General features: G+C 45.3%; 2 protein-coding genes across 2 annotated transcripts; one reads left to right on the top strand and one right to left on the bottom strand.

The window, feature by feature from the left end:
- Nucleotides 1–27,228: 27,228 nt before the first annotated feature.
- Nucleotides 27,229–39,256, top strand: RGS4 (regulator of G protein signaling 4). The gene is made up of 5 exons (XM_073643079.1): nt 27,229–27,506; nt 33,115–33,213; nt 35,064–35,125; nt 36,244–36,410; nt 36,781–39,256. The coding sequence occupies exons 1-5, from the start codon at nt 27,337–27,339 to the stop codon at nt 37,015–37,017; spliced, it is 735 nt and encodes a 244-aa protein (XP_073499180.1). The 5' UTR covers nt 27,229–27,336; the 3' UTR covers nt 37,018–39,256.
- A 35,050-nt stretch (nt 39,257–74,306) lies between these two features.
- Nucleotides 74,307–268,266, bottom strand: RGS5 (regulator of G protein signaling 5). Its single transcript, XM_073643078.1, has 5 exons — nt 268,008–268,266; nt 222,937–223,047; nt 211,992–212,053; nt 169,523–169,689; nt 74,307–82,117 (listed from the first exon to the last, which is right to left on the bottom strand). The coding sequence occupies exons 1-5, from the start codon at nt 268,049–268,051 to the stop codon at nt 81,956–81,958; spliced, it is 546 nt and encodes a 181-aa protein (XP_073499179.1). The 5' UTR covers nt 268,052–268,266; the 3' UTR covers nt 74,307–81,955.
- Nucleotides 268,267–288,358: the final 20,092 nt, after the last annotated feature.

The following is a 288,358-nucleotide window of genomic DNA, read 5'->3' as shown; positions in this document are numbered from 1 at the left end:
ATCCAGTGGCTCTGTCACAGCTAGATGGAGGGCATCAATGCTAATACTGGTGTATGCGGCCTGGTGAGAAGAAGCAAAGAGGGGGCCCCGACTGGATGAGACACGCTGCGCAGCCTGCACTAAGGCAGCACAGCTGAGCCACTGTATAAACGGCCTGGAAAACTGTGTGGCACGCGTCTGACATCAGTGATGTGAGACGCTGGCAGCCCGCCCTCTGTACCTAAGCTGCTGGCCCGCCCTCAGTACCTAAGCTGCCAGCCCGCCCTCTGTTCCTAAGCTGCCGGCGCACCCTGGGGTCTTGCGGCACACTATATGCAAGAGTTGAGGGCCCGAAAGTGATGAGGTGCGTGTGCCTGCCTGTCCACTTGCCCGTCTACTCGCTCGTCTGACCTCCCACTCCCTCATCAGACCTCCCACTCACCCACCCGCTGGCCCACCCACCCGCTACTCTTCTTGTGCCTCCCTCCTTACTCGTGCAGTGTGAAGTTGGATGCCTTCTCTATCTGCTGCCTGACTGCAAACTACTAAGTAGAGATGAGCGTTGTTCTACTCGAACTGTTCGCCAATCTAAAATTCGAGCTGTTTTGGGCGGTGTTCGAGCCGTTCGGCGAACACGAACAATTTGAGAAAAATTCGGCTGTTCGAGGTTATGTTCGATAACTGTTCGTGCACCAAATCATAACTGGATTTTTTCTCAGTAATGATGAAAATTAATGTTAATACGCAGTTTGAGTGTACAGCGGGGTGGGGGGAGGGGCAGGGGATGGATCTCTGCAGGAACAATGAAGATCTCCATTTTTTTTTCTCTTTCCCGCATTTGCAGTGGGGAGGTGCAATCTGTCAGCCTATCAGCAGCGCACACACAGAGCGAAGTGCTTTTTTTCACACAAGCAAGGGCATGTGTCATTGGCAGTGTATGTCACATGTCCTTGCCCTATAAGACCAAGCCATTTTCCCCGTCGCCACCATTTTCTCACTGCTGCAGCTGCGTGTCAGACGGCACCGCTGTTGCTGTGTGCGCTATACCTTGTTAATTTCAAGCCAATAGATAGGTTGTGGGAGTAAAGACTAATTGTAATTGGAGTCCTTTTCAGGACTAGGTTACATCAGTTCCTATCAGTTTTTGCCAGGCAGGTCTGTGCCAGTGCTGTGCAAGTTTTTTTCACAGCATTTGGCTGAATCTAGCAAAGCTAATCCTTTTTGGCCTATTGCAGAGTGTGTTAGTCAGTGGAGTAGCCTATCTGTGTTGCAAGATATACCACCTGTGTATAGAATACCAATTTTTTTACTGCACATAGTGAAGTAAAATCTTTTGGGCATAGCATCATTCTATTAGTCCATCTATACTGACCTCCATCAGGTTGCAAATTAAAACTAATTTTTTTCTGCATCTACCTCTGAAAAAATATTTGGGCTTCTACCTGTGTGTGGGACTTGTTGTATTAGTCCATCTATACTGACCTCCATCAGGTTGCAAACTGAATATATTTTTTTCCTGCATCTACCTCTGAAAAAATATTGGGCTTCTAGCTGTGCGTGGGTCTTGTTCTATTAATCCATCTATACTGACCTCCATCAGGTTGCAAACTGAATATAATTTTTTTCTGCATATAGCTCTGAAAAAATATTTGGCCTTCTAGTAGTGTGTCGGACTTTCTCTATTAGTCCATCTATACTGACCTCCATCAGGTTGCAAACTGAATATAATTTTTTTCTGCATCTAGCTCTGAAAAAATATTTGGCCTTCTAGTAGTGTGTCGGACTTTCTCTATTAGTCCATCTATACTGACCTCCATCAGGTTGCAAATTAAAACTAATTTTTATCTGCATCTACAGTACCTCTGAAAAAATATTTGGGCTTCTAGCTGTGTGTGGGACTTGTTGTATTAGTCCATCTATACTGACCTCCATCAGGTTGCAAACTGAATATATTTTTTTCTGCATCTACCTCTGAAAAAATATTGGGCTTCTAGCTGTGTGTGGGACTTGTTGTATTAGTCCATCTATACTGACCTCCATCAGGTTGCAAACTGAATATATTTTTTTCCTGCATCTACCTCTGAAAAAATATTGGGCTTCTAGCTGTGTGTGGGACTTGTTGTATTAGTCCATCTATACTGACCTCCATCAGGTTGCAAATTCAAAATAATTTTTTTCTGCATCTAACCCAGCCAATAGTTTTGGCCTAATACCACAGTTTGGCCACTCAGCTCTGCTCGGTTACCATCCATTGTTGTTTTGTGCAAACAACTCCAGAGTTGTGAATTAGTTAACCACCAAAATGAGTGGAAAAAGGCCTGCTGCTGGTGGAAAGGGGAATAGGCGTGTTGGGAAGGGGAAAAAAGGTTGTGTCCGTGGGGTAGGTGTTAAAGCAACAGTAACATCTGCAGAAGAAAGACCATCTTCCAGCCAAACTAAAATGTCTACTTCTTTTAGCAGACAATGTGATAAGATCCCTTTCTTACGGCCACGCCAATCGCTACAAATTCCAGATGAGGCACAAAAACAGCAGGTGCTTCAACGGATATCAAGTGCTCCTTTAAGTGGGCTCTCCTCCACATCAACTTCAACATCACAAATACTCCAGTCCTCAAAGGTGTCACCCAAATCGCACTTGCTTCCTCACAGCTCCCAAATCTCCAGCTGCCCATCTGAGTATGAGGTAGAACAGATGGTTGAGTCTGCAGAGCTGTTTACTCATACTATAGCCTGGGAATCAGAGGTCGACTCCAGCGCTTCTGTGAATCCAGACGAGGAAATGATCTGCACTGATGCCCAGAATCTTTATGAGTCGGATCCAGGACCAGACGCAGAAGGTTCTGACCATAATGTAGACCCTCATTCCCAAACTGTAACTCCTGTTGGTGGAGACAATGAGGAAGACGATGATAAGACTCAAATACCTGATTGGAGCGACAACTTTAGTATTTTGTCAGGGCAGGAACAGGTTGGCTCTGAGGACGACGGGTGTGATAACGCACAGGGTGATGATGATGAGGTCGGAGATCCCACTTACTGTCAACCCACAGTCAGCCAAGAGATGAGGTCAGCAGAGGAGGTGGAGGAAGATGCTAGTGACGACGAGGTCAGGTTGCGCCTTCCTGGACAGAGACGTAGTACTGGAAGCACGTCAACAACTGCATCCTCAAACACAACTCTGCCTCTCACCACAAGTCGTGGTGGCTCTTCAGGTCGCATGGGTGCTAAGCCTTGCATAGCCTGGGCATTTTTTCAGATCGATAAAGATGACCCAACTCGTGTTATCTGTAACATTTGTCAGCAAAAGCTAAGTAGAGGCCAAAAAATACATCGTTTGAGTACTTCATGCATGAACCGGCACATGGACATGAAGCATAAGTTGCAGTGGGAAGCTCAGTGTGCTACAATGCGGCCTAGCCGGCCGGGCCAACCACCGTCTGCCATATCTTGTGCATCCGCGGCCTCTTCATCCTCTGTGACTGGGGGGACAGCAGTCACACCTGTTTTGGGGCGCAGACCTGCCACCTCTTTACCCGCAACAGCCAGCGTGTTTGGCAGGTCATCATTTTCTTTGGAGGTGGTAACACCAGCTGGTGTTGAGCGCTGTCCGACATCGATAGCACCACCTTTGGATCAAGGCAACCTAACATGTCCGCCTGCATCTTCCTCACAGACCGGCAGTTTGCCGGGGACACCCTTATCAACCCCGTCTAAGCACAATAGCCAGCCCTCGGTCCCTCAGATGTGGACAAGTAAAAGACCATTTCCTCCTAGCCATGAGAAAGCTAAGAGGTTGAATTTCACCATCTGCAAGCTCTTGGCTACAGAAATGCTGCCTTTCCGCCTGGTGGACACAGAGGATTTTCGAGACCTTATGTCCGTCGCAGTGCCCCAGTACCAGATGCCCAGTCGGCACTACTTCTCAAAGAAAGGTGTGCCTGCGCTCCACCAGCATGTCGCACATAACATCACCGCTTCTTTGAGAAACTCTGTGTGTGACAGGGTGCATTTCACCACAGACACTTGGACGAGTAGGCATGGACAGGGGCGTTACATGTCGCTGACTGGGCACTGGGTAACTATGGTGACAGCAGGACAAGGGGCTGCTGTCCAAGTCTTGCCGTCCCCACGAGTTGTGCGTCAATCCTCTTTATGTCAAAGTTCCTCCACTGCTTCTGCCTCCTCAACCTCCTCTCGGTCTTCCACCTGCACCCAAAGCCTGTCTGGTCATGCCACAAGCTTTCTAACTGCGCAGAAGGGAACCTGCACACCTCCTTACTATGCTGGCAGTAGGGCTCAACGTCATCAGGCGGTTTTTACATTGAAATGTCTGGGAAATGTGAGTCACACAGCTGAGGAGTTGTGGTCAGCTCTGGAGAACCAATTTCATGAATGGTTGTCTCCACTGGACCTGAAACCAGGGAAGGCCGTGTGCGACAATGCTGCAAACCTGGGTGCGGCCCTTCGCCGGGGCAATGTCACACACGTGCCTTGTATGGCTCACGTGTTGAACCTGGTTGTCCAGCAATTTTTAGCCCACTATCCCAGACTAGATGGCCTTCTGCAGAGGGCACGGTCGCTGTGTGCTCACTTCCGCCGTTCGCATCCCACAGCTCAGCGACTTACATCTCTACAGAAGTCGTTGGGCCTGCCACTTCACCGGCTAAAATGCGATGTGCCTACCCGGTGGAATTCAACTCTGCACATGTTGCAGCGACTGTGGCAGCACCGACAAGCCCTGGTGCAATACGTTCTGACGTATAGCCTGGGCCAACGAGATTCAGAGGTGGGGCAAATCACGCTGGAGGAGTGGTCTCAGATCAGGGACCTATGCACCCTTCTGCACAGTTTTGAAATGGCGACGAAGATGTTTAGTGCTGACGATGCCATTATCAGCATGACTATTCCGGTGATTTACATGCTGGAGCACATGTTAAACAGAATTCAGAGTCAGGTGGTGGCACAAGAGGAGGTGGAGGAAGTAGAGGAGGAGGAGTTGTATGCGGAAGGGCTAACATCTGCAAGGTCCAGACGGTCGGCAGCACCAAGGCGGCAGGCATGTGAGGGTGGGGGAGATGGTTTTACCAGGGCGCATGGTAGCAGCCAAACTAGTGAGGAAGGTGCAGGAGCCCAGGAAGAAGTGGAGGACGAACTGATGGAAGACTCATCAGATGAGGGAGACCTTGATCACATTTCTGTTGTGCGAGGTTGGGGGGAGAGGACAGAGGAAGGAAGCATGATTGTTACCTCGCCACCAACACAACAGGGACTTGGTGCTCCTGGATGCGCAACACACATGAGTGCCTTCTTGCTGCACTACCTGCAACATGACCCTCGAATTGTGAGAATTAGAAATAATCCTGACTACTGGGTTGCCACACTGTTAGATCCCCGGTACAAAAGTAAATTTGCAGAAATTATTCCTGCCATAGAAAGGGATGCACGCATGCAGGAGTATCAGCAGAGACTGTTGCAGAATCTTACATGTGCTTTTCCACAAAATACCAGTGGTGCACGTAGTGAATCTCACAGTTCCAACTTGCCAACCGTGGGACCGTCAAGTGTTCAGCACTCAAACCGTAACAGAACCACAGTATCTGCTGGTAACATCAATTTTGCGGAATCATTTCACCACTTTTTTAGCCCATCCTTTGCAAGGCCACAGGAGACAAGAAGTCTGACACATAGTCAACGCCTAGAGACGATGGTACAGGAGTATCTCCAAGTAAACATTGAAGCCACGACTGTGTCACTGGACCCTTGCTCTTTTTGGGCTTCCAATCTGGATAAATGGCCGGAGCTAGCCACTTACGCCTTGGAGATCTTGTCATGCCCCGCAGCCAGCGTTCTGTCTGAACGTGTGTTCAGCGCTGCTGGTGGTGTGCTGACAGATAAGCACACGCGGCTCTCCACTGATAATGTAGACAGACTCACGTTCATAAAGATGAACAAATCATGGATCCGAAACGACTTTTCTACCCCTGTGTCATCCTGGGGAGAGTAAAAGCTTGATGATTGGTTAAAATCACCCTACCAACCGTTTTAAGCTTTCAAATTACTAATCATGTTTATCTGTATCTTGACTGGAAAATAATTTGGGCTTTGTAGCAGTGTGCAGCACTGATCCTATTAGGCCATCTATACTAAAGCTTCACCAGATTTAAAATTAAAAATAATTTTTAGCTGCATCTAGCCCGGAAAATAATTTTGGGGCTCCGAGATGCGCAAGGCACATAAGTGCCTTCTTGCTGCACTACCTGCAGCATGACCCTCATACTGTCAGAATTCGAAGTAATCATGACTACTGGGTTGCCACACTCTTAGATCCCCCAAACTTTTCGATCAACCTTTTCATTTTAATAAAGACCAAAAAAATGGTCATTTTTGAAATTATAAGCATTAGCAGGTTGTTAGAAACTGAAATCAAACAGTTTTCAACTCAAAACTTTATTCTAGGTGATGTTACATTTTCACATAGGACCCCTTGTTCGAAAGGAGCTTCTGAACTCTCTCGTCCATTGAATTTGTCAGGTTTTGGATGGTTTCTGCTTCAATTGTTTTGCATGAGGACAGAATACCCTCCCAGAGCTGTTGCTTAGATGTGAACTGCCTCCCGCCATCATAGACACTCCTTTTAATGATGCTCCAAAGGTTCTGAATGGGGTAGAGGTCAGGGGAGCATGGGGGTCACACCATAAGTTTGTCCCCTTTTATGCCCATATCAGCCAGAGATGCAGATGTTTTATGTGCAGCATGAGATGGTGCATTATCATGCAGAAAAATGATCTTGCTGTGAAATACACGGTTCTTCTTCTTGAACCATGGCAGGAAGTGCTGTTTGAGAAAATCCACATACATTATGGAGTTCATCTTTAGCGCCTTCAGGGATCCTAAAGGGGCCGACAATCTCTCTCCCCATGATTCCAGCCCAAAACATTACTCCACCTCCTCCTTGTTGGCGCTGTAGCCGTGTTTGCGTGGGGTGTCCATCAACCAGCCATCCTCCACTCCATCCATCTGGACCATCGAGCGCTGCACGGCACTCATCCGTGAACAAAACAGTTTTGAAATCAGTCTTCATGTAATGTTTGGCCCACTGGAGCCGTTTCTGCTTGTGTGAAGTGGATAGAGGAGGTCGACAGGATGGCGCATGCACAGCTGCAAACCTCTGAAGGACCCTGCATCTTGTTGTTCGGGGGACGTTGGAGGCACAAGCAGCTTCAAAAACTTGTCTGCTGCTATGACAAGGCTTTTTTGCCGCTGCTCTTTCAACCTGACGTAATTGCCTGTAGGAAAGAGTCCTCAATTTGCCCTTATCAGCACGCACACGTGTGTACTGTGAATCAGCTACATACTTCTTGATTGCCAAGACACTTCATCCTGATCATCGCACAATGTTGATTGTAGTCATGCCTTGACCTAAACACTCCACAATTTGTTGCTTCTCAGCAGCCGACACATCCTTTTTCTTTCCCATTTTGGCAGAAAATGTAGGCTGCTTAATAATGTGAGAGAGCCTTCTTAAGTAGTCTTGCCTTTCATTGGACACACCTGCCAAACTAATTAGCACAGGTGTCTGCAATTGCTTACAGTGATATAAAGAGCCCTGACACACATCACCATCAATGAGTTTAACTGACAAACAAACAAATTCTTCCCTTATCACTCCTAAACACTTTTTGTATAATAATTTGGAACGCAGTGTACATGTGCTTTTCCACAAAACACCAGTGGTTCACGTAGTGAATCTTACAGTTCTAACTTGCCAACCGTGGTCTGTATGGAGTTGTTCAATAAAGGGCCCAAAATTAAGATAACATAGATGGGAGAGGTCTCTATGAATAGGAATTCCTAAGTATTTGATACCCTGTGAGGGCCAGGCAAAGGGAAAGTTGGACTGGATGGAATCCTATATGGATTTGGGGAGGGAGACATCGAGGGCCTCAGACTTCGCTGCATTGATTTTAAAATTTTACCATGTAACAAAGTGATCTATTTCAGCCATAACAGCATGGATGGATATATGTGATTGAGTGATATATACTAGGACATCATCAGCAAATAGAGAGCACTTGTACTCGGTGCCTCCCACCTCAATCCACCTAATATTGGGGTTATGGCGAATTGATGAGAGCAGGTGCTCCGTCACTAGGATGTATAAGAGAGGGGACAGAGGACATCACTGCCTTGTCCCATTGGTGATTGTGAAAGGTGATGAAAATGTTCTGACGCACCCCCTGGGCCTTGGGACACCCGGAGCCGGACCCTTTTTGGTGGATGCTGGTGGTTGTAGTCTTCGTGGCGGCGACCCAGTTCCGTGGCTCAGGGCGGTCAAACCAGTGGCGGAACTATTTATGTGGTTTTCATGTTTAAATGTCCGACTACGCCACCCGTGGATTGCGGTCAGAGTGAACCGCCGCTACAGGGCAGACCACTGAGGCTGGTGTTGTGGGTGCAGCAGAGCGTAGCATAACTCCCCACGGGAGGAGTATAGCCTCAGGGCAGTGTATGCGGAGGATGGGGGTGATGGTGCAGGGCAGCAGCAGTAACGACACGGAGTCAGTGATGCAGTTCAGGGCCTTTACTCACAGTTCTTATTATCCAGACCACGTCTGCAGGTAACGGCTGCCCACGTCGTACTGTGCTCACCAGGTGAGGGGCTCAGACAACTCCCAGATAACTTTGGAGCACTTCACAGGACCCCCTTTGTGTGTCCTTTGTCTGGCCTTTCTTACCAACACTTCTGTCCGGCTGCCTCGGGCCTCCTCTTGGTAAACTTGGCGCCAGTTTCCCTGACCCTATGTGGTGCCTTCCTAGCGGGTGTAGCGAGGGGCTGCGCCACATAAAATGTCAGAGCCTCTGGTTTCTAGCTGAGGGTCGTTTCCTGCCTCCACTAGTTCGGGGACCGGTCTCCCCCTTTGGCCTGACCCCTCCACGCAGGTGGATTCGGGCGTGCGGTGGCGACTCGCCCGTCCGCACCCCTGGGATCCCTTCATTCCTCGTTCCTGGAGCCTTCTCCGCTCCTCTTCCTTCCTTCTCCCTCTTCCAGGCCTGGGCCTCTGTTACTAGGCCCGCCTCCGGAGCAGAGCTCATGCAGAGCCCCTGCTCCCTGCCTCTTCTGCTCAGACTTCTCTGCACTGAACTAAGATGGTGCCCACCTTTTATACTCCCTTCTCAATGCACCCAGGAACTGCTTCCTCCCTGCTCCTGCACTACAGGGTTCCCCTTCCTCAGTGTTCCCTCCCCCCACTCCAGCCAGGGACAGGGACTGTCGTGCCCATCTCAGGGGCATATTGGTCGCCCTGCCCCACGGCAATGTGGTGTAATGCATGCAGGTGTCGGGTCCTGATCCACACTCCATCCTTACCTGAGAGTGAGATATCACACCTCTGGGTGAGGTGCAATACGTCTGTAGCAACCGAGCCCTCAGGGTGCTACAGTTCCATTTATCTTCAGCCTAGGTGACGTATTGCGATACAGGGCCGTGATTTTGGCTATAAAAGGGTCCCCTAGACCCCTACCCCAAGCTTTTTAAGAGAATCATATATGGCGTGCCAGGAGACTCTATGGAATGCTTTCTCAGCATCCAACGAGAGTATCTAATTACAAATTTTTAACTGCATCTAGCCCAGGAAATACTTTGTGCCTAGTAGCAGTGTCTGCTAGTGAGCGGATTATCCCGGCTGTTAAGCAAGCTGCACCACCTGTAGTTTAGACACTTAATTTTTTCAAAGGAAATGCTTCGGGACCATGGGATACTTAGTGAAGAGCATCAGGAGGCACCCCAAGGCATAGGGGCTGGGACTGGCAGTAGGATGCCTTGCGGTGGACAGCCGAGCTCGATCCTTATAAAAGCTTTTTAACTGCAGCAGCTTTAGTGGACGCTACTGGAGCTGGAATTACCGCGGCTGCTGGCATGAGACTTGCCCTCCAATAGATCCTTGTAAATGGATTTAAAGTGTATTCATTCAAATTAGAGAGACAATTTAAATTAAAAAGCTTAGAGCTGCCTCCACCACAGGGGGGCTCGCTCGACCCACCAGCGGACAGGCACCAGTATTGGGAGAGGGGGGCTGGCCGTCAGGGTTCACCGCGGCTCTGGCACAAACCCGGCGACACGGAGGTGGCACGGGCAGGAGCGGACTGGCCGTGTCGGCTTCTCACTTTTTGGATTTTAGAAGGGCATGACATGCCTATATCTGTGTCTCCCCCTCCTTTTACTCCTCCACCTCTTTTATTTTCGCATGACTATATGTACTTGTCACTTTTCCATGTGTTAGTTATGTCTTCTGAGCAGTTTGTCAGCTTTTGGACACCTTTGAAGGTGTTTTCTATGTGTTTCTATGTGTTTTTGTTTGCCTGCCATTGGTTTTAACGGTGTTCGAAGGTGTTCGACGAACAGTTCGGCGAACACACGGGTGTTCGACGAACTGAACCGAACTCGAACACTACGGGGGTGGCTCAACACTACTACTAAGTACTACTAAGTTGAACCCTATTGACTGCTGCCTGCCTGTAATAAGGTAAGGTAATAAGGTTGCCTGTCTTAAAAGGGGATAGTCTAGTAACCTAATACTTATCCCCTATACACAACATATGTGATAATTATTAGGGCCAGTTGACATGGCGGATCTTCAAGCAGAAGTTTGGCGCTAACAGCCACGCCGACATTCTGCTAAATATCCACGACGGCCGCTTCCTTCATCCCTCCCATTCATCTCTATGGGAGACAGCGATGAGGATTGCGAAACTTCAACAGAGCCTATATTTCTATTTTCCTTATTTCATATTTTGTGCCGAAGTTCAAGAAAGGCCATATCATTACCGTAAACACAATGGTCAACAATAACCAGAAAATAGCCAATCCTTTTATTCATAGTTTAACGTTTTGGAAGAATTTACTTTAAAGTTTACATCACCCCTTACATCACAAAATAATAGATAAACACAAACTGCTTTTCTAGTAGACTGACATGTCCAGAAGAGATCCCTTTTCAGCAGTCACCTCATTATCATAACAAGCAGGATTAAAATGAGAGATAACAGAATCCACCATTCACAGTAGGTAGTGTCACAGCTCACCTCTTCCCCCTTTCTGCACAATGAAATCTGCATGTCACTAAACATGAGAACATATATAGAAAACTCCCCCAAGGAAATAGAGTCCCCTATAATGTCTTGTACATGCATATGCCCAATGTCCATATCTCCAAACAGTCAAGAGAGCAGCTTCCATAAATGTACAAAAAACAGATAACAATAATCTGCAATCAGAAATACAGATTATAAAATAATTATCACAATCTGGTTTCAATTAGTTTAAAAAATGTATGTGACTCATTCTTTAAAGAAAAATAAATAAAAATATGCCAAAAAATAGTATTGTATATTTTATTTTAAGACATTTTAAGAAATGTTTAATAGGTTAGAGTAGAGTAGGGCCCGGCCAAAAGAGTCTACCTTGTTGTGGCGGCGGCTTAAAAAATCTTTTGGCCAAAACGAAAGCTGCTGGCTATGTATGTGATATGGTTCAATGAGAACTGTTAATGTGTGATTGGTGGGGACGTGGTGCAGAAGTGGAGTTTTTCCAAGAGTGGGCGGTGGGACTGTGAAAGGTTTGAGGGGTGGAGGTGGAGCTGCAGTGGAGTCTGGGCAGAGTCTCAAGGGGGACCAAAAATTTTGCCAGTATGGGGCCCTGAAATTCCTGGTGGCAGCCCTGGCTAGATGTATATTAGCATTAGTGTGAACCTCGTTATCGAAATGATAAGCCAATTTAAAATTACCTTTTCATTATGCTTTATTAATTTCAATCACCTTAATAATTTCATAGTCTCTTTTAGTTCAGTATTCCCATGCCTACTTGTTGATCTAGATAATACATAGATTGGAGAGTAAGTGGAGTGAGACCTTTCCAGTAAAAAGAGCCCGGTAAAACCCACTCACTATCTAGTTAGAAAATTTCCCAAGCAACCTTGGAAGAGTATGTCACACCGCCTGAGACGTGTTTGGCTGCGAATTTCCAATGACATGTCCTTATATGAAAATCCCACAACTAAAAATATCCCTTGTCTTGTTTCTGAGGCCCATGTATTACACAATGGTCGAGCAGTAGCTGTTTGTTGTAAAGCAGCAGCATGTGACAAGATCCCTGCTCTGCTCATTTCCAGAAAGAGTAATCCTGTCCTGTATATACATACTGTCATCAGTCTTACATGTTTATTTTATGACTTGAGGTCTTACTGATATTAATATGTATCTTAGTTTCCAGCTTGAACTCTTTTGCAATTGTGTCTCTAGATGTTAAGAAAACTAACACTTCAACGTGTGAATTCCAGTTATAAGAGAGAAAGTGCATTTACAATGAAAGATTATCGGGAACGAGTGTTCCTACCAACGCTTGTTTCACCATAATCTTGCAGTGTGAACAGGCTGCTGATCACCAGAAGAACAAACTAGATGCTCCTTATTCGGATGAAATGATCTTTCTTCAGCACAAACAGATCGTCGTTCTCAGCAGCACAACAAATTATTGTTCTCGGCAGCACAACAAATTATTGATCTCGGCAGCACAACAGATCATCGTTCAAAGTAGCACAACAAATTATTGTTGTCGGCAGCACAACAAATTGTTGTTTTCGTCAGCACAACAGATTCTCGTAATAAGCAGCACAACAAATTATTGTTCTCGGCAGCACAACAAATTATCGTTCTTGGCAGCACAACAGATTATCGTTCTCGGCAGCACAACAAATTATCGTTCTCGGCAGCACAACAGATTATCGTTCTCGGCAGCACAACAGATCATCGTTCTCGACAGCACAACAGATCATCATTCTCGGCAGCACAACAGATTGTCGTTCTCGGCAGCACAACAGATTATCGCTCTCGACAGCACAACAGATCATCGTTCTCGGCAGCACAACAGATTGTCGTTCTCGGCAGCACAACAGATTATCGCTCTCGACAGCACAACAGATCATCGTTCTCGGCAGCACAACAAATTATCGTTCTCGGCAGCACAACAGATTATCGTTCTTGGCAGCACAACAGATCATCGTTCTCAACAGCGCACCAAATTATTGTTCTCGGCAGCACAACAGATCATCGTTCTCAGCAGCACAACAAATTATTGTTCTCGTTAGCACACCAAATTATCATTCTCGGCAGCACAATAAATTTTCATTCTCGGTAGCACAAGAGATCATCGTTCTCAGCAGCACAACAGATTATCGTTCTCGGCAGCACAACAGATTATCGTTCGGCAGCACAACAGATCATCGTTCTCGACAGCACAACAGATCATCGTTCTCGGCAGCACAACAGATTATCGTTCTCGGCAGCACAACAGATTATCGCTCTCGACAGCACAACAGATCATCGTTCTCGGCAGCAGAACAGATTATCGTTCTTGGCAGCACAACAGATCATCGTTCTCGGCAGCACAACAAATTATCGTTCTTGGAAGCACATCATCTTAGGTAAACAGGACTGGCATTGATGAGACCATGACTATACATACTGAACAATCTGCTAAAGATCCTTCAGTGCCCATTGGAAATGCAATCAGTCTGTGTAATAAGGCAATTAACGTTGGTTAGCATTTCAATATGTACTCAATAGTTGGAGCAACCGCAGACCGGAAAGCACAGAAGATGCTTTTAAAATGTTTTTTATTTTGCTTTTACCCATTATTCACACAGCTTTGAAACAATTATACAGAGAAAGTGTAGCATCATTTCGGGTAATGTACCCTTCATCAGGCTTATAAGAGGATCAACAACAAAAAAATCACTCATTAATGATAGAAACGTTAGTCCAACTGAGTAAACGATTATGGGAAGTTGCTGGGCAGCAGTGAGATTGAAGGTTAGGGATGGTGTTCCCCAAAATGAGACCTATTGATGCAAAGAGCTGTGTCTGAGGAGGGATGCAGTAATGTTTCAGACATCAGAGTAATAAAACAATATGGATATGTAAACTGTAATCTACTACAACTCTTATAATCCAAGAGAGGCAACAAACTGACTGCTGCTAACTAATTTAGCCAGGGAAGATTCTCCTATACAAATGTAGTATTACAGTGTGATGATTTAGGTACATGGCTGTGCATGTAATACAATGCATGGCTTGATTATGCTAAAGTGGCAGCAGATGCTTGCCAGCTGCTCTCTACACTGGCTTATTGGGTATATTAATACACAAAATGTTGAGATGTCTTCAAGTCTCATCTTCATGAATTGGTAAAATTGCAAAGTTCTTGTAAAAGCACGCAATTTTCAATTTACAATTTAACTCTTATTTAAAATTCTATCCATTCTCAAAAACAGTTTGCTGCTATTTTACCAGCCGCCCCTGCAGTCAGAGAGTGTCTGGTTACCTAGGCTTTAAACCCTGCAAGCATCACTCTGAATCCCTTGACCTGATCAGCTTCAGTTCCCTTTTGTTTCTCCCATGCTGCAGAGGTAAAGCTACCTCTGCTAGCAACACTGGGAGATTAAATTTACATTTCTTTTATGTTCATTTACATTGCATTTTGTTAACTAATAAGACTACACTATTAACACGTTTATTTTGGAAAACATTCTTACTTTGTAGTATATTTTTCCACACCTGCCTAAAACTTTTACATAGTGCTACATGTGTAGTGAAGTGGAAAAGTCATAGAGAACAATGGCACTTCAAGATGGGTAAGTAGGCGAGCAAACCCAGTGCCAAATAATAAATACAGTGCTGCTCACCATTATTGTCACCCATTTATTTTTTTCATAGACTATACAATATCCTGAGAAATAAATGGAAATGTACCAAAGTTATATCCTCAGGATTTTTTAATTAGTGGTCCAAAGTAATACAACAATAAAACATTGTTTTTCTGCTTCCATGTTGCAATTTAAAAGAAGAAACAGACAAAACAGCATGTGCAGCAATAAAGGCACCCCTAATTAATACTTGGTAGCACATCCTTTGGCATTGAGGTCAACCAAGGTCTTTGGAGATGGTCTTATATCCTTTGGAAGTCTTGTGTTTGCTAATAATAGCAGTTCTGATGTACTCAGACAGCTCCTTTGTCTTCACCATTGTGACAAAGGAACAGGGCCTACCATGTGGCTTTTTAAAACACTGAAGTCATCATTCATTAGCTAATTCATGTCACATGGGCACCAACAATTAATCACAGGTGAATCTCTTTTGTGATTTACCACAGGCGAGTCAAAATGTGTTTCCATACAAAATTCATGTAAAAGGTGCCAATACCAGTGACACAGCAAGCTTTAGGTTTTTCTATTTTTCCCTCCCATTGTTTTTTGTTTTAAATTATTGTTCATCATTTGCTCTTTTGTATTTAACAGGAGTGCTCTGCATAAAAAATCTGTTTCACTTGATTCATTTTTTTCAGAAGATATTCCACATAATGTACTTAAACTTCATGGGTGCCAATAACAATAAACAGGACTGCATGTCCCTACAGCTTTATACATATGGATTATTAGCCCATCCTTGGTTTAAAGTTTATGTTAAAAGTCGGTCAAACAGTCATGATGTGTGCAATGAGCCTCCTGCCATTAGTTATTACTTTTAAAACAGGGGGTCTGAATTTACATTATGTGGCACCTATGGGGCAATGAACTCGGCACCATTTTTGCAACCCAAATGTTTACGCAAACATATTTAAAAGCTTCTTACCAGTACATGTTGGTCAACTATGTCAGTAAATGAGGCAATTGCTTGATGTGATTTGTTTGTTTGGAGCATATAGCTGCTTGTGTTGCTCACAAGGTTTTTGATGCTTAATTCAATTACAAAGTATATTAATAAATATAGTCAAAAAGTGACTCCCATTACACCCAATATATGGACAGAGTGACTGCTTTTTTGGCTACATACCAGTGTAGTTAAAGGGGTTGTCCAGGCTTGACGCTCAAGTCTGCAGTCACTAGTGAATCCTCACAGCGCGCACCTTGTGCGCTATCAGGATTCTTCGGTGCTGGGAATTGGCGGGCAAATGACTGCAAGTATGCGATTTGTATACATGCAGTCATGTGCCAACTAGACGTGAGTGATAATACAAGTGGATTGAGAAAGGCTGCACATATCTAGTCGTAAAGTGGCCGGAAGTATTTAAATTGCATACTTGTAGTCACATGACTGCCCGCTCCCAGCATCTGCACCAGAGAATCCTTACAGCGTGCACTGTGCATGGTCTGCCCATAGAGTGACTGCAGACTTGAGCCCCAACCCTGGACAATCCCTTTAATATTTGTTTATAAAATATTACATATGATTTCCTGTAGGGAAAGATCTTGACTGTTCACATGTCTCTTTGATTACTTGTCCGCACATTTATCAAGAAATGACTGTATTGTACTAGGGGAATTGCCTAACCATTTAGATGGGAATAGCTCTTAAGAAAAAGTCTGCTGACCCAGTCACTGAAATCCTGTGTGATATTAGGATGTTATGAATCATTAAGGCAATGAAATGAATGGTAACTGGGTTACTACATGAAGTTCTGATATCTGCCCCCAATTATGTAGAAAGTTCCAGTATTAAAAATGAGCGACAAACGCTTGGTCTCATCATTATAAGTTCCCGCCTGCTTGAGATAGAGCTATCCGCTGACCAATTTATTGCAAGTCTCAGCCCGGCTGTATTTATGGCTACAGGGATTCCAGGTTCCTTCCAATTCCAGACCTGATTCAATAAAGAAAACTGATTTTTTTTTGTAATCTAAAACAAACTCTTTAAAAATCTTTTTGATAATGTAATAATATAACTTATGATTGACAAATGCTCTTCACTGCATTACAGATGTCTGAGTTACTATTACAGTCAATGTTGAGCTGAAGGACCCAATCTATTGTTAGGTCCTGGAAATTGTATATGCTCTTAGCAGCAGATGAGGTGCTCTTCAATAATTATCCATCACTGCAAACAATTCCTGCTCCTCTATAGAATTTACTAAAAAACTGTCCTCTTACTCCTCAGTGTATGAAGACGTGCAGGCAATGCAAATAATTATATGTAATGTATATACGGTGTATATTATTGTTTCTGAGTAAGGTATAGTCTTGTCATGTTACTAAAATTATTACTATGTACTGTATATGACGCGCCCCCTGGGCCATATTCTTTAGGGGGAATATCCGGAGCCGGATCAGATGGGAGTTGTAGTCTTCCGAGTGGCTGTGACCCGGTCCGTGCCCAGGGTGTCAAACTCAGTTGTATGTGGCAGTCCTACAGATGTTATTAAGTTCTTTATTGTCGACTACGCCACCCGTTGTATTGCGGTCACTATGGCCGCCGCTGCAGCAGGGTCCGCTGAGGCTGATGGTGTAGGTGCAGCTTTTGGTGGTATAACCCCCAACGGGTGGGGTATAGCCTCAGGGGGTCAGGTGCAGAGGATGGGGGTTGTGGTGGTGCAGCATAGATGTTAAAGGAAGACAGAGTCGGGTTGTGCAGTTTAGGGTATTTACTCACTGCTGATGTTCCGGTCACTCCAGCTTCAAGTGACCACCCGAGCCGTGCTGCGTCCACCAGGTCCTGGATCCAGCCAACCCCCAAGCGAGTCCGGAGCGTGACCCTGAGCTCTCCTTCTGTCCTTTCTCTGGCCGTCCCCACTATTGATCCACCCAGGTCCAGCTCCCTCGGGCCTTCTGTTGGGAGACCCTTGGCCTTGGGTTCCCTGACCCTCCACGTGGTATGCCTTCGGGGTGGATGTGGTGGGTGGCCGTGGCAGACGCTGCCCACGGCCTCCGGTCTCTGGCTAGGGTGTGTTTTTGCCCCCACCAGCTTGGGTTCCGGTACCCTGATGCCGACTCTTCACCCGGGGATGGACTTTGGGTTCTCAGAGTTCCTTTTCTGTTTCCCCCTCTGGGTCTTTCTGGCTTTCTCCTCTCTCTCTCTCTGGGTCTGCTCTGCTCCTCTTCCTCTGACTTCTCTGCAAAGGCTGACTGACTGACCCTGTTCTTTGATGGTGCCCACCTTATATACACCCTCTATGTGTGAGCTCAGGTGACCAGCACCCAATGAGCTCCTATCTTTACCCAGGCTGCTCCCCCTATCTGCCCCTACACTACTTGGGATGTACCACCCCCCTCCCACTCCAGCCAGGAACAGACTCGGTCGTACCTGCACATTTCTAAGTGGGAGTACCGTCGGCCTGCTCCTCGGAAATGGGATGTGTGTAGTGCATGCAGCCTACCGAGCTCAGTTCCACACTCCATCCTTACCCGGGAGTGGAATATCACACCTCTGGGTTGAGGTGCAATACCCCTGTAGCAGCCGAATCCTCAGGGTGCTACATTCCCCCCTGGTAAATCACAGCACGTCCTCGGGCTGTAAGACATAACACCAAAAACATACAAATTTTTGCATAAACATATAAAACATATAAAACAACATATATTAGCAGATAAAACATTCTCGTCGCCTCTGGCTCCTCCTCCGGTCACTGTGCAACGTGTGACCGGGTAAAGTGCGACAGTCTCTCTAGAAAACTGGTTTTCCTATAAAACCGGTAGGGGGCGCTTTAGGACGCGCAACTATATACAGGGGTAGTGGCCGCTCTCAGTCCTCGGCCAGGTATTGGGGAGGAATGACCGCTCTCAGTCCTCGGTCAGTGGGATTTAGGCACACTTGCTGGTCCCAACGGGGACTATATTTAGCAACAGTAACAGTTTCAGTTTCAGTTTCAGTTTATGGTGCCCCGACGGGCAACTATATACAGCTCCTGCTTCGCTGTACTTAGCGACGGCGTCCTCCTGCTCTTGCTTTATGGTTACCTTTGGCTTCAGACCCGTCCGGGTCCTCTTGTTCTTCCTCCTCACACCGCAGCTCTTCCTCCGTCAGACGATGCACATGGAGGGCGTAGGGTCCTTTGGCACACTTGTGCCGGGTGAAGGTGACCTCGTCCCCGATGTAAAGGTCACGACCTCTGTGTCCCTCCGGTAGGTGGGACTCAACGTCTCTCCTCGTCACGAAGACGTCGCCTAGGGTGCGGTGGTCTCGGATGAAGCCCCACCCATGCTGCATGTTAAACTTTATCACAGTCCCGGTGGTGCGGGGACTATGCGCTGCACGGGGGTCTCTCCTGGCCCGGCTCTTCTGCTCCGCGCTCCTTATTTGAGCTTGCTGTTCCCGGACCCGCCTCTCTCTCCGCTCCCTCTCAAAGTCCTCGAGCTGTTGGCGGCAGCACTCAGCACGCTCCGCTGCAGCTGCCCGAGTCTCTTGAGTGAACCCCATGAGATCTTCTCCGGTGGGGTCCCACTCAAACTGCGCTTCTGCTAGCGGGGGCGAGATCCTCTTTACGGGCTTTGGAGCCGGGATCAGGGGTTCATCCAGGGGTCTCTCTCTCCGGAGTCGGGGATGGTGGAACTCCGGTGGCCATATAAATGGCTGCCCATCCGGGCACGTATGCTGGGCGTACAGGTCCTCTCCCAGATGCGGCACTCTTGGTCTTATGGGCGCGGTGGTGTTAGCGCCCGGGTTGCCCGGGCCTTGCGGCCAGGCCTGGGATATCTGGAAGGTAAAGGGCACCGTAAAGACGGCGGCGCCCTGTGCTACTTGGCCCTGCGACCAGGCCGGGGGCTCCGCGGAGGTAGGGGGCGCTGTTGGTATTGCGGCGCCCGGGGGTACTAGGCCTTGCGACCAGGCTGGTGGTACTTCCTGCTTGGTCACGCTCGGGGTCGAGGCGTGTGACGTCACAGGGGTCGCGGCTCCCGTTTGAGGCCTAGTCTGCGGCGGTGACGTTGCAGCGACGGGCACGGCAGGATAGACTTCGGGCTCTGCGACGGGGAGCTGGGGCAGGTACGCGGTTTCCCGGTTTGGGGTATAGACGTCCCCTTTACCTGCCTCCACTCGTTCGGCTCCCTTCTCGGCGCCGTCTCCGGCCTTCAGTCCTCCCGCGCCATCCTCAGAGGCGGTCTGTCTCCTCGTCTTGGGTGGCGTGCTCCGCTGACAGGTCTCGGTCTGCTGGGCCATCTCACGGCTCCACTCCGCCAACGTCTCTCGCTGCACCCGGGCCATCCTCCTTGCGAGGCCCTCCAGAGCGGTCTGCGCACACTCCCGGTCTCGGGGAAGCTGTGCTAGGACCTCCACTAGGCCTAGTGGGGTCGTTGTCTCCAGCAGGCTCCTGGCCAGCGGGCCGGTGCTGCTCTGCTTTCTCGCCATCTCCGGGTAAGCTCCTCCGATACTCTTCTCCAGGCTTCTTGCCTCCGGGTGCGCTCGCTCTAGACTGCTCCAGGCGGCACCCATCTTTGTTCTCTCCTTTCGTCTCCTCCCCCCTCGAGGGCGGTCCCGGGGCCACTTGGTGACTGTCAGCTCCAGGGGCTGTTCTTTCACGCTGACAGACACCTCTAGCATCACAGTCTCTGTTGGTGGGGGCGGTTTCCACTTTTGGCGCCATTTTCGGTCCTGGCCCACGATGGGAGGTGGCCTCTCGCCACCCTCTGGCACGCCCATAATGGCGTCCGCTCTTCCAAGGCGGGAAACCTTTGGAAATGGCGGGAATCGCTTCCCAGTGGCGGGAAACTCTGCAGATGGCGGGAAAAAGCTGTTAATGGCGGACAACAGGCGGGAATCGACTGGTGATGGGGTCCGATGGCGGGGACCCTCCGGAACCGGCAGGAGACTTCTTTTTGAGGTAAACTCGTTCTTTTCTTCAGGCACGCAGTACCCGGGTGTTGCGGGCACGGGATCCTGCCGACTACGCCAAAGTTGACGCGCCCCCTGGGCCATATTCTTTAGGGGGAATATCCGGAGCCGGATCAGATGGGAGTTGTAGTCTTCCGAGTGGCTGTGACCCGGTCCGTGCCCAGGGTGTCAAACTCAGTTGTATGTGGCAGTCCTACAGATGTTATTAAGTTCTTTATTGTCGACTACGCCACCCGTTGTATTGCGGTCACTATGGCCGCCGCTGCAGCAGGGTCCGCTGAGGCTGATGGTGTAGGTGCAGCTTTTGGTGGTATAACCCCCAACGGGTGGGGTATAGCCTCAGGGGGTCAGGTGCAGAGGATGGGGGTTGTGGTGGTGCAGCATAGATGTTAAAGGAAGACAGAGTCGGGTTGTGCAGTTTAGGGTATTTACTCACTGCTGATGTTCCGGTCACTCCAGCTTCAAGTGACCACCCGAGCCGTGCTGCGTCCACCAGGTCCTGGATCCAGCCAACCCCCAAGCGAGTCCGGAGCGTGACCCTGAGCTCTCCTTCTGTCCTTTCTCTGGCCGTCCCCACTATTGATCCACCCAGGTCCAGCTCCCTCGGGCCTTCTGTTGGGAGACCCTTGGCCTTGGGTTCCCTGACCCTCCACGTGGTATGCCTTCGGGGTGGATGTGGTGGGTGGCCGTGGCAGACGCTGCCCACGGCCTCCGGTCTCTGGCTAGGGTGTGTTTTTGCCCCCACCAGCTTGGGTTCCGGTACCCTGATGCCGACTCTTCACCCGGGGATGGACTTTGGGTTCTCAGAGTTCCTTTTCTGTTTCCCCCTCTGGGTCTTTCTGGCTTTCTCCTCTCTCTCTCTCTGGGTCTGCTCTGCTCCTCTTCCTCTGACTTCTCTGCAAAGGCTGACTGACTGACCCTGTTCTTTGATGGTGCCCACCTTATATACACCCTCTATGTGTGAGCTCAGGTGACCAGCACCCAATGAGCTCCTATCTTTACCCAGGCTGCTCCCCCTATCTGCCCCTACACTACTTGGGATGTACCACCCCCCTCCCACTCCAGCCAGGAACAGACTCGGTCGTACCTGCACATTTCTAAGTGGGAGTACCGTCGGCCTGCTCCTCGGAAATGGGATGTGTGTAGTGCATGCAGCCTACCGAGCTCAGTTCCACACTCCATCCTTACCCGGGAGTGGAATATCACACCTCTGGGTTGAGGTGCAATACCCCTGTAGCAGCCGAATCCTCAGGGTGCTACATATATGTCTTATTTCTATTAATAAAGCCTAAAGCAGATCCGTCAACAGATTTAACAATACAAACTGAATTTACCTGTAGAATGTACATAAATCTAGTCTTCTTAGCAAACTTGGCGTGGTCCTCAGAAAGACTCCATAGAAAAGATTTGACCACACCCATTTGGCTAAAATACTAGATTTATATATATAGGGAAGAGGGGAGCATTTTAAGTAATGGAGAGGTATAGAATCAAAACAGAAACACTGTCAGATTCAGATGAACTTTATGGCAGGTAAAAAAAAATATATGTACTGTGTATTTCAAGTGACAGGTCTTCTTTAAATTACTAATTTTAAAAACCTATTTTAGGACGGGAAAACTGTATAAGAATCTCTTTGTCTTGTACAGGTGAAAGTCAATTGTAACCTTAGTTCTTATCGTTAATTTGTTTTAAATATAATTCTTTTGGCGTTTTAGTCCAATCTGGCTTGAAAGGATAGAAAGAAGTTCGCTAAACGTTTTCCTTTTATTCCATTAGGTCACCTCCAGTTTTGATTTTTTAAGGTTGGTCAAAATCACAGCAACAGGTATATTTAGGCGCTTTAGTCAGTTATAGTTATAATAATAAAACAATAAAGAAAATGATTTGCCCTTTTTTTTTTACATCCCGAGATTCTTGTGCGCAGCCGGCCTTATGAATGTGTGATATTAGCAATGGATGGCAGCCCTCAAACTATTCTGCATGGATCATCTCTCCATAATGGTGACATTCCTAAGGTGCAAGGTCCTTGTGAACAGGATTGTGCCAGCTAATACAAGCGTGGCCGGCTTTATGGGGGCAGAACCGTAACAAAATGTCCTATGCAAACTGCATTCTTGTCTTATAAACTTATTAATCCTATCCTGAGGATCTCTGGGTAGCAGTAAAATATGGGAAAAGATTAAATAGGTCCTGCGAGCTTTCCTGATGAGTCCTCCTTCCAAAACACTTATATTCCCCATAAAATGACAATTATGGAGCGTGGTTTTTCTGATATTTTTCCTTACGAATGTATAAATATTTTGACAATGAGGTGTTACCATTCCTTTTGTCAGAGGACCGTGATCCTATACATTGACCAGTGTGAACTGTATCCAGTAAATGTTGATAGCATCAGGTTGTGTTGGGTGACACCATATTGGCAGGATGAATGGTTATGTCTCATTGTCGTGCAAACATTTCCAGCAGGAATAACAAAGGAAAAGTACAACCCTGATCCTCTGGATCAAATTGTACATATTTTTATACCTTTAATTATCATTATGTTACAGATTTAGGAGAATCATAATTTCAAATGCTACAGATACAGCACAATACTGATCCGTGTGTAGCCAGGGCTGCTGTCGTTAGTTTCCAGTCCATGTGCGAGGATCCCGTCATGTAGACACATGCATTGCTAATACCACTTGCACAATATCACAATTACCTGTATATTTTTTTATCCAACAATTTTCTATAAACTAAGTTTGTCAGTGAGAAGCCATTTGGTGTTCTTTCTATTCCCAATAGTGACAGAACCAATAATCAAAACTGAGATCTCAATGAGGAATATTGTCAGGTGAGTTCTATGGAAATCAATGTACTATGTCATAAAATCAATGCATTATGTCACAACCTGATGGTGTCATTACACCTGGCAAGTAAAGGCTGACTTAATTTTGTCATTAGACCTGACAGGTAAAGGCTGCCCTGATGCTGTTGTTAGACCTAAAAGGTAAAGGCTGAAGTTATGGTACCATTAATCATTTTTTATTTTTATAGCGCCAACAAATTCCACAGAACCTTACAGACTGACAGGTACAGGCTGACCTGATGGTACCATTAGACTGACAGGTAAAGGATGACCTGTTGGTACCATTAGACTGACAGGTACAGGCTGACCTGATGGTAGCATCAGACTTACAGGTACAGGGTGACTTGATGGTTTCATTAGACTGACAGGTAAAGGCTGACCTGTTGGTACCATTAGACTGACAGGTAAAGGCTGACCTGATGGTACTATTAGACTGACAGGTAGAGGCTGACCTGTTGGTACCATTAGACTGACAGGTAAAGGCTGACCTGATTGTACCATTAGACTGACAGGTAGAGGCTGACCTGTTGGTACCATTAGACTGACAGGTAAAGGCTGACCTGTTGGTACCATTAGACTGACAGGTAGAGGCTGACCTGTTGGTACCATTAGACTGACAGGTAAAGGCTGACCTGTTGGTACCATTAGACTGACAGGTAAAGGCTGACCTGTTGGTACCATTAGACTGAAAGGTAAAGGCTGACCTGTTGGTACCATTAGACTGACAGGTAAAGGCTGACCTGTTGGTACCATTAGACTGAAAGGTAAAAGCTGACCTGTTGGTACCATTAGACTGACAGGTAAAGGCTGACCTGTTGGTACCATTAGACTGACAGGTAAAGGCTGACCTGTTGGTACCATTAGACTGACAGGTAAAGGCTGACCTGTTGGTACCATTAGACTGAAAGGTAAAAGCTGACCTGTTGGTACCATTAGACTGACAGGTAAAGGCAGACCTGTTGGTACCATTAGACTGACAGGTAAAGGCTGACCTGTTGGTACCATTAGACTGACAGGTAGAGGCTGACCTGTTGGTACCATTAGACTGACAGGTAAAGGCTGACCTGTTGGTACCATTAGACTGACAGGTAAAGGCTGACCTGTTGGTACCATTAGACTGAAAGGTAAAGGCTGACCTGTTGGTACCATTAGACTGACAGGTAAAGGCTGACCTGTTGGTACCATTAGACTGAAAGGTAAAAGCTGACCTGTTGGTACCATTAGACTGACAGGTAAAGGCTGACCTGTTGGTACCATTAGACTGACAGGTAAAGGCTGACCTGTTGGTACCATTAGACTGACAGGTAAAGGCTGACCTGTTGGTACCATTAGACTGAAAGGTAAAAGCTGACCTGTTGGTACCATTAGACTGACAGGTAAAGGCAGACCTGTTGGTACCATTAGACTGACAGGTAAAGGCTGACCTGTTGGTACCATTGGACTGACAGGTAAATGTAGCACCCTGAGGATTCGGCTGCTACAGGGGTATTGCACCTCAGCCAGAGGTGTGGTATTCCACTCCCGGGTAAGGATGGAGTGTGGAACTGAGCTCAGTAGGCTGCATGCACTACACACATCCCATTTCCGGGGGACAGATCAATGGTACTCCCACTAGAGAAATGTGCAGGTACGACAGTGTCTGTCCCTGGCTGGAGTGGGAGGGGGGTGGAACATCCCAGTAGTGTAGGGGCAGATAGGGGGAGCAGTCTGGGTAATGCTAGGAGCTCATTGGGTGCTGGTCACCTGAGCTCACACATAGAGGGAGTATATAAGGTGGGAACCATCTAAGATCAGGGTCAGTCTTTTGTAGAGGTTTGGTCAGACAGGCAGACAGTTTTCAGTCAGTCTGTTGTAGAGGGTCAAGCAGTCCTGAAGAGAGAGAGAGGAGAAGAGAAGGACCCAGAGGGGGAGAAGAAGGAACTCCAAGAGCCCAAAATTAGACCGGAGGGTGAAGAGTTGGCACAAGGGTACCGGATCCCAAGCTGGTGGAGGGCACTAATCCTCAGCCAGAGACCGGAGGTCGTGGGCAGGATTTGCCACGATCCCCCACTAAATCCACCCGGAAGGCAAACCAAGAATAGGGTCAGGGAACCCAGAGACAAGGGTTTTACCCAACAAGAGGCCCGAGGGAGCCGGACATAGGTGGATCCCTGGTGGGGTAGGCCAGAGAAAGGAAGAGACAGAAAGGGAGCTCAGGACCACGCTCCAGAATCACCTGGGGGTTGGCCGAGTCCAGGACCTGGTGGACGCAGCACGGCTCGGGCGGTCACTCAAGGCCGGAGTGACCACAAGAACAGCAGTAAGTAAAGACCCTGAACTGCACCGCCCGACTCTGAGTCTTCTTACCGTCCACACTGCACCACTACAACCACCATCCTCTACACCTGACCCCCTGAGGCTATACCCCTCCCGTTGGGGGTTATACTACCAGAAGCTGCGCACACACCACCAGCCTCAGCGGACCCTGCTGCAGTGGCGGCCGTATTGACCGCAAATCAACGGGTGGCGTAGTCGACACTAAAGAACATCCAGTAACATCTGTAGGACTGCCACACACTGAGCTTGACACCCTGGGCACGGACCGGGTCGCCGCCACTCGGAGACTACAACCCCCATCTGATCCGGCTCCGGGTATCCCCCAAACAACACTGGCCCAGGGGGCGCGTCATAAAGGCTGACCTGTTGGTACCATTATACTGAAAGGTAAAAGCTGACCTGTTGGTACCATTAGACTGACAGGTAAAGGCTGGCCTGTTGGTACCATTAGACTGACAGGTAAAGGCTGACCTGTTGGTACCATTAGACTGACAGGTAAAGGCTGACCTGTTGGTACCATTAGACTGACAGGTAAAGGCTGACCTGTTGGTACCATTAGACTGACAGGTAGAGGCTGACCTGTTGGTACCATTAGACTGACAGGTAAAGGCTGACCTGTTGGTACCATTAGACTGACAGGTAAAGGCTGACCTGTTGGTACCATTAGACTGACAGGTAAAGGCTGACCTGTTGGTACCATTAGACTGACAGGTAAAGGCTGACCTGTTGGTACCATTAGACTGACAGGTAAAGGCTGACCTGTTGGTACCATTAGACTGACAGGTAAAGGCTGACCTGTTGGTACCATTAGACTGACAGGTAAAGGCTGACCTGTTGGTACCATTAGACTGACAGGTAAAGGCTGACCTGTTGGTACCATTAGACTGACAGGTAAAGGTTGACCTGTTGGTACCATTAGACTGACAGGTAAAGGCTAATTTTAATAAAGGCTGATTTTAATAAAAAAAATTGAATAGTCCTGTATAAGCCTTTTAATATCCCATGTGGACGCATCCTTATGTGTTTGTCTTTTTGTCAGATTGCCTTATTTCTCAGGATCTGATAACTTTCATGTCCTGTTGGGCCAATTACTAAAGTCTGATTCAGTCCCAGTAGGTGCCAGCATGGAGAACTGTTGAGGGCCATGAGTCAGACATAAATGAGTGCCAACACTTAATGCGCCTTCTCTCTGTGTAAATATCGGTCTATTCCCATCACTCTCTGTAGGATAAATATTTCCAGACTTTGCTCCACAACCTTTCAGGTTTAACGTTAGCAGCTCTTCCCTGATCACTCACTGTCAGCACTGGCGTCTGCTCTTCCTCCTCTTCCTCCTCCTCTCACGTCACCACCACTGCCTTATTTTTCCCACTAAAGCAAGAGGAGGCGAGAGAGAAAAAAGGGAAATAAAAAAAGAAGAAGGGAGGGAAGATGCTGTGAGGAGGGTGGGAGGATGCTGAGCAGACAGGGGTGGATGTGATTGGCTGCAGCCTGCCTCTGAGTCCTGCTGTTTGAGGCTATAAAAAGATGAGAGGATGGGAGTCAGCAGCAGCAGACAAGCAGCGACAAACTGGACAGACAAATCCAGCGAGACAGACCCCAAACAGAGAAATAATAGTGTCCGTGTCTGGGAACCTGACCTCACAGCCAAGATGTGCAAAGGACTTGCTGGGGTGACCTCCTTCCCCGCCACCTGCCTGAAAAGGTGAGGCTGCAATCTGCTCTGGGAGCATTTCATCATAAATGGGATCATGCAAGACCTCCACTAGTATATCGCAGAGCAGATATTATATGGGGGGGCCTTGCACTGCTTTGGGGGCTTTGCTTTGCTCCCATTCAGCACTGCAGAGCATTTAATCCCTGTTCCCTGAGCCTCAAGCGGCTGCTTCAAAGCCGAGAACATCATTGGTTCCTTATCCCAAGGTGTTAACTCATTGCGGGGCGGTTGGTTATAGATTGCATTGCATGGAGTTTCTGTAGGGTCAGTTAGGCTATGTGCGCACCATCAGGATTTGCTTGCAGAAATTTCTGCAGTATTTCTGCAAGGTTCTGCACCTCTCGGCAGCAAAAGCGCTGCGGAAATTCCACTAGCTTTTGATGCGCTTTTTTGCCTGCAGATTTTCCATGCGTTTTTTCCAATGCATTGTATAGGAAAGACGCAGGCAAAAACGCAAAAAGAATGGACATGCTGCGTCTTTTTACGTACATGAAATTCTGTAAGGAAAATTCCTGATCTTGTGCACAGATCTTGCAAATTCTCATAGAAAATGCTGGGATGAGGTTTGCAATGCGTTTTTGGGGCCAATTCCGAGCAGATTTACCGTATCAAAAACGCATAAAAAATACACTGTGTGCACATAGACTTAAATTGGTTTTTGAATTCAGATTTCGTAATATCGACTATCTGCAATGCTTGGTTATGGTTGAAATGAAGATTTTACTATTAGGTGTAAAATAGGGTGTCCGTAGGCACTAAGATTGGGGAATATTAAAATATTAGTCAGCATATCCAATAATCGAATACAGGGCATCCATGTCCAAATCAGCTAAATGATCTTATGCTTGTATTGAATGTTGTAAACTGCGTTACTATTGATAAGGACGTGCGTATGAAAATAATCAATAGATTTCCATTGGTTAGAACTGATTATTTTATTACCATCGAGCCCAACACTATCATTTGGGTAAAGTGCATTGGTAACGCGGGCACTCAGATTAGTAGAGAGCAAAGTCCGCTTGGGCAGCCCTAATAAGCTGCTTTTATAGCCCAAGTGACTGGCATATGTCCTGCATTCATAGAAGGTTTTGGCAAACAGCCTGGAATCACTGGCCATAAAGTATAACAGCGATGCCAGTGTTTAGTGCCATAATCCTACACCATATTGTGCTGTTTAGTCACATACCCCACGTTACAGCCGGGCAGTTATTACATAACCAGATGGAAGGTCATATACAATGTATCCTGTTGAATGTAACATATTTAATATAATATTTACTGACTGTACAAAATAGGAATTATACAGAAACGCATCAACCACGGCAAGTTGTTAGTTCACTGTTACTGTCTTTGATGCTTTGCAATATTGCTCAGTGAGAGCAATGAACATAAGTCACTTTGCTGCAGTGCTTTGAGGGCTCTTGCAGACGGCCCATGAGTGCTATCCATGGTTTTGACGGACCCATTTTATTCTATGGGGCCGTAGACATGTCCGATTTTTTTCCTCGGACTGAGTGAACCTAGGAAAAAAATTGCAGCATGCACACTCGCCTACTCATATCTAATGGGTCCATGAAAAAATGACATGAAAATCGGACTGACAGAATGGACAGGGTGTAGAAACTTTTTTTTTCTTTTTCTCTCCACCTCCAAGAGAATCAGATCCCACCCTGATCACCCTCTGATCAGAGTCTGATTATCACAATCGGACCAATTTTCTAGCGATCTAGTGCTTGTTAATTCAAGGATTCAATGAAAGAATTACTGTGTAGATGGTGCCAACTATAAAGAAACCTAACCGGTGGTTACATTTGTGCCTGTTTGCTTGTAATTTTTCCAAAATTTGTTTGATTCATTTCTCTTCTCATAATGTTAATAATTATTAATCCTATCTAAGACTTTCTAAGCATTTTGCATTTCAGTTGCTTATACAGCACCAACATATTCTGTAGCGCGGTACATTTTCCATGCTATCCCCAGTGAGGCCCACAATCTGATTACCTACAGTTTGTCACGTACACAAAAAACCCATGAGGGTCAATTTCATACAAAGTCAATTAACTTATCAGTACGCCTAAGAGTGTAGGCGGAAACCAGAGTCTGCAGAGGAAATCTATGCAATAACCCAGAGAACTTTCAGCTTCCATGCAGATGCTGCTCCTGTTAATTGCAAATCCGGGACTACTGTGCTGCAAAGCAACAATGCTAATCACTATGTATGCAGATGTAGCAGAGCTGAGTTTGATATTAAACTGGTTCTTTTTTGCATCATCAGAGCTCTGAGACAAGATAATGAAATCACGTCACCTGCAGCTCAATATTACTAACACATCAAGATCCTGGGCCATGGAGCAATCTCAGCTCTGCTGGGCCATGGAGCAATCTCAGTTCTGCTGTGCCATGGCGCAACCTTAGCGCTGCTATGCTATGGCGCAATCTCAGCTCTGCTGTGCCATGGTCCAGTCTCAGCTCTGCTGTGTCATGGCGCAGTCTCAGCTCTGCTATGCCATGGCGCAATCTCAGCTCTGCTGTGCCTTGGCGTAATCTCAGCTCTGCTGTGCCAGGGTGCAATCTCTGGTCTGCTGTGCCATGGCGCAATCTCAGCTCTGCTGTGCCATGGCGTTGCTGTGCCATGGTGCAATCTCAGCTTCACTGTGCCATGGCGCAATCTCAGCTCTGCTGTGCCATGGCGCAATCTCAGCTCTGATGTGCCATGGCACAATCTCAGCTCTGATGATCCATGGCGCAATCTCAGCTCTGCTGTGCCATGGTGCAACCTCAGCTCTGCTATGCCATGGCACAATCTCAGCTCTGCTGCACCATGGCACAATCTCAGCTCTGCTGTGCCATTGCACAATCTCTGCTCTGCTGTGCCATGGCGCAATCTCAGCTATGCTGTGCCATGGTGCAATCTCAGCTCTGCTGTGCCATGGCACAATCTCAGCTCTGCTGTACCATGGCGCAGTCTCAGCTCTGCTGTGCCATGGCGCAATCTCAGCTCTGCTATGCCTAGATGTATATTTTTCACATGGTTTAATAAAAGGAAAGTACATAATATACATTCATGATGAATATAAAGGCTGCCATCATGGAATTGTTTCACATGGGTTTGGGAGTAATATTTGAGGATAATATAGATAGGACACTCAGACCCCTCAGAGCTGAAATAGTTCAGAGTTGCATTAAAAAATATCATTACAGATGAGTAAATTCTGCCCCAAAAAACTTGCAATCAATGTACAATCAGCATCCATATGCATATACCTAATACTCCATAATGACATGACGGATACCATATACATAGGGATAACTCATATAGATGTGCTGTCTGGAGCCTGACATCTGGTCCACATCACATTGAAGCTTTCAATTAGGACTGTTTTCTATATGGCCAGGAAGTGATGCGTTACCACTACTGGTCTATGTCTGTGTGACGGGGCATTAACCATATTTTATTACGGTGATATATGAGGCACAGGATGACTTATATATAGCCGTTTTATCACTCATTTATTTTCCATGCTGTCTACTCACATCATCGTCGCTGATAGAAGTGACTTCACATGATAAATTACCATACAATCCAATGAAATATTATACAGCTTTTTTATTAGGGATAGTCCAGACTTGCATCATTGTTTGTTGGTTAGGGACTTCATGCCAAGAGATATTGATAATTAATATCACCATAGATTACCAATATTCTATTTAATAAAATGTATTGATAATTTATATTGTCTACATAGATTAAAGCTCGAAATTCCCAGTTCTAGGGTCAGGATATCTTCTAACATTAAATAATACGGGGCCCAATAGTAAAGATTATGTGAAGTGGGATTTCAAGAAGCAGCCTCCGACTTGCACCCCTGAGTTTTATCTCCTAACATACTGACTGACCTTTAATTAAAGACCTGGAGGCTGTCAGTGTGTACATATGGCATAATACTGTCAGGTTATTATGACCTAGATTTGCTTGTATTTTCATACAGCCCAGTGTATATTTTAACCAGCCAGTTGGCTTTTTCGGTTGCTTACAGAGCAGATTATATAGTATAATCACTGCTGCCTCCCTCCTGGTTGCAAGCAACAATGAGCAGCTACTACATTCTTATGTGGAGACGAGTCTTTGGTTTAGTTACAGGGGTATTTCGGTTGGACTAAGTTAACATGTATCCACAGGATTTATTTTACTCACTTAACTAGCTCCATTAATTCCACAGCGCTTTACAGACGTGACCATCTCTGTCCCCATTGGGGCTCACAATATAAATTCCCTATCAGTATGTCTTTGGAGTGTTGGAGGAAACCGGAGGAAACCCACGCAAACATGGGGAGAACATACAAAGTCCTTGCAGATGTTGTCCTTGGTGGGATTTGAACCCAGGACCCCAGTGCTGCAAAACAGTAGTGCTAACCACTGAGCCACCGTGCTGCCCTAACGTCTATATCAGTGGGGGTCCAACTACTGAGACCCTCATCAATTGGTGGAACGATCGGGACACTTTTATCCCCGGTAGAATTAATATTTTATGGGACTGTCAGAGAGCTGTATTCAACTTTCTGTGGCAGCCCCATAGGGAATAAATAGAGTGCTAGTTGAGCATGTGCACTGCCGCTCCATTCTAATAGCGCTAAAAGTACCCTCTTCTAACTATTGTTAAGGGTCTCAGCAGTCGGACTCCCATCGATCTAGATGCTATAACCAATCCTGTGGATAGGATGATAACTTGTTCCAACTGGACTAATCCTTTAAATCAATAGCCAAGGCTCCTTAAATAGTAGGACATTATCAATGTGAAACATGTAGATCGGGAGAGTAGACTGTCAGTCATTACATGTCTCACATTGGTAACGCCCTATTTCATTTAAAATATGCTCTGGAGGCAGATCCTAGGGAAGATCTATGTCCGGCCCACAGTTCTTAACAGCTCATTTATATATTTAGAAAAACGTGGATTTCTCTGGAATTTTATATTCAGCTTTCTATGATCTACGTGCACCTATAAAGGTCTTAGAAGGGTTGATCCCACGGACAGATTCCCTTTAAACGTTTCAACTCACTAACACTTTACCACTGGCTGCTAAAATGGATAAACTTCAGTGGAAAATAAAAACAACTCAAAAAAATAAATTAAATAAATTCGACAGCAATCCTACAAGGTGTCTTTCATATGCGGTGCATTTTTATTTTTTTTTATACATTTTTGGTGCATTTTTTAAGTTTCTGGCATTTTTTCCAAACACAGCATACTCTAAGCATATCATTTTTTTATATGTTTACCCAGAGCCTCTTCTATAAAAAATTAAAGCACATAAAAAAACACATCTATGAAAAACCCTAAAAAAATCTAGTAAAATAAATACATGAAAGGTATTTTTTACAGGTCAGAAAAAATTAGACACAAATACTATGTGAAAAGGAAGCCTTAAATAAGTAGAAACTTTATGAATTCATTGCTAATATTGTATTTCATTCTCCTATTAAAAAGGCCCTGAGTGTCCGCTGTCGTATAAGCCTGAGAGTTTTGTAGAATTGGTCATAGTTACATGAAATATAATGGATGACTATTTACACCATTTTCTTCTTTCCTAACAGTGCCAAAGATATGAAGCATCGACTTGGATTTCTCCTACAGAAAGCTGATAGTTGTGATAGCGGCACGTACGTGAAGAAAGACAAACCTGGTTGTCAGAGGTAAGATCATCCTGTCTCTTGTGTGTATTTAGGCTCCACAGTAATTACATAATAATTGCCAATTACCCATAGATTAATTGCTAATGGATGGCTCTGTGCAATTCTAGAGAAGGGAAATCCATCTCGGCAAAGTTTAATAAGCAGAGCTGTTTACTAATCACATCTCAGGGCAGCTGGTGAGATAATCATCTGGTGCGGGCTGTTATATAATACCTTATCAGTGCACGCTCAGCCAGGACTGCCAATACCTGAGAAGATTAATTCATATTAAATCGTCAGGGTCCTGGAGTGAAATCACCATATACAACGAGTTAATTTATGGGGATTAGAAAAATGGATTTAGGATATGTACATGTTTATGCATCTCACTACATATGACATTCAATCTTTATCTCGTGTGGAAACATGACTTGTAGACCAGCGTCCACCACCATTATTCACCAAGTGACTATAGCATTTTGTGGCCGCTTGAAAACAGCACACACATGTAATTTCATGCACCTGATAGCTCAGAATCTGGGCTCATTCAGACGTCAGTTTTTCAAGTATGAGTTTTATCCGTGCTTTGCACAGATATAACTCGTACCTATCATAGTCTACATGGCAGTTCACATGTCTGGGCATTTTTGTGGGCTGAATTGTCCGCACAAAATCACAGAGATATGCCACATTTTGAGAAAACTCGCCAATGAAAGTCTACGGGTCCGTGAAAAAAATCGGATAGCACTCGAATGCATCTAAGTGTTGTCTGATTTTCATGGACTGCTTGATAGAAGAAGCTTGAGAAACCTCCATTTTTTTCATACGAGAAAAATGATGAAACACACACTCAGATCAAAAACACTGATTAAACTCGGACCGTTTTTTGCATGCAGAAGAAAAATCACTGACGTCTAAATGAGCCCTAAGTGAAATACCAGGAAATGTAGGCTCTGATTCATCAAAGTGTTTTCACCAAGAATTCTGCCATAAAACCCGAGTTTGCGCAAAAATCTTGTGACTTTTGACGGTTTCACTTCAGTTTTGCCCAGCTTGGCCAAAATGGGCAGAGCTGAGGTGGGACAGGGTGGAATTGGGGGCATGTTGCTACAGCTTGTCTAATTCATGATGACCTGCGTGCAGTATGCTGTATGCCAGAAAACATACTCCAGTCCGTCAGGCTTTGAAATCATCAGCAAGCAGAACCAGGATAATTGTTTCAGATCATACATGAACTAAACATAAAAGGAAACGTTAGCTTTTAAATACCATAGAAGGAGATGAAGAGATTAATACATAGTTTTGTGAGAAAAGATTCAGTATAACTTGTACTAGATCCATTAAAATTCTTGTTCATTGTAGACGTAGGAGTCCAGTGGGCTGTCTAAATAGTGACTGACAGCCTTCCGGGTATAAGTGTATATGCAGAGATTGCTGTCAGTCATAGATTAGGACTGCCCTAAGTCTACAATGAACAAAGATTTTATAAGATAAAGTGCAACTTATACTTAATCTTTTTGCACCAAACTATATATCAGTCTACGGTACTATTCCTGCTCTGTAATATTCTGATTTCTGATCAGACTACATGTTCAATATGACAGTTTCAATTACACATTGAATACACTTAGAACCACAAAAATGTGTACACTTTCCTATAGTTGTACATTACCAGGCAAAAATGTACATTAGATGAAAAATGGGAAGTATTGATTAGAAAACATAATGGCAATCATGGGTCAAAGGTAGAAGCTTTCTGTTTGCGTTGGCTTGTACATAGGGTATAATCTACACAGCGATCTCTGTTAATGTGGTATGCAGGTTAGATATATTGCAAATGTTATAGACTACATGTTTCTCTGTTTCTCCAGGCTAACTCAAGAAGAGGTTAAGAAATGGGCAGAGTGTTTGGAAAACCTGATTAACAATGAATGTAAGTAATCAGCTCTCAATTTATAACAATATTAACTGATTAGGAGAAATTATTATGTTAATTATCAGACCCCACTGATCATTAGAACAAAAGGTCAAAGGCACTTTTTTGATGTCAGTATTTCAGTATTTATATGGCTCTCAATTGTCTTTCACTTCGTCACCCAAGAGAGGTGCTATTGGGTCATTCTTTGTAATGGTCAATGAAAGCCAAGAGTTCCTCAATACATTTCTTCCAGTAATTATAGGGTGTATTGAATCATCCTTTGTAATGGCCAATGAAAGCCAAAAGAGTGCCTCAACATATTTCTTCCAGCAATCTTATGGTATTTTAGAGTCTAGAAGTTGAATTATAGACCTTAACAGAAGTGAGTACAGTAGTGTTTTATAAGGTATCAAATATATTCGAAGAACATGCTACATCCTTCATTAGATATGGACTACAATTAAAGATCCACTACATACATTAAATTGTGAACTTGATGCTTTCTAGGCAAAATGGCATGTAGACCCTTCCATATCCAGTAGTTTGGTATACGTGACTTGAGTCAGCTAAAGAAACCCAAATGGATGAAACGTGAGAAGCACGACTGTCCTAGAGATATTGTCCTCTGTATATCAGACCTCAATGACGTCAGCATAAAGTCACTTCTTGTCTCAAATTTCCTTGGTTTGGCTGTGGTACAAGACACTGAATGATGTTTCTAATCCCCAGAGATGGAAAGATTTTAATTGATTTGTTAGTTCAACTGCATGTTGGTTCCCAGATTTAAGGATTTTTGCCCCTTCCTGACCCACAGTACTTGAGTCATATGTTGAGATATTAGACATATGGTGAGCGCCACCGGATGGGCCCTCATTTCTCAGTCTGTTTATTTCATACTGTACACTGAAGGACAAGATACTTGTGAGGCAATCTAATACTGTCATCTCATAAAACATATTTTCATTAGGGTAATTTGTTTTAAGATTTTCTGTACTTCAGGATGTGTAAAGTAGCATTTGTACTTCCACTTCTAATAGCATCTGAAGGACACTGTTACAGAATAGAACTGTAGTGTTTAGAGATTATAGAAAATTGTGTCCATCATCCTCTAACCGAATCAATATTATTTTTAGGTGGTACAGTGGCTTTTCGCTCCTTCCTTCAATCCGAGTACAGTGAAGAAAACCTTGATTTTTGGCTGGCATGTGAAAATTACAAAAAATCAAAATCAACAGCGAAACTTTCAAGCAAAGCCCAAAAAATCTATGATGACTTTATTTCTGTCGAGGCTTCCAGAGAAGTAAGTGGCCTACATATATTTTATTTACCTATGTAACTTGATGATAAAGGAGTAATCATACCCTTAACTCCAAAGAAGCTTAGAAGTAATTTAATCCTTTTAGTGCAGTATAACTTTAACCAACAATTTAGTAATACATCTGGAGTGGGATGAAGGTTGTAGAACACGCGATTACATTAATTTTATCATATCAACAATTTTTTGATTGCTTTGTTTTTACATTTTTCCAACTTGATGTATCTGGAAATACACTTAATAGATAAAAGTGGATCTATCAAACCAATATTTTATTGTTATGTTTGTAACCAATTCTCTAGACTTTTCAGGTATTATAGCTTCTTACATAATATCCTTCTTTAACTTTTTTCAGGTCAACCTAGATTCAATTACTCGAGACGAGACAATCAAGAATATTCCTCACCCAACACATTCTACTTTTGACCAGGCCCAGCACAGAATATTTATCCTAATGGAGAAGGATTCCTACCGACGCTTTCTCAAGTCACATTTCTACCTGGACCTTTCCCACTTGACCAGTGGTGGAAGTAGTAAGAAGATGAAAGGTCTTAGCACTGACAGCAACCCCTTCATTCCTCAGTGCGCCTAAGACACAGACTGTGCATGGCCGCAGCTAAGAACTGATTGTCTATGTGCTCTTATCTATACTCTACCATGGCTCAGATCCGGTCCTGAGTTTGCTCCTCTTATTTATTAGATGTGTGTGTCTTGCATGCATTTCTGTTCTATTGGGGGTTGAGCTTGAAGAATTATTCAGACCCGTGCAATGTTGTACAGACTAGGCACTCACTGTCAAATTGTTTAAGCATGTCTAATACAATATTCTCAGGTGATACTTCTGAAAGATTTATGATGCCTTCTTTATGAAGGACTTACTGAAGCTATCTCATACAAGATATGATGCTATATAGATACATTTTACATCAGCCGGCAGAGCGTGACGTGAATTAATTTTTTAATTGTAAATGTTTAAGGTTGTACGAAAGTTTCCCCCCTCAATGGAGGAGACAAGGTCCGGATCAATAGCATCGATGTTCAACTTTCTCTAGTGCAAGGAAGCCAATAGATAGCGATATTTTTTTTGCTGTATTTACAGTGTCATATATTGATAGATGGGAGCTATAAACTACTGACTGAAGCAGGCACCACTGCATTTATTTTTATTACAGATATTTATTTTGACAATGTTTTTAATTTAATTACAGTCATTCGCCTTTTTCTATGGATATTTGGAGTTTTATTTCAGGTTGTTTTTTTTTGCATTGCATTTTATAATTTATTGCTGTTAAGATGAAGAGAATCGTTCTAATGGGTCAATGAACAATGCGAGGGATAAAGGCAGAACAAGGATCGTGGTGACTGCTGGCAACAATTGCTGGTTATGGCAGGGAACAATCCTTTAATTCAATAGTGTTACGAGCATGTATCTGCCTGGGAACATTAAAACCTGTGCATGTTTGTGATTTCCAAAAACTATGTGATGACAAATAAACTATGTTGTGTAAATAGTGTTATATTATAGAGCCGGCATACGGGAATATATTGTTCCTGTTCAGACGTGACTCAGGCTGACTTAGTAACTGTATAAGGAGAGGAATAAATACGTTTTTAAACTAAGAGAGGTGGAAATATTTATTTCAGCCAGACCAGACCAGGTTATATATATTTGACTATAATAAGTCAGAAAAAACTCAACTTCTGGAATATAACACAGATTTTAGTGTATCATATGCAACTGACTGGAGGCCATATGTGGCTGTATAGTGTATATAACATTACTTATTGAGAAAGGAATGTAATGGGCCCAATATAAATGTAACAATAGAGAAATACATTTTATTCTGATCTAAAATTCATTTTTACTACATTCCCCAAATCTAGAGAGTTCATGAGGTTTGGGGCACTCTGCACCTCACGTGCCAGATAGTGAATCTATTGTCATGGGTTTCCAGCAAGTATTGCATCCCATTTGTGCCCTCTGAAAACAAATAGTGCCCCCCTTAGAACAATTAATGTCCCCTGATTTCCCCCTTTCCCCTAAAGTACCCCCTTAAAATTTAATGATGCCCCCCGAGTGCCCTCTTAATTAATAAATGTGTTAATGCCCCTGCAGAAAATGTAAGTTTATACTCACCTATTCTCAACCATGAAGTTTTCTTTTCCCCTGCAAACATAAGGAGCCGGTACAGGCAGAGCAATGCAATAACGTTCTTGCACCACCTGCGCCAGGACACCGCTGTCTTGTAGGCCGGAGACCCACATCAGCCTGTGGCTTCCAGGACAGGATGAAGAGTGATGAGTCGGGGAGCTCTTCTGGCACATTGCTCTACCACAGGATCCAACTATATCAGCGTCTTGTTGAAGCCGATACCATCTAAAGTGGTACTCGCCCAGAGACCTGGGCACGGTCTAAAAGTATGAGGAATGTGCAATGCCCTAGCTCTTAAGTTCTAGTGACCCTACTTCTTAGGGGTAGTACTTTCTTTTTTGTCTTTTGAAATTTAGTACCCCCATGAATATTGCACCAAGTGTAGCTGCCCCTGGGCCCCCTCCCATGCTACGCCACTGAGTGACTCGAATATTAGTCATGGGCACAATGTGCAGATAAAGAGTCAACATGATGAAGTGCATCTACTTGCTCATAATGGACTAGGGGGCATATCATGTGGTTAATAGAATCCTATCCCATCCAATCCTATCTGCAGTGACAATACTACCATATAGGCATACTCTATTTTAATTTTCAGTGGAATTATGATTGTTAATGTCACATGATGGGGCAGTGCCAATATTTTTGTATCACCCAATTAAATGTAATTTTCAAAGAATGTGAAAGTCTTGGTTCTTTTCATCTAGTATAAATAAGGACATGTCGATTATACTGTACTTACGAGAACGCTGGCAATAACCCTGTAATTTATTGGCATTCACAATCAGCCAACATCATTGTGTTCCCGAAACAATAAACTCAAATATGCCTGAATATGTCCATATCAGGGGTAATTTGTGGGAATTTTGCCTATAAATAGTACATTATTATGACGCCTGGCATTAGTGGTATGCCATAAAAATAATGCCGCAGTTCAGATCATGCTGGGGTATTTCTCTGATGATTCCTGATGACTGTAGATATGTTCCTTATAACATTTGTGTTTAGCTCTTCTGTAATGTCAGTATGCAGTACATGATGTGAACAGCAAACTTCTATATTCTGTGCCTGGGTCTTGCCATATGTTGCTGGATTTGAGACTATTTATTGTATTACTAGAAATAAAGATGTTTCCTATTAACAAACCCAGAATACTATTGTGCTGACTTTGGTGGATTTGATGTGTGTTCTTATATCCTCTTATGACAACACTGACAAGATAGTAGGTTTTCGTGACAGTGATTATCACATTTTATACTTGATTAACATACATTGCATGCAACATTTTTTTGTGCCAAGTGTAGCATATTATTGGAGGCATAGATGACTATGATCTTTCTGTCATATCCATACACCCATGCTTTATTAAAGGTGCAAAACAAATCCCCCATATAAAAACGGGATCCATATTCAGCAATACTGAAGAAAAGTCTACACTCTGTCCTCCTTGAATAAACTTTTTATTGTAGATCCATGTGCAAAGACAACATTAAAAATAGGTATCAAAATACTGACTTATTTCAGAATAAGATTTTTTAATCATGGAATTTTATCCCAAAACGCGTCATTTTGTTCTGATACCTATTTTTAATGTTGTCTTTGCGCATGGATATACAATAAAGAATTTATTCAAGAAGGACAGAGTGTAGACTATTCTTCAGTTTGGATTTAACCTTCATATCGAGCGTTTCGGATGACATTAATACAGGTTCGGTTGTCTGTCCCACAAGTTGCTGGACATATTCAGCTATAGCTGTTGAAGGATTTCATTAAATATGATTGTAATCCTTAACAGTCAGCAGTGGTGATACCTTTGCCCTACATCACAATTATTAAGTTTCAGAACTCATATATTTCTGACATACTGTAGGGGTATGACACCCCCTAAACTATATGATGAAGCTTTCATAATGGAGTATAAATTAATTTTACTAAATAGCAAACAGATAGCAGACCCCTACATATCTTCTCATGATTTTATCTAATAAAATAGACCTGGTAGATTTAACAATATAGTTTAAGTTTAGGATCTAGCAAAGTTTATTTAAAGGGGTTGTCATATTTAGGAAATCCATTTTCAAAAATTGTTTTAGAGAACTCTGACCTCTCTTTATATCAGCCAAAAATGAGAACAGTTTTGAAAGAGCATCTCCCACTCTGGAGGACTAAACATGTCAATGCAGATAATTGATCCACTGGAGATTGTGCAATGCTTTATTCACCCTGCGGGGGCACTAACAGATTACAGCTAATCATAACTCTATGATCTCTTTATCAACAGACACACTTCTAGCACAGAGAGCAATGAGGGTTGCCAAGCCACCTGAAATTCCTGGACAGTCCATAAAAATGGAAAACTTTTTCCAGTGTCCATATAGGTCATTGTGATTGTCATGATCATCAATTTACAGTTTACAGTGAATGCTGGCAAGGTGTTCATATCAGTACTCTAAGCTGTGGATATGCATTACCAATAATACTAATGATTTATTATATTTTTCCAACATCATTAGAATATGTTTGCTGTTCATTATTTTTGGATTGGTTGTTCCAGAGAAAATACAAAATTTAGTTGGCAACCCTGATACAATGGATTTAACTTTTCACAGGGCACGAGTAACTAAAGAAAATATCACATTATCTATTTATCTATGCATTGTGTTGAGCGATACCTTCCGATATCGGGAAATATCGGATCGGATTGGATCGGACCGATACCCAAAAAATATCGGATATCGCCGATTCCGATACCCTAAACCAATGCAAGTCAATGGGACACAAATATCGGAATGAAAATAAACCCTTTCTTTCCTTGTAGGTTAATTCTGCATGAAGGAAAACAACTAAGAATAATGTGGAATGTATTGGGGGAGGTGGGGGAGACAATAAAGGCATAGAGGTTTAGCCCAATCAAATGGAATAACAGGAATTAATATTTTTTTAAGACGTTCGGAGTTACAAAGATATTGACTATGTTAAGCTTTTATATTTTGTCAGATATTTTTGTTTCACTACTTCCATGCTCTTCACCTTCTTTTTTACTTCTCCCACACTTTCTCCTTCATCATCCTCAGCAGCAGCATCTTTTTCATCAACTTCTTCTTCACCTTATTCATCTTCTTCTTCTTCACCTTCTTCCTATTATTCTTTTTTTTACATTCTTCATATTCTTCTTATTCAACTATTATTCTTCTTCATATTCTACTTCTTCATCTTCTTCATATTCTTTTTCTTCATCATATTCTTAGTTGTGACAGGCATTCCTCTAGCTGTTATCTATAAAAGTTTGAAGATTACACCTTCCGTTCTGCCTGTCACAAAAGATTTACAACAGGATTTGTCCGCGTTCAGTTTGGCCTGCAGCAGCAGGTATTTTCCAGGGGCACCACGAGGAGGAACGGACTCACCCCCATACACTGCTTAGTCTTCTTCTGCTTATAATTTAGATAATATCTTTTGCTCTGATTTTTAGTCTTATGCTTAATGTTCTTCTGCTTTTTGTTCTGCAGCTTCTTGCTCTTCTGCTTTTTGGTCTTCTGTCTCTTGTTCTTCTGTATCTTGGTGGTTGTCTTCTTGTTCTTTGTCCTCTTGGTCATCTTCTTCAGGGTCATCTTCTTGGTCTTCTTTGGGGTGGTCTTCAGGGTCATCGTCTTCAGGGTCGTCGTCGTCTTCGGGGTGGTCTTCAGGGTCGTCGTCTTCAGGGTCGTCGTCTTCGGGGTCCTCGTCTTCTTCGGGGTGGTCTTCAGGGTCGTCGTCTTCAGGGTCGTCGTCTTCGGGGTCCTCGTCTTCTTCGGGGTGGTCTTCAGGGTTGTGATCTTCAGGGTCGTCGTCTTCGGGGTCGTCGTCTTCTTCGGGGTGGTCTTCAGGGTCGTCGTCATCAGGGTCGTCATCTTCGGGGTCCTCGTCTTCTTCGGGGTGGTCTTTAGGGTCGTCGTCTTCGGGGTCCTCGTCTTCTTCGGGGTGGTGTCTTCAGGATCATAGTCTTCAGGGTCGTCATCTTCGGGGTGGTCTTCAGGGTCTTCGTCTTCAGGGTCATCATCTTTGGGGTCCTCGTCTTCTTCGGGGTGGTCTTCAGGGTCGTCGTCTTCGGGGTCCTCGTCTTCTTCGGGGTGGTCTTCAGGGTCGTCGTCTTCAGGATCGTCGTCAGGGAGATCCAGAGTGATTACCAAAAACCATTTCAAAAAGCTTGAACTTGGAAATGTAGCAGAAGGTACAAGAAGGCTGAGGAACTGCCGAGAACCAGCTGACGGTACTGGAACCCGGATGGGTAGCAGAAGGTACAAGAGCCAATGGAACTACCAAGGACCAGCTGATGGTACAGGAACCCGGTTACTAAGCATGAGGTACCTGTGCCAGAAAGCACTACCAAGGACCAGCAGACGTTGGTGGAACTCGGACACCGAGAAGGAGGCACCTAAGCCAAAGGCACTGCCTGGAACGAGCTGATGTTACTGGAACCCAGGGGGACATATTCAAGATTGACTTCCAAAGAACCAGCTAATGGTACTGGAACTCAGATAGGCAGCAGAAGGTACACATGAAAAAAAAAGTTGCAAGGCCGCGAGCCGGCCGGAGTTACCGAAACCCACAGTCCTACAGGGGGTGCTTGTCCTATTGGCACTATGGAACCAGCCTTCATTGCCAGATACCGCAGCCCACATAGGAGTCACCTAAACTGCAGGCACCATAGAGTCGGCTAACCCGACCGCAACACGACAGGACAACGTATTGGAGGCAAAGTGACATTGATACTACCCGGAAACAACTGGCGTGCTGGAACCAGGCTTGGCAGGAGGGAGTACCCGTGCCAAAGACACTGCTGGGAAACAGCTGGCGGTGCTGGAACCCAGGGTAAATACTAAAAACAGAGTGGAGCCAGAGGCTTAATTGGAGCAAGTTTAAAATCAGTGGTAGTGTGAAGGTGGACAGAGCAGGAGAAATTGCCGGACACACAGCAGGGGATCAGCTGACGTTACTGAACCCCAATAACACTGGCGCAAGTGTTGACTGTGCAGGTGGCACTTCTGAGCAGCAACTGGCGGTGTTGGAGCCCAGGGTAAATACTGAAAACAGAGAGGAGCCAGAGGCCTAATTGGAGCAAGTTTAAAATCAGTAGTAGTGTGAATGTGGACAGAGCAGGAGAAATTGCCGGACACACAGCAGGGGATCAGCTGACGTTACTGAACCCCAATAACAGTGGAGCAAGTGTTGACTGTGTAGATGGCACTTCTGAGCAGCAACTGGGGGGGTTGGAGCACAGGGATTACAGTTCAGGTGGTAGAAACATGAACACAACAGGAGACCTGGATACTGTTGACAACCAAGTATTTAATCTGGAAGAGGACTGGAAAATTCATGCGAGATCCAGGCCTTGTTCATTTTCAGAAAAGTAAGCTGGTCAACGTTATCGGAGGATAGTCGGATGCGACGGTCTGTTAGTCCACCACCTGCGGCACTAAAGACGCGTTCCGATAATACACTAGCAGCAGGGCAAGCCAGCACCTCCAATGCATACTGGCTAAGCTCTGGCCATGTATCCAGCTTAGAGACCCAAAACTTGAAGGGGGAAGAGCCGTCTGGGAGTACACTGAGAGGGCAAGACATGTAGTCTGTCACCATCTGACGGAAACGTTGCCTCCTGCTGACTGGAGCCGTCTGTGATGGTGTAGACATTTGTGGCGGGGACACAAAACTTTGCCACATTTGGGCCATACTGGTCTTGCCTTGTGCTGAGGCGCTGCTTCTGCTCCCTCTTTGTGCAGAGCTTCCTCCACTGCCTCGACGCACTGAGCTGCTTTGTAAAGCACTAGCAGCACTGCTCTCGGGTGGAATGGAGAACATGATGGAATGCACCAGTGTGTCTTGGTACTCCCGCATTTTATGCTCCCGGTTCAACGGTGTTATGAGGCTTTGTGAGTTGTCCCGGTAGCGAGGATCTAGGAGGGTGGACACCAAATAATCAGCCATGTTGAGAATGTGGGTGATGCGGCGGTCGTTTCTCAGGCACTGCAGCATGAAATCAACCATGTGCTGCAGACTGCCAACTGGCCAAGAAACGCTGTCCCCTGCTTGAGGCGTGATCTCTGCCTGCTCTGCATCACCCCACCCTCTCTCTAGATACTGACTACTAGAGCATTGTGTACCTCCCTCCTCTGGACAGATGTCTTCCTCCTCCATTGACTCCTCCTCATCCTCCTCACAAAGTGTCCCCTGCCTAGGCCTTTGTGAGGAACCACGTTGCGCAGACTGTACAGAAGCAGATGGCATTTGTGACTCCTCATCCTCCACCTCTTCTAAAACCAACTCCCTTAGTGCTTGCAGTGTTATTTCAAGCAGGCAGATGAGGGGGATAGTGATGCTGACTAGTGCATCATCTGCACTCGCCATCCGCGTGGAATAATCGAAGGCACGCAAAACGTGGCAGATGTCCTTCATAGAGGCCCACTCAGTGGTGGTGAAGTGTGAATGGCGCGCAGTGCGACTTGTTTGCGCCTGCTGCAGTTGGTACTCCATTACTGCTGCCTGCTGCTCACACAACCTCTCCAACATATGTAACGTTGAATTCCACCTGGTGGGTAGGTCACATATGATGTGATGTTCCGGAAGACGTAATCGGCGCTGCAGAGCTGCAATGCGTGATCTTGCATTGCTGGTACGCCGCAAGTGAGCACACTCTATGCGGACCTTGTGCAGCAGTGCATCAAGATCCGGATAGTCCCTCAAAAAACTCTGCACGACCAAGTTGAACACATGTGCCAGACATGGGATGTGAGTGAGGTTGCCTAGGCCCAGAGCTGCCACCAGATTTCGGCCATTGTCACACACTACCATGCCTGGCTGGAGATTCGCTGGCACAAACCACACGTCGCTCTGCTGCTTGATGGCATTCCAGAGCTCCTGCGCTGTGTGGCTTCGATTCCCCAAAGAAATTAATTTCAATACGGCCTGTTGACGTTTGGCCATGGCTGCGCTCATATCGGTCGTAACAGGTAACCGTTCACGGGTCGATGTGGAGGTAGACCGTGACGGCTCTTGCAGCGCTGATTCAGAGGAACTGGAGTATGAGGAGGAGTCAATGTGTACCGACTGGATTCCTGCAATCCTTGGAGTTGGCAGAACACGTACAGCGCCACTCTCAAGATCTGTACCCGGCTCCACAACATTTACCCAATGGGCAGTGAGGGAAAGGTATCGTCCCTGTCCATGCTTACTGGTCCACGCATCGATGGTCAGGTGGACCTTGCTACTGACGGCGTTTTTTAGCGCATGTTTAATTTTTCCCTCCACATGCTGTTGCAGGGCAGGGACGGCTTGCCTGCTGAAATAAAAGTGGCTGGACAAGTTGTATTGTGGAACTGCCAATGCCATCAAGTTACGGAAGGTGTCAGTCTCCACCAGCCTGAATGATAGCATTTCAAGGGAAAGTAGTTTTGCAATGCCTGCATTCAGAGCCTGTGCTCGGGGGTGGTTTGCCGAGTATGGGCGCCTTTTCTCCCATGCCTGTGCTAACGATGGCTGTAGACTGGCCTGGGAGTGTGAGGATGACAGAGAACGTGGTGCTGTGGGTGGAATGACACTGTGTCTCTGTACAACAGTGCCAGAGGTGCTTCCATGGCGATCCTGTGAGGAAGCCGAACCAGCTGTGTGTGAGCTGGAGGAAGAGGCTACAACATGAGCTGAAGAGGTGGTAGGTGGCGCTGTAGGTTGGCCTAGGTCTTCAGTGTGTCTTTGTAACTCCACCACGTGCTTAGTCCGCACATGTTTCCACATATTTGTGGTATTGAGGTTGCTGACACTTTTCCCTCTTTTCACCTTCTGATTACACAGCTTGAATTTGACAAAGCAAATGTCATCTGCAACTGTGTCAAAAAAGGACCAGGCACTGCAAGTCTTGGGAGCGCCCATTTTGGGTTTTGGAAGATGCATGCTCCTAATGGGTGCCGAAGTGGAGGCTACAGGCAACCAAGTCTGCCCCCTCCCTCTCCCTCCTTTTTGGGCCGTTCAGGGAATCTCTTCCTCAGAGCTGCTCCCACCACCTTCCTGTACCTCACGCCATGATGGGTCAAGGACCTCATCATCTACACCACCCTCTTCAAACAACTGCTTCACCTGGGTAGTCTCGAGAGCACAGTACGCACCAGAAAGTGGCACCTGAGTCTCATTATCAGATGCGTACTGAGGTGTGCTGAAAATAGGCACTGGCCCACCCGCCTCTTCAGATTCAGAGAGACAAAGCGGTTGCGCATCACTGCATACTACCTCTTCTTCAAATTCTAGAATTCTGCTTGGCTGGCCCCCTCTTTCCAAGCCAAGATATTCAGAGAACAGAAGTAGAGATGGCTCCTGTACAGGGCTCTCTGACTGCCTGGGCAATTTGGCCGGTGGTGAAGAGACAGATGGGTGCTCTTCAGTGCTCAGGACCTGAGAGGATCTGGAACTAATTGAAGTCAATGCGTTAGCTGCCATCCATCCGACAACGGCTTCAATTTGGTCCTCCCGCAGCAGTGGGGTACGGCGAGCTCCTACAAAGCTTCACATAAAGGACTGCTCCCTGGTAAAACTGGGGGATGCTGAGTCACTGGTGCCCGCAGCAGGCACAGAATCCCCACGTCCTCTCCCTGCAGAAACTCGACGGCCACGCCCACGACCACATGCCTTACTCCGTGCCTTCTTCATCTTGGTAGACTGATAAAGATAGGCAGAAAAGTACTAAGGGCTTAGTGTGCTTATTCCTGAACAGCTGCTAACAGGTATAAGAAACACTAATTTTATAAAGTGTGGACTAGACTTTAATATGAGCTAATGTGGCCTACACAACTGTAAAGTGGAGTGTTTGGTGAACTTTATTTAAGTGTTTTTTTTCACAAAAAGACACTGGATATGCCCAAAGATGTAAAACCGATAGTATCACAAACTTTTTGTAGCTATTACAATGCAGGAAGGTAACCTACAATGCAATAGATGAGGCTACAAAAAATAGGCTAATACTAATCTGGCTGGGGCTGCAGGGCACAAGGCTGCAGAAAGGCTCCTCTATCTACTCCTATATAGTGTGTTTGGAAGCAATCTAGCTGGATACGGATGGAACCACACTAATAGGAGAAATCAGGAAAAATGAGCAGCACTAATGCAAAAAAGGACAATGTATGAGGCAGTGACGCACGCTGAGCGGACTACAACCGGACGTGGCTGCAGAACACACTACAGCATGAGCTGCACTCACACACAGAGACCTCGCAGACAGCCGTGAACAGTGCTGAGAACTGTGCACTAGCGCTGCAAGGCAAAAGAAAGCTTCTCGCACAGCGGTTTATAAAGTAGCTTGGGTAAAGCACAATAAAGCAAATCGCTATCTCAAACTGTCCCTCAGAACAGCAGCGTCCTGTCCCTAACTGAATTCACAGCAGAGTGAACCCAAAATGGCGGCGGCGGCTTTTATAGTGCATCATGACATCATTTTAGCAGCCAATCACAGCCATGCCATTAGTTAACATGCCTAACAGGATGTGCCCACACTTCTTAGGATCCTCATTGGCTGAATAAAATCAAACTTGCTCATTGCATTATGGGAACTTCCGATTCCGGTATTCGATATTCTAAAAGTATCGGAACTCCGATACAGCGAATATCGGTCAATACCCGATATTTCAGTATCGGAATGCTCACCACTATCTATCTATCTATCCATCTATTTATCTTTACATAGACATTAAGAATGTGTCCTCGGGATTTCTAGGTTATGTATGGATTAAATTAAAAAGCAAATAATTGGCGACTGCTATGACTACAATCCACTAATATTGGTGTACCTGGGCAAACAAATCCTTATTTCTTATTTCTAGACTCCTCACAGTGTGACATGTATCACTTTGTACTGGGATGTCTAGGATTCACTGTCCAGATGACACAAGACAAGTAAAACCTTGTGAGCTCTGGGACGCTGTACATTTAATTCATAAGACAAAATCTTGACTTATTCAGCAACCAAGCAAATGCTTCACCATTTATTTGAGTGACTTTTTTAGTCAAGTAAGAGGACACTTCCTTTACATGGGAAAACTTTAAAGGGGTTTTCTGAGATTACAGAAATAGACCAAAATTAATTAAATGGAAGGGAATGTGGTAAATGAAGAAAAGATCCTATACTTATATGGTAAATTCCCTGTTGCTTTAAACCTGCTCTCAGGCTCCAAGCTGGTGGTAATTTGTTGGCTGCAGTGATGACGACCTGTTTACCGACATGTAGTGTCAGACTAGGGTTCCAAGGGACCGCCAGTAACATTGATTCTGGGGGACCACTCAGCAACTACAAGCAAATATTATTGGCTGGGGATGGAGGATACTATGTAATCTGCTACTACTCATTTATGTCATCTAGCCAATGCTTCTATGTAATAATAGAATGGATAGTTGGTTAAATAAATTAGATCATACCTATATCTGCATATAGTGCATCAAGTATACTGTGCCAACTCAGGTGGTGGGCCCACTCATGCAGAGGGGCCCTCCAGTGAACTCACCTGTCCCACAGTGGGCCAGTCTGAGTGTACCCACATGACCAACGCAGCCAATCATTGGTCTTAATGGTGTACGTTGTACCGAATGTAGCCACAGAAGTGTAGACTCTTTTGTGCCAGCATACCTTTTTTATTGAAAAATGAATAGCACATCCTCAACTTTTCTGCTGCTTAATATTGAACTTTATTAGTTAAGGTTTTGGCAGGATCCAACGTGTCTGTCCATTACATGAATGACACGTTAACTTCCATAGGCACTGTGTAATTCTTCAATTTTCCAGTGGCACTGATGTAGTAAAAACGAGGACTCATTTTTGGCATCATCTGCTGGACAGAAACCATTCTATATCCAAAAGGCTATCAAATCGATGGCTTCTGTCTTGGCCTAAAAGACACTCTTAGTGATGTGTTTTTGGAATAAACCGTATCATGTAGAAAGTATTGACAATAGACCATATCAGGAAAATGTGACCAATAGCTCTTTGGTGGACATGTGTGTCAGCTTGTAAAATTCTGCTTGCCACTATGGTTGTGCCCAGTCTTATTCTAACCTAGCTGCCTACAATGTCTATGGAAATTTGGAGTTGTCATCCTAGCAGATGTGATCTTGGTGTCCTGGATGGCCTCTGCAGCCAACCAGCCACAGCTTAGCTAGCTACGCCTTGCTAGGTGCCACCTTTAAAGCAAATGGTTTCCTAAACATAATGCCTTCATCACCTCATCTGCCCCTTTTACCATCTGTCAGGTTTTAAGGCAGATGTTCACTACAGAAGGCAGTGCCAGTCTTTTGGGCTTCCGCGTGTCCTTGTGTCAACCTATATCGTCACCATCGTATCTGTAATATTACGTATGTGCTCAATCAGTGCTTTATTCTCTACTTGTTTAGATTATTAAACTGTAACATATTTAACAATCAGACAGCAGTAAAATATACAAGGAAATACCATTTTAATTAAAACCTACAGCTTGGTTTGGGAAGCTGTCTCTCAGGCCTATTCTGGACCCTGGCCAAACAAGGTTAAAAACCTTAGCTCAAATGAAATATAATAATCCCCCTAAAATAGCATGACCATGGGACATGATTATATTGTCATATTCTGTTAAATCTAAGTAAAATGTCCCTAAAAATAAACATTTTAAAATAAAAGCATCAGACACATTACAGTAGACTGGACTAATGTCTACCATATGGATGTCTCCAGCTCTAAACTTAGTCATTCGCAATGGAAACAAGACTAAATTATGATAGCTATGACAGAATTGGTAATGTATGTTGACACCCAATTATTGGATCAAGCAGCTAGATGGATTGGATTGTGGGAAGCATCAATTTATGATTTTTATGATGGTAATCAATTTAGTACTTAGAAATTGAGCAGATTGTATGGAAAAAAAATATTAAATGGGTAATTTCATGAAGACAACCCCTTTCCATGTGTCCCATTGAAGAATACTGATGTCATAGAGTAGGGTCTCTTTTTCGCTAAAGTATCCAAAACATAGACTTCAGTAGACCCAAGCAGTCCTGGTTGTATACGTACAGTCATTTGCCTTAATGCCCACCATATAATACTAAATTTGGCTGCGTGGGCCTTCCTACATCAAAATGAGCTGCTTGCCAGGAGTGCCGTATGTGCTCCTATCAGCAGCCGCTCCTATTTTTTTAGCCATATGTGTGCTCTAGCCTTTACTTTATCTGATGAACCATGGAAATCACAGTTTGTAATGATCTGCAGGACAATTAATATTTATTTACAACTAATTTCACCAGCTTTTAGTCTAAGAGTTTTAGGCTCACCTTGTGACGTGGATCCTCTAAGCCCCAGGTTTGGGAGGGCACAAGGATCCTGGGTGTTGATGCAGCAGAACGAAGGCACCTGTGGAGTGAAGACTTGGAGCACTGGACGACGCAGGCAGACAGGATACAGGAAAGTTATATAGTCACCTAGGCAGATGATGTCATGGGAATATGGCTGACTACTTGTAATTCTGGTGTGGAGCACAGCATAGGACAGCGGCCATAGGGGAAAGTGGTAAAGCCCTATGATCACAGGCATATGCATAACAAAAGGTTGATGAACACTAGTCAGTATTATTCAGTAGAGGTGCACACCAATGCAGGGAAAACTCTGTTGCTACCTGTAGATCTCCTAATCATACCTGACCACCTAGGGGTATCAGCGACCAGACCAGCGGATTAGCTGATCACAAGGATCATAATACTGAACATTTTTAACATAAAGAGATTGTCTAGGTAAAATGATGACTTGGCAAGATGACCACCATGTAGGTAAAATAAACAAGTAAAAGTGTGCTTTTTATTATGAACTTTAGATATGGTTTCCAAAATGTGCAACGGTGAAGAGAGCAAGGCCTATAGGAAAGAGATGTGAATGTTAAATCTGGCACGCTGTAAGACAGTCTAGTCAAAGTTTATTTTCTCGAATAGTTAAACAGTTTTAGGATATCAATTGTGACTAACTTGATGCACAGTTCACTGACTGAGCACTCCACCCATCAGCCTATGGTGGTTTTAATTACAGCAGGATCCTACCTACCGAGATAAATGTAGGCTATCAGCCCAGGAGAGGATTCACATTAGGTTAGGTTCCCAGCACAGACGATCGCCTTCTCATTGGCGGCTGGGCACACATGAATTGGCCAATTTAAGTGCTAAGTATCTTTGTTTTTTCCTATTTTCTAGAGCAATAATGCAATTCCAATTTAATATATTTCATATTTGCATGCTATAACTCTACAGAGTGCAACTTTATTTGTTAGTTATATATGGAGGTGGCTACTCTTAGTGTTTGCACTTGTACACTCCTGATCTCTGTTTGGAAGTGACGGTCAGTCTATGATATTTGACTTGATGCACAGATCAGTCACTTGGGTACTACATCTAGCACTGTGAAACAAGACTTTTTAGTAGCAAAGTATCAGTATTTGTGTTTAATGTGTTCATTATTTTAGTTTTTCATTTACCTTTTTTCTTTAATGCCTGGTGTGACTAATCAGCAACTGATACCTTTGTCATTTATTTCATTGTTGTTACATTTGTTGTATGGGTATTTGTTGCTTGTGCGTATTACTCAGATGTCTGCATTTTCTACTTTTGCTACATAATTGAATATTCCGTTTTTCACCCTTTTTCCCTGTGTATTAAATTGTTATAATACAGAATAGAAGGATTGAAAATCAGAGCTTTGGCATTTGTTTAACATAAGGTAGCTAGTGATACTTTGTGTTGTTCCTCCTGGGACAGCATAGGTTCTTGAAGTTTTTAAAGATTTTCTCTTTTTATTTGTAGGAGAACTGAACATCAGAGATAAGGCAATGCAAAACCGTGCAGTTTCCAGATCAGAACAAAACCCTGTGGAACTGATCTGGAGCAGAGAAGTTGCAGAAGGGATGGATTCAGTGAGTGCCCTTGGTCAGGTAACAACAAGGAGGCCAGCCCTAGATATGAAAAGCCGGCGCGACAGAGAGGAAATAGTTTTGGCGGCAAGAGAAGTGACAGGGAGTGACGCTGCAGCCCCAGCATCAGGGATAGCCATCCGCAGCCATGAGTACCTGCAGAGCAAAGACCCAGGTGATGCCGGTCAAAGTTCCCAGCCCAGACGATGACTGTCAAATACTGAAGAACTGAACGACGCCGGTCAAGGTTCCCTATCAAAATGAAGTCGTTCAACAGCCAAGGATCAGCCCCCGTCAATACAGGCCCAGGGGACGCACGTCAGCATCAGGAGATACAGGAGTCCCAAGAATATCCGGTCAGGGATCCGTACCTGGTCCGGCGAGCGGAGGAGACACGTGGGGCGGGCTCTAACTTCCAATTGAGACACACGATACTGGGCGTGGGCAGAGGGGGGGACGCAAGTCAGACGGGCCCAGCTGACGTCAGAAAGAGTTGATAAACTTTTCCAGGAAGACAGAGCAGCAGTTTCTGATGGGTCCGGAGAGCTGCCGGGGCTTTCTGAGACTGTCCCCTGTCAAGTATAGTAATTGACACTCTACCTCCCTGCTAGGATAAGATTGGACTATAGGTCCCTGAGTTCATTACATATCCACCATTGTATAGTGATCATTATCTCTGTGTGTAAATAATTGTTTGTTTCATTATCTGATTCTGTGAATATTGTTACTGCATAATCTTCCTCCAATAACAATCTTAGTTCACATTAATCTGTTAAATAAAAGCTTATTGTTGTTCTGCCCGGTGTTTCAGCTGTTGCATTCAGATCTCCAGCTTACATATTCTACTGAAATCATTTTATTGAAGAAAGTACAAGGTGGGCAGATATCTCTCCATATGCTGAATGCTCTCAGTGTCACTGGCTCATTGCTCTCTGTGTATATTCATCATTCACACAGCTGTACCTGGAGTTTATATTTAGAGCTAGCATTAAACATGCACCTGGTTTAATAAGAAATATCTTTATTTCTTTAATAAACTGTCAAAATAACCTTATTGCTTAGGCACATCATACTGTGGAAAGTATCTTAATTAGAGATGAGATGAGTAGTGATGAGTGAGCACTAAAATGCTCGGGTACTCGTTGCTCGGGTCAAGCGCATTGGAATACTCGGGTGCTCAACCCGAGCAACGAGCCCAATATAAGTCTATGGGAAACTCGAGCATTTTTCAGGCAGCTCCCCCCGGCGGTCTGCAGAGGGTCTAAAAATTTCCCAAATCGATGGGAACAGTGCTCAAATGACATGGGAACAGCATGGGGAAGACCCTGAAAGCTTTTCTGACTCCCAGGTCACTTCTGTCAACAACGCTGACAGAGGTATTACGCCACTTTTACGGACTCACAATAAAACATACCAAAACGAAACCAAAATGGATTTTCCTGGGAAATATGTTAAGGAACATCCTTTCCAGGGTAATGACTTGTATATAAAGCAAAATAAATAACGAAAAACAAAAATGCTCCTCCACACCTTGGGCTATGTTCACACGTAGCATTTTTGATGCGTTTTTTCACTTTTGCATTGCTTTCAACCGTGACAAATGCATTCACCAGGAAATGTCATTTTAACATTTTACAACCTTATCTGGCCATTTCGTGTGTGAGATATCATCAGACACATCATGTTTCATTTATGAAGGAGGGACTCTGAAAGTCACATCAGGCGGCCTTTACTATTCTTAAAGGGCCAGCAGTTGGCCCTCGCTACTCTTAGAGAGCCATCACCTGGCTGTGTTTTATTGTTCCCATTACTAAAGAGTGGGTCTCCTATACTGTTATTGTGTATGCTGTGAGTGGCAGGGCTGCCCAAAATTTGGACGCACCCCAATACCACTTTAAAAATTTAGATGCACTCCAATACCCCTTTGAAGAGACTTAGAGGAGGGCCTCCTGAAAACAATGTTCCCATTATTAGGAAGTGAGTCTCCCATTGTGTTTGCCTATGCAGTGAATGCAAGGGTTGCCAAAAATTTGGAGGCACTTCAATGCCCCTTGGAAGAGACATGGAGGTAAGAGGGCCTCCTGAAAACAATGTTCCCATTATTAGGAAGTGGATCTCCTATTGTGTTTGCCTATCCAGTGAATGCAAGGGTTGCCACAAATTTGGAGGCACTCCAATGCCCCTTGGAAGAGATGTGGAGGAGGGCCTCATAAAAAAATGTTCCCATTAGAAAGGAGAGTGCCTCCTATACTTGTAATGCCCATGCACTAAGTGTATGGGCTGACAAACATTTACCCCTGGGGGGTATACATGAACATACTGTCTAAAAAAATTTTTTTACGGGCATCATAAACACCCTTTAAAAAAATTATGTGGGTGTTGCATCACGGACCACGGTCAAACTGGTGATATGGTGGTGGAGGATGAGGAGAAGGAGGAGGACAAAGAGCAAATAGCCAAAATCAGGAATCGTATATCCATGTCTGGGTGAGAAAAGGTGCATGGGAATACACCTCCCAAGAAAAGACACTGGATTTGAGTTTATGTTATGCTGCTATCATTCGGTGGTGTTGAGAAGTCTGGCCTAATCCAGCCCTTGTTTATTTTTATAAGAGTCAGCCTGTCAGCATTTTCAGTTGACATGCGGATGCGCTTATCAGATATAATTCCACCAGCGGCACTAAAAACCCGCTCTGATAAAACGCTGGCGGCACGGCAGGCCAGGACCTCCAAGGCATAGAGAGCCAGTTCATTCCTCGTATCCAGCTTGGATACCCAATAATTATAAGGCACAAAGGAATCACGGAGGACGTTGGTACGGTCGGCAAGGTACTCTTGCAGTGTCTTCCCAAACTTTGCACTCCTTGTGAGAGTACCCCGCGCCTCAGGGCATGTGTGATGGGAGGGGCTGAGAAAATTCTCCCAGAACTTTGACAGTGTTCCCCTGCCTCTGCTGGATTGAAGTTGTGTCTCTCTCGCCTTTACTCCTTGGTTGTCCAATGAAGTGTGACCTCTGCCGCCAGCGTTTTCAGATGGGAATATTTTTAATAGTTCCGCAACAAGGGCCTTCTGGTACAGCCCCATTTTTGTAGACCTGTCTGCCTCAGGAATAAGAGATATAAAGTTGTCCTTGCAGCGTGGGTCTAGAAGTGTCACCAACCAGTAATGACTGTCACCCAAAATTTTGAGAATGCGAGGGTCATGGGAAAGGCAGCGTAACATAAACTCAGCCATGCGTGCCAGACTACTAACAGGCAAGACTTCCGTGTCCTCACCAAGAAGATGACTGACCATGCTCTCCTCCTCCTCCTCTCTGTCCTCTGGCCATCCATGCTGAACAGACGGTATGACAGCTGTGCAGGTAGTACCGTCTATAGTGCATGAAACTAGCTCCTGTTCTTCCTCTTCCTCCTCTTCCTCATTGTCCCACAATCCACGTTGGGATGAGATGAGGCTGAGCTGTATGTAATCACCCTGTATGGTTTCTTGCTCCATCTCATCGTGCTCCGCCTGCAATGCATCCTCTTTGATTGTGAGCAGAGAGCATTTCAGAAGACAGAGAAGTAGGATGGTGAAGCTAATTATGGCGTCATCGCCGCTCACCATCTTGGTGGAGTCCTCAAAGTTTTGGAGGACAGTACATATGTCTGACATCCATGTCCACTCCTGAGGTCTTATGTGTGGAGTCTGAACTGAATACTGACGGCCTTGTTGATGCTAGTACTCAACAACTGCCCTCTTCTGCTCACAAATCCTTCCCAACATCTGCAGTGTAGAGTTCCAATGCGTGGGGACATCACACACCAGTCTGTGAGCCGGAAGCTGCAAACGCTGCTGAAACATGGAAAGGGTGGCGGAAGCTGTAGGTGACTTTCTAAAATGGGCACACAGGCGGCGTACTTGAACAAGCAGATCCGGCAGTGATTTGAGAAACCACTGAACCACGAGGTTAAGCATATGGGCCAGGCATGGTACGTGTGTGAGCTTGTCTTACCTCAGAGCCGCCACCAGGTACCGGCCATTGTCACACACGCCCATGCCTGGCTGTAGGTTCAGCGGTGTGAGCCTCAGATCTGCCTGCTCTTTCACAGCTGTCTACAACTCTTCAGCATTGTGTGGTTTGTCACCTAAGCATATTAGCTTCAGCACAGCCTGTTGCCGCTTGGCCGGGGCAGTGCTGCAGTGCTTCCAGCTTAAGACTGATGTGGTCATTTCGGAGATGGAGGCTGAAGAGGAAGAGGAGGCTGAAGAGGATGAGGTGCAGGAGCTGTAAACCGTGGGGGCAACCCTGATTGACCTAGGGCCCGAAATCCTTGGCGTCGGGAGGACGTGTTCCGTCCCAAGGTCCGACTGGGTCCTGGCTTCCACTATGTTAACCCAGTGTGCTGTCAGCGAGATGTACTGTCGCTGCCCACAAGCACTTGTCCATGTGTCCATGGTTAGGTGGACTTTCCCTGTAACTGCGTTGTTCAGGGCACGGCTAATGTTTTGGGACACGTTCTTGTGTAATAAGGGGACGGCAAACCGGGAGAAATAGTGGCAGCTGGGGACTGAGTACCGAGGGATGGCCGCCGCCATCAGGTTGCGGAATGCTTCCGTCTCCACGAGCCCGTGAAATGTGAGAATTTAGTAGTGTGGCATGTGGGGCGTTGGCTGCGTATTTGTGCTTGCGTTCCAAGGACTGGGGTATGGACAACTGAACGCTGCACTGGGACAAGGACGTGGACATGCTTCCTGATGCTGCTACTTGAAAGTGTTCAATGACAGGTGCAGGGCAGGAGGCATCTTCGCATGCACCATAAACAGGGGATTGGCTTGCATGCACAACAGCGGAAGAAGCAATGGTGCCACCCGCAGACACTGTTCCTGGACCCTGGGGTTCAGCCCACAAGGTCAGGTGCTTTGCTGCCATGTGCCTGATCATGCTGGTGGTGGTCAGGTTGGTTGTTTTGCCACCCCTGCTGATGCTGGCCTGGCTGGTGGTGCAAATGGCCTTTTTGGGGTTATCGGCAGAGTCTTTAAAAAACAACCAGACTCAGGAAGACCTAACAGTTGTACTGGCAACTTCATTCGTGTTAGTGTTACTGGGAACAGTTGCCTGCCTTCTGTCTGCGGCCACGACACTGCTTCTTCCTGCCTGTTGGCGTGCTCTGCCTCCCTCCCCCTGTGTGCTGCTCTCCTCCATCTGCATGTCCTCCAGCCAGGTTGGGTCAGTTACTATATCATCCACCACCTCGTCTTCCACTTCCGCACCCTGGTCCTCCTCCTGACTTTCTGGCAATTGTGTCTCAACATCATCCACCTCTTGTGACACTTTCCCACCTTCTCCTTCGTGTGACCGTGGCTGCTCAAATATTTGGGCATCGCTACATGTGATCTCCTCTTGCCTCGCTTCAAGTGGACCGAGCGAGAGGACCAAATCTATAAATGGAAAAGTGAACAGCTCTTCAGAGTGTCCAAGTGTGGGATCATTTGTCTCCGGGCATTCGGCATGGTGGGAGGAAGGAGGATCAGGGTGAGGAATATGTGGTCCAGACTCACGGCTACTGAGACTTGACCGTGTGGAAGACAATGTGGTGGTGGCTAAATGACTGGAAGCATTATCCGCTATCCAACCAACAACCTTTTGACACTGCTCTGGGTTCAATAGTGGTGCTGCGGTCCCCTAGGATTTGGGACAGGAAGGTCAGGTGAGAAGATGTGGGTGTTTGTTGCGGCACAATTTCAGCTTGCCCACGGCCTTGGCCTCGGCCTCTGCATGCACCATCACCATCACGTCCAGTTCCCTATCCCTTGCCACGTGCCTTGCCCATTTTAAATGGAGGACAATATCTTCCACGCTCACTAAAAATGACTCAATTTGGAGCGAACTTATATGTGATCCGTGTGACGGACAAACCACAGTTTTAAATACCTGGCCTGTAGGTAACTATTTTGAACAGCAAGCTGGTGTCAATTGCTTCACTGACACACTGAAACAAATTTTTAATGGAGGTCAGAAATGGCAGTATTTTCTGAAAACGTATATGTGATCCGTGTGACGGAGAAAGCACAGTTTTAAATACCTGGCCTGTAGATAACTATTTTGAACAGCAAACCGGTGTCAAAAACTTCACTGACACAATGAAAAAAAATTTGAATGGAGGCCAAAAATGGCAGTATTTTCTGAAAACGTATATGTGATCCGTGTGACGGAGAAAAAACAGTTTTAAATACCTGGCCTGTAGGTAGCTATTTTGAACAGCAATCTGGTGTCAATTGCTTCACTGACACACTGAAACAAATTTTTAATAGAGGTCAGAAATGGCAGTATTTTCTGAAAACGTATATGTGATCCGTGTGACGGAGAAAACACAGTTTTAAATACCTGGCCTGTAGGTAACTCTTTTGAACAGCAAACCGGTGTCAAAAACTTCGCTGACACAGTGAAAAAAAATTTGAATGGAGGCCAAAAATGGCAGTATTTTCTGAAAACGTATATGTGATCCATGTGACGGAGAAAACACAATTTTAAATAGCTGGATTTTTAGCGCTGTAATATGGAAAGGACCGGGCTGTATTCTGCAGTGCCAACAAGCAAATGGTGCAGAAAAACAGTGTTCTCTGGATTGCTTTTTAAGCAAATAATGAGGAAAAGTATTCCTGGCCCCTGAGACCTGGGCCTTTGTCTAGAAATATCTAACAGCAGCAGAAGACAGAACTGGAATGGAGCCTCTTGTGCTATATGCACTGCAGTCTGCTATATACACTGCCTGCCTATATACACTGCCTGCCTGATATCTCTGCAGATGGATTAATCTTCAGAAGGACTGTTTGTTGAGATGGATATGTGTAATGTACTTGTTTTCTCCCTACACTACCTAATACACAACCAAATCTCTCCCTAGCTCAGCAGCACCTCTCCCTACACTGCCTGATTCCGGAGTGACTGTGACGAGCACGGCGGCGCCGGGTCTGATATAGATCTGATGACGCTGTGCGGCCAGCCAATCACTGTAATGCCACAACCACCATGTCTGCGGCATTACAATGAGTGGCAGGGCAGGCAATCCTTGAATGTTGATTGGCGCCCTAAAGAGCGCCAAACATGCAGGGAGGGAAGCAATGTGGAGGACAGTGGTGGCTGGGGGCAAATATCTGTCACTCACGGCAGCCACCAAATTGTTACATTATATCTTGAATTGAATTATGAAGAATAGATTGTATCTCTCACTTATCTGTCTCACGTCTATGCCAGGTCTTGCTTTCTTTCCCTATGTTCAGCTCCCTCTCTGCCAGTTCACCCCGATTTACTTTAGAAGCTCAGAAAACACCACTAATGTTTTCTTCCAAGGCCTTTTATGGCCATCTCAGGTGGCTGCCCACCACCTGAGTATTCAAGCAGTACCATGGCACTAGCGCTTTTCCTGAAGCTAGCCTTATCTTCCTCTTGACTCTGTGTCACGTGCTGTTTAGCGCTGTGTATCTGTGGTCTATTCTAGATGCAGCTGTAACTTAAACTGTGAAATTCCCTCTTGTACTGCATGGGTTAAGGCCAGTTCTATTGCCATGTCCTGGTGGATGTGAGTTTCTGTATGAGTCTCCTCCCCCTAGCCTTTAAGTAGCCTCGCCTTCCACCAGGTAGTGCTGCTGATAGAGTTTCACTCTATACCTGGAAGCAATGCTGTGCAGTCCTGTTCGTTTGTACTGCTGAAGTCCTTTCCTTTGAGATTGCTGTACCTTTGTTCTGTGGAGGGAGGTGAGGGGAATTAGTGCAGGGCTTGTGGAGGAGTTAGGGCTTAGAGTGGAAACCTGAACCTTCTCACCATCAGAGATACCTTCGGGGTCAGAGCTATTCAGGGTTCCCAGTCTAGGGACAGACTAGTTTTCCCTGCTCACTCTGCCTGTATCTGCCATTTCCTCACCAGCATTCCTCTACACCATGACATTATCAGCAGCTGTACCATTTTCCTTGAGTCACTATGTCTCAGACTGCCTCAGCAGATGCATTTTCTCGCCTGATGCAGACCATCTCTGAAGAGGTAGCTCGTCTGTGAACTCAGGTAGTGCAACAGCTGCAGCAAGTTGTGGGTTACCTGGCCTCGGCTCATGCTCAGGCCTTGCCAGAACCCAAGGTCTCTCTTCCAGATAGGTTTTTTGGGGGTTGAGACAAATTTTTGGTTTTCCATGAAGCCTGTAAGCTTTATTTCAGGCTCCGGCCCCGTTCATCTGGAAGTGAGGAACAGTGGGTGGGGATTATTGTTTCTCTTCTTAAGGGGGACACCCAGACCTGGGCCTTCTCCATCCCGGGCGACTCATCGCTGCGGTCGGTGGATGTTTTTTTTGCTGCTCTAGCTCAGGTGTATGGTGAACCTGATAGGGTGACCTTTGCAGAGTCTAATCTCCGTAAACTCAAGCAGGGAACACGGGCAGTGGAGGAGTACTGCTCGGAGTCTCGGAGATGGGCGACTGATACCCAGTGGAACGACCCAGCCCTCAGGAGTCAGTTCAGCTTGGGTTTGTCAGCTAGACTACAAGACACCCTGGTTCAGTACACTGCACCTGAGTCATTGGAGGCTGCGATGTCTCTAGCCATACGTGTTGACAGACGCCTGAGGGAGAGACCGAGACCTACTTTGTCTCCTGTTCCTATCCCTGCTGAGGAGACTATACCCGATGAACCCATGCAGTTGGGGGTAGTAGGTTCTTGTGTTAAACCTCCTGTGGCTACTGTTCCTCAAGTTGGTGGAGCTTGTTTTTTCTGTTGAAAATCTGACCATTTTATTAAGGTTTGTCCATTTCGCTCCAAGACAACCACGCAGTCCCAGAAGCAGCCTACCTCGGGTCGTTCGGAAGGAGACAACCGGAAGATTTATATTTCCTTTCTCGCTAGGTCTCCGTTCACCTGTCTGCCAAGGTTGTGGTTGATGGTAAAACCGAGACTGTACCTGTACTGGTTGATAGCGGAGCGGGTGTCAATTTGATGGATTCTCGCTTTGCTCGGGCTGATGGTTTCGCCAGCAGTGCTTTAGTGAGACCCATTCCCATCCACTTAGCCAGAAGGTCCTCTCCCAAGTGGTGCGTAATGTGAACCTGAGTATCTGCCATTTCCTCACCAGCATTCCCCTACACCGTGACATTCTGCTTCACCTAGGTGTCTAATTATCTTCCCTATTAGTCTAGGCTGCAATCCAACAACCAGGTACTACTTGCAAGCTCAGACTGGCAAGTCTTGTGTGTAAGGCTGCGTGCACACGATGCGTTTTTCATGCGTTTCCGCTGCGGAATTTCCGCAGAGGAAATGCATCAAAATTGCATGGTAATCCGCACCCCATGGTCCCAAATGGCATTCCGCAATGTCAATGCACATGCTGCGGATTTTTCCGCAGCGTTTCTGCAGCACTCATAAATCCGCAGCATGTTCATTAATTTTGCGGAAGCGCAGCGGAAGCGCCGCCATTGACTTGCATTGAGACGCATAATATCCACGTCTGTACATTTGTACAAGCGGATATCATGCGTCTCAATGTGCGGATGGTACCCAGTTCTGGAGGAGAGGAGACTCTCATCCAGACCTGGGTACCATTGTACCTGTAAAAAAAAAGAATAAAATAAAAAATAAAGTTATATTCACCTGTCCGGCGGCTTCTCTCTGCATGCCGGCAGCGCTTCTTCTTCCAGGACCTGAGATGACGTCGCGGTCATGTGACCGCAGGCTGTCTCGCGATAGCCCGGCAACCCGGAAGAAGCCAGGACGAGCGCTGCAGCACACGCCGGTGCATCGGGGGTGAGTATATTTATTTTTACGGTCACACTGTATAAATCCATGCCGTTTGCATGGATTTATACAGTGTGACCTAGTTGTCAAGCACTTTCCAAGTGATGCTATCGCCAGGAAAGTGCTTGTCAGTCCGCATGCGGAAACACATGTGACGCGCCCCTGGGCCTGTGTCGCGCTGCGTTGCGCACGCGGGAGCCTACCCGGAGCCGGATCAGTGGAGGGTTGTAGTCTCGTGGCGGTGACCCGGTCCGTGCCCAGGGAGTCAAACTAGACGGCAGTCTATTAGTAGTAAATAGTTGAGGACTACGCCACCCGTTGAGTGCAGCCAGGGAGCTGCTGCTGCAGGGCAGACCGCTGAGGCCGGTGGTAGGATTGTGCAGCGTGATAGTATAACCCCCAACGGGAGGGGTATGGCCTCAGGGCAGCCGACGTGGATGATGGGGGTAGCAGGAACCACTCAGAGACGGTACGGTGTAGTTCAGGGTCTTTACTGGTAACAACGACAGACCCTCCCGGAGTACTTGCTAGCAAACGGGGCCTGGTCAGTCTTTGAGCAGATGGGATCTCCCCTGGCCAGGCGTAGTTGTAGGCCTCCCAAACTGACTGTACTCTTCTGGCTACCTTGCTAGAAGCTGATGTAAGTAGCCCACGTCCCTGAGTGTACCGTGTGGTGCTCACCCGTATGGCCGGTGACTCGGGGCCTTCTAATGGCTTCCGCTCCACGATGGCGGTGCTGGTCCCACTCGTGTGACCGTGCCTTCGGGCTTCTGGGCCAGAGGACCTGAAATCCCCTGCCTGACGGATTCTGCTGCTGGGTAGGAGTTAGTCCCCACAGCCTCGGACTCCGGGTCCGGTAAAGAATCTTCTTAGTCAGGGCGAACTCTGCAGCTGCCAGCCCCTGACTCCTTGTAACTCTGCTGTTTCCTATGCTGCTTCTTGTCTCCACTCTCCTTGTCTCACTCTCCCTGCCTCAGCCCCGGGTTTATACAGGGGAAGTTCTTCCCCTCCCAAGACTGGGCAGGAGGTGTGGCATGCACAGGATCCCTGACCAAAGGACCTCCCACCTGCTCTCAGACATAACATTACATTACTGTGGAAAACCAGACCCCTGGGGTGCCACATTCCCCCCTAGTGAAATTTAGTACTCCGGGACTAAACACATTTAGAAAAACATAACAAGGCAAAAACATTAATAATACAATAAGAAAACATATAAAGATGGTTACGGCGTGTCCGCAACCGGGTGCAGTCTCTGAAGAAAGCAAGGTGTCCATTTCACCAACACAGGGAGACGTAACCAGGTAGGGGTCTGTCCTACCCCGAGTCCTTAACAGTCTCTAGTCCATCCTGGGTTACGCTCCAACTATGTACAAGGATTCCCGGTAAATCCACCAAGGATCCCTAAAAATAACTAGAAACACAAAATTATACACAAGCAACAAGACACAGAAAAACATAAATAAAACAATTTACACACTTCAAATTCTCCAGCGTGCGGGTAACTGGCCTCTAGTGGCCCTAGTGGACCTACGGAGCTGACTGTCTGGCCCTGAACTACAGGGTGTAGGAACTGTCAAGGGTAAACTGGGCAGCTGTCTACCGGCTCTTTGTCTCACTAGGGGTACGGCAGGCTCACTATAAGCAGAGGGTTGATTCTCCTGTTCTGCTTGTGTGGAGTCTTCTGCCTCCTGGACCGGCTGTTCTTCCAGCTCTACCCGTTGCTCCGTAGGTTCTTGGGATGATGGTTGGAGGAAGGTGAGTACGGGTACCACAACTGCACCATTGACTTGAGTCCAAGACTGAGGGAAGTCCCCGAGCATGGTACTAACCATATCTTCCCTTTCTTCCACGGGTCGATGGTCTTCTTGTTCCTCTTCAGGGTTCCTCAGTTGTTCGGGACACTTCTTCAGGTGGTCCCGGGATACAATGGCTGTGGTTTCCCCTCCGTCTTTACTGATGGTACAGACCTTCGGGTTCTCGTGGCTTGAGGGCAGTACGGTGTACGGGTCCTTCTCCCACTGGTCGTCCAACTTGTGGAGCCGTCTCTTCCTCTTCAAGACCTGCTCTCCGGGTACCAGGGGAACAGCGGGAGCATACTGGTTGTAAGTTTTCTCTTGTCTTTCCCTAGCCTGACAGAGACTTCGCTCCACGCTCTCCTGTACTCTCCGGTACTGCTGCTGCCTCTCTGTGTCCCAGTCTGTTTCTGGTGAAGTGTCCTCGGGGGTCAGGACTCCCATTTCCAGGTCAACAGGTAACTTACCAGGTCTTGCCCTCATTAGGTAAGCCGGGGTACAGTTGGTGGAACCTACCGGGATGTGGTTGTATAGGTCCACCAGGTCGGGCAACTTTTCAGGCCACAGACTGCGTTCTTCCAGGGGCAACGTTTTTAGAAGATCCATTACCACCTGGTTCATTTTTTTCACAAAGTCCATTAGTCTGCGGATGGTAGGGTGTCGTCCTTATCTTCCGGCAGCCATACAGATTGCAGAATTCCTGAAAGACCTCCGCTTCAAAGGCAGGTCCCTGGTCCGTCAGCACTTGGTCCGGGTACCCGTGTGGACGGCAGAAGTGCTGCTGGAAGGCTCTAGCTGCTGTTTGAGCCGTTAAGTCCTTGACGGGGACGACAACCAAGAACCGGGAGTAATGATCCACGATGGTTAACGCGTAGACGTAGCCACTTCTGCTTGGGGTCAGTTTTACATGATCCAAGGCTACCAGTTCCAACGGTTGCCGGGTGACGATGGACTGCAGGGGAGTCTTCTGGCTGGCTCGGTCCTTCCTTCTCAGGTTGCACGGGCCACAATCTCTGCACCACTTCTCGATGGTTGCCCTCATGCCTACCCAGTGGAACCGCTCGCGCAGCAGGAACTCCAGCTTTTTCCACCCGAAGTGTCCAGCTCCGTCGTGGTATGCCTCCATCACCATGGCTGCGTCTCTTCGTGGCACCACTACTTGCCAGAGTAGTTCATGCGTCCGGGAGTTGACCATTCTGCGGCACAACTTCCCCTTGTAAAGGAATAGTCGACTCTTCTCCGCCCATAGTTGTTTGGCTTCCTCCGGAGCGTCTGGTTCAAGGCGAGCCTCCGGCCGAGTCAGCATTTCCTTCACTAGTCGGACGGCAGGGTCGCTGTCTTGCGTTTCCGCCCAGTTGTAGTGGGGTAAGGGGTTCAACGTAGCAGCCTGCTTACCCCTTACCCGGTGGGAATACTGGATAGTCCCATGACGGTGGAACGCAGGGAGTTCAACTTCTTCCAGTCCCTCCGGATCTTCTCCTTCGTCCGGCAGGTTGGGCATCCTGGACAGGGCATCCGCGTTAGTATTGGAGCGTCCTGCCCGGTATTTGATTGTGAACTCGTAGTTGGACAGACGGGCCATCCACCTCTGCTCCAGGGCACCGAGTCTTGCCGTGTCCAGGTGTATCAACGGGTTGTTATCCGTGTATACGGTGAACCGGGAAGAAGCGAGGTAATGCCTAAAGCGCTCGGTGACTGCCCATACCACGGCCAGGAACTCTAGCTTAAATGAGCTGTAATTCTCGGGGTTCCTTTCGGTGGGTCGCAGTTTCGGCTGGCATAGGAGATTACTCGTTCTCTCCCCTGCTGAATCTGGGACAGTACGGCTCCTAGCCCGATGTTACTGGCGTCAGTGTAGAGGATGAAGGGCTGGCTATAGTCCGGGTACGCCAAGATTTCATCCCCCGTGAGGGCCATCTTCAGCTGGCGGAAGGACTCTTTTTCTAGCTCTTCCCATTTGAAGGGCGGCTTCTGGTTCTTGGCCTTCCGGGACTGGCCTATCAGGAGGTCCTGCATAGGCGCTGCCTTTTTGGTGAAACCGGGAATAAACCTTCGGTAGTAGCCTACCAACCCTAGGAACTGCCGCACTTCTTTTACGCTGGAGGGGCTTGGCCATCCCTTAATTGCGGTGATCTTATCGGGGTCGGGAGCCACTCCGTCAGCGCTCACCACGTGTCCCAGGTATTGCACCTTTGGTTTCAGGAGGTGACACTTGGAGGGTTTCACCTTTAGGCCGTAACTCGCCAGAGCTTCGAACACCTCCGCCAGGTGTTTCAGGTGGTCCTCATAAGTTTTGGAGTATACGATGACATCGTCCAGGTACAACAGGACCGTCTCGAAGTTTCTGTGGCCCAGACAGCACTCCATTAATCGTTGGAAGGTTCCTGGGGCGTTGCAGAGTCCGAACGGCATGCAGGTGAACTCGCTAAGTCCCATCGGGGTGGTGAATGCGGTCTTCTCCCGGTCCGCCTCTGCTACAGGAACCTGCCAGTACCCGCTAGTGAGATCCAAGGTAGAGAAGAAGTTAGCAGATCTTAAAGCAGCCAATGACTCCTCTATCCTTGGTAAGGGGTACGCATCCTTGTGTGTGATACGATTGATTTTCCGGTAATCTACACACATCCTCATGGTGTTGTCTTTCTTTTTGACTAAAACTAGTGGGGCTGCCCAGGGGCTACAGCTATCCCGGATTACCCCAGCCTCCTTCATGTCTCGAAGCATCCCCTTGGCGTGTTGGTAGTGTGCAGGGGGTACGGGTCGATACCTCTCTTTTATGGGAGGATGATCTCCCGTGGGGATGCGGTGTTCTACCCCCTTGACCCGCCCAAAGTCTAACGGGTGTTTACTAAACACTCTCTCGTACTCTTGAACCACCCGATAGACTCCTTGTTTCTGATGTGAGGGAGTGGAATCAGTACCCAAATGTAGTTGCTGACACCAGTCCTCCATGTCTTTCTTAGAGCCGTTACCTTCCTCCGGGTGAGATGGAGGCAAGGGTTCCACAGAATGTATAGAATTTTGATTAGTGGTATATAATTTGGCTAGCGTGGCATACCGGGGCAGGTACACTTCCCTCTCCCCGATATTTATTATGCGAATGGGCACCCTCCCATGGCGTACATTGACCACCCCCCGTGCTGTCAAAATGGTGGGCCTACTGTCTGAGTAAACTGGTTCTACCATTGCCTGGTAATCTCTTCCTCTCAGACCAATAGCTGCCCGGCACCAAATCATCATTTCACTTTTTGGGGGCATGGCAATAGGAAAAGGGTCACACATTCTTACGCTACCAATCTCACCGCCGGAGAGTTCCACTTGTTGCCGTTGCATCAGTGCCCGGATCTCTTTCTGGAGCACCCGCTGCTCGCCGGAGCTGGCGTTCTTGGCAACCTGCTGTAAAAGGAAAATCACCTCTGCAAGACAATTTTCAATTACGTTAGTTCCTAGAGTTATTTTTGGGTGACTCTCATGTTTATCAATATCTACAATGATCAGTCCCTGTGCGGCCAGTTCGACTCTACCGATTTTGAGGGCCACCTCTTTAAATCCGATCTGTGGCACGGGCTGGCCATTGCTGGCGATGATACTCAAGTCGTCGTCAGGGTAGTGGGTAATATCCGAGTCATTCCAGTACTGCTTGAAGAGCACGTACGGGATGGTGGTGACCTGTGACCCGGTATCCAGTAGGGCACTCATGGGAATGCCATCCAGTACCACAGGCAAGACTGGACGTCCTCCCACATATCTGTCGCGCCAGTTCGATGGGCCTGGTGATCTTTTTCCTGGGGGTTGGCCCTCTACCCCAGGTTGTGCCCGTTTAAAGAACAGTACCTTTCCATATGTCCGGATTGATTGCAGCGGCGGCAGATGGGTCGTCCGTCCTCGCTGTATCGGTCACTGGGTCTTCCTCTGGCCGGTGGGGTCCTCCTTGGTCGACGCCACGGGATGTCCTCCGGTCCGGATGCCAGCTGGATCTTCCCTGGGGTGGAAACCTGTAAAGACTGCACAGTTCGGGTTAGCGCAGCAACGCTCTTAGCTAGCTCTTGGACCTGATGGTGTAGGTCTGGAGCCGGGTCATTGTCCAAAGCCTGCGCATCAGCTCCCACAGGCCCTGCTGACAAGGGCGCCGCCTCCTGGTAGTAAGTGGTAGTGGGGCGTCTGTGGGTCACAACGCCACCTGGTGCCGGTTCTCGGAGCACCCGGATGGCTCTGTCCTTGAACTGTGCAAAGTCCAGATGGGGATCCTGTAAGGCCATTGCCCGCAACTGGGTTCGGTGGGCATTGCAATATAAACCCTCTATAAATTGTTCAGTCAACAGCCTGTCCTCGTTTCCCACCCCATCAGGGTCGGTCTGCTTTATGGCCCTCAGGGCCTCTTGTAGGTTTAGTGCATAGTCCCTTATACTCTCATGCGCTCGCTGCTTGCACCCGTAGAATCTAAGCTTAATCTCGGCTGAGGTGCGGGTATCAAAGGTGTCCTTCAGCCGGGTTAGTATCCCTGCGACAGTCTTCCTCCCAGGTGGCCAGGATTTTACTTCCCTTTTGGCTGCCCCGGTTAGTTGGGCCACCAGGATGCTCACTTTTTGCTCTTCTGTGAGGGGGTACACCTGGAAGAGGCTATCCAGCTTTTCTCTAAAGTCATGCAGGGTATGTGACTCCCCTGAGTACTGGGGTAGCCAAGCTGCTCCCAGGATATAGGGCATGGTGAAGGGCATAACTGCAGCAGCGGTAGCGCTGGCGGGGGTTGGGGCAGTGAAGCTCTCCTCCGTATCCGACATCTTCCTCCCCCCTAGTGGACCGTGGCCTACCTTGCGATGATCCTCTTCCGTAGGCCGCGGCTCCACAGTGGATCGTCAGGGTTGAGGACCTTCCGTCGCGCTCCTGTGACGTCGGCGTCTGCTGGGCTCCTTCCAGGACCTTACGCAACGTCCGGACGTGAGGCGGGGCTTCAGTTCTCGCGCGCTTTCAGAGTCCACGCCCCTCTTCTTCCCGCGCGGCGTCCCCAAGATGGCGTCCAACGGCGGGAAAACTCCACGGATGGCGGGAAGAAGGCCGAAGATGGCGCCGGATGGCGGGAAACTTCACCGATGGCGGGAAGAAGGTAGAAGATGGCGCCGGATGGCGGGAAACCTCCACGGATAGCGGGAATCTTCACCACTGGTAAGTTTGAACAGTCTTTGCTTTTCAGGCACGCAGTACCCGGTGGTTGCGGGCACGAGATCCTGCCGACTACGCCAAAGTTGACGCGCCCCTGGGCCTGTGTCGCGCTGCGTTGCGCACGCGGGAGCCTACCCGGAGCCGGATCAGTGGAGGGTTGTAGTCTCGTGGCGGTGACCCGGTCCGTGCCCAGGGAGTCAAACTAGACGGCAGTCTATTAGTAGTAAATAGTTGAGGACTACGCCACCCGTTGAGTGCAGCCAGGGAGCTGCTGCTGCAGGGCAGACCGCTGAGGCCGGTGGTAGGATTGTGCAGCGTGATAGTATAACCCCCAACGGGAGGGGTATGGCCTCAGGGCAGCCGACGTGGATGATGGGGGTAGCAGGAACCACTCAGAGACGGTACGGTGTAGTTCAGGGTCTTTACTGGTAACAACGACAGACCCTCCCGGAGTACTTGCTAGCAAACGGGGCCTGGTCAGTCTTTGAGCAGATGGGATCTCCCCTGGCCAGGCGTAGTTGTAGGCCTCCCAAACTGACTGTACTCTTCTGGCTACCTTGCTAGAAGCTGATGTAAGTAGCCCACGTCCCTGAGTGTACCGTGTGGTGCTCACCCGTATGGCCGGTGACTCGGGGCCTTCTAATGGCTTCCGCTCCACGATGGCGGTGCTGGTCCCACTCGTGTGACCGTGCCTTCGGGCTTCTGGGCCAGAGGACCTGAAATCCCCTGCCTGACGGATTCTGCTGCTGGGTAGGAGTTAGTCCCCACAGCCTCGGACTCCGGGTCCGGTAAAGAATCTTCTTAGTCAGGGCGAACTCTGCAGCTGCCAGCCCCTGACTCCTTGTAACTCTGCTGTTTCCTATGCTGCTTCTTGTCTCCACTCTCCTTGTCTCACTCTCCCTGCCTCAGCCCCGGGTTTATACAGGGGAAGTTCTTCCCCTCCCAAGACTGGGCAGGAGGTGTGGCATGCACAGGATCCCTGACCAAAGGACCTCCCACCTGCTCTCAGACATAACATTACATTACTGTGGAAAACCAGACCCCTGGGGTGCCACACATGCGTTAACGCATGTGGATACGCATGTATTCTGCAGGAAAAACGCATGTACAATCTGCATGCGTTTTTTCAGCCAGGGAGATGCAGAAATGCTGCAGAAATTTTCTGCTTCATTTCTGCATCGTGGGCACATAGCCTTATTGCACTCTCAGCTCTGCTGTGTTACGCTATGTGGCTATCCTGCTGCTGTCCACATTTTCTACTTTGCTATTCAAGTGAGTAATCGCATTTCTGCAACCAAGTTACCAGTTGGCCTATACATCTTTGCTATTCCTGTGTATAGCTGCACTCCTATAGCAAAATTCCAATTGTTTACACACCACTGCTGCTTCTATACTATCTGCATATCTGGCTTAGTTATATCTAGTGCTTCCAGGTCTGCTTGTATAGCTTCCATCCTGCATACATTGCTGTACTGGTCCTCATTCATCCATGTGCCGTCCAGCAAGTCCAGCTCCTCTGCATCATTACCTTTTGTCCATGCTGCTCACTATGACCTATGGCTTAGAGAATACACCTCATCAGATGAAGTCATAGGAGTAGCAGTTTGTAGCCATCATTTTCTTGGTTTTGTTTTGTTTTCTTGCTTTCTTTTTCCATTTGTTTGTATTTTCCATATACACAGTACTGATCCTTGAGTATCACTTTGGCAGATTTTATGATTTATTTGTTTTCTGCTTTGTTCTTTTGTCAAGAGAGTACTTTTTCTCTAAGAGCTGATGTTTCTATTTGCTATAGATTAAAGTTGAAGTGTAGCTATCAGATTATTTGTCTGGAGACGGCATGACATGATTTATTTGAAGATCAATAAGGCTTCTAAAGGAAAATCCTGCTTTTAGTTGGTTGCAACTCATTTCATTTACAAAAGGATTCATTTTCCAGCAGACATTCTCTTAAAGGTGTTTTCGAGGTTCAACATAAATTTCTGCACAAATTTCATTCTATGTGACGGCAGATTGCCAATTTGTACACTGTCAAGATTCCCCTCTATTTCCAGCTCGACTGGATGGTGACGTTCTGGCTATCTTCTCATCCACTTCCTTCAATGTACATACTGTACTTGCAGTACCATGACCACCCATGAAATATAGAAAATGGTAGCACTATCTATTTGTGTTTTAGGCAATGTTCACACATCTTGTTTTTTTCAGCGTCTATTGATGCAAATTTGCAGCTGTGTTTTACAGTATCAGCAACGTCTATGAGATTCCAGAAATCTCATGCACACATCATGTTTTTTATCAGGATTTTGTGCTTTGCATGTTTTTTTTGCAAAATAGAGCATGTCACTTCTTTTAGCGTTTTTTTTCAGTGTTTTTCACCCATTGAAAGTAACGGGTAGTGAAAAAATGCTGAAAAAATGCCTAGCGTGAACATAGCTATCAGGTTTTGCTGTGTTTTTAGTGAAAATTAGCAAATTTTACAACAGCATGTGAAACACATTTATTTTTGTGATTTTACCAACCTTTCTTGGTCACTGAGATGGTAGTTTGTATTAGGAGAGTTTAATTAAATTAGTGATGTGTATAGTGTAAACATTGGCTGAGCTACTTGAGAGATTGAACAATACCTGTGGCCCAGGGAGGTGTGAAATTGAACAATGCCTGTGCAACAGAATAGCAGACCATAGTGTGACAGACCATAGTGTGAAAGTAAATAGTGTCATACAAACTTAATGTAGATCTAAATGTGGGGAACAAAGCGCACAATAGGGTGATAACCTATGGAGGGAGATTAAGAGAGTGCTGGTTACACTCACCTGATGGAGTTGTGACAGGCACAACTCCTATGAAGGCATGAAGAAAAACAGCTTCTGCTGCTGCCCCGTGGCTGAAGGATAACTCCTCCAGGAGATATTGGATCCAGTTGGATAAACACATAAGTGGGCTGCGCTGCTGAAGTAAATCAATTCTTCAGAGATGATGATGATGAAAAGGCTTTTTATTAACAACGTGTTTCAATGCACTGACAGTGTCTTCTGTAAACTGTTCCTGAACAATTCACCTCCCCCATGTTACATTTGACATTCTGGTTAATATGGTTTCACATATGTCTTGCATTGGTGACCTGTGATCATGCATCTGTGGTGGAAGCAAAGCTGAACTTTGGGATCCTAGAAAACGCACCAAAAAATGCACCAAAACCTGCGTTTTTGATGCAGCTTCTTTCTTGCCAAGAGATCAGGTTTTGCTGCAGAAAAAAAACGCTGAAAAATCGCAATGTGTGAACATAGCCTTACTCTGGGTTTCTCCCTTTTTACATATCTTTAGAATGCACCATTGCACCATATGCCAGTCAACCTGGGTTCCAAAATTACAAAGATTTAATTTGCCTTGGCTTAGGCCTCATTCAGAAATGAATTTTTTTTTGCATATGAGAAAAATGTGAACATTTTTCACCAGTGAGCTTGATCTGATTTTCATCCATTTTGGTCCAGGGGTCTACTTTTACCATCAGTGGGGTGTCAGTTTTTCTCATATTCAAAAAAATCCATAAAATAGTAAAAATCGGACAGCACTTGTATGATACACCGGTGTGCTTTCTTTTTTTTTACTGACCCATTGATTTGAATGGGCGAGGCTGATCTGTGACTCGGCTTAAAAACAGACGTCTCCATTTAAATGAAAAACACAGATAGAACAGATACATTAAAACTGAGTCTGAATTAGGCTTTACCATTACAAACGTTTCATATAGTTACATAATTACACAATATAACCAGATTGTTAGAGATTATTCATAGATTTATTTAGATTTTTTTCCCACTAATATAATATAAGGTAATTGGCAGGTACGTTATAGGGATTTTTTTTCATATTTGAGTAGAGTCAAACGACCATTTTCTCCACATCGAAGTAAAACAGTCCAATTATTCTGATCAACTTTGATCAGATTTTGATCAGAGTCACATCAGTTTTTCTCAGACGTGGAGAAAAAAAAAATAGGTCCTCCACCTTCTCCATTTAGTCAGTCTCCGAAAATTGGACTGCACTCGGATGTCCTCTGATAGTGGTCCGATTTTTTTCACAAACCCATAGACTTGCAAATAATTAATAATCAATGGCAGAAAGAAGAGGATTAGATGGCAGGCAGCAAGCATTAGGGCGGCCAAAGAGGGTAAGTATTAGTTTTTTTTTGTTTTTTTTTACCATTTACCGACACAAAATTGCTTACCAAAATAGCAGCTGAAATTTTTTTTATTTGCTTTTTTCAAATCATGAATCGATTTGCAAAATGTTTGAATTCATGCGGAACTGAATCAAATTTGATTTTCCATGGATTGGTCTACTCATTTCTATAAAACATCCATCTTTATTAACAGTAAGAAGAACTTTAGAGTGATGGGACACAGAAGAAGACTCAAAAATGGTCCAGAATCAAGGGAGCAGCACTAAATGGAAGAGCGAAAAATTCCAGTGATAGGTCCTTTTAAAAAGTGAATCTTTGCGAATTGTCGCTTTACTTTTTGTAAAGGACACAGGGACACAAAAGTTGACTACTGGTGGAACTGATTCAAACTGATGTATTGTGTCATCTGACTCAGTCTGAGGAGAATACATTTCATCCATCACATTCAGTTTTTTCTAACAAATTACATGTAAGGAAAAACTCTGCAATGGTCTGTAAGTAGCTAATTGTCACCTACTAAGTAATATGCATGCGCTCTTCACACTGCCCGACCTTGGAGAGTACACATGTGAGGCCTGTGTCGCCCACTAATCCATGTTCTTTCGTAAATGACTTGTTTGCTGTCTTGCTCATGTATTTTCATGGCTGATCGGTTTCCAGAGATGTTTGCAAAGCAACAATTTCTTGCAGGATCTCCATATAGATCAGTGTGTGTATTCCTTGCAGTGATCGATACATCATTTGGACGGGCTCAGATGGCATTTGGAGACCCTTCGTACGCCAATCACACCAGAGACCATCTACTGCACACTCACCGACCTGATGCACAGCACTTTATCAATCACTCCTGTCCGCACCGGCAGGGTCACCTGTCAGCACTGATTACACAAACACAAGGCTAGTTCTTAGATTTATTTCACGTGCAGTGTTACATAGCGCATATATCATGTTAGCCAGATAGATCCAAAGAGAAATATTAATTAATATGCAGTACATCACCATTACATTCTGCCAGGAGACAGCAGAGACAGAGAAAACCCTCAGTAGTAAAACTGCTGCACCTCAATATTAGCTATATTTGTTTGATTATTTGGGTTGTATATTTGCCAATAAATGTTATTTGGGAAATTTGGTACTCAGTTACGTATCTCAATTGTGCTATGTCATACATTAGAAAACTATAGATGTTTTATTAAAAGGGTATTCCTATTTTGGATATTTAGGGCACATCCAAGCATGCATAGAGGTGAGTGGAGAGAGCCGCGCATGTGCAGGCACCTCTCAACTTTCAATGGCACAAGAAGGAGCCCCGATCTCAAGATGGATACAGTTCTCAGAGGTCTCAAAAACGTAGAGGGGAACCACAATACTCCAATGCAAATGGTGGATTCAACGGAACATCTTAATTATTACGTCAAAGAAACAAAAGCAACATTTCGACTCACATCTGAGTCTTCTCCCGCATTTATTGATATTCTGTGGATATGCCTCAAGTGTCCTAGATGAGAAGAGACGTGTTTGAGAAAGCTGTAGTGTTATGTCATTATAAGGGTGAATATCTCTTATCAGGCCATGTGCACATGTTCAGTATTTGGTCAGTATTTTACCTCAGTATTTGTAAGCCAATGCCAGGAGTGGGTGATAAATACAGAAGTGGTGACGAGTTTCTATTATACTTTTTTTCAGATTTTTCCTCTCCTGGTTTTGGTTTACAAATACTGAGGTAAAATATTGACCAAATAATGAACGTGTGAACGTGGCTTAACAGGCCATCTAAAATAATATGATTTCTCTTTCCTTTCTGATTCCTTATGTACAAAACTGAAGGAAATCAGTGGTGTGTGGAGGTACAGTATGGCTCCATACAACTCAAGCCATAATACTACCATATGCATTAGCCATAGCTTTAATGTGATAATAGATGACTTATGTCAGGCCTCACCAAGGAATAGGAAATAAGCAATGTTTGGAAAGAGAAGGATAAAACATAAAAAAAAATAAAAAAAACCCATAGACTCCGCACTGAGCAATGGACGGGTGGCGAGATAGTGCTTTTGTGATTCTTAATGATTACCTAGTAACAGGAAAACATAACACGGCAATGATTGTGGATCATCGATATCCTTCTCATTCCTCTCTGAGGCCTTTTTAGGTCTGCTTACAGAGACAGATATTTTGAGGGGAACATTTTGTTATCCAGGAAATAACCTGGCAATGTTTCTAAACCAAGAAGTGAGGCTTCAGAGAGGAACATGCTCGACTCTGGCTGCTACAATAGGAGACTGCAGTGTTTATAACGTCTCCGAGTTGTATCCAAGTACCTCAGAGGGACTCACGCATCAACTTGTATAATAGTGTGAGCTTGTATATCTGTACCCAAATGATAAAGGGAGTCTGCACATGATGGACTATAAATGATCCACGCTGGTTCCTTCTAGTCCCTGAAGAGCGGGCGCCTAACATTTTACTGCCGGCGCCTAATTTTAGATAATTATTATCATTGCTCTGTGAGCGCATCCTTTCCCTGGTTACTAAACAAACAGGCCCGACTCTTAAATCATCGCTTCAAAATGTCAAGTGTTGTATGTTGTCCCTATGACTCCTAATGTATGAAATATTAGAAATCCATTGAGTGATTTACAGAGAAAGAGGCAAACGTGTGACTGGTCACATTCTGCTGCCTGAAAATGAACTGAATATATCAAATAGACTGTGATGTATCGTCATGCTGATCTGATCCAAATGTGTGTAATCCATGGTAAGAGGTGAAGGCCGTCCATATTCATCAGCTCTGACTTGTCAGGCTTATAGAGATCCATTAATATTGGCATGTCACAATTAAAAGACATTTAAAATTGTCCTCTCCAGTTTTTTAGATATTTGCACCGAAATGCCCTTGTAGTAGGTGACATAATGCCCAGCTGTATGACATTTTTTGTATGTTTTCAGCATTGACAGCATTTATTCTCCATATTGATGTGCAGCTAGTGTTCTGGTCTAGATATATTATTAGAGGCCATCGTCTCTGTCAGTCCTGGTGGTCTAATCAATAAAATCCTTACATGATGCTTAAAAGCTCATCATTATCTTCATACAAGTGCACTATATATATACACACTTGTGTGTATAAAAGAGTTAAGCAAAGCGATAGAGCGGCTTCGATATATTACGTAGGAGACACCGTGTCTGCTCCATTGCTCTCTCTCTGTAAGTCCTTGTACCAGTAGTCCCTGCTACTGAATATTCCCACAGGTAAGGTATTAAAAATTGTGTAGGAGTAATGTTAAAGGGGTAATTCCATCTTAGGCCTCATTCAGACACCTGTGTAGTGCATACGTGTTGTATAAGTTTTTTTTCACGGATACAGCATGTACCCATTATAATCTATGGTGCTGTTCACATGTTAGTGTTTTTCACGGACCGTGTGTCCTGCAAAAACACTTGGAGACATGTCCATTTTTTTCCGGCAGCACAGATGACAAGGGCAATAGAAGTCCATAGGTCCATGCAAAACACATACAGCACATGGATGGCATCCTTGTGACAACTGTGTGCCATCCGTGTTTAACATTGCAAGGTATAGGAGAAGCTTTGCCATTTATTTATTTCTTTCTTTATCCATACCGGAAAAACACTGATGGTAAAAACGGACAACATTGATGACACTTGTACCATTTTTTCGTGTGAATTAAGCCTTAGAAAGTGATGGCAAATTGCTAGGGTGTAAATTTTCTGAGGTCTGACTTCTAGGAGAATAAAGGGGCAACAGTGCTGCTTCCCATTCACAGTTTTTCGCTGCACAATGCTATGCAGGGTCCTGAATGGAGCCGCACTACAATGGGTTGCTATGCATGCTGAAGTAGTGCTGAAGACACTTCATTTTCAGGACCAGAGGAGAGCTCAGAGGTCGCACTCCAAAAATCTTTAAGATGGAAGCAATATAGAAATATCCCTTTAATAATCTATGAGCCTCCATATTTACAAAGCAACATATAGAATCCAAAGAAATGAAAGGGTACATATAAAATATCCCACCATTTTGTGTATCCAGCACCAAGGCAACCCTACTTGTTTCTATAGTTACAGACCACAAACAAACCCCATGCGTAGCCTTATTCTGCCGTCATGTGCTACTCCACTCCCTCAGCTCGCCAACCTACAGACTCAACATTTTAGGTGGGGATTACATAAATCCCAATTACTTTCACCCCAGGTGTTCCAGGAAATCCAGAACTGTTGGCAAATATGAGGACAGTAGGAAAAGGAGCAGGTGATGGGGGTAACATATTACAATGTTGCTTCATTTGTGTTTTAGGTGTATTAAAGAAATGAAACTCTTATAAATGTAAGTATAAGTATACAGCCTTTATAAGAGGATGTTATAATTGTAATCTATCCCGTGGTTGACCCTTTTTTTAATGGTTGAAAAATCAGAGAAAAGCATTTTAGTGTCCACTTCAATGTCAAATGTATTACATAGAGTTTAGCCATACTTCATACTTCTTCATGGGTTTAATAAACCATACAATGGAAATGTTAAAAGGAACCCAACTGGTTACCATTAAGTTCTTGTAGGGCAAGTATCGACCCATCTTCCATAGCTCTACACCCTACTTAGTTTGTAGCCTACCAATACACCGGTGACCAGTAAATCACCAGCTCTTGTCTTCCACTCAATGCAATGGGATAATTTTCCACAATGGCTGAAGGGACAGGTGTCTCATGTTGGCTGACATGAGAGTAATCCTATCTATTTAGAGTTCAGCCATTTCCACATATCATCCATCATAAATCTCTTATTACTAGGCTTCTCATGTATTGTGATAGTCTACTGGACAAATAATACAAGGTCATCCAATAAAAAGTGCTTTACTCATTTTTTTGTAATTTTTTTTTGGTATGGTACAGGAACCTGGGTCGTCAGATATTGATATTTGATATCTATGACAACTTGCACAAAACATTAAATTGCCAGTTCTCCCACAAAGCAAGAATACAGCATATAACATATTGCAAAACATAAACCAGATAGAAGCGCACTGTCTCAATTTGCAGGTTATTGAGCTGTGCAGAAGTCCCATAAAATGATTCCAAGCAAAAGCATTAACATATTGGTTATATGTTCTGTTATTGCCAAGGTGTCCCACTTTATATTAGAAATCAGCTCCAATGGTCATTTCATTTATTGGACTATGAACCTTTACTAAGGAAGACGCAGACTACATATAATCGCTCTAGGCTTTGTTAGTTTGTATACACGCATTAAACCTTGATGATTTTATGTTCTACTTGTTAGTTTGTATCTAATTATTCTGTGTTGTCAGATTTGAAATTGTTACAGATTCCCTAAATCACTTCACATCTTGGCTTTATGTATATCTTCTCTCTAGTTTTGCTAGCCCTTCAATATGTTTTATGCAAACTTCATTCTTCCTGCTCTCTGATTGGACAATAAAAAAGTCTGTATATTGTAGATGTAGAGTTTTTTTGTACATGAAATACAATTTGGCACCTGGACTTAGACTGCAAAAGTCCCGTAAGTAAAAGTGAACTAAATTCAGCAAAGGTACAATGTTAATTTGATTAATGCAGATGATGACTACAATGTCTTCCACAGGCATCTTGAGTGGTAGAGCTGAAACCGGTGCACATGCAATGTGTTTGCCCTTGTGAGGGGAGTAGTGATGAGTGAGTGTACTCGTTTAACCCTTTTGCTGAGCATGCTCAGGTGCTTTTCGAGTATCTTCAGCGTGCTCGTATACTAAGTTTGAGTCCCTGCTTCTGGATGATTTATGACTGTTATTCAGCCTCAACACATGTGAGGATTTCCTAACAAACAGGCAATCTCTGCATGTGTTGAGGCTGACTAACAGCTATATATCATGCAGACGCAGGAACTTAATATACGAGCACGCCGAAGATACTCGGAAAGCACCCGAGCATGCTCGGCAAAAGGGTTAAGCAAGCACGCTCGCTCATCACTAGAGGGGAGATTAAACAATTTGGGTTTCTGCATGCACCAGTCTTGATCTGGATTGGCACATGCAAACACTCTGTGCATGCAAACACTCTGCGCATGCTCTATGTCAATGAACAGACTAGAGATGGGCTTAACAAAGATTTACCAGGGCAATTAGTCTGGAAATGCCCACAAGACACTTGATCCTTCATTTCCACGTAATTTAAGAGATTAAAAAAATTGATAGAGTATGTGCCACTACAAAATGATTGTTCAAACAAAGCACAGGCACTAGGTGCACCCTTGGCACTGCCAAACAGTTCAGTGTACTTCCTACCTGCTTGTTTTGCATCTCTCTCATCTCCCTCTAGCTTGGTTAACATCTCTGGCTTTACAGGAGCAAGAGGAGGCCAAAAATAGTTGGAAAATAGGTAGATGGGAAGGTGTACTGAATTGTTCGGTAACGTCAGATTATTTTTAAGGTCATAAATGTTGGCATAAATGGGTTAAGGGCATAAATCCTGTTACCAGTCCTTCATCAACAGTGGAGACTGCCATTTTTAGTCTGGACCAATATTTACTTTAATACAGCCTATCTATTCACTAAGAACTAGTGGCGCCACTGAATGACACAAAAAATGACTACCTACCTAGTACTCAAGTGTTTGATACTCTAACGTTAAAAAAAAAAATCATGATTGCCATTATGTGACATAAGTTTTATCAATTTTATTTAAGAAAAACTCAGAAATCAAAGACAAACAATGCACCTCCACATACTGATCCAGTCCTAGCAGAGAACTCTTACAACATCTAAAGGGAATGTATGCAGTTGCTTTTTTCCACCTCTACAAGATGACAATCTGAGCGGTATTTCCATAGTTTCCATATAAAGTAGTGTGTAAAACAATTATTCAGCCCATGTGCCTGCCTTACAGAGAGGATCCATCATGCACAGACTGTTCTCTGTGTAAACCTACCCAGGTTTAACACTTGACAGGACATCGTACATTTGTGTTCCATGATTCAGGAGATGACACTATGTATGGAGTGGGCGACTGACCAATCAGAGATACGGCCGCCTATCGAAAAATGTCCTGATTGTCTCAGGTTATTGGAATGAACTCTGGTCTTACGCCTCTATAGGGAAAGAAGTGTTTGATTTTGTGTTAGGGTTTTCATATCTTTATCTTATCCTTATAGGGCCTATTTCTTTATATTCACAACTTAGGGATATGTTCTGCTAACACTCAGGGCTTTGAGGTCATTGTACTTTTTACTTATGAGAGAAAAAATAGTTGCCAAATACAATAGTAAATTGCATCCTCTAGAAATTATTTCCATCTAAAAGAGTGAAAAGGTATTCTCTAAGCAAATTAGTATTTTTTTTGTGTTACAATCCCAAATTTTGAAATGTATACTGACCCGCCTGGAGTAGTCGTCATCCATCTAGCCCCATTTACATTCCCCGAAACTTTCAGACCCATCTTATCCCATAAGGCCCCTCTATCCTAAAAAGTCCATAAACCATTATACCTCATCTCCATATGAAATAATTTAGGTCATCCTGTACTTTTGAAACTACCCATTTCCTATTATACCTCTCTGTAAGCTTTTCACCCCATTCCCGGAACCTTACAACATGTCTCCTTCACAAATACTTATCCTGGGGCTGGGAATCCCATCCTACAGGCCCTATTTGGGTAAGTATTGCCTTCGGAAAATAACTTACTGTGACAGTCTCTGCAGGCCACTAGAATGTGCACATGCATTGTAAATACGCTTTTTGCAAAGTGTTGAATTAACAGATCTATTTTAATTAATGGAATATTATAAGGATTCATTACTGTGCATTTTAGTGTTTGGAAAATTGAAGTGTTCCTCATGGTCACAAATTAGTAAGGAATGTGCCTATGTACTCTATATTAAATAGGGTACTTTTAATGGCATCCAGCTGCCGTCAGAACTTCTGTTCCTCCTGCTTTACTAGAGGTCTACACAGGAGCTCTTTGAGATGTCTTTAAGGTGTAGACACCAAGAATCATGATCAGCATGAAGAGGGCATTCATCGGGAACACTCTGTCTCCTATGCTGGTCATGTTCTTGATGAGTTAGCATTAGCCTTGGCTCTAATCCAATGGTTATTTTGTGATCATTCTTAGTCGGATGGTACATATAAGGTGCTGCTCTGACTAAAAATAACCTCCGTTTTACTAACTCAGGACCTGTTGTGTAAACTTTGCTCTCAAATTAACTTGGGACATGTGGGCAATAGACGTAATAGACCAAAAGTCTTATATGTTGTTAAACGGCCTTCGTCTAGAGATGCTTTTTCTACAACTACTCACATTGTCCAAAACTTGTTAAATGAATTACATGGGAAAACTTTTTAATCAAATTTTTGTACTATTTCTAACTTGCAGAAGATGTGCAGAATCTCCACAGACTGTAAAACAATGGACAGATTGGCAACAACAGTCAAATTGAAAGGGCCCATTACAGAAAGCAACAGCAGAAACAACGGACCAGCAAACCGGAGGGTGAAACCCAAGGTATGCCGGGAATGCACTGCACAGCTCTAATACACTGCTACTTCACTAACTCCTGGTAGATCTCTGAGCGGATGAATCTTGGCAGTGAGTCCTTCTCCATTAGGGCAAAAATCTTCTTCTGGGCCAGGTCAAAGCTTGTGGATGATGGTTCCACCAGGTTCTTCACGGTCACAGCTTTGGTGAAGTGGTCAATATTAACCTGTCAAAATAATTAATAACATGTTTAGAAATGGGCCCTTAAAGTATATTTGCATACATTTTTATGTGTAACTTTCATATATTTGCATTTCTAATTCAGATCAAGTACTGTATACCTTGTCCTCAAAACCAGGAACTAAGAAATAGCAATATAGGTTTAAAGGGGATTTGTCAACAAATCTCACAATACAAGACCTGAATGTGCTGGTGTAATTATGTGTTTTATCTTGGTATTAAAATGAGCATTTCAGCCAACAGTCCAAGCCCCAATTCATTAAGACTGGCGTTTTGTACATTAGTCTTAATAGGGAGTGTGGAGACATAAGATGCACTGAATTCAGTAAGAGGTGCACACCACTTAAGGGGTTATCCGGTACTTTTTTTTATGGGGCCAAGAACTTATAGGCAGGTAGTTGCCTGTTTTGCCTGGTGCCAATCTATGCCGGGTCACAGTGTTCTCAATGGACCACTCCTGCCGAAGATTCTGCTGTTTCTGTTGACCACATGCCAACACAGCAGCCTTCCTCTTCTGGTCTGCTCAGTCAATGGGGCATCTCTGCCAATGTCATGTTGATTAACAACTGGCTTCCAGTTGACTAACTAGTGTGTGCTGGTTGTCAACCACCATGACATTGGAAAAGACGCCCCATCAACAGAGCAGAACAGAAAAGAAGAAGCTGCCCAGTCAACGTGACATCACCGGAAGCCGCAGAACTGTGACCACTCTGAACCGGCAGAGATTGGTGCTGGGCAGAACAGGCAGGTAGTTAACAACTACCTGCCTGTATGTCCATAGCCCCATAACAAAAAATTACAGAAGTCCCAGAAATCCCCTATAATGACTTTGGAGAATCTTATCAGTGGTGCATGCCTACATGCGCTTTTCCAGAATTGTTACTCTATTAATTCGAATATGGGCTAAAGGGGCCGTACCAGGTCGTGGTACATTTGACATGATTGAGGGTTTCACTATCTGAAATGTGTTGTTTTATCCACTACCATGGCATTTTAAACTCACTGACTGATGTGTTTCCTATTTGCACAAATGAAGAAGAATTTTGTGATTTCCGTGGAGCTGGATTATCTTTTTACTATACATTTGATTGAGCTGTGGAGTGCACTTCCGCAACTGATCACATACGGTTGCCGCTAGCCCCGGGAGCAGCTGATTGGTGGGGGTGCCACATGTCGCACGGTCAACAATATGATATTGATGTACTGTCTTAAGGATAGACATATAAATGTACTGGACAACTCCTTTAACTATAGATGAAATTATGCACTGTGATAAATAAGTTTAATAATACACTGTGTTCCAAATTATTATGCAAATAATATTTTCTCAGATTTTCCCAAATTACCTATATGAATTGCAGTCATTGTAATTTTCCAGTCAAATAACTATTAGAGTACAATTGAAAGGTTTTTATACAAACTGCCTATGATAACAGTATATTTTAAAAAAAATAAAAAACTCAAACTGCACTCAAAATGCATGTTCCAAATTATTATACACAGAAGAGTTTCAACCTTTTCATTTTAATAAAGAACAAAAAAATTGTCATTTTTGAAATTATAAGCATTAGCAGGTTATTACAAACTGAAATCAAACAGTTTTCAACTCAAAACTTTATTCTAGGTGATGTTACATTTGCACATAGGACTCCTTGTTCGAAAGGAGCTTCTGAACTCTCTCGACCATTGAATTTGTCAGATTTTGGATGGTTTCTGCTTCAATTGTTTTGCATGAGGACAGAATACCCTCCCAGAGCTGTTGCTTAGATGTGAACTGCCTCCCGCCATCATAGACACTCCTTTTGATGATGCTCCAGAGGTTCTCAATGGGGTTGAGGTCAGGGGAGCATGGGTGCCACACCATAAGTTTGTCTCCTTTTATGCCCATAGCAGCCAGAGATGCAGATGTGTTATGTGCAGCATGAGACGTGGCATTATCATGCATGAAAATTATCTTGCAGCGGAATGCACGGTTCTTCTTCTTGAACCATGGAAGGAAGTGCTGTTTGAGAAACTCCACATACATTATGGAGTTCATCTTTACCCCTTCAGGGATCCTAAAAGGGCCGACAATCTCTCTCCCCATGATTCCAGCCCAAAACATTACTCCACCTCCTCCTTGTTAGCGCCGTAGCCGTGTTTGCATGGGGTGTCCATCAACCAGCCATCCTCCACTCCATCCATCTGGACCATCGAGATCATTTCATGCATGATAATGCCCCGTCTCATGCTGCACATAACACATCTGCATCTCTGACTGCTATGGGCATAAAAGGGGACAAACTTATGGTGTGGCACCCATGCTCCCCTGACCTCAACCCCATTGAGAACCTCTGGAGCATCATCAAAAGGAGTGTCTATGATGGCGGGAGGCAGTTCACATCTAAGCAACAGCTCTGGGAGGGTATTCTGTCCTCATGCAAAACAATTAAAGCAGAAACCATCCAAAACCTGACAAATTCAATGGACGAGAGAGTTCAGAAGCTCCTTTCGAACAAGGGGTCCTATGTGCAAATGTAACATCACCTAGAATAAAGTTTTGAGTTGAAAACTGTTTGATTTCAGTTTGTAATAACCTGCTAATGCTTATAATTTCAAAAATGAATTTTTTTGTTTTTTATTAAAATGAAAAGGTTGAAAACTCTGCTGTGCATAATAATTTGGAACATGCATTTTGAGTGCAGTTTGAGTTTTTTATTTTTTTAAAAATATACTGTTATCATAGGCAGTTTGTACAAAAACCTTTCAATTGTACTCTAATAGTTATTTGACTGGAAAATTACAATGACTGCAATTCATATAGGTAATTTGAGAAAATCTGAGAAAATATTATTTGCATAATAATTTGGAACACAGTGTATAGTGAATTTACCTTTAGTTTTATTAAAATCCCAAAATATACTAATGATAGCGCATTAATTATAAAATCAGCTCTACGACAAGAGACAGAACGACTGTACAAACATTGCTGTTTATTACTTTTGTGCTCATAGGCTACAGGGACACATTGTGAAGGACATATCCTAAAGCAAATCTGTGTTACATTTTAAGCCTGCTTATTAAAGATTGATACCATACCGCTGAAGCTTCCATGCAAGAAAGGACAAACTTTAAGAACAGGAATAGGATTGGTGTAAACAAGTCATAATTTTATGGCCAATCTTTATGGTTTTCATGGTTACTGGGGTAAGAGTCATATTTTTTGTATGCATTTTATTATCCCTGGGGAGGGAATAGACTGGAAATAATGTGTAACTGTAATATTTTCCCACAAGAAGATTCCTATTTTTCATCAGGAGTGCAGCTCTGGAGATTTTCTACATAATATTCAGGAAATGTATAAACACTAATTGAAAAGGTTATGGTTATTAGCAGAATGATTGTACTTATTCCCAGAAGCGATCTGTACAATGGAGAGGGAAACTAGGGGAATTTATTTACACCCAAGTTCACCTCATTTTGTCTCCTCCCAGACTACTTTGTTTCAGTTTATAGTCTCTGTCCAATTTATAGGCTAGAATGTAAATGACAGGCTTAAGCCTGCAAACTAGTGATGAGCGAGCACTAAAATGCTCGAGTACTCGTTGCTCGGGTCGAGCAAATTGGAATACTCGGAGCAATGAGCCCAATGTAAGTCTATGGGAAACTCAAGCATTTTTCAGACGGCTCCCCCGGCGGTCTGCAGAGGGCCTAAAAATTGCCCAAATCGATGGGAACAGTGCTCAAATGACATGGGAACAGCATGGGGAAGACCCCTGGAAGCATCTCTGACTCCCAGATCACTGCTGTCAGCAACGTGATCAGAGTATTACACCACTTTTACGGACTCACAATAAAACATACAAAAACAAAACCAAAATGGATTTTCCTGGGAAATATGTTAAGAAACATCCTTTCCAGGGTAATGACTTGTATATAAGGCAAAATAAATAACCAAAAACAAAAATACTCCTCCACAACTTGGGCTATGTTCACACGTAGCGTTTTTGCACTTTTGAATTGCTTTCAACCAAGACAAATGCATTCACCGGGAAATGTCATTTTAACATTTTACAACCTCATCTGGCCATGTGGTGTGTGACACATCATCAGACACATGCATACAGTGCTGAAAAGACATGGGAACAACATGGGGAAGACCTCTGGAAGCATCTCTGACTCCCAGGTCACTGCCTAAAAGTGTGCCCATCATAAGTGATCCTTGGTGCATGTGAAGATGCCTCCCGCCATGCACCTGTCATTGCAGACTTGCAACAATCACCGTCCACGTCCTTGTCTCACTGCAGTGTTCAGTTGTCCCTACCCCATTCCTTGGAATGCAAGTGCAAGTATACAGGCAGCCACCCACCCACCCACAGGCTGCAATACTATACTGCCAAATTTTTGACAGCTGCTTGCACTTGAAATGTGGCCTTTTAGGCTCGTGGAGGCGGAAGCTTTTCACAACCTCATCCCAGCGGTGGCTGAGTGTCCATACTCGGTCCCCAGCCGCCACTATATTTCCCGGTATAGCCTCCGCCTTCCACAAGCACGGGTCCCACAACATTACCCGTACCCTCCCCAGTGCCCTTACTGGGAAGGACCGCCTAACCACAAACACGTGGACAGGTGAATGTGGCCAGGGACGGTACAGAGCCAGTCCACAACTTTTTTGGCTGAGAGTTGTATTTAGCTGGGTGAAAGGACTGGCATAGAGAGAAACCATATCTACCCTGTGTGTCATTTCTCCCAGGAAGTCCTCTAAAGCTGCTTGCACTTGAAATGTGTCTTGAACATTACTGCTGCTACTTTTCTGTGGGAATTTGCTTGCCTCCTACCAGCCTGGAATATTTCCAGCAAACTATGGTACGACGCCATGGTATTAGCACTTCCCCCAGTACCAGTAGCGAAGCCATACCCAATTTCCTTCTCAGGAATTTTATTTGGTACACTCAGTGGCTGCCCAAATACATTTTCTCACAAAGGAGCTGAAGATAGAGTGGCAGTAGGTGCAAGTTTCTCCAGCCTGTTAGATATTAGAGGGTGAATGGCAGCACATTGGATCAGTTGTTAGCACTGAAGCCTTGCAGCGCTGAGATCCTGGGTTCAACATCTGCAAGGACTTTGTATGTTCTCCCCATGTTTGCATGTGTTTCCTCCTCAGTAAAAAAGCAGCCATAGCGTGTCCGAGAACTTTCCCACACACTTTTCTTAGCCTGGACTGCTTCTCAGCAGGGTTGGATGGTCTCACCAGAGAATCCTCTGGTGTGCCTTGGCTTCTACCTCAGGAGAGTTCATGATAGCGCTAACTTTGCAGCTGCTATGGGGCTCTTGAGCGGGTAAGAAAGTTTAGCCCTCAGAATCAAATCCTCTGGTGGGCACAATATTTTTCAATCTGAAACAGCTTCTCAGTGGGAGTTGTATTTCACCACAGCAATATTCTTTAGCTCGGTGAAATGACTGGCATAGAGGGAAACGTATCTACCCCGGCTGTCATTTCTCCGTTACCAGGTTCCGCCCATTGTCACACATGACCATGCCTAGCTGCATGTTCAGCAGTGAGAGGCGCAGATCAGGCTGTTTTGTTACAGCTTTCAACAACTCTGCAGCGCTGGGCGGTTTGTCAATTAATTATTAAGCATGTTATCTTCAGCACAGCTTGTTGCTGCTTGGCCAAGGCAGTGATGCAGTGCTGTCAGCTTGTGACTGATGTAGTCATTTCGGAGATGGATGAGGAGGTGCATGAGCTGAACAATGTGATTACATTGAGGTTAAATTGGTGACGCTGTTTTTTATACTAAAGAAAGATCCTATTGTTTTGTTTTTTTCACATTATTTTTTAAGACAAATGCATTCACCGGGAAATGTCATTTTAACATTTTACAACCTTATCTGGCAATGTGGTGTGCGACACATCATCAGACACATCCTTTTTTATTTATGATGGAGGGACTCTGAAAGTCATAAAGCCTATTTTTACAGGGACATCAGACAGCCCTTACTATTCTTAAAAGGCCAGCAGTCGGCCGTAGCTATTGTTAGAGAACCATCAGCCGGCTATGCTTTGTTGTTCCCATTATTAACAAGTGGGTCTCCTATACTGTTATTGCGTATCCAGTGACTGCAAGGGCTGCCAAAAATTTGGACGCAACCCAATACCCATTTATAGTGGTAATGCCCATGCTGTGACTCCAACGGCTGACCAATTTTAGGAAAAACCCCACTAAGAATTTAAAGACACATAGAGCAGGGCCACAGTAACAAGGTACGACATGTTCCCATTAGAAAGGAGAGGGTCTGCTATACAGTTATAGGGTATGCAGTGAGTCCAACGGCTGACCAATTTTAGGAAAAACCTCACTAAGAATTTAAAGACACACAGAGCAGAGCCACAGTAATGACAAATTCCCATTAGAAAGGAGAGAGCTTCCCATAGTGTTGGCCTATGCAGTGAATGCAAGGGCTGCCAAAAATTTGGAGGCACTTCAATACCCCTCGGAAGAGACGTGGAGGAAGGCCTCATAAAAAAATGTTCCCATTAGAAAGGAGCGGGCCTCCTATACTTGTAATGCCCATGCACTAAGTGTATGGGCTGACAAACATTTACCCCTGGGGGGTATACATGAACATACTGTATAAAGAAAAATTTTCACGGGCATCATAAACACCCTTTAAAAAAATTATGTGGGTGTTGCATCACGGACCACGGTCACCCTGGTGATATGGTGTTGGAGGATGAGGAGAAGGAGGAGGACAAGAGCAAATAGACAAAATCAGGAAGCGTATACTCATGTGTGGGTTGTGAAAAGGTGCATGGGAATACACCTCCCAAGAAAAGACACTGGGTTTGAGTTTATGTTATGCAGCTATCATTTGGTGGTGTTGAGAAGTCTGGCCCAATCCAGCCCTTGTTCATTTTTATAAGAGTCAGCCTGTCAGCATTTTCAGTTGACAGGTGGATGCGCTTATCAGTTATAATTCCACCAGCGGCACTAAAAACCCGCTTTGATAAAACGCTGGCGCCAGTTCATTCCACGTATCCAGCTTGGATACCCAATAATTATAAGGCACAGAGGAATCACGGAGGACGTTGGTAAGGTCGGCAAGGTACTCCCTCAGCATCTTCCCAAACTTTGCACTCCTTGTGAGAGCACCCAGCGCCTCAGGGCCTGTGCGATGGAAGGGTCTGAGAAAACTTTCCCAGAACTTTGACAGTGTTCCCCTGCCTCTGCTGGATTGAAGTTGTGTCTCTCTCACCTGTACTCCTTGGTTGTCCAACAAAGTGTGCCCTCTGCCGCCAGCGTTTTCAGATGGGAATTTTTTTAATAGTTCCGCAACAAGGGCCTTCTGGTACTGCCCCATTTTTGTAGACCTGTCCGCCTCAGGAATAAGAGATAGAAAGTTCTCCTTGTAGCATGGGTCTAGAAGTGTCACCAACCAGTAATGACTGTCACCCAAAATTTTGAGAACGCGAGGGTCATGGGAAAGGCAGCGTAACATAAACTCAGCCATGCGTGCCAGACTACTAACAGGCAAGACTTCCATGTCCTCACCAAGAGGATGATTGACCATGCTCTCCTCCTCCTCCTCTCTGTCCTCTGGCCATCCACACTGAACAGACGGTATGACAGCTGTGCAGGTAGTACCGTCTATAGTGCATGAAACTAGCTCCTGTCCTTCCTCCTCCTCCTCCTCTTCCTCATTGTCACCCAATCCACCTTGGGATGAGATGAGACTTGGCTGTGTGTAATCACCATGTATGGTTCCTTGCTCCATCTCATCGTGCTCCACCTGCAATGCATCCTCTTTGATTGTGAGCAGACAGCGTTTCAGAAGACAGAGAAGCGGGATGGTGACGCTAATTATGGCGTCATCGCCGCTCACCGTCTTGGTGGAGTCCTCAAAGTTTTGGAGGATGGTACATATGTCTGACATCCATGTCCACTCCTGAGGTCTTATGTGTGGAGTCTGAACTGAATACCGATGGCCTTGTTGATGCTGGTACTCAACAACTGCCCTCTTCTGCACACAAAACCTTCCCAACATCTGCAGTGTAGAGTTCCAACGCGTGGGGACATCACACACCAGTCTGTGAGCCGGAAGCTGCAAACGCTGCTGAAACACTGCAAGGGCGGCGGAAGCTGTAACTGACTTTCTAAAATGGGCACACAGGCGGCGTACTTTAACAAGCAGGTCCGGCAGCTCCGGGTAGGATTTGAGAAACCGCTGAACCATGAGGTTAAGCATATGGGCCAGGCATGGTACGTGTGTGAGCTCGCCTCGCCTCAGAGCCGCCACCAGGTTCCGGCCATTGTCACACACGACCATGCCTGGCTGTAGGTTCAGTGGTGTGAGCCACAGATCTGCCTGCTCTTTCAGAGCTGTCCACAACTCTTCAGCATTGTGCGGTTTTTCACCTAAGCATATTAGCTTCAGCACAGCCTGTTGCCGCTTGGCCGAGGCAGTGCAGCAGTGCTTCCAGCTTGTGACTGATGTGGTAATTTTGGAGATCGAGGCTGAAGAGGAGGAGGAGGCTGAGGAGGATGATGTGCAGGAGCTGTAGACCGTGGGGGCAACCCTGATTGACCTAGGGCCCTCAATCCTTGGCGTCGGGAGGACGTGTTCCGTCCCAAGGTCCGACTGGTCCCGGGTTCCACTATGTTAACCCAGTGTGCCTTCAGCGAGATGTACCATCCCTGCCCACAAGCACTTGTCCACGTGTCCATGGTTAGGTGGACTTTCCCGGTAACTGCGTTGTTGAGAGCACGGCTAATGTTTTGGGACACATGCTTGTGTAATGCGGTGACGGCACACCGGGAGAAATAGTGGTGGCTGGGGACCGAGTACCAAGGGATGGCCGCCGTCATCAGATTGCGGAATGCTTCCATCTCCATGAGCCTAAAAGGCAACATTTAGAGCGCAAGCAGTTGTGAAATGTGAGAATTTAGTAGTGTGGCCTGTGGGACGTTGGCTGCATATTTGCGCTTGTGTTCCAAGGACTAGGGTATGGACAACTGAACGCTGCACTGGGACAAGGACATGGACGTGCTTCCTGATGCTGCTACTCGAGAGTGTGCAATGACAGGTGCAGGGCAGGAGGCGTCTTCGCATGCACCATGGACAGGGGATTGGCTTGCATGCACAACAGTGGAAGAAGCAATGGTGCCACCTGGAGACACTGCTCCTGGACCCTGGAGTTCGGCCCACAAAGTCAGGTGCTTTGCTGCCATGTGCCTGATCATGCTGGTGGTGGTCAGGCTGGTCTTTTTGCCACCCCTGCTGATGCTGGCCTGGCAGGTGGTGCAAATGGCCTTTTTGGGGTTATCGGCAGAGTCTTTAAAAAACAACCAGACTCGGGAAGACCTAACAGTTGTACTGGCAACTTCCTTCGTGTTGGTGTTACGGGGAACGGTTGCCTGCCTTCTGTCTGTGGCCACCACACTGCTTCATCCTGCCTGTTGGGGTGCTCTGTCTCCCTCCCCCTGTATGCTGCTCTCCTCGCTCTGCATGTCCTCCTGCCAGGTTGGGTCAGTTACTGTATCATCCACCACCTCGTCTTCCACTTCCGCACCCTGGTCCTTCTCCTGACATTCTGGCAATTGTTTCTCATGATGCCGCCTTCATGTGACCGTGGCTGCTCAAATATTTGGGCATCGCTACATGCGATCTCCTCTTGCTCCACTTCAAGTGGACCGGGCGAGAGGCCCGAATCTATAAATGGAAAAGTGAACAGCTCTTCAGAGTGTCTAAGTGTGGGATCAGTTGTCTCTGGGTACTCGGAATGGTGGGAGGAAGGAGGATCGGGGTGAGGAATTTGCAGTCCAGACTCACGGCTACTGAGACTTGACCGTGTGGAAGACAGGGTGGTGGTGGTGGTGGTGGCTAAGTGACTGGAAGCATTATCCGCTATCCAACCAACAACCTTTTGATACTGCTCTGGGTTCAATAGTGGTGTGCTGCAGTCCCCTAGAAATTGGGACAGGAAGGTCAGGCGAAAAGATGTGGGTGTTTGTTGTGGCACAATTTCGGCTTGCCAACGGCCTTGTCCTCGGCCTCTGCATGCACCATTACCATCACGTCCAGTTCCCCGTCCCTTGCCACGTGCCTTGCCCATTTTAAATGGAGGACAGTATCTTCCACGCTCACTACAAATGACTGAGTTTGGAGCGAACTTATATGTGATCCGTGTGACGGAGAAAACAGAGTTTTAAACACCTGGCCTGCAGGTGAGTAGTTTGAACAGCAAACTGCGGTGAATTGCTTCAATGACACGCTAAAGGAAATTTTTAATGGAGGCCAGAATTGGCAGTATTTTCTGACAACGTATATGTGATCCGTTTGACGGGGAAAACACAGTTTTAAATACCTGGCCTGCAGGTGAGTAGTTTGAACAGCAAACTGCGGTGAATGGCTTCAATGACACAGTAAAGGAAATTTTTAATGGAGGCCAGAAATGGCAGTATTTTCTGACAACGTATATGTGATCCGTTTGACGGAGAAAACACAGTTTTAAATAGCTGGATTTCTAGCGCTCTAATATGGAAAGGACCTGGCTGTATTCTGCAGTGCCAACAAGCAAATGGCGCAGAAAAAATGGTGTTCTCTGGATTGCTTTTTAAGCAAATAATGAGGATTAAGATCCAAAGAAAAGTATTCCTAGCCTCTGAGACCTGGGCCTCTGTATAGAAATATCTGCAGTCTGCTATATACACTGCCTGCCTATACACCCTGCCTGCCTAATATCTCTGCAGATATATTAGTCCTCAGAAGGACTGTTTGCTAAGATGGATATGTGTAATGTACGTTTTTTCTCCCTACACTACCTAATACACAAGCAAATCTGTCCCTGACGCAGCAGCACCTCTCCCAAAACAAGCAAATGGCGCAGAAAAAATGGTGTTCTCTGGATTGCTTTTTAAGCAAATAATGAGGATTAAGATACAAAGAAAAGTATTCCTGGCCCCTGAGACCTGGGCCTTTGTATAGAAATATCTAACAGCAGCAGAAGGCAGAATTGGAATGGCGCCTCTTGTGCTATATGCACTGCAGTCTGCTATACACACTGCCTGCCTATACACCCTGCCTGCCTGATATCTCTGCAGATGGATTAGTCCTCAGAAGGACTGTTTGTTAAGATGGATATGTGTAATGTACGGTTTTTCTCCCTACACTACCTAATACATGATCAAATCTCTCCCTGACACAGCAGCAGCTCTTCCTACACTGTCTGATCCGGAGTGACTGTTACGAGCATGGCGGCGCCAGGTCTGATATAGACCTGATGACGCTGTGCGGCCAGCCAATCACTGTAATGCCCACAACCAACATGGCTACGGCATTATAGTGCATGGCAGGCAATCCCTGCATGTTCATTGGCTCTCTAAAGAGCGCCAAACATGCAGGGAGGGGACCCGAGTTCCCGTCCGAGCAACCCGGAAATACTCGTCGAGCGCCGAGCATCTCGAGCAGTGAGATGCTTGGGCGAGCACCGAGCAGTAGCGGGCATGCTCGCTCATCACTACTGCTAACAGGAGCACAGGCAATTGTAAGAAAATTGCCTGTTAATGCTAGTAGGAACAGTGCTATAGCTTTAGGGGTTGCAGTGATCGCAATTTTGTCTGGATCCCTCTGGTCACAAGTTCTGACATCAAGCACACTGTCATGGTGGCTCTGTTGGCCAACACACTTCTGACCCACCCATGTTCAGTTTGACTGACACCAAGTAGCGCAGTCCTGTGCATCAGCCAGCACTGGTCAAGGCAGTTGCAGATATGTTAGGGTCACACGAATGATTTTCTGTCATCCTAGAAAATCAGTCCAATTATGCTAATCACACTCTGATCAAAGTTTGATGAGTGTGATCCGATTTTCTCGAATGTGGAGAAAAAAAAGTTCTTCATTTTCTACATGCAGTGTGTCCGTGAAAACTGAACCGCACTCAGATGACATTCAATGTTTTCCATGGACCCATAGATATGAATGGCCGAGTGCCAATTATTGGAGGCAACTCGGGCATGTTGCAATTTTTTCCATGGACTGGATCAGTCTGAGAAAAAAAATTGGGCATGTGCGCTGCCTCATTGAATAGTATGGGGATGAGTGATATTCATTAAAGCGACGGATAGCACTTGTCCCATTATTACGGTCATCTGTACGAGCCCTTATACAGTGGGGGTGGGGATGCCAAAGAGGCCAACAATAATGCTTTCTGCATTGCCCATGGTTTATGGATACAGATTTAAAAAAAAAACAACACAGGATAAAAACAAAATGAGCAAATACCCTCTAGTAAGTACATAAATAATTAGTAATAGTGCATGTAAATAACATGGATATAGACTTAGCTGCAATTAATTGAATTTTTGATCTGGTCTAAGAGAAACCTAGCTGCAACTCTGCAAATGCCCATAAACCTTTAAGCACACCTTTGAAAAAGGATGATTTAAAGTGAACCTGACAGCAAGATCGACACCTAGAAACTGATAACAGTTTTAATCGTGATTACAGGCAACCTCAAAAATGTTCAAAAATTGTTCTCTACATATTCTGGTGAATAGGACTAGGTACCTGCTATGCGCGAACCAGTCCTGCACCATCTCCCCACATACTAAGGTGTAACTGAGATCCTTGACCCACCCTTAGACTGTCCTCACGGAGCTTTGAATCCCATGGCTGCATGTGAACACTGCAATTTAGGGCATGTGCAGTGGATCTTTGCCTATGTGCCAAAGGCTTGCTGTCACAATGCGCAAGGTTCGAAAGTCTATCAGATACTCTCCAGAAGAAGTGTGCATATCATATGATCCGTATTGTGCCCACGCTAATGGGGGAGAAGCGCACATCTAACAGACATCCAGGGCATGTGCAGTGAGACTGCAAGTCTCTTGCATACTGGGCTCATGAAGACAAGCGTATAAATCAGACGTGCGTAATTCGATTTGTAATCAGACAGCACACTATCTCATGTTATTCAAAAGGACTGTTCAGAGGAACGATTTTTTTCTTAGTCCAAGTGTCCATGAGAAAAAAAAATCGCAGCATGCACTACTTTCTGCCGAGTCTCAGATGAGACTCCCACATTGAAATCTATGGGTGCGAGAAGCGAGAAAAAAAATCAGATCCCACATGGAACATCAGAGTGGCATCCGATTTTTATGGATAGATTTCTATTGTAAACCTAGGAAACTGTATGTGATCATGTACATATATTAATGTAGTTGTATGAAAACGGATCACATACAGAATCTTGCACACGGATGTCACACGGGCAAAAAAACTGACACACAGATGGCACATAGATGAAAATTGGAAAAAAATTGTCTGAGTTTTCCTAACTGTCTACAGGCGCCCATAAGCAGAGATCGACAGCAAATGCCCCAAGTCACATCGTTCACATGTAGCAGTCAGACTCAAAGCTTGAGAAGGACAGTGTAAGGGTGGATCAGGGGCATGCTATGAGCAGATAGGGCAGGACTAGTCTGCATGTAGCAGTCATCTCTTGGACAAGTCGTATTCACAAGAATATGCGGAGAAGGATGTCTGAAAAACTGTGAACCTGATGCATACAATGGGGTTGCCTGTAATCACCATTAAAAGACAGATGTAACCATGTAATTAGTTTCTAGGTATCTATCCTGATGTTAAGTTCCCTTTAACTAGTTACAAAATATTTTCCAGTTATGGTGTATGTGATCCCGATTTGTTTCTTTTGTGCAGTAACCAAATATGACAATGTCCAGTCCCAGATATTAAATCTGCAGAAATCAGATCGATCCTCGGGTGTGATTGACACAAATGAGAACAATTTTCAATTTTAACCTAAAATGTAGCTTATTGTTTCAAAGATTTAAATGATAACTTTAATCATACAACCTATTCATGTAATACTCATACTGTACTAGTGTCACGCCAGGGCAGGGAATTGCAACATGAGTAAGTTGGTAAAGGAAAGCCATGACAATAGGGAGAGGTGACCCCTCAACACTCACCTTATGCTGAACCCTACACTCCCTATCACTCTAGACGGGTCCTTCCCCCCATGTGCCATCATGTGCGTAAGCCCTGACTGACCCCACACCTTGCCCTGGCTAGTGGGCACGACAGGAATACACTGGTCTTACTACTATGGTAAAGACAACACAGGGAGACAGGGGAAACACACAAACAAATGGAAATCCACAAGCTTCAAAGAAGCACAACAGTTTCTCCAAGAACACCTTCTCCAGAGTAGTCAGGAACAGAATAGTAATTCTATACCTGGCATGGGAGAAAGCCAGGAGCAGGTTTAAAGGGGCAGTTCCAACAAGAAGCTGCTGACACAAGAGCCAATAGAAAAACTCAGCAGAGTTACAACAAAGAACTCTTAACCCCTTCCATACCACAAGGAACCATAAACCTGTTTAACTCATGAATGTAGATTTCAAAGAAGACTTGTGCTCAGTTAATCGCTGAGATCTTCTAATCCCAGACACACTACAGGTCCCAGCAGAGTGCAGCATATTTGTGACAACTATTTCCCATTACTTTCTTTGCGGGTCAGTTAGGCCAAGTTTTGCCCAATATTCAGAGTAGGGAAATGGTAACTCATGGTATAAGTGATGGATAAGAAAGGGAATGTGAAGCACATCTTTAAAAAGAAGGAAATATTTCTGAATTAGCAAGTACCGTATTTTTCGGACTATAAGACACACTTTTTTCCTCCAAAATTTTGGAGGAAAATGGGGGGTGCATCTTATAGTCCGAATGTTGGGGGGGAGGGGGTATATATACACTGCTCAAAAAAATAAAGGGAACACTTAAACAACAGAATATAATTCCAAGTAAATCAAACTTCTGTGAAATCAAACTGTCCACTTAGGAAGCAACACTGATTGACAATCAATTTCACATGCTGTTGTGCAAATGGAATAGACAATAGATGGAAATTATTGGCAATTATCAAGATACCCTCAATAAAGGAGTATTTCTGCAAGTGGGGACCACAGACCACATCTCAGTACCAATTCTTTCTGGCTGATGTTTTGGTCACTTTTGAATGTTGGTTGTGCTTTCACACTTGTGGTAGCATGAGACGGACTCTACAACCCACAGAAGTTGCTCAGGTAATGCAGCTCATCCAGGATGGCACATCAATGCGAGCTTTGGCAAGAAGGTTTGCTGTGTCAGTCAACGTAGTGTCCAGAGGCTGGAGGTACTACCAGGAGACAGGCCAGTACACCAGGAGACGTGGAGGGGGCTGTAGGAGGGCAACAATCCAGCAGCAGGACCGCTACCTCCGCCTTTGTGCAAGGAGAAACAGGAGGAGCATTGCCAGAGCCCTGCAAAATGACCTCCAGCAGGCCACAAATGTGCATGTGTCTGCACAAATGGTTAGAAACCGACTCCATGAGGGTGGTATGAGGGCCCAACGTCCACAGATGGGGGTTGTGCTCACAGCCCAACACTGTGCAGGATGCTTGCCATTTGCCATAGGACACCAGGATTGGCAAAGTCACCACTGGCGCCCTGTGCTCTTCACAGATGAAAGCAGGTTCACACTGAGCACATGTGACAGGCGTGATAGAGTCTGGAGACGCCATGGAGAGCGATCTGCTGCCTGCAACATCCTTCAGCATGACCGGTTTGGCAGTGGGTCAGTAATGGTCTGGGGTGGCATTTCTTTGGAGGGCCGCACAGCCCTCAATGTGCTCTCCAGAGGTAGCCTGACTGCCATTAGGTACCGAGATGCGATCCTCAGACCCCTTGTGAGACCATATGCTGGTGCGGTTGGCCCTGGGTTCCTCCTAATGCAGGACAATGCCAGACCTCATGTGGCTGGAGTGTGTCAGCAGTTCCTGCAAGATGAAGGCATTAAAGCTATGGACTGGCCCGCCCGTTCCCCAGACCTGAATCCGATTGAGCACATCTGGGACATCATGTCTTGCTCCATCCAACAACGTCACGTTGCACCACAGACTGTCCAGAAGTTGGCGGATGCTTTAGTCCAGGTCTGGGTGGAGATCCCACAGGAGACCATCCGCAACCCCATCAGGAGCATGCCCAGGCATTGTAGGGAGGTCATACAGGCATGTGGAGGCCACACACAATACTGAGCCTCATTTTGACTTGTTTTAAGAACATTTCATCAAAGTTGGATCAGCCTGTAGTGTGTTTTTCTACTTTAATTTTGGGGGTGACTCCAAATCCAGGCCTCCATTGGTTAATAAATTTGATTTCCATTGATGATTTTTGTGTGATTTTGTTGTCAGCACATTCAACTTTGTACAGAACCAAGTATTCAATGAGAATATTTCATTCATTCAGATCTAGGATGTGTTATTTGAGTGTTCCCTTTATTTTTTTGAGCAGTGTATATGCTGTGTGGGGTGTGGGGGGAGCGGCAGTGGTGGAGGAGCGGGGTACAGGAGGCAGCAGCCGCCTACTGCAGCCTACACTGTCCCCGCTGCTAAAGAAAATGAATATTCACTGCTCCCCACGACTATGGGGCATGGGGAGCACTGAATATTCATGCTCCTTAATAGCGGCACACAGTGTAGCCGCAGCACGGCTCCTGCTGCTGCTGGAATCACCTGTGCCCGCTGTTAAAGGGCATGAATATTCAACCTCTCTCCATGCCCATGGGCGTGGGGAGGGGTGAATATTTATGCCCTTTAATAGCGGGCACACGCGATCGCCCTGCAGCAGCAGGAGCCGCGCTGCGGCTACGCTGTGTGCTGGCTATGAAGGAGCATGAATTCACTGCTCCCCGCGCACACAGTCCCGGCGTGGGGAGCAGTGACTTCCGGCAGCTGATCTCTCCTTGTGAGCTGCGCATGGCAGTGACGTGATGCGCGGCTCATATGTAAAGATCAGTGCGGGCAGACAGGATGCAGCGCTGGAGGATAGAAAGAAGAAAAGTGAGTAGGAGTGTTTATTTTTTTTATGTGCAGCATTATGGGAATTAGGGGAAGCATGCATACCAGAATAAGGATGAGGGGGCATACATAACAGGATAAAGGTGAGGGGGCCATACATACCAGGATAAGGATGAGGGGCCATACATACCAGGATAAGGATGAGGGGTGCCATGCATACCAGGATAAGGATTAGGGGTGCCATGCATACCAGGATAGGGATTAGGGTTGCAATGCATACCAGGATAGGGATGAGGGGTGTCATGCAAACCAAGACAGGGATGAGGGGTGCCATGCATATCAGAATAGGGATGAGGGGTGCCATGCATACCAGGATAGGGATTAGGGGTGCCATGCATTCCAGGATAGGGATTAGGGGTGCCATGCATACCAGGATAGGGATGAGGGGTGCCATGCATACCAGGACAGGGATGAGGGGTGCCATGCATACCAGGACAGGGATGAGGGGTGCCATGAGTACCAGGATAGGGATTAGGGGTGCCATGCATACCAGGATGGAGGGGTTCCATGCATACGAGGATGGAGGGATGTCAGGCATACCAGAATGGGGATGGGGGCCATGTATAAAAGGAAGGGGCGGCATATATAACAGGATGGGGGATATTGTCAGAATTGGGGGACATTACCCCTATACCAGTGTCAGCTGAAGACCCCCTCCCCCTTAAAAGTGCATTGTGAACACATTTTTTACTTAATTTTTTTTCTATTTTCCTCCTCTAAAACCTCGGTGCGTCTTATGGTCCTGTGCATCTTATAGTCCAAAAAATACGATAATGGCAAATGATTTGTATATGTTTTATTGGTGGTGGGCGTAAGAAATTTGGGAACTCAACAAATCATGAGATGAAGGGACAAAGGCCCTTTTGCCATTTTTGTTGCACAGCTAGTAACTAACCAGGTCTTGTGCAATGTACTTTCCCAGGGACTGATGGATTGTGATGCTATGCGGGAAAAAAATCAGAAGGGACCACTGTGCTCTACAGATGTAGCGACTCATTCATTAAGGAAATTAGTGGGTGCAAAACACATTCATAAGTTCAAGTTTCACATATGTGTACTATCCATACATTGACATGACACATTATATAGTCTCTGTGCATTTTCATATCCCTGACTTTTTATTGGACCACAGGGGACAAAATAGATTGCGTCTGACTTTCATCCAATCAGCAGATAAAACTCACCAATTCTAGTCATTGTAGTAATATGGTGTGAGTTTCAATGGACAAAACATGGATACAATTCATATTAGATCCTTGTGCTCTCTTTTTAAAACATGAATGTGTGTATTGGACCTTAAGTGGAAACTTACTAAGGCTATGTTCACACATTGCACTTTTTCAGCATTTTTATTATTCATTTTTTATGCAAATTTTCAGTTGTGTTTTACAGTACCAGCTAAATCTATGAGAGTCCAGAAATCTCATGCACACATCTTGGTTTTTATTAGATCAGTATTTTGTGCTTTGTATGGTCTTTTGAAGAATAGAGCATGTCACTTCTTTCAGAGTTTTTGTCAGTGTTTTTTCACACATTGGAAGTAATGGGCAGTGAAAAAGACGCTGAAAAAATGCACCAAAAACCCAGGTGTCAGGTTTTTCAGCGTTTTTTGTGCCAAAACCAGAATGAGATTTTTTTTTTTCACTGAACTTTATGTACATGCATAAAGAGACAAAAGGATAGTGGAAAAAAACGCACCAAAAACGCACCAAAAAACAAGCAAAAAAGCAAGAAAAATCTTGAGCAGACCTCCTGCCAAGAGATCAGGTTTTGCTGCAGAAAAAAAAACGCTGAAAAAATGTAATGTGTGAACATAAGCTAAGGCTGGTGTTTTACACTTCAGTCCTAAACCAAAGTAAAATGTGGCAAATTTATTCAAGAAGTCCATGACTTGTAATAAATTTGGCAAATCTTAGGTTGTTCACACTCCAGAAAATTAAACCTATGTATGCTAACAGCGAGAACAGTACAAAAAAGTGGCAAATTTTATTTCAAATATGACGTGCAGCGAAATTTGTGACTTTTCTTAAGCATCATGAAAACTACATCTGTAAAAGTGCAGCAGACATTTAGTAACCGGTTCTTCTTTCTCTTTTAGAACGTGAGTTTTTTCTTTCGGAATTATCATCCTTTTCTCTGCCATAAAACTATAGTGACTCTGATGTCAGTGTTCATTTACAGAGCAGGATATGTATTCATTCACAATGATTTTTCATAGAATGGAAAAATCTGCCTCTTGTTTCTTTCACGTGCGCTGACATACAAGATGATGCTTTAATGCCGACATAAAAAGACTGAGAATCCTTATATTACAGATGCTGACTGATTCCTGCCATCAGCAAGACACGAGAGCAGACGAGTACACGAGTCATTATTGTGATGGACTAAGATGACCTGATGATAAAAGACAAATTGCTTTCACTACCTAAAAGTGAAAATTCTGCAGCTGTTCTAAAAAAAAGTCATAGCAAAGGGCCTCTTTTTATGTTGCTTTTTTAATGCCATATATTAGTTAATTATTAGGTAGAGCAGTAGTTAAAATTTGCAACTATGTTTATTTTGCAACCCTGAATAAACTTTGGCTTAGTTTTATCATGCCGAGAAAATGAGCCTGTTGTCAATTTCTGAGAAGTCAATTAAAAATAGGACTCCAATATATCGACACTTCCTTCTGTTACTTTGGTATTTTTGCTGCTGGTTTTGATGGTTATTTTCAACAATTTCTATAGTTTGATCTTTTGAAGCATTTTGGAACAATAAAATAAAACTATGAAACTGAGCTAAAATTCAGAAAATGTGACCTTTCAGCTTGGATCATCTCTTGCTAAAATTGTCAAAATCAACCTATGAAACGTTTTTCAAATAATTCAGTCCTAGTTTAGCTATAATTTGACCTAAATTAAACCTACAGGTCATCTTATTTATGTAATCTAGTCTTCCACCCATCCAAATCCAAATCCAAGGTGGTGATACTACTGTAGTGCTAAATGGGGTCATGAACGTTTGTCACGTAAAGAGAACTGTATAACTAAACTTTCAGAATACTTTTGACATGTCATAGGGACTTCTCAGAAGTCCTGATTGGTGAAGACCCCTACCGATTGCTCAAACAGATGGACATTATCATTTTTTTCTCAATTAACTGAGACCTTTATCATTTAATTTTAAAAATAACATTTCCTTTCTGATGTCCAGAATTCCTAATTTCTGGGAAACTATCCTGAGGTCACACATCAGGACCTGGAGCTTAGTCCCATTAATCCTATACTTCCTCTAGTTAAATTTGAGGCACTGCATCAAATTTGCTTAATACATAGACTTTCCCTCAAACATGCAGAGAAAATATTTAGATACATGGCAGTAGAGTGGGCTTAGTATATTGATTGGTATATTTATACAACCTCCTCAGTCTACCTTGCGCCTTGAAAGAGTTGTCAAATATACACATGATGGCTGAGGTCAATCACTGGCCTCAGCAGTCTCATGCTGTATACCTCTGAAGCCAGTGATTAGCTGCAGTGGTCAAACGGGTTATGAGTACCAGAGCAGCAGTGATACTGGAACAGCAAGGTATATACTATAATGCGTACTTTTATTATTTTATGGCATTAACTGCTCATAATCTTGGCAAATCTCTTTAATATAAATAAAATAGATTGTTTCCGGAGCAGGTAACAGCTGATTAGTAGAGGCGCTGGCCTCCCAAAGATATGATACTGATGACATACCCTTTAAAGCGGTTCTATGGGAATAGAAAAAACTAAATAACTAAAGGATATATTATTATATATACATTTCTAAATACATTTAATTAGCAGATCACAATCGTTTTGTCTAGGAATGTAATGACTATAGAATTTAAATTGCTGCCGCCTTGTTTCACTGAGATAAACCTGTCCTAGAATTTTAGGTCAGGAGCCTGTGAGCACGTGCAGTAGGAAGCTCCACCCTCCTTCATATATAAAGAAGATGTGCAACACTAATACTATTGGAGATAACAGAGATGCTGAGGTAAGAAGAGGCCGCTAACACTGCCCTGTTTTTCTGAATAACAATATAAGTATCTCTAGGTCACAGCAGCAGAGCTTCCTAATTCACATGCTCACAGGCTTCTGTCCTGCTGCACATGCTCACAGGCTCCTGTCCTACTGCACATGCTCACAGGCTTCTGTCCTACTGCACATGCTCACAGGCTCCAGTCCTACTACACATGCTCCCAGGCTCCTGTCCTACTACACATGCTCCCAGGCTCCTGTTCTAGTGCACATGCTCCCAGGCTCCTGTCCTAGTGCTCATGCTCACAGGCTCGTGTCGTGCTGCACATGCTCACAGGCTCCTGTCCTAGTGCACATACTCACAGGCTCCTGTCCTGCTGCACATGCTCACAGGCTCCTGTCCTGCTGCACATGCTCACAGGCTCCTGTCCTACTGCACATGCTCACAGGCTCCTGTCCTACTGCACATGCTCACAGGCTCCTGTCCTACTGCACATGCTCACAGGCTCCTGTCCTACTGCACATGCTTACAGACTCCTGTCCTACTGCACATGCTCACAGGCTCTTGTCCTACTGCACATGCTTACAGACTCCTGTCCTACTGCACATGGTCACAGGCTCGTGTCGTGCTGCACATGCTCATAGGCTCGTGTAGTGCTGCACATGCTCACAGGCTTCTGTCCTACTGCACATGCTCACAGGCTTCTGTCCTACTGCACATGCTCACAGGCTTTTGTCCTCCTGCACATGCTCACAGGCTCCTGTCCTCCTGCACATGCTCACAGGCTCCTGTCTTCCTGCACAATACTCACAGGCTCCTGTCTTCCTGCACATGCTCACAGGCTTCTGTTCTCCTGCACATGCTCACAGGCTCCTGTCCTAACATTCTAGGACAGGTTTCTGTTAGTGTAACAGGGTTAATTCTATAGTGACTACCTCTGTAAAACAAAACTATTGTGATTTGCTCATTAATTGTATTTAGGAAATTATTTATAATGATATTTCTTTTAGTTTTTTTTTAACCCCTTTAAGTCCATTGACACTGTATAATTTCGGCCCATTAACAAGAGCAGATTGACTATATACAATATATAAAACCCCATGGGCCAACACAAATAAGAACAAAATTGTTAATGCGACTGTTCTGTTTCCATACATCACCAGTAGCCATCACTCCCCCTTCCCCGTGTTGTGATTGCAGGGTACTAATGGATTACCATGGCAGCCAGAGGCCCACTGAAGGCTGGGCTTCATAGGAGAACATCAATTTACCTATGCACTGCAATACAGAAATATTGCAGCATATACTATAAGACATCAAACCACCACAGGTTCAAGTCCTCTAAGGGGGCTAAAAAATAAAGTAAAAAAAAAAAGTCTTAAAAAATAAGTGAAAAATATAACAGTTTATAACTAGTGTTGAGCCACCCCCGTAGTGTTCGAGTTCGGTTCGGTTCGTCGAACACCCGTGTGTTCGCCGAACTGTTCGTCGAACTGTTCGTTGAACACCTTCGAACACCGTTAAAACCAATGGCAGGCAAACAAAAACACATAGAAACACATAGAAAACACCTTCAAAGGTGTCCAAAAGCTGACAAACTGCTCAGAAGACACGACTAACACATGGAAAAGTGACAAGTACATATAGTCATGCGAAAAGAAAAGAGGTGGAGGAGTAAAAGGAGGGGGAGACACAGATATAGGCATGTCATGCCCTTCTAAAATCCAAAAAGTGAGAAGCTGACACGTTCAGTCCGCTCCTGCTCGTACCACCTCCGTGTCGCCGGGTTTGTGCCAGAGCCGCGGTGAACCCTGACGGCCAGCCCCCCTCTCCCAATACTGGTGCCTGTCCGCTGGTGGGTCGAGCGAGCCCTCCTGTGGTGGAGGCAGCTTTAAGCTTTTTAATTTAAATTGTCTCTCTAATTTGAATGAATACACTTTAAATCCATTTACAAGGATCTATTGGAGGGCAAGTCTCATGCCAGCAGCCGCGTAATTCCAGCTCCAGTAGCGTCCACTAAAGCTGCTGCAGTTAAAAAGCTTTTATAAGGATCGAGCTCGGCTGTCCACCGCAAGGCATCCTACTGCCAGTCCCAGCCCCTATGCCTTGGGGTGCCTCCTGATGCTCTTCACTGAGTATCCCGTGGTCCCGAAGCATTTCCTTTGAAAAAATTAAGTGTCCAAACTACAGGTGGTGTAGCTTGCTTAACAGACGGGATAATCCGCTGACTAGCAGACACTGCTACTAGGCACAAAGTATTTCCTGGGCTAGATGCAGTTAAAAATTTGTAATTAGATACTCTCGTTGGATGCTGAGAAAGCATTCCATAGAGTCTCCCGGCACGCCATATATGATTCTCTTAAAAAGCTTGGGGTAGGGGTCTAGGGGACCCTTTTATAGCCAAAATCACGGCCCTGTATCACAATACGTCACCTAGGCTGAAGATAAATGGAACTGTAGCACCCTGGGGGCTCGGTTGCTACAGAGGTATTGCACCTCACCCAGAGGTGTGATATCTCACTCTCAGGTAAGGATGGAGTGTGGATCAGGACCCGACACCTGCATGCATTACACCACATTGCCGTGGGGCAGGGCGACCAATATGCCTCTGAGATGGGCACGACAGTCCCTGTCCCTGGCTGGAGTGGGGGGAGGGAACACTGAGGAAGGGGAACCCTGTAGTGCAGGAGCAGGGAGGAAGCAGTTCCTGGGTGCATTGAGAAGGGAGTATAAAAGGTGGGCACCATCTTAGTTCAGTGCAGAGAAGTCTGAGCAGAAGTGGCAGGGAGCAGGGGCTCTGCATGAGCTCTGCTCCGGAGGCGGGCCTAGTAACAGAGGCCCAGGCCTGGAAGAGGGAGAAGGAAGGAAGAGGAGCGGAGAAGGCTCCAGGAACGAGGAATGAAGGGATCCCAGGGGTGCGGACGGGCGAGTAGCCACCGCACGCCCGAATCCACCTGCGTGGAGGGGTCAGGCCAAAGGGGGAGACCGGTCCCCGAAACTAGTGGAGGCAGGAAATGACCCTCAGCTAGAAACCGGAGGCTGTCACATTTTATGTGGCGCAGCCCCTCGCTACACCCGCTAGGAAGGCACCACATAGGGTCAGGGAAACTGGCGCCAAGTTTACCAAGAGGAGGCCCGAGGCAGCCGGACAGAAGGGTTGGTAAGAAAGGCCAGACAAAGGACACACAAAGGGGGTCCTGTGAAGCGCTCCAAAGTTATCTGGGAGTTGTCTGAGCCCCTCACCTGGTGAGCACAGTACGACGTGGGCAGCCGTTACCTGCAGACGTGGTCTGGATAATAAGAACTGTGAGTAAAGGCCCTGGACTGCATCACTGACTCCGTGTCGTTACTGCTGCTGCCCTGCACCATCACCCCCATCCTCCGCATACACTGCCCTGAGGCTATACTCCTCCCGTGGGGAGTTATGCTACGCTCTGCTGCACCCACAACACCAGCCTCAGCGGTCTGCCCTGCAGCGGCGGTTCACTCTGACCGCAATCCACGGGTGGCGTAGTCGGACACTTAAACATCAAAACCACATAAATAGTTCCGCCACTGGTTTGACCACCCTGAGCCACGGAACCGGGTCGCCGCCACGAAGACTACAACCACCAGCATCCACCAAAAAGGGTCCGGCTCCGGGTGTCCCAAGGCCCAGGGGGTGCATCAGAACATTTTCATCACCTTTCACAATCACCAATGGGACAAGGCAGGGATGTCCTCTGTCCCCTCTCTTATACATCCTAGTGACGGAGCACCTGCTCTCATCAATTCGCCATAACCCCAATATTAGGTGGATTGAGGTGGGAGGCACCGAGTACAAGTGCTCTCTATTTGCTGATGATGTCCTAGTATATATCACTCAATCACATATATCCATCCATGCTGTTATGGCTGAAATAGATCATTTTGTTACATGGTCAAATTTTAAAATCAATGCAGCGAAGTCTGAGGCCCTCGATGTCTCCCTCCCCAAATCCATATAGGATTCCATCCAGTCCAACTTTCCCTTTGCCTGGCCCTCACAGGGTATCAAATACTTAGGAATTCCTATTCATAGAGACCTCTCCCATCTATGTTATCTTAATTTTGGGCCCTTTATTGAACAACTCCATACAGACCACGGTTGGCAAGTTAGAACTGTAAGATTCACTACGTGAACCACTGGTGTTTTGTGGAAAAGCACATGTACACTGTGTTCCAAATTATTATGCAAAAAGTGTTTAGGAGTGATAAGGGAAGAATTTGTTTGTTTGTCAGTTATACTCATTGATGGTGATGTGTGTCAGGGCTCTTTATATCACTGTAAGCAATTGCAGACACCTGTGCTAATTAGTTTGGCAGGTGTGTCCAATGAAAGGCAAGACTACTTAAGAAGGCTGTCTCACATTATTAAGCAGCCTACATTTTCTGCCAAAATGGGAAAGAAAAAGGATGTGTCGGCTGCTGAGAAGCAACAAATTGTGGAGTGTTTAGGTCAAGGCATGACTAAAATCAACATTGTGCGATGATCAGGATGAAGTGTCTTGGCAATCAAGAAGTATGTAGCTGATTCACAGTACACACGTGTGCGTGCTGATAAGGGCAAATTGAGGACTCTTTCCTACAGGCAATTACATCAGGTTAAAAGAGCAGCGGCAAAAAAGCCTTGTCATAGCAGCAGACAAGTTTTTGAAGCTGCTGGTGCCTCCAACGTCCCCCGAACAACAAGATGCAGGGTCCTTCAGAGGTTTGCAGCTGTGCATACGCCATCCTGTCGACCTCCTCTATCCACTTCACACAAGCAGAAACGGCTCCAGTGGGCCAAACATTACATGAAGACTGATTTCAAAACTGTTTTGTTCACGGATGAGTGCCGTGCAGCGCTCGATGGTCCAGATGGATGGAGTGGAGGATGGCTGGTTGATGGACACCCCACGCAAACACGACTACAGCGCTAACAAGGAGGAGGTGGAGTAATGTTTTGGGCTGGAATCATGGGGAGAGAGATTGTCGGCCCCTTTAGGATCCCTGAAGGCGCTAAAGATGAACTCCATAATGTATATGGATTTTTTCAAACAGTACTTCCTGCCATGGTTCAAGAAGAAGAACCGTGTATTTCACAGCAAGATCATTTTTTTGCATGATAATGCACCATCTCATGCTGCACATAAAACATCTGCATCTCTGGCTGATATGGGCATAAAAGGGGACAAATTTATGGTGTGACCCCCATGCTCCCCTGACCTCTACCCCATTCAGAACCTCTGGAGCATCATCAAAGGGAGTGTCTATGATGGCGGGAGGCAGTTCACATCTAAGCAACAGCTCTGGGAGGGTATTCTGTCCTCATGCAAAACAATTGAAGCAGAAACCATCCAAAACCTGACAAATTCAATGGACGAGAGAGTTCAGAAGCTCCTTTCGAACAAGGAGTCCTATGTGCAAATGTAACATCACCTAGAATAAAGTTTTGAGTTGAAAACTGTTTGATTTCAGTTTGTAATAACCTGCTAATGCTTATAATTTCAAAAATGACCATTTTTTTGGTCTTTATTAAAATGAAAAGGTTGATCGAAAAGTTTGGGGGATCTGAGAGTGTGGCAACCCAGTAGTCATGATTACTTCGAATTCTGACAATATGAGGGTCATGTTGCAGGTAGTGCAGCAAGAAGGCACTTATGTGTCTTGCGCATCTCGGAGCCCCAAAATTATTTTCCGGGCTAGATGCAGCTAAACATTATTATTAATTTTAAATCTGGTGGAGCTTAGTATAGATGGCCTAATAGGATCAGTGCTGCACACTGCTACAAAGCCCAAATTATTTTCCAGTCAAGATACAGATAAACATGATTAATAATTTTAAATCTGGTGGAGCTTATTATAGATGGCCTAATAGAATCAGTGCTGCACACTGCTACAAAGCCCAAATTATTTTCCAGCCAAGATACAGATAAACATGATTAGTAATTTGAAAGCTTAAAACGGTTGGTAGGGTGATTTTAACCAATCATCAAGCTTTTACTCTCCCCAGGATGACACAGGGGTAGAAAAGTCATTTCGGATCCATGATTTGTTCATCTTTATGAACGTGAGTCTGTCTACATTATCAGTGGAGAGCCGCGTGCACTTATCTGTCAGCACACCACCAGCAGCGCTGAACACACATTCAGACAGAACGCTGGCTGCGGGGCATGACAAGATCTCCAAGGCGTAAGTGGCTAGCTCCGGCCATTTATCCAGATTGGAAGCCCAAAAAGAGCAAGGGTCCAGTGACACAGTCATGGCTTCAATGTTTACTTGGAGACACTCCTGTACCATCGTCTCTAGGCGTTGACTATGTGTCAGACTTCTTGTCTCCTGTGGCCTTGCAAAGGATGGGCTAAAAAAGTGGTGAAATGATTCCGCAAAATTGATGTTACTAGCAGATACTGTGGTTCTGTTACGGTTTGAGTGCTGAACACTTGACGGTCCCACGGTTGGCAAGTTGGAACTGTGAGATTCACTACGTGCACCACTGGTGTTTTGTGGAAAAGCACATGTAAGATTCTGCAACAGTCTCTGCTGATACTCCTGCATGCATGCATCCCTTTCTATGGCAGGAATAATTTCTGCAAATTTACTTTTGTACCGGGGATCTAACAGTGTGGCAACCCAGTAGTCAGGATTATTTCTAATTCTCACAATTCGAGGGTCATGTTGCAGGTAGTGCAGCAAGAAGGCACTCATGTGTGTTGCGCATCCAGGAGCACCAAGTCCCTGTTGTGTTGGTGGCGAGGTAACAATCATGCTTCCTTCCTCTGTCCTCTCCCCCCAACCTCGCACAACAGAAATGTGATCAAGGTCTCCCTCATCTGATGAGTCTTCCATCAGTTCGTCCTCCACTTCTTCCTGGGCTGCTGCACCTTCCTCACTAGTTTGGCTGCTACCATGCGTCCTGGTAAAACCATCTCCCCCACCCTCACATGCCTGCCGCCTTGGTGCTGACGACTGTCTGGACCTTGCAGATATTAGCCCTTCCGCATACAACTCCTCGTCCTCTACTTCCTCCACCTCCTCTTGTGCCACCACCTGACTCCGAATTCTGTTTAACATGTGCTCCAGCATGTAAATCACCGGAATAGTCATGCTGATAATGGCATCGTCAGCACTAAACATCTTCGTCGCCATTTCAAAACTGTGCAGAAGGGTGCATAGGTCCCTGATCTGAGACCACTCCTCCAGCGTGATTTGCCCCACCTCTGGATCTCGTTGGCCCAGGCTATACGTCAGAACGTATTGCACCAGGCCTTGTCGGTGCTGCCACAGTCGCTGCAACATGTGCAGAGTTGAATTCCACCGGGTAGGCACATCGCATTTTAGCCGGTGAAGTGGCAGGCCCAACGACTTCTGTAGAGATGTAAGTCGCTGAGCTGCGGGATGCGAACGGCGGAAGTGAGCACACAGCGACAGTGCCCTCTGCAGAAGGCCATCTAGTCTGGGATAGTGGGCTAAAAATTGCTGGACAACCAGGTTCAACACGTGAGCCATACAAGGCACGTGTGTGACATTGCCCCGGCGAAGGGCTGCACCCAGGTTTGCAGCATTGTCGCACACGGCCTTCCCTGGTTTCAGGTCCAGTGGAGACAACCATTCATGAAATTGGTTCTCCAGAGCTGACCACAACTCCTCAGCTGTGTGACTCACATTTCCCAGACATTTCAAAGTAAAAACCGCCTGATGACGTTGAGCCCTACTGCCAGCATAGTAAGGAGGTGTGCAGGATCCCTTCTGCGCAGTTAGAAAGCTTGTGGCATGACCAGACAGGCTTTGGGTGCAGGTGGAAGACCGAGAGGAGGTTGAGGAGGCAGAAGCAGTGGAGGAACTTTGACATAAAGAGGATTGACGCACAACTCGTGGGGACGGCAAGACTTGGACAGCAGCCCCTTGTCCTGCTGTCACCATAGTTACCCAGTGCCCAGTCAGCGACATGTAACGCCCCTGTCCATGCCTACTCGTCCAAGTGTCTGTGGTGAAATGCACCCTGTCACACACAGAGTTTCTCAAAGAAGCGGTGATGTTGTGTGCGACATGCTGGTGGAGCGCAGGCACACCTTTCTTTGAGAAGTAGTGCCGACTGGGCATCTGGTACTGGGGCACTGCGACGGACATAAGGTCTCGAAAATCCTCTGTGTCCACCAGGCGGAAAGGCAGCATTTCTGTAGCCAAGAGCTTGCAGATGGTGAAATTCAACCTCTTAGCTTTCTCATGGCTAGGAGGAAATGGTCTTTTACTTGTCCACATCTGAGGGACCGAGGGCTGGCTATTGTGCTTAGACGGGGTTGATAAGGGTGTCCCCGGCAAACTGCCGGTCTGTGAGGAAGATGCAGGCGGACATGTTAGGTTGCCTTGATCCAAAGGTGGTGCTATCGATGTCGGACAGCGCTCAACACCAGCTGGTGTTACCACCTCCAAAGAAAATGATGACCTGCCAATCACGCTGGCTGTTGCGGGTAAAGAGGTGGCAGGTCTGCGCCCCAAAACAGGTGTGACTGCTGCCCCCCAGTCACAGAGGATGAAGAGGCCGCGGATGCACAAGATATGGCAGACGGTGGTTGGCCCGGCCGGCTAGGCCGCATTGTAGCACACTGAGCTTCCCACTGCAACTTATGCTTCATGTCCATGTGCCGGTTCATGCATGAAGTACTCAAACTATGTATTTTTTGGCCTCTACTTAGCTTTTGCTAACAAATGTTACAGATAACACGAGTTGGGTCATCTTTATCGATCTGAAAAAATGCCCAGGCTATGCAAGGCGTAGCACCCATGCGACCTGAAGAGCCACCACGACTTGTGGTGAGAGGCAGAGTTGTGTTTGAGGATGCAGTTGTTGACGTGCTTCCAGTACTACGTCTCTGTCCAGGAAGGCGCAACCTGACCTCGTCGTCACTAGCATCTTCCTCCACCTCCTCTGCTGACCTCATCTCTTGGCTGACTGTGGGTTGACAGTAAGTGGGATCTCCAACCTCATCATCATCACCCTGTGCGTTATCACACCCGTCTTCCTCAGAGCCAACCTGTTCCTGCCCTGACAAAAAACTAAAGTTGTCGCTCCAATCAGGTATTTGAGTCTCATCATCGTCTTCCTCATTGTCTCCACCAACAGGAGTTACAGTTTGGGAATGAGGGTCTACATTATGGTCAGAACCTTGTGCGTCTGGTCCTGGATCCGACTCATAAAGATTCTGGGCATCAGTGCAGATCATTTCCTCGTCTGGATTCACAGAAGCGCTGGAGTCGACCTCTGATTCCCAGGCTATAGTATGAGTAAACAGCTCTGCAGACTCAACCATCTGTTCTACCTCATACCTCATACCTCAAGATGGGCAGCTGCAGATTTGGGAGCTGTGAGGAAGCAAGTGCGATTGGGGTGACACCTTTGAGGACTGGAGTATTTGTGATGTTGAAGTTGATGTGGAGGAGAGCCCACTTAAAGGAGCAATTGATATCAGTTGAAGCACCTGCTGTTTTTGTGCCTCATCTGGAATTTGTAGCGATTGGCGTGGCCGTAAGAAAGGGATCTTATCACATTGTCCGCTAAAAGAAGTAGACATTTTAGTTTGGCTGGAAGATGGTCTTTCTTCTGCAGATGTTACTGTTGCTTTAACACCTACCCCACGGACACAACCTTTTTTCCCCTTCCCAACACGCCTATTCCCCTTTCCACCAGCAGCAGGCCTTTTTCCACTCATTTTGGTGGTTAACTAATTCACAACTCTGGAGTTGTTTGCACAAAAAAACAATGGATGGGAACCGAGCAGAGCTGAGTGGCCAAACTGTGGTATTAGGCCAAAACTATTGGCTGGGTTAGATGCAGAAAAAAATTATATTCAATTTGCAACCTGATGGAGGTCAGTATAGATGGACTAATAGAACAAGTCCCACACACAGCTAGAAGCCCAAATATTTTTTCAGAGGTAGATGCAGAAAAAAATTATATTCAGTTTGCAACCTGATGGAGGTCAGTATAGATGGACTAATAGAACAAGTCCTACACACAGCTAGAAGCCCAAATATTTTTTCAGAGGTAGATGCAGAAAAAAAATATATTCAGTTTGCAACCTGATGGAGGTCAGTATAGATGGATTAATAGAACAAGTCCCACACACAGCTAGAAGGCCAAATATTTTTTCAGAGCTAGATGCAGACAAAAAATTATTTTTAATTTGCAACCTGATGGAGGTCAGTATAGATGGACTAATAGAGAAAGTCCCACACACTGCTAGAAGGCCAAATATTTTTTCAGAGCTAGATGCAGATATAATTATTTTTAATTTGCAACCTGATGGAGGTCAGTATAGATGGACTAATAGAGAAAGTCCCACACACTGCTAGAAGGCCAAATATTTTTTCAGAGGTAGATGCAGATAAAAATTATTTTTAATTTGCAGCCTGATGGAGGTCAGTATAGATGGACTAATAGAGAAAGTCCCACACACTGCTAGAAGGCCAAATATTTTTTCAGAGCTAGATGCAGACAAAAAATTATTTTTAATTTGCAACCTGATGGAGGTCAGTATAGATGGACTAATAGAGAAAGTCCCACACACTGCTAGAAGGTCAAATATTTTTTCAGAGCTAGATGCAGATAAAAATTATTTTGAATTTGCAACCTGATGGAGGTCAGTATAGATGGACTAATAGAGAAAGTCCCACACACTGCTAGAAGGCCAAATATTTTTTCAGAGCTAGATGCAGAAAAAAATTATATTCAGCTTGCAACCTGATGGAGGTCAGTATAGATGGACTAATAGAACAAGTCCCACACACAGCTAGAAGCCCAAATATTTTTTCAGAGGTAGATGCAGAAAAAAATTATATTCAGTTTGCAACCTGATGGAGGTCTGTATAGATGGATTAATAGAACAAGTCCCACACACAGCTAGAAGCCCAAATATTTTTTCAGAGGTAGATGCAGAAAAAAATTATATTCAGTTTGCAACCTGATGGAGGTCTGTATAGATGGATTAATAGAACAAGTCCCACACACAGCTAGAAGCCCAATATTTTTTCAGAGGTAGATGCAGAAAAAAAATATATTCAGTTTGCAACCTGATGGAGGTTAGTATAGATGGACTAATAGAGAAAGTCCCACACACTGCTAGAAGGCCAAATATTTTTTCAGAGCTAGATGCAGACAAAAAATTATTTTTAATTTGCAACCTGATGGAGGTCAGTATAGATGGACTAATAGAGAAAGTCCCACACACTGCTAGAAGGCCAAATATTTTTTCAGAGCTAGATGCAGATATAAATTATATTTAATTTGCAACCTGATGGAGGTCAGTATAGATGGACTAATAGAGAAAGTCCCACACACTGCTAGAAGGCCAAATATTTTTTCAGAGCTAGATGCAGAAAAAAATTATATTCAGTTTGCAACCTGATGGAGGTCAGTATAGATGGACTAATAGAACAAGTCCCACACACAGCTAGAAGCCCAAATATTTTTTCAGATGTAGATGCAGAAAAAAATTATATTCAGTTTGCAACCTGATGGAGGTCTGTATAGATGGATTAATAGAACAAGTCCCACACACAGCTAGAAGCCCAATATTTTTTCAGAGGTAGATGCAGAAAAAAAAAATATTCAGTTTGCAACCTGATGGAGGTCAGTATAGATGGACTAATAGAGGAAGTCCCACACACTGCTAGAAGGCCAAATATTTTTTCAGAGCTAGATGCAGACAAAAAATTATTTTTAATTTGCAACCTGATGGAGGTCAGTATAGATGGACTAATAGAGAAAGTCCCACACACTGCTAGAAGGCCAAATATTTTTTCAGAGCTAGATGCAGATAAAAATTATTTTTAATTTGCAACCTGATGGAGGTCAGTATAGATGGACTAATAGAGAAAGTCCCACACACTGCTAGAAGGCCAAATATTTTTTCAGAGCTAGATGCAGAAAAAAATTATATTCAGTTTGCAACCTGATGGAGGTCAGTATAGATGGATTAATAGAACAAGTCCCACACACAGCTAGAAGGCCAAATATTTTTTCAGAGGTAGATGCAGAAAAAAATTATATTCAGTTTGCAACCTGATGGAGGTCTGTATAGATGGATTAATAGAACAAGTCCCACACACAGCTAGAAGCCCAATATTTTTTCAGAGGTAGATGCAGAAAAAAAATATATTCAGTTTGCAACCTGATGGAGGTCAGTATAGATGGACTAATAGAGAAAGTCCCACACACTGCTAGAAGGCCAAATATTTTTTCAGAGCTAGATGCAGACAAAAAATTATTTTTAATTTGCAACCTGATGGAGGTCAGTATAGATGGACTAATAGAGAAAGTCCCACACACTGCTAGAAGGCCAAATATTTTTTCAGAGCTAGATGCAGATATAAATTATTTTTAATTTGCAACCTGATGGAGGTCAGTATAGATGGACTAATAGAGAAAGTCCCACACACTGCTAGAAGGCCAAATATTTTTTCAGAGCTAGATGCAGACAAAAAATTATTTTGAATTTGCAGCGTGATGGAGGTCAGTACAGATGGACTAATAGAACAAGTACCACACACTGCTAGAAGCCCAAATATTTTTTCAGAGCTAGATGCAGAAAAAAATTATATTCAATTTGCAACCTGATGGAGGTCAGTATAGATGGACTAATAGAATGATGCTATGCCCAAAAGATTTTACTTCACTAGGTGCAGTAAAAAAATTGGTATTCTATACACAGGTGGTATATCTTGCAACACAGATAGGCTACTCCACTGACTAACACACTCTGCAATAGGCCAAAAAGGATTTGCTTTGCTAGATTCAGCCAAATGCTGTGAAAAAAACTTGCACAGCACTGGCACAGACCTGTCTGGCAAAAACTGATAGGAACTGATGTAACCTAGTCCTGAAAAGGACTGCAATTACAATTAGTCTTTACTCCCACAATCTATCTATTTAAGAGCACAGACCTGCCTGATAAAAGTCGTAGGAAATGCTGTAACCTAGTCCTTAAAAGGACTGCAATCACAACTATTCCCTACTCCCAAGCTATCTGTAGATTTGTGCGAAAATTGGCTTGAAATTAACAAGGTATAGCGCACACAGCAACAGCGGTGCCGTCTAACACGCAGCTGCAGCAGTGAGAAAATGGTGGCGACGGGGAAAATGGCTTGGTCTTATAGGGCAAGGACATGTGACATACACTGTCAATGACACATGCCCTTGCTTGTGTGAAAAAAAGCAGTTCGCTCCGTGTGTGCGCTGCTGATAGGCTGACAGATTGCACCTCCCCACTGTAAATGCGGGAAAGAGAAAAAAAAATGGAGATCTTCATTATTCCTGCAGAGATCCATCCCCTGCCCCTCCCCCCACCCCGCTGTACACTCAAACTGCGTATTAACATTAATTTTCATCATTACTGAGAAAAAATCCAGTTATGATTTTGGTGCACGAACAGTTATCGAACATAACCTCGAACAGCCGAATTTTTCTCAAATTGTTCGTGTTCGCCGAACGGCTCGAACACCGCCCAAAACAGCTCGAATTTGAGATTGGCGAACAGTTCGAGTAGAACAACGCTCATCTCTATTTATAACGTCCCCCTTTTCCCAGTTAAAAATAAAGATATAAAAAAATAAAAAGAAAACATATTTGGTATCTTCGTGACTGTCAAAGTATAAAATTATGTAAACTGTACACTAAACACCAAAATTGCTGCATTTTTAGTCACGACACTAACCCGAAAAAATGTAATAAAAAGCAATCAAAACGCTGAAGTGGACCAAAATGGTATCTATAAAAATGTCAGCTCAGCATGCAAAAAACAAGACCGCACAAAGAGCTATTAAAAGAAAAATAAAACAAACTTACGAGTCTCAGAAAATGGAGACAGAAATATGTTTTTCTTCACAAAGCTCTGAATTCTGTATTTATTTTAACCACTAAATTATAAAAAGAAAACCTTTAAATTTGGTATCACAGTAATAATACTGATTTATAAAATTATGCTGTCAGGTCAATTTTCCCGCACAATGAACACAGTAAAAACAATGCCATGAAAAGTTAAATTGCATTTTCCACCACCTGGAATTTTTCAGTATATTATACGTATGGTAAAGTGAAAAGTCTCATTCAATACTACAACTCGTCCTATAAAAAATAAGTTTTCCTGCTGCTATGTCATCAGAAAAATAAAAAAAAGTTATGGCTATTGAAAAAAGGATAGAAAAAAAACCCGTGTAGTGCCGGCGTCCCTGCCCTCTGCTAGGCAGGGACGCTGTTCCCCTCACCGCTCTGCTCCGTGCCCGGCATCCCTCTCCCGCTCTGCTGGCAGCGCGCGCTCCTTCCCGGCCACTGTGCTTAGGGTGCGCGCGCTCTCCCTCCCTCTTAAAGGGGCCGCGCGCGCCGTCCTAAGGAGTCCCCGGCCAATGGCCGGAGGACTTTACCATATATAAGGCACCTCCTCCAAAATGGAGGTGCCCGAGCAATGTTGTTTGCACCTGTGTCTCACCTGTGCTTCAGCCCTCAGGTCCCGTTGCCAGTTACCTGCCAGTTACCTGCCAGATTCCTGCCTGATTACTTGCTACCTGCCTGCTAGTCTGAGGTCCGACGGTCTGCCTTACTAATCCTGTCAGTCTGTCTAAGGACCAGCCTGCCCGCTCACCTGGGAGCGCACATCAGCTACCTGCCTGCTTGCCTGTGGTCCGACGGTCTGCCTTCCAACTCCTGTCAGTCTGTCTATGGACCAGCTTGCCCGCTCACCTGGGAGCGCACATCTGCTACCTGCCTGCTAGCCTACCTGGAGGCTCCGCCGTCACGTGCTGTGACCACCTGCCTGTCCAGTGACTCCTGCCCGCTCACCTGGGAGCGCTCATCTGCTACCAGTCTGCTTGCCTACCCGGAGGCTCTGCTGTCACGTGCTGTGACCACCCGCCTGTCCAGAGACTTCTGCCCGCTCACCTGGGAGCGCTCATCTGTCGCCTGTCCGCTGGTCTTCCTGGAGGCTCCGCCGTCACATGCTGTGACCACCCGTTCATCCAGAGACTCTCGCCTGCTCACCTGGGAGCTCACGTCTATCTTCAGCCGCCACAGGTCGTACCAACCCTATACCTAGAGACTGCCCCGGTCACTTGCCGTGACCTCCAGCCCGTTCACTCAGAGACTGTCCCGTTCACTCAGAGACTGTCCCGTTCACCTGCTGAGACTTCCAGCCCGTCCTCCCTGGTCACCACCCGCTCCCTTACAAGGACCGCCCCCTTGTATAGTAGCTCAGAGGTTCCGCCTCCCAGACCCGTTACAGTTTGCTCGGGCCATGGAACCCGGTGGCACCCAAGCTCCCTCGCTCTCGGACCTGTGTCATGAACTGTCCCGTCAAAGGTCCCAACAGGAGTCCATTCTGGGTCACCTGCGGAATGTCAATACTCGCCTGGACACTCTGACTGCTCCACCAGCAACCTCCGCCAGTGCCATGTCTCGCAATCCGGCAGCTCCACTGCCCACTAATACCATGGTATCTTACCCCGGACCCCGGCTTTCTGCACCTCCTCGCTTCGGAGGCGACTCCGCCCAGGCTCGGGGCTTCATAAATCAGTGCACCCTGCACTTTGAACTATTGTCCCACCAGTTTAACTCCGACCGGGCCAAAATTGCATTCATCATGTCCCATCTCACCGGGGAGGCCCTGGCCTGGCTAAATCCTCTATGGGAGAGAGGAGACCCCCTGGTATCCAACTTGCCTGCTTTTCTCACGGCTTTCCGGAAAGTCTTCGACGAACCCGGACGGAAGACCTCACCCGCATCATCTCTGCTACGCCTCCGTCAGGAAAGTCTCACCGTGGGCCAATATGCCATACGGTTCCGTACCCTTGCCTCGGAGCTGGCCTGGGATAACGACGCTCTGGTTTCCGTCTTCTGGGAGGGTCTGTCCGGCCGTATTAAAGATGAACTTGCCGGTCGGGACATTCCTACCACTCTCGATGATTTAATAACTCTTGCCACCCGGATTGACCTACGGTTCCAGGAGCGTGCCAGAGAGGTCACCCGTGAGAGGAGATTACCACGTCTAGCTCCTACTTTTCAGAAACCCGTCACTCCTTCTGTCTCTTACCAGGTACACTCTCCTGAGCCTATGCAGGTCGACCAGACCAAGATGGTCAAGACCCGTCAGGACTTACGCCGTGCCGAGGGGACCTGCTTCTACTGTGGCAGTAAGGAGCACCGGATCCGTGCCTGCCCGGAGAGGTCGGGAAACGCCTGTGTCTAGGTTCGCTCAGAGAGGTCCACCTAGACAAGAATAAATCCTCTCCATCCCTGCTGTTGTCAGTTTCAATCGTCTACGGGGAGAACCGTTATTTCGAACTAGCCCAACTTGACTCTGGAGCAGCCGGGAATCTTATCTCACAGTCCCTGGTAGAGAAATACCGCATCCCCACCAAACCTCTGGCTGTACCCTTGTCTGTTGCTGCCGTGGATGGGGAGCTCTTACCACGCCCCATCCAACTCATCACCGAATCCATTACTCTGCAGGTGGGAATGCTGCATTCTGAAAGTATCTCCTTCCATGTTCTGCCTGGACTCTCTCACGCCCTCCTGCTAGGTCTACCTTGGCTCCAGAGACATGCACCCGTTCTTGACTGGCAGACCGGAGAAGTCCTTCGCTGGGGACAGGGCTGCCATAAGACCTGTCTGGTTCCCGTCCATCCCGTCCGTCCTTCTCCTACCCCAGCTAATCTACCTGGACTTTCGATCCCTTATTGGTCTTATGCTGATGTCTTTAATAAAAAGGAAGCAGAGACACTACCCCCTCATAGACCATATGACTGCCCTATCGACTTGTTACCTGGTACTTCTCCTCCCCGTGGGCGTATTTATCCATTATCCGCTGCTGAGACCCGCTCGATGTCCGAATATATTGAGGAGAATCTGGCCAGGGGATTCATCCGGAAATCTACCTCCCCGGCGGGAGCAGGCTTCTTTTTCGTCAAAAAGAAGGACGGCTCTCTCCGTCCCTGTATAGACTATAGAGGCCTTAACCAGATCACGGTGAAGAATAAGTACCCCCTTCCGCTCATTCCGGAGTTATTTGATCGTCTGAGGGGGGCTAGAATCTTCACCAAACTAGACCTCCGTGGGGAGTACAACCTGGTTCGTATCCGTCAGGGGGATGAATGGAAGACGGCATTCAACACTCGGGACGGCCACTATGAATATCTGGTAATGCCCTTTGGCCTCTGTAACGCTCCTGCCGTCTTTCAAGAGTTGGTCAATGACATCTTCCGGGACCTTCTCTACTCCTGCGTAGTGGTGTACCTGGACGACATCTTGGTCTTCTCTCCGGATCTCCAGACTCACCGGAGGGACGTTCGTCAGGTCCTGCTCAGGCTCAGGCAGAACCATCTCTACGCTAAATATGAGAAGTGCCTCTTTGAGCAGACCTCGCTTCCGTTTCTGGGCTACATTATCTCTCAGACCGGCCTACAAATGGATCCTGAGAAACTGTCTGCCATCGAGAAATGGCCCCGACCGGAGGGGTTGAAGGCCATTCAGCGATTCCTGGGCTTCGCCAACTACTACCGCCTCTTCATACCACACTTCTCTTCCCGGACTGCCCCAATTTCCGCGCTCACCCATAAGGGTACTAATCCCAAAGAGTGGCCGCCCGAAGCAGAGGAGGCCTTTCTTTCCCTAAAACAGGCCTTCTCTTCCGCCCCGGTGCTGCATCGCCCGGACGGCAACAAGCAGTTCTTCCTGGAAGTTGACGCCTCCTTCTCTGGAGCCGGAGCGGTACTTACTCAAAAATCATCTTCCGGGAGAATGGTAACTTGTGGCTTCTTCTCCAAACTCTTCTCCTCTTCTGAGCGCAACTATTCCATAGGAGACCGAGAGTTATTGGCCATCAAGCTGGCGTTGGAGGAGTGGCGTTACCTACTCGAGGGGGCTCTTCATCCGGTAATAATTTACACTGACCACAAGAATTTGGCTTACCTCCAGCATGCCCAGAGACTTAACCCGCGCCAAGCCCGGTGGTCCTTGTTTTTTGCTCGCTTTGATTTTGTTCTTCATTTTCGCCCGGCTGACAAAAACGTCAAAGCAGACGCCTTGTCCCGATCCTTTCTTGTGTCCGATCTCGAGAAAGAACCTAAACATATCATCGATCCCGCCAGAGTAATGCAGGTGGCTCCCGTGAGTCTAAATCGTCTCCCTCCCGGTAAGACGTTTGTTTCAGTACCTGATCGGGAGAAGATCCTACACTGGGGCCATTCGTCTAAGCTAGCTGGCCACGCCGGTCAGAAAAAGACCCTCCAGCTTATTGCCCGGCACTATTGGTGGCCTACCCTGCACAAGGACGTAATAGACTTTGTTTCTGCCTGTGTGTCCTGCGCCCGCAACAAAGTCCCGAGACATCTGCCAGCCGGACGCCTCCTTCCACTTCCTGTGCCTGCTGCCCCCTGGCAGCATATTGCTATGGACTTCATAACTGATCTCCCCGTCTCTGTCGGTTGTACGGTCATTTGGGTGGTCGCTGACCGCTTTTCCAAGATGGCTCACTTTATTCCCCTGCCAGGCCTCCCGTCTGCACCCGAGCTGGCTAAAGACTTTATCCGCCATATCTTCCGTCTTCATGGCCTGCCCCTCCACATCGTGTCGGATCGTGGGGTACAGTTCACCTCACGTTTCTGGAGAGCCACTTGTAAACTACTAGACGTCACCCTGGACTTCTCCTCCGCTTACCACCCACAGTCCAATGGTCAAGTGGAGCGGATCAATCAGAACCTGACCAGTTACCTCCGGCACTTCGTTAATGCCCACCATTCTGACTGGGTGGATCTCCTACCATGGGCCGAGTTCTCTTATAATAATCACGAGAGCGAATCCTCCTCCAAATCCCCGTTTTTTGTAGTTTTCGGTCAGCATCCTCGGATTCCTTTTCCTGTCTCCACCTCTGTGGACAACCCGGCTGCGGAATCTCTCGTTAGCAAATTTTCCTCCATATGGGAGAGTACCCGGTCCGCACTCCTTCTGTCATCCGAGCGTATGAAAAGACACGCTGACAAAAAACGCCTGGATCCTCCACAATTTCGTCCAGGAGATAAGGTCTGGCTCTCATCTAAATATGTTCGACTCAAGATACCTTCTTACAAGTTAGGGCCTCGGTTCATCGGTCCTCTGGAGGTCATCAGTCAGATCAACCCGGTGGCCTATAAATTGAAACTCCCGGCCAACTTACGGATCCCTAACTCCTTCCATGTATCTCTCCTCAAACCCGTGGTGCTTAACTCTTTTTCCAAGTCTACAGGTACGCCTCCTGCTCCGGTTTCCGCTGAGGACGAGTTTGAGGTAGAGAACATTCTTGCTACCAAAAGGGTAAGAGGGAAGACCTTTTTTCTGGTAGATTGGAAGGGGTTTGGTCCTGAGGAGAGAACGTGGGAGCCCCGGGAGAACATCCATGCCCCTCTCATCCTTGCTAAATTTCTGTCTGGCCTAAAAAAGGGGGGGCCTAAAGGGGGGGGGTACTGTAGTGCCGGCGTCCCTGCCCTCTGCTAGGCAGGGACGCTGTTCCCCTCACCGCTCTGCTCCGTGCCCGGCGTCCCTCTCCCGCTCTGCTGGCAGCGCGCGCTCCTTCCCGGCCACTGTGCTTAGGGCGCGCGCGCGCGCTCTCCCTCCCTCTTAAAGGGGCCGCGCGCGCCGTCCTAAGGAGTCCCCGGCCAATGGCCGGAGGACTTTACCATATATAAGGCACCTCCTCCAAAATGGAGGTGCCCGAGCAATGTTGTTTGCACCTGTGTCTCACCTGTGCTTCAGCCCTCAGGTCCCGTTGCCAGTTACCTGCCAGTTACCTGCCAGATTCCTGCCTGATTACTTGCTACCTGCCTGCTAGTCTGAGGTCCGACGGTCTGCCTTACTAATCCTGTCAGTCTGTCTAAGGACCAGCCTGCCCGCTCACCTGGGAGCGCACATCAGCTACCTGCCTGCTTGCCTGTGGTCTGACGGTCTGCCTTCCAACTCCTGTCAGTCTGTCTATGGACCAGCTTGCCCGCTCACCTGGGAGCGCACATCTGCTACCTGCCTGCTAGCCTACCTGGAGGCTCCGCCGTCACGTGCTGTGACCACCTGCCTGTCCAGTGACTCCTGCCCGCTCACCTGGGAGCGCTCATCTGCTACCAGTCTGCTTGCCTACCCGGAGGCTCTGCCGTCACGTGCTGTGACCACCCGCCTGTCCAGAGACTTCTGCCCGCTCACCTGGGAGCGCTCATCTGTCGCCTGTCCGCTGGTCTTCCTGGAGGCTCCGCCGTCACATGCTGTGACCACCCGTTCATCCAGAGACTCTCGCCTGCTCACCTGGGAGCTCACGTCTATCTTCAGCCGCCACAGGTCGTACCAACCCTATACCTAGAGACTGCCCCGGTCACTTGCCGTGACCTCCAGCCCGTTCACTCAGAGACTGTCCCGTTCACTCAGAGACTGTCCCGTTCACCTGCTGAGACTTCCAGCCCGTCTTCCCTGGTCGCCACCCGCTCCCTTACAAGGACCGCCCCCTTGTATAGTAGCTCAGAGGTTCCGCCTCCCAGACCCGTTACAACCCGCAATAACAGAAAATTGACCATTATGAGAGAGTTATTAATTCATTTTTTAAATGCTTGAGTTGGAGAGCTACTCAGACCACCTGAATTTATGTTGGCACCGGTTGTTAAATTTGTTGTTGCTTTGTACTTTTTCTAACATTTTTCCTGTGTTTTTTAATTGTTTACTAAAAAGCACATCTTTGAAGTTTTGTGAACAATTAAGAGGCTTCTGCACCCACCATGACACCTCGCTGACTTCAAATAGCTGATCAGTGAAGGTACTGGCAATTGAACCCTCATCAATCTGATATTAGTGATCTGAAAGATAATTGGGCTATGTGCACACGTTGACTATTTGCATTTTTTAGGTGCTTTTGACACACTTTTACTTGCTGAAATTCTGCAAAAAATGCTGAAAAATTAACATGCTACAGATTTGAAGTGGCAATTTTAATAGTCAATATCGACCCTTTAAGGGACGATATTGACTTTTAGGATTGCTACTTAAAATATGATGCAGTAGAGTTCTAGTCCTCTTCCTCTCTAAAGAGGAAATTTGCATATTTCATTTCCCAGAGGAGCATGCATGGCCTATAAGTCTCCTCACTCTGACATGCCAGGCCTGGCTTGTCCCACTCCACAAGGGGAAATGTTACCCCCTACATCCCAGTCTTAAGCCTCCCACCTAGCCAAATCAGAGCTCATACTTTGCACTGATGAGGGGCAATACACTGAAGCACTGCGTCTGCAAATTGAGACTCTGGTTTGGCTTTTATCCTAAGTCATATGACAAGAGTTGATAGTGACTTTTAGGATTGTTACTTCCAATAGGTGGAGCTAGAGTTCAAATCCTCTTCCTCACCTCACATATTTAATTTACCAGAGGAGCATGCATGGCGTATAAGTCTCCTCATTCTGACATGCCATGCTTGGCTTATTGACTCTTCACCATGAGAAACGTTACCCTTAGATTGAAGATTTGACCTTTTTGATGGTTCAAGTCCGCAAGGAAAAAATAAGCAGCGAGTGCATGGTATTTCAGAAATCTCATTCACTTTATTGGTACTATAAAATGCAGTGTTTTTTATATGTGAAAAAAAGTCAAGCCTTTTTTACCCTTGAAAAATACGCAGAACAAAACATGGCAAATAAGCAGCGTGTGAACAAACCCTTAGTATATAGATGAATGTCTTTTACAGTATACTTTTTTTCTACGGGCATATAATGTGGTGTGAACCTTGCCCTGCATAAAGGAAACAGCCACTTTAACAACCAACGATGCTTCTTAGAAAGTTTTGTATAAGACAGGCTTTGAATGATAACCAGAGCACACATACATATTAAGGGATTTTCTTTTTTTTGCACATCATTCCATTCAATCTAGAAGTCATTTCGAGGAAAAGATTGTATACTCTCTTGAAGATAGACTGCTGCCAGCTGCACATTTGGCTATATTCCAATCAGACCCATTACGCAGTTTTTCATAGTAGCGCATGTCACGAGCTGCAGCGCTAAATATTTACACAAGTGTCTGAGCACAGGCAGGGTCACCATGATCCCCCCTGGGAGACTTGACATCCGCAGAATGTGGCAGGACCAGCTCTGCTGAGATAAAACATCTGTGTCTTGCTTGGGTAGATCACCATGGGAAGTAAAGTCTCTACGTGCAGCATTCAGACTGTGGAAGGGCTCAACTGCCTTAGGGCTGGATCTTCTGACAGGGAATACATCTAATATACAGTGAATACCAAATAATCCTCTAAAATTATCCCTCAATATGTCTTCATTGCTCACATATGATTAGGATTATATTTACTTTTTTTTAATATGCTTTTGGAAATCCATTTTTCAAATGAAATATAATCTATCTTTGCAAAATGACTAATTATTTAGTATGGCTTTCTCTTTGAAAAGAAAAAAGAGAAGAAAAAGATCTCATAAAAAAGAAGAAAAAGATCTTATAATATTCTACTTCTATACACTGAAAAACACACAGACTGACATTTTCTATTTTCAGCAGCTAATTTTTTTTTAGCTTTCATGTGTAGCCCAGGACACATTTAGCAGTGCCATCTCAACATTAGAAGTTGAGGGATTTAAAGAAGTTGTCCACTACTTTTACATTGATGCCCTATCCGTAAGGCTAGGGCATCAATGTATGATCCGCCGGGGTCCCGCACGCGGCACCCCCACCGATCAGCTGTTATCGGTGCTGGCGGCGGCGGCTGCCGGCCGGAAGTGCTCACCTGCGGGGCTCAGCCATCAAGTGGTAGTGGCCGCCGCGGTGTACTGCACATCTGCCTCCTATTCAGTTGAGTAGTGGACAACCCCTTTAATGACAGATTACTGCTCTATTGTACTGCTGCAAGTACAGTGCCTTGAAAAAGTATTCGTACCCCATGAACTTTTCACATTTTTCAAGTTACACCCACAAACTTAAATGTATTTTATTGGAATTTTATGTGATATACCAACACAAAATAGTAAATATCTGTGAAGTGTTAAGGAAATTATACATTATTTCCTATTTATTCTGATTTCCTATTTAATCTGAAAATTGTGACTTGCATCTATATTCAGCCACCTGTAGTCTAATAACCCTAAAAAAAATCCTGAGTGACCAATTGTCTCCAGAAGTCACATAAGTAATTAAGCCCACTTGTGTATTATGTATTCTCAGTATAAATACAGCTGTTCTGTGAAAGACCTCAGAGGTTTGTTTGAGAACATTAGGGATCAAACAGCATCATAAAAACCAAGGAACACACCAGAAGGTCAAGGATAAAGTTGTGGAGAAGAGAAGAGCAGGGTTAAGTTCTAAAAAAAATGCCCAAGTTCAGAACATATCACTGAGCATTGTTCAATTCATCATCTAAAAATGGAAGGAGTATGGCACATCTGCAAATATACCAAAACATGGCTGTTCATCTAAAATGATATACTAAACAAGGAGAGAACTAATTAGAAAAGCAGCCAAGAGACTCATGGACACTCTTGAAGAGCTGCAGAGATCCACAGCTCAGGTCAGAGAATCTGTCCACAGGACATCTATTAGTAGAACACTCCTCACATCTGGCCTTTATAGAAGAGTGGCAAGAAAAAAGCCATTTTTGAGAGCAAGGCATAAGAAGTCCCGTTTGCACTTTGCAAAAAGTCCTGTAGGGGACACAGCATGTGGAAGAAATGCTCTGGTCAGATGAGTCCAAAATAGAACTGTTTTGGCCTAAATGCAAAATACTATGTGTGGCCGAAAACTAACACTACACATCACCGTGAAAACACCATCGCCACCATCAAACATTGTGGTGTCAGCATCATACGTGTCAGTATTCCGGGTTTTCTAGGTCACCTTGTGAATGATTTTGCCCTTTGTTAAAATGGAATTTGCTGTTTTTGTATGCCCTACTTCCAGTTCGTTTGTTTAAAACCCGGCCCAGGTGCTGGCTTTCTTGCTGGAGTATTCTGCTTCCGCTTCCCTTCAACTCAGCTGCCTTGTACTTCTATTACCTCCCAGATCTTTTGTGTATTTACCGGAGGGTTCTTTACCAGGTTTATCTACAGGTGCTTCTTGGCAGAAGTGAGCTTCTACCCCTGGCTTTGGACATTCTCTGCATATGTAAGCTACACTCACTGTGTTATCATTAGCCTGCTGACTTTGGAATTTAACCCTTGGTTCTCTCCATCTGGTAAGAACTGTGCTTCTGAACTGTGTTTAATCCTTCATTCACTCTCTCCGGTGAGAGCTGCTGGAACTATTACTGGAATAATACTTAAATGTGAACTTGTTTCTGGACTTCCCTGTATTCACACTGCATCTGGGATTAACTTGTGAACTTGTTTCTGGACTTCCCTGCGTTACTGCATACCTGGATTTGACTCTTACTACACCAGCAGTGTTTGAACTGAGCCACGTCACCTGTGTGTCAGACTTTCCTTTTGGGTCACATTTGTGTGGAGTCTCCGTCGTAAGAACCTTGCCGATTTTGCTATATAGGTTTCAAGGACTTAATATCGCTTGACTTGTTTATTTGCATGTCACTACGGGTTATCTGTATATTGTTTTTGGGTGTTATTGCTGTTGTATAAATACACTATTTACATTAAAGAAACCCGTCTCTGATTGTTCATTGCTCCATGCTATCAGAATCCTCGAGTTCCTACAATAGTATTACAATACTGTAGAGATGCTTTTCTTCAGCACGGACAGGGAAGCTGGTCAGAGTTGTTGTGAAGATGGAGGGAACTAAATACAGGGCAATACCTTAAACATACCGCCAGAGCTACAACGGAATGGTTTAGAGCAAAGCATTTTCATGTGTTTGAATGGCCCAGTCACAGCCCAGATCTAAATTCCATTGAGAATCTGTGGCAAAATTTGAAAATTTCTGTTCACAGGTGCCTCCACCCAATCTCACTGAGCTAGAGCTATTTTGCAAAGAAGAATGGGTAAAAATGTCACCCTCTAGATGTCCCTCTTCAGAGAGGAAGATGTCTTGAACTCTAGTGCCACGTATTGGATGTAACAATCTTAAAAGTCAATACTGACCATTTAAAGAGCCTTGCCATATTATTTAGGATAAAAGCCAAACCATAATCTCAATTTGCAGACACAGTGTTTCGGCGTATTGCCCCTTGTCCATGCAAAGTATGAGATCTTATTTGGCTAGGTGAGAGGCTTAAAGGGCACCTGTCGGCAGGATTGTGATCAGCAAACTACATGCACTGTCAGGTAGGCGACATTACACTGATTAAAATAATACCTGGGTTGATGAAATCCGTCATGTGGTTCTTGCGTAATCTTTACTTTCAGTTTGGAGATAATGATATGCTCATGCTCCGGGGTGGCCTGTGGGGGGGCGCTCTAGCTGGTGCTTTGCTTACATATTCATCTGTATGCTCCTATGACAGCTCACTGTGCCTTCACTGACCTGCCTCCTATTTTACATAATGCATCTAGTAGTGCGGGACTAGATAACATAGGAGGCAGGTCAGTGAAGGCACAGTGAGCGGTCATAGGAGCATACAGATGAATATGTATGCAGAGCACCAGATAGAGCGCCGCCCCGGAGCACGAGCATATCATCATCTCCAAACTGAAAGTAAAGATTACACAAGAACCACTGGATGGATTTAATCAACCAAGGTATCATTTTAATCAGTGTAATGTCACCCACCTGACAGTGTATGTAGTTTACTGAGCACAATCCTGCTAAAAGGTGTGCTTTAAGATCGGCATCTAAGGTGTAACATTTCTCCTATAGGGGAGTGACAAGCCAGACTTGGCATGTCAGAATGAGGAGACCTTTATGTCATGCATGGTGCTCTGGAAAATTAAATATGCAAATTACCTTTTCAGAGAGGAAGAGGACTTGACCTCTAGTGCCACCTAAAGGAAGTAGGATTGCTGCTTCTAATAGGTGGCATTAGAGTTCAAGCCCTCTTACTCTCTGGAGGCAAATTGCATATTTAATTAACTTCCCAGAGCAGCATGCATGACATATAGGTCTCCTCATTCAGACATGCCAGGCTTGGCTTGTTACTCTCCACAAGGAGAAACATTACCCCTTAGATCCCAGCCTCTAGATGTGCAAAGTTGGTAGAGACAGACCCCAAAAGACTTGCAGCAGTAATTGCAGCGAAAGGTGGTCCTACAAAGTATTGGTTCAGGGGGGACTAAATACAAATGCAACTCATAATTTTCAGATTTATATTTTTAAAATAATTAGAACACCATGTATCATTTCCTTTCCAATTCACAAATATTTGCTACTTTGTGTTGGTATTCTGCATAAAATACGAATAAAAAACATTTAAGGTTGAAGGTGAACATGAAAAAATGTGGAGAAGTTCAAGGGGTATAAATGCTTTTTGAAGGCACTATATATACAGTGCCTACAAGTAGTATTCAACCCCCTGCAGATTTAGCTGGTTTGATATGATGCAAATAAGTTAGAGCCTTCAAACTGCAAACGAGAGTAGGTTTTATGAACAGAAGCATAAATCTTACAAACCAAAAAGTTATGTTGCTCAGTTGAATTTTATTAAATTTTAAACATAAAAGTGTGGGTCAATTATTATACAACCCCTATGTTTAATATTTTGTGGAATAACCCTTGTTTGCAATTACAGCTAATAATCGTCTTTTATAAGACCTGATCAGGCCGGCACAGGTCTGTGGAGTTATCTTGGCCCACTCCTCCATGCAGATCTTCTCCAAGTTATCTAGGTTCTTTGGGTGTCTCATGTGGACTTTATTCTTGAGCTCCTTCCACAAGTTTTCAATTGGGTTAAGGTCAGGAGACTGACTAGGCCACTCCAACACCTTGACTTTTTCCCTCTTGAACCAGGCCTTGGTTTTCTTGGCTGTGTGCTTTGGGTCGTTGTCTTGTTGGAAGATGAAATTATGACCCATCTTAAGATCCTTGATGGAGGAGCGGAGGTTCTTGGCCAAAATCTCCAGGTAGGCCGTGCTGTCCATCTTCCCATGGATGCGGACCAGATGGCCAGGCCCCTTGGCTGAGAAACAGCCCCACAGCATCATGCTGCCACCACCATGCTTGACTGTAGGGATGGTATTCTTGAAGTCGTATGCAGTGCCATCCAGTCTCCAAACGTCACGTGTGTGGTTGGCACCAAAGATCTCGATCTTGGTCTCATCAGACCATAGAACCTTGAACCAGTCTGTCTCAGAGTCCTCCAAGTGATCATGAGCAAACTGTAGACGAGCCTTGACATGACGCTTTGATAGTAAAGGTACCTTACGGGCTCGTCTGGAACGGAGACCATTGCGGTAGAGTACATTACTTATGGTATTGACTGAAACCAATGTCCCCACTGCCATGAGATCTTCCCGGAGCTCCTTCCTTGTTGTCCTTGGGTTAGCCTTGACTCTTCGGACAAGCCTGGCCTCGGCACGGGAGGACACTTTCAAAGGCTGTCCAGGCCGTGGAAGGCTAACAGTAGTTCCATAAGCCTTCCACTTACGGATGATGCTCCCAACAGTGGAGACAGGTAGGCCCAACTCCTTGGAAATGGTTTTGTACCCCTTGCCAGCCTTGTGACCCTCCACGATCTTGTCTCTGATGGCCTTGGAATGCTCCTTTGTCTTTCCCATGTTGACCATGTCTGAGTGCTGTTCACAAGTTTGGGGAGGGTCTTAAATAGTCAGAAAAGGCTGGCAAAAGAGATCTTTAATCCACACATGTGAAGCTCATTATTCTTGGTGCCTGAACTACTTCTTAATACTTTAGGGGGACCAAACAGAATTCTTGTGGTTTGAGGGGTTGATTAATAAATGACACTCTGAATTAACTTTTAACGTTTTTAAAAAAAAAAAAAAAAAAATTTGCTGCAGTGCATTTCCCATTTCCAGGCTGATCTACAGTACAAATGTCACAATGCCAAGTTAATTCCGCATGTGTCAACCAGCTAAATCTGCAGGGGGTTGAATACTACTTGTAGGCACTGTATATATATATATATATATATTAGTATAAGAAGTCTATATGCACAGAGCTCTGTATCATTTTATCCTGTCACTTCACTTATTGGTCTCTAGGAGAAAAACTATCTTCCATTACTTCTTACAGAATATAATAGTCAATTGACCCTTTTCTGACCATTAACTCTCGTTCTTTGTAAGTGACATAAAGCGCACACACAGATCTTTTCAGACAATAGCAGGGTATTTATTTTGTCATACATATCCCTTCAATTATGGTCGATAACTTGACTGAGCTTGAACAGCTTTGCAAATAAAAAGTGGAAAAATAGCAGTGCCCATAAGGTGAAAAGCTGCTAGAAACCTAACCACAAAGACTAAAGGCTGCATATGGTAGACTTACTAATGCTGAACTTAAAGGGATTTTAGGCTGGGAAATATATTATCTTGTTTGTTTTTGTTCCGATCATTTTGTAGAGAATATTTCATTGTGATATTTATTTCATTGTGATATTAAAGAGTATTTTTTCTGTAGTTCAACGTAACAAAGCCAGAAAGTGTATGTCATAATGATAGAATTCACTGACTGATCAATCAATAAAGGCTATTGTGATAACACACACCAGATGCCATTGTTATATGTGTCTTGTGGACTTATCAGCAGGGGGATTTTTCCAGAAAATAACTCAAGCGATCATGTATAGGTAAAATGTCCTCAGATTCTGAGGAGATCATTTTATTATATATATATATATATATCTCAGAAATGCCAATTTCATCTGTAGAATTTGTTCTCAGATCTTTTTGTCTTACATAAGTAAATGTGGTATTTCTGTTGCTCTAATGACATTTTTTGTTTATAATGCATAACACATGGTACGGGACCCCTCTTATAAACTTTGCGTTGACAACCAAGACATTTAAGCTACATCTCTAGGAGGGTTTGTACCTGTCAACTCTCCTGAAATGTCTGGGAGGCGACAGAAACCCTTAAGAAATCAGGTCCTGTGAGACGATAACACCCTCCTGCTCATTTGGGGGGCTTCACCTCGGTGTGACAGGTACGTGACCTAAGCATGGTGAAGGAGTTGATAATGGTGTCGTTGTGAAAGAGGTATGTTACATGGATAACAATTACCAGCGTGCTCTTCACACATCACAGTTTATCTACTCTAGGAAAACCAACTGCAAAATGTTGCCAAGTATTATTTAGAATAGTGCCACTTTCACAAATGCTGTTTTGGTAGAGATAGCTAACAATGGAGAAATGACATATGCGAGGCTTCCTCAATCTGTCATCAGGTTACTATGTAATCTGACAGCAACATGATGTAGGGGCAGAGACCCTGTTTCCAGCGATGTGTCACTTAGTTTACTGTGTGCAGCTGTTGTGAAAGAATCACAGTTTTCTCTGCTGCAGATCTAGCAGTGCTCAGAATGCTGAGCCCTGTATAACCCCACCCACACCACTGATTGCCAGCTTTCTGTGGACACTGTGCATAGGCAGAAAGCTGCCAATCAGTGGAGTGGGCGTGGTTGGACCAGGAGGCACGAGACATCTAGTCCTCTAGTGATAAACTCCTGTTGACAAAACACTGATTTTAATAAAACTGGAAAAAACAGTCTAGTAAGTCACACATCATTGGAACTAGTCTGCCTGACCCTACATCATGCTGCTCTTACATTACACAGCAAAAATCTGCTGACAGATCCCCTTTAATTATTGCCCTAATGTGTAAAAGGATAGGACATTGTCTTGAGTACAATATCTGCCATAATTAAATACCTCTTTAACAGCAGCCATATTTGGTGAATATTTGGGTATATGCAATGGGGTATAGGTTTTTAAACATACTGTAACATGGTGGTAAAATGAAGGAAATAGGACCTAATATGTTACCTAGTTATTGGCCCACTTTACTACTCTTTGCCTACTTGGTAAAACCAGAGAAACATCATCACAATGCCATGTGTACCATATATGCTATATCTCCAAGAATAGCTGATCGTACAGATAGATTCATTTTGGCATGACACAAAGACTGCAAATTATTCAGAAATGGGTTTTATTACAACATTAAAATCGGTTAGTTTCTGGCCAATGTCTTCTACAGAACAAAGAAACACTTCCACAATATAAAAATGATCCAAGAAGACCATTTATAAGTAGACGTTCACTTTACCCGTACATGGAGAGACTTGATATATCCATGTCTGCCGAACAGAACAAACATCTGTGATATTTACACAGAAGAGAAATGATAATAATGGAGTAAATCTGCAGATCTGAAATCAGTAATAGTATTGGTTCAGGTGCGCTCTTCTATTATCCCTAATGCGAAAATTTTCAATTTTTCTAGCTTGACAAAAGGCTACATATTTTTTTTCCGCTGTTTTGACTTTCAGGAGAACGGACCTGCCCTTATATAGATATAATAAAGCAGATCTGCCTTATTGAGGGCAGCATAGTATAAGTGACTGGCTTATTAATCCATACACTGTGTGCACAATTATTAGGGAAGTAGGTATTTTGAACATATCATTACTTTTATGCAGGTTTTCCATCTCTCAGCCATATAAACTTGAATACTTATTGGTTATCAGCATATCAGTTTTGACATTAACCTTATGTGTCTTGATCAGTGCTGCTGCAAATCCACACAGAAAATCCACACCAAAAATTTACATCGCTTAATAAAGTTCAAAAACATCTGGAAAACTCTAGAAAAAAAGTCGACAAAACATGCATAAAAATGCCGGTGCAAAATAATGCCGGAAAAAATCTTAGGAAATAACCAAAAAGATGCTTGAGGAGAAAATATAGAGCATGGGAAAATTCCTGAAGCATCTTGAAAAAGTGACATTTTTGAACACCGGCAAAAGACGCAGTGTGAGCATACCCTAAGGCTAAATTCCTATGATGAGTATTTGTAGCGTTTTTGACGCTGCATATTTTTGCTGCACAATAAATCCCCATAGACTTGAATGAGATTAGGTAAATCCGCACCTTAAACAACTCACAAGCATTTTCAGTGTGTTTCGGCACCAGAAAAACTAAAAATGCATGTAATCTGCACATGACTTTTCCATCAACTTTTATCAAAGCCATGTAACAAGAAGTATCCAAAACAAAGCAGCCTATTTTAAAACATGACATAATAAAAGGAGACAAAAACTACAGCAGACAAAATGCAATAAAAAAAATGGCATTTAGTCCAAATTTAGACCATTGGTGCAGAAATGCTGCAAAAAAATTGTGTAGCGCCCCGAGGGTTCGGTTGCTACAGGGGTATTGCACCTCAACCAGAGGTGTGATATTCCACTCCCAGGTAAGGATGGAGTGTGGACCAGAACTCAGTTAGCTGCATACACACACTTCCCATTTCCGGGGGACAGCTCGACGGTGCTCCCATTTATGCAGGCACAACTGACCATGCCCCTGGCTGGAGTGGGGAGGGGGGAGAGAACCCAGTGATGTAGGAGCAGAAGGGGACGGTTTCTGGAGCATAGGAAGGAGCTCATTGGGTGCAGGTCACCTGAGCTCAGACACACAGAAGCACATAAAGGTGGGAGCCATCTTTAGTCAGTGTTCAGTTCAGTCAGTTCAGTACAGTTGAGAGGTGACAGGGAGCAGAGGCTCTGTAGGAGCTCTGCTCAGAAGGCAGGCCTGGAGAGAAGGCCGGGGCCAGAGAGGAGAAGAGGAGAAGGAGAAGGAAGGAAAGAGGAGAGACAGAGGAGTAGAAAGGCTTCAGAAACAAGAAGGCAGAAGGGACCCTAAGAGAGAGCAGAACGGACAGCAACCGTTGCAACCTGCGTTATATCGGGTGAAGGGTCAGGCCGTGGAAGGGTACCGGATTCCCAAGTTGGTGGAGGTAAATTATCCCTCAGCCAAGAACCGGAAGTCGTGATCATCTATTGGTGCGACCCCCCGCCAAACCTGCTAGGAAGGCACCATATAGGATAGCGGGAAAAGGGGGCCAACGTTTGCCCGCAAAGATCCGCGGTAGCTGGACAGAAGTTTGGTCACTGGTGGGGCACGAGAGGCCAGAAAAAGGACAGAAGGGAGTCCTGTGCCATACTCCTGAATTGCCTGGGGGTTGACCGAGCCCCTCACCTGGTGTATGCAGCACGGCTTGGGCAGTCATTGCTGACAGAAGTGACATGGATAACAACTGTGAGTAAAAACTCTGGACTGCATCATTGGACTCTGTGTGATTTCTGCTGCGCCTGCATCATCACCCCCAGCATCCACCTACATTGCCCTGAGGCTATACTCTCCCCGTGGGGAGTTATCCTATCCCTGTGCTGTACACTAACACCAGCCTCAGCGGTCTGCCTTGCAGCGGCGGTCATCCTTGACCGCAATCCACGGGTGGCATAGTCGGACATTCATAGCTCTACAAATAGACTGCCACAGCATTTGGTCTGACCACCCTGAGCCACGGGATCGGGTTGCCACTACTACTCCCAGCATCGCACTGAAGCCCGGTTCCGGGTGCCCCACGGCCCAGGGGGCGAGTCAGCTTTGGCGTAGTCGGCAGGATTGTGACCAACCCGCCACAAACGGGTATTGCGTGCCTGAAAAGAGACTGTTTCACTGTATTGAAAATGGCGCCCGGCCCTGGCACAACGGACGCCATAATGTGCGTGCCAAAAGATAACAGGAAGCCACCTCCCATTGTGGGCCGGGTCCCAGAATGGCGCCAAAGAAGGAGCCCACCCCCAACAGCCATGAGTGCGGCTGTAGAGATGTCCATCAAGGTGGGGGGGGTGCCTCTGAGAGTGATTGTCAGCAGATTGCCCCGGGACCACCCCCAACAGGGGCGGAAAGAGAAGAAAACTGAGGGGCAGGGTGTGGTTTGGATCAGTCTCGCCAGACCACACCCGGAGATGGAGAGGAGCGTCAACTCCAGCACCCTGGCAAGCTGCCTGCTGCGGGCCGAGTCTCCGTACAGCCTCATTGAGCTGATGGCTCAGCTCCCTGAAGAAGACCCTGAGTTCCTGCGGACTGCGCTGGTGGAGCTGGATCGGAAGATGGTCCGAGCGCAGAGGGACGTCGTCGCCGGGTGGAGAGAGGAAATGGCCCGGCGGGTCGCGGCCCGGCAGCCAGAGACACTGCCAGCACCTTACAGCGCGCCTGCCCCCGAGGACGGAGAGAGGAGACCGGAGGCCGAGGACGACGCTGCAGAGGAGGCAAGTAAAGCGGACACCCCTGCCCCGGGTCCTGACACCGTAGCCTTACCCCAGGATCCTGCCGCGGAGCCAGAAGTCCCGGGAGCTGCTGCAGCTTCCACGCTCCCGCCGCAAACACCTGGGCTGCAAGCTGCGAAGACCACCGCTGAACCACGCCCCCCGTCGTGCCCCCTGACCCCAGGCGCGGAAGGAAGCGGCCCGCTCCAGGCCCGGTCGCAAGGCCTGACCACCCCAGGCGCCTCCCAACCGCGTGCGCCCCCGGTCTCTAAACCACCACCCCTGGGCACAGACCTGTATGCCCAACTGTCTGGTCCGGATGGAGAGCCAGTCCCTGTGCCAGAGGGATGGGTGCACACCAATCTGCGGAAGAGCTTGCCCGCGGAGGCCGGGGCTCCTCTGCTTTCACTACCGCCTGACCCATGGCCTGTTGAAGTTCCCCAGCTCCCGGTGGAGGATGTCCAATATGAATGGGACCCGACAGGAGAGGACCTCATGGGGTTCTCGCAGGAGATGCGGGCGGCCGCAGCCCGTAGACGGGAGTTCTGTCACCGACAGGTGGCGCAGTTCGAGCGGGAGAGGCGGACACGACGACAGAGGTAGGAACAGCTGCTGGCCCGGAGCGCGGAGCAGAAGATGTGCGTCCGGCGAGACCCCCAGGCTGCGCGAGGTCCCAAAATCATCGGGACCGTAGTCAAGTTCCAGCAGGAGCAGGGATGGGGTTTCATCCGAGACCCGACCACGGACACGGATGTGTTCGTTACCCGGAGAGATGTGGAGAGCCACCTGCCAGAAGGCCACCCGGAACGGGATCTGTTTCCAGGAGACTTGGTGTCCTACACCCGACACCGAGGCCTAAAGGGATGGTATGCCCTTCATGTCCAGAGGATAAGAGAGGAGCTGCACCCCGAACCAGAACCAGAATATCAAGAGGACCCAGACGGGTCTGAAGATCAGTATGAGGAGGAAGAAGGAACATCAGGAGGATACAGCTACTGATGAGCAAATGTGTACAAGGAACTGTTTTTGTTGCCCCGTTGGGACTGTTGCCCATTCAAAATTGACCCCCAAGTCACCTGGCTGAGGACTGAGAGCAGCCATTCCCCTTTCCCATCCGGCTGAGGACTGGGAGCGGCCAATCCCTGTAAATAGTTGCGCTTCTTAAAGCGCCCCCTATTGGTTTTATAAAAGTACAGCAACGTCTACCTCTGGGCAAAGCGTCCCTCATGTTTGAAAGTTTGCTGAAGTTTTGCACCTTATTGAAAAAAATAAATAAATAAATAAAAATGGACACCTGGTCGCAAGTTGTACAGTGGCCAGTGAAGAAGAGAATTTACTAAAATGTTTTATATGAAAATTTTTATATGCTGCTAAAAGAGTTACATAGTATTGAAAATGTTTTATATGATATATGACAAAAGAGTTCGGGTAATATTAAAATTGCAGTAAAATGTCTAGTAAAGAGAAAGTGTTTCCCATAAAGGGAAGTTGAATAATGCCGGCCGTTTTCTAATGTGAAAGGTTTTGAAAAAGTTTTGCATGTCTTGTAAATCAAATGTTTTTGCTCTTTTCCAGCCCGAGGACGTGCTGTGGTTTACCAGGGGGGAATGTAGCGCCCCGAGGGTTTGGTTGCTACAGGGGTATTGCACCTCAACCAGAGGTGTGATATTCCACTCCCAGGTAAGGATGGAGTGTGGACCAGGGCTCAGTTAGCTGCATACACACACTTCCCATTTCCGGGGGACAGCTCGACGGTGCTCCCAGTTATGCAGGCACAACTGACCATGTCCCTGGCTGGAGTGGGGAGGGGGGAGAGAACCCAGTGATGTAGGAGCAGAAGGGGACGGTTTCTGGAGCATAGGAAGGAGCTCATTGGGTGCAGGTCACCTGAGCTCAGACACACAGAAGCACATAAAATGTGGGAGCCATCTTTAGTCAGTGTTCAGTTCAGTCGGTTCAGTACAGTAGAGAGGTGACAGGGAGCAGAGGCTCTGTAGGAGCTCTGCTCAGAAGGCAGGCCTGGAGAGAAGGCCGGGGCCAGAGAGGAGAAGAGGAGAAGGAGAAGGAAGGAAAGAGGAGAGACAGAGGAGTAGAAAGACTCCAGAAACAAGAAGGCAGAAGAGACCCTAAGAGAGAGCAGAACGGACAGCAACCGTTGCAACCCGCGTTATATCGGGTGAAGGGTCAGGCCGTGGAAGGGTACCAGATTCCCAAGTTGGTGGAGGTAAATTATCCCTCAGCCAAGAACCGGAGGTCGTGATCATCTATTGGTGCGACCCTCCGCCAAACCTGCTAGGAAGGCACCATATAGGATAGCGGGAAACGGGGGTCAACGTTTGCCCGCAAAGATCCACGGTAGCTGGACAGAAGTTTGGTCACTGGTGGGGCACGAGAGGCCAGAGAAAGGACAGAAGGGAGTCCTGTGCCATACTCCTGAATTGCCTGGGGGTTGACCGAGCCCCTCACCTGGTGGACGCAGCACGGCTTGGGCAGTCATTGCTGACAGAAGTGACATGGATAACAACTGTGAGTAAAAACCCTTGACTGCATCACTGGACTCTGTGTGATTTCTGCTGCGCCAGCACCATCACTCCCAGCATCCACCTACATTGCCCTGAGGCTATACTCTCCCCGTGGGGAGTTATCCTATCCCTGTGCTGCACACTAACACCAGCCTCAGCGGTCTGCCTTGCAGCGGCGGTCATCCTTGACCGCAATCCACGGGTGGCGTAGTCGGACATTCATAGCTCTACAAATAGACTGCCACAGCATTTGGTCTGACCACCCTGAACCACGGGATCGGGTTGCCACTACTACTCCCAGCATCGCACTGAAGCCCGGTTCCGGGTGCCCCACGGCCCAGGGGGCGAGTCAATTGCAACATCAATAACGCACCAAACATTTATCATGGGAAGTTAGCCTAAGGGTACAGTGACAATCTGCAGTGAAAATTCGGCAGATTTTAAAATCCCCATAACAGGTTAATGTAGAAAAAATTCCATGTGAATGAGAATAAGAAACGCTCATTGAGCAAGATGAACGTAGCTGTACATCAAATAAATAAACCTTTTATTTTAAATTATATATTTTTAGAAGGTGATTTCACTTTGCTTCTGACCTTTGAAGCTTCTCCATAGAAACCAGCGTCGCACACATTAATGATCATGCCTAATTCACGTTTCCTTTCCTGCTGTGAGGTGCAAATGGCTTGAGTAGGAGTGTAAGTGCTTTTAATCTGTCCATTGCCAAATGACATTTTACACAAGTTTTTTTCAATGTGAACATAGAAAAAGTGTTAGGCTAGGTGTCTGGGGTATGTTGGATCCTGTCCTGCATCAAAAACGTGAACACATAAACCCCTTAAAAATATAAGATTATGCAATAATGTTAAAAAACACCAAAAGATCCCGTGCATAAGTTGGTAGATGAAATAATGGATATTGTATCTGGTATGCCTAATGATTACTGATATAAGTCAAGGGGTATTATACATATGAGTATATAACCAGAAATTATGTAGATATATCCCAGGCAACACCCAAAAACCTGCTAGCCCCTAGTATCATACCTAGAGCTGGTACTGCCTAGCAGCGGAGGTTGGCACCCTGGATAAACTAATGGCGCCCCACTAAATGGTGGTTCTCCCTCACTACCCCTAACCTTCCCAGCTCTATTCCAATCCATGATCTGGAGGGATATTTAAAGCCCACAATCTTCATGTCCAGGCACACTCAAATGGACCGGTGAATCTTATCTGTCTAGTGTGTCACATCAAGCCTCCTGATGAACCTTTCTTTATGATGACACTCAACAGCCTTCCATCCATAGATTCTGTCAGTGGCTTGATCTGTTTTCAATCAACATTGCGTGCAGCAGCCACCACAGCCTCCCAGACACTGTTCCGAGAGGTGTACTGTTTTCCCTCCCTGTAGATCTCACATTTTATGATGGACCACAGGTTCTCTATGGGGTTCAGATTAGGTGAACAAGGGCATCATGTCATTATTTTTTCTTCTTTTAGACCTTTACTGGCCAGCCACACTGTGGAGTAGTTGGATGCACGTGATGGAGTATTCTCCTGCAGGAAAATCATGTTTTTCTTGAACGATACCGACTTCTTTCTGTACCACTGCTTGAAGAAGTTGTCTTCCAGAATCTGGCAGTAGGTCTGGGAGTTGAGCTTCACTCCATCCTCAACCCGAAAAGGTCCCACAAGTTCATCTTTGATGATACCAGCCCATACCAGTATTCCACCTCCACCTTGCTGGTGTCTGAGTCGGGGTGGAGTTCTCTGCCCTTTACTGATCCAGCCTCTGGCCCATCCATCTGGCGCATCAAGAGTCACTCTCATTTCATCAGTCCATAAAACCTTTGAAAAATCAGTCTTAAGATATTTCTTGGCCCATTCTTGACGTTTTATCTTATGTTTCTTGTTCAAAGGTGGTCGTTTTTCAGGCTTCCTTACCCTGGTCATGTCCCTGAGTATCGCACACCTTGTGCTTTTTGATACTCCAGTAATGTTGCAGCTCTGAAATATGGCAAAACTGGTGGCGAATGGCATCTTGGCAGCTTCACGCTTGATTTTCCTCAATTCATGGGCAGTTATTTTGCGCCTTTTTTGGCCAACACGCTTCTTGCGACCCTGTTGGCTATTTGCCATGAAATGCTTGATTGTTCGGTGATCACGCTTCAAAAGTTTGGAAATTTCAAGACTGCTGCACCCCTCTGGAAGACATCTCACAATTTTGGACTTTTCAGAGCCCGTCAAATCTATCTTCTGACCAATTTTGCCAAAGGAAAGGAAGTCGCCTAATAATTAAGCACACCTTATATAGGGTGTTGATGTCATTAGTCAACACCCCTCCTCATTACAGAGATGCACATCACCAGATTTACTTAATTGGTAGTTGGCTCTCAAGCCTATGCAGCTTGGAGTAGGACAACATGTATAAAAAGTATCATGTGATTAAAATACTCATTTGCCTAATAATTCTGCACACAGTGTATATAACTAGAACAGGGGTAGTGAGGGAGAGCTACCACTGAGTGGGGGCGCCATTTTAGTTTATCCAGGGTGCCATCTCTGGCTAGGCAGTAGCAGACCTAGGTACCATATTAGGGGCTTGCAGGTTTTTGGGTGTGGCCTGGGATATATCTACATAATTTCTGGTTATATACTCATATATATAACACCCATTGACTTATATCAGTAATCTTTAGGCATACCAGACGTAATATCCATTATTTTATCTACCAATTTTTGCACGGGAACTTCTGGAGTTTTTTTAGCATTATTGAATAAACCTTATATTTTTAAGGAATTTATATGTTCACTCCTTAGTAAAATAATTCTCTTATATACCAAACACATTACAAAAATCCTGTCCTGCAGCTTCAACTTTATCGAGAAGTGTAGTCAATGGAAGCATATTTATAAGGCCACATTCACACATTCAGTATTAGGTCAGTATTTTACATCAGTATTTGTAAGCCAAAGTCACTAGTGGGACAATCAGAGGAAAAGTATAATAGAAACACGTCACCACTTCTGTATTTATCACCCACTCCTGGTTTTGGCTTACACATACTGATGTAAAATACTGACCAAATACTGAACGTGTGAAAGTAGCCTAACTCTTGAGTTACAGAAACAGCGTCTCTCACCACACTACTCATTTTCTGCAACTTCCATTCACTTCTATGCACAATACAGCACACAACCCGCTTAGCAGTTTTGGGAGCGTCACCTCCTATGGCCGGTGCTTGGACATTGATGGGAAAAAATAAAATGATTACCAATATAAAAAAATGCAATCCAATCTCCTTTATATCAAAAAAAGAAAAATACAGATTGCTTTTAGTGTGTTAATGACTGACTGAACTATAAAATTATTAGACTATTCAGACCAGTACATCATTAAAATATTGCCAGAATTGCTGTTTTTGATCATTCTGCCTTAAAAAAAATTGTCAAAATGTACCAATGTTACCCCAAAAATTATCAATATATGACTCAAAGAATGAAAAAAGAAATAAATTTAAAGCTCTGAAAATTTGGCGACACAAAACAAATAGTTCTTTTGAAAAAGTGACTTAATGCTAAAGTAGTAAAACATACATATTTGGAATTTCCATAATCATACTCACACCCACAGAATAAGGCTATGTTCACACATTTTGTTTTTTCAGCTTTTTTTTCTGCGGCAAAACCTGATCACTTGGCATTAAAGAAGCTGCATCAAAAACGCAGGTTTTGGTACATTTTTGGTGCGTTTTTCAGGATCCCAAAGTTCAGCATTGCTTACACCATAGAAGCATGAACACAGGAAACCATATTAACCAGAATTGTATGTAACAGTGGGGGAGGTGAATTGTTCAGGAATAGTTTTTCTAAGACATTGGCAGTGCATTGAGTTTGTAGGACCCTATTTACTTTCACACTATGGTTTGCCATTCAGTTGCTCAGAGCATTGTTCAATTTCACACCTCCGTGGTATTGTTCAGTCTCACACTTAGCTCAGCCAATGTTTATACTCCTACACATCACTAAATTAAACTGTTCTAATCCAAACTGCCATCTCAGGTGACCAAGACAAGATGGTTTAAATCACAAAAATAGATGAGTCTCACATACTGTTGTACTTGCTTTTTTTCACTAAAAACACCGCAAAACCTGATAGCTATGTTCACATTAGGCGTTTTTTCAGCGTTTTTTCACTACCCATTACTTTCAATGGGTGAAAAATGCTGAAATATGCAGAAAAAATGTTGAAAGAAGTGACATGCTCTATTCTGCAAAAAACCATGCAAAGCACAAAATACTGATCAAACAAAACCCACGATATGTGTATGAGATTTCTGGAATCTCATATCTATGCGGTTAATAGCATAAAATTAATGAAAAAAAAAACTGCGGAATTTCTCATTTCCCGCCATAAAGATTTAATAGAAGTTATATGTAGCACAAAATGGTAAAATTGAAAAATACAAGTCAACCTGCAGAAAACAAACTTTATTCTTCTATATTGGGAGAAAAATAACAAATTGTAATTCCTGGTATGAAGAAAAGGGAAAAAAATGGTTCTTAGGGGCTAAAGGAGGGTTAATAGGAGTAGAGCAGATTTATAAATTTAGAGTGAAGTGAATGATTTTAATAGCATAAAACATTTTTCTGAAGGTCTATATTCATTAAGGTGACACACAGATCATTGGTAAGGTTGACCTTTTCTTAAAAGTATTCTATGAGCACTTAATGACTGTTAAAACCAAGCACATGCACTTAGTACACCCTTTGTGGCCAAGCAGGTCAGTGCACATTCCCACCTACTTGTCTTCCATCTATCTCTGCCCTTCTCTCTACCGCATGCTGTCCTTGCATAGCATAAAACTGCTGACAGATTCCCTTTATAAAATATGTATGTATTACTAGCTTATTCAAACAGACATATTTCTACTCCCTTTTAGGACTAATCATTTTATTGCCCAAAAGGGGAATGAATTCTATAAGAGGAAAACATTAAAACATGGCTGAACTCTTAATTGCAGCGTTGACCTCTTAACTGTAAGATCAATTAGAAAGGTTATAATAATAAATACACAAAGTCCTTAGAAAACTCCCTTTGACCCCTTAAGGACATGGCTAATTTTGTTCTTCTTGACACAGCTTATTTTTGCTTTTGCATCAACACATTCCAAAAGCCACAACTTTTTTTGTTTACCCTTTCATTAATGTTGCTATTTAAAGTTTTATTTTTTGTGTTTTTTTTCCCCTTAGAAAAAATATTTAGAGTTTTTTTCCTTACATTCAGCATTTGATAACATTTCATGCGTCATAATATTTTGGCAGAATAGCATTTTGTTTTATTGTTTATACCATATATTTAGTCTGTCTGTCAGAGAGGGGGAAAAGAATAACAAATTGGGACCTGTACACTTACACTTATGTGAAATAAAGAGCATCTTGTTGGCAAGAAGGTTTGTACATCATCACTTATAAAATTCATTTTATAAGTGAAACCATGCAGCAAATTGTGAGTTGGGACTCCTTCTTGTGCCAAGGCCCTGGGCCATCCTAGATCGCTTTATATCCATTTATGACACAACCACATATACAACCCCTGGCAAAAATTATGGAATCACTGGGCTCGGATGATGTTCATTCAGTTGTTTAATGTTGTTGAGAAAAAGCAGATCACAGACATGGTACAAAACCTAAAGTAATTTCAAATGGCAACTTTAGGGCTTTAAGAAACACTAAAAGAAATCAAGATTAAAAATGTGGTACTCAGTAAGGGTAATTTTTTTCAGACCAAGCAGAGGGAAAAAATTATGGAATCACTCAATTCTGAGGAAAAAATTATGGAATCACCCTGTAAATTTTCATTTCCAAAACTAACACCTGCATTAAATTAGATATGCTCGTTAGTCTGCATCTAAAAAGGAGTGATCACACCTTGGAGAGCTGTTGCACCAAGTGGACTGACATGAATCATGGCTCCAACACAAGAGATGTCAATTGAAACAAAGGAGAGGATTATCAAACTCTTAAAAGAAGGTAAATCATCACGCAATGTTGCAAAAGATGTTGGTTGTTCACAGTCAGCTGTGTCTAAAATCTGGACCAAATACAAACAACATGGGAAGGTTGTTAAAGGCAAACATACTGGTAGACCAAGGAAGACATCAAAGCGTCAAGACTGGAAACTTAAAGCAATATGTCTCCAAAACAGGAAATGCACAATAAAACAAATGAGGAACGAATGGGAGGAAACTGGCGTTCATGTCTGTGACCGAACTGTAAGAAACTGCCTAAAGGAAATGGGATTTACATACAGAAAAGCTAAACATAAGCCATCATTAACACCTAAACAGAAAAAAGCAAGGTTACAATGGGCTAAGAAAAAGCAATCGTGGACTGTGGAGGACTGGATGAAAGTCATATTCAGTGATGAATCGCGAATCTGCATTGGGCAAGGTGATGATGCTGGAACTTTTGTTTGGTGCCGTTCCAATGAGATTTATAAAGATGACTGCATGAAGAGAACATGTAAATTCCATAGTCATTGATGATATGGGGCTGCATGTCAGGTAAAGGCACTGGGGAGATGGCTGTCATTACATCTTCAATAAATGCCTAAGTTTACATTGATATTTTGAACAGTTTTTTATCCCATCAATTGAAAGGATGTTTGGGGATGCTGACATTATTTTTCAAGATGATAATGCACCCTGCCATAGAGCAAAAACTGTGAAAACATTCATTGAAAGAAGACACATAAGGTCAATGTCATGGCCTGCAAATAGTCTGGATCTCAATCCAATTAAAAATCTTTGGTGGAAGTTGAAGAAAATGGTCCATGACAAGGCTCCAACCTGCAAAGCTGATCTGGCAACAGCAATCAGAGAAAGTTGGAGCCAGATTGATGAAGAGTACTGTTTGTCACTCATTAAATCCATGCCTCAGAGACTGCAAGCTGTTATTAAAGCCAGAGGTGGTGCAACAAAATACTAGTGATGTATTGGAGTGTTCTTTGTGTGTTTGTTTTTCATAATTCCATAATTTTTTCCTCAGAATTGTGTGATTCCATAATTTTTTCCCTCTGCTTGGTCTGAAAAAAATTACCTTTACTGAGTACCACATTTTTAATCTTGATTTCTTTTAGTGTTTCTTAAAGCCCTAAAGTTGCCATTTGAAATGACTTTAGTTTGGTGCCATGTCTGTGATCTGCTTTTTTTCAACAACATTAAACAACTGAATGAACATCCTCCGAGCCCGGTGATTCCATAATTTTTGCCAAGGGTTGTAGTAAATTACTCCCACTCAAAATATTAATTGCTGTAAGAGGGTATGTAAGGGCTAAAAAACAGTTTACATGTGGTATAAAAATACCATATACATTGTATACGTCCCAGAAAAAAAATTGCTAAAAATTTCCTGTCTCATAGTCTGTAATCGTGGGTTATCGCCCGTGCCAGAATCCAACTGACTACTTTTTAATGATCAGTGTTCATAAAGTTTTTACACAGTCACTGAGAAAGCTGTGCAATTGTTCATAGCAGGACAGATATGATTCTCTCCTGATATTGATCTGTATAAGTGCAGGGCAGCAGGAAAAGCGAAATGTGATGTGCACATTGCATTCAGTTTCTGTGATGGGGAGAACTGTGCAGCGATTATTAGTCGCTCCTTTCTCTCTCTCCCTGCCTGGTACTGATGTATATGATCTGTGCATTGAACAAGAGCGGGTGGGGGGCGAAAGGAAGAGACTTCTCATGATTATCAAGACAAGTTCCACAGGATCAAGGAAGCCACATATTCTGAGTGTCCTGATTGTCTAGGCGCTGCTGCCAATCGCCACTTCACTCATTCTCAGGCAGGAGCAGTAAAGTGCTGCAAACACTGCAAGTCAGAATCAAACGCCTGGTCTAATCACAGGGAATAAGGGTTTAAGACAAGTGGCAGGTAGTGACTGGAGCAGCTACTAGAACTGAGTACTAAACAAAACAGTAGAGTTGGCCGACAAGCTGAGCCCAGTCAGTCCTATAGTCTAAAAACGTGGTATTTGTTCTGAATAACTATAGGCAAAATCAATGGTGTTGTATAAAGTTAGAATCTTTTGAAATAAGCTCTGTTTCTAAACAGAACCGTTTACTGATACCCAACGTTTTAATATGTTTGGATGATCCACATAACTTCAAGGACAATATCGAATGTCTTTTCAGAGTCAGCAGTTGCAAGACAGGGAGAAGACAGAGGTGATTTAAATTTTCATCTTTGCTTTTTTATTCACAGTATACACACAGCGCGAAATGAGTGCTATGCATAAATTTAGGAAGCAAAAATATTGTTTCCTCTTTCTATCCTAGCCCTCATGTGAATGCCAAATGCCAGGAAGGTGCAGGAGCTGCTGGGTGTTTGCAGACCCGAATCAGCTCTGCAGTGGAGACAGAAGGCTCAATTTCACATGGAACTGTGGCTAATATGCCAGCCACAGTTACAGGGAAATCAGCAATAAAGATAATGATTTACATTCTGAAATGCCTTCCAAAGTTTTTTTCTCGAAGGAAGGAAGGATAAAAAAAATGAAAAAAGAAAGATAATAGGAAAAAGGAAAGAAGGGACTGATAAAAGATGAAAAAAGAAAGATAGCAGGAAAAAGGAAAGAAAGGATTGATAAATTATGAAAAAAGAAAGATAATAGAAAAAAGAAAAAAAATGAAGTAGAAAAGAGAGAGAGAAAGAAAGTCACTGTCTGTCCAAATAATTGTTTCTAGTTCCCAATGAAAAAAAAGTATATATCCAATATATAAAAATAATTGTAACGGAAAGGGAAACATGATTTTAAATGTATTTCAATGGTCCTTTGTGGTGATAAAGTAAATAAGAAAAAAACAAACATGCATTTCTTTTTTTCTCCCTATTTTTTCCCCCCCAATAGCAGCAAAAAATAAAAAATACAAATAAAAATTAGATAAAAGTTAAGCCCCACATACCAAGAAAATGTGACATGCAGAAGTAGTGCTGTTGCTTTAAAAGCATTCAGCAACTATTAGAAGTAACACAAGCACAGGAGACAGGAAGTGTTGTGCTCCAGAAGCAGATTGGCCAGGAAGATAAGGACTGGAAGGAAGCCTGTCATAGAGATCATCTCCCTCATCACACCCTTTCCCCCTCCATCTCCATGCAGGATAAAGAATGATGTGTACTATTGAGTCCTTGTGAAGGAAAAGTCTGTGGTTGTGTATGCATCAAAACTGTGCTACCGGATAATAGACTGTGTACTGCTGTGCTGCAAAGGAGACTGCACTGTTATTACTGGATCCTGTTGCTCAAAGAGACATTTGCATTACACTGGCCGTGCCTCATTAAATGTTACTGTTCTACCGTTTAGGAAGACCCTTGTCAGATGTATCTGGTCAGCAACTGAATCTATTGTGTGCCTGAGAGAAGCTGCAGCCTATGGTCGCCCTGAGTAATGGTTCTCCCAGGATTCCAACAAATTCATGTAACCGGTCTCGCCCCTATCTAAACTTAGGTGGCGTATGTGCAACATTGGTGGCCCATACGGAGAATCCTGAGCGGGAATTAGTATGTAGAGGGAGAAGAGGAAAAGTGTCTGGAAAATCACAGCAGCACAGCACCTCAACTCAACTACACCAGTTAAAGGGGACCAGCCTTAAAGAAAAACTCACTAGCAGCAATGGATGCAGAAATACAAATGGACAGAATTAGTGAGCAGCTTCTTCAGTTAACCTGAAAAGAATTGAAAACAGTAGCAGAACATATAATGATGTCAGTAGAAAAGATTTCCAAAGCACACAACCGCAGGCAACTGTTAGCTGCCATTAATGCAAAAATGGATGAGCTGGGGGAGAAAGAAGCTGAAGACATCATGGGGACATTCCTCCAAGAACTAGCACAGTTTCTAACCAGGTTGAAGTTGGAGGATGGAGGGGCGGCACCAATTACCAAAAGCGGGAATCCCCGTCCACAGACTGAACTACAAGAATTGAAAGAACAATTCAAAGTGTGAACAGAAAGAGAGACTGTCTTATAGGAACTTGTTGCACCAGATTGATGCAGGCTTACAGAAAGGCTACCAGCCAGATGAGATCGTTGACGGGGTGGTGAAAGCGATCATCCCGGTACTGAACCTCCGTAGTATGCTAGAAATGAAAAGTCAATTGACCTTGCAACAGCTGAAGATGAATTTAAAAGAGAAGTATAAAGAAGAGAGTACTTCAGAATTGTTCCTCCAACTCATTAACCTCTCACAGAAAAAAATGAATCATTCCAAAGCTTCTTGTTCAAAGCAATTGAACTGAAGGATAGACTGTTGTTTGCATCCAGAGATGTAGAAGCGGAAGTGAAGTTTGATGCTGGACTAGTCCAGAAGAAGTTCTTGAGATCATTGGGAATGGGATTAATCAGCAAAGATATCAAGTTGCAGCTGAAACAGTACCTTGAAGATCCTGGCATTTTGGACGAAGTCCTAATTGAAAAAATGAATGAAGCCGCTAATTTAGAGTCAGAGAGTGAACAAATGTTAAAGAAAGGCTCTGCTCCTAAAATCACCAAAATGAGTCAACTGAAGTTGGAGAACCCTGGTGGCCAGTCCGAAGATCATCATAGAGACCCTCCAGTGCCACCTCCGAGAGGGAACCTTAAATTACCAATAAAAGAGAGGACCAGCATCACTGACTGGGAGAAAGTAATAGGAGAACTGCGAGCCAAGTTAATCGAGGTGAAAAAGTTGATTCGTTCCAGGCCAGAACCGGTATCCCTCAGACCCAGGAGAAGACACCCGGCTTGTGAAATGTGCCAATCATCAAATCAGAGTACGGTGTGTGTCCACTGTCTACGATGTGGTGAGGAAGAACATTATGCCAAGGAATGCCAATGGTCATGGTCGTTTGGATAAAAAGACAGGAGGTTGCCAGTGTGGGGCGACTGGTAACCGCGACACGGAGGAGGCCCCAGAAGCAAATCTAAATCTCACCAAACCCCAGAATGGTGCATGAGGTAAAACGGCCGCATCAGTACTATCCCCAAGTGTGTTCCCATATACAACAGCTGCAAGGGAGACAGGGACATCAGTTACTTAATGCCCAGTGTGGAGGTCAAACGATGTACTCCTGGGAGGAGGATTCCTCGGTCAGTAAAGATAGCCTCATCAGCGTAATCAGTGAAAGATGCTTTATACAGTGCCAGCTAGATGGACTCCTAGTAAAAGCACTGTGGGAAACAGGAGCCCAAGCGAGCCTTTTAAATGAAGAATGGAGAAGGCGCTACCTGCCACACATTTGCCTTCGGTCACGAAAACAACTCTTGGTACCAATAGAACTCCATGGCAAAGCCGTCAACCAGACCGAAATCCCTTTCATAGGCTGGATGGAAGTGACTTTCCAATTCAGGGCCACGAAGAACAGCAACACCATCAAGCTTTTGGTACCTTTTCTCATGACCAGCGAACAAATGTGGCAGAGGATCCTATCCTGGGATATAATGTAATCAGTGAGGTCATCACGAAACACAAGGCAGGGGAGCTGGTGGTGGATGCAATCACCACATTGCTCGTCATAACCAATGCAGTGGCAGAAAATGTGATTCATAGAGTAAAGAAAGCGCAGAATACAATGGACCTAAAAGAAGTCAAGGTAGGCTTGCGCCCAACCATCATCCCTGCAAACCAAATGGTGGGGGCGAGGTGTGAAGTTTGGGTAGAACTGGGAAGAAAAGTCCAGAAAAGACTGTTCGTGCCAAAAGACTCTTCAGAACTTCTGGAAGGCCTAGTTCAAGGTGAGACCTTGCTAATGATTCTTACTGGTGAGTTTGCTCGAGTGACAGTACCGGTGATGAATACTACGAAACACAAAATTAGACTGGATCCAAAGACTGTGTTAGGTCACATTGAAGCTATTAAAAGGTATATCCAGCCAGTGTGAGACCCGCCCAGGAGTCTTCCGTGAATTTAGTCTCCCCACCAAGGAACAGGAGTTGCCCAGGGGAGGAAATTCGGGAAACCACCTCGGGGTCCTGGGATTCTGGGATTCCCCAGTACCCCTGGAACAGTTGTGTGCTGAAGATCTAGTGGTAGCATAACAGATGCTGAGATAAGAGTGTCATGCGTTCTCCAAAGATAACTGATATAGGCTGTATCCTGTCGTTGCATTTGAAAACCAATTTGAAAGACACGACCCCAGTAACTAGAAGTTACATGTCTGTGCCAAAACCATTACATCGTGAAGAGAAAGAATATTTACAAGATCTCATCAACAGAGGTTGGGTCCAAAAGTCGAAGTCGTCTTATTCCTCTCCTATTGTTTGTGTTAGGAAGAAGGACAGTACGTTGAGACTCTGTTGTGATTACCCGGAACTAAACTGAAAGTCAGTACCTGATCGACACCCAATACCAAAGATCCAAGATATACTGGATAGCCTATCAGGAAGCACCTGGTTCTCTGTCCTCGATCAGGGCAAGGCATACCACCAAGGGTTTATTGAAGAGTCCAGTAGACCCTTGACAGCATTCATCACACCGTAGGGATTACATATCGTTTGGGCTCAGTTCAGCTCCAGTAGAATTCCAGCGGAGAATGGAGACATGTTTAGAAGGATTGAGGGACGATATCTGCCAGCCGTACTTGGATGACAATGTTGTACACAGCAAAACCTTCCGGGAGCATGTTGAACACGTGAGGACCATATTACAACGGTATCAACAACGTAGAGTTAAGTTGACCCCCAAAGTAGTGTGAACTGTTCAAAAGACAAGTTCGATTTCTAGGGAAAATTGTGTCCGGAGAAGGATATACCATGGACCCAGCAGAAATCGCTCTGGTACTGGCCTTAAAAGACAAGCGGCCCTCTACCGTCGGGGAGTTGAGGTAGATATTAGGATTCCTCTCCTATTATTGTACTTACATTCAGAACTTCTACAGGATTGCCGCCCCACTATACCTCCTCTTGGGGGGGACAACAGGGACAACAACACCTACGGAGAAAAAGAAGAACGTGGGTAGGACTGGGCTTAAAAGAAACAACGCTGTTTCGTCCCAACAGCCCATTCTCTGGACAGCAGACCACGAGGAGGTACTGGAAGAACAAGTAGACTACCTGGTAAAACCAACCATCTTGGGATATCTTGATTTCAATTTACCATTTGCTCTTCATTGTGACGCTTCTCAAGTTGGACTGGGAGTTGCCCTGTATCAGAATCAAGATGGAAAAATGAGAGTCATCGGTTACGGTTCTAGAACGTTGACAGACATCGAGAAGAATTACCATCTACATTCCGGAAAATTGGAGTTCCTGGCATTGAAATGGGCTATCTGTTAACGATTTAGAGATTTTCTCTACTTAGCAAAGAGTTTGAGGTATACACTGAGAACAACCCTTTGACCTATTTCTTTACTACAGCCAAACTGAATGCAAAGGGTCAGAGATGGGTCGCTGAACTAGCTGATTTCAATTTCAGCATCAAGTACAGGCCAGGAAAATGCAATGTGGATGCTGACGGATTGTCAAGAATTCCGCTAGAGCCTGAAGAGTTCATGCAAGAATGCTCGGGGGAAGTCAGCCTGGAAGCAATTGAGAGCACTGCCGAAGCAGTAAAAGCTTATCAGGCGTAAGACACACCATTGTGGTGTCCGTTGATGGTGGAAACCATCTTAAAAGCGAGAGAACAAGATCACCCCCAGTCTGTTCAACAACTACCAAAAGGGAGAATCCATAGAGCACAACAGGAAGATCAGATAATTGGTAGAATACTACTTTATGTGGACCAAAATCGGTTTCCAAGTAAACGGGAGAGACAATGAGTCATTAGCAGTATCTGTTTTAATTAAAGAATGGACGAAGGTCTAACTCCGTGAAGACGGTATCCTATATTGTAAAGGAGGACAAAACCGGCAGTTGGTACTACCCAGAGTTGGTCTTCAAAGAACTCCATGAAAACATGGGACACCTGGGAGTGGAAAGGACAAAAAATTTGATCCGTGAACGTTTCTTCTGGCCGTACATGCAGAAAGATATTGAGAGGTACGTGACCAGGGAGTGTGAGTGTCTGAAAGATAAACGTCCCAACACATCAACCCAGGCACCTATGGGCAACATCCTAACTACATATCTGTTTGAGATGGTCTCAATAGACTTTCTACATCTCGAGACGTGCAAGGGTGGTTACGAATACATCTTGGTGGTGATGGACAATTTCACTCTATTTGCTCAAGCATATGCCACCACCAATAAATTGGGTCGAACAGCGGTACAGAAGATCTTCAATGATTTTGCTTTGAGGTTTGGGTTCCATACCAGGTTACACCACGACCAAGGAAGAGAATTTGAGAGCTCTTTGCCAAGCTAGGAAAGTACTGTAGAATTCAGAGATCTCACACAACACCCTATCACCCAGAGGGTAATGAACAAGTGGAATGTTTTAACCGGACATTATTGTCAATGTTGCACACTTTAACATCTGATGAGAAAAAAGACTGGAAGATTTCTCTGTCAAAAGTGGTACATGGCTATACTGTACAAAGGGTGATGCAACGGGTTACTCATCCTTTTTCCTATTGTATGGACGATCGCCAAGACTGCCAATCGACATCATGTTCGATACTCTGGTGTCAGAGACATACAGAACGTATCCGGAGTACGTTCGGAAATGGAAGGAACGGATGGTAGAGGCATACAACATAGCGTCTAAAGTGGTTATTCAAGGACAGAGCAAGAGTAAGGAGTACTATGATCAAAAATGTTATGGAGCAGAATTGGCACCGGGAAGCCGGTTGCTAATCAAGAACGCATGTGAGAAAGGCGATCCAGGAAAACTTTATTCGTACTGGGAAGACAAGGTGTTTGTGGTCGTAAGGAGGAAAGCTGATGACAGCCCAGTGTATGAAATTCGATTGGAAATGGGAGACAAGAAAATTAGAATAGTCCATCAGAATTTACTACTACCCTGTGATAATCTCCCACCACAACAAGACTTCCCAGAAGTAGACCGACATTGTCCGAGATCGACTAAGGGACCACCACAGACTGAAGCTCCGGAGGTGGATAGTGACCTTGAAAGTTTCGATGGAGAAGAACACACCGTTGTATTTCTCGGACCAGCAAAGAGAGGGATGCACAGTGCATTGTGAAATTATTTGGCCCTCTTGAACTTTTCTACCTTTTGACACATTTCTGGCTTCAAACATAAAAATATAAAATTCTAATTTTTTTGGGAAGAATCAACAACAAGTGGGACACAATCGTGAAGTGGAACGAAATTTATTGGATATTTTAAACTTTTTTAACAAATTAAAAACTGAAAAGTGGGGCGTGCAATATTATTCGGCCCCTTTACTTTCAGTGCAGCAAACTCACTCCAGAAGTTCAGTGAGGATCTCTGAATGATCCAATGGTTGTCCTAAATGACTGGTAATGATAAATAGAATCCACCTGTGTGTAATCAAGTCTCCATATAAATGCATCTGCTCTGTGATAGTCTCAGGGTTCTGTTGCAAGTGCAGAGAGCATCATGAAGACCAAGGAACACACCAGGCAGGTCCGAGATACTGTTGTGGCGAAGTTTAAAGCTGGATTTGGATACAAAAAGATTTCCCAAGTTTTAAACATCTCAAGGAGCACTGTGCAAGCGATCATATTGAAATGGAAGGAGTATCAGACCACTGCAAATCTACTAAGACCCAGCCATCCCTCTAAACTTTCATCTCGAACAAGGAGAAGACTGATCAAAGATGCAGCCAAAAGGCCCATGATCACTCTGGATGAACTGCAGAGATCTACAGCTGAGGTGGGAGAGTCTGTTCATAGGACAACAATCAGTCGTACACTGCACAAATCTGGCCTTTTTGGAAGAATGGCAAGAAGAAAGCCATTTCTCAAAGATATCTATAAAAAGTCTCGTTTGAAGTTTGCCCCAAGCCACTTGGGAGACACGCCAAACATGTGGAATAAGGTGCTCTGGTCAGATGAAACCAAAATCAAACTTTTTGGCCACAATGCAAAACGATATGTTTGGCGTAAAAACAACACAGCTCATCACCCTCAAAACACCATCCTCACTGACGAACATGGTGGTGGCAGCATCATGGTTTGGGCCTGCTTTTCTTCAGCAGGGACAGGGAAGATGGTTAAAATTGATGGGAAGATGGATGGAGCCAAATACAGGACCATTCTGGATGAAAACCTGTTGGAGTCTGCAAAAGACCTGAGACTGGGACGGAGATTTATCTTCCAACAAGGCAATGATCCCAAACAAAGCAAAATCTACAATGGAATGGTTCAAAAATAAACGTATCCAGGTGTTAGAATGGCCAAGTCAAAGTCCAGACCTGAATCCAATCGAGAATCTGTGGAAAGAGCTGAAAACTGCTGTTCACAAACAACCTCCATCCAACCTCAATGAGCTTGAGCTGTTTTGCAAGGAAGAATGGGCAAGAATTTCAGCCTCTCAATGTGCAAAACTGATAGAGACATACCCCAAGCGACTTGCAGCTGTAATCGCAGCAAAAGGTGGCGCTACAAAGTATTAACTCAAGGGGGCCGAATAATATTGCACGCCCCACTTTTCAGTTTTTATTTTGTTAAAAAAGTTTAAAATATCCAATAAATTTCGTTCCACTTCACGATTGTGTCCCACTTGTTGTTGATTCTTCCCAAAAAAATTAGAAATTTATATCTTTATATTTGAAGCCAGAAATGTGGAGTACAGATGAAGTCCAATTCCGATCTGATGATCAAACAGCAGAATTACCAGACCGTGCGGAAACAAGCGACTCAAGAGAAGTACAGGAACTTACAGAGGCAGTTCCAAGAACATCCGAGGAAGCATGGGAAATGAGTGCAGAAGAAACTTCTGTGACTGAAGAACCTGTGGTCTCTGAGGAACAATCCACCTGGAGGATGTCGACTCGAGAAGTGAGGAGGCCCGTGATACTGACGTATGAGACACTTGGTGAACCGATTCAAGTGCCAAGGACTGTCGACTGGAAACAGGTATCTCTGCCTGTGGGCCAGGTAAGCCCACATGAGTGGTATTCACCACCAAAAGGCAGTATGGAAGATGTTGCCTGGTGGAAAGACTTGTTTTCATGCTTTCATTTTCCTTAAAAGACTTTGTAGAAACAAAGAACTGTTAAAGCATAGAGAGAAAGACCTGGTTAAAGATGTACGAAAAGCTCCAGCTGAAAAGATGCTGATTGTTTTAATTGTGTTAGTTGTTTATTTCTTACAGGCACCCTACAAGAAAAAGGTCATACGATTAGGTTGTTATCAATGTTTATGATCGTTATACCAATTTCACAATGCCAATTTGTATATAAAGTTATCCAACTTTCACCACTGTCTCAGAATTGGTCAGATTGACCAATTAAGACGAATGTTAAGGACGACATTCAAAAATGAGGGACGAGTGTGACATGCAGAAGTAGTGCTGTTACTTCAAAAGCATTCAGCAACTATTAGAAGTAACACAAGCACAGTAGACAGGAAGTGTTGTGCTCCAGAAGCATCCAGCAACTAGAGGGGTTAACACAGTCACAGGAGAAGGGGAGTGTTTTTAGCAGAGCCCCAGGGGAATTGTGGGGAAGTTGTTTACTGCCTGGCCGGAGCCGAAGAGAGAGGTGGCTTATAATCTGTATCTCACAGTAGGCAAGGTAACAGAATTCAGGTCAGGAGCGAAGCTAAACAAAGGTCAGTTAGACTCCCTGAGCTAATAGTGTGGAGTATTAGCGACCAGGAAGATAAGGACTGGAAGAAAGCCTGTCATAGAGATCATCTACCTCATCAAACCCTTCCCCCCCTCCATCTCTATGCAGGATAAAGAATGCTGTGTACAATTGAGTCCTTGTGAAGGAAAAGTCTGTGGTTGTGTATGCATCAAAACTGTGCTGTACTGTGCTACTGGATAATAGACTGTGTAATGCTGTGCTGCAAAGGAGACTATAATGTTATTAGTGGAGCCTGTTGCTCAAAGAGACATCTGCATTGCACTGGCCGTGCCTCGTGAAATGTTACTGTTCTACCGTTTAGGAAGACTCTTGTCAGATGTGTCTGGTCAGCAACTGAATCTATTGTGTGCCTGAGAGAAGCTGCAGCCTGTGGTCAACCTGAGTAACAGTTCCCCCACGATTCCAACGAATTTATGTAACCGGTCTCGCCCCTATCTAAACTTAGGCGGCGTGCGTGTAACAAAAATAACTAAATTATTTTTGAATAACTGGATGAGAAATAATTTTCAAGTTTTAAATAAAAGAATGTATGACAAAAACACAAATATTCCTGGTCATATAATGAAGAAGGAATTATATGTAAAAACATTGCGTAGATTATGTCATCCTGGCTCTGTGAAGCCCCCGTTTGCGATGCACTAAGTAGCGTCCTGATGATGATGAAGAATGACGTAGTCTGACAATGTTAGCTGTTGGTTTGTCTCCATCTCCTAATTCAAAACTTGTTTATAAAACTTTAGGCCAAATTAACTGCTTGTCAAGAAGCAATGAAGGTATCGACGCTTGTGGCCATATTTGTTCTGGTTTTAATATTTTTGGCTGGTGTGATTTGCTCTGACTTCAAAGGAATTAACGCAGCTATTTGGCAGGCTTTGTTTGGTTGTAAATTAATATGTCTGCGTGCGACAGAGCAGCAGAAAGCCAAAAACAAGTCTGCTTATCTATTATGATAAATGTCTTATAGTTGATGTGTAAACAGGTATGTGGATGCAATAGTAACTTAACTAACAGATATTTATTTGATTAACATGGATATACAGTACAGACCAAAAGTTTGGACACACCTCATTTAAAGATTTTTCTGTATTTTCATGACTTTGAAAACTGTACATTCACACTGAAGGCATCAAAACTATGAATTAACACATGTGGAATTATATACTTAACAAAAAAGTGTGAAACAACTGAAAATATGTCTTACATTCTTGGTTCTTCAAAGTAGCCACCTTTTGCTTTGATGACTGCTTTGCACACTCTTGGCATTCTCTTGATGAACTTCAAGAGGTAGTCACCGGAAATGGTTTTCACTTCACAGGTGTGCCCTGTCAGGTTTAATAAGTGGGATTTCTTGCCTTATAAATGGGGTTGGGACCATCAGTTGTGTTGTGCAGAAGTCAGGTGGATACAAAGCTGATAGTCCTACTGAATAGACTGTTAGAATTTGTATTATGGCAAGAAAAAAGCAGCTAAGTAAAGAAAAATGATTGGACATCATTACTTTAAGAAATGAAGGTCAGTCAGTCCGAAAAATTGGGCAAACTTTGAAATTGTCCCCAAGTGCTGTTGCAAAAACCATCAAGCACTACAAAGAAACTGGCTCACATGAGGACCGCCCCAGGAAAGGAAGACCAAGAGTCACCTCTGCTTCTGAGGATAAGTTTATCCGAGTCACCAGCTTCAGAAATCGCAGGTTAACAGCAGCTCAGATTAGAGACCAGGTCAATGCTCCACAGAGTTCTAGCAGCAGACACATCTCTACAACAACTGTTAAGAGGAGACTTTGTGCAGCAGGCCTTCATGGTAAAATAGCTGCTAGGAAACCACTGCTAAGGACAGGCAACTAGCAGAAGAGACTTGTTTGGGCTAAAGAACACAAGGAATGGACATTAGACCAGTGGAAATCTGTGCTTTGGTCTGATGAGTCCAAATTTGAGATCTTTGGTTCCAACCTCTGTGTCTTTGTGCGACGCAGAAAAGGTGAAGGGATGGACTCTACATGCCTGGTTCCCACCGTGAAGCATGGAGGAGGAGGTGTGATGGTGTGGGGGTGCTTTGCTGGTGACACTGTTGGGGATTTATTCAAAATTGAAGGCATACTGAACCAGCATGGCTACCACAGCATCTTGCAGCAGCATGCTATTCCATCCGGTTTGCGTTTAGTTGGACCATCATTTATTTTTCAGCTGGACAATGACCCCAAACACACCTCCATGCTCTGTAAGGGCTATTTGACCAAGAGGGAGAGTGATGGGGTGCTACGCCAGATGACCTGGCCTCCACAGTCACCAGACCTGAACCCAATCAAGATAATTTGGGGTGAGCTGGACCGCAGAGTGAGGGCAAAAGGGCCAACAAGTGCTAAGCATCTCTGGGAACTCCTTCAAGATTGTTGGAAGACCATTTCCGGTGACTACCTCTTGAAGCTCATCAAGAAAATGCCAAGAGTGTGCAAAGCAGTCATCAAAGCAAAAGGTGGCTACTTTGAAGAACCTAGAATATAAGACATATTTTCAGTTGTTTCACACTTTTTTGTTAAGTATATAATTCCACGTGTTAATTCATAGTTTTGATGCCTTCAGTGTGAATGTACAATTTTCATAGTCATGAAAATACAGAAAAATCTTTAAATGAGAAGGTGTGTCCAAACTTTTGGTCTGTACTGTATGTGGTGCTTATGGCACAATATCAAAGGGTAAAACAAACAATAGAAAGTATTATACAATGAGAATACACCAATTTGGATATACAATTCCGTTTGCGGACTATTGTTCTGTTGTTGCAAGTGAATGACTAGTATAGTCAGGGGTGTCTTAGACCTAATACTTTCACCAAAAAGGTTCCACAGTACTATTGGGCCCGTCACTGTCGTCACTCTATTAGGCAATACGAACCATCGTACATCCCCTAACAGGAGTCTGCAATGCTACACCGTTAGGCTGCAGGTCGGTTGCCAGTCAGTTTGCATACTCGTTGTACTGGCCGCTGTAGTCCCCTGCAGCATGGTTCTAGTCCCCTTTAAACCGTACGTCTACACCAGAAGTTATAGCTCACATGAACACCCCTCTTCTATGGCCTAGTCATCTCGCTCTGCGTAGTCTGCTCTAGTCACTCGGATCTGTATCTGGTCACTCGGTTCCTCACTCTGATCTGGTTACTCGGTTGTTTATTCAGTTCTGGTCACTCGGATCTGGTTACTCGGTTCCTCACTCGGATTTGGTTACTATTAATGGCCACTATAACCCATCTCCGCTGCACCTCATGTCTGTCCTGCCACATGTCCAGATGCCGACCCCCCTCTCTTCTCCGGCCTCCTGGGCCTTTTATAATTAATCACTGTGCTGTCACCTGACCCATTGTCCCTTCCAATATCCTCCCCTCAAGAACCATGTGTGCCATCCTGCTGATGCAGTTTTTGCTACCTTCTCTTGTCCTGCAACATTTGACCCGGCAGATGGCGGTGCCTGCTTGCCGACACTCTAATGGGCCTCAAACTGTGGAAATCCCTCATTTATTCATCTCATTACATATGTACAATATATGGAGCCAACTTTTTACACGTGACCGAGATCTGGACTGTTTTGACATAAGCATTTGCAAGAAAAGATTTTAATAGGAAATCAGCAATTAGGGACCCTGGTACAAGCAAATGGAGAGAGTTATACAAGCAATGCAATTTTTTTTTCTTTAATGAAAAAACAATAACATATTATCTACTTTAATTCTACTTACTTCAAGATATATAAATTGAGGGGACTACAATACTTTACAGGTTACCTTATCTGGACATTTTGTACTGAGTGCCTACTTTTGGGCTGATCCCATTACAAAGAGACTCTTTTGATGGATTCTTGATTTTGCAGAGGTGCCTTTGTCTTCGATCAGACATGTCATTAAGAGGAAATTAATACGCAAATCAAACAGCCTTCTAAGGAATATATATAATTTTTATAAAAAAAATCTCGAACCATTGAGACTTGATGGTTGAAGAATTTGTAGGAAGATCGATCTTGTGCAAGTCTAGATACAGTGGGGAAAATAAGTATTTGATACACTGCCAATTTTGCAAGCTTTCCCATCTACAAAGAATGGAGAGGTCTGTAATTTTTATCGTAGGTACACTTCATCTGTAAGAGACAGGCCTGTTTGAAGTTCGCCAATGACCATCTGGATTTCCAGAGGAGGCATGTGAGAAGGTCATGTGGTCAGATGAGACCAAAATAGAACTTTTTGATATCAACTCCATTCGCCATGTTTGGTGGAAGAAGAAGGATGAGTACAACCTCAAGAACACCGTCCCAACCGTGAAGCATGGTGGGGGAAACATCATACTTTGGGGGTGCTTTTCTGCAAAGGGGACAGGCCGACTGCACAGAATTGAAGGGAGGATGGATAGGGTCATGTATCGTGAGATTTTGGCCAACAACCTCCTTCCTTCAGTAAGAGTATTGAAAATGGGTCGTGGATGGGTCTTCCAGCATGACAATGGCCTGAAACACACAGCCAGGGTAAGTAAGTAGTGGTTCCGTAAGAAGCATTTCAGAGTCCTGGAGTGGTTTAGCCAGTCTCCAGACCTGAGCCCAATAGAAAATCCATGGAGGGAGCTGAAACTCAATATTTGCCAGCTATAGCCCCGAAACCTGAAAGGTCTGGAGAAGATCTTTATGAAGGAGTGGGCCAAAATCCCTGCTGCAGTGTGTGCAAACGTGGTCAAGAACTACAGGAAACGCCTGACCTCGGTAATTGCAAACAAGGGTTTCTGTACCAAATATTAAGTTCTGTTTTTCTATTGTATCAAATACTTATTTCATGCAATAAAATGAAAATTAATTATGTAAAACTCATACAATGTGATTTTCTGTATTTTTTAGATTCTGTCTCTCACAGATGAAGTGTGCCTACAATAAAAATTACAGACCTCTCCATTCTTTGTAGGTGGGAAAACTATATAGACGGCTTAGGAGGGTTGGCCCTACTGACAGGTTCCCTTTAAGTTGGTTTAAGTGGAGAAGGGATGCAGCAAAAGAGGTGCCGACATCTCCATTGACATTATAAATATAACTTCCCAGTCTTCCTAGTGTTTAAAATCTAAGCATTCCATTCACAAACCATATTGTGAAAAGGGAACAGAGACCTATTTATTTCTGAAGGCTGATGGGAAGCTACAGTCTAATTTTTAGCCAATTACTCATTACAAACCCTCTACTTCTTAGTAACATCACTAAATATTAACACATTTTTCATCTTCTATAACATAATACTATCTACAAAAATTATTTAATTATAAAACAACAATGTTCTAATAGAAATTTGCTAAGTGAGATATCCACAGATTTTTTAATAGTGTCTTGGGTAATGGGTTTTATCACAAATAAATAATTTGTCTTTCAGTAACTGGCATGACATTACTTAAAGGGAATCTGTCACCCCTGAGAGATATCAGACCCCTACTATGGGCATACAGGTTACAGAAAAGTAAATCTATACTTACCTGTATAGCCCATAGTAGAGGTTTGATTGCAGAGAAATGTGTTTTTATAAACTCGGTTTTGCACAGGCTTCGCGTTCCCCGGATGCCAGAAATCCCAGCCTATATGCTTATTATTCCCCCAAATCCCTATATGCTTAGTTACCATATTCCCCCCTCCCCTGCATGTCACAGGGCCCTGACTTTCCGGGCATTCGCAAAGCACACATAGAGCGCGCTTTGCTTCCTCCCGGCCCGTCTCTCCGTGCACTGCGCTGCAGGGTTCTATTGCACAGGTGCCATGACGTGACAGTGACTCCCCTGCGCCTGCGCAATAGAACCCTGCAGCACAGTGCACGGAGAGACAGGGCCGGGATGAAGCAAAGTGCGTGTTAGGAGGGCGGTTGCAGACAACTTTATTATAATGGAACGCAACCGACCCCGGGGTCCGCGATGCAACCTGGTGGACTGCTGCCGAACATTTTCTCGGTGGAAAGTAAAGCAACCAACTTAAATGATAAACCCCTCTGTGTTACAGCACACTGGAACGGGTATAGGAATTCGCACTATCTCCGTTAGCAGCATGAGAGATATGCGGTAAAAAAACTATCTGTAGTCCTGTTACAGCACAGGGACTACACTGGCGGCACTAGGATGCGTGTGTGACTACGCCGACGGGTACACGTGCCTCCAGCCGGCGTGCTACCAGACTGAAGGGTAATACTCCACGTGGCTGACAGGCGATATCCATGGACAGGACGTCTGCAGGCTGCTCAGGGTGTTAGGCGACTCCTTTGGCAGAGCCAGACTGCAAGACGGAGCTACCTGCCTATTTCCACTAGCCTGCCTATTTCCACTACACCTGCCTATGGAAGCTACGTGGAACACAGTCGCCCACACAACAGCATCACTTGCTCAAAGATCAGAGCGTGCTGCGATGTTTGTGGGCGGGTCTTTTAAAGACTAAGCCCTGCCCACCTTCGCACTATTGGTGTCGTCACCCGCGACCAATCAGGCGGTGCCAAGTCACCGGATCAGGTGGTTGCCAAACCACCAATCACGATCTGCCAGGTCACGGACATGCTCAGTGCGGAGAATCCAGGACTTAGGCTCCAACAGCCCTGTCTCCCTCCGCAACCTATGCTTAACATTGCTAGGCACAAATACCCAAGAGACAATCTGTACATCTCGTGGACCAGCTAGGCGTTGGGGCTGACGACGATGCTGCGCAGCATCAGCCCCAGCTGGACCGGAATGGGAAACAGAAGGTTCTGGACCCATTTCGAATCCAGCAACAGCCCGACGGCTAACATTATCCCACCTTCTAACATCCCCCTCCACTTGACGCTCATTTTCCTCAACGAGCAGGGGAGCATGAATGTGGTCCACTGGGTCACAGAGAGGATCCTCAGAACTGTGACCCCTCTGGTACCCTTTTTTAAAGCGGGTGGCAAACTTATCAGACTCCCCGCGTACTTTAGTATTGCGAGCCGTGAGCCACACTCTGTCGCCCGGATAGAATACAGGAGCAGGACGACGAGAAGTGACAACTGACTCTCTATGTGTGGAGTCTGTCACGGGTGACAGATGGAGAAGACCAGCCGGACTTTGACGGGAAGATTTATCTCTCGCACAGACGGGACACGCAAGAACAAAGTCCTTGACGTCCTGGCGCCACCGGGGCCACCAATAGGACCGTTGAAGGGACTTAGTGGTACGTTTGACCCCCAGATGAGCTCCGATCTTAGGGGCATGAGCCCAGGACAGCACCATATCTTGTAGATTAGGGGAAACAAACGTCCTCCCCGATGGAACCTGGTTAGAGGACACTGCAGCCACCCTCTGTACCTGAGAGTTCTTTTTGACATAGTCTGACAAGACCCGGGTCCTGGGGACAGACAAAGAATCTGTACCGGAAGCCACAACGGTAGAGGGATCAGAGACTACCCTCCGGGTCACTGTGACCATACACTGAGATGCACAATTCTCACTCCAGGAAGAAATTCTCCCCGTATTCCAGTCAATGTGTGGAGTATGACAACATAGCCAGGGGAGACCCAATAACACCTCGTCTAATCCACCGGGAATAATAAGAAAGGAGATGACCTCCCGGTGGCCCTGAAGAAATGACATGGTGAGGGGAATCGACTGGTGGGTGATTTGCGTGTCCAGGAGTGAACCATTGACTACACTGATGTTCATTGGTCTTGACAGTAACTCTATAGGGATGGCGTGCCTCTGGGCAAACGTAGATGACAAAAAATTGCCATCAGCACCAGAGTCCACCCACGCCTTGGCAGTAACTGCAGATGTACCAAAGGACAATGTCAAATTATATAACAATTTGGAGGAAGAAGTCCCAGAATCTAATACACCTCCTCCAACGGTGGTAAGACCTACTCGTTCTCCCGACTGCTTGGAATCCTTATTTATGGGGTACTCCAAGAGATGTACAGGTCGGGAACGAGAGGGACTAGACTCAGTCCGGGATATATCCATAGCCTCAGTCTCCGGGTCGGGAGTCGCGAGTTCAGAAATGGGTCTAGAGAAGGATGGTGCCAATCGATACTGAGGTTTGGCGACCTCCAGCTCTAACCTGTGTTCTGCATGATGCAAATCAATTCGGTTTGCGAGAGATATTAACTCCTCCAGGGAGGTTGGAATCTCTCTGGTAGGTAGAGCATTTTTAACATGACCAGCCAGAACACCGGGATAAGCGACCGTTCAGACCAATCCAGTTCAGCCGCTAGGGTTCTAAACTGGATGGCATAGTGGCTGGCGGTGGCCGAACCCTGGATCAACGCAAGAAGCTTAAGGGCCGTATCATGCGTGACCTGAGGACCAAGGAATATACTTTTTAGGGTCTTAAGGAAAAGACCCGCATTTGCTACAACCGGATCATTCCGCTCCCATAGAGGAGTAGCCCACTCCAGAGCCCTGTGGGAGAGTAATGAGATGACATAACCCACTTTGGCTCTTTCGGAGGGGAACCGTGCCTCCATCATCTCCAAGTGAATGGAGCATAAATTAATAAAACCCCTGCAAAATTTACTGTCCCCAGAAAATTTCTCCGGGAGAGCAAAACGGGGAAATGGCGCACTTGCAGTGGTTGCAGTATTCACCGCAGCCGAGTTAATAATATTGGCTGCTAAATAAGCCGCCTGGGTAGCTACTGCAGTGATATCAGCGACCGGGACAGCTTATTCCAGAGACTTAAGTCTGGCCTCAATTCGCTGTATATAGTGCAGCAGTTGCTGGTTGTCGGCCATGTTCGGCAAGACCCTGGCGCTCTGATACTGTTAGGAGGGTGGTTGCAGACAACTTTATTATAATGGAACGCAACCGACCCCGGGGTGCGCGATGCAGCCTGGTGGACTGCTGCCGAACACTTTCCGGGTGGAAAGGAAAGCAACCAACTTAAATGATAAACCCCTCCGTGTTACAGCACACTGGAACGGGTATAGGAATGCGCACTATCTCCGTTAGCAGCACGATACATACGCGGTAAAAAACTATCTGTAGTCCTGTTACAGCACAGGGACTACACTGGCGGCGCTAGGATGCGTGTGTGACTACGCGGACGGGTACACGTGCCTCCAGCCGGCGTGCTACCGGACTGAAGGGTAATACTCCACGTGGCTGACAGGCGATAGCCGTGGACAGGACGTCTGCAGGCTGCTCGGGGTGTTAGGCGACTCCTTTGGCAGAGCCAGACTGCAAGACGGAGCTACCTGCCTATTTCCACTAGCCTGCTTATTTCCACTACACCTGCCTATGGAAGCTACGTGGAACACAGTCGTCCACACAACAGCATCACTTGCTCAAAGATCAGAGCGCGCCGCCATGTTTGTGGGCGGGTCTTTTAAAGACTAAGCCCTGCCCACCTTCGCACTATTGGTGGCGTCACCGGCGACCAATCAGGCGGTGCCAGGTCACCGGATCAGGTGGTTGCCAAACCACCAATCACGATCCGCCAGGTCATGGACATGCTCAGTGCGGAGAATCCTGGACTTAGGCTCCAACAGCATTGTCTCCCTCCGCAACCTATGCTTAACATTGCTAGGCACAAATACCCAAGAGACAATCTGTACATCTCGTGGACCAGCTAGGTGTTGGGGCTGACAATGATACTGAGCAGCATCATCCCTGTCTGGACTGGAATGAGAGAACACAGAAGGTTCTGGACCCATTTCAAATCCAGCAACAGCCCAACACCTAATAGCACGCTCTATGTGAGTGGTGCTTTGCGCATATCCAGGAAGTCCAGGGGCACAGTGCACGTCACAGGGCCCTGTGACATGCGGGGGGGCAATATGGTAACTCAGCATATAGTTGGAGGTTTCAGGGAATAATAAACAGTTAGGTGGGGATTTTTTGGCTTTTTATAAAATAAAAGCTTAAAATTTAAATATAATACTTTCTGTTATTGTCCACTGTGAAAATATTAGAAATAGGGGTTATTATTACGGGATTTCACAAACATTAACTGAATGCCGGAAACTTAAATCATTTTTAATCTAGTGAACTAGTAAACTCCACACAATGACCACTGGTTGGTAACTCCACCTGTGTCCACAAAGTAAATAGAGAAATTGGAAACAAATGAACATGGATATCTGGCACAGCCAATGGTAACCCAAAGCACTAATTATAGTAGCATATATTTGGATATCTGCCCTACTGTACAAAAATTGGGAAGAAAATACAAGCCTTACTTCAATGGGGACTCCCTGAGTTTGTGTCAATACACAGATTACAGTTACATCATTAATACCATTTTTTTTTTAGAATTACTATTTTTTTTCCATTACCCATCAGAAAAAGTCATAAAAAAATAAAGGGTTTGTCTGACATAAAAATTAAATAATGAAAAAATGTAGTCATATTCACCTACCTGAAGCCTCATGTTTCCAGAGCAGGTCAGCTCCAGAAGCAATGCCTTCTCTATTTGATAGTCATTGGATTATTGAAGCATGTGATTGGCTGCAGCATTCAGGTTACTAGAAGACTGCTGCAGCCAATCACAAGCTTCGGTGGTCTTCTGACTACAAAACAGAGCAGGCATTGGTTCAGTAGCTGACCTGCTCTGGATACATGGGGTGGCAGGTAGATACATAGGAGTCAGGTTTTTTTATTTTAAAGACAACCATGTTGGAAAAAAAACTTTTTTGTGTCAGACAACCCCTTTTAATTAATAAGTGATCTATAACCCAAATTGATGCCATTAATACCTCCCGGCTTCCACCATATACAGTACAGACCAAAAGTTTGGACACACCTTCTCATTTAAAGATTTTTCTGTATTTTCATGACTATGAAAATTGTACATTCACACTGAAGGCATCAAAACTATGAGTTAACGCATGTGGAATTATATACTTAACAAAAAAGTGTGAAACAACTGAAAATATGTCTTATATTCTAGGTTCTTCAAAGTAGCCACCTTTTGCTTTGATGACTGCTTTGCACACTCTTGGCATACTCTTGATGAGCTTAAAGAGGTAGTCACCGGAAATGGTCTTCCAACAATCTTGAAGGAGTTCCCAGAGATGCTTAGCACTTGTTGGCCCTTTTGCCTTCACTCTGCGGTCCAGCTCACACCAAACCATCTCGATTGGGTTCAGGTCTGGTGACTGTAGAGGCCAGGTCATCTGGCGTAGTACCCCATCACTCTCCTTCTTGGTCAAATAGCCCTTACACAGCCTAGAGGTGTGTTTGGGGTCATTGTCCTGTTGAAAAATAAATGATGGTCCAACTAAATGCAAACCGGATGGAATAGCATGCCACTGCAAGATGCTGTGGCAGCCATGTTGGTTCAGTATGCCTTCAATTTTGAATAAATCCCCAACAGTGTCACCAGCAAAGTACCCCCACACCATCACACCTCCTCCTCCATGCTTCACAGTGGGAACCAGGCATGTAGAGTCCATCTGTTCACCTTTTCTGCGTCACACAAAGACACAGAGGTTGGAACCAAAGATCTCAAATTTGGACTCATCAGACCAAAGCACAGATTTCCATTCGTCTAATGTCCATTCCTTGTGTTCTTTAGCCCAAACAAGTCTCTTCTGCTTGTTGCCTGTCCTTAGCAGTGGTTTCCTAGCAGCTATTTTACCATGAAGGCCAGCTGCACAAAGTCTCCTCTTAACAGTTGTTGAAGAGATGTGTCTGCTGCTAGAACTCTGTGTGGCATTGACCTGGTCTCTAATCTGAGCTGCTGTTAACCTGCGATTTCTGAGGCTGGTGACTCAGATAAACGTATCCTCAGAAGCAGAGGTGACTCTTGGTCTTCCTTTCCTGGGGCGGTCCTCATGTGAGCCAGTTTCTTTGTAGCGCTTGATGGTTTTTGCAACTGCACTTGGGGACACTTTCAAAGTTTTCCCAATTTTTCGGACTGACTGACCTTCATTTCTTAAAGTAATGATGGCCACTCGTTTTTCTTTACTTAGCTGCATTTTTCTTGCCATAATACAAATTCTAACAGTCTATTCAGTAGGACTATCAGCTGTGTATCCACCTGACTTCTGCACAACACAACTGATGGTCCCAACCCCATTTATAAGGCAAGAAATCCCACTTATTAAACCTGACAGGGCACACCTGTGAAGTGAAAACCATTTCCGGTGACTACCTCTTGAAGCTCATCAAGAGAATGCAAAGAGTGTGCAAAGCAGTCATCAAAGCAAAAGGTGGCTACTTTGAAGAACCTAGAATATAAGACATATTTTCAGTTGTTTCACACTTTTTTGTTAAGTATATAATTCCACATGTGTTAATTCATAGTTTTGATGCCTTCAGTGTGAATGTACAATTTTCATAGTCATGAAAATACAGAAAAATCTTTAAATGAGAAGGTGTGTCCAAACTTTTGGTCTGTACTGTATAATACAGCTCTGTTAGTTAAAGCTTCATGAAAAATAAAATATATGTATGATGCTTGAAAATATCAAGCTCGGGAACTGAGTCCATGGCATCAGCAGTTGGAGACGCCTGTAATAGACAGCTGTGCTCCATCTTCAAAGAGTGCAAGATCAAAGATAATTCAAGTCCCGGACAATTAATTAATAAATCTGTAAAGCTAGTGAGGCTCGGACTGGCCCACAGGGAAGAGGGGAATCTCCCCGTGGGGCCCTTGTGCACGAATAAGCCACTTATCCCCCAACATGAGCAGTAGTTGGCTTAATACATTTGATTTATTATGTACAGAGAAAAGCAGCATCTCATTGTTCATTTACCCATCTACCCAGTTTATTATTATATAGAAGCAGAAGTAAACTTGTGAAAGACGATAATGTAATATTTGCGTGTAGCTGAATAGTGGGCTCCCAGAGTCACTGTTAGTGGTGGGTCCTTGCCACCCCAGCCTGATACTAATGACAGTCATGGCTCCAAAATAGCCTTAGTCCTGTAAATTTGCCCTCCATCAAAATTCAGCCTTGAGTTACCTTGATCTAAGAAACATGAGACTCAGACCAGGGACAAGCTGCTGTGTTAGCACTGTCCTGATACATTCTGAACATAACATATAAGTCATAAAAGAGGTTTGGCAGTTGTCTATGACTATAAAATATAAAGATACTGTACATACAGAACCTGCTTATACCCTTTGTCACTCCTATCTCATGAATTTACCTCTCTTGGAGCCTCTGCTTGGATGAATTCTTCATAGATTTTCTTAGCCTTTCCTGCCTGCTTGGTTGGGGTCTTGATCTTTTTGTAATCCTCACAAGCCATCCAGAACTCAATGTTCTCCTCGCTGAATTCCATCTTTAGGAAGTTCTGGAAGGCAGAAAGTCCATCTGGACAGTGGGGAGAAAAAGGATTAAAGCTAAAAACTGGAAAACAATTTATTAGTACTGAAATGACATCATAGACTAGTCATGTGCAGGCTATATTGACCTTGACGTGATGATGCCGATTGGTGTACATTTCTAAATTGATAGGCTCTGATATGTAGATGACGCATTTTTGGCAGAAGTAAATGATTTATAAATTTAGAAAAAAAACTAAACCGGTCACAATAATTATTCAAAAGCAAAGAAAACAACATTTAAAACAATACTTGTCAAATGTGGACAACTGAAATCATGGACCTCTGAAGACAAAATATTTGAGGGGCCATTGATGAATGCCTAGAAACTTCCAGGATTTCATCCCATCTCATCCAGTGGTTTCTCTAAATTAGTAGTTTAAAAAAGACCACTTATTCCACTGAGGGGAGAAAGCTCGTGTCTGGAAGCTTTGTCATGTGCCCTAACCAGCTTTCCTTGATCTTAGAACAGATTTCACAGTAATATGGTAATTCTGCATTAGGACAGATATTTTTGAGCAAGTATCTGCAGTTTTTGTTATTGGCAATAGGTCTGTAATATTCCTATCAGAAGTCTGCTACCGTCAATGTTTGATTTCCTCTTGCAGCATTTATATGCCCATTGCAGCCAATCACCGGTTTTATCAGTCACATGCCATCATCACTAAAGCCATTGATTGGCTGCAGATGTCATATGAATAATGTATGGTGCTTGATTGCAGAAAAAAATTATCAAAACCCAACTGGGACCATTGGCGTGGTGGCTCTAGAGCAGTGAGGAATTGAACAGGTAAGTATAAGTTTATATTATGTCCTTGGTCTTGGCTACATTTTTAGAAGTCCCAGAACACCCTTTTAATTTACACTTCACATCTACATTCACATTTTCATTTTTCATTTCTGTGATAACATTGACTTTCTATAATTTTACCAGAAGAAATAGCAATGCATGCTGTGCTACTTATTTCCGGCTTTTATGAGGAGTCTGAAATAGTGTCTCCCAACAGTCTCTTACACAGATGTAAACCTAAAAGCCTAAAAGGGTTTTCACGTGTTTGATTAAACTGTCTCAGATCTTTAATGGGAACCTGACAGCTGATACATCCTGCCCAATATACTGACAACATGTATTGGGCATTGGCTGTGTGATCTGAGCTACTGTAGGTATGTTTGACTCTGAAACGCTGGGGCTTTTCATAGAAAAACATCCCTTAACCCCTTAATGACCTTTGATGTACGTTTAAGTCAAAAGTTGTGTATTTGCCTTTGATGCAGGCTCACAGGCTGAGCCCGCATCTTTCCCTGCACATGAAGGCTGATTTAATCAGCCAGGGTGCTCCGCCCATAATTGTTAACCTGTTAAATCCCGCTATCAATCTCTGACAGCGGCATTTAACATGGGCCAGCAGGAGGAGCGTCAGTCCACGCTCCCATCAGCATGTCCGTTACAAGATTGTGGGGTGCCAATGGGTTGCCATGATAGCCGGGGGTCTGTTGAAGACCCTCGTTCCTGTCACTGCGATCTTTCTGTGACAGCCAGCCTGTAGCAGGCGTTCATAGGAGACAGTGATTTTCTCTATACATAGCACTGCTGATGCACTGTTATGTATAGCACAGGTGTTCAAATGATCGAAGCTTCAAGTCCCCTAAGGGCACTAACAAATACAGTAAAAAATGAGAAAAAAAAGTTTAAAAAAATATGACAAATAAAAAAAATACAAAAGTTCAAATCACCCCCTTTTGCCTCATTAAAAATAAAACAATTAAAAAAATAAAAAATACACATATTTTGCTTCGCTGTGTTCAGAAAAGTGCGATCTATCAAAACATAAAATTAATCAGATCGTTAAACAGTGCAACAATAAAAAAATCGTAATGCCAACTTTATATTTTTTCTGCCGCCGCAACATTGCAATATAATACAATAAGAGGAGATCAAAACATTGCGTTTACCCCAAAATCGTCAGTTTCCAGCGTCGCTCCGGTTTGTCTCCTGTGAAAGTGACTTTCCGGCTGCTCCAGTGTTTCATGGAGCTGCACAGAGGTCACTTTTCAATACAAGTCTATGAGAGCCTCATTCTGGCTCTCATAGACTTGTATTGACAGCTTGTGAGCGGAGCTTCTGACTTCCAACTGTCAGAAGCTGTAATCACAAGATGGCGCCGTGAGTGCTGAAAACTGGGGAAGACACCGGAGGGTGAGTATATGACCGTGGACAGGGGGCTTACTCTTAAAACACCACTCCAGATGCTTGGCTACACGTAGATCTATTTTTTTTTCTTTTATTGTGTGGCGATGATGATTCATCCGTGTCCTAAGTTTTTGCCCTGTCTCCCCTACATATAGTACCAAATGTCCAGCTGGGGGTCTTTATGTAGGGGAGACAGGGCAAAAACTTAGAACAAGGATGAATCATCATCGCCACACAATAAAAGAAAAAAGAATAGATCTACCTGTAGCCAAGCATTTTTGTTCCCCTGATCACAGCACCAAAGACATGAAATTACTGGTATTAAAAAGTGTAGCGTCGGCGTCCCTGCCTCCTGCTAGGCAGGGACGCCGTTCCCCTCACCTCTCCGCTCCGTACCCGGCGTCTTCCTCCCGCGCTGCTTCCTGGCCACTGTGCTTAGGGCACGCGCGCTCCCCCTCTCTTAAAGGGGCCGCGCACGCCGTCCTAAGGAGTCCCCGGCCAATGGCCGGAGGATCTCACCATATATAAGGCACCTCCTCCAAAATGGAGGTGCCCGAGCAATGCTGTTGCAAAGCCTATCTACTCTGCTTCAGCCCTCAGGTCCCGTTACCAGATACCTGCCAGTTACCTGCCAGATTCCTGCTTGATACCTGCCTGATACCTGTCTATCTGCTTGCATTCCTGCGGTCCGACAGTCTGCCTTCCAGCACCTGCCAGTCTGTCTATGGATCTGTCTGCCCGCTCACCTGGGAGCGCCCACCTGCTACCTGCCTGCTAGCCTACCTGGAGGCTCTGCCGTCACTTGCCGTGACCACCTGCCAGCCAGCCGTGAGACTCTTACCCGCTCACCTGGGAGCGCTCACCTGCTTCCCGCCTGCTAGCCTGCCTGGAGGCTTAGCCGTCACTTGCTGTGACCACCTGCCTGTCCAGAGACTCTTGCCTGCTCACCTGGGAGCGCTCACCTGCTACATGCCTGTTAGCCTACCTGGAGGATCTGCCGTCACTTGCTGTGACCACCTGCCTGTCCAGAGACTCTTGCCCACTCACCTGGGAGCGCTCACCTGTTACCTGCCTGCTAGCCTACCTGGAGGCTCTGCTGTCACTTGCCGTGACCACCCGCCTGTCAAGAGACTGTTCCCGTCACTTGCCGTGTCCGTTCTGTCTTTCTACCCTGAGACTGTTCTTGTCACCTGCCGTGTCTACCTTCCCGCCTTCCCTGGGAGCCACCTGCCTCCTTACAAAGACTGCCCCTTTGTATAATAGCTCAGAGGTTCCACCTCCCAGACCCATTACAGTTTGCTCGGGCCATGGAACCCGGTGGCACCCAAGCTCCCTCGCTCTCGGACCTATGTCATGAACTCTCCCGTCAGAGGCCCCAACAGGAGTCCATCCTGAGTCACCTGCGTAGTGTTAACTCCCGCCTGGACACATTGACTGCCTCATCGGTAGCTGCCTCCACTCGCACACTTACTACCCCGGCACCGCCGCTGCCCATCAATACCATGGCATCTCTTCCCGGTCCCCGCCTCGCCTCGTTTTGGCGGAGATCCCGGCCAGGCACGGGGCTTTATTAACCAGTGCACTCTGCACTTCGAACTGTTGGCACACCAGTTTTCCACCGACCGAGCCAAAGTAGCCTTCATCATGTCCCATCTCACGGGGGAGGCGCTGGCTTGGCTAAATCCTCTATGGGAGAGAGGAGACCCCCTGGTGTCCAACCTGCCAGCCTTTCTCACGGCTTTCTGGAAAGTCTTCGACGAACCAGGACGGAAGACCTCATCCGCCTCATCTCTGCTACGCCTCCGCCAAGGAAGTCTCACCGTGGGCCAATATGCCATACGGTTCCGTACCCTTGCTTCGGAGCTTGCCTGGGATAACGACGCTCTGGTGTCCGTCTTCTGGGAGGGTCTGTCCAGCCGTATTAAAGATGAACTCGCCGGTCGGGACATTCCTACCACTCTCGACGACTTAATAACACTTGCGACCCGGATTGACATCCGGTTCCAGGAACGCACCAAAGAGGTCACCCGTGAGAGGAGGTTTCCACGCCTTGCCACTACCTTCCAGAGACCCGTCACTTCCTCCGTTACTCCCCAGGCGCACTCACCCGAGCCTATGCAGGTCGACCAGACCAAGATGGTCAAAACCCGTCAAGATTTACGCCGTGCCGAGGGGAGCTGCTTCTACTGTGGCAGTAAGGAGCACTGGATCCATTCCTGCCCGGAGAGGTCGGGAAACGCCTGTGCCTAGGATCGCTCAGAGAGGTCGCCCTAGACAAAAGTAAACCCTCTCCATCTCTGATGCTGTCGGTCTCAATCATCTGCGGGGAGAACCGTTATTTTGAACTAGCTCAACTTGACTCTGGAGCTGCCGGAAATCTAATTTCTCAGTCCCTGGTAGAGAAATACCGCATTCCCACCAAACCTCTGGCTGTACCCTTATCTGTCGCCGCTGTGGATGGGGGTCTCTTACCACATCCCATCCAACTCATCACCGAATCCATAACTCTGCAGGTGGGAATGCTGCACTCTGAGAGCATCTTCTTCCATGTTCTGCCTGGACTCTCTCACGCCCTCTTGCTAGGCCTACCTTGGCTCCAGAGACATGCACCCGTGCTTGATTGGCAGACCGGAGAAGTCCTTCCCTGGGGACAGGACTGCCATAAGACTTGTTTAGCTCCCGTTCATCCTGCTCATCCTTCTGCTATCCCAGCCAATCTACCCGGCCTGCCGGTCCCCTATTGGTCTTATGCAGACGTCTTTAATAAAAGAGAAGCAGAGACATTACCCCCTCATAGACCATACGACTGCCCAATCGACCTGATGCCCGGCGCTACTCCTCCCCGTGGGCGTATTTACCCTTTGTCCGCTGCTGAGACCCGGTCCATGTCTGAATATATTGAGGAGAATCTGGCCCGGGGATTTATCCGGAAATCTACCTCCCCGGCGGGAGCAGGCTTCTTCTTCGTCAAAAAGAAGGACGGCTCACTCCGTCCCTGTATAGACTATAGAGGCCTTAACCAGAACACAGTGAAAAATAAATACCCCCTTCCGCTCATTCCTGAATTATTTGACCGTCTGAGGGGGGCTAGAATCTTCACCAAGCTGGACCTCCGTGGGGCGTATAACCTGGTCCGTATCCGTCAGGGGGATGAATGGAAGACGGCATTCAACACCCGGGATGGCCACTATGAATACCTTGTAATGCCCTTCGGTCTCTGTAACGCTCCCGCCGTCTTTCAAGAGTTGGTCAATGACATCTTCCGTGACCTTCTCTACTCCTGCGTGGTGGTGTACATGGACGACATCTTGGTCTTCTCTCCGGATCTTCTCACTCACCGGAGGGACATTCGTCAGGTCCTGCTCAGGCTCAGGCAGAACCACCTCTACGCTAAATATGAGAAGTGCCTCTTTGAGCAGACCTCGCTTCCGTTTCTGGGCTACATAATCTCTCAGACCGGCCTACGAATGGATCCTGAGAAACTGTCTGCCATCCAGAAGTGGCCCCGACCAGAGGGGTTGAAGGCTATTCAGCGGTTCCTGGGCTTCGCCAACTACTACCACCTCTTCATTCCGCACTTCTCTTCCCGGACTGCCCCTATCTCTGCGCTCACCCGTAAGGGCGCTAATCCCAGAGAATGGCCGCCCGAAGCAGAGGAGGCCTTCCTTTCCTTAAAACAAGCTTTCTCCTCCGCTTCTGTGCTGCATCGTCCGGACGGCAACAAACAATTCTTCCTAGAGGTTGACGCTTCCTCCTCTGGAGCCGGAGCGGTTCTTACCCAAAAGTCGTCTTCCGGAAGAATGGTAACCTGCGGCTTCTTCTCCAAACTCTTCTCCTCTTCTGAGCGCAATTATTCTATAGGAGACCGAGAATTATTGGCCATTAAGCTGGCACTGGAGGAGTGGCGTTACCTGCTCGAGGGGGCTCTTCACCCGGTAATAATTTACACAGACCACAAGAACTTGGCTTACCTCCAGAGCGCCCAGAGACTTAACCCGCGCCAAGCACGTTGGTCCTTGTTCTTCGCCCGCTTTGATTTCATTCTTCATTTTCGCCCGGCAGACAAAAACATCAAAGCTGATGCCTTGTCCCGATCCTTTTTGGTCTCTGATCTTGAGGAGGAGCCTAAGCACATCATCGACCCCGCCAGAGTAATGCAGGTGGCCCCCGTGAATCTAAATCATCTTCCACCCGGAAAGACGTTTGTAACAGTACCTGATCGTGAGAAGGTCCTACACTGGGGACACTCGTCTAAGCTAGCTGGCCACGCTGGTCAGAAGAAAACCCTCCAGCTTATTACCCGGCATTACTGGTTGCCTACCTTGCACAAGGACGTAATAGACTTTGTTTCAGCCTGTGTGTCCTGCGCCCGCAACAAGGTTCCGAGACACCTGCCAGCCGGCCGCCTTCTTCCTCTTCCTGTACCTGCAGCCCCGTGGCAGCATATAGCTATGGACTTTATAACGGACCTCCCTGTCTCTGCCGGTTGTACGGTCATTTGGGTGGTCGCTGACCGCTTTTCCAAGATGGCTCACTTCATTCCCCTGCCGGGTCTTCCGTCTGCATCTGAGTTAGCTAAAGACTTTATCCATCATGTTTTCAGTCTTCATGGTCTTCCTCTCCACATTGTATCCGACCGAGGGGTTCAGTTCACCTCTCGCTTTTGGCGAGCCATGTGTAAATTGCTGGGGGGTCACCTTGGACTTTTCTTCTGCTTATCACCCACAGTCCAATGGCCAAGTAGAGCGGATCAACCAAATTTTAACCAGTTTCCTCCGGCACTTTGTTAATGCTCACCATTCCGATTGGGTGGATCTTTTACCGTGGGCCGAATTTTCCTACAATAATCACGAGAGCGAATCTTCCACCAAATCCCCGTTTTTTGTAGTCTTCGGTCAGCATCCTCGGATCCAGTTTCCCGTCTCCACCTCGGTGGACAATCCGGCTGCGGAATCTCTCGTTAGCGAATTTTCCTCCATTTGGGAGAGTACCCGATCCGCACTTCTTCGGTCATCCGAGCGGATGAAAGAACAGGCTGACAAAAGACGTCTGGATCCACCACAATTCCGTCCTGGAGATAAAGTCTGGCTCTCGTCCAAATATGTCCGGCTCAAGATTCCTTCCTACAAGTTAGGGCCTCGGTTCATCGGCCCACTGGAAGTTATCAAACAAATCAACCCGGTGGCCTATAAATTGAAACTCCCGGCCAACTTGCGGATCCCTAACTCCTTCCATGTATCTCTCCTCAAACCCGTGGTACTTAACTCTTTTTCCAAGTCTACAGGTACGCCTCCTGCTCCGGTTTCCGCTGAAAACGAGTTTGAGGTAGAGAACATTCTGGCCACCAAAAGGGTAAGAGGAAAGTCCTTTTTTCTAGTGGATTGGAAGGGGTTTGGTCCTGAGGAGAGAACGTGGGAGCCCCGGGAGAACATCCATGTCCCTCTCATCCTTGATAAATTTCTCTCTGGCCTAAAAAAGGGGGGGCCTAAAGGGGGGGGTACTGTAGCGTCGGCGTCCCTGCCTCCTGCTAGGCAGGGACGCCGTTCCCCTCACCTCTCCGCTCCGTGCCCAGCGTCTTCCTCCCGCTCTGCTGGCAGCACACGCTGCGCTTCCCAGCCACTGTGCTTAGGGCGTGCGCGCGCTCCCCCTCTCTTAAAGGGGCCGCGCGCGCCGTCCTAAGGAGTCCCCGGCCAATGGCCGGAGGATCTCACCATATATAAGGCACCTCCTCCAAAATGGAGGTGCCCGAGCAATGCTGTTGCAAAGCCTATCTACTCTGCTTCAGCCCTCAGGTCCCGTTACCAGATACCTGCCAGTTACCTGCCAGATTCCTGCTTGACACCTGCCTGATACCTGTCTATCTGCTTGCATTCCTGCGGTCCGACAGTCTGCCTTCCAGCACCTGCCAGTCTGTCTATGGATCTGTCTGCCCGCTCACCTGGGAGCGCCCACCTGCTACCTGCCTGCTAGCCTACCTGGAGGCTCTGCCGTCACTTGCTGTGACCACCTGCCAGCCAGCCGTGAGACTCCTACCCGCTCACCAGGGAGCGCTCACCTGCTTCCCGCCTGCTAGCCTACCTGGAGGCTTAGCCGTCACTTGCTGTGACCACCTGCCTGTCCAGAGACTCTTGCCCGCTCACCTGGGAGCATCCACCTGCTACCTGCCTGCTAGCCTACCTGGAGGCTCTGCCGTCACTTGCTGTGACCACCTGCCTGTCCAGAGACTCTTGCCCGCTCACCTGGGAGCGCTCACCTGCTACATGCCTGTTAGCCTACCTGGAGGCTCTGCCGTCACTTGCTGTGACCACCTGCCTGTCCAGAGACTCTTGCCCGCTCACCTGGGAGCGCTCACTTGTTACCTGCCTGCTAGCCTACCTGGAGGCTCTGCTGTCACTTGCCGTGACCACCCGCCTGTCAAGAGACTGTTCCCGTCACTTGCCGTGTCCGTTCTGTCCTTCTACCCTGAGACTGTTCTTGTCACCTGCCGTGTCTACCTTCCCGCCTTCCCTGGGAGCCACCTGCCTCCTTACAAAGACTGCCCCTTTGTATAATAGCTCAGAGGTTCCACCTCCCAGACCCGTTACAAAAGGTAACTTAAAATCTGAGAGAGAAAGAAGAGTCTCAGAATATAAACTCATGGTGACCTTTGACACCTTCAGAGCAGGAATGAATGTGTTGCATGGATTTATGTCATTCTACATCAACTAAGGAATGTGCTCATCAGATCTGTGGGGTCATCACAACCCTGGACCAAGTCACAGGACAATAAAACTTTCACACTCCTTATCTATTAGCTGCTAAAATATTTATAGCCAGAACGGTTTATCTCTCCCATAGTAATAGCTCTGCTTTCCGTCACCTGTCTCATCTATTGCAGCATTTCTGTGTCCTATTGTGTATAAATATGTGACTCTTCAGATTTTGCGCTATACTAGCCTGATGAAGAGGCCTGAGTAGTCTCGAAAGCTTGCAACTTGTTACCATCTTTTCAGTTAGCCATTAAAAGGTATCATCCACTGAGGGCTCTCAAATCTAAATATTTTTCAATTTACAATGATCATTTTTATGTTTTATTGTTCTCAATGCATTCCACAATATATTGAATAAAGATTTGCAACTGGAATATTTCATTCAGTGATATCTAGGATGTGTTATTTTAGTGTTCCCTTTATTTTTTAAAGCAGTATATATATGAATATGTATATTATAGTGAACATGGTAAATAAAAAAAACAGTTGTGGAGTTGAACTTTTTTTGCAATTTCAACGCAGTTGGAATTTTTTCCTGCTTTCCAGTGCATTGCATCACATGATTAAATGAAAGATGTCATTCAAAAGTACAACTCGTCATGTAAAAAATAAGCTCTCATATGGTTATATGGATGGAAAATTAAAAAAGTTTTGGCTCTTGGAAGGCGGAGAGGAAAAAACAAAAACACGGAAAATCGCAAGGTTGTAAAGGGGTTAAAATCCGCTGAGAGCAAAGCTACATAGGAGACTAGATGAACAGGTGGGTCCCTGGCGGCTTCCACCTGCCAGCTTATGGAGTGACAGGTCTCTCCGTATACTGTACATGCATGCAGGGAGAGACCTGTCAATCCAGGATTGTTGGCAGGGAGAAGCCGACGGAATCCCATCTGTGAGACTAGTCTCCTGTGTGTCTCGGTTCCTGTTGACTTTTACAATATGTTTTTCTCTGAAATGTCGAAGCGTTTAGGAGTCAAGAATACCTGTCTGAAATTATACAGCCAGCGTCTCATACATAATGCCTGTGGGTCACGCATCAGCTGTCAGGTTTACTTTATGGCTGGAATCACACCAGCGTATGGCATCTGATGCGAGAGCTTTGGATGCGATATTCTAATGACGCTCGGCTCCAGCTCTACTCCGAGCGGAAGCTGAGTGTCATGCTACTGTGATGCGATTCTCTTGCATGAGAAGATAGGAGCACATCTGTGGAGCAAACAGAGAAAGTAATTTCTCCATCTCCTCCATGGCCTGACTCGGGGTAGATTGGACTGCAGTGGGATGACAACTGAGTGCAGTCTGATGTTTCACTCGCACCCATAGACTTGTATGGGTACGAGTGAATCGAGTCTTGCGGCAAATCGCAGTATGCTGCGATTGTTCTCTCATGCCGAATCTGTATGAGAAAATAATCGCTGATCTGAGCTGCCCCATATAATAACACTGGGCAGAGTGCTATGCGATGTTTTATCGCATAGCACTTGGCTGTGTTGTACGGTAGTGTAACGTTGGCCTAACAGACATGATCATCTTGTAGGTCACGAAGACCATGAATGTCATAATAGTGTTTCCAACACATTAACAAAGGGGAGAGCATTTACTATATACACTCGCCTACTGTATGTGGTGAGAAACAAGTGGTAGAAATGACAAAAGCAATACAATTATGTACGATCAACCCAGATCTGATGACTGATATGTCTATTGTTAGCTCCATTTCTTTCCTTGAAGGTTAACTCTATCATTGTGTTTATAGCAGTAATAATAAGAAGAATGCCAATCATATTGTTTAGCGGTTCTTCAAAGGGAAAATTATAAGAAACATGCATATTCATTGCCTTGTTTGAGGACTAATGTCTTTTGATTTCCGGCGTTAGGCTCATTACATGAACTGTTTTCCTGGAATCTTTTCTTGCTGTTTACTCTTAGAGGACATCTGTATATGTTGCAGCAATGATTGCCATGTACAAGTTATTTTTTCCTTGAAGGCAATTTTACGAAATGCATGATAAATGGGTACAAAGAGACAAGAATTATCTCCACTGCTCTATTTCCTGTTGAGGAAGGGAAGTTACATCATTTCTTTGAGCTTTCTCCCACTTGCCAACGCTTTCATGTAATTAATATCATAAATGTTTACTCTAATTATAAACGGCCCATTTCTAAAAAAAAACATCTCGGAATATGATATAGTTACCAGACCACATTTATGGAGTAAGAACGTCAGTCTAAAGGCAGACAGTAGTTTGGATGTATGTACTGTTCACAATAAAATTAAAAATAGGGAATTTAATTCCAGAATGTAATCAAGAATAGTGTCTTAAGAAAGAGAAGTTATAGGAAGACGACCACCACATTGAAGTTCACTTTATGATTGGTTGTAAATTAGCAAAAATATTTGTAAACCTTTTAATGAAAATTCATTATGGTAATTATGATTGCTCACTTGAATGGGGATAATAGTGACCTACTTCTATAAATGACAGCCCGGTTTGCATTATAGGAAGGGAAAAAGAGGCTACAAAGGCCTTAATCCCTTTACAACCCAAGGTGGTTTGCACGTTAATGACCAGGCCAATTTTTACAATTCTGACCACTGTCACTTTATGAGGTAATTACTCTGGAGTGCTTTAACGGATCCCCCTGATTCTGAGACTGTTTTTTCGTGACATATTGTACTTCATGATTGTGGTAAAATTTCTTCGATATCACTTGCGTTTATTTGTGAAAAAAATGGAAATTTGTCGAAAATGTAGAAAATTTTGCAATTTTCAAAATTTGAATTTTTATCCCCTTAAATCAGAGAGATATGTCGCACAAAATAGTTAATAAATAACATTTCTCACATGTCTACTTTACATCAGCACAATTTTGGAACCAAATTTTTTTTTTATTAGGGAGCTATAAGGGTTAAAAGTTGACCAGCAATTTCTCATTTTTCCAACAAAATTTACAAAACCATTTTTTTAGGGACCACATCATATTTTAAGTCACTTTGAGGGGTCTTTATGACAGAAAATACCAAAAAGTGACACCATTCTAAAAACTGCACCCCTCAAGGTGCTCAAAACCACATTCAAGAACTTTACTAACCCTTCAGGTACTTCACAGGAATTTTTGGAATGTGGAAGAAAAAAATTAACATTTAACTTTTTTCACAAAAATTTTACTTTAGACCCAAGTTTTTTATTTTAGCAGGGGTAGCAGGAAAAAATGGACCCCAAAATTTGTTCTGCGATTTCCCCTGGGCATGCAGATACCCCATATGTGGGGAAAAACCACTGTTTGGGCGCACGGCAGGGTTCAGAAGGGAAGGAGCGCCATTTGACATTTTGAATGTAAAATTTGCTTGAATAATTAGCGGACGCCATGTTGCGTTTGGAGAGCCCCTGATGTGCCTAAACAGTGGAAACACCCCACAAGTGACACCATTTTGGAAACTAGACCCCTCAGGGAACTTATCTAGATGTGTGGTGAGCACCTTTAACCCCCAGGTGCTTCACAGAAGTTTATAACATTGAGCCGTAAAAATAAAATGTTCACATTTTTCCCACAAAAATGTTTTTCAGCCCCCACTTTTGCATTTTCATAAGGGTAAGAGAAGAAATTGCACTATGCAGTTTGTTGTGCAATTTCTCCTGAGTTTGCAGATACCCCATATGTGGGGGAAAACCACTGTTTGGGCGCACGGCAGGGTTCGGAAGGGAAGGAGCGCCATTTGACTTTTTGATTGTAAAATTTGCTTGAATAATTAGCGGATGTGCCCCTGATGTGCCTAAACAGTGGAAACCCCCCACAAGTGACACCATTTTTTCAAACTAGACCCCTCAGGGAACTTATCTAGATGTGTGGTGAGCACCTTGAACCCCCAAGTCCTTTACAGAAGTTTATAACATGGAGCAGTGAAAATAAAAAAATCAAACTTTTTCCACAAAAATGATGTTTTAGCCCCAATTTTTTCATTTTCACAAGGGTAAGAGGAGAAAATGGACCCCAAAAACTTTTGTGCAATTTCTCCTGAGTACGCCAATACCCAATATATGGGGAAAATACAGTGTTTGGGCGCACGGCAGAGTTCAGAAGGGAAGGAGCACTGTGCGACTTTTTGAACGCAAAATCGGCTGGAATCGAGAGTGGACGCCATGTCGCGTTTGGAGAGCCCCTGATGTTCCTAAATAGTGGAAACTCCCCACAAGTGACCCCATTTTGGAAACTACACCCCTCAAGGATTTTATCAAGGGGTATAGTTAACATTTTGAACCCAGAGGTACGACACAGAATTTGATAACATTAGGTCATCATATTGAATAAGTTGTCATTAGTCTTGAGCGCAAGTGCTCACTACTTGAGTTTGCATCGGGTACTCAGGTATGCACCATGTATTGCGTGTGCTCAAGTGAAATGCTAGAGTCCCCTCCCGCATGTTTCACGGCTATTAGACACTCAAAAAAACCATGCGGGGATCGCTCGTGCATGGCAGGCAATCCCCGCAAGGTTTTTATGGCCGCGAAGCTTATGGGGCGGAGACTCGAGCACCCGCGATACTCAATGCATACCCGAGCACCCGAAGCAAACTCAAGTAGCGAGCACTTTCGTTCAACACTACTTGCCATATCGTCATCTTTTTTTTTTTTTTTTTTAACTTTTGAAAAAAAAAACAACCCTAACCCCAATCCTAACATTAGCACAACCCTAACCCCAACCCCAGCCCTAGCGTTTATTTTTTACGCCATTCCTCGTGCGGTATAAGTGATTAGACGACTTTATTCTTCGGGTCGGTGCGACTACAGAGATACCAGAATCATATCGGGTTTTTTATGATTGACAGCTGTCACACACTAAAAGACACATATTTTGTAAAATCTAGCTTTTGCATCGCCATATTTTGAGAGCTATAATTTTTCCATATTTTGGCCGACAGAGTCATGTAATGGCTTGTTTTTTGCGGGATGAGTTGACGTTTTTATTAGTGCCATTTTCAGGCATGTAACATTTTTTGATCGCTTTCTATTCCGGCTTTTGGGAGGCAGAATAAACAAAAAACAACAATTCAGGAATTGTTTTTTTTTTATTTTTTTATTCTACTCCGCGTGTGGTAAAATTGATAAGGTAGCTTTATTCTTCGGGTCAGTACGTTTACAGCGGTACCATATTTATATCGTTTTTCTATGTTTTGGCGCTTTTACACAATAAAAGCTATTTTATAGAAAAAATTATTTTTTTGCATCGCTTTATTATGAGAGCTATAACTTTTTTATTTTTTGGCTGATGGAGCTGTATGGTGGCTTGTTTTTTGCGGGACAAGATGACGTTTTCAGCGGTACCATTTTTATTTATATTCATCTTTTTTATCGCGTGTTATTCCATTTTTTGTTTGGCGGTATGATGATAAAGCATTGTTTTTTGCTTCGTTTTTTTATTTCTTTTTTTTACCGTGTTCACTGAAGGGGTTAACTAGTGGGACAGTTTTATAGGTCAGGTCGTTCCGGACGCGGCGATACCAAATATGTGTACTTTTATTGTTTTTTTTTTGTTTTTTTCATAATAATATTTATTGATGGGTACATTATATTTTTATTTTTTGTGGATTATTTTTTTTATTTTTTTTTTTATATTTTTACATTTTTTTTTTCACTTTCTGACAGTTTTTATATTTGTTTACTTTGTCCCACTATGGGACTTTCACTTTTTTTATTCTGATCGCCCGCATAGCATAGGAATGGAGCACCATACCTGTGCTATGCAGGCTGTCAGCGCTGCACAGTGAGAAGATAGTTTAGTCATGTACTGCGCATGACCAAAAAATCTTCCTGCTGTCTGGTGACCCGGATGTTGCCATGACGACATCGGGTCGTCATGGCAACATCCAGGAAGCCGCGGCAGACAGCGCTGGAGGCCGGAAGAGGAGGTGAGTATACCGATCACCTCCCCTTAGCCACCGCAATGCTGCGATCGACTTCGATCGCAGCATTGCGGGGGTTAATGTGCCGGGAGAGGTGCGGGACCGCTCCCTGCACATTGTCACAGCTGACACCCAGCGACGATCGCACTCGCACAGCCTGTGTGCGCGCGCGATCGCCATGACGTACTAATACGGGTCAGGCTCTTAAGGCCCAGGGCACAGACGTGTATTAATACGTCATGGGCTTTAAAGGGGTTAAGGTAACCACTTAAAGGGGTATTTTGAACTTGTCTCTGAGCAGCTAAGTGCTATGCAGTCTCCTTACTTCTTGGTTTCTAGCAGGGCGGGCTCTCCTCCTTGAGTGACAGCTCTGGTGAGTAGTAGAGCTGTAGTATTAGTAGAACTATAAAGCTCAGCACAAGTTCTGCTATAACACATGTTGTACAATGAAATGGTAGCGACATATTGTAACATTGGCCATAATGATTTGCTATGGTGTCGCATTGTGACCTGTGGCATTCTGCGACACAGAATCGCAAATGTTTCCAAATGTGTTGGATTTTCTATTGCTAGTCAATAGTCGCGTTCAGAGAATTGCTGTTGCGCGACACATTCGCGGCTTGTAGCCCTGGTCTTAAGCGTCAGTCACACGTTCAGTGTTTGGTCAGTATTTTACCTCAGTAAAAAACAGGAGTGGGTGATAAATACTGAAGTGGTGAGGTGTTTCTATTATACTTTTCCTATGATTGTTCCACTCCTGGTTTTGGCTTACAAATACTGATGTAAAATACTGACCAAATACTGAACATGTGAATGTGGCCTTATAAGAAATCTATAAATTTGACTTTATGATACATAGTCTGTTATAATATTTATCGACCATTACACACACATTTAATTTGCAGTTACACAAACAGCAACTATAGACTATTTATGGTCAAGAAAAATTAGTACACCCAGATTTGGGCTTTTACTTTCTACCATTTATAGCACAGTGATAGAATTGAATTTTTGAGTTTGATGAATCAAAAACCTATCCATTTACTGAGTGCATTTGGTTGGTATGGTGTGAGAAGCTGAGATTAATAAATATTAATGTGGAAAATATGTTTATGCTAAATAGTTATTAAGTGTGTAAATAATCTTGTATTCAGGTCCATATTTTTTTGTAAGTAAAGCACACCATTATAGACAAGAGCATGGAAAAAAATCCATGTCAACAGATCGCTAATATATGAATATACTGTTGAAAGGCAGAACTACGAGTTTCCTTCTGAGTTATATTTACACATGAGCTATACATGCGCCTGGGAAATAAATGGCACTTAAAAACTTATCTACAGAAAAAAATTGTGACTTGTAAGTTAATAATGAGAGATATAGTATTTCTGTACCAAAGTATTTTTAACCTTGTAATTGGAAATCTAGAGACTTAATATTTCAAAAACCAGGAGGTGATGAAAGAATCAAACTCCCATTATACATGTAAGCACAGAGTACATGCTTTTCATTTTAGGGCTATTTCTATGAATACATGAGAAAAACACTTTGATGGATTTATTGAACTCTTACTTCACTCTGAAATAGTAGTGTGGTGGGAAAAAAAATAAGAAATTTAGGATTTGACGGAACCACAACTTCATATGAAATCTTTTTGGAGCACATCAAATCTTTACAAAATACTTGCATAACCATAGATGGATACAATGGCAAACATATCGTCTACCAGCTATACGGCCCATGGAAAAAAGGAGTTCATTTCAGGATGACCAATTTGTAGAGCCACTACATAGAGAAGACATAAGCAAGACTCCCTTTCCCCAAGAGCGCCGCAACAGTAACATTAAGAGGGACAAAACACCCATAGGATCATTAAATCCGCCTGTGCTATAAGTCATGGGAAGGAAAATGGTGAGGGGCAAATCAAGCACTGGGCCTTCATGTCCTGAATGAGGATGGAAATGCATAGCCCCCAACCATCCCAGATCAAGGACTGTCCTGATTTGAGGGAGCTGTCCCACTATCCCGGAAGGTCAGGGCTATGTCCCGACTTCCACTCACTCTGTATGTCTCCTGTCCTTCCGTCTTCACTGCTCCATACTTTTCCCTCCTCTTCCCTGGGTCTGTGTAGAAGGGCTGGCATCTCTCTACTCTCTACAGACTTACATTCAATTAAATAAACAATTATTTTCTTTTCTTAAGATGTGACCTCACAAGGATTCAAACGCCCCAACATGCAACATTGGAAGCAGTAGAAAAAGTTACAAGCCACAGTCCTAAATGTTCATTGTATTCCTAAATTACAGGCAGAGTGTATTGGTACATAGAAATACAACTCTATATACTGGTGCATTTCTATCTACCTATATATTAGAGGTACAATAAAAGTCTGATGTTTTTATCTTCCTATAAAATTACTAAAAAAATATGAAAAGCAATTACAATAATGACATTGTAAAACACATTAAAAACACTGCTTCAAATCAGCAACAAAAGTGCATCAATTAAAGGGGAAAATGCATAAAAAATGCACTAACTAGAGAAAATTGTTATTGCATAGTTTGGTGGGGACACCTTCAGAAAGAAAACAGTAAATACATAAAGTATGAACACTGCCTTACACAAAAAAGCAAGATCTCATAGTAAAGCTTACATAAAAATATTGCTGCTAGAACAAAAAAAATAAGGAGACACTCCCTCTGTCTGGAGAAAAGAAGACTCAGTCTCCAGAAGAGACAGGCCTTCTTTACCATGAGAACTATTAATCTGTAGAATAGTCTACTGTAGGAGCTAGTCACGGCAGGAACTGTTGATGGTTTTAAAAAAGGTTTAGGTGTTTTATTTGTACAAGAAAAAAATAAGTCTTATGTAAATGTGTAAAATTCTTATTCTCAATGTTAATCCAGTTGATCAACATTCGGGATTAAGAAGTTAAAACTTACTCTTTTCGGGCATACTGGAACATGCACTATGGTTGAACCTAAACACTTTCCCTTTATCCAGTAGTGTAACTCCAATGGCGGGAGGCCAAGCCACTGCTATGAGGCCCATGAGCCGGGGGGGACCCGATGTCAGCACACACATCGGGCCCCCCCTCCACCCGTCATCGCTCACACAGAATGATGGGGGTGGAATAATTTGCTGATGCTCCCCCCTCCTTCATCACTGCTGGGACTCCCCTCCAGCTGTCAGCGCGAGCAATGATGATGGAGGAAGGAGCGTCAGCAAACGCTTCCAACCCCATCATTCTTCCTCGGCATCAGAGCAGCGGGCGCGATGACATCATTACCGTGCACCCGCTGTTCTGACATGTGCAGCGCTTCCCACCACAGGCTCAGCAGACTGGAGCAGCGGGTATAACCAGGAGAGGTGAGTATTGTGTTTATTTTTTTAAATCAGTGACTATGAATACATAATAGTGTATTGATGTGTATTATATTGTATGGAGGACCATGGGAGGCGCATTATATTGTATACAGGACTATGGAGGGCGCATTATATTGTATACAGGACCATGGGGAGTGCATTATATTGTATGGAGGACAATAGGGAGAGCATTATATTGTATGGAGGACCATGGGGGGCACATTGTATTGTATACAGGACCATGGGGGTACATTATATTGTATACAGGATCATAGGGATGCATTATATTGGATACAGGACCATGGGGGGTGCATTATATTGTACGGCGGACAATAGGGGGTGCATTATATTGTATAGAGGAACATGGGGAGAGCATTATACTATATGAAGGATTATGGGGGCGCATTATATTCTATGGAGGACCATGGGGAGTGCATTACATTACATGGAGGACCATGAGGAGTGAATTATACTATATGGAAGATTATGGGGGAAGCATTATACTATGTGGAAGGTTATGTGGGGCCATTATAATACTTGAAGGGCTATGTGGAGGGTCATTATACTGTATGCAAGCAATTATACAGTGTAAAGGTTTGTGTGGAAGGCTGTGTGGGGGCCATAATACTGTTTGGAGGGCTAGTGCGGGCCATTATACATGATTTCTATGTACGCCCCTGCCTTTATCCTTTCCAATCCCTTGGTCGAACTTCAACATGTCTTTTTTCACCCATACTAACTATGTAACATAGCTAGCTAAACATCCGACTAACCACAATTTGCATCCCAACCACTGTGTGGCCACATACAGGTACATACAAAGTAAACATCTCCCGACAGAATATCGTAAAATAGTCTTTATTCTTTTTCATGCTGGGGTGACATTCATTTTGGAAATATTAGACCAAGAGTAAAAGTAAAGATCACAGCTATAGATGTTCTGTGCCATTAAGTAACACATTATGTGCATTATTAATGCTATTATAGAGTATGTGGACAGGGAAGTGTATTTCCTGCAAACTACATTTGGACCTGTTAATGTGATAGTAAGGAAAAGTATACTTTTGTAAAAAAAAAATTCTCCCTATGGGGTGAATGATGTGATATTTGAAATAATGCAATGCTTTCCTGGTCCTTGAGGCTAATTGAATGGTAATTGTAGAGCTGCCGAGCTGTTTTATAATTAATCAGTACAAAATAAAACAATTTACTTAAAAGGCCCTGTAATCTATTCTGTGCTGCTCGTGGGCATTTGCTCAGATCATGCCTGTTTTTGTTTGAGCAATTAAACTCAGTAAATATGACTCCTTGGTATGACAGCTAAGGGCAAATTATCAAATGATTGAGAAACACAATTCAATGTAGGAACTGTATGGTGGGTTATATTGGCATAGAACTACTGACAGATGTGGACCTCTTATTAAGTGACAGTCCACACTTATATCCATGTCAGATTAGGAGATTGTCATACATTTATATATTATGCAGTGCTACCGACCAATTTAACCAGCATAAACTGTGAAAAATAGCTTTAAAGGGAATCTGTCACCAGGTTTTTGCTACCTCATCTGAAAGCAGCATAATGTAGGGGCAGAGATCCTGATTCCAATGATATATCACTTTGTTTACTGGGTTCAGCAGTTGTGACACAATCAGAGTTTTTAGAGTCAGCATGTAGAAGAGCTCATAGAGCTCACCCCACCCACATCAGGTTCTTTATGTACATAGTCTATTGACAGTCAGCTGCTTATCAGAGGGGGGGGTGGTCAGACCACTTGGCACAAGGGAGATAGTCTGGGCAATGATAATCTCCAGGTGATAAATCATTCATTGTATGGAAATAACAGCACACAGCCAAATAAGTGACACATCTCTGAAATCTGAGCCTCAGCCCCCAACCTCATACTGTCCTCAGATTACATAGCAAAAACCTGCTGACAGATCCCCTTTAAGTACTAGTACACAATTTTTGTTAATGGTTTTGTACAGTTCTAGCAAACTTTTCACATAAGAAAACCTATATAAAGAATGTGCAGGGCTCAACATGTTAAAAAAAATAGATGTATTTTATTTTTTTCAACAGTATTTAAAAATATATATTGAATACACAAAGTTTAGACATTAAAAATACTATAGCTCAGTGAGCAATGACACCATCCACCCCTGACGAAGCATGATGCGAAACTTGCGTCGGGAGTGTTCTCTTTGATTGGTGAGGTTCCTCCATGCCACTGTGCAATTTTACTATTACGTGACACCATTATTTCATTCTTATTTATTGTCTCTTTGAATATTTGTAACTAAATGCTTGACATTTATATTTTGGATTCATACATTGCGTGTATCCGTCTTAAGACTCTATACTTTATATTCCACTAACCTTTTATACTTGATCTGTCTTTAATTTGTATTGGATGGATAGTGTCATTGCCCACCGATCTATACTATTTTAATGTATAATCTTTGTATGTTCAATATATAATAGATTTGAGAAACACAGAGTTTTTTTATAGGCATAAGACATTCAAATTTTACTACAACATATAAAATTACACATAAAATACAATATAAGGTGACAATATATAGATGGTGGCCAAGAAAGATATTCACTGGAGAAGAGAGCCGGTAAAAGAAGTCCCCATAGTCCCAAAAGATTCATACAGCAAGATAATATATGTACTGAAACCAATAGTAGTAGTGTATTGGTATATATCGGAGCACAATCGTAAGTGTGTTTCCTAAAAAAGTAATTATTGCTGAAGAAAGGGACTATCAAAGGGGCAAGTCCTACATGTTAGGCAGCCTTACCCAGTGAAAATCAATCACAAGCCAGTGATAATAGCCACAAAATGGCAGACCCCCCTCCACATTCCCCTTGAGGAAGCGGCCAGTTTTGGGCCGTAAAACGCGCATCGGGGCTTGCTACTGCGCGGCTATTATCACTAGCCAGTGTTTGGCTTCTCACTGGGTAAGATGACCTAATGCTAACATTTGTCCCTATGGTTATCCCTCTTCTCAACAGTAATTATTCTATTCTTATTATTGGACTATCTTACTGTATGGATTTTGGGATCATGAGGACCTCTACTACTAGTTATTTCCTGCAGTGTACATCTTCCTTGGCCACCACCTGTATACTGGGGGTCTGCCATTTTGTGGCTATTATCACTGGCTTGTGATTGATTTTCACTGGGTAAGGCTGCCTAACATGTAGGACTTGCCCCTTTGATAGTCCCTTTCTTCAGCAATAATTACTTTTTTCGGAAACACACTTACGATTGTGCTCCGATATATACCAATACACTACTACTATTGGTTTCAGTACATATATTATCTTGCTGTATGAATCTTTTGGGACTATGGGGACTTCTTTTACCGGCTCTCTTCTCCAGTGAATATCTTTCTTGGCCACCATCTATATATTGTCACCTTATATTGTATTTTATGTGTAATTTTATATGTTGTAATAAAATTTGAATGTCTTATGCCTATAAAAAAACTCTGTGTTTCTCAAATCTATTATATATAACATGAGTTGGCATGATTTGGTGCTCAGGGTTAGTCTTTCTTTCCCTCAGATACGCCAATCTAGCTATAAAAGGGTTAAATTGTTGATGCTATGTTCAATATATATATATTTTTTAAATACTGTTTAATAAAATAAAATACATATATTTTCTTAACATGTTGAGCCCTGCACATTCTTTACTGTATATAGGTTTTCTTGAAATGATTATGCTTACTGTCCCTTTACCTTTTGCTCATAATACCAATGTAGGTTTGTTTTTACATTAAAGTTCTGGATATGTTGTTCAAACAAAATGTTAAAAACAGTAAAAGCGGTGCCACAAGTCTCCTAACAAGACCTCAACATGCTCAAGGCACATATGAGGCTGCAGAGCTTGGGTCTGGACACTGGTCTGCAGGTGTCTACACCAAACTACAGCAGAAAAAACACAGTATTTACCATGAACTCAGCTTAAATGTCCAAGCAAATGTGATTTGATTTCATAAAAACTCTGACCACTGTGCGTTTAAAGACGCTGTTAGGCTCGGCAGTTTTGATGCATTTTTCCACTATAGGCTTCTATGTGGAGCCAGGAAAAATGCATTTAATTATTACAATTGCGTTTTTAAGTGAAGAATCTAAACTTTTTCTGTACTATTAAAAAAAGCATTTAAAACGCTGCTTTAAGACAGCACCAAAAATGCCTCAAATAAAAGCGAAAAAACACATTAAAAACCCACAATAATCAGAAAAGATTATTATTGCGTAGCGTGGTGCAGATGTGTCACCCCAGGCCTGGATGCCACAAATATTAAAGGCTGTGTCTGAGAGCAGGAGGGAGGTTCCCTGGTTAGGGACAATTAGCATACAGCACCTCCTGTCCCAGGCCAGTAGGGGGAGCTGGCTGCCCCTATAAAAGCTGGAACTGGGGGCAGGGTTAGGGAGAACTGGACGACCTAGCTCAGGACTGAGACTAGTCCCAGAGAAGGAGGGACAGTTCAGCTGTAGCCGAGGAGTCCGTGAGGCAGAGGAGAGACTGCAAGCCAGGGACAGAGGCGACGAGAGCCAGTCCTGGCAGAGAACCAATCCAACCGGACATTGGGGTCCGAGGCTGTAAAGACTCTAAGTCCCACAGTAGAGAACCAATCCGTGAGGGATTTCATGTCCTTTGGACTAAGAAGCCCGGAGGCTCCGCCACAACAGAAGGGACCAGCAAGGCCAAGAGAGGCCAAAGGTAAAAGGAACCCAAGTTGCAAGCCATACGGGCGAGAAGTACACGGTCAGCTCAGGGACGTGGGCTATTACACCACGAAAAGGGGGATAGTCAGAAAGAGCATAGAGAGAATGATAGGCCTACACACTCACCCTGACCAGTGGGGCTCGCCTGAATGCTCTCAGACACCCAGGCTCATTCCTAACCGGTACCACTGTTGGGTCATTAATAATACCTACAATAAAGACCCTGGACTGTTTGAAGTGGACTCTGAACTCTTACTATTGCGGCCTGCACTATCACCCCCAGCATCCACCTACACTGCCCTGAGGCTACACTCTTCCCGTGGGGAGTTATCCTACCCCTGTGCTGCACACCAACACCAGCCTCAGCGTTCTGCCCTGCAGCGGCGGTTATCCCTGACCGCAATCCACGGGTGGCGTAGTCGGACATTCAAAACACTGATAAATAGACTGCCACAGTTTGGTCTGACCACCCTGAGCCACGGGATCGGGTTGCCACTACTACCCCCAGCATCGTACAGAAGCCCGGTTCCGGGTACCCCACGGCCCAGGGGGCGAGTCAGCTTTGGCGTAGTCGGCAGGATTGTGACCAACCCGCCACAAACGGTTATTGCGTGCCTGAAAAAGACTTTATACTTACCTGAGTGAAGTTTCCCGCCATTCGGGGCCATTTCCCGCCATCCGGAGCCGTTTCCCGCCATCGGGCGCCATCTTTGGGACGCCGCGCGGGAAGAAGAGGGGCGTGGACGTCAAAAACGCGCGAGACCTGAAGCCCCGCCCTACGCTGAGACGCTGCGCAAGGTCCTGGAAGGAGATCCTGCGGACGCCGACGTCATCACCGAGCGACGCAAGGTCCTCGCCCAGAGCATCGCGAGCGGAGCCGCGGCCTACAGAAGAGGATCGCCGGAAGGTAGGCCACGGTTAACTAGGGGGGAGGAAGATGTCGGACGCGGAGGGACCCTCTACCACCAGCGTAGCCGCTGCAGCTGTGATGCCGTTTTCCATGCCCTATATCCCCGGAGCGGCCTGGCTGCCACAGTATTCCGGCGAGTCGCATACCTTGGGTGACTTTAAAGAAAGGCTGTATAGCCTGTTCAAAGTTTATCCCCTGACAGAAGAACAGAAAGTAAGCATACTGATAGGGCAGTTAACCGGTGCGGCTCAGCGGGAGGTAAAGTCTTGGACAGAAAAGGACTGTAAGGGGGGTTTTGATCCGCCCACAGGACACCTTTGATACCCGTACCTCAGCAGAAATCAAAATGCGGTTCTATGGATGTAAGCAGCGAGCTCAAGATAGCATCAGAGATTATGCCCTAAATTTACAGGAAGCCTTGGGGGCAATTAAGCAAGCTGACCCTGGCAGCGTGCAGGATCCCGATAAACTATTGACTGACCAGTTCATAGAAGGTCTGCTGTCCAGCGCCCACAGAACTCAGCTGCGCCTCATGGCCCTACAGAACCCCGATTTGACTTTTGCACAGTTCAAAGATAGGGCCATCCGGGTGCTCCGAGAACCTGCACCGGGTGGCGCTGTAGCTTCCCGGCGCCCTGCCATCACTTACCACCAGGGGGCGGCGCCCTACCCGTAGACCTTGTGGGGGCTGATGCGCAGGCCCTAAATCCATCCCCGCCTGCAAACCTGCACCATCAGGTCCAAGAACTAACAAAGAGTGTTGCTGCATTGACCAGGACCGTACAGTCGTTACAGATGGACCAGTCCGGAGGATGTCCCGTGACGTCAACAGAGGAGGATCCCGTCGTTCAGAGGGAGGCCCACCGACCGTTACACTGAGGAAGGACAGACGATTTGCCGCCGTTGCAGCCAGCCGGGACATGTAGCCAGGTACTGTACTTTAAATGGGTCCGACCTGGGGCAAAGGGCCAACCCCCAGGCATAAGGTCATCAGGCCCTTCTTAATTGGCATGATAAGTACGTGGGGGGACGCCCAGTTTTACCCGTAGTGCTGGACGGTATCCCCATGAGTGCACTGCTGGATACCGGGTCACAACTAACTACCATCCCCTATGTACTTTTTAAGCAGTATTGGAGTGACACTGACATAACCCGCTATCCAGACAATGACTTGAGCATCATCGCCAGCAATGACCAGCCCGTGCCGCAGGTGGGGTTCAGAGAGATGACCATTAAGATTGGTAAAGTTGAACTGCCGGCTGTAGCGTCGGCGTCCCTGCCTCCTGCTAGGCAGCGACGCTGTTCCCCTCACCTCTCCGCTCCGTGCCCGGCGTCCTCCTCCTGCTCTGCTGGCAGCGCGCGCCGCTTCCCGGCCACTGTGCTTAGGGCGCGCGCGCGCGCTCCCCCTCAAAGGGGCCGCGCGCGCCGTCCTAAGGAGTCCCCGGCCAATGGCCGGAGGACCTCACCATATATAAGGCACCTCCTACAAAATGGAGGTGCCCGAGCAATGTTGTTGCATAGCCTATCACTCTGCTTCAGCCCTCAGGTCCCGTTACCAGATACCTGCCAGTTACCTGCCAGATTCCTGCTTGATACCTGCCTGATACTTGTCTATCTACTTGCATTCCTGCGGTCCGACAGTCTGCCTACCAGCCCTGCCAGTCTGTCTATGGATCTGATTGCCCGCTCACCTGGGAGTGCTCATCTGCTACCTGCCTGCTAGCCTACCTGGAGGCTCTGCCGTCACGTGCTGTGACCACCTGCCTGTCCAGAGACTCTTACCCGCTCACCTGGGAGCGTCCGCCTGCTACCTGCCTGCTAGCCTACCTGGAGGCTCTGCCGTCACGTGCTGTGACCACCTGCCTGTCCAGAGACTCTTACCCGCTCACCTGGGAGCGTCCGCCTGCTACCTGCCTGCTAGCCTACCTGGAGGCTTAGCCATCACTTGCTGTGACCACCTGCCTGTCCAGAGACTCTTGCCCGCTCACCTGGGAGCGTCCACCTGCTACCTGCCTGCTAGTCTACCTGGAGGCTTAGCCATCACTTGCTGTGACCACCTGACTGTCCAGAGACTCTTGCCCGCTCACCTGGGAGCGTCCACCTGCTACCTGCCTGCTAGCCTACCTGGAGGCTTAGCCATCACTTGCTGTGACCACCTGCCTGTCCAGAGACTCTTGCCCGCTCACCTGGGAGCGTCCACCTGCTACCTGCCTGCTAGCCTACCTGGAGGCTTAGCCATCACTTGCTGTGACCACCTGCCTGTCCAGAGACTCTTGCCCGCTCACCTGGGAGCGTCCACCTGCTACCCGCCTGCTAGCCTATCTGGAGGCTTAGCCGTCACTTGCCGTGACCACCCGCCTGTCAAGAGACTGTTCCCGTCACTTGCCGTGACCTCCTGCCCTTCTACCCAGAGACTGTCCCTGTCACTTGCCGTGACCTCCTGCCCTTCTACCCAGAGACTGTCCCCGTCACTTGCCGTGACCTCCTGCCCTTCTACCCAGAGACTGTCCCCATCACTTGCCGTGACTACCTGCCCACCTACCCTGGGAGCCACCCGCTTCCTTACAAGGACTGCCCCTTTGTATCATTGCTCAGAGGTTCCACCTCCCAGACCCATTACAGTTTGCTCGGGCCATGGAACCCGGTGGCACCCAAGCTCCCTCGCTCTCGGACCTATGTCATGAACTGTCCCGTCAGAGGTCCCAACAGGAGTCCATCCTGAGTCATCTGCGGAATGTCAACTCTCGCCTGGACACTCTGACTGCTCCACCAGCAACCACCGCTAGTGCCATGACTCACAGCCCGGTAGCGCCGCTGCCCACCAATACCATGGCATCCTGCCCCGGACCCCGGCTTTCTGCACCTTCTCGCTTCGGAGGCGACCCCGCTCAAGCTCGGGGCTTCATAAACCAGTGCACCCTGCACTTTGAACTCCTGTCCCACCAGTTTATCTAAGACTGGGCCAAAGTAGCCTTCATCATGTCCCATCTCATGGGGGAGGCACTGGCTTGGCTAAATCCTCTATGGGAGAGAGGAGACCCCCTGGTGTCCAACCTGCCAGCCTTTCTCACGGCTTTCCGGAAAGTCTTCGATGAACCCGGACGGAAGACCTCATCCGCATCATCTCTGCTACGCCTCCATCAAGGAAATCTGACCGTGAGCCAATATGCCACACGGTTCCGTACCCTTGCTTCGGAGCTGGCCTGGGATAACGACGCCCTGGTGTCTGTCTTTTGGGAGGGTCTGTCCGGCCGTATTAAAGATGAACTCGCCGGTCGGGACATTCCTACCACTCTCGACGACTTAATAACTCTTGCCACCCGGATTGACATCCGGCTCCAGGAACGCGCCAAAGAGGTCACCCGTGAGAGGAGGTTTCCACGTCTAGCCCCTACCTTTCAGAAATCTGTCACTTCTCCCGCTACTCCCCAGGCGCACTCACCCGAGCCTATGCAGGTCGACCAGACCAAGATGGTCAAGACTCGTCAAGAGTTACGCCGAGCCGAGGGGAGCTGCTTCTACTGTGGCAGTAAGGAGCACCGGATCCGTTCCTGCCCAGAGAGGTCGGGAAACGCCTGTGTCTAGGATCGCTCAGAGAGGTCGTCCTAGACAAGAGTAAACCCTCTCCATCTCTGTTGCTGTCGGTCTCTATCATCTGCGGGGAGAACCGTTATTTTTAACTAGCCCAACTTGACTCTGGAGCTGCCGGAAATCTCATTTCTCAGTCCCTGGTAGAGAAATACCGCATTCCCACCAAACCTCTGGCTGTACCCTTATCTGTCGCTGCCGTGGATGGGGGCCTCTTACCACATCCCATCCAACTCATCACCGAATCCATAACCCTGCAGGTGGGAATGCTGCACTCTGAGAGCATCTTCTTTCATGTTCTGCCTGGACTCTCTCACGCCCTCTTGCTAGGCCTACCTTGGCTTCAGAAACATGCACCCGTGCTTGATTGGCAGACCGGAGAAGTCTTTCGCTGGGGACAGGACTGCCATAAGACTTGTTTAGTTCCCGTCCATCCTGTCCGTCCTTCTCCTACCCCAGCCAATCTACCTGGTCTTCCGGTTCCCTATTGGTCTTATGCGGACGTCTTTTGATAAAAAGGAGGCAGAGACATTACCCCCTCATAGACCATACGACTGCCCAATCGACCTGATGCCCGGCGCTACTCCTCCCCGTGGGCGTATTTACCCTTTGTCCGCTGCTGAGACCCGGTCCATGTCTGAATATATTGAGGAGAATCTGGCCCGGGGATTTATCCGGAAATCGACCTCCCCGGCGGGAGCAGGCTTCTTCTTCGTCAAAAAGAAGGACGTCTCACTCCGTCCCTGTATAGACTATAGAGGCCTTAACCAGATCACGGTGAAGAATAAATACCCCCTTCCGCTCATTCCGGAATTATTTGATCGTCTGAGGGGGGCTAGAATCTTCACCAAGCTGGACCTCCGTGGGGCGTATAACCTGGTCCGTATCCGTCAGGGGGATGAATGGAAGACGGCATTCAACACCCGGGACGGCCACTATGAATATCTGGTAATGCCCTTCGGTCTCTGTAACGCTCCCGCCGTCTTTCAAGAGTTGGTCAATGACATCTTCCGGGACATTCTCTACTCCTGCGTAGTGGTGTACCTGGACGACATCTTGGTCTTCTCTCCGGATCTTCTCACTCACCGGAGGGATGTTCATCAGGTCCTGCTCAGGCTCAGGCAGAACCACCTCTACGCTAAATATGAGAAGTGCCTCTTTGAGCAGACCTCGCTTCCGTTCTTGGGTTACATAATCTCTCAGACCGGCCTACGAATGGATCCTGAGAAACTGTCTGCCATCCAGAAGTGGCCCCGTCCAGAGGGGTTGAAGGCTATTCAGCGGTTCCTGGGCTTCGCCAACTACTACCGCCTCTTCATACTGCACTTCTCTTCCCGGACTGCTCCAATCTCTGCGCTCACCCGTAAGGGCACTAATCCCAGAGAATGGCCGCCCGAAGCAGAGGAAGCCTTTCTTTCCTTAAAACAGGCTTTCTCTTCCGCCCCGGTGCTGCATCGTCCGGATGGCAACAAACAATTCTTCCTGGAAGTGAACGCCTCCTCCTCTGGAGCCGGAGCGGTACTTACCCAAAAGTCGTCTTCCGGAAGAATGGTAACTTGCGGCTTCTTCTCCAAACTCTTCTCCCCTTCTGAGCGCAATTATTCTATAGGAGACCGAGAGTTATTGGCCATTAAGCTGGCACTGGAGGAGTGGCGTTACCTGCTCGAGGGGGCTCTTCACCCGGTAATTATTTACACGGACCACAAGAACTTGGCTTACCTCCAGAGCGCCCAGAGACTTAACCCGCGCCAAGCCCGGTGGTCCTTGTTTTTTGCCCGCTTTGATTTCGTTCTTCATTTTCGCCCGGCAGACAAAAACATCAAAGCTGATGCCTTGTCCCGATCCTTCCTGGTGTCTAGAGGAGGAGCCTAAGCACATCATTGATCCCGCCAGAGTAATGCAGGTGGCTCCCGTGAATCTAAATCGTCTCCCTCCCGGTAAGACGTTCGTAACAGTACCTGATCGGAAGAAGATCCTACACTGGGGTCACTCGTCTAAGCTAGCTGGCCACGCCGGTCAGAAAAAGACCCTCCAGCTTATTACCCGGCATTACTGGTGGCCTACCCTGCACAAGGACGTAATAGACTTTGTTTCAGCCTGTGTGTCCTGCGCCCGCAACAAGGTTCCGAGACATCTGCCAGCCGGTCGCCTCCTTCCTCTTCCAGTACCTGCTGCCCCGTGGCAGCATATAGCTATGGACTTTATAAAGGATCTCCCTGTCTCTGCCGGTTGTACGGTCATTTGGGTGGTCGCTGACCGCTTTTCCAAGATGGCTCACTTCATTCCCCTGCCGGGCCTCCCGTCTGCACCCGAGCTGGCTAAAGACTTTATCCGCCACATCTTCCGTCTCCATAGCCTGCCCCTCCACATCGTGTCGGATCGTGGGGTTCAGTTCACCTCACGCTTCTGGAGAGCCACATGTAAGCTGCTGGACGTCACCCTGGACTTCTCATCCGCTTACCACCCACAGTCCAATGGTCAAGTGGAGCGGATCAATCAGATCCTGACCAGTTACCTCCAGCACTTCGTTAATGCCCACCATTCGGACTGGGTGGATCTCCTACCATGGGCCGAGTTCTCTTACAATAATCACGAGAGCGAATCTTCCTCCAAATCCCCGTTTTTTGTAGTCTTCGGTCAGCATCCTCGGATCCCATTTCCCGTCTCCACCTCGGTGGACAATCCGGCTGCGGAATCTCTCGTTAGCGAATTCTCCTCCATTTGGGAGAGTACCCGATCCGCACTCCTTCAGTCGTCCGAGCGGATGAAAAGACACGCTGACAAAAAACGCCTGGATCCTCCACAATTCCATCCTGGAGATAAAGTCTGGCTCTCGTCCAAGTATGTCCGGCTCAAGATTCCTTCCTACAAGTTAGGGCCTCGGTTCATCGGCCCACTGGAAGTTATCAAACAAATCAACCCAGTGGCCTATAAATTGAAACTCCCGGCCAACTTGCGGATCCCTAACTCCTTCCATGTATCTCTCCTCAAACCCGTGGTACTTAACTCTTTTTCCAAGTCTACGGGTACGCCTCCTGCTCCGGTTTCTGCTGAAAACGAGTTTGAGGTAGAGAACATTCTGGCCACCAAAAGGGTAAGAGGAAAGACCTTTTTTCTAGTGGATTGGAAGGGGTTTGGTCCTGAGGAGAGAACGTGGGAGCCCCGGGAGAACATCCATGCCCCTCTCATCCTTGATAAATTTCAGTCTGGCCTAAAAAAGGGGGGGCCTAAAGGGGGGGTACTGTAGCGTCGGCGTCCCTGCCTCCTGCTAGGCAGGGACGCTGTTCCCCTCACCTCTCCGCTCCGTGCCCGGCGTCCTCCTCCCGCTCTGCTGGCAGCGCGCGCTGCTTCCCGGCCACTGTGCTTAGGGCGCGCGCGCGCTCCACCTCTCTTAAAGGGGCCGCGCGCGCCGTCCTAAGGAGTCCCCGGCCAATGGCCGGAGGACCTCACCATATATAAGGCACCTCCTACAAAATGGAGGTGCCCGAGCAATGTTGTTGCATAGCCTATCACTCTGCTTCAGCCCTCAGGTCCCGTTACCAGATACCTGCCAGTTACCTGCCAGATTCCTGCTTGATACCTGCCTGATACTTGTCTATCTACTTGCATTCCTGCGGTCCGACAGTCTGCCTACCAGCCCTGCCAGTCTGTCTATGGATCTGATTGCCCGCTCACCTGGGAGCGCTCATCTGCTACCTGCCTGCTAGCCTACCTGGAGGCTCTGCCGTCACGTGCTGTGACCACCTGCCTGTCCAGAGACTCTTACCCGCTCACCTGGGAGCGTCCGCCTGCTACCTGCCTGCTAGCCTACCTGGAGGCTCTGCCGTCACCTGCTGTGACCACCTGCCTGTCCAGAGACTCTTGCCCGCTCACCTGGGAGCGTCCACCTGCTACCTGCCTGCTAGCCTACCTGGAGGCTTAGCCATCACTTGCTGTGACCACCTGCCTGTCCAGAGACTCTTGCCCGCTCACCTGGGAGCGTCCACCTGCTACCCGCCTGCTAGCCTATCTGGAGGCTTAGCCGTCACTTGCCGTGACCACCCGCCTGTCAAGAGACTGTTCCTGTCACTTGCCGTGACCTCCTGCCCTTCTACCCAGAGACTGTCCCAGTCACTTGCTGTGACCTCCTGCCCTTCTACCCAGAGACTGTCCCCGTCACTCGCCGTGACCTCCTGCCCTTCTATCCAGAGACTGTCCCCGTCACTTGCCGTGACTACCTGCCCGCCTACCCTGGGAGCCACCCGCTTCCTTACAAGGACTGCCCCTTTGTATCGTTGCTCAGAGGTTCCACCTCCCAGACCCGTTACACCGGCACAGGGAGTGATCATTGTGGACATTGACCATCGAGAAAGTCACCCTAAAATAACCTTGGGTACTAACGTGATTGAAAATTGTCTTTCAGAAGTAATTGAAATTTTGCAGCAGGTGGCGATGAATGCGAGCTCCAGCCAACAGAGGGTCCTCCAGAAAGAGATAAGAGCCCTGATGAGACGGCAACAGGTAGAACTGTCTGGTGGTGAGATCGGTAGCGTGAAGATGAGCAACCCGTTCCCCATTGCCATGCCTCCCAAAAGTGAAATGATGATCTGGTGTCGAACTGCAATCGGGTTAAGAGGGAGAGACTACCAAGCCATGGTAGAACCCGTGTACTCAGACAGCAGGCCCACCATTTTGACAGCCCAGGGGGTGGTTGATGTCCGCCATGGAAGGGTGCCAGTCCGTATCTTAAACATTGGGGAAAGGGAAGTACACTTGCCCCGGTACGCTACACTAGCCAAATTGTATACTGTTGAACACAATGCTGTCAGGGCCGTGGAACCCTTGCCTCCATCTCCCCAGGAGGAGGGTAATGGGTCCCAGAAACCCAAAGAGGACTGGTGCCAGAAACTCCATGTGGGTGCTGACTCCACTCCCTTGCACCAAAAACAAGGAGTCTACCGGGTAGTTCAGGAGTACGAGAGAATCTTTAGTAAGCACCCACTAGACTTCGGCCGGGTGAAAGGGGTAGAACACCACATCCCCACGGGGAGCCACCCACCAATAAAAGAGAGATACAGACCCGTACCCCCCGCTCACTATCAGAACGCAAAGGGTATGCTGAGAGAAATGAAAGAAGCCGGGGTCATTAGAGACAGCTTTAGCCCCTGGGCAGCCCCCTTGGTTCTGGTAAAAAAGAAAGACGGTACCATGAGAATGTGCGTGGACTATAGACAAGTCAATCGTATCACCCATAAAGACGCATACCCGTTGCTTAGAATAGAGGAGTCTTTGGCCACACTAAAATTAGCTAATTTCTTCTCTACTTTGGACCTTACTAGCGGGTACTGGCAGGTTCCTGTGGCAGAGGCTGACAAGGAGAAGACCGCCTTCACCACCCCGATGGGATTAAGTGAATTCAACTGTATGCCATTCGGGCTCTGCAACGCACCCGGGACCTTCCAGAGGCTGATGGAATGCTGTCTAGGGCACCGAAACTTCGAGACGGTCTTACTTTACCTGGACGACGTGATCGTCTATTCGAAGACCTACGAGGACCATCTAAAACACCTGGCAGAGGTGTTCGAAGCCCTGGCAGGCTATGGCCTGAAAGTGAAGCCTTCAAAGTGTCACCTGTTGAAACCAAATGTACAGTACCTGGGGCACGTGGTGAGTGCTGAGGGAGTAGCCCCCGACCATGACAAGGTTACAGCCATCAAGAGCTGGCCAAGCCCCTCTAACATCAAAGAAGTGAGGCAATTCCTCGGGTTGGTAGGCTACTACCGAAGGTTTATCCCCGGGTTTACAAAGATGGCAGCTCGAATGCAGGACCTCCTGATAGGTCAGTCTAAATCCAGAAGTCACAAGCCACCCTTCAAGTGGGACAAGTTGGAAGAGGATTCCTTCTGCCAGCTGAAAATGGCCCTCACGGGGGATGAAGTTCTGGCCTACCCTGATTATGGCCAGCCTTTTATCCTCCACACCGATGCCAGTAATGTGGGGCTAGGAGCCGTACTGTCCCAAAACCAACAGGGCAGGGAACGAGTGATAGCGTATGCCAGCCGGAAGCTGAGGCCCACTGAAAGAAACCCGGAGAATTACAGCTCCTTCAAGCTAGAATTCTTGGCAGTGGTGTGGGCCGTCACAGAACGGTTTAAGCATTACCTGGCCTCCGCAAAGTTCACCGTGTACACGGACAACAACCCGTTGACACATCTGGACAATGCAAGATTAGGTGCCCTAGAACAACGGTGGATGGCCTGGCTATCCAATTATGACTTCACAATCAAATACCGGGCAGGCAGAACCAACGCTAACGCAGACGCCCTATCAAGAATGCCTCACCTACCTGAAGGAGAAGACGACTCGGAAAAGCTGGAGGAAGTAGAGCTCGCTGCGTTCCACCGGTATGGGGCCACTCCGTATTCTCACCGGGTAAGAGACAGAGACCTAACCACCGTCATGTTCAACCCCTTACCCCACCACGGCTGGGCTGAAACGCAAGATAGTGACCCTGCAATTTGCCTGGTGAAAGACCTGTTGACCCAGGCAGACGCTAGCCCTGGCCCGGACGCTCCAAAGGAATCCAAGCAGTTATGGAAGGAGAAAAGCAGGCTATTCCTCTACGAAGGTAAGCTGTGCCGAAGGCTTGTCAACCACCGGACGCACGAGCTGACCTGGCAGGTAGTGGTCCCGAGACGAGATGCAGCAATGGTCCTGGAGGCCTACCATGACAGAGCGGGACACTTCGGGTGGAAGAAACTGGAGTTCCTACTGAGAGTGCGGTTCTACTGGGTCGGTATGAGAGGGGCCATAGAGAAGTGGTGCAGGGACTGCGGCCCATGTAACCTCAGAAGGAGGGACTGTACCAGCCAGAAGACACCCTTGAGGCCCATTGTCACCAGGCAGCCTCTTGAGCTGGTAGCTTAGGACCATGTGAAATTGGCTCCAAGCCGGTCGGGCTACGTCTATGCCCTGACAATAGTGGACCACTATTCCCGGTTCCCGGTGGTGGTTCCGTTAAAGACTTGACAGCCCAAACAGCGGCCAGAGCCTTCCAACAACACTTCTGCCGTCCACACGGGTATCCGGAACAGGTCTTGACAGATCAAGGTCCAGCGTTCGAGGCGGAAATCTTCCAGGAGTTCTGCAACCTCTACGGCTGTAAGAAGATTCGGACAACGCCTTACCACCCGCAAACTAACGGGCTGTGTGAGAAAATGAATAATATCGTCATTGATCTCCTCAAGACGTTGCCCCTGGAGGAACGCAGCCTGTGGCCGGAGAAGCAGCCAGACCTGATAGACTTATACAACCATATCCCGGTGAATGCTACCAACTGCACCCCGGCTTACCTGATGCGAGCAAGACCAGGTAAGCTGCCTATGGACCTGGAGATGGGAGTCCTGACACCCGAGGACACCTCCCCAGATGCGGACTGGGATACGGAACGGCGGCTACAGTACAAGAAGGTACAGGAGAGTGTGGAGAGGAGTCTGGCTCAAGCAAGAGAAAAGCAAGAGAGGCTCTTCAACCAACACGCCCCTGCTGGTCACCTGGAACCTGGTGAGCAGGTCCTGAAGCGGAACAGGAAGCTTCACAAGCTAGATGACCAGTGGGAGAGAGACCCCTACTCAGTACTGCCGTCCAACCACGACAACTCGAAGGTATGTGTAATAAGCAAGGATGGAGGAGAGACCACGAACACTGTCTCCAGAGACCACCTAAAAAGGTGCCCCGAGCAACTACAGAGTGCAGGAGAAGATCAAGATGACCTTGAACCCGCAGAGGACAAGGAAGAAATGATCAGCACAGTTCTTGGAGAGTTCCCCCGGTCCTGGACTCGGATAAACGACGCAATAGTGGTACCCGTCCTACACTTCCTTCAACCTACCCAGCAGGAGCCTACAGGAGAGCAGGAAGAACAAGAGGAAGAAGCAGCCCCGGAGGCAGAAGAACCAATGCCAGCAAACCAGGAGAGTCAACCCTCTGCTGACAGTGAGCCTGCCATGCCTGCGGTAAACCAAAGGACCCGCAGACAGCTGCCTGCCCTGCCTGTAAACCCAGCTAGTAGCTGTACCCTAAATGCTAGTGGGGAAAGCCAGGTTAGACCACTACCAGACAGTGGGTTACGCAGGTCAACCCGGAGCACTAGGGGTCACTGGAAGATCTAAATGCTTTATATTGCGCATGTTTTATACTTGTTACCTGGTTATTAATACTGTTTTCCCAGTTTTTCTAGATACAATGGACTGACAGGTTATGGACAGTGAATAACCGGAAATACCATGTAGATAGTTGCACTTGGTGCCCTCTTGCGAAGATGGCCACAGAAGAAAAACCTGTCCGGCGTGGCCTCCTTGTGGTCCAAAGTAGTTAGCTTTTACCTTGCCGCCACGCCCAAGGCCAGGAACTTGGGGTTTATAGGGACAGGTCCCCACACTGTGGAAAACTTCACCTTATTGGGTGATATGGACACCCGGTCACGGAAGCGCCGTGACCTTAAGGACAAAATGTACTTGTAAATATGTTATGTTGTCATTTATACCCTGTTTGTTGTTGGCCAAAAAGGCTTAGTCTAGGAGTACTAAATTTTACTAGGGGGGAATGTGTCACCCCAGGCCTGGATGCCACAAATATTAAAGCTGTGTCTGAGAGCAGGAGGGAGGTTCCCTGGTTAGGGACAATTAGCATACAGCACCTCCTGTCCCAGGCCAGTAGGGGAGCTGGCTGCCCCTATAAAAGCTGGAACTGGGGGCAGGGTTAGGGAGAACTGGACGACCTAGCTCAGGACTGAGACTAGTCCCAGAGAAGGAGGGACAGTTCAGCTGTAGCCGAAGAGTCCGTGAGGCAGAGGAGAGACTGCAAGCCAGGGACAGAGGCGACGAGAGCCGGTCCTGGCAGAGAACCAATCCAACCGGACATTGGGGTCCGAGGCTGTAAAGACTCTAAGTCCCACAGTAGAGAACCAATCCGTGAGGGATTTCATGTCCTTTGGACTAAGAAGCCCGGAGGCTCCGCCACAACAGAAGGGACCAGCAAGGCCAAGAGAGGCCAAAGGTAAAAGGAACCCAAGTTGCAAGCCATACGGGCGAGAAGTACACAGCCAGCTCAGGGACGTGGGCTATTACACCACGAAAAGGGGGATAGTCAGAAAGAGCATAGAGAGAATGATAGGCCTACACACTCACCCTGACCAGTGGGGCTCGCCCGAATGCTCTCAGACACCCAGGCTCATTCCTAACCGGTACCACTGTTGGGTCATTAATAATACCTACAATAAAGACCCTGGACTGTTTGAAGTGGACTCTGAACTCTTACTATTGCGGCCTGCACTATCACCCCCAGCATCCACCTACACTGCCCTGAGGCTACACTCTTCCCGTGGGGAGTTATCCTACCCCTGTGCTGCACACCAACACCAGCCTCAGCGGTCTGCCCTGCAGCGGCGGTTATCCCTGACCGCAATCCACGGGTGGCATAGTCGGACATTCAAAACACTGATAAATAGACTTCCACAGTTTGGTCTGACCACCCTGAGCCACGGGATCGGGTTGTCACTACTACCCCCAGCATCGTACAGAAGCACGGTTCCGGGTACCCCACGGCCCAGGGGGCGAGTCACAGACCTATAGAAAAAGAGCAGATAAAAAGCAGCATAAAAAAAATGCAGAATTTACACTACATTTGAGCACTATCTCCGTGTTACATTTTTATTACATGTTTTTATGAGTTTAATTAAGAAAAAAAAATAATCACACCATTTTTACACCATTTATCGATGTTCTTAAATAATCCATTTACTGTATTGTATCAGTTGTTACGATTACATGGAAAACAAATATGTCTGTTATTTGCTGAGTTGTGATGTTTATTTTTTTATTAAATTTCCATCAAAAATTTCATTATTGTAATTGTTTTTCATTATTTTTTAGTAATTTGATAGGAAGAAAAAAGTCTAACTTTTATTTTACACCTAGAATACAGGTACACAGAAATGCACTGATATATAGAGATGTATCTCTATGTACCAGTACAACCTGACTGTAATTTAGGAGTATACAATGCACATTAAAGCAGAGAAAAATTCTCCTCAGTTTGCCAGTACATACTATGGCTCTTAGTCTTTGCTCCTGCCTCCAATGATATGGGTTTGAGGTCAGAATCCTAGGAAGACCAGATGTCAAGACAAGGGAATAATGAGTTATTTAATTGAATGTAAGTATGTGCAGAACAAAGAGATGCTGGCCTCATCCCTCCAGAGGAGAAAGAACTATGGAGCAGTGAAGAAGCAGGAGAGACATCTTACAGAGTGAGTGGGAATCGGGGCACTACTCTGACCTCCTAGATACGCGGGACAGCTCCTCCAAATCAGGACTGTCCCACTGGATCCGGGATGGTTAGGAGCTATGATCAGAGGTAACCACTAGCTAACAGAAGATTTCCTGTTTCATAGGTTCTAGCTCAAAATGAGGTTCCATCATTGGATTATTTTTTTACATTTTTTTTTATTTGTGCTGAAATGTCAATATACCTAATTTGAGCTTTTATTGTGATACAGAGTGCAAAACAAAAATAAAACCTCAACGTGCAAGCTACCTGCATTGGACACTAGAGGGAGCATGGAAGCTTTTTGAGATCAAAATTACTATAGTATCCAATAGGCCAGAAGCTTTTATATATAAAGTCTAGGTCTAAGCAGGAGATTGGGATCTATGTTTTAGGAAAACAAGTTTCCCACCACTTAGACTACCTTAACACATACTTTTTGTCAGTGTTTATTCTTGCATTTTTTCCAGATGGTTTTGTGCATTTTTTTTAAAGTTAATGGGGGGAATTCATCAAGACTAGCATTTTTTTACACCAGTCTTAAAGAGTCAAGACCATCGTGAACATCGAGGCCTATGTCTTTTAGACGCCGGGATAACCACATAGCTTTTGAAGCAGAAAACGATTCAAGAAAACACAGGTGGTGTTTTTCCTGAAGCATCTTCTTTGACGTTTATTATGTGGTATTTCTTTTCTGTTGTCTTATAAGATATTGGCATCTTCCAAGCAAAAGCCATCTGAAGAATAGTTAGGTCATTGCTTTTAGCCATATCACAGCTTTCCAAGCCTGAAGTGAAGAAAAGGGAATGACATTTTTGGCCATTATGTTCATTCTTTTTGGTGCTCTTTTACAGCTTTTTAGAGGGGTTCCAGGTTGAATATGCCTGAAAAAGACTACATGTGCACAAACAATTAAAATATCAATATAAATTAATAGAGAGCCTGTGAACTCCAAAATGGAAATTAAACTGTTAACCATTTACATAGGAGACATAGCCCCTATTTAAATCATACAAGGCATGTATAGTTTAGCTTAATATTTAATTTAAAATAAACTTTTATTTCATATGAAAAGCAGAGCACTTCAGTGGCCTTTGTCTTGGTGCACTGTTGCACCTATTTGCTTAAAATAGCCATGACTCGAATACTGTAGAGGCCATACTGTAGCCACATACCTGACTTTACACTCCCCATTTTAACCCCCCCCCTTGAAATGAAGACCAAAACCAAATTGGTCAAATCGGACTTTATTATAACAAACATACAAATAATAATAACATTTTGGCAAGAAGGAGGTTCTTGGAGCTCCAAAGGCGTGGTATTAACCAACTGAAAACGTCCGGCATTACCCCCAGCTATGACCACCAGCTCGAGGGCACCTCCGTCACCGGAAACCTTTACCATGCCACCGACTCCCCAGGGACCCCACCCTTTAGAGTCCCAAAACTCTGCCAGGCCACACTCCAAATTCCAAACACAACTGGAGGGTGCCATCTACTTGATGTACAACCCCCTACTTCCACCAACTCCAAGAACCCCCTCAAACCGCCAAGCTGAATTGACATTATTACACATAAGACTGTGCCTAGCTGACACACCTATAAAAATAAGGGCAGGCGGGTGGGACCTCCTTAAGTTGTGCCACTGTGACCAGAGTGTCTCCACAGCCCCACCCATACCTTTTATATGCCCCTAGCAAGTGACCCAAACCACCCCCCCTCTAAAGTTCTTCTTGCTTTGGACTATTGTTATCCTGGGACTTCTTGTTCCACCAGTTTTGTTTGCTTTAATTTTCGTTTCGGCAACTAACTTTTCTGTTAGGAGGTCTCCTGCTTTTGCTCCCAGTCCGTAGATCTTTTAGAGACCCCTTTCCTTTTCCTACAGGTCTTCGTTTGAGTTCAGTGCAGGAGTTTCGGTGGGGCTATTCATAAGGAATAGGGCACCCACCCCAGCGTAGGGTAAAGCTGAGTCTCAGTGCAGGGACAGCTTTTCCCTCCTATTCCTTAGTTCTAAGTTGCAGAACATAACACCTATCATTTCTAGTGTGACAAACACGGCAGTGGAAGTGGCTCGTATGCTTCATAGTAGTGAGATCACAGACATCCATGCAAGTACCGTGCAATGCACATTGCAAAAGTCTGAAATAGTGGCCCATAAAAAGGTGAAGAAGCATCGACTTCAATATCATCATAAAAAGTGTCGGCTCGAGTTTGCAAATAAGTACGAAAAGTGTATAGTAGAAGATAGATTGGAAACAGGTGTTTTGGAGCGATGAGACAAAAGTCAATAGACTAGGCTCTGATGGGTGCAAATGAGTCTGGATGAAACAAGGGAAAAAGGTGCTAATGGATCGAGAAATTGAAGGAACTGTCAAATTCGGTGGAGAAAGCCTCATGATATGGGGCTGTTTTACAGCCAAAGATGTTGGATACTTGACTAGGATTGATGGTGGTCTCAATGCTGAGCTATATGTTAGTATACGACAAGACAAGTTACTTCGTATACTCAAGTACTATGGATATAAAAAGGACGACATAGTGTTCCAGCAGGACAACAAACCGAAGCATATGTCGCGATTGACAAAGGAATGGTTCAATGACAATGAAGTAGAGGTGCTGGATTGGCCCCACAATCCCCAAACCTCAACCCAATCGAACACTTGTGGGTAGAGTTCAAGAAACTATATACACACCCAAGTGAGTTGACCAGTATGCACCAATTTTGGGAATGTGTGAAAGAGTCCTGGGATCAGATTTCAGTCAAGACATGCTTGAATCTGATTAACAGCATGTCCATTAGGCAGTGTTGAAAGCCAAAGTTAGATTTGCAAGATACTAATAAAATAATAAAAATTAAAATTTAGATTTTTAGGAGCTAAACAGTAGCAATGCAGTGACATTACAAGAATCTGTATAACTAATCATATGCAAAATAGTTGCAAGTCAAATTTATATTTGAGATGGCCAAGATGATTGTCTACAAAATTATGGTAATCTCATATTCAAAGTAGTAGTGAATGGTGAGATATGGAGCCTGAAAGTCAAAAGTTCAAAATCTTGTTACCCTTTTACTCGTTAGTGTGTAATGTGAATTGTGAAGTGCGTTATTAGTAATGGTGTTGTAGTTTTCCCAACAGTAGGAAGAGTTAGGGTTAATGTTTGGGACTAGCCCAGAGTGAGAGGGGATAAGGTCAGATTGGGCCCAGTGTGCGTAAGAAGCAGACCTAAGGTCTGGAAATATGCAGGACTGCATTACATTGGTGCCCCGAAGTGATAGTCGATCAATATAGTGGTTAGCGTGATCCTGAGTAAAGAGAAAGAGGAAAAGAGAGAAGTTACCGAAGAACAGAGTGATTTACTGGAGACGGGTCCTGGGACAGGACACCAAGCAGTATGGTTCCTGAGTTTATAACTAACAAAGGTAACGGGCCAGGATGAGACAGAGACTGTGAGGTGAAGAGAGTGCCCAGGGCGGGAGTTAAAAGGCATCAGTAGAAGAGAAGCTAAGCACCAGCCATATTGGCAAACTAATTCACTTGAGAGGTAGGAAGACGTGGAACAGTAAGTTGAGAATAGCACTCTCACTAACTGGACTATAGTACTGTGCTAGGTTGTGGTGAAGGAGGTTAAAATTGGTGAGATAGAGACCAAGTGAGTTAAGAGAAAGGAACTGAGACGGTGTGTGAAAATGCTCCGTATTGTGAAGGAAACATTTATCAAGCTGTGTACCCACTATCCACTGTACATAATCCCCACCAAGTTATCGTTCAGTAAAAAGTTTATTTTTGATTGGTGGTTTCCCTCATTAAACTGTTCATCATCTGGTCCTGGCCAACCCAAGTCATCAGTACCATGTGGCCTGCACGGGCGTTGCACCCCCTTCATGTAACGTGCCAGGGTGTAAGAGACGAGTACCTCACCCACAAATACTGCCCCGCACCACGTTACACAAACTGTATGGGTAACAAACGATCATATTAATGATCGCTCGTCCCAATACAGTTTGCAACTGCCAGCTTAAAAGGGTCTCTAAATTAGCATTATCAAGTGCTCATTCTGGCACATAATTTGCAGCGGTAAATCATTATTTAATAATATAGAAATATTATGACTAATAATATGTTACACACAAGAATTTTCTGAGCTATTGCAGACCTGTTATCGTTAGACTTGCTAATTGATGTGGAGCACTGAAGAGTTGGAAGTGCAGCACATTTTTCGTTATTTAGTCATCTTATTAATACCTAATGAATCATATGTGTAGTTTTACTACTAGCTAAACCGACATGAAACAAATCATATCGGGATTTAGGATGGCCCCTTTTAAACCTTTCCAGGAATCCAAAACAAGACAGGGTCATCTGAGAATAGGGGACAGGAAGGTCTGGATTTTCCAGCTAAAGAAATAGTCTGCCTGTGGGAAACCACATTGAGCTATATGGGGTCAATGGCATTGATCATAGTGATGCTAAGCTTTTACTGATGTGACACAGACAGGAAGCAAAGGAAAGAGGAGAAGAGGGAGATGGATACTCACAGCTGTTCTGAAGGAGCTTCTCCAGAGAATCTTTCCACTGCGCGGCTTCATCAACTGGTGGCCTGGTAAAAGAAACACCACACATCAACCATATGAGCTAATCAGGCTCCAGGTAATCATTGAAGCAGTTTAAGGTCATGAGCTGCTGCCTTTCCATTCCCTGTAAAACGTTGTAGTATACCATACCTCAATTTCATGGGTCCATCAATTATCGCAAACCTCCCAGAATATAAAGCAGCCCTAAACCATGACGCTTCATCCACCATGTTGGGATAAGGTTTTTGTGTTTGCATGCAGTTTTTTTTCCTCCTACCATAGCTTGGTGCATCTGTGCTAAAAAGTTTTATCTCACTTGCCCATAGAACATATATATATATACACATCTACATATGTATATTTATATATATATATATTCATATATATATTTTGATATTGGATAGCAGTAGCTTCCTTTGTTCTCTCGTGTTGTGTCCTTTCATCAACATCACTCTTGTTCGGTGTTACTCTAGCAGAGGATTTAGCAGCTTGTAGAATCTTCAGTAGGTCTTTTGCTGTTAAACTTGGCTTCCTTCTCCCCTATTTCATGATTGTCCATTAAACACTCAAAATTATTTCAACAGCATACTCTCACACCGTGCTCACCGCACTACTTGAAGCGGGGTACAGGGCCGGTGTGCTGTGGGCCAGAACTCTGCTCTCTTTGCCCTGAATCCCCTCTTCTAAACAGGAGTCCGAGTTGTGTGTGAGATGATGTGGGTTTTTTTCTTTACTCACTTGTAGTTTGGGAGTACTTTTTACCTCCCCGCCCATGGGACCGATTCCAGCTATAGACAAGACAGGAGACCTTTGGGTGGGTTTAACAGTTTCAGCTTTACTGTGCAATTCGGTTACACATGGCTGCAGCATACAGTTTAAAACAGAGTCTCTTTTTGGTGATGATCCTATTATCCTGTGTACTATCAGTCTTCGCCTCCATTCTGCCCGACCCATTCCTAGCCCAACTTCTTCTGCTGACCCTAGTGACTTCCTATCGGATATAACAGCTTCCCTGAGGCCCACCATCCTTTCCTTCCGCTGCAACCTGGTCGACATCTTCCTCACAGGGTATACAGAGGTATGCCACTCAATACCTCTTCTGGGCCTTATGCTCAAGACTGTCCTGGCGTCCAGATGAAGCTTCAGATGTGCCCTCATACTGTTAGGAGACTTGTACTGACAGGACACTTCCACCTCTACTGCCTCCACTTTCTTAGAACCTGTTAACACTGTAGTGTCTAGCCTTCCTCTGAACTCCACTGTCCTTCACTCCTTCACTGACTAGACTCCACTCCTTGACGCCCTAGAACTAGGAAGTGCTTTTTCTATTAACTGCTCTACCCCTCCCAACTAGTGGGCTAATCCCAAACTATCAACTATATCTAACCCATCTAACCTGTGTAGTGCAAAATATATCCCTATGCTTTGTATGGTTCCCCTAGTGGACAGACATCCCGCATTCCCAGGGTCGGCCTTGAGGCAGGGCCTCCAGGAGAACCGAGACACCACACCGGCCATAAGGATAAAATGCAACAACCTTTATCACACATAAATAAACAATCATACACCAGCTAACACACCCTCCTGTTGCCACAACATCTTCTTCACCCCCTAACACAGTTGTGCTAAGTAACATATGTGGCATTGGCATCTTTTTCTACTGTCTAGCTTCTAGTGTTTTTGATTTGTACCAAATTCTTCTTTTAATTTTCATCTCTCTTTAAGTTCATTTTAAATGAGTTTGCTTGTTGTTGTTTTTTTATGTTCGCCAATATGGGCTTCATTTTTGTTTTCAAGATGCTTGCAACCTATTCCTCAATTACAACTTTTTAAAAAGTGGCAACATTTTTGAGCATAAACACTCCAGTTTCACCCAGGAGTAATTTTATAAGAAATTTTTATTGTAAATTTGCAACATTTTAGTGGATCATTCAACATTTTGCTTTAAAAAGGCTCAAACCAGATTAAAGACAAAAAGTAAAGAGGTTAAAGAAAAAAAAAGTGGCTTAAAAAAAAAGCAAATGAAGAATAGGCCTATGGTATATTCCAGTGTTTCTGGTTTGTACAATTTCAATTGGGGAAAGAGTTTGTATGTTTTGCATAAATAGTACATACCGTTGAAACCAGAAGTTTACATACGCTATATAAAAAGACACATGTGCATGTTTTTCTCAATATCTGACATGAAATCATCAAAAACCTTTCCCGTTTTAGGTCAGTTAGGATTACCATGATTTTTAATATTTGTCAAATGCCAGAATAATGAGAGAGAGAGAGAATATTTTAAGGTATTTTTATTACTTACTGCAAAGTCAAAAGTTTACATACACTAAGATTACTATGCCTTTAAACAATTCTGGACTGCCCATATGATGATGTCATGTGTTTGGAAGCTTCTGATGCACACCTGAAACACACTGCTTCTTTGTGTAGCATCTTGGGAAAGTCTAAAGAAATCAGTCAAGATATCAGGAAGAGAATTGTGGACTTGCACAAGTCTGGCTCATCCTTGGGTACAATTTCAAGATACCTTAAGGTGCCTTGTTCATCTGTACAAACAATTATACACAAGTACAAACAAGATGGGAATGTCCAGCCATCATACCGCTCAGGAAGGAGACGGATTCTGGGTCCCAGAGATAAACGTGCTTTGGTCCGACATGTGCATATCAACCCAAGGACAAAAGCAAAAGACCTTGTGAAGATGATGGCGGAAGCTGGTAAGATTCTGTCAATAAGCACAGTGAAACGAGTACTGTATCAACATGGGCTGAAAGGCCACTTTGCCAGGAAGAAGCCATTACTCCAAAGGAAACATAAAAAAGCCAGATTAATGTTTGCAAATGCACACAGGTACAAAGACCTTAATGTTTGGAGACGTCCTGTGGTCTGATGAAACTAAAATTGAACTTTTTGGACATAATGACCATCGCTACGTTCGTAGGAAAAAGGGAGAAGCTTGGAAGCCTAAGAACACCATACCAACTGTGAAACATGTGGGTGGCAGCATCATGTTGTGGGGTTGTTTTGCTGCAGGAGGGACTGGTGCACTTCACAAAATAGATGGCATCGTGAGAAAAGAAGATTATGTGGCAATACTGAAGCAACATCTCAAGATATCAGCCAGGAAGTTAAAGCTTGTGCGGAAATGGGTCTTCCAAATGGAAAATGACCAGAAGCATACTGCCAAAATGGTAATGTGGCTTAAGGATAACAAAGTCAATGTTGTGGAGGGGCCATCACAAAGCCCTGATCTCAATCCTATTGAAAATTTATGGGCAAAGCTGAAAAGGCAGGTGCGAGCAAGGCAACCTACAAACCTGGACCAGTTACACCAGTTTTGTCAGGAGGAATGGGCCCAAATTCCAATCAACTATTGTGAGAAGCTTGTAGAAGGAGATCCCAAACGTTTGACCCAAGTCATTCAGTTTAAGGCAGTGGCATACCGCCACGCGACTGCAATGGGGCCCGTGAGCCGGGGGGGGCCCCATAGCAGTCCAGGGGTGGATATATCACCGCCGGTGCAGCAGCGCCGGGTCCCCACCATACAGCTGCATGGTGGGGACCCGCAAGGTGCAGCTGCTCCCTGCACGCGGCGGTCAGGGAGCGATCCCTGCAGCTCCGCTGCTGTCAGGAGAATAGCAGCGGAGCTGTAGGGTTCATCCTCTGCTTCCTCCCTGACCAAGGTGCGCGCAGCTTGATGACGTCATCTTGCAGCGCGCGCCTGGGTCAGGAAGAAAGCTGCCGGCAACCAGGAGGATGCTGCTGCAGGGGAGCGAGCTGAGGTAAGTTGCTGTTTTTTTTTTGTTTGTTTGATTTTTACTGAAATGCTGGGGAGGGGAGGTGGGGGGAGAGCAATGGTGGGATGGTGGAGCTGGGGAGAGGAATGATGGGGCAGGGAAGAGCAATAATGGGGCTGATGGGACTGGGGAGAGCTATGATGGGGCAGGGGAGAGAAATATTGGGGCTGGAGAGAGGGCTGATGGGGCTGGGGAGAGGAATAATGGGGTTGATGGGGCTGGGAAGAGCAATAATGGGGCTGATGGGGCTGAGGAAAGGAATAATGGGGTTTATGGGGCTGGGGAGAGCAATAATGGGGCTGGGGAGAGGAATAATGGGGTTGATGGGGCTGGGGAGAGCAATAATGGGGCTGATAGGGCTGGGGAGAGGAATGATGGGGCTTGGGATAGGAATAATGGGACTAATGGGGCTGGGAAGAGCAATAATGGGGCTGGGGAGAGGAATGATGGGACTGGGGAGAGGAATAATGGGGGTGATGGGGCTGGGGAGAGGAATAATGGGATGGTGGGGCTAGGGAGAGCAATAATGGGGCTGGGAAGAGCAATAATGGGGCTGATGGGGCTGGGGAGAGGAATGATGGGGCTGAGAAGAGCAATAATGGGGCTGATAGGGCTGGGGAGAGCAATGATGGGGATGGTTGGGAAGGGGAGAGCAATGACGTGTTGCTGGGAGAGAGCAATGATGGGGGTGCTGGGACAGAGCAATGGTGGGGGGCTGGGAGAGAGCAATGATGTGGGGCTGGGAGAGAGCAATGATGGAGGTGCTGGGACAGAGTAATGATGGGGTGCTGAGAGGAAATGATGGGGGTGCTGGGAGAGCGCAATGATGGAGGTGCTGGGACAGAGCAATGATGGGGGTGCTGGGACAGAGCAATGATGGGGGTGCTGGGAGAGAGCAATGATGGGGGTGGTGGGACAGAGCAATGATGCGGGTGCTGAGAGAGAGAGCAATGGTGGGAGTGCTGGGAGAGAGCAATGATGGGGGTGCTGGGAGAGAGCAACGATGAGGGTGCTGGGACAGAGCAATGACGGGGGTGCTGGGACAGAGCAATGACGGGGGTGCTGGGAGAGAGTAATGATGGAGGTGGTGGGAGAGAGCAATGACGGGGGTGCTGGGAGAGAGCAATGATAAGGGTGCTGGGAGAGAGCAATGATAAGGGTGCTGGGAGAGAGCAATGATGGGGGTGCTGGGAGAGAGCAATTATGGGGGTTTCACTTTGCTTGTACTGTGAAGCCTTGTATGTTTTCCGTGTGCACATAGCCTTACAGTTAATTGGGGAGAGTCACAGAGACTGAATAAATTATATTATTGGCTGGTGGAGATTATAGTTAATGGGGGGCACAGTGCTGCTTATCACTTTATATTTTGATTACTAAGTGGCTAATAGTATATTAATGGGGGGGTTACTTATCTGTATTCGAGGACGCAGAGCGTGGGAGACACATGTATGCATACAATATGTGACCTTGTTATTTTCTAGGCTGGAGATCATCGTGACAAGACGAGTCGTGGCTGGGAGATGTCGACATGAAGGTCTGACCAGATGGAGAAGAAGCAGCAGAAACCGTCTCTGATCAGATGAGACATCAGCGGTAAGTGCCTGGATGTAAATATTATTCTGTATCTGCGCTGTGTGACTTGAAGTGATAATGTTGTCTGTAAAATCCCTTAGGCCACATTCTCACATTTGTGTGAAATGTCCGTGTGCTGCCAGATCTTTTTATCGGATGGTCCACGGACTCGTACAGTTTTATAGATCCATTCACACATCCATGAAAATCACGGATCTGAGAATGAGATCTAAGAGGGTCAGAGAATGTCCTGTTCTGATCCGATTTTGAGGATTAGAATAGGACATGCTCAATGCGTCGGTAAAACAGGGCAGCACACTGACACTGCACACAGATGCAGGAATGTAGCCTTATTATGTATAGCACAGTCCCTTAGTATATAGTGTACTCACTAATTATGTATAGCGTCATCCTTAGTTATATAGTTTCCTCTTTTATTATGTATAACACCCTCCCTTATTATGTACCATCCTCTCTAGCGGCTCACAGTTGGGAGATCATACTGTGTTGGGGTCAGCATACTTTGCCCTGGGAGTTGAGGTGGGGCACAGTAGGGTCATCATACCGTGCATGAGGAGGAATTCACCATGGGGGTATCATACTGTGTTTGGGAGGCCCTTTTATTGGCATCACACTTTATGGGGCAATGAAAGAGATCTAGGACGTCAGCAGGAGGAAAATTACTATGTCAAGGATGGAAAGTTGTGAGATCTGATCTTTGGTGACCCCAACAATTATTTTAATTTTTTTTTTGGGGGGGGGGCCCAATTAGAGCTTCTGCTATGGGGTCCCATGATTCCTATGTACGCCCCTGGTTTAAGGGCAATGGTACCAAATACTAATGAAATGTATGTAAACTCTTGACTTTGTAGTAAGTAATAAAAATGCCTTAAAACATTCTCTCTCTCTCATTATTCTGGCATTTGGCAAATATTAAAAATTATGGTAATCCTAATTGACCTAAAACGGGAAAGAAATATTCTGATTTGATGTCAGATATTGAGAAAAACATGCATATGTGTCATTTTATATCGTGTATGTAAACTTCTGGTTTCAACTGTATCTTACCTTTTACTTATTTTTTTCTCCTTTAAAACACAGTAACATTATGATCTGCTAATACAATATTCTTATTAAAAGTACATTTTAGAAGTGACATTTTGTTCATTGTCTTTGCACAGGATCCATTACTTGTAATAGTAATTGACATATTACCCTCAGGTTTCAGCCTGCAGCGGCAGAGAAGCACAAAATTAGATGTTCTGTGGGATATCTCACAGTCGTCCAATAATTGCTCCACAATTAGATTAAAGAGGTACCATAGCCACAATATTCAATAAAGCAGTGTCATTTAGGGAGGTGTTCAGAGTAATGAGAAGAGTACAGACATAATTTATATAGGGCTCTTGCAGTGTGCCAGCAGGAAGAAGCTAATATCACACAAGAAGAAGTCATCGGCACGTGTACTAGTTCATGTAATAGATTTTAAATAGAAGTAATGGCTGAATATTCATGATATTGTTATCAGTCCAGAGCGAAAAAAGCACAATGTGCATAATAATAATAATAATAATAATAGTGATAAAGGTAAAACATTATAAAGACTTCTTAAAGGGGTTGTCCACTACTAGGACAACCCCTTCTCACTCTGAATGTTTGCCCCCGTTAAAATAAAAACACCCATCCTCACCTCCCGTGCCGGTGCCGTTCCAGTGATGTCTGCATTCGCTTTCCCAACGCTGGCGTCACTCTCCCCGCCTTCGGACATATACATAATCAAGAAGAAGTGAGCGGCCAGCCGCAGCTCTCACTCTCTCTTATTACTTATATGTCTGAAAGCGGAAGTACCAGTGACTCGCCTGCGCCGTAGGAACGTGAAGCCAATGCCAAGAGAAGGGCAGAACACTGAAGAGGAACGACGGCACTGAGACTGGTGCAAGATTGCAGGACAAAAACCCGAAGTCACAGGCACAAAGTGATACTGTGGGAGGCGATTCACATGAGAATGAAGTGAGGAGACGGAGTTATCTTCCGGGCAGCGTCCTCCCCAGAGCCTGGAAGAAGTAGTTTACATAAAGTGATAAAAGTGGATTTTCCAACAACAAGGCATCTGATATGAGGCATACAGGTAGGACTTTTTTCAGCAGTTTATAACCTGTATGCCGATATTAATACATTACATAGCTCAAAAGCGGTGACAGATTCCTTTTAACTCCTTAATGACTGGAACATTGTCCGTTTTTGCGTTTTCGTTTTTTGTTCCCCTTGTTCCCAGAGCCACAACTTTATTATTTTTCTGTCAAAATGGCCATGTGAGGGCTTATTTTTTGCGGGACGAGTTGTAATTTTGAACGACGTCACTGGTTTTACCATATTGTGTACTGAAAAACCACAGTTGTTTTTGTTTTGTTTTGTTTTTACCACGTTTCACTGAATGCAAAAACTGACCTGCCATTATAATTCTCCAGATCATTACGAGTTTGTAGACACCAAACATGTATAGGTTCTTTTTTATTTAAGTGGTGAAAAAAAATCCAAAGTTTGCTAAAGAAAAAAAAAAGAAACAGTCGCCACTTTCCAAGACCCGTAGCGTCTCCATTTTTCATGATCTGAGGCTGGGTGAGGGATTATTTTTTGTGCGCCGAGCTGACGTTTTTATTGATACAATTTTGATCCGATGTTTTGATCACCCGTTATTGCATTTTATTGCAATGTTGCGGCGACAAAAAAAACTTAATTCTGGAGTTTAAAATTTTTTTAACGTTAGGCCGTTTACCGATCGGATTAATTATTTTCTTATATTGATAGATGGGGCGATTCTGAACACGGTGATACCAAATATGTGTGTGTGATTTTTTTTTTATAGTTTTATTTTGAATGGGGCGAAAGGGAAGTGATTTAAACTTTAATTTTTTTTATTTTTTTAATATTTTTAAAAACATTTTTTTACACTTTCTGCTTGCTTCAATAGTCTCTATAGGAGACTAGAAGCAGCAGTTATCTGATCCCCTCTGCTACATACAGGCGATGAGCAGATCGCCTGTATGTAGCAGAAATGCTCACTTGCTATGTGTGCCAACCACTGGGCGGTGCTCATAGCAATCTAGACATGACAACCACAGGGGTCTGCTGCAGACCCCGGGTTGTCATGCCAACCCATCGGTGACCCACGATCACGTGACGGGGTCACCGATGGGCGGAGTCAGTGACATTCTTCCCGGAAGCGCAAGTTAAATGCCACTGTCAGATTGACAGCGGCATTTAACTGGTTAACAGTTAACAGCCGCGGGTGGATCGAGATTCCACCCGCGGCTGTTGCGGGCACATGTCAGCTGTATAAATCAGCTGACATGTGCCTGGTTCAGTGCAGGATCAGCACCAGAGCCCGTGCTCAACAAGGGGTACCGACTAGTGATGAGCGAGTATGTTTTTTTTAACCCTTTCGCCGAGTATGCTCGGCCGAGCACCAAGTATTTATAGCGTGCTCGGGCTTTAAGTTTTCGTCTCACCGTGAACATGATTTGCGACTGTTTGACAGATTTAATACATGTGAGGAATGCTGGAAAAAAAGGCATTCCTCACATGTATTAAATCTGTGAAACAGTCGTAAATCATGTTCACGAAGCGACGAAAACATAAAGCCAGAGCACGCTATAAATACTTGGTGCTCGGCCGAGTATACTCGGCGAAAGGGTTAACAAAACATACTCGCTCATCACTAGTACCGACGTGATGCGTACTAATACTCACCACGTCGGAAAGGGGTTAAACAATACAACATATTGTGATGACACATTCCCTTTAAAGAGAAGGTTCATGTAAAAAAAATATCTGCGTCATTTAGAATACCAAATACTATTGTATTGTATTGTACCATGCATCATAGTACAGACCTTTTTTAATGATCCAATTTATCTTGGCCTGCAACTATGAAGAGGAACATCAAGTATATATAAACTAAGGGCCCTATTCATCAAGACTGGCGTTGTTCACACCAATCTTGTATAGGGGGCGAGCTGGAGTCAGACACTCCTGATTCATGAAGAGGTGCACGCCTCTTCAGGAGTCTGAAGCATCTGACGAGTGGAATGCGCCTCTGTGTGCCACACCAGAAATCTTACCCCAGTCAGGTACTGGAGTGTGATTTCTGGCTTAGATAACACTACTGTCATGATTCCTCCTATCCGAGTGTCTGGACACAGTGAATGACAGTTTTCCCGTCCAATCTAGGAATGGGGTGTGCTGAGCTGCCATTATTGTGATGGACAGCTCAGCCATCCAATCGGATGCTGGGGCTTGCTGAGCTGTCAGTGTCTGGAGTGACAGTTTAGCCATCCAATCAGGGCCAGGGTGTGCCGGGGCTTCATCCATGTGTCTCTTGTCCAGTGTAATTACCAGGCTATTTAACCAGCTCTCTACCCTTGATTTCTGCCAATTGTAGCTTTACTCATGAGATCTGTGCTTGCTCTGTGCTCTTTGTCTGATATTATGATCTTTTCTCCTTGACCTAGGATTTGTCTTGACCATCCGTTTGTCTAGCCCTTTGTCATGATCCAGTAACTTCTTGGAATATTGACCTTGGACTGTTTCCTGACTACGCCTTTGTCTCACCCCTCTGTCTATGACATACTTTCTTGGCTTTTGACCTCAGATCTCTTGACTACCCAGCCTCACGGCTTATCCATGAGTAGTGAATAGCGTCACAGTCACTGCTCGTCATGAATTATACAAGCTGTAGCATTCTGCTCTCGCCGCGCCCCTGTCCTATCCTAGCTCCTACCAGAGCTAGAAGCCGGCGTTCTCTTGAAAAATTTTGGAGCAACTGAGTCTAAAATTTTATGCCTTTTCAAAACTTTTATGCCAGAATTCTGGATGAAAACTGTAATGAATAGGGTCCTAGGTTTCTACACTCTATAGACAGTGAAACAGAGGAAGCTGTTATGTTTAATGCATTGAATGTCGAAAAGATTCTTCACCCAATATGAGGAAATTTGGATTCAGCGTCATGGATTTTCTTATGGTTTTCATGGGATAAACATTGCAGAATTGGATGAACTAGACGGACTTAACATTTTTTTCACCTTACAGTGTAACAAGTAGGCGGTATATCACTGATTAGGTCCGCCCACTGGACTCCTAAGCCCAGAATGAGCAACAATGAAAGTAAATGTTTTCCCACAAACCTATGCATGAATCTGCGCAGCCCTGTCTGCACAATAACCTGCTGTCTACAGATCAAACTTCATGACAGCTTTCCTTAAACTTTTATAGGGGTGTTCCCATTTTAGGCATCTGTGAGTAAAAGTTCTGAACTTTTTTTTTTACACAAAAATCTATAAAAGTAATCAATAGTAGTGAAACTAGTCAACGCTCTTTTTAATTGAATGCACTGAAAATGTAATTATTTGATATGCTAACAATACTAATTTATATCCTTGGACTGAAGAGATCGTCATTGGTGACGCATGAAGAGGAGAATTAATTTTCTACTATGAAATACATGACTAGGTAATTTCATTTCATATGTAGATACCTACTTAGGGGCCTTGATTGTCTTCTCAGGCTTCTCAGGGTATGGGATAATTAAGTCGATAACAGCATCTGGCTTTTGAAGAAGGGTTCCAAGTTTAGTCTTTATTTCCTTGGCCCTAAAGATGAAAAAATTCAACAACTGTAGTTACTTCCATACATTATATATATTGAGCTAATATTCTTTTTTGCATCTTATTTTCAGTATTACCCATAGAACTTTACAAGGCCCAAAACGTGGTACAAAAGAATTACGGTACTAGAGTGATAGTTACCGCCATATTTCCCAAAGTATAACATTGTATTTCTTAAGGCTATGTGCCCACGATGCAGAATTGAAGCAGAAAATTTCAGCAGCGTTTCTGCATGTTCCTGGGCAGTAAAAACGCTTGCGGATTATACACGCGTTTTTTAAGCGTTTTTGCAGCGTTTTTACATGCGGATTTGACTTGCGTTTTTCAAATGCATTGGGACCTCAAATCCGCATGCAGAAACGCACAAATAATGGACATGCTGCGTTTTTTTCCGCAAGGAAAATCCACGGCGGAAAATTCCGCAGCATGGGCACAGAACATGCGGATTTTCATTGGGGATCATGGGGCACGGATTACCAAGCTTTTTGCAAGCATTTACGCTGCGGAAATTCCACAGCAAAAACCCTTGAAAAACGCATAGTGGGCACACAGCCTAAAGAACACACGAAATGCATAGAAGCCGTAATCACAATTCATTTCTGGAGCATTATAGACTGGAAGATTCAGCACTTTATGTACAGTAACTCCAGAGCCATAGTAAAAAATTGCTTGCGATTCAAAAATTCAATAAATAACAATTGTTTTACATGATTTTTTTTTAAGCAACTAAATAATCTTCTTTAAAAATGCAGTTATAGGTGTGAGAATCTCCTTAAAATAGATCTCTTGCTACTTGTGACATATGTAACACCCCTTTAGGCCGCCTCCATGGGCAGAGTGTTTGGTAGTTCTCTGTACACCATGCTCACCTACAGGTGTTACACATAGATCTGACATCAAACAGCTTTCTCTGCTTACGCATTATCTTCACACATTGTTAAAGTTAGGGGCAGGGATATGGAAAAAGATTGTACATGTGTGTGGAGAGGGAGTAATATATGTAAGGTTTCAGGGAGGGCAGAACACATCTGCTGCTTTTGTATGCAGGGAGATGAGGAGGCGACCAACACAAGGGAGACGACATCCCTTATGTGCTGCATGATGAGGAAACAGTACAGAAATTAAGATGTTCTGACACATGAGAGCTAGTGAAGACGGCAGCAACCAGGACACACAGACCTCACTTTCATCATGTATTAATAATAATTTTAATTCTTATTTATTATTCTAAAGTTCTCTTAATTCTAAGGCAGTGTACATGTATAAAACCTGTACTGTGAACCAGAGTTGTCATTTCACTGATAGCCATGGACTTTTAGTTTGTCATCAATATATCTTCATAGCAGATTCTAGAATTCTCGTCTTTTTTCCCTTTAAATGGGAAACATGTGGTAGGTTTTTAAGTACTTAATATTTGAATGATTCCCAACAGGATCTGACAACTATTTTGTCTGCAGCAACACTTAATGGCTGATTTACTCCTGGTTATAATGGCCATCTTTACTAATCCTATTTACAACTGCTGTCCGGCTTAAACCCGACTGTCTCTCCGAAGTCAACAACTGAATTCCGCAGTATTGTCTGCTTAATGTTTTTCTAAATTGTCTCAGTCATTTACTTGAAACAATTCCTTTTACATGTTATTTTACTGTTGTACACCAAATTTCTGAAAGGCTAGACATGAAATAGTTTCCATAAGTGTTTTGGATTACACCCTACGAATTTCTCAAATTGCTGCAAAGTTGTCCAGTTCCTCTCAGTCTTAGATAATATTTCACTAACATCAACCACACCTGGAATCTGGTTACATATTTTACACATATGATTTGTGGGAACCAACTAGAACACTAAACTATATTTCACCGTAAGCTCCTCAGCATATTCAACTGATCAGTTTTGGGAAGGATACAATATAATAAATCAGGGACCTAACTAGATAATAGTGGCTCCATTGGACACTTTTGGAGATCTTTCTGTCCATTGGGAAATGGAGTTGATTAGTCTTCAACATCTTTTTCTTATCCTGATGAACTCTCTATTTACTTAGATCGTTCTACATTTAGACATTTATTCATCAAAGTATTTACATCAGAATTCTGGTGTAAAACATTTTGAAAAGTTGCCAATTTGTTTGCGAGACACGAAGTTGCACAAAAAATTGCAACTTTTGGCATTGTCGCACCACTTTCCGCCAGCTCCACTAAAGTGGGGAGAGCTTGTGACGTGCCAGGGCGGGACAAGGCATGGCAACGCCAGCCAGACAAATTCATCAAAAGTGGCAGTATTTCTTACTCCAGAAATATTACTCCAGTCTCTAATCAGAGTAGCATTTCTGGCAAAGCACACAGAGACATACACCACTGAGTGGCAAGCATCTCTTAATGAATTTGGCGCATCTTATTCTAGCATGCCTTTATTAAGACTGGGGCACAAAAAGGCAGTTTTAATTAATTGGGGCCATAGCGCCTATACAAAATTACCTGTATACAAATGTGCAAGTAGATAAACAGTATTAAACACCCCTACATTAAGATGAAGCCTACAAAATCAATAGCAGGCGGGTAGTTTTTATGCTACAAGAATGTTAGAAAGAGATCATTGAACATTGTTTATGTGTTATATTTATTTTTTAGTCTGATAGTTTAACATTACGGTTGCCCATATATATTTATATAGTGCCATCATATTCCAGAGCTACAAAAATTATCATCGCTGTACCAATAGGAGCTCACAATATAAATTCCCTATCAGTATGTCTTTGGAATGTGGGAGGAAACCGGAGAACCCGGAGGAAACCCACGCAAACACGGTGGAGAACATACAAACTCCTTGCAGATGTCATCCATTGTAGGATTTGAACCCAGGACTGGAAAGCAAGAGTGCTAACCACTGGACCACCGTGCTGCCCATAGGAAAGGTGGATTAATGGAAAGGGGAGCACAATATTACCTTGGAAATATGACATACAGGCATCTGCCATTGGTAGCATAAAAACTGGGTTAGTGGTATTGTATTTTTCAATTATGTCTTTATTTACAACATTGGCATAATAGAGAAGTGGCCAAGGCATTAACATTAAAGGGAATCTGTCAGTAAGATCAATCTTCCTAAGTCGTCTATATGGGCACACAAGTTATAGGAAGTTGAACAAAATGATTCCTTGATATCTGCGAGAAATCCATGTTTTCTTAATATGTAAATGAGCTGTTAAGATCTATGGGCAGGATACAGATCTCCGCCTCTAGAGCTTATATTAAATGAAAGGGGGCGTTATCAGCGTGAGACATGTAATGACTGACTGTCTGCTTTCCTGATCTATATATCTCACACTGGTAACGCCTCCTTTCATTTAAAATAAACTTTGGAGGCAGATTCATAGGGAGATCCATGTCCGGCCCATAGACATTATCAGCTCATTTACATATTAAGAAAAACGTGAATTACTCTGGAAGAAAACTTCTGATCGCTGATATCATGTTTTCAATTTATTAAACTTTTTTATTACATTCAACTTTTTATGACTTACATGCCCATACAGATGGCTTAGGAGGGTTGATCCTACTGACAGATTCCCTTTAAAGTACATATACGGTGCTAGGTACAATTACAATTTGGATTGATAATATCATGAAGCAAAGAGTAGGAGGGGGCTATGCTATAAGACTAAACAGGAAAAAATCTACCCAGTGGTTTTACTATAAACAATAAATAAAAAGTTGAGGACATTTCGAGCCGCGGGTCATATTATGTCTTGTCCTGATGCAATAGCCATACCAATTAGATAAATGTTTACCACATGGCTTCCTACTTCAGGATCTCTTGTATATAAAATGGGTCCTTTTACAACCAAGGGAAACCCAGAAGGGCAAACATCCAACTTCATGTAGAAAAACAGGAAGTATTACCCAACCTTCATCTTGACTTGTGTATCTAAAGGTGTTGAATTTGCATTCATCCAGTACCTGACCCCATCATTACCTTCACTAAAAAAACAGAACCGACGGTGCTTCTGAGCTGCAGTTAGATAAAATCAATATGTCAACTACTCAATTACGTCAAGAACTAGTGAAATCTGGCATAAACACCTCTGCACCAGATGGGAATATAGCTTACTCTTCATGATATTTAATAGTTCTTTTTGTACAATCTTTTTGTTCAAAGGCTCCCACTAAAATAAGCTGAGTACAGGAAATAATGTTTGAACCATCTGCAATCTGTAGTAAGTTCTGAGCAAACTTAAACGCCAGCAATAAAATAGCGCCATAATGGCAGAAACTAGGCATTACACAGTTCTTACTGGAATTTAATGGACTGGCTGTTCAGTCCAAGGTCATGCCAGGTCCTTTAGAGCAAGAGATACCCTTTGTAGCTATCTCTTTAATCTGGCTCTGTTAGGGCCCATTCACACTGAGCTTTGTCCCACGCTCAGTGGTCCCATCAGAGCTTACAGCCAAACGACCCCGCAAAACAGTATTCGGGCATGAGCGCCAACGGTGATGTGTCACCCTGACCTGGATGCCACAAGTGTAATTAAAGCTGTGTCTGAGAGCAAGGGGGAGGTTCTCTAGTCAGGGGAACATTAGCATGCAATACCTCCTGTCTCAGGCCAGTAGGGGAAGCAGGCTGCCCCTATAAAAGCTGGTGCTGGGGGCAGGGTTAGAGAGAAACCAGATGACCTGTCTCAGGACTGAGACGTGTCTCAGCAGAGCAGGGACAGACAGTTGCACTGCACCTAAGAGGAAGTGTGGCAGGAGGAGAGCCACAAGCCAGAGACAAGAGGCGAAGAGAGCCTGTCTTGGCAGAGAAAAGACTTAATTTTACCAGACTTTGGTGTCTGAGGCTGGAAGGATTCCACATCCCCCAGCAGAGAACCAGTCCGCAAGGGACTGTACATTCCTTGGCCTAAGAAGCCTGGAGGCCCTGCCACAACCGAAGGGACCAGTAAAGCCGTACAAGGCTGGGAGCAGAAAGGAACCCACGTCGCAGGCCATACAGGCGAGAAAACACGGATAGCTCGTAAACGTGGGCTGTTACCCTATCAGGAGGAGATAGCCAGAAGGAGCGCAGAAAGCACGGCAGGCCTACACCCTCACCCTGACCAGGGCCAATTTCCCCGTTGCTCTCAGACATCCAGGTCCCCTCCTAGCCGGGACTGTTTGTGGGTCAGTTTACCTGTTTAGTAAAGACCCTGGACTGCAACCTGTTGTCTGTGTGCTCCTTGCTCCTCCAGCACTACCGGCACTGGAACTCTCACTACCATCACTCCCACCATCCACTATACTGCCCTGGGGCCGCACTCTTCCCGTGGGGAGTCACACTACCCTAGCTGCACACCTCATCAGCCCCAGCGGTCTGCATGCAGCGGCGGTTCCTAATAACCGCAAATCCACGGGTGGCGTAGTCGGACATAATTAATAACACATAACGGACTACCACTGGCCTGACCACCCTGAGCCACGGAACCGGGTTGCCACTACTACTCCCATCGTTCCCCCTATTGCCCGGATCCGAGTGCCCCACGGCCCAGGGGGCGAGTCAGTGACATTGACTATGGTGGTGCTGACAGAGTCAACGTGTGCTCTGTTGTGCATCGTTTTTAGCTGTATACGCCTACTGGAGGCGGACACTCAGTCGTAGTCTACTGCGTCTGGGTGTCCGCCTCCAATAGGCATATATGCCCGAAAATGATGCATGATAGTACATATTGACTCTGTCAGCACCATTATAGTTAATGGACCCATTGGCACATACGCCCGAATCCCATTTTGAGGGGGGCTCAGACATAAGCCCCAACGTGCCAACGAATGTGGGACAATGCGCAGTGTAAAAGCACCCTTACATGAGTGTTCAATAACAAGGGGAGTTTTCCATAGCAGACAACAATTTAAAGGGAATCTGCCAGCAAGATTTAACCCCACAAACTATTTATATGTGCATTTACCTATTTAAAAAAATAAAATAAGTCTAGCAATGCCATTACATGCCCAGTTCCTCTGTTACTGAGAAATCAGCATTTGAATGGATATGTAAATGGAGCTGTAGATCTGAGGATTCTGTCAATCAAGCTCTATTGCCTCCTACTTAACTGATGGCTCCTTTGCCTGAAGAGACACAGCATAGAGACTATCAGTCAAGCAGTAGGAGGCAGTACTGGGCGGGGAATAGAGCTGGAGTGACAGAGGCTTCAGATCTACACCCTCATTTGTATATCAACTCAAACATTGATTTCTCAGTAAAGGAGGAACGGACTGGTCATGTAAATTTATTGCTGGTCATGTAAATTTATAGTTTGGTAGGTTAAATTCTGCTGACAGATTCCCTATGAAGTTTAGAAAGGATAGATGAGAAAGAAGAACTTTCTTGACCCGAGGAAACGTCACGTGTGTCACATAAACAGGCCAAAGAAAGGCATTTACAAGTCCAAAAATTATAAATAATAGAAAGAAAGTTTCCATAACTGGACCTATAGCTATTCATCTAGATAAACAGCTGCTATTTTCAGAAATGTTGTTTATTTATCCACAAACGACCGCATTAAAGGAAGAATTTTGCTAGGTCGAGAACACACAGCTTAAGGTTTCTCCTTTTCAACAATTTATCTTTCAAAAACTAAACATTTTATGAGTTTTTCTGATGAAATGAAGCAACAGGTTTAAAAGAGAAGGAAACAATCTTGTTACAGACATGTACACAGTACGTGACTTTTACAAGGTAGACAACATGTTAGATTTTCTATGAAGGTTATAAAGTGGCACCTTTGACAAATTACATTCGATCACTATTTGATCTACTTTGTATTTTTTCTGCTTTCTTCCAACCAATGCTATTTTTTTTTAAAAAACTGCTGTGATCTGATGATATTTATTTTTGATGTAATGTGATGTCATGTATAGAATCAATCAAGAACTCAAAACAACTTTTTGTGGCCAAACTCACCACTAAAGGCATAATTATAGAAGTTTCAGAGGTGTAGTCACATCTGGACTCTGGTATCCGAAGGGCAGTGTTAAAGCTCACCAGGTGAGGTGGATCCTCTAAGTCCTAGGTCCTAGTAGGCACATAGACACGTGGCATTGATACAAAAAGCTGGAAGGCACATCGTCAGAGAGGACTTGGCACACTCTGGAATCTCAGGAACTGCAGGATGGATGAAGTAGAACCCAGCGGGGATGGAAGCAAGGAAAGCACAGTATGCACAAAAGGTGGAGCACACCAAACACAAGTCTAGAAACTTAAACCCAAAATACAGGTGTGTGTGTGTCAATGGGCCTTTAATAGGTATATGGAGGTGATGTCATACTGTAGATCCACGCCGGGCAAACTGCAAACTGGACGTGGAGCACAACAGAGGGCACCGGACCTAGGAGAAGGGAGCGAAGCCCGGGATACCCAGGCCAGGTGTGTAATAGGCAGGTGAAAGTCCTAAAAATCTTAAAAAGGAATTTCTTTTGAGACTTCTCCACCCCACCAAAGGCCCTCATACACATTGATTGAATGTACCACCAAAATCTCCACCATCTGATGTGTCTGGAGGCCTCTGTGACATTCCCCTAACAGAAGATGTGAGGGGAGAGAAGGATCAAGCTGTTGGAATTTCAAAGCCTTATCCTAGTTGGCTTTCTCCTTTCTCCCTAATGTAAAGACATGAACACTTTGCTCAGCCGAGTTCTCCTGTTGATTGTGGCAGTCAGGAGAGATAGCTTTCTGCCAAATGAGGACATAGCTTTTCAACTAACAACTATCTCATGTGTATGACCAGTTTAAATGGCATCTAGTAGGTCAAGACTGCCCGATCTACTGCCCAACTAAGCTGAAAATAGAGACTAATAGTAGTAGGGCCTCCTGATATCAACTTATCGTCAAAGGATCCATCACAAAATATTTTGAGAAATGAAATATCTATAAAATAAATGATCACATGACAAAATAGTAAACATAATTCACTTGGCTCAGTGCAATCTGTGTGCGTAAATTAGCTATTAGTAAAAAGTCTTTGAATTGAAGCCAGATACGTGCAATTTGTAAGGCCAGGGGACCAGAAAGGAAACAATAGACGGGCACAGATTGTTATGAGCAAGGTTTCCTTTATGCCTGTGCCACCCAGTCTGTACATTACAAAATAGGAAATGCTCTGATCAAAAGCTTAATCTTAAAAATGGCCTTCCTTTCACCAACTTCTCTCAAGGGAAACAAGATCAGGAAGGTCAACCTATTACTGCTGATGTGGACTGCCAATGGACATACTGTTTGCAGCCTGTGATGTAACAGGCATTACATAATGGTGCTTTCTTTTGGCATCTGGAAAACTTAGAAGGTCTTGACGATTTGATAATTCTGGCCAAAAATTGTCCAGAATTTGGTTGATGCAAGTGAATGTGGAATTGACTATTCAGGAAAATGTTTTGCGTTTGCTGAAAAGTTAACTTTAGAATGCTTCTAATTTTGCAAAGTGATAGACAAAGAAAAACTCAATGTAGTAGGATCATAAATTAGGAATGTTGTAAAAGCAATAAAGGATTACAATACAGGCTGCTTACTCATGACTTATTAGGAAGACTGAGCATGAGGTTGAAAGTAAATCTTTTGCCATTGTAAAGGCAATCGAAAATAAATTGACTCTCCCTTCCAAATTGCTTTCTGAAAACGTACTAAAATATGAGTACACACAATTAATCTGATATTGCAACACATTCATCCATCCATGGCGTTGTTTTATGATGTACAGACTTTACTCTGTGTTCTCTCTCATCAGCCCCTGATGACAGCATTTATTCACTTGCAATGTGCGGGAAGTGTGAGCTGAGGCTTCAGCCTGCTGATAATCACAACAAATTGATACCATATGGGATAAATATGTAGGATGTTAATATTACTCAAATTCAGCTAGACAGGAAAAAATGCTCACAATATGCAAACTTTTTAGTGAAAGAATTGCCAAATTACTACAGAAGAAATATCAGCAACAAATATACAGGAAAAGTAAAGAATAGAGGAGTTTCACCGCAAACTCAACTTCACATGTGGAACATAATGTGCTTGTTATGCGCTTCGCAGAGGGACCCAGCAAGACTGGCACCAAACCAGCAAAGGCGCAGCCACTGACGCACTTGGCACAAGCTGCCCAGATAGACAAGCCCTTGAGGGCCGGAAATACTCTTCACCCAGTTCCTAGTAAATGGAAGGGGGACTTTGGCAGAGCCCTTCCCAGGCCCACTGTCACCAGACAGCTGGCATGTGGTGGACACAGCTGATGCCTAGCTGAGGACCAGGTGAGTACCTCTGCAAGAATCCCAGGAAGTGAAACCAGAAGAGAAAATGAGAATACCCCTAAAAATAAAGATAGCAGCACTAATGCTAGCAGCACTCACCACCACAACACATAGGGAACTGCAATAAACAGCAAAGGACTGAGCAGGGAGCAGGATTCTATAGCCTGCCTAATGATCAGGTGTTGATTACCTTCCAATCATCCCCAGACAGCCACTCCCTGCTAGCTTCACCAGCAGGCTAGACAAAAAACTACCATTGCATAGTACCAGACAAAGCAGCGCCCTGCGTTGCCTGGCAAATGGGTAAGACAGCATCCCATCTTCCCTGGCAGAGAAATCAGTGAGAGACATGGCGTCCCGCATCCTCACACATCCCAGAACACAAGAACGCGAGGCTCAGCAAGATCGGGACAGTTTCCCTAAACGTGTGGTAACTCCGCCTCCAGGGTCAGGACAATGGCGGCGCTTGTGACCAGAGTAGAGTAGAACCGGACCTGCTCCATTCCCAGTGGGAGCTCAGAACCACGATTCGTAACAGTGCTGCATTCACATAAAGAAGGTTACGCTGTGGCTAAAAACCGCAGCAGTCCTGTGCCCCGTGGTCTTTTCCCTGTTTTGTTGCACAATCACTTAAAGAGGTTGTCCACTACTCTTTAAGCATCCACCGCACGCTTTCACTCTCCAGCATTCATTGGGAAAGTACGCGGTGGATGCTGGGTGTGACGTGCGGTGAAACCCCTGCCCCCAGCCCATCAATCAGTGGGGAGCAGCCGGAACTTGACGTGACATCAGCGGATGTCGGAGCCGGCTGCAGCTGGGTCACCTGATGCCCGGTGAGCTGTCAGCAATAGCGCCGCTCACAGGCAAGATGCACAGCAGAAGGTATTTACAAAAACATTTAACTCCACCGTTTAAATACATTGGGGCATTTTATATAGTAATGGACAACCTCTTTAATCTTGCAGGGAAACTGCTATTTCACCTGCACGATTAAGTGATTGTGAAAGGAAAGGGCAAAGACCACATCGCCACAGGACTTCTGTGGTTTTTAGCTGCAGCATGACAGCTGCATGTGAATGCAGCCTAAATGGATCTCAGACAACGTAAAGTAAAATAAATATTTAGTCTTCCAATTATTGTCATTTTCTGGGTCAACAGACACTTTTCCACATAGATCCTACCGGAACGGACCCTTTTCAGTCACCACACTCCTGTGATACGTACTGAAAGAAAAGTTGTATAAACATGAACAACGGTAACAATGAAAAGAAGCAGGCTGTGGCTTCATTTGGGGACCGTGCACATTAAACACATACCTGTGTTTTGGTATTAAAACTTTAGTGTTCCTGAATCCTGTCTGCTTGCAGCTTCCAGGACCTCTGCTATCTGTCTGCGGTCTCCAGGATCTATGTACCTGCCTGTAGCTTCCAGTACCTCTGCTACCTGTCTGCAGTACCTCTCATACCTGTCTGCGGTCTGCAGGGCATCTCCTGTACGCCTGTGGCATCCAGTACCTCAGCTACCTGTTCCAGTCTCCTGTCCACCTGCAGTCTCCAGTAATTCAGCTACCTGTCTCCTGTGTGCCTCACCTTGCTGCTGCGCTGTCACCCGTGACCCGTGTGCCCACCCGGACCTTGGGCTTGGAGGATCCACCTCACCAGGTGAGCCTAAGGGTGCCTTCACATTGAGTTCTGTGTCCCCGTCGAGGCATACATCCGAAATCCCCCACAAAATGGGGTCCAGATGCATGCGCTGATGGGGACATACTGTGGGTATGGAAAGTATTCAGACCCCTTTACATTTTTGACTCTTTGTTCCATTGCAGACCATTCTAAAAAGTTTATTTTTTTTCTCATTAAAGTACACTCTGCATCCCATCTTGACTGAAAAAAAACTGAAATTTACAAATTTTGGCAAATTTATTAAAAAAGAAAAAATTAGATATCACATGGCCATAAGAATTCAGACCCTTGGCTCAGACACTCATATTTAAGTCACATGCTGTCCATTTCCTTGTGATCCTCCTTGAGATGGTTCTACTCCTTCATTGGAGTCCAGCTGTGTTTAATTAAACTGATAGGACTTGATTTGGAAAGGCACACACCTGTCTATAAAAGACCTCACTGTTCATAGTGCATATCAGACCAAATTAGAATCATGAGCTCAAAATAACTGCCCAAGGAGCTCAGACACAGAATTGTGGCAAGGCACAGATCTGGCCAAGGTCACAAAAGAATTTCTGCATTACTCAAGGTTCCTAAGAGCACAGTGGCCCCCATAATCCTTAAATGAAAGAAGTCTGGGACCACCAGTAGTCTTCCTAGACCTGGCCATCCAGCCAAACTGAGCAATCGTGGGAGAAGAGTCTTGCTGAGAGAGGTAAAGAAGAACCCCAAGATCACTGTGGCTGAGCTCTAGAGATGCAGTAGGGAGATGGGAGAAAGTTCCACAAAGTCAACTATCACTGCAGCCCTCCACCAATCGGGCCTTTATGGCAGGGTGGCCCGACGGAAGCCTCTCCTCAGTGTAAGACATATGAAAGCCTGCATAGAGTTTGCTCAAAAACACATGAAGGACTCCCAGACTATGAGAAATAAGATTCTCCAGTCTGACGAGATGAAAATAGAACTTTTTGGTGATAATTCTAAGTGGTATGTGTGGAGAAAACCAGGCACTGCTCATCACCTGCCCAATACAATCCCAACAGTGAAACATGGTGGTGGCAGCATCATGCTATGGAGGTGTTTTTCAGCTGCAGGGACAGGACAACTGGTTGCAATTGAAGGAAACAAATGCAGCCAAGTACAGAGGCATCCAGGATGAAAACCTCTTCCAGAGTGCTCTAGACCTAAGACTTGGCCGAAGGTTCACCTTCCAACAAGACAATGACCCTAAGCACGCAGCTAAAATAACAAAGGAGTGGCTTCAGAACAACTCTGTGACCATTCTTGACTGGCCCAGCCAAAGCCCTGACCTAAACCCAAATTGAGCATCTCTGGAGAGATCTGAAAATGGCTGTCCACCAGCGTTCACCACCCAACCTGACGGAACTGTAGAGGATCTGCAAGGAAGAATGGCAGAGGATCCCCAAATCCAGGTGTGAAAAACTTGTTGCATCATTCCCAAGAAGACTCATGGCTGTACTAGCTCAAAAGGGTGCTTCTACTCAATACTGAGCAAAGGGTCTGAATACTTATGACCATGTGATATTTCAGTTTTTCTTTAACAAATTTGCAAAAATTTCTACATTTCTGTTTTTTTTTCAGACACGATGGGGTGCAGAGTGTACCTTATTGAAAGAAAAAAATGAACTTTTTAGAATTTACCAAATGGCTGCAGTGAAACAAAGAGTGAAAAATTTAAAGGGGGTCTGAATACTTTCTGTACCCACTGTATACTGTAATGATGCAGACAGAGCGAGTGTGCAGATGTGCATAATTTTCGGGACTGTTCGCCTACTGGAGGCGGACACCCAGACGCAGTCTACTACGTCTGAGTGCCAGCCTCCACGAGACGGACACTCCCGGAAATTATGCGCATCAGAGCTCAAGTTTGCTCTGTCTGCATCATTACAGTCTATGACCCCGTCGGAGCATATATCCGGACCCAGTTTTGTGGGGGATTTTGGAAGTATGCCTCGACGGGGACAGAGAACGCAATGTGAAAGCACCCTAACAGGGAGTATGTTCCAGCAACTATTGTCCCCTACCCCTGATGTAATCTAGCTGTAGAAAAAGAAACGATATGTAAAGAAACTAAAGCTCAGAGTTCATAGAAGGAGTCCATGGATCCTTCAGGATCTGTAGAATGTTTATGTAGAAGAATGGGCCAAAATCACACCTGAGCAATGCATGCGACCAGTTTCTCCATACAGGAGGTGTCTTGAAGCTGTCATCACCAACAAAGGCTTTTGTATTAAATACATTTCAGTAAGCATGTTGAATACTTTATCCCTGTGTCATTTCTCATTATTAGACATAACTTAATTTATGGACATCTATGGTGATTTCTTTGCCTGTGTGGATTGGATGGGTTGTTACCGACATCTGGTGAGAATTTCATGTCAATAGCACCTTTAAAATATATTTACTTTTTTCACTGATTTCCATTGGAGTGCTGCATCCAATCTATTATATATATATTTGAATATAACTTGAATTTAATCTCCTATGGCAGATTCTCTATTCATTTTTGCACAGCCATCGCCTTGTTAATATGACACCAAAATGAAAAGTAAGTGTCTAATGTAGATTATCAACAGCTTAGGTGTGCGATGTTTAAATGATACGCTTCATGAAGCAGCATTAAGACTATATCCACTTGGGACCAGGACAGACCATTAACTGTGATAAAGGAGGCTAAGAGGACACTTTACAATACGGTGGTGCGCTGCGCTTCTGCCAATTGGCTCAGCAGGATTCATGGCCAAAACCAGCATCACATCACCTAATGCTTTCCTGCTGAAAGATTCATAACTAAACATTGACACAGGCGACACGGCAGTTCCCATTCATGAGCAAACAGACTCACGTACGGCTGAAAAACCCACTGAAGTGAAATCTAATGGGGCCAGATGATTTCTGTGTTGAGCTGTCTCAGCAGAAATGTGGACTACACCATAGGTCATTCAATAACTAAAAAATAGATTAAATATCTGCTCGGAGCAATAAGTCTGCTGACCTGAAATAACCTTTATTCTCACCGAACAATCCTACTTAGCATCAGCAAATTTCACATAGATTCTTTGGATGACTCACAAACTGTATGGAAGATGTTGCGGGTTATACGTTCCTTCAAATTCCTGCTTCATACAACTGCAATCGTTTTGCTCTGGGCTTTTTCTTGAAATAGATTTTTCTGTGTTATAAGAATTGGTCTCCAAAGGCTTAAAATGTAAAAATAAAAAGCCTTCGCAACATACTTACCTTATCAGTAATGCTGCATTCATATGCGCCAGGTTCCCCATCTTCCCTGCTTACAAAAAGAATATATATGATGTGCAACATCCATGACCCGTGATCGAGTCCCATCTGGGTGCAGCATTGAAGTTGTACCATCACTGACAATTTGCAAACATCTACAGTGCATGAATGGATGGTATATCTATCTTTCTAATACTTCTAGGTTGTACAAATTTCAGAGGATGATACCACGGAGGAAATGGATTGATAAAGGGTGTATGTACAATGCACGATTATCGTTCAGTGTAAATACTCGTTCCCCAATAATCAGGCAGCATAAACACTCTGCTAATTACCTAGCAAACAAGCAAAACATTAACTTGTCGGTAATTAGCAGATGAAAAAAACGCTTGCTTAAAAATCCTCATTCTCGGCAGCACATCAACCTGTGCAAACAAGACGTGCTGGCAAGAACAATGGCAGACTATGCACACAGAAGGATCTATTACTGATCGTTCTGTGTTAAATGAAGGCGCGATTGGCCAGTTTAAACAGGCAATTAAATTATTCTTATTATTTATTATTATAGTGTCATTTATTCCATGGCGCTTTACATATGAAAATGGGTATACATAGCAAACAACAAGAACAATAATCATAAAAAATACAAGTCACCGACTGCCCGCGAGGGCTCACAATCTACAAGGCATGGGTGAGGATACAGTGAGTGAGGATAGAGCTGGACAGGCAGCGGTATGGTAGAGCGATGGTTACTGCAGGTTGTAGGCTTGTCGGAAGAGGTGGGTCTTCAGGTTCCTTTTGAAGGTTTCCATGGTCGGCGAGAGTCTGATATGTTGGGGTAGAGAGTTCCAGAGTATGGGGGTATGAACAAGAGAAATCTTGTATGTGATTGTGGGAAGAGGCGATAAGAGGGGAGTAGAGAAGGAGATCTTGTGAGGATCGGAGATTGCGTGCAGGTAAGTACCGGGAGACTAGGTCACAGATGTATGGAGGAGACAGGTTGTGGATGGCTTTGTATGGCATGGTTAGGGTTTTGAACTTGCGTCTCTGGGTAATGGGGAGCCAGTGAAGGGATTGACATAGGGGAGAAGCCTGGGAATAGCAGGGGGACAGGTGGATGAGTCGGGCAGCAGAGTTTAGGATAGATTGGAGGGGTGTGAGAGTGTTAGAAGGCAGGCCACAAAAAAAAAGTATAAGTGTAAAATATATCCATTATTATATTATAAATTAAGTATAATAATGGCCTACATAGTATCTGGCAACCTCGGCGTTGCTTTAGACATCATTTGTCACATATCCCAACAGGAAAGCTTTTACTCAACCTTTTGGGGGAGATAATTTCTCATTATTGGTTAATTCAAACACTTATTAATTATAACACATTATATGCTATGACATTCTGCAAGTTGGACTATTTTACTCCCATTACAATAATCCATGACTAGTTTCCCCACTAGACATTCTTTATTAAATCTGTGAAAATTGAAAAGAGGCACAAATATCCAACTGCCCTTCCTGAGAGAGATTAATGCTGCAGTAAATTGAATGCAGAGCAGTTTTATCACTTATTTTAGTCCTAGTATCCACCCCCAATGTTTTCTGTACTTTCAGACAACTTTATCTCATTTGCTAGACCATTTGAAAATATTTTGTCTCACTTCCCCCCCAAAAAAATCACTCCAAAGTGTTGACCAGTAGGTGTCTCCTAACTTGTTGTCCATTGCTCGTTGTCAATTGTAATTTATCTTTAGCAGCAGAAACACCAAGATAGATTACAGGATGTCAAGGTCTTAGTCCCTGCTCCTGCTCTCCTGTCTGTCAAAGTGCACACAGGCTTAATAGAGAGGTGAGTCCAGTTCAAGACAAGCAAGTCAATTTACAATAGCAGTCATTTGTATACTGAGAAGTGAGGGAAGAGAAGTTTCTACACTTATGGTTCCCTTACAAAAGGGAACTGACCACTCAAAAACTGCTTTAACTGGTGTTAAGGCATCATGACCTTGCTTTTCTGCAGATTTCGTGTATGAAAGTACTGCTCTACTATAACATTGTGGAAAAAGAGTCACATGTATCCATCAGTGTTAAAGCTTATTTGGCAACTTCTGGCATCTAGGAGATGGGTGTAGACATGTCCCTTTTTTATTATCACATCCTTACCACCTATTCCTATACATTCCCTGGTCTTCTGCACTTTGTTCCCTGACTCCTCAAAACACTGTTGTACCAATAAACTTTTGGGAAATGCTGGATTCCATGAGGTTTAGGTCACTTTTGGCTAGGGACTTGGAGATCTGCCAACTCAGATGGAAATCCAGGAGATATACCCTTTCTCTGGAAGCCTCCCAGATGTTCTTGGAGTGTTGTCAAGTTTGGAATAAGGTATCAGAGTTGGACAATCACCTAATTTTCCCAGGACTTGCTGATAATTTAATATGTGTATGCGATTCCTGATTCTCTCCAAACAGATGATGCTGGAGGAATGAAGGAACAGGCATATTGAATTTTAAAGCCTGATCTTTTTGTTTTCCAAGGTGAATAAGTGACTTACATCACTACTGATTAAAAACACATTGATTCTGGACCAAACAAATATGCATGTGTATAGAGAAGTTGAGAGAGAGGTAGTTTACTTATCTGAATTGTTTTGTGCACTTTGGATGCCCCTATACAGGGGGCTTGACCTCAGGGGCCCCCTCAGAGAGCCTGCTACGGATGAGTGCCATCAACACTATGTGAAATGGTGAGTGGAGATAGGATCATCATCATCATCATCATCATCATCTCTTTATTTATATAGTGCCAACATATTCCACAGTGCTTTACAATTCAGACACATTATCGGCACTTCATTAGGACTCACAATCTAGATTCCCTATCAGGATGTCTTTAAAGTGTGGGAGGAAACTGGAGAACCCAGAGGAAACCCAGGCAAACACAGGGAGAACATGCAAACTCCTTGCAGATGTTGTCCTTGGTGGGATTTAAACCCAGGACCCCAGCACTGCAAGGCTGCAGTGCTAACCACTGAGCCACCATGCTGCCCATGATTAAGGATCCATTCAATATCATTTTATGATTCTATTTGCAATAGACAAAACATTAAAAGTTTGACTTCTGTAAACAGCATCACCTCAAGGTCATCATCAAACTGTTTTTCACATTCAGCCATTAAAATGTGCTTTACTTTTGAGTATAGAGTAATACAGTTCATGAAAGTATGACTAGTTTTCTGCTTTAGAATGCAAAAAAAAATCTGCAGAATTTGATGAATAATCTTCAAAAGAAGGATGTGGGCGAGTAGGAAGTAGATTACAGAAATTTCAGGGAGGATTAGGTTTTATGAATTAAAGCCACGGGAATTGTGCAGATCTATAGCGTCTTTCAGGTAATAAGCAGTCATTCTTTCCATACCAAGATTTGCCCGTATTTTGGGTTTGTATTGAGTTGCCATGCATTTCAGCAAGGCATATCTTGCTATGTAATATACCATGACTGATTTGGAGACATTATGTAACATATAATTGCAGTCGAGTAACAGTATTCTCTGGGTTTTTTTTTTACAATGCACAGTGCAGAAAAATATTCCTATGCTCTACCTAATTTATTACATTTATTGTAGTTTTGTTTTGCGAAATGGTTCGGTAAGGACCCGAAACGCGTAAATGAAGACTACTAGAAGAACAACTGCCAGGGTGGAACTACTCATTCTACATAGCAGCGTGGTCAGCTGAATGTCTACCTCCAATCTACATGCAGAAGAAGAGTCTCTTCTATCCACAGATGTGACTGCAGCAGCTTACCGCACTACAGGAATTTATTGGTGTTGTGACATTCACACCCCAATCAAGTGAGCACCTCTCTCACCCCACATTTTACCTGCATCCTACAATACTACCCAATTGGCACTTGTCTCCTTTTTTATAATTATTACAAGCAAAAAAATGCACATCTCAAGAAAGCCAAAAACTTCATGTTGGGTAAATAGTATTAATCCTGCAATTTCAAAAGAAGCAGGATGTTAAGACAATGTTGCATTCAATGACAGTGAAGGAAAAGTTATAACTTCAATAGTTGGATGACAGCGGCAGTGGCCTCTACATCAACATAAATAGAATTCAGAAGAAATTAGAATCATATGTCAGTTATAAATCATGTGAAATATGGCAGCCAAAACACTCAGGAGCAAAAAGACAGTGCCAGACAGCCAAGAATGAAGGAGATTTGGAATTCAGCTTAAAGGGAATCAGTTTTTGTTCTGAAATCTGAAGGCAGCAGGAGATAGAGACTGAGACACAGAATTCAGGGATGTGTCATTTGTCAAAGTGCGTGTTGTTTACTAATTGTGAAGGATTTATCACTAAGAGATTAACATTTCAGGACTAATCTGGCGACGCCCCTTCCTGTGATAAGCACCTCACTGTCTATGAACTTTGCACAAGGAGAGCCTGGTGTGGGCGGGGGCAGCTTCCTCAGCTCTGCTTCATTCTAAATCTAAAAGCTCTGATTGTGTCAGAATGGCTGCACCCAGTAAACTAAGTGATACATTGTTGGATTCAGCTTCTCTTTACCTCTCAGATGAGAAAGCAAAAACTTTCTGACAGATTCCATTTAAGGGTACGTCCACAGGAAAAGGCACAAGGAATCTGCAGTGAAATCATGTAACGTGTTGGTTTTGCCTGATATTTCATCCCTCTAAATCAAAAGGTGCCATGGTAAAAATCAGCAACAAAAATAAATACGAGGATTTTAAAATCCGCACTGCAGATCAATTTCTGTGCTGAAAAATTCCACAGCATGTGGATGAGACTTTACAATCCCAGTAACATGGCAGATCCTGTAATTCATTGTTGATTTCTCGCGATCAAATTACCATGGTGAATCCACAGTATTTCTGCTGTGCTCCATGAAGTCTGCAAAAACTGTGTTACATGAGTTAGACATGCGGATTTTGCTCAGGATTTTCCACAAAATGCTCTAGCAGATTTGCGGTGGGTTTGCTATCCCATTTGGACATTCCCTTTTAGTGTCCTTTATAAAAGTTTCAACTTTTCTCCATATTCTCCATAACATAAGCAGTCCACCTTTTTGGAGGAAACACTAGAAATTGATATACATTTTCTGAGAGTAGCTACAACCTCTCTAGTATACCCAAAATCAAGACTTTGCAGAAGCCTCTATAAATGAATTGATATCTACTGTTGCTGTATTCATGTCAGCTCAGATAACAGAAGTTGTGTCTTGCACCCCAATGCCTAAAATCTCTTGCTTTCAGATACTATGCAGTGCTAGAACGGAGCAGAGGTTAGCGCTGCCTTTTATTTACACCGGAAATGATTTGGAAGAGGTTCCTACGTGATGTTTTGACATAGTGACAGCATATTTTAAGCAACCTAAACTCTCTTATTATTTCCATTCCATGGTTTCATATTATTTCGTCCAGCTTTTCTAAACATTCTTTTCATTTGACATTCTCACATTCCCCTATCTCTGGATTGTCCAAACTGTATTCTCAGGAGACATAAAAAGTCAAACTGAGTGTGTGCCCAACCCTTTCATTAGTGATCTGTAAATGTGTATTGACTATCTGTTATGTTTTTTAGCAGAACAGCAATCTTAAAGGATTAGTCCAGACGTCTGACCTATCCTGCAAAAATTACATGTTGGCAGTTATTTACTTTCCCACAAAAGCATGCAGTATATCCAATAAATAGCTGAATAGAAGTTTTATGACTATCCTCCCGAAGAGGACATCCCAGGACATGCTGTAATTGTTTGATTTGTGAGAAACGCACCACTAGGATCTTCACCAATCCCAAAGACGCGGATGTGAGCTGCACGTGTGAAGATATTAAGAGATGTATTCATGGCTTATCAAATTCTTTAAAATTGATGGCCTTTTAATACGCTATTGAATGGGATGTTCGGGACTTCTATACTGATGAACTATCTGACCTGCCCCCAGCCAATCAGCTAAAACCTGCTCGGTGCTGGACATGTAAGCAATATGAAGTGGAGCACTGCAACAAAGTATCAGATGAGGTCTTCAGAGGTATTCGAGTTACACCCTTTCAAATCTCAATATGTGAGGCCTGAAAAATCTCTTTAAAGGGACTCTGTCAGCACAGAATGACTGTCCAGACCAAGTACAGACACTCGGTGCATCATGGCGGGGCCAAACAATACAGTGCACCTTCCCAACCTTCTTGTTTTCCCTCTATCTTCACGCTCCACGAGAAAGACGGAGATAGAGTGAAACCAAGGAGGTGGGAATGTGCACTTAAAGGGAATTTGTCAGTAGATTATTACGATGTAATCTGAGAGCAGCATGATGTAGTGAAGAGATTCTGATTCCAGCGATGTGTCACCTACTAGGTTGTGTTTTACTATTTCATTAAAATCAGTGTTTTATCAGCAGGAGATTCTCACTACAGGATTAGGTGTTTCAAGATATCTAGTCCAACAACACCCCCATCACTGATTAGCAACGTTCTCTCCATAAACTATGTACACAAAAAGCTGCCAATCAGTGGTGTGATTACACAGGGCTCAACATTGCGAGCTCTACTAGATCTACAGCGGAGAAAACTGTGATTCTATCACAACTACTGCACCCAGTAAACTAAGAGACATATCGCTGAAATCAGGGTCTCTTTCCCTACAGTACAGACCAAAAGTTTGGACACACTTTCTCATTTAAAGATTTTTCTGTATTTTCATGACTATGAAAATTCTACATTCACACTGAAGGCATCAAAACTATGAATTAACACATGTGGAATTATATACTTAACAAAAAAGTGTGAAACAACTGAAAATATGTCTTATATTCTAGGTTCTTCAAAGTAGCCAACTTTTGCTTTGATGACTGCTTTGCACACTCTTGGCATTCTCTTGATGAGCTTCAAGAGGTAGTCACTGGAAATGGTCTTCCAACAATCTTGAAGGAGTTCCCAGAGATGCTTAGCACTTGTTGGCCCTTTTGCCTTCACTCTGCGGTCCAGCTCACCCCAAACCATCTTGATTGGGTTCAGATCTGCTGACTTTGAAGGCCATGTCATCTGGCGTAGCACCCCATCACTCTCCTTCTTGGTCAAATAGCCCTTACACAGCCTGGAGGTGTGTTTGGGGTCATTGTCCTGTTGAAAAATAAATGATGGTCGAACTAAACGCAAACCGGATGGAATAGCATGCCGCTGCAAGATGCTGTGGTAGCCATGCTGGTTCAGTATGCCTTCAATTTCGAATAATTCCCCAACAGTGTCACCAGCAAAGCACCCCCACACCATCACACCTCCTCCTCCATGCTTCACGGTGGGAACCAGGCATGTAGAGTCCATCCGTTCACCCTTTCTGCGTCGCACAAAGACACGGTGGTTGGAACCAAAGATCTCAAATTTGGACTCATCAGACTAAAGCACAGATTTCCACTGGTCTAATGTCCATTCCTTGTGTTCTTTAGCCCAAACAAGCCTCTGCTTGCTGCCTGTCCTTAGCAGTGGTTTCCTAGCAGCTATTTTACCATGAAGGTCTGCTGCACAAAGTCTCCTCTTAACAGTTGTTGTAGAGATGTGTCTGCTGCTAGAACTCTGTGTGGCATTGACCTGGTCTCTAATCTGAGCTGCTATTAACCTGCGATTTCTGAGGCTGGTGACTCGGATAAACTTATCCTCAGAAGCAGAGGTGACTCTAGGTCTTCCTTTCCTGGGGCGGTCCTCATGTGAGCCAGTTTCTTTGTAGCGCTTGTTGGCTTTTGCAACTGCATTTGGGGACACTTTCAAAGTTTGCCCAATTTTTCGCTCTCACTGACCTTCATTTCTTAAAGTAATGATGGCCACTCGTTGTTCTTTACTTAGCTGCTTTTTTCTTGCCATAATACAAATTCTAACAGTCTATTCAGTAGGACTATCAGCTGTGTATCCACCTGACTTCTGCACAACACAACTGATGGTCCCAACCCCATTTATAAGGCAAGAAATCCCACTTATTAAACCTGACAGGGCACACCTGTGAAGTGAAAACCATTTCCGGTGACTACCTCTTGAAGCTCATCAAGAGAATGCCAAGAGTGTGCAAAGCAGTCATCAAAGCAAAAGGTGGCTACTTTGAAGAACCTAGAATATAAGACATATTTTCAGTTGTTTCACACTTTTTTGTTAAGTATATAATTCCACATGTGTTAATTCATAGTTTTGATGCCTTCAGTGTGAATGTACAATTTTCAAAGTCATGAAAATACAGAAAAATCTTTAAATGAGGTGTGTCCAAACTTTTGGTCTGTACTGTACATCAGGGGTTGACATATCATTGGTGCAACCTGTGCAGTCGCACAAGGGCCCAAGAGGTAAAGGGGTCCATTCCACTTACAAAGAAGGTGGAATTGTGCATTATGAGGAGCTATTGGGCTGCAAAGGGCCCATATACTGCTCTTGCACATTTGCCCTCCCTTGCCTGTGTATGCCAGTGCCCTATATCATGTTGCTGTCAAATTACATAGCAAAAACCTGCTGACAGATCCTCCTAAATGTTTGTCCACACCGTGATACACCGAGTATCTATGTTAAGGCCCTGTCACACTAAGCGATGCAGCAGCGATCCCGACAACGATACGACCTGTCGTTGCTGCGTCGCTAATACATCGCTGGTGAGCTGTCAAACAGGCAGGCTCACCAACGATCAGGGGAGCAGCGACATCGTGGAAAGAATCGTTCCACGATGTCCTGCTCCCGTTACCAGCCTGCTGCTGAAGCAGGAGCAGGCTCGTAACCATGATAAACAGCGGGTTACTAAGTGCGCGTGTGCCCCTAGTAACCCGCTGTTTACCATGGATACCACTCTGCTACGGTGCGCGGGAGGTTACCGTTCACCTTAGCAGAGTCGTATCCATGATAAACATCGGGTTACTAGGGGCACACGCGCACTTAGTAACCCGATGTTTATCATGGATACGACTCTACTAAGGTGAACGGTAACCTCCCGCGCACCGTAGCAGAGTGGTATCCATGGTAAACAGCGGGTTACTAAGTGCGCGCGTGCCCCTAGTAACCCGATGTTTACCATGGATACCAGCCTGATCGTTGGTCCCGCTGGTCACACACAGTGATGTGTGCTGGCCAGCGGGAAGCCAACGACCAAAAAATGTTCCAGGACACTTTGCAGCGATCAGCGACCTCACAGCAGGGGCCTGATCGCTGCAAAGTGTCACACATAGCGACATCGCTGGTGAGGTCGCTGTTGCGTCACCAAAACCGTGACACAGCAGCGATCTCGCTAGCGATCTCGCTATGTGAGACGGGGGCTTTAGGTTTGATCAGTGTGCTGACAGAGTCCCTTTAATGATAGATTAGTATGGCCAAATACCAGGAACCCCATCCATCAGCTGTTTGAAGGGGTCATGACGCTCCTGCCAGCGCCATGTTGCCTTTATTGTTTCTTCTCTATTGCACAATGCTACATATAGTGCTTAGCATTGCAGCTTTGTTCCATTCTCATGAATATCTGATTGCAGGGGTGCAAACCAAGAGTCAGACCCCAACTGAACTAATGTTGACAACCTAACCTAAGACGTGAACAACCCTTTTATTTATGTAAAGGTACCACTACTCTCTGTAGCAGCATTTACTATTCTAACACCCATTGTTTGTTTGGACAGTTTTAAACTTTGGGTATCTGATAGATTCATTTGGTGGCATACAAAGAAGAGAGGGGGGCCGCAAAGGAAAAAACAAAATGAACCCAATGCTGGAGCCAAGTTTCGACACCCAGGCCTGAAGGGACTATTAAAAGAAAAAGAGCCAGCTCACCCACACTCCTCGGCGTCCTGAAGCACGGAACACAAGCGACCACTTGCATGAAAGGGAAAAAGTACAAAATTGTTCCAGCTTCTATTTTGTGCAAAAAAGATTTATTGGTAAAATGGAACACAGGCTTGCGTTTGAAACGCGTCGCTATGCCTTTTTTCTCCATGAAATTTCCATTTTACCAATAAATCTTTTTTGCACACGATAGAAGCTGGAAACAATTTTGTACTTTTTCTGAAGGGACTATTAGTTGCCCCTCGCACACTCTTTTCTATGGCACTTCAGCCAACTCTTGGCTTGCTAATTTAAATGTAATTTTTCTGGAGAGGAGAGTCCTACACGGGCTCCAGGCACCCAGTGCAAAGGAGAAAGTTACAATTAGGGCTGGGCCTTCTTTCTCCAAGTGCCCCATAGCTATAGTATATAATCTTTGGCTCCGCTGAAGAATTTAAAAAAAAGATCAATCTTTAAGTCTCTAGTGATCAGTTTGAGTCTCGACACAAAGATCTCATGCACACAGAAGACACATGCATAACTATAGAGGTGACTGAGGAATCCATCAGGGCTTCATATATCTACACTGCAATATATGATTACATTGCTAAATCAATGTCTAACCTTTTTCTGTGTTTATTGATTGTCAGTGATATCTCCCTGTACGACTAGAACAAGAAGCAAGACACCGAAATGTCACACAATGCTATTCTGACATTTGGATTTTAATATCCTTCATATTTACTTTTTGAGAAGATCATTGATTACATTTGCTGTCCATTGTGGAGAGCATCCATAATGTCCATAGTTACATAGAGCATCTCCCGCTCTGGAGTACCTGAATGGTGTGATTGGATTGAATGTCTAATGCTTTAATTTCCAGTATGGGGGCACTATAGAGAAGTTGAATCCTTACTGCCAAGTTGTGTTATTTCCTTAAAGGTGTTGTCCAGGACTTTTTCCTATTCTGTGTGTATACCTAGGCCACAGAATGCTGACAGTTTGTAATATACTTCATGTCAGCACTGTTGCCTAGATACCACACTTGGGAATGTAACCATCTCTCTCCTGATTCTGGACGAGCTGGTCACACGCCATCTAGATCAGTGTTCCCCAACTCCAGTCCTCAAGGCCCATCAACAGATCATGTTTTCAGGATTTCCTTATTATTGCACAGGTGATGGAATTATTACCTGGGCAATACTAAGGAAATCCTGAAAACATGACCTGTTGGTGGAACTTGAGGACTGGAGTTGGGGAGCACTGATCTAGAGGGTTCCAGTCTGGTAGAGACTGGACGTAACGTCAAAACAGACACCATGCCCCCCAGTGTTGACTCTGCGCTTGTGCGAGCACCACTACCACAGGGAAAAAAGGGGGTAAAAAGACCACACAGCATCACATCGCCTCAGAAAGTGTGGAAGAGAGGCTGTATGTCTGCACCACTTTGTGCAAGCAGGTAAGGACTATAAATAGGTTTAACCCCTTCATGACAAAACTCGTGTCCCTGCCTTTGATGCAGGCTCTGGCATTGAGCCCGCATATTTCCCCTCACTTGATAGCTGACTTAATCCGCCATCAATTGCCTTTAACAATCGTGGGTGGAGTGGTCCCCCACTCATGGCTGTTAACCTGTTAAATCCCACTGTCAATCACTGAAAATGTGATTTAACACGCGCCTGTCCATCGGCACCTCAGTCACGTGATCGCGGGCGCTGATGGTTTGTCATAACAGCCTGTCATTGTGAATCTCCTGTGAACGCCGGCACGTGGCCGACATTCATAGGGGATCGTGATTTTTGCCATACATAGGAGTGCTTAAGCACTGCTATGTATAGCGTAGGTGATCGGACAATCACACCCTCAAGTCTCCTAAGGCAGAGGTCCCCAACCGCCGGTCCGCGGACCAGGACCGGGCCGTTGGGGTTTTTCAGCCGGTCCGCGGGGAGAGGGGGCCCCTCCAGCCTCCAGCAGCGCCGCCATCAGGGCATGACTGCCCTGACTCCAGTATGGGGCCCGGCCGGTAGGAGCCCCCTCGGAGCCCCCCTCTTGTGCGTCTCTCTCCTCATGGGGCCCCCGGCCGCATGCTAAGCGCCGGGTCCGGGACATCTTAGCGCTGCGCTGCTGCGGCAGCACCTTCATGATTCCCCTGACTTCCGGTCATGTGACGGCGCCGTCACATGGCCGGAAGTCAGGAGAACCTGGTGTCAGCGATTTGGACGAGCGCCAGGATTCTGCAGGGATCGCATGGGGGTAAGTATAACAAGTTTTATTTTTTTTTAAATACAATTAACTAGGAGTGGGGGGAATGGGAGATGCACATGGGGGGAGGGGAGAGATGAGAGATGCACATGGGGGAGGGGAGAGGTGAGAGATCCACATGGGGGGGAGGGGAGAGATGAGAGATGCACATGGGGGGAGGGGAGAGATGAGAGATGCACATGGGAGGGAGGGGAGAGATGAGAGATGCACGGGGGGGTGAGAGATGCACGGGGGGGTGAGAGATGCACGGGGGGGTGAGAGATGCACGGGGGGGTGAGAGATGCACGGGGGGGTGAGAGATGCACGGGGGGGGTGAGAGATGCACGGGGGGGGTGAGAGATGCACGGGGGGGGTGAGAGATGCACGGGGGGTGGATGAGAGATGCACGGGGGGTGGATGAGAGATGCACGGGGGGTGGATGAGAGATGCACGGGGGGTGGATGAGAGATGCATGGGGGGTGGATGAGAGATGCACGGGGGGGTGAGAGATGCACGGGGGGGGTGAGAGATGCACGGGGGGGGTGAGAGATGCACGGGGGGGGTGAGAGATGCACGGGGGGTGGATGAGAGATGCACGGGGGGATGAGAGATGCACGGGGGGGATGAGAGATGCACGGGGGGATGAGAGATGCACGGGGGTGGATGAGAGATGCACGGGGGTGGATGAGAGATGCACGGAGGGGATGAGAGATGCACGGGGGTGGATGAGAGATGCACGGAGGGGATGAGAGATGCACCGGGGTGGATGAGAGATGCACGGAGGGGGATGAGAGATGCACGGAGGGGGATGAGAGATGCACGGAGGGGGATGAGAGATGCACGGAGGGGGATGAGAGATGCACGGGGGTGAGCTGCACATGGGGGGTGAGAGATGCACATGGGGGGGTTATGTTTACATAACTTTGTTGCCTTATGAAGGGCGGGGGGGGCCCCCAAAAATTTCTTGCACAGGGGCCCACTACAGTCTGTGTCCGCCCCTGGGATGAAGTAAATGCAGCTGAACAGCAGCTGTCAGGACAGCTGCCCTGTCCTGCTGCAGGGCGTGATTGGGCCTCAGTGATGCGGCTCCTGGCACAGCACATTATGTGGGGCTCCTGGCATAGCTCCTGGCGGGGACCTGGTCTACACTATATGATAAGTATGCACTAAACTCCAAATCCCTCCATTACCCCGCCCCCATATGACCAAAGCCCCGCCCACCCCACCCCCTCCTTGCTGGGCCATGGAAAAATGATCTTGCTTCAAGCCGGTCCCTGGTGCAAAAAAGGTTGGGGACCACTGTCCTAAGGGGACTATTGCAGTTTTTAAAAATATTTAAAAAAACACAAAAAGTTCAAATCACCCCCCTTTTGCCCCATTGAAAATAAAACAATTTAAAAAAATACACATATTTGGTATCGCTGCGTTCATAAATATCCGATCAAAATATAAAAACAATTAATCTAATTGGTAAATGGCGTAACGAGAAAAAAATCAAAACACCAGAATTATGTTTTTTTGGCCACTGCAACTGTTAGAACTCTCCTGTTTGTTTTTCCATCTTGTGTTTTGCGGTCACGTGACCATCTGCCTTTATATTCCAGCTCCGCCCTTATGGCTGTGCTGGACTTCAGTGTTTGACTGTTTCTCTAGCCTGGTGCTTCGGTGCCTTTCTCTGTCAAGTTCGCTTGGTCCTTCTGGGACCTCTAGTACATTTTTGTCAGTTTGTCTTTTTGTGTTCTACAACAACTTCTTGGTTTAGGAGGTGTCCCATTTTTGTCCCAGTCCTTAGTTCTTTTAGGAACCCCTCCCTTAATTCTATAGGAACAGGCAGCCCGCTACATCGTAGGGATTCAGCTTAGTCTTACTGTAGGGACAGCTTTCCCCTATCTTTCCTTAGTACATGTTGCAGATCATAACAGCAACATTGCAATAAAATGGAATAAGAGGTGATCAAAACATTGTATCTTCCCCATAATGGAATCAATAATAACGACAGCTCAAGCCACAAAGAATAAGCCCTCACCCAGCCCCAGATCCTGAAAAATGAAAATGCTATGGTTCTCGGAAAATGACGACATAAGCACATTTTTTTTTTGTTTACAAATTTTGGAAATTTTTTTCACCACTTAAATAAAAAAAAACCTATACATGTTTGGTATCTGAGTATACGTACTGATCTGGGGAATCATATTATGAGGTCAATTTTATCATATAGTGAGCATGGTAAATAAAAAAAATAAAAAACAATTGTGGAATTGGACTTTTTTTGCAATTTCACCCCACTTTTCCGTTTTCCAGTACACTATATGGTAAAATCAATGGTGTCATTCAAAAATTTCAACTCGTCCCACAAAAAACAAGCTCTCAGAAAAACAAGCTATGTTGACGGAAAAATAAAAAAGTTATGACTCTTGAAAGAAAAGGAGGAAAAAACGAAAGCGCAAAAAACGGAAAATCGCAAGGTCATGAAGGGGTTAATGTGTCATTATTTCTAGTGTGTAATGTGGTCCAGACCACTTTGCTACCATGATACAGTACATAATAGGAAAGTCTGTTTATTCCCTTCAAGCACTATTATAACTATCCGAACCCAAAGCAAACGTAGACACATCATTATGAGATGTGCAATTAATAATTTCGTTAGTCTTCTTCAAAATCTCTATAATGCTACATTATATATTATCTATTCATATATATCACTGATATACTGTATATATACACTACCGTTCAAAAGTTTGGGGTCATTTAGAAATTTCATTATTTTTGAAAGAAAGGCACATTTTTTTTCAATGAAGCTAACATTAAATGAATCAGAAATATACTCTGTACATTGTTAATGTGGTAAATGACTATTCTAGCTTGTTTTTATTGCAATATCTACATAGGTGTATATAGGCAGATTTCCAACAACCACCACTTCAGTGTTTTAATGGTACATTGTGTTTGCTAACTGCTTAAGAAGGCTAATGGATGTTTAGAAAACCCTAGAAAACCCTTGCACAAGTATGTTAGCCCAGCTGAAAACGGTTTGGCTGATTTGAGAAGCTATAAAATTGACCTTCCTTTGAGCTAGTTGAGAATCTGGAGCATTACATTTGTTTGTTCTAGGAAACTCTCAAAATGGCCAGAAAAAGAGAACTTTCATGTGAAAATCGACAGTCTATTCTTGTTCTTAGAAATAAAGGCTATTCCATGCGAGACATTGCCAAGAAACTGAAGATTTCCTACAACAGTGTGTCCTACTCCCTTCAGAGGAGAGCACAAACAGGCTCTAACCAGAGTAGAAAGAGAAGTGGGAGGCCCCGCTGAACAACTGAGCAACAAGACAAGTACATTAGAGTCTCTAGTTTGAGAAATCGACGCCTCACAGCTCCTCAACTGGCAGCTTCAATAAATAGTACACGCAAAACGCCAGTGTCAACGTCTACAGTGAAGAGGAAACTCCGGGATGCTGGCCTTCATGGCAAACTGGCAAAGAAAAAGCCATATCTGAGACTGGCTAATAAAAGGAAAAGATTAATATGGGCAAAAGAAGACAGACATTGGACAGAGGAAGATTGGAAGAAAAGTTTTATGGACAGATGAATTAAAGTTTGAGGTGTTTGGATCACACAGAAGAACATTTGTGAGACGCAGAACAACTGAAAAGATGCTGGAAGAATGCCTGACACCATCTGTCAAGCATGGTGGAGGTAATGTGATGGTCTGGGGTTGCTTTGGTGCTGGTAAAGTGGGAGATTTGGGCAAGGTAAATGGGATTTTGAATAAGGAAGGCTATCACTCCATTTTGCAATGCCATGCCATACCCTGTGAACAGCGCTTGATTGGAGACAATTTCATCCTACAACAGGACAATGACCCAAAGCACACCTCCAAATTATGCATGAACTATTTAGGGAAGAAGCAGGCAGCTGGTATTCTATCTGTAATGGAGGGGCCAGCGCAGTCACCAGATCTCAACCCCATTGAGCTGTTGTGGGAGCAGCTTGACCGTATGGTACGCAAAAAGTGCCCATCAAGCCAATCCAACTTGTGGGAGGGGCTTCAGGAAGCATGGGGGGAAATGTCTCACTATTACCTCAGTAAATTAACAGCCAGAATGCCAAAGGTCTGCAATGCTTTAATTGCTGCAAAGGAGCATTCTGTGACGAAAGCAAAGTTTGAAGGAGAAAATTATTCTTTCTAATAAAAATAATTATTTCTAACCTTGTCAATGCCTGGACTATATTTTCTATTTACTTTGCAACTCATTTGATAAATAAAAGTATGAGTTCTCATGGAAAACACAAAATTGTCTGGGTGACCCCAAACTTTTGAACGGTAGTGTTATATATATATATATATTATATATATACAGTACAGACCAAAAGTTTGGACACACCTTCTCATTTAAAGATTTTTCTGCATTTTCATGACTATGAAAATTGTACATTCACACTGAAGGCATCAAAACTATGAATTAACACATGTGGAATTATATACTTAACAAAATAGTGTGAAACAACTGAAAATATGTCTTATATTCTAGGTTCTTCAAAGTAGCCACCTTTTGCTTTGATGACTGCTTTGCACACTCTTGGCATTCTCTTGATGAGCTTCAAGAGGTAGTCACCGGAAATGGTTTTCACTTCACAGGTGTGCCCTGTCAGGTTTAATAAGTGGGATTTCTTGCCTTATAAATGGGGCTGGGACCATCAGTTGTGTTGTGCAGAAGTCAGGTGGATACACAGCTGATAGTCCTACTGAATAGACTGTTAGAATTTGTATTATGGCAAGAAAAAAGCAGCTAAGTAAATAAAAACGAGTGGCCATCATTACTTTAAGAAATGAACGTCAGTCAGTCCGCGAAAAATTGGGAAAACTTTGAAAATGTCCCCAAGTGCAGTTGCAAAAACCATCAAGCGCTAAAAGAAACTGGCACACATGAGGACCGCCCCAGGAAAGGAAGACCAAGAGTCACCTCTGCTTCTGAGGATAAGTTTATCCAAGTCACCAGCCTCAGAAATCGCAGGTTAACAGCAGCTCAGATTAGAGACCAGGTCAATACCACACAGAGTTCTAGCAGCAGACACATCTCTACAACAACTGTTAAGAGGAGACTTTGTGCAGCAGGCCTTCATGGTAAAATAGCTGCTAGGAAACCACTGTTAAGGACAGGCAACAAGCAGAAGAGACTTGTTTGGGCTAAAGAACACAAGCAATGGACATTAGACCAGTGGAAATCTGAGCTTTGGTCTGATGAGTCCAAATTTGAGATCTTTGGTTCCAACCACCGTGTCTTTGTGGGACGCAGAAAAGGTGAACGGATGGACTCTACATGCCTGGTTCCCACCGTGAAGCATGGAGGAGGAGGTGTGATGGTGTGGGGGTGCTTTGCTGGTGACACTGTTGGGGATTTATTCAAAATTGAAGGCATACTGAACCAGCATGGCTACCACAGCATCTTGCAGCGGCATGCTATTCCATCCGGTTTGCGTTTAGTTGGACCATCATTTATTTTTCAACAGGACAATGACCACAAACACACCTCCAGGATGTGTAAGGGCTATTTGACCAAGAAGGAGAGTGATGGGGTGCTACGCCAGATGACCTGGCCTCCACAGTCACCAGACCTGAACCCAATCGAGATGGTTTGAGGTGAGCTGGACCGCAGAGTGAAAGCAAAAGGGCCAACAAGTGCTAAGCATCTCTGGGAACTCCTTCAAGATTGTTGGAAGACCATTTCTGGTGACTACCTCTTGAAGCTCATCAAGAGAATGCCAAGAGTGTACAAAGCAGTCATCAAAGCAAAAGGTGGCTACTTTGAAGAACCTAGAATATAAGACATATTTTCAGTTGTTTCACACTTTTTTTGTTAAGTATATAATTCCACATGTGGTAATTCATAGTTTTGATGCTTTCAGTGTGAATGTACAATTTTCAAAGTCATGAAAATACAGAAAAATCTTTAAATGAGAAGGTGTGTCCAAACTTTTGGTCTGTACTGTATATATATATATATATATATATATATATATATATATATATATATATATATATATATATATATATATATATATATATATATATATATATATATATATATATATATATATATACTGTGGTAAGACGACTCGCTCTGCTCTCCCGGAGGCAGACTCAGGACACACGTTCTCAGGTTACGTTCCTGCTGGTTTATTATCTGGCATAAAAACCAGCAGGGTTTTGCAGGAGAAAGAAAAAAACAATAAACAAAGTCTAGCTCAGTCCATAGATGAGCGGGTTCCGCCCGCTCTCAGTAGCATAAACTGCACAGTCCAAGTTACAAGCTCTGCAGCTTCCACAATACTGTCTGGAGACTTCCCTCTCCAGACCACACTCCAGAGAAAAAAAAACAGGACTGAGCTTTTACACATTGCTCAGCCACACCCTGAGGGGAGGTAGGGGGAATGGCGTCCCGCCCTCTTTGCCATTGCCATAAAACCGCACACCCTTTAACAGAGTAAATCTACCAGCATATAACACGCTGGCAGAAAAATAAAGTAGGTCTTAGTTCACACAGGAGAGCATCCTGAGTGACACATACCTCCCCTCACATATAAAACCAGTGACACTGTCACATATTCCCCCCCTCTGCCCAAAGCCGGGGGTTTGAGCACCTTCTGACACCAGGCAGGGAATCCTAGAGAGGGCATCTGCATTCCCATGTAACTTCCCGGGCCTATGCTCCACGTGAAAGTTAAACTCTTGAAGCCCTAGGAACCATCTAGTTACCCTGGCATTTTTACCCCTCTTCTCCCTCAACCATCTCAACGGGGCATGGTCTGATACTAATCTAAACTTCCGGCCTAGTAGGTAATATTTCAGTGTATCCACGGCCCATTTTATGGCTAAACACTCTGTCTCTACTATGGTGTAGTTCTTCTCGCAGGAGGACAGCTTTCGGCTTAGATCGAGAATGGGATGTTCTTCCCCATTTATCTCTTGGGAGAGTACAGCCCCTAGACCAACCTCTGAAGCGTCCGTCTGGACCACAAATTCTTTCTTGAAGTCTGGCGCGACCAGGACCGGCTGCTTGCACAGTGTTAGCTTCAACTGTTGAAACGCGGTCTCCGTTTCTTCCGTCCATTTCACCATGGTTGATTTGGTGCCTTTTAGAAGATCCGTTAGTGGCGCGGCAATCATGGCAAAATTCGGGATAAACCGCCGGTAGTATCCCACCATTCCTAGGAATGCTCTCACCTGCTTCTTCGAGAGTGGTTGCGGCCAGGTTTGAATTGCCTCCACTTTCTTGATTTGCGGCTTTATTTCACCTCTCCCAACAACATAGCGCAGGTACTTGGCCTCCTCTTTTCCGATGGCACACTTTCTCGGATTTATGGTAAATCCTGCCTTCCTTAGCGCGTCCAGAACGGCCTGTAGTTTAGGTAGGTGACTAGCCCAGTCTGGGCTAAAGACCACAATGTCGTCGAGGTAGGCTGCGGCATACTTCTTATGTGGGGCTAGGATCCGATCCATAGCCCTCTGGAAAGTGGCTGGGGCCCCCTGTAGTCCAAACGGCATTCGCGTGTATTGAAAACACCCATCAGGTGTTGAGAAAGCCGTCTTCTCCTTAGCCATCTGGGACATGGGGATCTGCCAGTAGCCTTTCGTCAGGTCGAGAGTGGTGATGTACCTCGCCGGTCCAAGCCTCTCGATGAGTTCGTCGACGCGGGGCATCGGGTACGCATCACACTTGGATACCTCATTCAGCCGTAGTCATTACAAAACCTCCATTCTCCATTGGGTTTCGGCACGAGGACGATTGGGCTCGACCACCCACTCTTTGACTCCTCTATTACTCCGAGGTCTAACATCCTCTTCACCTCGGCCGAGATCACCTCCCGGCGTGCTTCCGGAATCCGATACGGCTTCAGATTCACTCGTACGTGCGGCTCTGTCAGCACATCATGCTCTACCACCTGGGTATGCCCCGGCAACTGTGAGAACAGCTCCCGATTCCGCTGTAGTAATTCTCGACACTGTTGCTTCTGGGCCGGTGATAGAGTCTCTGCAATAGTGACCTCCTCCACCTTGCCTTCTGGTGCGGCTCCCAGGCAAGGAGTTTCCACAGGTTCACGGTCCCGCCACAGCTTGAGCAAATTTATATGATATATTTGATGCGGCTTTCTTCGGCCAGGCTGGTGGACTTTATAATTAACCTCGCTGACTTTCTCCACCACCTCGTATGGACCTTGCCATTTGGCGAGGAACTTGCTCTCGACGGTAGGGATCAGCACCAAAACACGGTCCCCGGGCTGGAACTGTCTTAGTCTCGCCGACCGGTTATAGACCCTCGCCTGGGCTTCCTGCGCCTGGAGGAGATGTTCCTTCACGATGGGCATCACCTTTGACATTCTCTCCTGTAACTGGGTGACATGTTCGGTGATACTCCGGTGTGGCATGACTTCAGCCTCCCAAGTTTCCTTGGCGATGTCTAGGAGACCTCTTGGATGCCGCCCATATAGGAGCTCAAATGGAGAGAAGCCAGTGGAGGCTTGAGGAACTTCTCTGACCGAGAAAAGCAGAAATGGGAGCAGGTAGTCCCAGTCTCGCCCATCCTTTTCAACGACCTTCTTGAGCATCGCCTTTAAGGTCTTGTTGAAGCATTCTACTAGGCCGTCCGTCTGTGGATGATAAACCGAGGTCCGAAGCTGAGTTATCTGAAGGACTCTGCAAAGCTCCTTCATCACCTTGCTCATGAAGGGGGTTCCTTAGTCTGTCAGAATCTCTTTAGGTAGACCTGTCCGAGCGAAAATATGGACTAGCTCTCGGGCTATACTTTTACTAGACATGTTCCTTAGGGGAACCGCTTCCGGATACCGAGTCGTGTAGTCCATGATGACCAGGATATATTGGTGGCCCCGAGCTGATTTAACTAAGGGGCCCACGAGGTCCATGGCAATCCTCTCAAAGGGAACCTCTATCACAGGTAGTGGGACTAAGGGGCTACGGAAGTGGGAGGAGGGAGCGGTTATTTGGCAGGTGGGGCAGGACCTACAATAGTTTTGAACTTCTCGATAACACCCTGGCCAATAAAACCTTCTCAATATCGTCTCCTGAGTTTTCTCGACCCCTAGGTGTCCCCCCACAACATGTGAATGGGCCATATCTAGCACCCGCCGTCTGTATGGCCCCGGCACTAACAGCTGTTCCACTATCTCACCGCCCCTCAGTTTGGCCACCCAATATAGCAACTCCCCCTGCACTGCAAAGTGGGGGAATCTGGTGTTGGCCCCGGGCTCTTGGGCAACCCCATTACAAACAGTAACCTGATTGAACGCCCCTTTTAAGGTCAGGTCTCGAACTTGAGCAGTCCCAAAGTTCTCTCTGGACATATCTAACGCAGGGAGGTCGGCCTCCTCGGTCACCGTCTCACCCTCGTCACCGACAAGGACGCACAGTGGGAACTCCTCCATCTCCATCTTCTTCAAGGACCTGGCTTTTCCCCATGCTACTTAGTCCAGTTCCCTTCCCCCACAAGTCCCAGAATAAGGAAAAATCACGGCCCAATATGACCGGATGTATCAGGTCCTTTACTACCCCGACTTCATGGGACTGAGCACCACAGTCTGTCCCCACTGTTACTGTGGCCACGGGATAGTCCTTGGCGTCACCATGGATGCACCGAACGCCCAGGGTTTTGGAAGGGATCAACTGGTGGGGAAGGGATGCTCTGATCAAGGTCACCAGATTCCCGGAGTCCAACAGCCCAAGCACTTTTACTCCATTAATGGACACTGCACACACCTGCGGCCCCTCACCGGGTCGACAGTCCACGCTACAGGCTGGATAGGCATAATAGGAGACCCGTCTGCCAAGGCTGCAGTCCATGGGCTCAGGGGATATTTGACACCTGGCGGCTACATGTCCAGGGTTGTGACACCGCCAGCAAACTATATCTTTACCAACTGTTCTACTGGCACCTTCAGTGGGAGTGGGACGCCCCCCAGTGGTGGCTCTAGACCCCTTCCATGGTGAACCCGCCCCCCTTTGGGTATCCCAGTAGGGAGAAGTGACTGCATCCGGTTTCCCAAGAGATCTCTCGACTACCTGGTACCTCTCTACCAGGCCGATGAAGTCATCTGCGTTCTGGGGATCACCCTGGGCAACCCAGGTCTGTACTGGCTTGGGAAGGGAATGCATGAATCTGTCAATCACCACCCGCTCAACCATCTGGGCCGGAGTGGAGGACTCCGGTTGTAGCCACTTCTGAACCAGATGCAGTAGGTCAAACATCTGCGAGCGAGGGGGTTTGTCGCTAGCATACGCCCAGTGATGAACTCGTTGGGCTCTCACCGCCATATTTACTCCCAGACGTGCTAAGATCTCTGTCTTTAGTTTGGGATACTCCTTAGCATCTTGCAGCGCCAAGTCAAAATACGCCTTCTGGGGTTCTCCCGATAAATATGGCGCCAGAACCTCTGCCCACTGTGCTGGTGGAAGTCTCTCCCGATCAGCCACCCTCTCAAAAACAGTCAGAAATGCTTCTACATCATCCCCAGGGGTCATCTTCTGCATGGCCCACCTTACCGCCTTCCTGACGTGAGAATCATCAGTCGGTCCTGGGGGTGGGGCGGCCACCCTGCTCTGGATGGCGTCCGCCAAAAGCTGTATCTGCTGTTGCGCCTCCTGCTGGTGCTGCTGCTGCGACTTTTGCTGCAACTGGATTTGCTGAAGCAACAATTTGGTCGTCTCCTGGTGCTGCTGCTGTATGCTCTGCTGGGCCTGTAGGTGTTGCTACTGCATGCTCTGCTGGGCCTGGACCAGGTGATTAACGAGCTCCTCCATGCTGCTGGACTTCTCTGGCAGGCTGGAAGCCTTCACCCAGGACATCCACCGGTCTTTGTGGCAGGTACACGTGTTCCTGGAATCCTGCCCGCACTCTCACACCAACTGTAGTAAGACGACTCGCTCGGCTCTCCCGGAGACAGACTCAGGACACACGTTCTCAGGTTACGTTCCTGCTGGTTTATTATCTGGCATAAAAACCAGCAGGGTTTCGCAGGAGAAAGAAAAAAACAATAAACAAAGTCTAGCTCAGTCCATAGATGAGCGGGTTCCGCCCGCTCTCGGTAGCATAAACTGCACAGTCCAAGTAACAAGCTCTGCAGCTTCCACAATACTGTCTGGAGACTTCCCTCTCCAGACCACACTCCAGAGAAAAAAAAACAGGACTGAGCTTTTACACATTGCTCAGCCACACCCTGAGGGGAGGTAGGGGGAATGGCGTCCCGCCCTCTTTGCCATTCCCATAAAACCGCACACCCTTTAACAGAGTAAATCTACCAGCATATAACACGCTGGCAGAAAAATAAAGTAGGTCTTAGTTCACACAGGAGAGCATCCTGAATGACACATACCTCCCCTCACATATAAAACCAGTGACACTGTCACAATATATATATATATATATATATATATATACACACATACTGATATCCATGTGCTATATATTGGGATATTTTTGGATTAGGGACTTATATGATGCCCTTTGAAAGCTAGTGATATAAATGCATCCCATTATTCATTATTGACCAAGTATATTTGGCAGTCCCAAGACTGGTTTTCCAGGAGGCTATTTAGATGTCCTAGTATCAAGGGCCTTGAGTGAATACACAGGAGGGTCCCTATTTATGTCACCATTCATAAATCATTACTTTGTCAGAGAATTGGCAGTGATGTCAGTGCACAGAATGACTCAAATTTCAACATTTTCTACATTTATTCCTCCAGCACTGAGTTCTGCCTTTTATTTGCTGCTTTCCTTTAATAAATCAAATAGTTGAATATTATGGGGGCATACAAAGCAAAAATATGAAAAAAAAGCTTTCAGATTTGGAAATCTCACCACTAGGTGTTCCTTTCTGACTAACTTGCTGTCCACTGCCTGTTGTCAAGTGCAATCCACCTGTATCAGCAGGTTACATGAAGTCAGGAAGGGTTTTGGCTCTTTGCTCCTGCTCTCCTGTCTGTCAAACTTCATACAGACATAACAGACAGCTTTTAGTTGATGATATAGAATATCAGTGGCAGGCATAGCGTATTTTGTGAAGTGAGGAAAATGAAGTGCCAGTACCTATAGTGCTGGCAAACTGTTTAACACAGAGGAATCACCAATCAAATAAAGCGCATTGGAAGTTACAGAGCATGAGAATGAGGACAGTTTCTTGACATATGAAAGTGTTATGTGCATCAAAAGTAGCATTAACTGTGGGAGACAAGCAGCAGCACGGCTTTTCTACAAGTTTTATGTGAAAGGACAGGTATGCAAACATTTTGCTTCTGTTCTTTTTTTTTCAAGGAGTAATACAGATGAACATCAACAACAGCCTCTCTAGATACAGAGCCGTAACGCTGTCTAACGTGATATCCACAAAGCACCAGCCCGGCAATCATCCAGGATAAAGAGTGGGAGTATTATTTGGCAACTTGATCCTAACAGATGTATCACCTTACAAACTGAGAACGCTTTGTGATTCTAAAAATACCTGGTGAATTGGTTAATATCCTTCAAGCCTTGGCCAGGTGATAAGAATTCTAAAGATCTCAGTTCAATATTATGTCATGAATGCAGAATTAATAGGAATTCAACACCATAAGTTTATATTAGCACAAAGACTAAATCAAAACACAGGGGCCGATCTGCAATGTTTCCAAAAAGCAAAAGAGTAAAAACCAGGAAAACAATTTTTTTTTTAGAATTATATACCAAGAATTTTTCCATTGTGAATATATAAAGCTTCTCCTGCTGCTTAGTGCTGGTTTCCTCACACATTTAAGCAACACCACATGGGATGGGGGGGGGGTGATGTTCGGCATTATCATGTTAAAAAACTGCAAAAATTGCTATTTTTGTTATTTATGCTGTGATTGTGGGGTGTATTTTATTTAAAAAAATCTGTCACCAGGTTTTTGTCGCCTAATCTCATGGCAGCATAATGTAAAAAGAGGGACCCCGATTCCAGCAATGTGTCACTTACTGCAGCGCTTCACTCTCCCCGACTCCTCTGCTGATCGGTCACATGGATTACAGCGGGTGAAACTTAGGACAGGTGAGTATAAGGATTTTTTATTTTATTCTTATTTTTACAGGTGTTCACTGCAGGAGCAGATACTACTACCCTCATCACTGTCCCTGCTGGTGCTGATCGCAGCGCCGGCATGAATCATGATGAGGGCAGCGTTCAGCACCCGGTGCTTGGGAACAGCGCTAACTGTACAATGATTCCCAGGAAGCTGGTCCGTGTGATCCTGATGTGGCACACGGGCGGCACACAGTTGCCACACGTGTGACACACTCGGATACACGGGCACACAGGACACAGATATCTCCAGTATCGTTTTTTTCCGGTACTGGAGATATACGGACGTGTGAAACTGGCCTTAACCAGAGAGTATTACCAGAACAAGCCAGAGAATAACCCATTATTAGTGCAAGAAAAAAGATAAGTACCCCCATTAACAGTGCCATAAAATAATTGGTACCATTTACATCAACTAGAGATTACCCCCATTAACAGTAATATTTGGCCCCGTGTACCCTAACTGTAGATTATCCCTATTACCAGTGCAGTGTCCATTTCAGAAAGCGCACTAGGAAGCACAAATAGTAAGAAACATGACAATATGGACGTTCTGAATTTTTTGATTTTCATCTATTAAAAAAGTTTATATTTCAAACACACAAAGGAGATTGAAACATATATCAAGGGTCAATCATCCAGATCTCTGGGCATTTGGACCACCAAAATGTTCTATGGTGATATCTTATTTTGGCACAGAAGAACGTTGGTGGTCTGTGTCTTGTGGGCATTATACAGAATTAAAACATTTTGTGTTTTGCCAAAAAAAGCTGTTTAACTGTCACCACTTTGAAGTTATCAGACCTCTACTATGGCCATACAGGGTATAGAAAAGTAAATCTATACATACCTGTATGGCCCATAGTAGAGGTCTGATTGTAGAGAAAAGCGCTTTAATCAATTCTATTTTGTACAGGCTTGGCGTCCGGGGGATGCCAAGCAATCCCCGCCTATGTGCTTATTATTCCCCCAAATCCCTGCCTATATGCTTAATTATCATATCCCCCTCCCCTGCACGTCACAGGGTCCTGCGATGTGCACTGTGCTCCCTGACTTCCCGGGCATGCGCAAAGCGCCGTTCACATAGAGCTCACATAGAGCGCGCTTTGCTTCATCCCGGCTCCGTCTGCCTGTGCTCTGCGCCGCAGGTTTCTATTGCGCAGGCGCCGGGAAGTGACAATGACTTTTGGCGCCTGTGCAATAGAAACCTGCGGTGCAGTGCATGGAGAGACGGGCCGGTACGAAGCAAAGCGCACTCTATGTGAGCTCCATCTGAGCAGCGCTTTGCGCATGCCCGGGAAATCAGGGAGCACAGTGCACGTCACAGGACCCTGTGACATGCAGGGGAGGGGGGATATGATAATTAAGCAGAGAGACGGGGATTTGGGGGAATAATAAGCAGATAGGCGGGGATTTGGGGGAATAAAGCGGGGGATTGCTTGGCGTCCCCCGGACACTAAGCCTGTGGAAAAAAGAATTGATTAAAGCGCTTTTCTCTGCAATCAGACCTCTACTATGGGCCATTCAGGTAAATATAGATTTACTTTTTCTCTACCCTGTATGGCCATAGTAGAGGTCTGACAACTCAAAAGTGGTGACAGATTCCCTTTAAGAATAGTTATCAATGTCATTTTCTGTGGTTTAATATTAAAAGTCATTAGCAAATTTGCTTATCTAAAAATCTCAATATTACTAATATTTTTTAAAGGGATCCTGAGTTTACACTAGTAAATTTCTTACAATGTGAGATTGGATTTGCTTTATGATATGATTATAAAGAACTGCAGGGGGTTATGTTGTGCATCCACCATTGGGATTATAAAATACAGGCAAACTAAGGCTGATTTACACTGGCAGATTCCTGACAATAATGAGCTGGTCGGTGCTCATTTAAAGGCTCTTTACCATCATTAATACAGTGTTCATATTGTCGACAGCACGTTCATTGCTTACATTGGCAACAATGATTTTTGCAATGAGCCAAACTACGAACATTTGCTTGTTCATTGACTGCTTGCTGCATGTGAACCATCGTTCGGATGATTATTATTATTATTATAGTGCCATTTATTCCATGGCGCTATACATTATCAATTCATTTATAAGGAACTAAACGTTTTGTGAAAGTGGCCTAAAGGTTTGATATAAAATGTCATGAAGAAAAGAAAGACATTCACATCAGGTCACCAGTTCAGGTAATAAATCCTGGATAAAGGCTGTGCACGGAAAAGACCTTGGGCCGATTCCCAGGTTAACAATTAGTGAAGAAAAATGGGGTGGTCCAGCTACCGCAAAAAAATATCTATAAAAACATCTTTTATTGATATGATCTAAAAGTTGGAAGGCTAAAAACAGACAGTTTCCTATGCGTTTCAAGTGTTAAAAGCTCTTAGTCATAGCCAAGAGCATTTAACTCTCGAAACGCATAGGAAAAGTGTTTCTGTTCTTAACCTACCAATTTTTAGAGCATATTAATAAAAGATGCTTTTATATATATTTTTTGACATAATAAGTACCTCACATAAGAAGAAAGTTTCAACAGTTAGGCATTCAGGTCCCGATTCATCAAGACCAGAGTTGTTCACGCTAGTCTTGATGAGGGTCGTGCTGGAGTCAGAGGCGCCTGATTCATTAAGAGGTGCATGCTTTAATGAATTAGACAAGTCTGGAAAGTGGTGTGCGCCACAAATCCTATTACAATCAGGGACATATTCAATTAGAGTAGCAAGTATCCCCGCACCCCGTCGCTCTCCTATCCCAACCTATCTCTGCCCATTTTGCCGGAGATGGCCGACACTGGCATGAAAATGCCAAAAGTTGCAACATTTTTGTACAATTTTCAAAGCATTTTAAGCCAGAATTCTGGTATAATCGCTGTTATAATTCTGGCGTAATCACTTTGATGAATCAGGTCTAATTTTAATAAGGCTGATAGTTCTCTGATATTATCATCAGTGGCCTCAATTAAGGCTCGTATTGCAGCACCCAGACAAACCTATGAAATATTACCTTCATTACAAAACTACTACAATAGTCTACCTGTTATTGTGCGGTATAACGCCCTAGTGTTCTACCTGAATAGACCTATAGAATAATTTATACCAGCTGCCAAAGGAAATCTTGGGAAATCCATCAGTATTTTGTCTGTAACTCATCATTATAATGTTGTAGATATTGTTTGCCGTAGCTCTGTTTTTCCATTACACAGAGGACGCACCTTGGGGTGGTTTTTAGTTTCTATTATCTCCTTTCTCCTGTTCTTTTTGTCCTACAGTTATAAGACTCAATTCTTGCTACATCGGTGGTGCACTCAGTGATGATGATGATGGGAAAATCTCATGAAGTATACACGGGACTTTAATACAAAAGAGCATGTCATCACTGTGCCCATTCGCCATCCATTTGGCCGGTATGTGTCGCCAAACTGCAGCCACGATTGTATGGAAAAGTCAAGTCCACTATACTCTCAATACACTAGAGTACAATATGAAATATGGCGGATGTGCTGCACAGAATCCTTCTTTTTTAGTGGGAATGTCTGGTAGACGTGTGCAACTATATAGTCATACAGTTGTCTGTCTGGTGTTCTGGTCTATATGGGGGACAGCTGGTCCACAAATGGTCTTGGAGAAGGTCATTGCCACTCGTGGTGGTTAAAGTATGTATTTCCACCATTTCTTGCCCTTTGTTGCAAATTACAATATAATTTAGATATAAGGATCTAAGGGTATCATCAGCAGAATGTCCATCTTATGGGAAGCCATTCAACCAGCAATATATTCTGTGTCCAGTCAAGTGTTACCTTTGTTGGAAACATGGGTCTGTGTGTCGTAAGGCACAACGATTAGGCTGCTCACCGACATATAGTTTACGGCCCCAATACCAGAATGTCCAAAGGTTACATTATTAATAGGGATGATGAAATGGACCTTTTTTTATAGCCATGAAAATCGAACTAAAGTACGATTTAATATGGGTCCATTTCTACATCCATATTACCGACTCAAATCCTGACCCAAACACAGGTCTGATCACATATCCGTCCATTTGGCACTAGACGTTCTCTGACTGTATGAGCCGATACTGAACTTGGGAGCGGTAGGTAGATCATTATATGGTGACACCTTGAAGGCTATTGAGATATTCCTTCGAGGGCAGAAGCGCTATAATCAGGCAATGGCTACAGAATATATTGGTGCTTTCATATTAATGTCCCCATGATTGTAAATTCACCCAAGTACAATAATAATGGAAATATAGAATATTTCCAACCAGTTCAGTTGTTCGATTTGAGAAATATTAGAGCTGTGGTGGCCTGATACCAATCCATGTACGTAACACACCCACCAATTAGTTCTGAACATCTGATTGATTTCCACTATACGAAAATGGAACAAAGCCCCCAGAGAGTTAGATGTGTGTGTATATAAGTCAGCCTTACACTGAGCCTGGAAAAAAGCCTAATTTGTAGGATGTAGCAGGATGGATTAATACATCCAAATCCACTGAACCGTGTAACTATCAAGAGCAAAGTCACAGGTTTACATGGAATTAAAGCCGCAATTTCCATGGGGAATAAATGTACATTTTTATGAACTAAGCGCTTGATTCCCTTTTTATAGATTCAGAGGTAGCAGAATTTATTACTGAACTAATTTATTTATAGGACCAATAAAACACTGAGGTCGACAGTTCTATCACAAGAAAGAAGCACGCAACGCTATTCTTACAGTGAAAGCGAGGGAACGAATGAGAAAACCTCAATGAACGCTGGTCCAAGTGTGTGTGTATATATATACACATTTATAAATTGATACTACTCTAACTTTATGTATGTGCAATAAAAGAAAGGACCGCTCTCGGGTATTGATCTTCGATATGGAAAAAAGGTAAATAAATATGAATAAATCATATGTATATACATATATACTGTTTTCCATATGGAAACTGAATACCCGAGAGCTGTCCATTCTTTTATTACCCATACATAAAGTTGGAAGAGATGCAGATGCTCATGTTTAATATTACACGTCCCACTAGTCCTCCGCTGTTAGTGGAAACTTGAATACATAATTTTCTTGGGCTTTTATTAAGATTTACTAATGGGTCATGAGATTTGGATAAAGCAAACCAGATAATAACGCAGCATCAAAGCATCTGTCCCGTGCCATCCACAATGGTCCATCACTGGACATCGTCTCTCCTGGGCACCAATACATTTACTCCTAAAGGCTAATTCATATTTTTTTCTTCCGTATTACGGACGCAACGTCTCGTATATGCCCCAGCTAAGCTAGGACGTGCGGCCATAATACAGACGAGAAAATACGGCTGCTATCCAAGAACTGGCCCCTAAAAGTGAAACTTTTTGAAACATTTCACACTTAAGGTAACATTATTGCTAAAATAATATAAAATAGATGAATTGGCATTGTTTCTACATTGGGTATTAGAAGTTCCTTGAGTTTAAAAAAAATACATGCAGTCCTATGTAAATCTACACATTCCAATAAGGTGTTCCAGTTCGTAATTTCAAGATGTAGGTAAAATGTACCCATCACCCTGGCTCTGCTGCACCCAGTAACCCCATATTCTAGCACATCCCAGTTCTCTCACCTCTCCAGGCAGGTATGGGGCAGAGCTGCTAATCCTTTACACATTTTGGATTCTGGAAAGTGAGTCTGGTCCTTGAAAAGTAACAGGGGAAATCTTCCGTCTTAAAAGCAGCAGCTGATTTTTGGAAGGCAGCTGTTTCTGGCTTTCTGCTTCTCTGTTGCAGTCTGTCTCTGGCAGTCTGGTGTAGCTTTGACAGAAGCACTCTCTACTTCTCTGACTCTGAAGCAGTCTCTTACTAGCAGAAGTATATAGAGGTTTAACCCTGGAAGAGAGCCAGCCCCTCATCCAATGACCTCCTCCCTTACAGCACAGGCTGCACCACACTCACATCTTCACTTTCCTCAGGGTTTGAGGGGCTGCAGACCCTGGAAGGAAGAGAATGTGGATGGATTCTTCCAATACACAATTATACATCGCACTAAAAACTTTTATTTTAATATTAGGTATTTTAGTTTTAGTCTTTTTCTAAAAAGTGCTTTATTATATTTTTTTTTGCATGGTAATAATAATATTTTTACTTATTTGACATAATCTTTTTCAGTATTTTACAACTCTGGAGTTCGTTATAAAAACTACTTGGTAGATTTGGTTGGACCATGGCAGGTCTCAGACGTGCAACTAAAAACTTTTGTGTGACTTGTCGGGAACTTGCTGTTGCTGTCTGGAAGTTGCTGTTGAGGGATTAGCTGTTAATAAAAAGCCAAATCACCGAAATGTTGTACAACGCATGAGAATCACACACATCAAGGGGGAAAAGTCATGTGTGACTTATGACCAACAATCCAACACAACCACAAATGATTAAAAATAATGTTGCAATTCAACACTATAATCTTCATGAGGTGTGACATATGGCATGGCTTAGCCACAGGCTTTAAAGGCAACTTTTTGTGTCATATTTGATGCTTAGACCCTACACTAATCTAAAAAACTGGGTTGCCCAGTTATGTTCACACTGAGCTTTTGAGTTTTTGGAGCCGATCTACTCAAAAATCCTTTTCAAAAAGCGCTACAAAAACACTTGCTAAAGCCGCCCTACTTATTTATATGTGAAATCCACTTTGCTGTTCGTATGAGTTTTCTAAGGCTATGTGCCCACGATGCAGAAATGAAGCAGAAAATTTCTGCATCATTTCTGCATCTCCCTGGCAGAAAAAACGCATGCAGATTGTACATGCGTTTTTCCTGCCAAATACATGCGGATTTGAAGCGTTCTTCACATGCATTTCCGCATGCGGGTTGACAAGCGCTTTCCAGGCGATTTTAGCATCACTTGGAAAGTGCTTGTCAACTAGGTCACACTATATAAATCCATGCAAACAGCATATATATAGTGTGACCATAAGAATGTTTAAAAATAAAAAAATAAACCTATACTTACCCTCCGATGGCCCGGCGTGTGTAGCTGTGCTCGCTCCTGTCTGCCAGCTGATCGCGGGACACTGCACTGAAGGGCCTGCGGTCACATGACTGTGACGTCACCGCAGGTCCTTCAGTCCTGCCCGCAAGCAAAGGGAAGGAGACCGGGGACCGTCGGAAGGTGAATAGAAACTTTATTTTTTTTTTTATTCTTTTTTTTACAGGTACAATGGTACCCAGGTCTGGATGAGAGTCTCCTCTCCTCCAGAACTGGGTACCATCCGCACATTGAAACGCATATAATCCGTGAGTACAAATGTACTGACACGGATTATATGCGTCTCAATGCAAGTCAATGGCGGCGATTACGCCGCGCTTCCGCAAAATTAATGGACATGCTGCGGATTTTTGAGCGCAGCATAAACGCTGCGGAAAAATCCGCAGCATGGGCATAGGACTTGCGGAATCCCCTTGGGGACCATGGGGGGCGGATTACCTAGTGTGTGACAAGCGTTTATGCTGCGGAAATTCTGCAGCATATACGCTTGAAAAACACTACGTGGGCACTTAGCCTAAGCCTTATATTGCCAGAGGTTTCTAAAAATGCCTGGTGGAATAAAAAAAAGTGCATGTCACATCTTTGAGGTGGATCCTGATGGAATCTGCTCCAAACTAGGCATTGTCAAATCAAGAAAGTGGAAGAAAATGCTTAAGGGGGAAAAATCTTTTCCAAAACTTTCAAAACTTTTTCAGGAAAAGCTCTAGAAAAAGAAACACCCCCACCCCCCTCCACCCCCCAAAAAAGAGCTTCTCCTAAAAAAAGCTCCACTTGAAAAACTCACAGTTCAAAATCATCCATGTGAACAGCTTTAAAATAGCCTTAACATTTGGCCTCCCTTTACAAACTTTCTATTGGAACGTGACACTATATTTTGTTTCACATGTTATATCAAGAACCTGTTGTCACGGGTGTGTCAGGTGTAATAGACAGTCGCTCTGGATCTGGCTGTAGAAGGTCACTACGCTTGGCACTACAGATGCTGCTCCCGTCTGAGCGTACAGATAACCCACTCCACTACACCTACTTTGACTCCTTCTCCCATATACAGCGCAGACGCGCTTCGTGCATGCACTATTCATCCTCTGTGGCATAGCTGGCCGGGCGGGTTTCCAGGGCGACGGGAGGGGGTGACGTACGTCCTCCTTCCCGTTGTTTCCTGCGGGCGACGGCTGGCCGCGCCACGGGGAGGAGCAACATGACGATTTGCGCTACGATTCGCTGGCTATCAAGGCTCATCCATTTAAATAGCACCTGCTTTTTATTACTTACCACACCTCCTGACGAAGTCGGAAGGTGAAACGCGTGTCGAGGCTATCGTACGGGTCCCAAGCGCACCTTGCTTCACCTGACAACATGTCACAAGGTAACTTTAACCTCTCATTGTGGTTCTAAGTCCTAGACTAGGACACACTAGAGATAGGACTAGTTTGCACTTACTTTACGATGGATTTGAAATACATATCTGTTATATCTTAGGTCAGTAATATATTTATCAGTGCACTCCATGGTCCAGTATAATTACTAGGATACTTCATTATTTGATAACCTGCCTGGGACCATGTGTCTCCCCCTTTTTTTCACTATGGTGAACTTTCTACAATCCTTTCCATAGTGTTGTTGCAGTATTTCTCACCCCATTTTTATATGATCTTTTCTTGTCTTGTATATTTATATAATATTGAATAAAATTTATTACGGTTTCATAAAACTGTTCCCCCAGTTTTTTTGATTCCCTGTCTGTCTCTAATAAAATGCTATGATAATTTATCACTATTAGTATTGAGCATTCCGATACTGAAATATCGGGTATCGGCCGATATTCGCAGTATCGGAATTCCGATACTTAATTCCGATACTTTTGCAATATCGTATACCGGAATCGGAAGTTCCCATAATGCAATGAGCCATTTTCATTTTATTCAGCCAATGAGGATCCTAAGAAGTGTGGGCACATCCTGTTAGGCATGTAGGCATCTTAACTAATGGCATGGCTGTGATTGGCTGCTGAAATTATGTCATGATGCACTATAAAAGCCGCCGCCGCCATTTTGAGCTCACTCTGCTGTGAATTCAGTTAGGGATAGGACGCTGTTGTTCTGAGGGACAGTTTTAGCTGCCTATTTGGTCTATTCTGCTTTACCCAAGCTACTTTATAAATCGCTGTGCCTTGCAGCGCTAGTGCACAGTTCTCTGTGCTGTTCACCGCTTTCTGCAAGGTCTCTGTGTGTGAGTGCAGCTCACCCTGTAGTGTGTGCTTCAACCACGTCTGGTTGTAGTGCACTCAGTGTGTGTCACTGCCTCATACATTGTCCTTTTTTGCCAATTCATAATTTTTCCTGATATCTCCTATTAGTGTGGTGGTTCCATCCGTATTCAGCTAAATTGGTTCCAAACACACTATATAGGAGTAGATAGAGAAATTTTTTGGGTCTTGCAGCGCTAGTGCACAGTGCTCTGCATCTGTACTGTTCACCGCTGTCTGCAAGGTCTGGTGTGTGAGTGCAGCTCACCCTGTAGTGTGTGCTTCAACCACGTCTGGTTGTAGTGCACACAGTGTGTGTCACTGCCTCATACATTGTCCTTTTTTGCCAATTCATAATTTTTCCTGATTTCTCCTATTAGTGTGGTGGTTCCATCTGTATTCAGCTAAATTGGTTCCAAACACACTATATAGGAGTAGTTAGAGCAGCCTTTCTGCAGCATTGGGCCCTGCAGCCCCAGCCAGATTAGTATTAGCCTATTTTTTGCAGCCTCATCTATTGCATTGTAGGTTACCTTCCTACATTGTAATAGCTACAAAAAGTTTGTGATACTATCGTTATTACATCTTTAGGCACATCCAGTGTCTTTTTGTGACAAAAAAAACCTAAATAAAGTTCACCAAACACTCCACTTTACAGTTGTGTAGGCCACATTAGCTCATATTAAAGTCTAGTCCACACTTTATAAAATTAGTGTTTCTTATACCTGTTAGCAGCTGTTCAGGAATAAGCACACTAAGCCCTTAGTACTTTTCTGCCTATCTTTATCAGTCTACCAAGATGAAGAAGGCAGGGAGTAAGGCATGTGGTCGTGGGCGTGGAGTTTCTGCAGGGAGAGGACGTGAGGATTCTGTGCCTGCAGGGAGAGGACGTGGGGATTCTGTGCCTGCTGTGGGCACCAGTGACTCAGCATCCCCCAGTTTTACCAGGGAACAGTCCTTTATGCGCAGCTTTGTAGGAGCTAGCCGTACCCCACTGCTGCGCGAGGACCAAATTGAAGCCGTTGTCGGATGGATGGCAGCTAACGCATCGACTTCAATTAGTTCCAGATCCTCTCAGGTCCTGAGCACTGAAGAGCACCCATCTGTCTCTTCACCACCTGCCAAATTGCCCAGGCAGTCAGAGAGCCCTGGACAGGAGCCATCTCTACTTCTGTTCTCTGAATCTCTTGGCTTGGAAAGAGGGGGCCAGCCAAGCAGAATTCTAGAATTTGAAGAAGAGGTAGTATGCAGTGATGCGCAACCATTTTGTCTCTCTGAATCTGAAGAGGCGGGTGGGCCAGTGCCTATGGTCAGCAGCACACCTCAGAACGCATCTGATGATGAGACTCAGGTGCCACTTTCTGGTGCGTACTGTGCTGTCGAGACTACCCAGGAGAAGCAGTTGTTTGAAGAGGGTGGTGTAGATGATGAGGTCCTTGACCAATCATGGCGTGAGGGACAGGAAGGTGGTGGGAGCAGCTCTGAGGAAGAGATTCCCTGAACGGCCCAAAAAGGAGGGAGAGGGAGGGGGCAGACTTGGTTGCCTGTAGCCTCCACTTCGGCACCCATTAGGAGCATGGCTCTTCCAAAATCCAAAGCGGGCGCTCCCAAGACTTGCAGTGCCTGGTCCTTTTTTGACACAGTTGCAGATGACATTTGCTTTGTCAAATGCAAGCTGTGTAATCAGAAGGTGAAAAGAGGGAAAAGTGTCAGCAACCTCAATACCACAAATATGTGGAAACATGTGCGGACCGAGCACGTGGTGGAGTTACAAAAACACACTGAAGACCTAGGCCAACCTACAGCGCCACCTACCACCTCTTCAGCTCGTGTTGTAGCCTCTTCCTCCAGCTCACACACAGCTGGTTCGGCTTCCTCACAGGATCGCCATGGAAGAATCTCTGGCACTGTTGTACAGAGACACAGTGTAATTCCACCCACAGCACCACTTTCCCAGTCATCCTCACACTCCCAGGCCAGTCTACAGCCATCGTTAGCACAGGCATGGGAGAAAAGGCGCCCATACTCGGCAAACCACCCCCGAGCACAGGCTCTGAATGCTGGCATTGCTAAACTACTGGCCCTTGAAATGCTATCATTCAGGCTGGTGGAGACTGACACATTCCGTAACTTTATGGCATTGGCAGTCCCACAATACAACGTGCCCAGCCGCTTTTATTTCAGCAGGCAAGCCGTCCCTGCCCTGCAACATCATGTGGAGGGAAAAATTAAACATGCGCTACAAAACGCCGTCAGTAGCAAGGTCCACCTGACCACCAATGCGTGGACCAGTAAGCATGGACAGGGACTATACCTTTCCCTCACTGCCCATTGGGTAAATGTTGTGGAGCCGGGTACAAATCTTGAGAGTGGCGCTGTACGTGTTCTGCCAACTCCAAGGATTGCAGGAATCCAGTCTGTACACATTGACTCCTCCTCATACTCCAGTTCCTCTGAATCAGGAGCCATCACGGTCTACCTCCACATCGACCCGTGAACGGTTACCTGTTATGATGACCGATATGAGCACAGCCGTGGCCAAACGTCAACAGGCCGTATTAAAATTAATTTCTTTGGGGAATCGAAGCCACACAGCGCAGGAGCTCTGGAATGCCATCAAGCAGCAGAGCGACGTGTGGTTTGTGCCAGCGAATCTCCAGCCAGGCATGGTAGTGTGTGACAATGGCCGAAATCTGGTGGCAGCTCTGGGCCTAGGCAACCTCACTCACATCCCATGTCTGGCACATGTGCTCAACTTGGTCGTGCAGAGTTTTTTGAGGGACTATCCGGATCTTGATGCACTGCTTCACAAGGTCCGCATAGAGTGCGCTCACTTGCGGCGTTCCAGCAATGCAAGATCACGCATTGCAGCGCCGATTACGTCTTCCGGAACATCGCATCATATGTGACCTACCCACCAGGTGGAATTCAACGTTACATATGTTGGAGAGGTTGTGTGAGCAGCAGGCAGCAGTAATGGAGTACCAGCTGCAGCAGGCGCAAACAAGTCGCAGTGCGCGCCGTTCACACTTCACCACCACTGAGTGGGCCTCTATGAAGGACATTTGCCATGTTTTGCGTGCCTTCGATTATTCCACGCGGATGGCGAGTGCAGATGATGCACTAGTCAGCATGACTATCCCCTTTATCTGCCTGCTTGAAAAAACACTGCAAGCACTAAGGGACAAGGTTTTGGAAGAGGTGGAGGATGAGGAGTCACAAATGCCATCTGCTTCTCTACAGTCTGCGCAACGTGGTTCCTCACAAAGGCCTAGGCAGGGGACACTTTGTGAGGAGGATGAGGAGGAGTCAATGGATGAGGAAGACATCTGTCCAGAGGAGGGAGGTACACAATGCTCTAGTAGTCAGTATCTAGAGCGAGGGTTGGGTGATGCAGAGCAGGCAGAGATCACGCCTCAAGCAGGGGACAGCATTTCTTGGCCAGTTGGCAGTCTGCAGCACATGGTTGATTTCATGCTGCAGTGCCTGAGAAACGACCGCCGCATCGCTCACATTCTCAACACGGCTGATTATTGGGTGTCCACCCTCCTAGATCCTCGCTACCGGGACAACTTACAAAGCCTCATAACACCGTTGAACCGGGAGCGTAAAATGCGGGAGTACCAAGACGCACTGGTGCATTCCATCATGTTCTCCATTCCAACCGAGAGCAGTGCTGCTAGTGCTTTACAAAGCAGCTCAGTACGTTGAGGCAGTGGAGGAAGCTCTGCACAAAGAGGGAGCAGAAGCAGCGCCTCAGCACAAGGCAAGACCAGTATGGCCGAAATGTGGCAAAGTTTTGTGTCCCCGCCGCCACAAATGTCTACACCATCACAGATGGCTCCAGTCAGCAGGAGGCAACGTTTCCATCAGATGGTGACAGACTACATGTCTTGCCCTCTTAGTGTACTCCCAGACGGCTCTTCTCCCTTCAAGTTTTGGGTCTGTAAGCTGGATACATGGCCAGAGCTTAGTCAGTATGCATTGGAGGTGCTAGCTTGCCCTGGTGCTAGTGTATTATCGGAACGCGTCTTTAGTGCCGCAGGTGGTGTACTAACAGACCGTCGCATGCGACTATCCTCCGATAACGTTGACCGGCTTACTTTTCTCAAAATGAACAAGGCCTGGATCTCTCATGAATTTGCCAGTCCTCTTCCAGAATAAATAATTGGTTGGCAACAGTATCCAGGTCTCCTGTTCTGTTCATGTTTCTACCACCTGAACTGTAATCCCTGAGCTCCAACACCGCCAGTTGGCGCTCGGAAGTGCCGTCTGCACAGTCAACACTTGCTGCCGTGTTATTGGGGTTCAGTAACGTCAGCTGTTCCCCTGCTGTGCGGACGGCAATTTCTCCTGCTCTGTCCACATTCTCACTACTACAGATTTTAAAGTTGCTCCAATTACACCTCTGGCTCCTCTGTTTTCAGTATTATCCCTGAGCTCCAACACCGCCAGTTGGCGCTTGGAAGTGCCGTCTGCACAGTCAACACTTGCTCCAGTGTTATTGGGGTTCAGTAACGTCAGCTGTTCCCCTGCTGTGCGGACGGCAATTTCTCCTGCTCTGTCCACATTCTCACTACTACAGATTTTAAAGTTTCTCCAATTACACCTCTGGCTCCTCTGTTTTCAGTATTATCCCTGAGCTCCAACACCGCCAGTTGGCGCTCGAAAGTGCCGTCTGCACAGTCAACACTTGCTGCCGTGTTATTGGGGTTCAGTAACGTCAGCTGTTCCCCTGCTGTGCGGACGGCAATTTCTCCTGCTCTGTCCACATTCTCACTACTACAGATTTTAAAGTTGCTCCAATTACACCTCTGGCTCCTCTGTTTTCAGTATTATCCCTGAGCTCCAACACCGCCAGTTGGCGCTCGGAAGTGCCGTCTGCACAGTCAACACTTGCTGCCGTGTTATTGGGGTTCAGTAACGTCAGCTGATCCCCAGCTGTGTGTCCGGCAAATTCTCCTGCTTTGTCCACATCCACTGTACTACGGATTTAAAACCTCCTCCAAATACACCTCTGGCTCCTCCGTTTTTAGTATTTACCCTGGGCTCCAATACCGCTAGTTGCTGCTCAGAAGTGCCGTCTGCACAGTCAACGCTTGCTCCAGTGTTATTGGGGTTCAGTAACGTCAGCTGATCCCCAGCTGTGTGTCCGGCAAATTCTCCTGCTTTGTCCACATCCACTGTACTACGGATTTAAAACCTCCTCCAAATACACCTCTGGCTCCTCCGTTTTTAGTATTTACCCTGGGCTCCAATACCGCTAGTTGCTGCTCAGAAGTGCCGTCTGCACAGTCAACGCTTGCTCCAGTGTTATTGGGGTTCAGTAACGTCAGCTGATCCCCAGCTGTGTGTCCGGCAAATTCTCCTGCTTTGTCCACATCCACTGTACTACGGATTTAAAACCTCCTCCAAATACACCTCTGGCTCCTCCGTTTTTAGTATTTACCCTGGGCTCCAATACCGCTAGTTGCTGCTCAGAAGTGCCATCTGCACAGTCAACGCTTGCTCCAGTGTTATTGGGGTTCAGTAACGTCAGCTGATCCCCAGCTGTGTGTCCGGCAAATTCTCCTGCTTTGTCCACATCCACTGTACTACGGATTTAAAACCTCCTCCAAATACACCTCTGGCTCCTCCGTTTTTAGTATTTACCCTGGGCTCCAATACCGCTAGTTGGTGCTCAGAAGTGCCGTCTGCACAGTCAACGCTTGCTCCAGTGTTATTGGGGTTCAGTAACGTCAGCTGATCCCCAGCTGTGTGTCCGGCAAATTCTCCTGATTTGTCCACATCCACTGTACTACGGATTTAAAACTTGCTCCAATTACACCTCTGGCTCCACTCTGTTTTTAGTATTTACCCTGGGTTCCAGCACCGCCAGCTGGTTCTCGGTAGTTCCATTTGCTCTTGTACCTTCTACTACCCATCCGGGTTCCAGTACCGTCAGCTGGTTCTCGGCAGTGACTTTGGCACGGGTACTCCCTCCTGCCCAGCCTGGTTCCAGCACGCCAGCTGTTTCCGGGTAGTGTCAACGTCACTTTGCCTCCAATGCGTTGTCCTGTCATGTTACGGTCGGGTTAGCCGACTCTATGGTGCCTGCAGTTTAGGTGACTCCTATGTGGGCTGCGGGATCTGGCAATGAAGGCTGGTTCCATAGTGCCAATAGGACAAGCACCCCCTGTAGGACTGTGGGTTTTGGTAACTGCGGCCGGCTCGCGGCCTTGAACTTTTTTTTACATGGGTACCTTCTGCTACCCATCCAGGTTCCAGTACCGTCAGCTGGTTCTCGGCAGTGCCTTTGGATTAGGTGCCTCCTTCTCGGTATCCAAGTTCCACCAACGTCTGGTGGTCCTTGGTAGTGCTTTCTGGCACAGGTACCTCCTGCTTAGTAATCGAGTTCCAGTACCGTCAGCTGGTCTTCGGCAGTTCCATTGGCTCTTGTACCTTCTGCTACCCATCCGGGTTCCAGTACCGTCAGCTGGTCCTCGGTAGTTCCATTTGCTCTTGTACCTTCTACTACCCATCCGGGTTCCAGTACCGTCAGCTGGTTCTCGGCAGTGACTTTGGCATGGGTACTCCCTCCTGCCCAGCCTGGTTCCAGCACGCCAGCTGTTTCCGGGTAGTGTCAACGTCACTTTGCCTCCAATGCGTTGTCCTGTCGTGTTGCGGTCGGGTTAGCCGACTCTATGGTGCCTGCAGTTTAGGTGACTCCTATGTGGGCTGCGGGATCTGGCAATGAAGGCTGGTTCCATAGTGCCAATAGGACAAGCACCCCCTGTAGGACTGTGGGTTTTGGTAACTGCGGCCGGCTCGCGGCCTTGAACTTTTTTTTACATGGGTACCTTCTGCTACCCATCCGGGTTCCAGTACCGTCAGCTGGTTCTCGGCAGTGCCTTTGGATTAGGTGCCTCCTTCTCGGTATCCAAGTTCCACCAACGTCTGGTGGTCCTTGGTAGTGCTTTCTGGCACAGGTACCTCCTGCTTAGTAACCGAGTTCCAGTACCGTCAACTGGTCTTCGGCAGTTCCATTGGCTCTTGTACCTTCTGCTACCCATCCGGGTTCCAGTACCGTCAGCTGGTCCTCGGTAGTTCCTCAGCTTTCTTGTACCTTCTGCTACATTTCCAAGTTCAAGCTTTTTGAAATGGTTCTTGGTAATCACTCTAGATCTCCCTGACGAGGACCCTGAAGACGAGGACCCTGAAGACCAACCCTAAGAAGACGAGGACCCCGAAGACGACGACCCTGAATACGAGGACCCTGAAGACCACCCCGAAGAAGACGAGGACCCTGAAGACCACCCCGAAGACGAGGACCCTGAAGACCACCCCGAAGAAGACGAGGACCCTGAAGACCACCCCGAAGAAGACGAGGACCCCGAAGACGAGGACCCAGAAGACCAACCCGAAGAAGACGAGGACCCCGAAGACGAGGACCCCCGAAGACGACGACCCTGAAGACCACCCCGAAGAAGACCAAGAAGATGACCCTGAAGAAGTTGACCAAGAGGACAAAGAAGAGAAGACAAGCACCAAGATACAGAAGAACAAGAGACAGAAAGCCAAGAAGCAGAAATACAAGAAGCTGCAGAACAAAAAGCGGAAGAACATTAAGCATAAGACTAAAAATCAGAGCAAAAGATAATATCTAAATTATAAGCAGAAGGTGACTAAGCAGTGTATGGGGGTGAGTCCGTTCCTCTTCGTGGTGCCCCTGGAAAAGACCTGCTGCTGCAGGCCAAACTGAACGCGGACAAATCCTGTTGTAAATCTTTCGTGACGGGCAGAACGAAAGGTGTAATGTCCAACCTTTTATAGATAACAACTACAGGAATGCCTGCCACAAATAAGAATATGATGAAGAAGAAGAAGATGAAGAAGATGAAGAAGTAGAATATGAAGAATGTAAAAAAAAAGAATAATACGAAGAAGGTGAAGAAGAAGAAGATGAAGAAGGTGAAGAAGAAGTGGATGAAAAAGATGCTGAAGATGATGGAGAAAGTGTGGGAGAAGTAAAAAAGAAGGTGAAGAGCATGGAAGTAGTGAAACATAAATATCTGACAAAATATAAAAATACTTAACATAGTCAATATTTTCCGTAACTCAGAACGTCTTAAAAAAAAATATTAATTCCTGCTATTCCATTTGATTGGGCTAAACCTCTATGCCTTTATTGTCTCCCCCACCTCCCCCAATACATTCTACATTATTCTTAGTTGTTTTCCTTCATGTAGAATTAACCTACAAGGAAAGAAAGGGTTTATTTTCATTCCGATATTTCTGTCCCATTGACTTGCATTGGTTTCCGGTATCAGAATCGGCGATATCCGATACTTTTGGGGTATCGGTCCGATCCAATCCGATCCGATATTTCCCGATATCGGAAGGTATCGCTCAACACTAATCACTATATATCAGCTGAGGTATATATAACAGGGAATTTCTTTTCCTTTGGTACTTTGAAGGTACCATGTGGCCCCATAAACTTCTATGAAGGGAAGGAGAAAATGTGGTATTGTCGGGTGTGATTGAGTCTGAAAAACAATGTATCCAGGAGGGTATAGAAAAGTAGGTTTTTTTGACCACGCGTTTTGGGGTTGCGACAGTTCATCAGATAAACTTCTAGGGGGGTTATATTATAGACCTGTACAACATGGATCTATAACACAGCCTGAGCACTTAAAGGGGTTTTCTACTTTCAGGAATGTGCACTCCAAATGGTCTAGAATAAAAGAGTAGGTACCCACCCTCCCCTCGGCTCCCCGTTACTGCTCGGGTCCCAGTGTTTTGGCTGCAGCGGTGATGTCACATGAACGGCTGCATCACCGCTGTAGCTACTCACCGAGTTCAGTGGTTGTGTCGAGGTAGGGTATTTTAAATCTGTTAGGCTCCACTTTCTTGAAAGTGAAAACCCTCTTTAAAGGTAATGGAAGAAACATAAAATTCAAGTAAAAATATCCATTTCTTCTAGAGGCTTGAATTGAGAGTGAATATTCAGCCATTTCTCTGCTAAGAACAGAGAAACAATGTTTCTTCCTGTTCAGACGGAATGATAAGCCTGCAGCCATCAGTAAGATGCTATTTAAAGCAAGAATAACAGATAAAGTTGTCACAATTGCGTGTGCCAAATGACAAAATCAACTTTACTACTTCTGGCAAACTCAACTCTGCTGCAGCTGTAGAAAGAAAACTCCATTAACGCTTACAATGATAAAATAATATATTCTGCCTTTATCCCCATTGTGTATGGACAGTCTCTGCTTCTGGTGTAAATCTTTTTGTCCCTCTTTAGTCTGGAAAGACACATTACTGTATAATTGCTCAGCACATGGGCATCATTATATTTACTTTAGTGATATATGAGATTAATCAAATAAGATCGGATTATTTCCAGAAACAGCGTCACTCTGGTCCATAGCTGCACCGGTATTACAGCTCAGCATCATTCCCTATAGGGCTCGTGCACATGGCAGTATTTTTGGTCCCAGTGAGATCCAACAAAAAATTGGATCGCACTCATATCAATGTTATTATATGGGTTTGTGCACTTGTCAGATTTTATCCTAGGACTGAGCCGGTCAAAGAAAAAAAAATCACTGCATGTCCAAGTTTGATCCAATATTGAGATCGCACTCGGCCCTGCAAGTCAATGAGTCTGTGGAAACCATCGGACTGCACTCAGATGACATCTGAGTGCAGTCTGATTTCCACAGATTGACAGAATGGAGTAGATGGAGAAGCTTTCCATCTACTCCTCACCTGAGAAAATCAGAGCACACTATCACACGGATCACGAGTTTAATCAAATTGGGATTTGCATAATTGACCCAATTCTCTGGATGAGAGAATAGACAGTCGTCTGCACCCAGCCTTAATGGGGTTAAGCTGCAATATTAGACACAGTTTATGAATAAAGTGGAACTGTGTCTAAAAATGACTTTTCCTACAACTTTCCCCTATACATATCCTTGCCACTTGTCACAAAGTGCAGAAAAATACTAAAAAAGGAACTCACTGAAAGAGGACCCTTGATGCGGGTTGCGAGCTTGCATATTTTGGACAAAATATCAACCAATATCTCATATTTATATTTTTATGCAATTTATATTTATTTTTATGCAGGGTGCAGTGAAGGTCATCTACGTCGGCCTTGTAGACTATGATGTTTGCCCTGTTGGGGTGCACTTATATAGTGCCGGCAGCCCACCTAATCTAACAGCATGGGCATCACTAATAGGCTGTAAGCCAGACACTGTGCACTACATGTGTATGACCGGCGCCCTTTAGAAGCCTTATCTGTGTGCATTTTTAGTACTAAGCAATCACCCTCTCCATGAATTGGTAAGTTGAGAGTTGTTGTTCATCAGTATTTTGCACCTGTGTTGCCTCCACCTTTATCAAGGGGGTCTGCTGTATCCTGTTAGTGCATTCGTTTCTGTGATCTGGGCAGGTAAGTGCAGCTCTGTACCTAGTAGGGTATACACATATAAACCGTGGAACACTATTTTTTCTTGTATTCAAAGACCCATAGGATCAGTACTCTATTTAATTATTAAAAAGGTTGTCCACTACTTTATTATTCATGACCTGTACTTAAAATTCCCGACACCCGTCAACCCCCATCGGTGTCGGCGGCCGCCGCTGGCTTGAGGGTACTACACATCTGCCTCCTATTGATTTGAAGATCAGAAGATGGAGCAGCGAGGCTAGAAAGTATCTCTGGCCGGCAGCGCCCCCCAACAACGCTGATAACAACTGATCGGCAGGGGGTGCTGGGTGTCAGACCCCCGACTGATCAGACATTGATGACCAATCCTAAGGATACGTCATCAGTGCTAAAGTAGGGGACAACCTCTTTAAGTGATGAATCAAACGTTGTATCAATCGTCACTGTTCTCTAATATTTGTAGACATTACATGACCTCACTGTATGAGATATGTTGTGGCAACATATCCAGAGTATTCATTATGAAGGTGTGCTGATAATACAATGTGCAACAAACAGCAATATGCAAGTAGTAACACAATAATAGCTGAGAAAAACAGAAACAAAGTTTCCAACCCCAAATACCGGAAACTGGACACGTGTAGCTCTTCAGATGTGAAATACATTCCCTATTACTCCTCATTTCAAACGCAGATGGTTGTGGGATTATTTTGATGATCTACTCAATTTTCCAATACGCCCACCCTTCCCATGAAGTTTGGGCTTAAAGGGAACTTGTCAGATCCAGAGACTGACCCCAACAGATATTATAATGGTATGGGTGCCGATTCCTTCAATCCGATCATGTCTTTTATGCAATTTGCTCAGACTGTATTGTTTGAAGAATCAAATTTTAATCTGTAGCATGACATATGGTAATGAAGCAGGACTAGTCTTGTTCGCCGGACCTGTCCTGATCAGTTCGGTTAGCGTGCCTTCCAGCGTGTGATTACCAACCTGCATAGAATACTGGCAACTGTATGCCAGCAGCAATCATGCCTAGGGAGGCAAGATTAGAAGACCTAAGGCAGGACAAGTCCGGGGGAAGACACACCTCGCCGGACTAGTCCTGCCTCATTAGCATATCTGAAATATAAACATATGTCATATGGTCACAGTGTAAATATGGAGTGGGCTTAGAATCTGACCCAGCACTAGATTTCAACTGTGTTACACTAGTGACATGTACCTGTAACAAAAGCATCTGGAGCTAGCTCTGATCGCTGCTGATAACTATTAGAATGCCTCTGTCAATCACTGACAGTGAAATTTAAATGGCTATCTGGCCAGTGTTAATGTGCACCAGCACCCATTTGCCACCCCTTACACCCCATGATGCAATTGTGGGGTGCCGATGGGTTACCACAGCACTTGGAGTTCTGCAGAAAGCCCTCATGGAAACATAGCAGCCATGTTGGTACTACTATTATTATTATTTTTTATTATTTTATTTTAATTCCATGGTGCTTTACATGTGAAAAAGGTCTGATGTGTTGGGGTACAGAGTTCCAGAGTAGGGGGGATGCACGGGAGAAATCTTGTATGTGATTTTGGGAAGAGGAGATCAGAGGGGAGTAGAGAAGAAGATCCTGTGTGGATTGGAGGCTGCATGTAGGTATGTACCGGGAGACTAGATCACAGATGTATGGAGGAGACAGGTTGTGGATGGCTTTATATGCCAAGGTTAGGGTCTTGAAATTGAGTCTCTGGGCAATGGGGAGCCAGTGAATTGATTGGCAGAGGGGAGAAGGGGAGAGGCAGGGGAATAGCGGGGGACAGGTGGATTAGTCGGGCAGCAGAGTTTAGGATAGATTGCGGGGGTGCAAGAGTGGTAGAAGGGAGGCCACAGAGCAGGAGGTTGCAGTAGTCGAGGCGAAAGATGATGAGGGCATGTGACTCGCCCCCTGGGCCGTGGGGCACTCGGATCCGGGCAATAAGGGGAACGATGGGAGTAGTAGTGGCAACCCGGTTCCGTGGCTCAGGGTGGTCAGGCCAGTGGTAGTCCGTTATGTACTGATGTTTATGTCCGACTACGCCACCCGTGGATTGCGGTTATTAGGAACCGCCGCTGCATGCAGACCGCTGGGGCTGATGAAGTGTGCAGCTAGGGTAGTGTGACTCCCCACGGGAAGAGTGCGGCCCCAGGGCAGTATAGTGGATGGTGGGAGTGATGGTAGTGAGAGTCCCAGTGCTGATAGTGCTGGAGGAGCAAGGAGCACACAGACAACAGGTTGCAGTCCAGGGTCTTTACTGAACAGGTAAACTGACCCACAAACAGTCCCGGCTAGGAGGGGACCTGGATGTCTGAGAGCAACGGGGAAATTGGCCCTGGTCAGGGTGAGGGTGTAAGCCTACCGTGCTTTCTGCGCTCCTTCTGGCTATCTCCTCCTGATAGGGTAACAGCCCACGTTTCCGAGCTTTCCGTGTATTCTCGCCTGTATGGCCTGCGACGTGGGTTCCTTTCTGCTCCCAGCCTTGTACGGCTTTACTGGTCCCTTCGGTTGTGGCAGGGCCTCCAGGCTTCTTAGGCCAAGGAATGTACAGTCCCTTGCGGACTGGTTCTCTGCTGGGGGATGTGGAATCCTCTCAGCCTCAGACACCAAAGTCTGGTAAAATTAAGTCTTTTCTCTGCCAAGACAGGCTCTCTTCGCCTCTTGTCTCTGGCTTGTGGCTCTCCTCCTGCCACACTTCCTCTTAGGTTACAATGCAACTTTCTGTCCCTGCTCCACTCTGGGACACGTCTCAGTGTTGAGACAGGCAATCCAGTTCTCCCTAACCCTGCCCTCAGTACCAGCTTTTATAGGGGCAGCCTGCTCCCCCTACTGGCCTGAGACAGGAGGCATTGCATGCTAATGTTCCCCTGACCAGAGAACCTCCCCCTTGCTCTCAGACACAGCTTTATTACACTTGTGGCATCCAGGTAGGGTGACACACATGCACTAGTGTTTCTGCAGATTCATGGTTGAGAAATGTATGGATCCGGGAAATATTTTTGAGTTGGATTCGGCAGGAGGTGGAAAGGGCTTGGATATGTGCTTTGATGGAGAGATAAGAGTCAAGGGTTACCCCAAGGCAGCGAGCTTGCGGGACTGGGGAGAGTGGACAGCCACTGACTTTGATAGATAGGTCAGGTGGAGGGGGGGTGAGTGAGATGGTGGAAAGATGATGAATTCGGTTTTATCCATATTAAGTTTTAGGAATCTAGCAGAGAAGAAAGATGAAATAGAGGACAGACATTGTGGGATTCTGGTTAATAAGGAGTTGATATCAGGTCCAGAGAGGTAAATTTGTGTGTCATCAGCATAGAGGTGATACTGGAAGCCGTGAGACTCTATGAGCTGTCCCAGGCAGCAGGTGTAGATGGAGAAGAGCAGGGGTCCTAGAACTGAACATTGGGGGACACCGACACATAGGGGGCAAGATGAGGATGTGGTGTGTGGGCGAGATGAGGAGGTGGTGTGTGAGCTGAATGTCGTGTCTGTTAGGTATGAGGAGATCCAAGATAGGGCCAAGTCTGTGATGCCGAGAGATGAGAGAGTCTGTAGTAAGAGGGAATGATCCACTGTGTCAAAGGCAGAAGACAGGTCCAGGAGGAGGAGGACAGAGTAGTGTCATTTGGATTTGGCGGTCAGTAGGTCGTTGATGACTTTAGTCAGGGCAGTTTCAGTGGAGTGATGCGGTCGGAAGCCAGATTGTAAGCGGTCAAAGAGGGAGCAGGAGGAGAGGTGGGAGGACAGTTCAAAATGGACATGTTGTTCCAGTAGTTTTGAGGCATAGGGGAGAAGTGATATCGAGCGATAGCTAGAATGAGAGGATTGGTCAAGGGAGGGTTTTTTGAGGATGGGTGTGATCGAGGCATGTTTGAAGCATAGAGGAAGATGCCAGTTGTTAGTGACAGGTTGAAGAGGTGGGTCAGGGTTGAGATGAAGACTGCGGTGAGGTTTGTGATGAGGTGGGACAGGATTGGTTCAAGTTCACAGGTGGTGAGATGTGACTTGGAGAGTAAACAGGAGAGTTGATCTTCCGTGATGGCGGAGAAGCTGGTTTTTGAGGAGAGTTAAGTAGTTATGAGAAGGGGCTGTGGGGACTTATGGCCAAAGCTTTGTCTTATGTTGCCAATCTTCTGTTTGAAGAATGAGGCAAAGTCTTCAGCTGAAATGAGTGGGGGGGGGGGGGAGATGGGGGACGGAGGAGAGAATTGAAACTACTGAATAGCTGTTTAGGGTTGTGAGACAGGGAGGATATGAGCGATGAGAAGTAGGTTTGTTTTGCCTGTTAGTGTAGACTTGAAAGTAGTGAGGGACTGTTTGAATTCGATGAAGTGCTCATTGGAGTGGGACCTTTTCCATCTCTGTTCATCAACCCTGGAAGCCCGTCTCAGTTCTTTAGTCAGGCTGGTGTGCCAGCGTTGCCTGTTGATTGTACGAGCTTTTGTATGTGTGAGGGGGGCGACCAAATTGAGAGCTGCAGCTGTTGTGGTGTTATATATAGCAGCAGCATCTGCATCCATGTAAGGAATTTATGCCTGTAAGAGGGAGAAGGGATTCAGAGAGTGAGTGTAGATCAAGGTGTTTGAGATTTCTGCGAGGGTGTGCAAGTTTCTGGATAGGGGATTTTGGACCTGGAGAGTAGAGGGAAGAGAATGTAAGTTGTAGTCAGAAAGAGGGAGAGGTGAGTTAGAGAGGTTGGATAGGGAACAGACAGGTGAAGATGAGGTCCATTGTGTGTCCATCTTTGTGAGTGGCTGCGGAAGACCACTGAGCGAGACCGAAGGAGGAAGTGAGGGATAGAAGCTTAGAGACAGATGAGTGGGAAGTGTCAATGGGGATGTTGAACTCACCCATGATGATAGTGGGGATGTCAGCAGAAAGGAAATGGAGTAGCCAGGTGGTGAAGTGGTCTAAGAAGGTGGTAGCTGGCCCTGGGGTGCGGTAAATGACAGCCAGTTGGAGGTTGGAGGGGTAGTAGATGCGCACACAGTGCACCTCAAAAGAGGGGAGGGTAACGGAGGGTGGCAATGGGATATGTGAGAAGGAGCAGCTATCTCACAGGAGAAAGTCAACTCCTCCGCCATGCTTGCTGCAGGGGCGGGGGCTGTGGGAGAGGTCGAATCTGCCGTACGAGAGTGCAGCTGGAGAGGCTGTGTCAGAGGGTGAGAGCAAGGTTTCGGTGATGGCGAGGAAGGAAAGTTTGTTAGTAATGAAAAGATCATGGATGTAGGAAAGTTTCTTGCAGACGTAGCAAGCATTGCATAGAGCTCCTGTTAGTGGGACTGGGGAAGTGGGGGTTGGGAGGATGGGTATAAGGTTAGAAAGGATTTGCGGAAATGTGTGATATATCTAGGATGAGAGGTAGACGTGACTGTGGGGATGTGGTGGCGGGGGCCGGAATTTGGAAAGATATTGCCGGCAGTGAGGAGGAGCAGAGAAAGTGTTAGCAGGTAGGAGCAGGAAAGAGCATGTGGTGGCTGTCTGTGTTTGGAGACAAAGGATTGCATGTTGAGAAGCAGTTCTGAGGAGGAGGTGAGATGGATGGGGGAATGGAGGGAGAGATAACCAGTTCCTTACTAGGAGTAGGGATTAGAGGGGTTAGGATAAAGTGAAGGACTATAGAGGAGAGAGTGAAAACAAACAGGAACATTGTTTACTGTGACTAAGTATCCAGTTACCTTCAGTTCCCATCTGGTTCAATTCTAGTATAATTCTTAGCTGAGTATATCTTCAGTACACTTGTATGTTATGCTGGCAGACTGACGTCCTGCAGAAGTATAGCTCACTATATATTTGCTACAAAATGCAGGCAGCTGTGAAACGAAGGGGATTGGCCTCTGCTCATCTATATCAGATAATTAAGGGTATGTGCACACGATGCAGAAATGCTCAGGATTTTTTCCTGAGCGTTTCTGCATCTCTCTGGCAGAAAAAAACGCATGCGGATTGTACATGCGGTTTTCCTGCCAGGGACATGCGGATGTGAAGCGTTCTTCACATACATTTCCGCATGCGGGTTGTCAAGCGTTTTCCAAGCGATTTTAGCATCACTTGGAAAGTGCTTGTCAACTTCACACTATATAAATCCATGCAACCGGCATGGATTTATATAGTGTGTGATGTCAAAAAATAAAAAATAAATCTATACGTTACCATCTGATGGCCCCCGGTGTCCTGCTTCATCGGTCCCGGCTGCCGGCAGTGAAGATTGTAGGACCT

Source organism: Phyllobates terribilis, unplaced genomic scaffold, assembly GCF_046119375.1.
Source record: "Phyllobates terribilis strain yellow unplaced genomic scaffold, ASM4611937v1 Scaffold_8__6_contigs__length_399053987, whole genome shotgun sequence".
NCBI lineage: Eukaryota > Metazoa > Chordata > Amphibia > Anura > Dendrobatidae > Phyllobates > Phyllobates terribilis.
Note: the sequence above shows the minus strand (reverse complement) of the source record. Positions and strands in the feature narration are given on the sequence as shown.

Bases quoted from the DNA above. Each gene is read 5' to 3' on its own strand.
- RGS4 (XM_073643079.1), top strand. From the start codon at position 27,337: ATGGGAGTCAGCAGCAGCAGACAAGCAGCGACAAACTGGACAGACAAA. The intron at 27,507-33,114 runs GTGAGGCTGCAA...CTTTCCTAACAG, and splicing joins CCCGCCACCTGCCTGAAAAG to TGCCAAAGATATGAAGCATC. The intron at 35,126-36,243 runs GTAAGTAATCAG...TATTATTTTTAG, and splicing joins AAACCTGATTAACAATGAAT to GTGGTACAGTGGCTTTTCGC.
- RGS5 (XM_073643078.1), bottom strand. From the start codon at position 268,051: ATGTGTAAAGGATTAGCAGCTCTGCCCCATACCTGCCTGGAGAG. The intron at 212,054-222,936 runs GTAGGTATCTAC...TTCTTTTACCAG, and splicing joins AAGACAATCAAGGCCCCTAA to GCCACCAGTTGATGAAGCCG. The intron at 82,118-169,522 runs GTAAATTCATGA...TTATTTTGACAG, and splicing joins AAGCAGAGGCTCCAAGAGAG to GTTAATATTGACCACTTCAC.